The sequence below is a fragment of the Mauremys reevesii genome, linkage group 13 (genome assembly GCF_016161935.1).
Source record: "Mauremys reevesii isolate NIE-2019 linkage group 13, ASM1616193v1, whole genome shotgun sequence".
NCBI classification, from domain to species: Eukaryota; Metazoa; Chordata; order Testudines; family Geoemydidae; genus Mauremys; species Mauremys reevesii.
In genome coordinates, this window is record NC_052635.1 from 4,541,693 (window position 1) to 4,811,537 (window position 269,845).

General features: G+C 63.8%; 15 protein-coding genes and 1 long non-coding RNA gene across 21 annotated transcripts in view; 8 read left to right on the forward strand and 8 right to left on the reverse strand.

Annotated features, from left to right (window-relative positions):
* Window positions 1-2,979: 2,979 nt before the first annotated feature.
* CEBPE (CCAAT enhancer binding protein epsilon) lies at window positions 2,980-4,692 on the reverse strand. Its single transcript, XM_039498309.1, has 2 exons — window positions 4,291-4,692; window positions 2,980-3,308 (listed from the first exon to the last, which is right to left on the reverse strand). Exons 1-2 carry the CDS (start codon window positions 4,669-4,671, stop codon window positions 3,003-3,005), a joined length of 687 nt encoding a protein of 228 aa, XP_039354243.1. The 5' UTR covers window positions 4,672-4,692; the 3' UTR covers window positions 2,980-3,002.
* Window positions 4,693-12,650: 7,958 nt separating this feature from the next.
* SLC7A8 (solute carrier family 7 member 8) lies at window positions 12,651-27,385 on the reverse strand. The gene is made up of 11 exons (XM_039498754.1): window positions 25,293-27,385; window positions 21,170-21,374; window positions 20,938-21,089; window positions 19,447-19,572; window positions 18,407-18,560; window positions 17,971-18,094; window positions 17,595-17,698; window positions 17,347-17,443; window positions 17,041-17,198; window positions 13,833-14,005; window positions 12,651-12,769 (listed from the first exon to the last, which is right to left on the reverse strand). The coding sequence occupies exons 1-11, from the start codon at window positions 25,417-25,419 to the stop codon at window positions 12,651-12,653; spliced, it is 1,539 nt and encodes a 512-aa protein (XP_039354688.1). The 5' UTR covers window positions 25,420-27,385.
* A 2,997-nt stretch (window positions 27,386-30,382) lies between these two features.
* On the forward strand, window positions 30,383-46,270 carry RNF212B (ring finger protein 212B). Of its 4 annotated transcripts, XM_039498296.1 has the most exons (16): window positions 30,388-31,387; window positions 32,562-32,662; window positions 33,658-33,710; window positions 34,155-34,229; window positions 36,801-36,916; window positions 37,135-37,195; window positions 41,422-41,450; window positions 41,899-41,945; window positions 42,394-42,436; window positions 44,350-44,407; window positions 44,560-44,602; window positions 44,821-44,860; window positions 45,069-45,199; window positions 45,377-45,438; window positions 45,590-45,630; window positions 45,810-45,983. In XM_039498296.1, exons 1-16 carry the CDS (start codon window positions 31,329-31,331, stop codon window positions 45,841-45,843), a joined length of 993 nt encoding a protein of 330 aa, XP_039354230.1. In that variant the 5' UTR covers window positions 30,388-31,328; the 3' UTR covers window positions 45,844-45,983. The 4 variants fall into 4 exon arrangements, with proteins under 4 accessions (XP_039354227.1, XP_039354228.1, XP_039354229.1 ...); XM_039498293.1 differs by lacking the exon at window positions 45,377-45,438 and having other exon boundaries at window positions 30,383-31,387; window positions 45,810-46,270; XM_039498294.1 differs by lacking the exon at window positions 45,377-45,438 and having other exon boundaries at window positions 30,383-31,387; window positions 44,563-44,602; window positions 45,810-46,270.
* A 378-nt stretch (window positions 46,271-46,648) lies between these two features.
* On the reverse strand, window positions 46,649-56,016 carry HOMEZ (homeobox and leucine zipper encoding). The gene is made up of 3 exons (XM_039498292.1): window positions 55,735-56,016; window positions 49,053-49,115; window positions 46,649-48,894 (listed from the first exon to the last, which is right to left on the reverse strand). The coding sequence occupies exons 1-3, from the start codon at window positions 55,853-55,855 to the stop codon at window positions 47,582-47,584; spliced, it is 1,497 nt and encodes a 498-aa protein (XP_039354226.1). The 5' UTR covers window positions 55,856-56,016; the 3' UTR covers window positions 46,649-47,581.
* Window positions 56,017-58,618: 2,602 nt separating this feature from the next.
* Window positions 58,619-59,645, reverse strand: PPP1R3E (protein phosphatase 1 regulatory subunit 3E). The gene is given in 3 exon segments (XM_039498756.1): window positions 58,619-59,128; window positions 59,197-59,460; window positions 59,463-59,645. Coding segments are annotated over 3 exon segments (918 nt in total). The 3' UTR covers window positions 58,619-58,657.
* Window positions 59,646-62,771: 3,126 nt separating this feature from the next.
* On the forward strand, window positions 62,772-65,867 carry LOC120380535 (polyadenylate-binding protein 2). The gene is made up of 7 exons (XM_039498312.1): window positions 62,772-62,855; window positions 63,570-63,684; window positions 64,386-64,453; window positions 64,526-64,632; window positions 64,764-64,851; window positions 65,046-65,197; window positions 65,783-65,867. The coding sequence occupies exons 2-7, from the start codon at window positions 63,603-63,605 to the stop codon at window positions 65,820-65,822; spliced, it is 537 nt and encodes a 178-aa protein (XP_039354246.1). The 5' UTR covers window positions 62,772-62,855; window positions 63,570-63,602; the 3' UTR covers window positions 65,823-65,867.
* A 1,909-nt stretch (window positions 65,868-67,776) lies between these two features.
* On the reverse strand, window positions 67,777-73,786 carry EFS (embryonal Fyn-associated substrate). Its single transcript, XM_039498757.1, has 7 exons — window positions 71,797-73,786; window positions 71,174-71,473; window positions 70,841-70,939; window positions 70,411-70,734; window positions 70,176-70,259; window positions 69,097-69,201; window positions 67,777-68,812 (listed from the first exon to the last, which is right to left on the reverse strand). The coding sequence occupies exons 1-7, from the start codon at window positions 71,800-71,802 to the stop codon at window positions 68,399-68,401; spliced, it is 1,332 nt and encodes a 443-aa protein (XP_039354691.1). The 5' UTR covers window positions 71,803-73,786; the 3' UTR covers window positions 67,777-68,398.
* Window positions 73,787-83,026: 9,240 nt separating this feature from the next.
* On the forward strand, window positions 83,027-99,882 carry IL25 (interleukin 25). The gene is made up of 3 exons (XM_039498762.1): window positions 83,027-83,091; window positions 98,672-98,770; window positions 99,642-99,882. Exons 1-3 carry the CDS (start codon window positions 83,027-83,029, stop codon window positions 99,880-99,882), a joined length of 405 nt encoding a protein of 134 aa, XP_039354696.1.
* A 9,081-nt stretch (window positions 99,883-108,963) lies between these two features.
* On the forward strand, window positions 108,964-110,308 carry LOC120380539. Its single transcript, XR_005587794.1, has 3 exons — window positions 108,964-109,054; window positions 109,336-109,420; window positions 110,185-110,308. It is a non-coding gene; the product is annotated as an uncharacterized LOC120380539 (long non-coding RNA).
* A 1,951-nt stretch (window positions 110,309-112,259) lies between these two features.
* LOC120380875 (zinc finger protein 211-like) lies at window positions 112,260-114,053 on the forward strand. Its single transcript, XM_039498763.1, has 3 exons — window positions 112,260-112,299; window positions 113,175-113,584; window positions 113,640-114,053. Exons 1-3 carry the CDS (start codon window positions 112,260-112,262, stop codon window positions 114,051-114,053), a joined length of 864 nt encoding a protein of 287 aa, XP_039354697.1.
* Window positions 114,054-116,274: 2,221 nt separating this feature from the next.
* LOC120380517 (myosin-6) lies at window positions 116,275-151,237 on the reverse strand. The gene is made up of 39 exons (XM_039498280.1): window positions 151,036-151,237; window positions 149,427-149,570; window positions 148,347-148,503; window positions 143,153-143,180; window positions 142,933-143,041; window positions 142,681-142,773; window positions 142,092-142,155; window positions 141,435-141,533; window positions 141,157-141,260; window positions 140,279-140,417; window positions 139,641-139,759; window positions 138,260-138,409; window positions 137,066-137,236; window positions 136,029-136,338; window positions 135,396-135,469; window positions 134,921-135,008; window positions 134,282-134,399; window positions 134,060-134,183; window positions 133,171-133,307; window positions 132,759-132,885; window positions 131,242-131,370; window positions 130,510-130,752; window positions 130,072-130,248; window positions 129,677-129,822; window positions 129,508-129,598; window positions 128,465-128,854; window positions 127,687-127,813; window positions 125,744-125,862; window positions 125,162-125,358; window positions 123,684-123,867; window positions 122,367-122,532; window positions 122,108-122,232; window positions 119,851-120,159; window positions 119,518-119,721; window positions 118,938-119,063; window positions 118,537-118,812; window positions 117,454-117,549; window positions 116,789-116,923; window positions 116,275-116,406 (listed from the first exon to the last, which is right to left on the reverse strand). Exons 1-39 carry the CDS (start codon window positions 151,234-151,236, stop codon window positions 116,386-116,388), a joined length of 5,817 nt encoding a protein of 1,938 aa, XP_039354214.1. The 5' UTR covers window position 151,237; the 3' UTR covers window positions 116,275-116,385.
* Window positions 151,238-166,892: 15,655 nt separating this feature from the next.
* On the reverse strand, window positions 166,893-195,759 carry LOC120380516 (myosin-7). The gene is made up of 39 exons (XM_039498279.1): window positions 195,623-195,759; window positions 194,717-194,925; window positions 194,140-194,283; window positions 193,342-193,498; window positions 192,768-192,795; window positions 192,276-192,387; window positions 191,472-191,564; window positions 190,902-190,965; window positions 190,686-190,784; window positions 189,914-190,017; window positions 189,655-189,793; window positions 189,438-189,556; window positions 188,843-188,992; window positions 188,380-188,550; window positions 187,218-187,527; window positions 186,931-187,004; window positions 186,473-186,560; window positions 185,730-185,847; window positions 185,508-185,631; window positions 182,337-182,473; window positions 181,954-182,209; window positions 181,423-181,665; window positions 180,847-181,023; window positions 180,423-180,568; window positions 180,066-180,156; window positions 178,867-179,256; window positions 178,410-178,536; window positions 177,904-178,022; window positions 177,211-177,407; window positions 175,895-176,078; window positions 174,192-174,357; window positions 173,933-174,057; window positions 172,887-173,195; window positions 172,539-172,742; window positions 171,182-171,307; window positions 170,781-171,056; window positions 167,732-167,827; window positions 167,175-167,309; window positions 166,893-167,040 (listed from the first exon to the last, which is right to left on the reverse strand). The coding sequence occupies exons 2-39, from the start codon at window positions 194,915-194,917 to the stop codon at window positions 167,020-167,022; spliced, it is 5,820 nt and encodes a 1,939-aa protein (XP_039354213.1). The 5' UTR covers window positions 194,918-194,925; window positions 195,623-195,759; the 3' UTR covers window positions 166,893-167,019.
* A 14,333-nt stretch (window positions 195,760-210,092) lies between these two features.
* NGDN (neuroguidin) lies at window positions 210,093-235,335 on the forward strand. The gene is given in 12 exon segments (XM_039498764.1): window positions 210,093-210,120; window positions 222,055-222,198; window positions 222,518-222,639; window positions 226,197-226,254; window positions 226,257-226,333; window positions 227,031-227,115; window positions 227,198-227,250; window positions 228,074-228,191; window positions 228,845-229,013; window positions 234,289-234,445; window positions 234,518-234,575; window positions 235,232-235,335. Coding segments are annotated over 12 exon segments (1,086 nt in total). The 3' UTR covers window positions 235,249-235,335.
* A 2,962-nt stretch (window positions 235,336-238,297) lies between these two features.
* THTPA (thiamine triphosphatase) lies at window positions 238,298-244,028 on the reverse strand. Of its 2 annotated transcripts, none has more exons than XM_039498302.1 (3): window positions 243,959-244,028; window positions 239,356-239,955; window positions 238,298-239,274 (listed from the first exon to the last, which is right to left on the reverse strand). In XM_039498302.1, exons 2-3 carry the CDS (start codon window positions 239,945-239,947, stop codon window positions 238,997-238,999), a joined length of 870 nt encoding a protein of 289 aa, XP_039354236.1. In that variant the 5' UTR covers window positions 239,948-239,955; window positions 243,959-244,028; the 3' UTR covers window positions 238,298-238,996. The 2 variants fall into 2 exon arrangements, with proteins under 2 accessions (XP_039354236.1, XP_039354237.1); XM_039498303.1 differs by lacking the exon at window positions 243,959-244,028 and adding an exon at window positions 243,901-243,928.
* Window positions 244,029-246,453: 2,425 nt separating this feature from the next.
* ZFHX2 (zinc finger homeobox 2) overlaps window positions 246,454-269,845 on the forward strand; it is a 33,005-nt gene continuing 9,613 nt past the window's right edge. Inside the window, exons 1-4 of one of the 2 annotated variants that reach the window (XM_039498277.1) lie at window positions 246,454-246,675; window positions 265,382-267,558; window positions 268,586-269,088; window positions 269,319-269,559. In XM_039498277.1, the coding sequence (XP_039354211.1) occupies window positions 265,437-267,558; window positions 268,586-269,088; window positions 269,319-269,559 (2,866 nt within the window). In that variant the 5' untranslated portion in view covers window positions 246,454-246,675; window positions 265,382-265,436. The remainder of the gene's footprint in view (window positions 246,676-265,381; window positions 267,559-268,585; window positions 269,089-269,318; window positions 269,560-269,845) is intronic. The other variant, XM_039498278.1, reaches the window with a different exon arrangement.
* LOC120380879 (nuclear pore complex-interacting protein family member B12-like) lies at window positions 253,032-256,032 on the forward strand (the record flags this gene model as incomplete). Its single annotated transcript, XM_039498766.1, has 3 exons — window positions 253,032-253,112; window positions 255,712-255,837; window positions 255,895-256,032. Coding segments are annotated over 3 exons (345 nt in total), but the record flags the coding sequence as incomplete, so codon positions are not given.

A 269,845-nucleotide genomic window follows, 5' to 3' on the forward strand; every position in this document is an offset into this window, starting at 1 on the left:
CAGAGAGAGCCTGGGACAGGACCCAGGCGTCCGGGCCAGCACCCCGCGGGTCCCCCATCGAGCCGAGGCCGGCAGAAAGAGCCTGGGACGGGACCCAGGCGTCCGGGCCAGCGCCCCGCGGGTCCCCCATCGAGCCGAGGCCGGCAGAGAGAGCCTGGGACAGGACCCAGGCGTCCGGGCCAGCACCCCGCGGGTCCCCCATCGCTCCCAGGCCGGCCTGCTCTAACCACCAGCCCCCCAAGCTGGGAGCTAACCCAGGAGTCCTGGCTCCCAGACCCCCTGATCTAACCACCATCGCTCCAAGGCCGGCAGAGAGAGCCTGGGACGGGACCCAGGCGTCCGGGCCAGCGCCCCGCGGGTCCCCCATCGAGCCGAGGCCGGCAGAAAGAGCCTGGGACAGGACCCAGGCATCCGGGCCAGCACCCCGCGGGTCCCCCATCGCTCCCAGGCCGGCCTGCTCTAACCACCAGCCCCCCAAGCTGGGAGCTAACCCAGGAGTCCTGGCTCCCAGACCCCCTGATCTAACCCCCATCGCTCCAAGGCCGGCAGAGAGAGCCTGGGACGGGACCCAGGCGTCCGGGCCAGCGCCCCGCGGGTCCCCCATCGAGCCGAGGCCGGCAGAGAGAGCCTGGGACAGGACCCAGGCGTCCGGGCCAGCACCCCGCGGGTCCCCCATCGCTCCCAGGCCGGCCTGCTCTAACCACCAGCCCCCCAAGCTGGGAGCTAACCCAGGAGTCCTGGCTCCCAGACCCCCTGATCTAACCACCATCGCTCCAAGGCCGGCAGAGAGCCTGGGACGGGACCCAGGCATCCGGGCCAGCACCCGCGGGTCCCCATCGAGCCGAGGCCGGCAGAAAGAGCCTGGGACAGGACCCAGGCATCCGGGCCAGCACCCCGCGGGTCCCCATCGCTCCCAGGCCGGCCTGAACCACCAGCCCCAAGCTGGGAGCTAACCCAGGAGTCCTGGCTCCCAGACCCCCTGATCTAACCACCATCGCTCCAAGGCCGGCAGAGAGCCTGGGGCGGGACCCAGGCGTCCGGGCCCCATCGAGCGGCAGAAAGAGCCTGGGACAGGACCCAGGCATCCGGGCCAGCACCCCGCGGGTCCCCCCATCGAGCCGAGGCCGGCAGAGAGAGCCTGGGACGGGACCCAGGCGTCCGGGCCAGCGCCCCGCGGGTCCCCCATCGAGCCGAGGCCGGCAGAGAGAGCCTGGGACGGGACCCAGGCGTCCGGGCCAGCGCCCCGCGGGTCCCCCATCGAGCCGAGGCCGGCAGAGAGAGCCTGGGACGGGACCCAGGCGTCTGGACCAGCACCCCGTGGGTCCCCCCCCCATCGCTCCGAGGCCGGCAGAGAGAGCCTGGGACGGGACCCAGGCGTCCGGGCCAGCGCCCCGCGGGTCCCCCATCGAGCCGAGGCCGGCAGAGAGAGCCTGGGACGAGACCCAGGCGTCCGGGCCAGCGCCCCGCGGGTCCCCCATCGAGCCGAGGCCGGCAGAGAGAGCCTGGGACGGGACCCAGGCGTCCGGGCCAGCGCCCCGCGGGTCCCCCATCGCTCCCAGGCCGGCAGAGAGAGTCTGGGACGAGACCCAGGCGTCCGGGCCCGCGCCCCGCGGGTCCCCCCCATCGCTCTGAGGCCGGCAGAGAGAGCCTGGGACGAGACCCAGGCGTCCGGGCCAGCGCCCCGCGGGTCCCCCATCGAGCCGAGGCCGGCAGAGAGAGCCTGGGATGGGACCCAGGCGTCCGGGCCCGCCCAGTGCAGTCTGGGCGGGGGCTGGGGGGCAGCGAGCCAGCCTGACCGGGATCCCCCCAGCTTTGGGGGTCCTCTGGTCAGGCCCCCCAATCTGTGCCCCTAACACGGGGGACCTCCCTGCATTTGGGGCTGGACCAGGGTCACTGCCCGGTTCCAGGCCCGGCTGCGTCCCTGCCTCAGTTTCCCACAACACCCTGCAGGCCCCGTGTTCTTCCAAAAGGGGGGAGCAGCCCGGGCTTCTCCGACTCCCGCCTGCCCCTCCACGGCGGAGAAAGGTGATGGGGGCGCTGGGCCCCCTGGGCGACGCATCCTGTGCAGGTGACCCTGGGGGCCAGTGATCTGTGCCCCCCCTTCCCCACAGATCACAGGGAACCTGGGGGCGAGCGCTCGGTGCCCCCCCCATCACCGGGACGGTGACCCCGGGCACCAGCGATCGGTGCCCCGCCCCATCACCGGGACGGTGACCCCGGGCACCAGCGATCGGTGCCCCCCCCATCACCGGGACGGTGACCCCGGGCACCAGCGATCGGTGCCCCCCCATCACCGGGACGGTGACCCCGGGCACCAGCGATCGGTGCCCCCCCATCACCGGGACGGTGACCCCGGGCACCAGCGATCGGTGCCCCCCCCATCACCGGGACGGTGACCCCGGGCACCAGCGATCGGTGCCCCATCACCGGGGCGGTGACCCCGGGCACCAGCGATCGGTGCCCCCCCATCACCGGGCCGGTGACCCCGGGCACCAGCGATCGGTGCCCCCCCATCACCGGGACGGTGACCCCGGGCACCAGCGATCGGTGCCCCCCCCATCACCGGGACGGTGACCCCGGGCACCAGCGATCGTGCCCCATCACCGGGACGGTGACCCCGGGCCCCAGCGATCGGTGCCCCCCCATCACCGGGCCGGTGACCCCGGGCACCAGCGATCGGTGCCCCCCCATCACCGGGCCGGTGACCCCGGGCCCCCGCGATCGGGGCCCCATCACCGGGCGGTGACCCGGGCACCAGCGATGGTGCCCCATCACCGGGCGGTGACCCGGCACCAGCGATCGGCGCCCCATCACCGGGACGGTGACCCCGGGCACCAGCGATCGGTGCCCCCCCCATCACCGGGCCGGTGACCCCGGGCACCAGCACTCGGCGCCCCCCCATCACCGGGCCGGTGACCCCGGGCACCAGCACTCGGCGCCCCCTGCCCCGCCCCCCACAGATCAGCAGGGCCGGGCGTGTCAGCAGGTTTATTGGGGGTCACTCAGCTGCAGCCCCCCAGCCCCTTGCCCAGCACGGCGGCCTCGGGCACCTGGCGGAACAGGGCCCGGAGCGTGTCGAGCTCCTGGCTCAGCTGTGCCACCCGGCTCTGCAGCCGCTCGTTCTCCGCCGCCAGCTCCAGCACCCGCTGCTGCGTCTCCAGCACCCGCCGCTTGGCCTTGTCCCGGCTCTTGCGCACGGCGATGTTGTTCCGCTCCCGGCGCAGCCGGTACTCCAGGCTGTCCTTGTTCACCGCCTTCTTCCCCTTCCCCGGGCCCGGCGAGGCCAGCAGCGGGCTGCAGGGGGGGCCCTGGGGAGAGAAACCGCCAGGTGGGGCTGCGGGTCGGGAGTGAGGGGCACCGGGGGGCCGCAGGAGGGCAGCGGGAGGGCGCTGGGGGCTGCGGGTCGGGAGTGAGGGGCACCGGGGGGCCGCAGGAGGGCAGCGGGAGGGCGCTGGGGGCTGCGGGTCGGGAGTGAGGGGCACCGGGGGGCTGCAGGAGGGCAGCGGGAGGGCGCTGGGGGCTGCGGGTCGGGAGTGAGGGGCACCGTGGGGGGCTGCAGGAGGGCAGCGGGAGGGCGCTGGGGGCTGCGGGTCGGGAGTGAGGGGCACCGGGGGCTGCAGGAGGGCAGCGGAGGGCGCTGGGGGCTGCGGGTCAGGAGTGAGGGGCACCGGGGAGCTGCAGGAGGGCAGCGGGAGGGCGCTGGGGCTGGGTCGGGAGTGAGGGGCACCGGGGCTGCAGGAGGGGAGCGGGAGGGCGCTGGGGGCTGCGTGTCGGGAGTGAGGGGCACCGGGGGGCCGCAGGAGGGCAGCGGGAGGGCGCTGGGGGCTGCGGGTCGGGAGTGAGGGGCACCGGGGGGCTGCAGGAGGGCAGCGGGAGGGCGCTGGGGGCTGCGGGTCGGGAGTGAGGGGCACCGTGAGGAGCCGCAGGAGGGCAGCGGGAGGGCGCTGGGGGCTGCGGGTCGGGAGTGAGGGGCACCGTGGGGAGCTGCAGGAGGGGAGCGGGAGGGCGCTGGGGGCTGCGGGTCGGGAGTGAGGGGCACCGGGGGGCCGCAGGAGGGGAGCGGGCGGGCGCTGGGGGCGGCGGGGCGGGAGTGAGGGGCACCGGGAGCTGCAGGAGGGGAGCGGGAGGGCGCTGGGGCTGCGGGTCGGGAGTGAGGGGCACCGGGGGGCTGCAGGAGGGGAGCGGGAGGGCGCTGGGGGCTGCGTGTCGGGAGTGAGGGGCACCGGGGGGCCGCAGGAGGGCAGCGGGAGGGCGCTGGGGGCTGCGGGTCGGGAGTGAGGGGCACCTTACCTTGAGCGTGCGCAGGGCCGGGCTGGCGCCCCCCGGTGGCAGGCTGACGGCCGTTTGCCCGCAATGCGCCACCTGGAAGGGCAGGGGGTTGTAGCTGGTGCGGCGCCCGGGCTCTGCCCCCCGCGGCTCCTCCTTCACCAGGGCGCCGTAGCCCTTGTGGGGGCTCCCGTAGCCCCAGGGCTCCCCCTGCAGGTAGCCCGGGAAGGGGGAGCTCTTCGGCGCCCGCTGCGGGGGGCCCTGCAGAAGCTCCGACAGCAGCTGCTCGTCGCCGATGTAGGCGGCCAGGTCGATGGAGCCCTCGTGCTCCCCGAGTGCCCCCAGCTCTGACGCCATGGGACGCGGGGGGGCCCGCTCGCAATCGTAGAACCCCCCCTGCGACATGGCGCCTTCGCCTCGGCCTCGCCGCGCGCCGCCTCTCTCCGCCGCTCGCTGCGCTCGCTCGCCGCTTTCGCTTTCGCTCCGCTGCACTCGCCGCCTTTTCGCTCGCCGTCTGCCGCTCGCGCCTCGCTCGCGCCTTCGCCTCTCTCCGTCCGCTCGCACCTCGCTCGCGCCTTCGCCTCTCTCCGTCCGCTCGCGCCTCGCTCGCTCCTTCGCCTCTCTCCGTCCGCTCGCGCCTCGCTCGCGCCTTCGCCTCTCTCCGTCCGCTCGCGCCTCGCTGCTGCCGCCTTTTCGCTCGCTCGCTCGCCGCCTTCGCTCTCCGTCCGCTGCTCGCGCTTCTCCGTCTTTCGCGCCTCGCTCGCTCCTTCGCCTCTCGACCCTCGCTCGTGCCTTCACGTCTCTGTCCGCTCACTCCTTCACCTCTCGGCCTTTGCTCACGCCTCACTCGCTCCTTCGCCTCTCTCCCTGCGCTCCCCACTCGCTCGCGCCCTCGCCTCTCTCCCTGCGCTCCCCACTCACTCGCGCCCTCGCCTCTCTCCCTGCGCTCCCCACTCGCTCGCGCCTTCGCCTCTCCCTGCGCTCCCCACTCGCTCGCGCCCTCACCTCTCTCCCTGCGCTCCCCTCGCCGCGCCGCTCTCTCCGCGCTCCCACTGCTCGCGCTCTCCCTGCGCTCCCACTCGCCGCGCCGCCTCTCTCCCTGCACTCCCCACTCGCTCGCGCTCTCCCTGCGCTCCCCACTCGCTCGCGCCTTCGCCTCTCTCCCTGCGCTCCCCACTCGCTCGCGCTCTCTCCCTGCGCTCCCCACTCGCTCGCGCTCTCTCCCTCCGCTCCCCACTCGCTCGCGCCTTCGCCTCTCTCCCTGCGCTCCCCTCGCTTGCGCTCTCTCCCTCCGCTCCCCACTTGCTTGCGCTCTCTCCCTCCACTCCCCACTGGCTCGCGCTCTCTCCCTGCGCTCCCCACTCGCTCAAACCTCTTTGCCCTCAGTCACTTGCTCATTTGTTTCTCTCTCTCGTTCTCTTTCTCGTTCCTTCCTTCCTCACAGGCTGCGTCGGCCGCTTCTCTTGCCTCTCTTCCCCTTTTTCACGCCGGTTCGTCCCTTCGTTTCTCTCTCTCCGCCGGCCCCTTTCTCCTGCTGTCGTTCCTGCCCCGGCCGGGCCTGCTCCGGCCCCCGGCCCCCCGCAGCGTCTCTCTCCTCTCTCCGCCCGGGGCTCCGTCTTGCTCCCCAGCTCCCCCAGCTCTGCCTCCTTCCCTCTCTGCGGCGCTCGTCCCCCCACCCCCCACCCCCCTTTTCCTTCCTCTTTCCGACGGGCTCCCCCTGCTGATGGCCCCAGTGGACCCCACCCTGCAGCAGCCCCAGAGAGGGGGCCCCCGTCCCTGCCCCCCGAGGGGGCTGGGCTGATGGCAGGGGGCGTCTCCCCCGATATCTGGGGGACCCCTGGGGGCCGTAGCACCAACCCCTCCCTATGCCCCCCCTTTTCAAATAACACCCCAACTTCACCTCCCAGCCCCCAGCCCCGCCCCATGCCTCACAGGCCACACCCACTGATTGGCTCCGCCCCCTGCTAGCCCAGCCCTGCTGGTGCCCCTCACTCCCGACCCGCAGCCCCTGCCAGCCCAGCCCTGCCCCCCCCCATCCTGCCGGTGCCCCTCACTCCCGACCCGCAGGCCCCCGCCCCCCTGGTGCCCCTCACTCCCGACCTGCAGCCCCCGCACCCCCCAGCTCTGCCGGTGCCCCTCACTCCCGACCCGCAGCCCCTGCTAGCCCAGCCCTGCCCCTCCCCGTCCTGCCGGTGCCCCTCACTCCCGACCCGCAGACCCTGCCAGCCCAGCCCTGCCCCTCTCAGCCCTGCCGGCGCCCCTCAGTCCTGCCCCACAGCCCCTGCCAGCCCAGCCCTGCCCCCCTCAGCCCTGCCGGTGCCCCTCACTCCCGACCCACAGCCCCTGCTAGCCAGCCCTGCCCCCCCGTCCCGCCGGTGCCCCTCACTCCCGACCCGCAGCCCCTGCCAGCCCAGCCCTGCCCCACCCCCCCCCGCCGGTGCCCCTCACTCCCGACCCGCAGCCCCAGCTAGCCCCGCCCTGCCGGTGCCCCTCACTCCCGACCCGCAGCCCCTGCTAGCCCAGCCCTGCCCCCACCCCATCCTGCCGGTGCCCCTCACTCCCGACCCGCAGCCCCTGCTAGCCCAGCCCTGCCGGTGCCCCTCACTCCCGACCCGCAGCCCCTGCTAGCCCAGCCCTGCCGGTGCCCCTCACTCCCGACCCGCAGCCCCTGCTAGTCCGGCCCTGCCGGTGCCCCTCACTCCCGACCCGCAGCCCCTGCTAGCCCGGCCCTGCCCCCCCCCGTCCTGCCGGTGCCCCTCACACCCGACCCGCAGCCCCAGCTAGCCCAGCCCTGCCCCTCCCCGTCCTGCCGGTGCCCCTCACTCCCGACCCGCAGCCCCTGCCCCCCAGCCCTGCCGGTGCCCCTCACTCCCGACCCGCAGCCCCTGCTAGCCCAGCACTGGGCTTCCCACCCCCCGCCCCACACAATTGCCCTGGGCCCGGCCGGCTGGTGGGGCAGGCCTGGGGTGTCAGGGCCATCACTGGCCACAAGGTGGCACCATTCCATGAAAAATCGCGTCCCGGGAGCTGTGGGGAGGCCACTGACTGGGGGAGGGGGAGCTCCTGGCATGGGGGGGGCACTATGGGTCAGGGATCACTAGGTGGGGGAGCTCCCAACAAGGGGTGCAGTGGGGGGTACATCCCAGCGGGGTGCTGAAAGGTGCTAGGTGCTGGGGGTCCCAGCAGGGGCACTGGTGGGGTCCCAGCAGGGGCGTTAGGGGTCCCAGGAGGGGCGTTAGGGGTCCCAGCAGGAGGTGTGAGTGGGGGTCCCAGGAGGGAGTGTTAGGGGTCCCAGCAGGGGGCACTGGTGGAGGGTCCCAGGAGGGGGCCTTAGGGGTCCCAGCAGGAGGTGTTAGGGGTCCCAGGAAGGGGCGTTAGGGAGTCCCAGGAGGGGGCACGGGGTCCCAGGAGGGGCGTTAGGGGTCCCAGCAGGGGCATTAGGTGGGTCCCAGCAGGAGGTGTTAGGGGTCCCAGGAGGGGCGTTAGGGGTTCCAGCAGGGGGCACTGGTGGGGTCCCAGCAGGGGCACTGGTGGGGTCCCAGGAGGGGCGTTAGGGGTCCCAGCAGGGGCACAGGGGTCCCAGGAGGGGGTGTTAGGGGTCCCAGCAGGGGCGTTAGGGGTTCCAGGAGGGGCGTTAGGGGTCTCAGCAGGGGCACTGGTGGGGTCCGAGGAGGGGCGTTAGGGGTCCCAGCAGGGGCACGGGGGTCCCAGGAGGGGCTTTAGGGGTCCCAGCAGGGGCACTGGTGGGGGTCCCAGGAGGGGCGTTAGGGGTCCCAGGAGGGGCATTAGGGGTCCCAGCAGGGGCACTGGTGGGGGGTCCCAGGAGGGGGCGTTAGGGGTCCCAGCAGGGGGCACGGGTGGGGGGTCCCAGGAGGGGGCGTTAGGGGTCCCAGCAGGGGGCACAGGGGGTTCCAGGAGGGGCACAGGGGTTCCAGGAGGGGGCACGGGGGGTCCCAGGAGGGGGCGTTAGGGGTCCCAGCAGGGGTACGGGGGGTCCCAGCAGGGGCGTTAGGGGTCCCAGCAGGGGTACGGGGTCCCAGGAGGGGCGTTAGGGGGTCCCAGCAGGGGGCACGGGGGTCCCAGGAGGGGCGTTAGGGGTCCCAGCAGGGGGCACGGGGGGGTCCCAGCAGGGGGTACGGGGGGGTCCCAGGAGGGGGCGTTAGGGGGGTCCCAGCAGGAGGCACGGGGGGGTCCCAGGAGGGGGCGTTAGGGGGGTCTCAGCAGGGGGCACGGGGGGGGTCCCAGGAGGGGGCGTTAGGGGGGTCCCAGCAGGAGGCACGGGGTCCCAGGAGGGGCGTTAGGGGTCTCAGCAGGGGCACGGGGGGTCCCCGGCGGGGGCGGTCGGGGGGTGTGACGAAGTGGGACTGGTGTTACTGGGGCGGGGTACAGTGTCAGCAGAAATGCCTGACACGGTCTCCTAGCAACGGCTGGCCGGGCCCCTCCCTGCAAAGGTGCTGGAGCCAAAGGGGTCAGGTGAGCTCCTGGCCCGGGGAAGGAGGGGAGCAGAGAGGAGGGGCCGGAGGGGTGGGGCAGACAGGAGAGGCCGGAGGGGGCGGGGCAGAGAGGAGGGGCCGGAGGGGATGAGCAGAGAGGAGGGGCCGGAGGGGTGGGGCAGACAGGAGAGGCAGGAGGGGGCTGGGCAGAGAGGAGGGGCCGGGGGCTGGGCAGAGAGGAGGGGCCGGAGGGGGCAGAGGGGAGGCCGGAGGGGCTGGGCAGAGAGGAGGGGCCGGAGGGGGCAGAAAGGAGGGGCCGGAGGGGCTGGGCAGAGAGGAGGGGCCGGAGGGGTTGGGCAGAGAGGAGGGGCTGGGGGCAGAGAGGAGGGGCCGGAGGTGGGGGCAGAGAGGAGGGGCCGGAGGGGCTGGGCAGAGAGGAGGGGCCGGAGGGGGCTGAGCAGAGAGGAGGGGCCGGAGGGGGCTGAGCAGAGAGGAGGGGCCGGAGGAGGGGCTGGGCAGAGAGGAGGGGCCGGAGGGGGGCATTGAGGAGGGGCAGGAGGGGCTGGGCAGAGAGGAGGGGCCGGAGGGGCTGGGCAGAGAGGAGGGGCCGGAGGGGGCGGGGCTGAGAGGTGGGGCCGGTGGGGCTGAGCAGAGAGGAGGGGCCGGAGGGGCGGGGCAGAGAGGAGGGGCCGGAGGGGGCAGAGAGGAGGGGCCGGAGGGGCTGAGCAGAGAGGAGGGGCCGGAGGGGATGGGCAGAGAGGAGGGGCCGGAGGGGGCTGGTCAGAGCGGAGGGGCCGGGGCAGAGGGGAGGGGCCGGAGGGGGCTGGTCAGAGCGGAGGGGCCGGAGGAGGCTGAGCAGAGAGGAGGGGCCGGAGGAGGGGCTGGGCAGAGAGGAGGGGCCGGAGGTGGGGGCATTGAGGAGGGGCCGGAGGGGGCGGGGCAGAGAGGAGGGGCCGGAGGGGTTGGGCAGAGAGGAGGGGCCGGGGGGGGCAGAGAGGAGGGGCCGGAGGGGGCTGGGCAGAGAGGAGGGGCCAGAGGGTGGGCAGAGAGGAGGGGCCGGAGGGGTGGGGCAGACTGGGGCTGGCTGGGGAAAGGGGAAGCAGGGACAGGGCTCTGATCCCCGGGGGCTGTGGGGCCCCAAGATGGCCCTAACCGGGGGGATCCGGTTATCGGTGCCTGAAGCCCTGGGCTGGCCTGTGTCCTGTCGGCTAATAACCTGCTGCGTTCCTGGCTGGCTGAGAGTCCTGGGGAATCGCAGGGAGCCGGGGGTGCAGGGCCAGACTCCCCCACACGCCGTGACAGGGGGTCTCAGCGGGGGCACAGGGGGGTCCCAGGAAGGGGTGTTAGGGGTCCCAGGAGGGGGCGTTAGGGGTCTCAGCAGGGGCGTTAGGGGTCTCAGCAGGGGCACGAGGGGTCCCAGGAGGGGCGTTAGGGGTCCCAGGAGGGGCGTTAGGGGTCCCAGCAGGAGGTGTTGGGGGTCTCAGCAGGGGGCACGGGGTCTCAGCAGGGGCGTTAGGGGTCTCAGCAGGGGCACGAGGGCGTCCCAGGAGGGGGCGTTAGGGGGGTCCCAGGAGGGGGCACTGGTGGGGGGTCCCAGCAGGGGGCACTGGTGGGGGGTCTCAGCAGGGGGCGTTAGGGGGGTCTCAGCAGGGGGCGTGAGGGGGGTCCCAGCGGGAGGTGTTGGGGGTCTCAGCAGGGGCATGGGGGTCCCAGGAGGGGCGTTAGGGGGTCCCAGGAGGGGCACTGGTGGGGGTCCCAGGAGGGGGCACTGGTGGGGGTCTCAGCAGGGTCGTTAGGGGTCTCAGCAGGGGCACGGGGGTCCCAGGAGGGGCACTGGTGGGGTCCCAGGAGGGTCGTTAGGGGTCCCAGCAGGGGGCACGGGGGGGTCCCAGGAGGGGGCGTTAGGGGGGTCCCAGCAGGGGACACTGGTGTGGGGTCCCCGGAGGGGGCGTTAGGGGGGTCTCAGCAGGGGCGTTAGGGGTCCCAACAGGAGGTGTTAGGTGGGGTCTCAGCAGGGGGCACGGGGTCCCAGGAGGGGCGTTAGGGGTCCCAGGAGGGGGCACTGGTGGGGTCCCAGCAGGGGCACTGGTGGGGGTCTCAGCAGGGGCGTTAGGGGTCTCAGCAGGGGCGTTAGGGGTCCCAGCAGGAGGTGTTGGGGGTCTCAGCAGGGGCACGGGGTCCCAGGAGGGGCACTGGTGGGGGTCCCAGGAGGGGCGTTAGGGGTCCCAGCAGGGGCACGGGGGTCCCAGGAGGGGCGTTAGGGGTCCCAGCAGGGGACACTGGTGTGGGGTCCCAGGAGGGGCGTTAGGGGTCTCAGCAGGGGCGTTAGGGGTCCCAGCAGGAGGTGTTGGGGGGGGTCTCAGCAGGGGGCACGGGGGGGTCCCAGGAGGGGGCGTTAGGGGGGTCCCAGGAGGGGGCACTGGTGGGGGGTCCCAGCAGGGGGCACTGGGGGGTCCCAGCAGGGGGCGTTAGGGGTCCCAGCAGGGGGCACTGGTGGGGTCTCAGCAGGGGCGTTAGGGGTCCCAGCAGGAGGTGTTGGGGGTCTCAGCAGGGGCACGGGGGTCCCAGGAGGGGCGTTAGGGGTCCCAGGAGGGGCACTGGTGGGGGTCCCAGCAGGGGCACTGGGGGTCCCAGCAGGGGCGTTAGGGGCCCCAGCCCCCATCCCCAGCCCCCCAGCCAGGCGCCGCGGAGCCGAGGTCACTGTATTTATTACATTGAAAACCAGAGAGAAACGGTGGAAAAGGCCACAAAGTCGGGGCCCAAATGTTGGGGGCCAGAGAACGGGGTTAAGGCATCAGAGCTCCCACCTCTGCCAGCAGGGGGCGCCGTGGGGAGCAGGGTGGGAGCTGTAGGGGGCCATGGGGAGCGGGGGCGGGGCCCAGGGCGAGCGGGATGGGGGCAGCAGGTGGGGGAGCGGGGTAGGGGAGCAGGGCGGGGGAGCAGGGCGGGGAGCGGCGGGGGGCCGTGGGAGCGGGTGGGGAGCAGGGCGGGGGAGCGAGGTGGGGAGCAGGGTGGGAGCCGTGGGGAGCAGGATGGGGAGCAGGCGGGGGTAACGAGGTGGGGCCGTGGAGAGCAGGGCGGGGCCGGGAGAGCGGGTGGGGAGCAGGCGGGGCCGGGAGAGCGGGTGGGGAGCAGGGCGGGGAGCAGGGCGGGGTAACGAGGTGGGGGCCGGGGGAGTAGGCGGGGGAGCAGGGCGGGGCTGGGGGAGCGGGGAGCAGGCGGGGCCGGGGAGCGGGCGGGGGAGCAGGCGGGGCCGGGAGAGCGGGTGGGGAGCAGGTGGGGGCCGGGGGCGGGTGGGGAGCGAGGTGGGGGCCTTGGGGAGCAGGATGGGGAGCAGGCGGGGGAGCGAGGTGGGGGCCGTGGGAGCGGGTGGGGAGCAGGCGGGGGAGCGAGGTGGGGAGCAGGGTGGGAGCCGTGGGGAGCAGGATGGGGAGCAGGCGGGGGAGCGAGGTGGGGGCCGGGGAGCGGGTGGGGAGCAGGGCGGGGGGAGCGAGGTGGGGCCGTGGGAGCAGGGGCGGGGAGCGAGGTGGGGCCGTGGGAGCAGGGGCGGGGGAGCAGGCGGGGAGCGAGGTGGGGGCCGTGGGAGCGGGTGGGGAGCAGGCGGGGAGCGAGGTGGGGAGCAGGGTGGGAGCCGTGGGGAGCAGGATGGGGAGCAGGCGGGGGAGCGAGGTGGGGGCCGTGGGAGCGGGTGGGGAGCAGGGCGGGGAGCGAGGTGGGGAGCAGGGTGGGAGCCGTGGGGAGCAGGATGGGGGAGCAGGCGGGGGAGCGAGGTGGGGGCTGGGGAGCAGGGCGGGGAGCGAGGTGGGGGCTGGGGAGCAGGCGGGGAGCGAGGTGGGGGCCGTGGGGAGCGGGTGGGGAGCAGGGCGGGGAGCGAGGGGGGCCGTGGGAGCGGGTGGGGAGCAGGGCGGGGGCCGTGGGCACCGTGGGGCGAGTCCAGAGCAGGGCGGGGGCTCAGTCGTGGGGCTGGGGCCCCGCGTCGCACATGGGCTCCAGCTGCTCCGGCGCTGGGTCTGGGGCTCCATCTCGGGCACACGACCCCACACAGCTTCTGGGCCACCGCGTCACCGCCGCTGGGGGACAGGGGTTAGAGAGCCGGGGCCCTTCCTCCCCGCCCGGCCGCGCCTCGACCCCGCCGGCTGTGCCTCTCCCTGCCCGGCCGCTGCCTCTGCCCCGCCCGGCCGCGCCCTTGACCCCTGCCCGGCCGCTGCCTCTGCCCCGCCCGGCCGCGCCTTGACCCCGCCGGCTGTGCCCTCCCGCCCGGCCGCTGCCTCTGCCCCGCCCGGCTGTGCCCCGCCCGCCGCGCCCTTGACCCCTGCCCGGCCGCTGCCTCTGCCCCCGCCCGCCGCTGCCTCTGCCCCGCCCGGCCGTGCCTCGACCCCGCCCGGCCGCTGCCTCTGCCCCCTGCCCGGCCGCTGCCTCTGCCCCTGCCCGGCTGTTGCCCGCCCGGCCGTGCCTCGACCCCCGCCCGGCTGCGCCTCTGCCCCCGCCCGGCCGCTGCCTCTGCCCCCGCCCGGCCGTGCCTCGACCCCGCCCGGCCGCTGCCTCTGCCCCTGCCCGGCCGCTGCCTCTGCCCCCTGCCCGCTGTTGCCCGCCCGGCCGTGCCCTCGACCCCGCCCAGCCGTGCACTCGACCCCGCCCGGCCGCGCCCCTGCCCCGCCCGGCTGTGCTCCTCCCGCCCGGCCGCTGCCTCTGCCCCGCCCGCTGTGCCTCGCCCCGCCCGGCCGCTGCCTCTGCCCCCGCCCGGCCGTGCCCTCAGACCCCCGCCCGGCCGCGCCTCTGCCCCCACCTTGCTGTGCCCCTCCCCGCCACCTTCCTGTGCCCTCCCCGCCCGTGCCCTCCCCGCCTGGCCGTGCTCCTCCCCGCCCGGCCGCGCCTCTGCCCCCGCCCGGCTGTGCCCCTCCCCGCCCGGCCGCTGCCTCTGCCCCGCCGCCCGGCCGCGCCCGCTGCCCCCCCGCCCGGCTGTGCCCCTCCCCCCCGCCCGGCTGCTGCCTCTGCCCCGCCGCCCGGCCGCGCCTCTGCCCCCGCCCGGCCGTGCCGCCCCGCCCGCCGCACCCGCCCCACCGATGCCTGGCTGTGCCCTCCCCTCGCCTGGCTGCGTCCCTCCCCAGCCCGGCCGCGCCCGCCCCGGCTCACCCAGGCCGGCGAGGAGGGCGGGCGGCTTGCGGCCCCAGGCCACGCCCAGCCAGTAGACGGGGGCCCCGCTCAGCAGGATGGCCAGCCCCACGCCGCACACCACCGGCTCCGACCACAGGCTGAACAGCAGCAGGAAGGCCGAGAAGAGCTGGTAGAGGAGGGGGAAGAACCGGCTGACCGGGCGGGAGCGGGGGTCAGCTTGCGGGGGGCACACACGGGGGTGGGCACACGGGGCAGGGGGCGGGCTCACCGTGATGGGCCGGGCCACGTGGGGCTGGGGGGGGGGGCAGGCTCACCGTGATGGGCCGGGCCACGTGGGGCTGGGGGCGGGGCGGCTCACCGTGATGGGCCGGGCCACGTGGGGCTGGGGCGGGGCGGGCTCACCTTGATGGGCCGGGCCACGTGGGGCTCAGGGCGGGGCGGGCTCACCTTGATAGGCCGGGCCATGTGGGGCTGGGGCGGGGCGGGCTCACCTTGATGGGCCGGGCCACGTGGGGCTGGGGCGGACTCACCTTGATTGGCCGGGCCATGGGGCTGGGGCGGGGATGGGCCGGGCCACGTGGGGCTGGGGCGGGCGCGGGCTCACCTTGATGGGCCGGGCCACGTGGGGCTGGGGCGGGGCGGGCTCACCTTGATGGGCCCGGCCACGTGGGGCTGGGGCGGGGCGGGCTCACCGTGATGGGCCGGGCCATGTGGGGCTGGGGCGGGGGCGGCTCACCTTGATGGGCCGGGCCATGTGGGGCTGGGGCGGGGCGGGCTCACCGTGATGGCCGGGCCACGTGGGGCTGGGGCGGGGCGGGCTCACCGTGATGGGCCGGGCCACGTGGGGCTGGGGCGGGGCGGGCTCACCTGGATGGGCCGGGCCACGTGGGGCTGGGGGCGGGCTCACCTTGATTGGCCGGGCCATGTGGGGCTGGGGCGGGGCGGGCTCACCTTGATGGGCCGGGCCACGTGGGGCTGGGGGCGGGGCGGGCTCACCTTGATGGGCCGGGCCACGTGGGGCTGGGGCGGGGCGGCTCACCTTGATGGGCCCGGCCACGTGGGGCTGGGGCGGGGCGGGCTCACCGTGATGGGCCGGGCCATGGGGGCTGGGGCGGGGCGGCTCACCTTGATGGGCCGGGCCATGTGGGGCTGGGGCGGGGCGGGCTCACCTTGATGGGCCGGGCCATGTGGGGCGGGGGCAGGGGCGGGCTCACCTTGATGGGCCGGGCCACGTGGGGCTGGGGTGGGCTCACCTTGATGGGCCGGGCCACGTGGGGCTGGGGCGGGGCAGGGGCGGGCTCACCTTGGTGGGCCGGGCCACGTGGGGCTGGGGGGCGGGGGGCGGGCTCACCTTGATAGGCCGGGCCAGGTGGGGCTGGGGGTGGGGGCGGCCTCACCTTGCTGGGCCGGGCCACGGGGGGCGGGGCGGGCTCACCTTGATGGGCCGGGCCACGTGGGGCTGGGGCGGGGCGGGCTCACCTTGATGGGCCGGGCCACGTGGGGCTGGGGCGGGGCGGGCTCACCGTGATGGGCCGGGCCACGTGGGGCTGGGGCGGGGCGGGCTCACCTTGATGGGCCGGGCCACGTGGGGCTGGGGCGGGGCGGGCTCACCTTGATGGGCCGGGCCACGTGGGGCTGGGGCGGGGCGGGCTCACCGTGATGGGCCGGGCCATGTGGGGCTGGGGCGGGGCGGGCTCACCGTGATGGGCCGGGCCATGTGGGGCTGGGGGCGGGGCAGGGGGTGGGCTCACCGTGATGGGCCGGGCCACGTGGGGCGGGGGGCGGGCTCACCGTGATGGGCCGGGCCACGTGGGGCTGGGGCGGGGCGGGCTCACCGTGATGGGCCGGGCCACGTGGGGCTGGGGTGGGGCGGGCTCACCTTGATGGGCCGGGCCATGGGGCTGGGGCGGGGCGGGCTCACCGTGATGGGCCGGGCCATGGGGCTGGGGCGGGGCGGGCTCACCGTGATGGGCCGGGCCATGTGGGGCTGGGGCGGGGCGGGCTCACCGTGATGGGCCGGGCCATGTGGGCTGGGGCGGGGCGGGCTCACCTTGATGGGCCGGGCCATGTGGGGCTGGGGCGGGCTCACCGTGATGGGCCGGGCCACGTGGGGCTGGGGCGGGGCGGGCTCACCGTGATGGGCCGGGCCACGTGGGGCGGGGCGGGCTCACCGTGATGGGCCGGGCCACGTGGGGCTGGGGCGGGGCGGGCTCACCGTGATGGGCCGGGCCACGTGGGGCGGGGCGGGCTCACCGTGATGGGCCGGGCCACGTGGGGCTGGGGCGGGGCGGGCTCACCTTGATGGGCCGGGCCACGTGGGGCTGGGGCGGGGCGGGCTCACCGTGGGGGTGGGGCGTGGGGCTGGGGGCGGGGCGGGTCTCACCGTGATGGGCGGGGGGGGGGGTGGGGCGGGGCGTGATGGGCCGGGCATGGGGGCTGGGGCGGGGCGGGGGGCAGGGGCTCACCGTGATGGGCCGGGCCACGTGGGGCTGGGGCGGGGTCAGTGATGGGCGGGCCACGTGGCTGGGGCGGGGCGGCCGCCGTGATGGGCCGGGCCACGTGGGGCTGGGCGCGGGGCGGCTCACCGTGATGGGCCGGGCCACGTGGGGCTGGGGCGGGGCGGGCTCACCGTGATGGGCCGGGCCATGGGGCTGGGGGCGGCGGGGCGGGCCACGTGGGGCTGGGGCGGGGCGGGGCGTGATGGGCGGCCATGGGGCTGGGGGCGGGGCGGGCTCACCTTGATGGGCGGGCCACGTGGGGCTGGGGCGGGGGCGGGCTCACCGTGATGGGCCGGGCCACGTGGGGCTGGGGGCGGGGGGCGGGCTCACCTTGATGGGCCGGGCCAGGTGGGGCTGGGGCGGGGCGGGCTCACCGTGATGGGCCGGGCCACGTGGGGCTGGGGCGGGGCGGGCTCACCTTGATGGGCGGGCCACGTGGGGCTGGGGCGGGGCGGGCTCACCTTGATGGGGGCCACGTGGGGCTGGGGTGGGCGGGCTCACCTTGATGGGCGGGCCATGGCTGGGGCGGGGGCTGGCGGGGCGGGCTCACCTTGATGGGCCGGGCACGTGGGGCTGGGGCCAGGTGGCGGGCTCACCGTGATGGGCCGGGCCATGGGGCTGGGGGCGGGGCGGGCTCACCTTGATGGGCCGCCACGTGGGGCTGGGGCCGGGGCAGGTGGCGGGCTCACCGTGATGGGCCGGGCCATGTGGGGCTGGGGGCGGGGGGCGGGCTCACCTTGATGGGCCGGGCCATGTGGGGCTGGCGCCAGCGTAGCACGATCTGCCCGGCCACGGTCACCCCATAGAACAGGTAGTTGATGAACCCCACGTAGTTGATCAGGGTGTAAATGTCGCTCGTCACCAGCATCAGCAGCGTGGACAGGCACTGTAGGGAGGGGGGCGATGGGGTGGGGCCACGGCAGACCCCGCCCCATCCCAGAGACCCCACCCACCACCACGCCGCAAGCCCCACCCCTGGGCCTAGAGACCCGGTGCCCACTCTGCAAGCCCCACCCCCTGCCCCAGTGACTCACGGTGAAGAGCAGGGCGGGGATGGGGGTGCAGCGCTGCATGTGGATCATGGCCAGCAGGCTGGGGAGGTGGCCCTCACGAGCTCCTGCGAAGAACAGCCTGTGGGGGGAGGGGAGACGTAAGGCGGGGGGGCTCTCGGAGCCATCAGTAGGGTTCAGGGTGAACGGCAGGCTGCGGGGAATGGGGAGCTGAGCTGGGGGAGGAGACTCCATCCCCTCCCCCCCGGAGCAGGGTTGGGGGGGTCACTCACCGGGAGGAGGTGAAGAGGGAGCCGTTGACACCCCCGAAGGTGGACAGGGCCACGGAGATGGGCATGATCCAGGCCATGACACCCAGCAGTTTCTCCCCAAACGTCTGGGGAGGAAAGAGGGGAGGAGTCAGGGGGAGGGGCTCAGGGCAGGGGCAGGGCTAAGGGGAGGGGCTCAGGGCTGGGGGCGGGGCTCTGGCCGGGGGCGGGGCTCACCACGGCCACGGCGTTGGAGGCCAGCAGCTCCTGGGGCGACATGGCGGTGACGTAGGCTCTGTTGGTGGGGTTGGGGGGCCGTGGGCGGGGCTCTGGCCGTGGGCGGGGCTCAGGGCTGGGGGCGGGGCTCAGGGCTGGGGGCGGGGCTCAGGGCTGGGCTCACCACGGCCACGGCGTTGGAGGCCAGCAGCTCCTGGGGCGACATGGCGGTGACGTAGGCCACGTTGGCGAAGACGTAGACGAAGGTCACCAGGGGGATGGAGATGAAAATGGCCCGCGGCAGGTTCCTGGGGAGGGGGCAGTGTGAGTAAGCGCAGCCCCCCGGACGCCGGGGTCCCCCCAAGGCAGATGCCGTCTCTCGGACACCGGGGTTCCATATTAGGGGGCACTGTGACCCCAGGGAAGGGAGAGACTGACATCGGCAGTGCCCAGACGTCAGGGTTCGCCAGCCAGGCGCTGACAGCAGGGGTGGGGGGCCCGGACGCCGGGGTTCACCAGCCAGGCGCTGACAGCGGGGGTGGGGGGCCCGGACGCCGGGGTTCCGCAGCCAGGCGCTGACAGCGGGGTGGGGGGCCCGGACGCCGGGGTCCCGTGCTGACCTGTAGGGGTCGACCAGCTCCTCGGTGACGTAGTTGAGGAAGTTCCAGCCGCCGTAGGCGAAGGAGCCCTGCAGGAACGCCAGCGCCACCGTGCCCACATCCACCGGCGCGAAGGCCTCGAAGGCGTGCCGCGGCTCCAGCCAGTAGTACTGCCCTGCGCACGGACGGCACCCGGCATGGGTACCCCTGCCCCCGGTGCCCACCCTGCGCCCAGCCGGCCCGGCTGTGCCAGTGCCCTGGTGCCCACCCTGCGCCCAGCCGGCCCAGCTGTGCCAGTGCCCCCGGTGCCCACCCTGTGCCCAGCCGGCCCGGCTGTGCCAGTGCCCCGGTGCCCAACCTGCGCCCAGCCGGCCCAGCTGTGCCAGTGCCCCCGGTGCCCAACCTGTGCCCAGCCTGTCTGTGCCAGTGCCCCCGGTGCGCACCCTGCGCCCAGCCGGCCCGGCTGTGCCCGTGCCCCCGGTGCCCACCCTGCGCCCAGCCGGCCCGGCTGTGCCAGTGCCCCCGGTGCCCAACCTGCGCCCAGCCTGTCTGGCTGTGCCAGTGCCCCCCGGTGCCCACCCGGCGCGCGGCCGGCCCGGCGGTGGCAGTGCCCCCGGTGCCCAACCTGTGCCCAGCCTGTCTGTGCCAGTGCCCCCGGTGCCCACCCTGCGCCCAGCCGTCCCGGCTGTGCCAGTGCCCCCGGTGCCCAACCTGTGCCCAGCCTGTCTGTGCCAGTGCCCCCGGTGCGCACCCTGCGCCCAGCCGGCCCGGCTGTGCCAGTGCCCCCGGTGCCCACCCTGTGCCCAGCCTGTCTGTGCCAGTGCCCCCCCGGTTCCCACCCTGCACCCAGCCTGTCTGTGCCAGTGCCCCCCCGGTTCCCACCCTGTGCCCAGCCTGTCTGTGCCAGTGCCCCCCCGGTGCCCACCCTGTGCCCAGCCGACCCGGCTGTGCCAGTGCCCCCCAATGCCCTGCCCTGCACCCAGCCAGCCCAGCTGCCCCAGTGCCCCCCTGGTGCCCTGCCCTGTGCCCAGCCGGCCCGAGGGTCCCGGTGCCCATCTCACCCTTGCAGATCTGCACGATGCCCATGATGATGATGAGCGCCAGGGCCAGCAGCTTCCCGGCCGTGAAGACGTCCTGCACCCGCGTCGCCCAGCGCACGCTGGCACAGTTCACCCAGGTCAGCAGCACTGGGGGCAGAGGGAGGGCTCAGGGCGGGGGTGGGGCAGGGCCCGGGGATGCTGTGGCGCCCGGAGCTGCTCGCTGTGGGGATGTCAGCCAGCCCCGGACGCCTGGGTCCCATGGCCAGGCTGCTGCAAGGGGGGGGGGGGTGAGGAGTCCAGGAAAACAAGGGGGGAGGGGCTGGCCCCAGGCCTCGACTGCACCAAACAGCCCATCCCCCCTGCCCCCACCTGGAACCTGACACCAGGACAGGCAGAGCTGGGGGGGGAGGTTCCCCCTCATGCTGCAGGGTGCAACCAACTCCCCGCCCGGCCCCCCTGCCGGCCACGCCCCCCGTACCCCAACACCCCCCGTACCCCAACACCCCCCCACACACACCCTGCACCCCCACTCGGTCCCCCCTGCTGGCCACGCCCCCCGCACCCCACACCCCCGCCCTTCCCCCCCTGCCGGCCACACCCCCCGTACCCCAACACCCCCACCCCCCCGCCCGGCCCCCCCTGCCGGCCACGCCCCCCATACCCCCACACCCCCCACACCCCCGCCCGGCCCCCCCTGCCAGCCACGCCCCTGTACCCCACACCCCGCTGGTTCCCCTGCCGCCACGCCCCGCACCCCAACAACCCCACACACACACCCCTGCACCCCACTCGGTCACCCCTGCCAGCCACATGCCCCCCGCACCCCCCAGTACCCCAACACCCCCCCGCACCCGCTAACACCCAGACAGGAAACCGTGCCCCAGATAACACCCCGTTGGTGCCCCTCACACCTGCGGCCTGTTAGCCCAGCCCTGCCCTGCCCCACCCGGTCTGCCGGTGCCCCTCACTCCCGACCCGCAGCCCTGCCCCCCCAGCCCTGCCGGTGCCCCTCACTCCCGACCCGCAGCCCCAGCCCTGCCGGTGCCCCTCACTCCTGACCCGCAGCCCCAGCCCTGCCGGTGCCCCTCACTCCCGACCCGCAGCCCCTGCCCCCAGCCCTGCCGGTGCCCCTCACTCCCGACCCGCAGCCCCTGCCCCCCCAGCCCTGCCGGTGCCCCTCACTCCCGACCTGCAGCCCCCGCCCTGCCGGTGCCCCTCACTCCGGACCCGCAGCCCCAGCCCTGCCGGTGCCCCTCACTCCCGACCCGCAGCCCCTGCCCCCCCAGCCCTGCCCGTGCCCCGCACACCCGACCGGCAGCCCCCGCCCTGCCGGGGCCCCGCAAGCCGGACCCCCCGCCCCCCCAGCCCTGCCGGTGCCCCTCACTCCTGCCCCGCAGCCGCAGCCAGGGAGCGGCAGGACACAGGGACACACGCCCGCACTGACTCAGCGATGGCCCCCCGGGGTGCCAGCGGGAGCCCCGGTGGCGGCACTGGCTTGGCAGGGGTACTCACGCAGACACACCCCCGCCAGCAGGCGGAGCCCCCCCTCGGGCACCAGGCAGGTGGGGAACAGCGGGTGCAGCACGTAGTTGGCGAACGTGAGGGCGATGACGGCCTGGTTGGTGGGGTAGATCACCAGCACCGCGATCCACAGCCGCAGGAACCTGGGGGGCACAGCAGGGCGTGAGAGGGGGTCTGGCCCCCGCTGCCCCCAGCCGGACGCCCGGGGGCCCCTCCTCCTTACCCAGCCAGCCCCCCAAAGATGTCCTTGACGTAGGAGTAGTCGCCGCCGGACTTGGGGATGGTGACGCCCAGCTCCGCGTAGCACAGCGCCCCCACGGCCGTGATCAGCCCCGTGATGATCCACACCAGCAGGGCCAGCCCCACGGAGCCCGCGTTCTCCAGCACGCCCTTCGGTGACACGAAGATCCCCGACCCAATGATGTTACCTGGGGAGGGAGCGACGGGGATGGAGGTTAGAGACAGGGCTGCCCCGCCGCTGCCTGAGTCTGCCGAGAGCCTGGGCCAGTCGCTCAGAGAGGTGTGAACTACACTGCTGCTGCCTGAGTCTGCCGAGAGCCTGGGCCAGTCGCTCGGAGAGGTGTGAACTACCCTGCTGCTGCCTGAGTCTGCCGAGAGCCTGGGCCAGTCGCTCGGAGAGGTGTGAACTACCCTGCCGCTGCCTGAGTCTGCCGAGAGCCTGGGCCAGTCGCTCGGAGAGGTGTGAACTACACTGCTGCTGCCTGAGTCTGCCGAGAGCCTGGGCCAGTCGCTCGGAGAGGTGTGAACTACCCTGCTGCTGCCTGAGTCTGCCGAGAGCCTGGGGCAGTTGCTCGGAGAGGTGTGAACTACCCTGCCGCTGCCTGAGTCTGCTGAGAGCCTGGGCCAGTCGCTCGGAGAGGTGTGAACTACCCTGCTGCTGCCTGAGTCTGCTGAGAGCCTGGGCCAGTCGCTCGGAGAGGTGTGAACTACCCTGCTGCTGCCTGAGTCTGCTGAGAGCCTGGGCCAGTCGCTCGGAGAGGTGTGAACTACGCTGCCGCTGCCTGAGTCTGCTGAGAGCCTGGGCCAGTCGCTCGGAGAGGTGTGAACTACGCTGCTGCTGCCTGAGTCTGCTGAGAGCCTGGGCCAGTCGCTCGGAGAGGTGTGAACTACCCTGCTGCTGCCTGAGTCTGCTGAGAGCCTGGGCCAGTCGCTCGGAGAGGTGTGAACTACGCTGCTGCTGCCTGAGTCTGTCGAGAGCCTGGGCCAGTCGCTCAGACAGGGGTGACCTGCCCCCTGCATCTCAGGGGAGTGTTATCTCTGGAGTCTAATGATAACATTTTAAATGTCACCCCACATCCCCTCCGCTAGCTGTGCCTCCATCCCCCCCCAATACACATCCCCGTCTCTCTCACCAGCCAGCCGCCCTCTTTCCTGGCTCCATTAGCAAATTCCACTGCTGCGGCTGTGGGTGGGAGCCCGTGTGGGGGTGCCAGAGCAGCATGGCTTCCGGGGGGGGTGTACAGCATTACAGAGGTGGGGGCAAGGCTGCGGGGGCAACGGGAGATGGGGTTTTGCTGGGGACGGCAGTGGAGGGAAGGGGAGGGGGGGCAGAGGGCCCAGGGCCTGGTGGGGGGATGGGGCCTCTAGACTCAGAACTAGCCCCCTCATTAGCAACCACCCCTTCATTAACGATCGCGATGGCAACTCAAGCAGCATCACAAAGAAGGTGCCCCTCACTCCCGACCTGCAGCCCTGCCTCTTGGCTGGCAGAGAAGTGGGGGGGACCACCACTAGGGGGAGCCGCAGGGGAAGGGGCACGGGGGGGGCGGGATCCTGGCTGGGGGGAGGGAGAGAGGGATGCGGGAAGGGAAGGAGTCGGCCAGAGTCCGGAACTGTAATCTTATCAGGCGAGATTTCCCCCATAAACTGGGCCATGGGGAGGGACTCTGACCCGGTGGGGGGAAGGGGCACAGGCAGGGCTGGGGGGCAGGGCTGGGCTAGCAGGGGCTGCGGTCGGGAGTGAGGGGCACCGGCAGGGCTGGGGGCTGGGCTGGCTAGCAGGGGCTGCGGGTCGGGAGTGAGGGGCACAGGCAGGAGGGGGCAGGGCTGGGCTAGCAGGGGCTGCAGGTCGGGAGTGAGGGGCACCGGCAGGAGGGGGCAGGGCTGGGCTAGCAGGGGCTGCGGGTCGGGAGTGAGGGGCACAGGCAGGAGGGGGCAGGGCTGGGCTAGCAGGGGCTGCGGGTCGGGAGTGAGGGGCACCGGCAAGAGGGGGCAGGGCTGGGCTAGCAGGGGCTGCGGGTCGGGAGTGAGGGGCACCGGCAGGGCTGGGGGGGCCCCAGGGCCGGGCTAGCAGGGGCTGCAGGTCGGGAGTGAGGGGCACCGGCAGGAGGGGGGGCAGGGCTGGGCTAGCAGGGGCTGCGGGTTGGGAGTGAGGGGCACCGACAAGACGGGGGGCAGGGCTGGGCTAGCAGGGGCTGCGGGTTGGGAGTGAGGGGCACCGGCAGGGCTGGGGGGAGCAGGGCCAGGCTGGCAGGGGCTGCGGGTCGGGAGTGAGGGGCACCGGCAGGGCTGGGGGGGCCCCAGGGCCGGGCTAGCAGGGGCTGCAGGTCGGGAGTGAGGGGCACGGGCTGGCGGGGGGGCCGGGCGGGGCTAGCAGGGGCTGCGGGTCGGGAGTGAGGGGCACCGACAAGACGGGGGGCAGGGCTGGGCTAGCAGGGGCTGCGGGTTGGGAGTGAGGGGCACCGGCAGGGCTGGGGGGAGCAGGGCCGGGCTAGCAGGGGCTGCGGGTCGGGAGTGAGGGGCACTGGCAGGATGGGGGGTCAGGGCTGGGCTAGCAGGGGCTGCGGGTCGGGAGTGAGGGGCAGTGCAGGGGGTGAGTAGGGGGCTGGGCCTGTCTCAGAGCCCCCCAGCTCCCCCTCCCATGCGCTGGCATCTCCAGGCACCTGCTGAGCGGCGCCATCTGGAGCAGGATTAATGGAGCCGCCAGGAATTCACGCTCCAGGGCTCCGATCCATCCGAGCGGAAAACAGCGCCGACCCCGTCTCCTGCTACTGCAGGCTGCGGCGTCCGGCTCTGGGGTGGGGGCTGGTTACACGGGGACCCCTCGCCCGGTGCTGAGATGCGGCTGGCTCTGGGGTGGGGGCTGGTTACACGGGGACCCCTCGCCCGGTGCTGAGATGTGGCAGGCTCTGGGGTGGGGGCTGGTTACATGGGGACCCCTCGCCCGGTGCTGAGATGCGGCTGGCTCTGGGGTGGGGGCTGGTTACACGGGGCCCCCTCGCCCGGTGCTGAGATGCAGGCTCTGGGGTGGGGCTGGTTACATGGGACCTCGCCCGGTGCTGAGATGCGGCTGGCTGTGGGGTGTGGGCTGGTTACACGGGGACCCCTCGCCCGGTGCTGAGATGCGGCAGGCTCTGGGGTGGGGGCTGGTTATACGGGGACCCCTCGCCCGGTGCTGAGATGCGGCAGGCTCTGGGGTGGGGGCTGGTTACACGGGGACCCCTCGCCCGGTGCTGAGATGCGGCTGGCTCTGGGGTGGGGGCTGGTTATACGGGGACCCCTCGCCCGGTGCTGAGATGCGGCTGGCTCTGGGGTGGGGGCTGGTTATACGGGGACCCCTCACCCGGTGCTGAGATGCAGCTGGCTCTGGGGTGGGACACAGGCTGGTTATACAGGGACCCCTTGCCTGGTGCTGAGATGCAGCTGGCTCTGGGGTGGGACACGGGCTGGTTATACGGGGACCCCTAGCCCGGTGCTGAGATGAGGCTGGCTCTGGGGTGGGGGGCTGGTTATACGGGACCTCGCCCGGTGCTGAGATGCGGCAGGCTCTGGGGTGGGGGCTGGTTATACGGGGACCCCTTGCCTGGTGCTGAGATGCAGCTGGCTCTGGGGTGGGACACGGGCTGGTTATACGGGGACCCCTCGCCCGGTGCTGAGATGCAGCAGGCTCTGGGGTGGGACACGGGCTGGTTATACGGGGATCCCTTGCCCGGTGCTGAGATGTGGCTGGCTCTGGGGTGGGACACGGGCTGGTTATACGGGGACCCCTTGCCCGGTGCTGAGATGTGGCTGGCTCTGGGGTGGGACACGGGCTGGTTACACGGGGACCCCTCGCCCGGTGCTGAGATGTGGCTGGCTCTGGGGTGGGGCCCCCTCGCTGGGTGAGGGGCTGTGGGGGGGTGGGGGGGCGCTGGCAGCACTGGGAGCACTAATCGGATCAGAATAACAGGAGCACGAGGTGACAGGCAGCTCTAGGCTATTTATAGAGCCAGCCAGGCCGGGGCGGGGGAGGGGGAAAGGAGAGACAGGAGAGAACGAGGCAGTGACGGGGGGCAGGAGGGGGCAGAGTTGGGGTCTCTCCTCCCCTGCACCCCCCCCCCACTCACCTACGATGATGCCGCAGGCGCTCACTAGCCCGATCTCCTTCTTGAGGCCCACGCCAGCCTCTGCCGGCTGCTCTGAGCCATCTGTGGCCTTCTCGGAACCGCCCCGGCGCCGCGCACCCTCCTCCATGGTAGGGGACCAGAGCAGACGGTGCTGGGGAACACTGGGCACCAATCCGGAGTGGATCCAGAGCCAGCTGGGTCCTAGAAGTGGGCTGCTTCAGAGTCACTTGTACTGGACACGTATGCCTGGGAACTGGCCTAGTTCTGGACTCAGATCTTCTAAAACCAGAATGGTCTTGTCCTGCTGGTTCTGAACTCAGATCTTTTAGAACCGGGGCGGTTCTGTGTATCTCCCTCCTGTTCTGGTTCTGGCTTCCTAGAACCCAGCTGGTTCTGTCTTCTTGGTTCTAGGCTTTGATCCCCTAGAACCAGGGTGGTTCTGTCTCTGTTGTTCTGGACTCAGATCTCCTAGAACCCAGCTGGTTCTGGTGTCCCTGGAGCTGGGCCAGTTCTGGGTTCAGATCCTCTAGAACCCAGATGGTTCTGGATTCCCTGGGACTGGGTTCGTTTTGTCTTGGTCTGAACCTTCTAGAACCCAGTTGGTTCTGGACTGGGACTGTTGTTCTGTTCGCACTCTGTATCTGGTACCCTTAGAACCTGGCTGGTTTTGGGCCTCTGATTCTGGTGCCAGACACGCAGGTCCAGTTCCCTCTCACACCAGTTCTGTGCTTGTGTCCCCTAGAACTGGTCCAGTTCTGCCCCTGGCACTCTGGTTCTGACGGCAGCTGGTACTAGGCTCCTTCCAGAACCGGTCCAGTCCGAGCTCTCTGGAACCGGCCGCTCCGGCCCCTTGTTCGCGAAATCTCAGCACTTGTCCCTCCTTGTTTACTCGTTCCCCTCTTCCGTCCTATCCCCGGCGGAGGAGGGGAGAGAGCGCAGCCTGGAAACCCGAGACCGGTTTGATCTCGCTCGGCTTCCTCCTTCTCGCCGCCTGCTTCCTTCCCGTGCTCCGGTTTACACGGGGCTCGCTAGCCCGGGAATATTCTCCTTCCAGCTGGGACTTCTCTCCTCCCCGGGGGCTTTTCTTGCTCCTCCTTTCCGGCGCCCCGTTCTCCCGCTGCACCTCTCGCTCGCTCGCCCGGAGGTTGTACAGGGCTCTCTTGCCCGGCACTCCTCCCCCGGGGAATTGCTCGCTCCCTCCTTCCAGCGCGGAGTTCTCCTTCTGCCAGGGGGGTTCTGCTCCCCGGGGCCCCTGGCTCTGGCTCGCTCCCTCGCTCTCACATGGGGCTGGAGCCCCGGCTCCCAGCGACCGACTCACGGGAGACCCAGACTCCTCCCCCGGCCTGCCCAGAGCCGGCTACATCCCTCTTTCAGTTCCTCCTCACTCCCGCTTTTCCTTTCCATCTCTCCTCTTCTGCCTCCTTCATTGCTCCTTTCCATCACTCTACTTTTGTCTTCTTCTTTCCATCTCTCCTCTTCTCTTTCTTTCCTCCTTTCCATCACTCCTCTTCTGCCTCCTTCTTTCCTCCCTTCCATCACTCCTCTACTGTCTCGTTCTTTCCTCCTCCATCACTCCCCTTCTGTCTCCTTCTTTCCTCCTTTCCATCACTCCTCTACTGTCTCGTTCTTTCGTCCTCCATCACTCCCCTTCTGTCTCCTTCTTTCCTCCTTTCCATCACTCTACTTTTGTCTTCTTTCCATCTCTCCTCTTCTCTCCTTCTTTCCTCCCTTCCATCACTCCTCTTCTGTCTCGTTCTTTCCTCCTCCATCACTCCACTTCTGTCTCCTTCTTTCCTCCTTTCCATCACTCTACTTTTGTCTCCTTCTTTCCTCCTTTCCATCACTCTACTTTTGTCTCCTTCTTTCCATCTCTCCTCTTCTCTCCTTCTTTCCTCCTTTCCATCACTCTACTTCTGTCTCCTTCTTTCCTCCTCCATCACTCTACTTTTGTCTCCTTCTTTCCTCCTTTCCATCACTCCACTTTTGTCTCCTTCTTTCCATCTCTCCTCTTCTCTCCTTCTTTCCTCCTTTCCATCACTCCTCTTCTGTCTCCTTCTTTCCTTCACTCCTCTTCTGTCTCCTTCTTTCCTCCTTTCCATCACTCTACTTTTGTCTCCTTCTTTCCATCTCTCCTCTTCTGTCTCACTCTTTCTTCCTCCATCACTCTCCTTCTGTCTCCTTCTTTCCTCCTTTCCATCACTCCTCTTCTCTTGTTCTTTCCTCCTCCATCTCTCCTCTTCTCTTGTTCTTTCCTCCTTTCCATCACTCCTCTTCTCTCATTCTTTCCTCCTTTCCATCACTCCACTTCTCTCGTTCTTTTCTTTCTCCTTTTAACATCCCATCTCTCTTCCTTTCTTTAGCACTCCACCTTTCTTCTTCTCTTTTTATCACTCCATCTTTTGTTTTCTTGTCCTTTCACTTCAACTTTTCTTTCAATCATCACTTCATCTTGTTTCTTTTTCTTTCTGTCCTTCCACCTACCTACTTACCTTTCTTTCTTTCTTTCTTTCTTTCTTTCTTTCTTTCCCTTTGCCACCTCCCTCTTTCCTTCTCTCTCTTTCTCTCTCCCCATCTAGCCCAGCTGCCCCCCAGGGAGCAGCACAACCCCCTAGAGGCCTAAGTGTGGCTCCCTCAGCCCTGCCAGTTGGGGTCAGCCCCTCCTTGGATCTGGAGTGGGGTGACCAGATGTCCCAATTTTAGAGAGACAGTCCCAATATTTTGGGCTTTGTCTTATATAGGCTCCTATTCCCCCACCCCTGTCCTGGTTTTTCACACTTGCTGTCTGGTCACCCTAATCCGGAGGCCTGGGTTGGCCCCTCTCTAGGAAACCTTGCGCCCCGTCAGCCCCCAGCCAGCCCTGCTCCGCACCTGCCTGCAGTGAGATCTAGTGGGGGGAGGCCCACAGGCTCAGTGAGGGGGGAGAATAATTATCCTGTGGCAGGGAGTTCCACAGAGTAATTGCATCAACATAACCATCCATTTGCCCCCCACACTCCTCCATCAATTCATACATCCTTCCCTCCCCAGTACCTCCCTCTCCTCCCTTCTCCCTTCCTCTACCCCCCTCTCTGGGGGACAGGATGTGGGCCCATCCGCCCCCTCCCCCAGGGCAACATCCCCCAGCTAACCAGCCATCCCATCCCCCCCAGGGCTGGAGGAGGCACTTCCTGCCTGCCCATCCCCCACCCCGCGCCTCCACCACTGCCATCCCTCCTTCCAGCCTAACCTTCGCCCCCACTTGGTCCTGGGAGACGCTGATAATGGGGCCAGGCCCGGACTTTCCCCCCGCCGCCAGCGGGGCAATGTGCTGAGCTGGGGGAGGGGGGGGAGAAAGACATGGCCCGGGGGCAGGGGTGGATGGATGGATGGGTCCGAGGGGTGGCCGGATGATGGGGGTCACCGTGCAACCCTGGTCACGCCCACTCCGGCTGTGCGGTCAGGGGGGCACAGGCTGGTTCCCCCAGAGCAGAATTGAGAAAAGGGAGGGGGAGGGGGAGAGAGCCACTGTCCCCCCCCCAAGCTGCCGGCACCTAGGCCTAGGGCCCCTCCCCATCCTGGGGCACCCCGCAAACCCGGGGGGGAGGGAGGGAATCAAGGAGGAGGTATGGGATCCAGAGACCCAGGGGGGGGGGGAGGAAGACTAGAAGCTGTTCGCTGCCCCCCCCCCCAGCACACACAGACCCGCACAGCCTGAGTCAAGGCTGAGCCTGCCCTGCCCCCTGGTGGCAGCGCCCAGCCATGGCCCAGTCTCACAGGGCAGCTCTAGTGGGACATGTGGGTCCCTCCCGCCCCCAAATCCCTGCCTATTCCCCTCCCTCCTCCAGCTCTTCCCAACCCCCCACGCCCTCCCTCCTCCAGCCCTCCCTAACGCCCCACTCCCTCCCTCCTCCCCGACCCCCCCTCCTCCAGCCCTTCCTACCCCCCCACTCCCTCCCTCCTCCCCCAACCCCCCTCATTCCCTACTCCCCTCCCTCCTCCAGCCCTCCCCAACCCCCACTCCCTCCCTCCTCCTGACCCCCTCCTCCAGCCCTTCCTAACCCCCACTCCCTCCCTCCTCCCCAACCCCTCATTCCCTACTCCCCTCCCTCCTCCAGCCCTCCCCAACCCCCACTCCTCCCTCCTCCCCAACCCCCTCATTCCCTACTCCCTCCCTCCTCCAGCCCTCCCCAACCCCACTCCCTCCCTCCTCCCCTGACCCCCTCCTCCAGCCCTTCCTAACCCCACTCCCTCCCTCCTCCCCCAACCCCCTCATTCCCTACTCCTCCCTCCTCCAGCCCTCCCCAACCCCACTCCCTCCCTCCTCCCCAACCCCCTCATTCCCTACTCCTCCTCCTCCAGCCCTCCCAACCCCCACTCCTCCCTCCTCCCCTGACCCCTCCTCCAGCCCTTCCTAACCCCACTCCCTCCCTCCTCCCCAACCCCCTCATTCCCTACTCCCTCCCTCCTCCAGCCCTCCCCAACCCCCACTCCTCCCTCCTCCCCCAACCCCCCTCATTCCCTACTCCCCTCCCTCCTCCAGCCCTCCCCAACCCCCCACTCCCTCCTCCTCCCTGACCCCCTCCTCCAGCCCTTCCTAACCCCCACTCCCTCCCTCCTCCCCAACCCCTCATTCCCTACTCCTCCCTCCTCCAGCCCTCCCCAACCCCCACTCCCTCCCTCCCCCGACCCCCTCCTCATTCCCAACCCCCTCCCTCCTCCAGCCCTCCCCAACCCCCACTCCTCCCTCCTCCTCCCTCCCTCCTCCAGCCCTTCCTAACCCCCACTCCTCCCCTCCTCCCCAACCCCCTCATTCCCTACTCCCTCCCTCCTCCAGCCCTCCCCAACCCCCACTCCCTCCCTCCTCCCCCAACCCCCTCATTCCCTACTCCTCCCTCCTCCAGCCCTCCCCAACCCCCACTCCCTCCTCCTCCTGACCCCCTCCTCCAGCCCTCCCAAGCCCCCACTCCTCCTCCTCCCCCAACGCCCCCTCCCTGTCCCCGCCCCGCCCCCTGGCCCCGTTTCCCGCCCGTTCCAACGGCCGGTCCCCGCCTCGTGCCCTGAGGTGACCGTCGGGCGGCTGGCGGGGGGAGGGGCGGTTCTGTTTGAGTCCAGGCGGACCATACAAAAGCCAGGGGGGAGGGGCTACTACCCCCCTCCCTACCTCACGGCCTGCTAATTAGCTCCCCCTAAGTAGCCGCCCCCAGCTAATTAATTAACCCCCCCCGGGGGACGATGACTCATGGCAATAACCTGGCCATGGCCATCACCCCAATTAACCCCTCAAAGCTAATTAACCCCTTGGCCATATTCCAGCAGCTAATTAACCACCAGAGTCATTAACGCCCTCGCGAATTATGGTCTGGGCATAGCTAATTAACATTAATGCATTAATAAAGAGTAATAATGACCCCCCAGTCGCCCATGATGCCTAACGCCCAACTGATCCCCACAGGGTAATTAATATGTTAACGATAACATCACAACAGCCAATCACCCCAAATTTCATTCATCTCAATAACAATCATTAATATCACCACCATTGCTATCAACAAATATTAATTACCATCCCCCCAATTAACATCAATAACGAGAGCCAATCACTCCTAAGTAACATAATTCATACATAGCCCAGAGTTCATTAAATAACCAATAATCCCTCATTAATAAAGGGGCTACAATTAATAACCTCTAATATAATCAATATACGATACTTAGGAAACAGTCATTCAAAAGCCAACACGCTGGAAAAACCCATAATTAACGCAGAGCCATTAATTAGCTCCTTCTGAATAATTAGAGAATTGACGACAGGCCATGATTAAAGCACCCATAAATATTAAATACTGCCCCAAAGGCCCATGGTAACAGATAAATAACCAATCAAAAGGCAGCCAAGAGCCAAACTATAAGTGAACAATGCAAAATAAGTAGTAAATACCCACAATCTTTCATTGTAAAGACATAACCCACGAAACAGGCCTCATTAAATACATGATGATATTCATAAATAACCCACAAGACATAATAAAATAACACACAAAGGAGGGATGGCCACTAATGGCCAATAATAACGAAAGAACCACTGCCCAGAATAGAGATTTACCGATTATGAGCAGGTTTGGCAGAATTCGATTTTTATTTTATTATAATTTTGATGGATAACAAGGGTGTTTAGCCATTTTTTCTCGATATTTTATTTTAGTGCAGAACTAAGAGTTCAAAGAATTTTTTTCTAGTTTTACTTATTTACATTTTCACCATTGCGGGAACTTAGGGAGAGATTGATAATGGGTGGATGTGTCAGACAGTAATTTTTTAAATTATGGTAGATAGTGAAATTCAAAAAGTTTATAACTGATAAACACAAGCTGTCAGCATCACATGAGGAAACATACAAAGTCAAAATCAAACTCCGATAATTTCCGAAGTAATGGCTGTAACTTTCAGTTATTATTGATGGAAATATTTTGCATATCTGCAGCAAAATCGATGTTTACCAACGTTGGTGATAAAAATCTGATCCTTCCAAGCCCAAAAATAATCCACAAATAATCCATTAGTGGACGAATGGCCACTAATGACTGAACCCTTATCAGAATAGAGATTCATAGATTATAAAGCCAGAAGAGACCATCTCGTCTGAGCTCCTGGATGACAGAGTCCAGAGAACTGCCCTGAATATTTTACATCAGTTATTGCTAACAATAAATGGTCAATTAGCAAATAATTAACACTATTTGTTAAAAATATTTTATAGTTAAGTGGTTATACATAATTAATAATAACTATGTAATAGCTAATAAAGTAAATAACATTTCAGTCAATAGACTACCATCATTAAAGTGTTAATAAATAAAAATCAATATTACAAAGTTAATTAATCATACATATTTGTTTCATTAATAAGGAACCTGATAACTTTTATCCAGCCATCACCATACACACCCTTCCACCCATCCATCCCCCGCACACCATCCATCCCTCTAGCCTTCCCCTGCACTCTGCCATCGATCCATCTATCCCCATACATACCATTCATCCGCACAACCCTCCCTCTCTCCATCCTCACACATGCTCACTCGTCCCATTATCCATCCATCCACACACCCCTCCCTCCCTCTCTCCATCCTCACAGACACTCACCCATCCCATTATCCATCGATCCATCCATCCATGTCTCCCTCCTTCTCCCTCTATCTGTCCTTGGATCTATCAAACTACCCCCATCTATCCCTCCCTCCCAGTGCAGGCCTGCCGGAGCTAACTCCTCTTTCTCCATGTCCCCCACAGCATGGACTGGTTCCACTGCAATCAGTGCTTCCGCCAAGATGGTGCCAACTTCTGCATCACCAGCTGTGGACACCTCTTCTGCAGGAAATGCTTTGCTGCGGGTGAGGCTCAGGGCATGCTCTGTGCTTTGCCCCCAGGGTTCTGAGGGGCAGGAAATGGGGTCCGGCCCCCTCCAGAAGCCTCTGGGACCATGCACATAGTGGGCCATCATTGAAGCCCCCTGAAAAATGCTTCAAAAATGTTTCCTTCAAAAACGAAATTTCTCAGAAAACATTTCCCTCAAAAACATCCCCTCCCTCCCCTCAAAAAATCATTGTTGATTTGTTTTGAGAAGAAATTTTCAACCATTACATTTTTCTCAAAATTTTCCCACTTGAAGATTATTTTTTTCTTTAAAAAAATCATTTTGATGAAGTTCAGGAAGAAACTGACATTTGTCATTTAGCGATAAAGGAAAATTCCCGTTTTCTGTGTTTTTTTACCTTTGCCTACCATTCCCCCATTGGAAAAAGGAGGGGAAGGTTCAAACTATAAAGTTAAAGAAAGTGAGGGAGGAACCCAGATTTGCACCCTCATTAACTTTTTGTGACTGGAAAAATTGTGAAAATAATGGAAAATAGGGAAAATAGTTGGAGAGAGTTGCACTATTTCCCCCAACTCAAAAAAATACAGGGGAATGGAGTGGGGGATGATAGAAAATCTCTTTTCCACCCTTTTTTCCATGGGAAAAATGTAAAAAGTGAGTTCTTCCCCACATTTCACACATTTTTCTTCCACGGGAAAAGTGCAAAAATAGTTTGAAAAATGTTAAAAAGTGAGAAAAAGTACTTTTTAAAAATCAGCTTTTTCCAGTATAAAAAAAAGTAAAAAGGAAGCAAAAGTGTGTTTTTTTCCTCGTTTTCTCTCACTTTCACATTCTCCATTTCACTAAAACCCCGGGGGAGGGGGGCGGGGAATAGTGACAGAGTGCCTTGCCTACACACACAAACTGTACTGCTTCAGCTCCCTGGCTTAGTTAAATCGGTATAAACTCTGTACAGAACTTGCGACCACAATCATCAATCATCATCATCACCACTTGTTTCAACCCTTGCAGAGATATGCCCCATTTGTGGAGTGACCTGCAAATATCTATGTCTCGCCGATAATGTGAGTTGCTCTCATCCTTTTCCACCATCTTCCTTTCCTTCTCTTGTGTACACATGATTCTGGTTTAACTAGAGATGTGGTCTTAGCCCAATTGTGTGTGGATGCTCCAATTTCAATTTAGCATGAGGATCTTTTGGAGTTTTAGCCTTGAATGATTTTGCTTTGGTTGTTTCAGGTCCCCAAAATTATCTGTTCATGTTGGCTCAAAAGCTCCAGTAGGATCCTGGCCTCTGTATTGGCCTCTGAACCCTTCAGGTGTCCCACTGTTCTCCCTGAAACCACCCCAGGAAACCTGAAAGCAGTGCAAAGGACTCTGGGATGCAGGTCCATGGTGCAGCATGTGGCTTGAAGGTGCCCTACCAAAATAGCCCATATCTGATGGCTGACCCAAGCCGGGTGGGAGCTGCTCCGTACTTGCTTTGCCTATTTCTTTCTCGCCCACAGATGAAACCCCAAGAAAAGATCTTTTTCAAGAGCCCAGTGGAAACGGCCCTCAAATATCTGGCCCACATCTCCCAGGTAAGGGGCAGAGAATCCCCACTGGAGGGGGCAGATGAAAGCTGGCACCCCCTAGACGGGAAAGGCTCCATCCAAGGTAACTATAGGCCAGGAAACAATCCTGGGCTAAAGAATGAACATGGGACTCAGGACAGAGGTATAATCAACACCAGTCAGCACGGTTATATGGAAAACAGCTGACCTTCTTCTCTGAGGAGATCACAAGTTTCGTTGGTAAAGGTAACTGTAGATGTGACTGGCTTTTGTAAGGTGTTTGACACAGCACTGCCTGACACCCTGATTAAAGAACGGGCAGGGATCCAATGTCAACGGTGCACACATTAAGAACCAGCTAAGGGACAGATCTCAATAAATAGTTCTTGACGGGGAATCACCATCCAAAGGGGACGTACGTCTCTAGTGGGATCGCACAGAGAGAGGTCAGCTCTAGTGCCTGGTGGTCTTCAGCACTTTATAAGGAATAGCTACCATGGATTTGTCAAGAACCATCATGCCAAACCAGCCTCCTTTGACAGGGTTACTGGCTTAGCAGAGCGGGGGCAGCCATAGAGGTGATATGGCTTGATTTTAGTAAGGCTTTGACACAACAAACTAGGGAAATCTAATCTTGATGATGCAAGGTGGGTGCACAACTGGTTGAAAGACCATCCTCAAAGAGTAGCTATCAGTGGTTCACTAGCAAACTGGGAGGCTGTATCAAGTGGGGTCCCGCAGGGGTCAGTCCCAGCTCAGGTTCTAGTCACACTAATGACTTGGATAACGGAGCAGAGAGCATGCTTCTAAAATTTGCATCTGTCACCAAGCTGGGAGGGGTCGAAGGGTTTTGGAGGACAGGCTTACAATTCAAAATGACCTTGACAAATTGGAGAATCGGTCTGACTTCAGCCAGATGAAATTCAGCAAAGACAAATTCAAAGGACTTCACTTAGGAAGGAAAAAATCTAATGCACAGCTACAAAATAGGGAAGGACTAGGTAGGGAATAGCATGGCTGCAAAGGCACTGCGGGCTCGAGTGACTCACAAATTGAAGATGAGTCACCCGTGTGATGCAGTTGAGAAAAAGTCAAATATTCTGGGGCATATTACCAGGTATGTTGTCTATAAGACATGGGAGGTCATTGTCTCGTTCTGCACAGCACTGGCGAGGCCTCAGCTGGAGTACTGTGTCCAGTTCTGGGTGCCCGACTTTAGGAAACTGGAGAGAGTCCAGAGGAGAGCACTGAAAATGATCAAAGGGTGAGAAAACCTGAACTGCAAGGAAAAGTTAAGAAACCAGGGCATGTTTAGGCATGAGAAAAGAAGACTGAGAGGGGAGTGAGAACAGTCTTCAACTCTGCTGAGGGCTGCTGTAAAGAGAACGGGGATCAATTGTTCACTGACAGCAGGAGAAGACATAAGGGGCTTAGTCCACAGCAAGGGAGACTGAGGATTCCTGTTGTTGGAGGTTTTAAAGATATGGTTGGACAACCCCCCATCAGGGCTGACCTAGGTTTACTTGGTCCTGCCTCGGAAATGTTTCTAGGACACTGGGGGGAAGTCTGTATAAGATCACTGAGGGTCAGGTCTGCGGATGACCCAAGGGTTGGCGGAGCGGGAAGTGGTGACAAGCCCACAGAGACCTGGATCACTGGCTGAGCTGGGCCCATTCCACCCAACGACATTTCGACCCAGATAAATGCCAAGTCCTCCAGTCAGGACGGAGGTGCACAGGCCGGGCCAGCAGGGACTCTAAGATGGACCCAGGGGTCAGGTTCACATGCGGCTGAACGCGAGCGCCCAGGGCGATGCTGCGGTTATCCTCGGGTGGCTACACTGAAGAACCTGTCTGGAGGTGGAGCGGAGACCGACTGAGGCAGGTTGCGTGCAGCTCTGGTGGGCACCTGTGACGGGCGAGGGGCAGAGACAAGCCATGGGAACGACAAGGATGGAGGAGAAGCCACCAGCAAGCACGCTCTGCAGAGTTAGCAGAGAGGATTGAGGGGAGCCCAGACTCCGGACGGGGTCCCACATCTTCGAAGGGGTCAGGCAGCCGGGGGAATTCGAGGTCAGGCAAAGATGGAGTGCCTGGGTTACTAACCAAGCAGAGGGCTGGTTAATAATCAGAGCAAGGGCTTTGCTGGAACTCCCCCCCCCCCCCCCCGCTAATTATTTACGCTAAAGGAGCCAGATAAGGAGGGAGATGAATGGAGATGGAAGTTAATCATCACAGGGGATTTCAGTGCAGTCAGCAACAGCGCTGATAGTCGCAGAGATGGTCACTTCTGGATCTCACCTCCTGAGCCAGCCATGCCCCCCGTCCCATTCCCACCCCGAGCCAGCCAGTCCCCGCCCTGGGGCAGGATCGGACCTGGCGCCCCCTAGAGGGTTCAGCCCCAGCCCCATTCCCCACCCCCCAGAGCCAGCCAGTCCACGCCCTGGGGCAGGATCGGACCTGGCGCCCCCTAGAGGGTTCAGCCCCTGCCCCATTCCCCACCCCCCAGAGCCAGCCAGTCCCTGCCCTGGGGACGGAGGGGAGGCAGCACCCCCTAGAGGATCCAGCTGGTGCCCCATTTGCTGTGTCTGTCTCCCAGGTGTGGAGTTTCCAGCGGGCGCAGAGCGAGCGGCTTCTCTCGTTCTACAAGGACAGGGTGTCCCAGGCGGAGGGGTCCCTGCAGGAGACGCGCCAGAAACTTTCCACCCGCAACAGGTCAGAGCCCGGCCACCAGGGGTCACCAGGAACGTGCCCCTGGGCACAGCACCCGCCATCCCTGGGGCATGGCTGGCACACGGCACCTGGCCCGATCGGCACAGCATGCACAGAGCCTGGCACTCGTGCACAGGTCCTGGCACGTGGGCGGGGGGACCCTGGGGGTGGGCAGATCAGGGCAGTACTCAGCCCCTCTGACCCCATGTATCCTTCCCCAGGGAGCTGGAGGCGCTGAGGCAGGAGAACGACGAGCTGAAGAAATATCTGAGCATCCTCAAGGCGAGTGCTGTCTGTCTGTCTGTCCGTCTGTGTGTCATCCCACCCGCTGTCTGTCTGTCTGACCGTCTGTGTGTCATCCTGCCCGCTGTCTGTCTGTCCGTCATTGTGTCATCCCGCCTGCTGTCTGTCTGTCCGTCATTGTGTCATCCCAACCGCTGTCTGTCTGTCCGTCATTGTGTCATCCCGCCTGCTGTCTGTCTGTCTGTGTGTCATCCCAACCGCTGTCTGTCTGTCCGTCATTGTGTCATCCCGCCTGCTGTCTGTCTGTCAGTGTGTCATCCCAACCGCTGTCTGTCTGTCCGTCATTGTGTCATCCCGCCTGATGTCTGTCTGTCAGTGTGTCATCCCAACCGCTGTCTGTCTGTCTGACCGTCTGTGTGTCATCCTGCTCGCTGTCTGTCTGTCCGTCATTGTGTCATCCCGCCTGCTGTCTGTCTGTCCGTCATTGTGTCATCCCGCCTGCTGTCTGTCAGTGTGTCATCCCTCCCGCTGTCTGTCTGTCCGTCATTGTGTCATCCCGCCTGCTGTCTGTCTGTGTGTCATCCCTCCCGCTGTCTGTCTGTCCATCATTGTGTCATCCTGCCTGCTGTCTGTCTGTCCGTCATTGTGTCATCCCGCCTGCTGTCTGTCTGTCAGTGTGTCATCCCAACCGCTGTCTGTCTGTCCGTCATTGTGTCATCCCGCCTGCTGTCTGTCTGTGTGTCATCCCTCCCGCTGTCTGTCTGTCTGACCGTCTGTGTGTCATCCTGCCCGCTGTCTGTCTGTCCGTCATTGTGTCATCCCGCCTGCTGTCTGTCTGTGTGTCATCCCAACCGCTGTCTGTCTGTCCGTCATTGTGTCATCCCGCCTGCTGTCTGTCTGTCTGACCGTCTGTGTGTCATCCTGCCCGCTGTCTGTCTGTCTGACCGTCTGTGTGTCATCCTGCCCGCTGTCTGTCTGTCCGTCATTGTGTCATCCCGCCTGCTGTCTGTCTGTGTGTCATCCCAACCGCTGTCTGTCTGTCCGTCATTGTGTCATCCCGCCTGATGTCTGTCTGTCAGTGTGTCATCCCAACCGCTGTCTGTCTGTCTGACCGTCTGTGTGTCATCCTGCCCGCTGTCTGTCTGTTCGTCATTGTGTCATCCCGTCCGCTGTCTGTCTGTCCGTCATTGTGTCATCCCGCCTGCTGTCTGTCTGTGTGTCATCCTGCCCGCTGTCTGTCTGTCCGTCATTGTGTCATCCCGCCTGCTGTCTGTCTGTGTGTCATCCCAACCGCTGTCTGTCTGTCCGTCCATCATTGTGTCATCCTGCCTGCTGTCTGTCTGTCTGTGTCATCCCAACCGCTGTCTGTCTGTCCGCCTGCTGTCTGTCTGTCAGTGTGTCATCCCCCCCGCTGTCTGTCTGTCCGTCATTGTGTCCTCCCGCTTTCTGTCTGTCTGTGTGTCATCCCTCCCGCTGTCTGTCTGTCTGACCGTCTGTGTGTCATCCTGCCCGCTGTCTGTCTGTCCGTCATTGTGTCATCCCGCCTGCTGTCTGTCTGTGTGTCATCCCAACCGCTGTCTGTCTGTCCATCATTGTGTCATCCCGCCTGCTGTCTGTCTGTGTGTCATCCTGCCCGCTGTCTGTCTGTTCGTCATTGTGTCATCCCGTCCGCTGTCTGTCTGTCCGTCATTGTGTCATCCCGCCTGCTGTCTGTCTGTCTGTCCGTCATTGTGTCATCCCGCCCGCTGTCTGTCCATCGTGTCATCCTGCCTGCTGTCTGTCCAACCGTCTGTGTGTCATCCCGCCCACTGTCTGTCTGTCCGGCCGTCTGTGTGTCATCCCACCTGCTGTCTGTCTGTCCGGCCGTCTGTGTGTCATCCCACCTGCTGTCTGTCTGTCTGTCCATCAATGTGTCATCCCGCCCGCTGCCTGTCTGTCTGTCCGTCAGTGTGTCATCCCGCCCGCTGTCTGTCTGTCCGGCCGTCTGTGTGTCATCCCACCTGCTGTCTGTCTGTCTGTCCATCAATGTGTCATCCCGCCCGCTGTCTGTCTGTCCGTCAGTGTGTCATCCCACCCACTGTCTGTCTGTCCGTCAGTGTGTCATCCCGCCCGCTGTCTGTCTGTCCGTCAGTGTGTCATCCTGCCCACTGTCTGTCTGTCCAGCCGTTTGTGTGTCATCCTGCCCGCTGTCTGTCTGTCCAGCTGTCTGTGTGTCATCCCGCCCGCTGTCTGTCTGTCCGTCAGTGTGTCATCCCGCCCGCTGTCTGTCTGTCCGGCCGTCTGTGTGTCATCCCACCTGCTGTCTGTCTGTCCATCAATGTGTCATCCCGCCCGCTGTCTGTCTGTCCGTCAGTGTGTCATCCCACCCGCTGTCTGTCTGTCCGTCAGTGTGTCATCCCGCCCGCTGTCTGTCTGTCTGTCCGTCAGTGTGTCATCCTGCCCGCTGTCTGTCTGTCCAGCCGTCAGTGTGTCATCCCGCCCGCTGTCTGTCTGTCCAGCCGTCAGTGTGTCATCCCGCCCGCTGTCTGTCTGTCCGTCAGTGTGTCATCCTGCCCGCTGTCTGTCTGTCCAGCCGTCAGTGTGTCATCCCGCCCGCTGTCTGTCTGTCCGTCAGTGTGTCATCCCGCCCGCTGTCTGTCTGTCCGTCAGTGTGTCATCCCGCCCGCTGTCTGTCTGTCTGTCCGTCAGTGTGTCATCCTGCCCGCTGTCTGTCTGTCCATCCGTCAGTGTGTCATCCCGCCCGCTGTCTGTCTGTCTGTCCGTCAGTGTGTCATCCTGCCCGCTGTCTGTCTGTCCAGCCGTCTGTGTGTCATCCCTCCCGCTGTCTGTCTGTCAGTGTGTCATCCCGCCCACTGTCTGTCTGTCCGTCCGTCAGTGTGTCATCCCACCCGCTGTCTGTCCATCGTGTCATCCTGCCTGCTGTCTGTCCAACCGTCTGTGTGTCATCCCGCCCACTGTCTGTCTGTCCGGCCGTCTGTGTGTCATCCCACCTGCTGTCTGTCTGTCTGTCCATCAATGTGTCATCCCGCCCGCTGTCTGTCTGTCTGTCCGTCAGTGTGTCATCCCGCCCGCTGTCTGTCTGTCCAACCGTCTGTGTGTCATCCCGCCCACTGTCTGTCTGTCCGTCAGTGTGTCATCCCGCCCGCTGTCTGTCTGTCTGTCAGTGTGTCATCCTGCCCGCTGTCTGTCTGTCCAGCCGTCAGTGTGTCATCCCGCCCGCTGTCTGTCTGTCCAGCCGTCAGTGTGTCATCCCGCCCGCTGTCTGTCTGTCCGGCCGTCTGTGTGTCATCCCACCTGCTGTCTGTCTGTCTGTCCGTCAGTGTGTCATCCCGCCCGCTGTCTGTCTGTCCGTCAGTGTGTCATCCCGCCCGCTGTCTGTCCGTCCGTCAGTGTGTCATCCCGCCCGCTGTCTGTCTGTCCGTCAGTGTGTCATCCTGCCCGCTGTCTGTCTGTCCAGCCGTCAGTGTGTCATCCCGCCCGCTGTCTGTCTGTCCGTCAGTGTGTCATCCTGCCCGCTGTCTGTCTGTCCAGCCGTCAGTGTGTCATCCCGCCCGCTGTCTGTCTGTCCAGCCGTCTGTGTGTCATCCCGCCGGTTGTCTGTCTGTCTGTCAGTGTGTCATCCTGCCCGCTGTCTGTCTGTCTGTCCGTCAGTGTGTCATCCCGCCCGCTGTCTGTCTGTCCATCCGTCAGTGTGTCATCCCGCCCGCTGTCTGTCTGTCCGGCCGTCTGTGTGTCATCCCACCTGCTGTCTGTCTGTCTGTCCATCAATGTGTCATCCCGCCCCGCTGTCTGTCTGTCTGTCCGTCAGTGTGTCATCCTGCCCGCTGTCTGTCTGTCCGTCCGTCAGTGTGTCATCCCACCCGCTGTCTGTCCATCGTGTCATCCTGCCTGCTGTCTGTCCAACCGTCTGTGTGTCATCCCGCCCACTGTCTGTCTGTCTGTCCGTCAGTGTGTCATCCCGCCTGCTGTCTGTCTGTCCGGCCGTCTGTGTGTCATCCTGCCTGCTGTCTGTCTGTCTGTCCGTCAGTGTGTCATCCCGCCCGCTGTCTGTCTGTCCAGCCGTCTGTGTGTCATCCTGCCCGCTGTCTGTCAGTGTGTCATCCCACCCGCTGTCTGTGTGACGCCTGACCACGGTCCGTCTGTCTGCGCATTGTCCCGCCTGCTGTCCATCCATCTGTGCCACTCACCTCCTAGGCAGCCTGTGCCCCTGTCTCTCTGCTGCCCCCTGGGACAAACTAACCCCCCTTCTGCCCCTCTCCTTGCAGGCCTCGCCCAGCCGATGCCAGGGCAGCAGGTCAGCCAACCTCTCCCGGGCCCAGGGCATGTGACATGGGGGGGTCTGCGGGGCAGGAGTGGGGTGGGACGCAGGGACCTTGGGAAGTGGGTGGGGAGTGGTGGGGCCAGGTGGGAGGGTGTGGGAAGCTGGAGGCAGGTTGGGTGGCACTGGGGGTGGGGAGTTGGGGCACTTGGCATGTGGTGCTTGGCAGGGTTTGGGTGCTGGGTGGGTAATGGGGAGTTGGGGGGCACTGGGGGTAGGTGCGAGTGGGGCGTTGGGGGGGCACTGGGCTGTGGTGCTGGGTGGGGAGTTGGGGGCACTGGGGTGGGTGCTGGATGGGGAGTTGGGGGGTATCGGGCATGTGGTTATGGGCAGGGTTGGGTGCTGTGTGGGGGTGTGGGGAGTTGGGGGCACTGGAAGCCCCCCATCCCTTTGGCCCTGATCTGTCTCCCTTTCCCTTGGGCAGGGGCAGTACCCCCCGGCCGGTTGGCATCACCTCCCCCTCACAGAGCGGTAAGGAGAACCCGGGGGGGCACGGGGGAGCCCCCTTGATATAGAACAAATGTGGTGACAAGTGTGTGAAGGCATGGGGGGGCAGTGAGTGTGCAAGGGTGGGGGTGCTGCCCACAGCGCTGTGGGCGTGCGAGGGCTGAGGATACCCACAGGTGGTGGGCGCGTGAGGGTTGGGGGCGCCCATGGGGCAGTGGGTGTGCGAGGGCATGTGAGGGCCGGGGGGTGCCCACAGGCAACAGGTGTACTAGGGCTGGGGATGCCCTTGGGGTGGTGGGCGTGTGTGAGGCGGGTGCCCGTGGGGCAGAGGGTGTACAAGGGCTGGGGGTTCTTGGGGGCAGAGGGCATGCGAGGGTGGGGGGTACCTGTGGGCCGGTGGGTGTGAATGGGGAGGGGGTTTGGACTCCCTGTCTTCACCCGGCACAGGAGCTAACGCCCGTCCCTCCTGCAGGTGCCCTGCGGCCCCGCACCCAGCTCTGCAGCCAGGTGGTCAGGTGTGTGTGTGTGTGTGTGTGTGTGTTTGTGTGTGTCCCTACTGGTGGGGCCGGGCCCTGCGGGGTGTGGGGGTGTGTGTCCCTGCGCCCCCTGCTGGCAGGGCTGGGCCCTGCGGGGTGTGGGTGTGTGTGTCCCTGCGCCCCCTGCTGGCGGGGCTGGGCCCTGCGGGGTGTGGGGGGGTGTGTCTCTGCGCCCCCTGCTGGCGGGGCCGGGCCCTGCGGGGTGTGGGGGTGTGTGTCCCTGCGCCCCCTGCTGGCGGGGCCGGGCCCTGCGGGGTGTGGGGGTGTGTGTCTCTGCGCCCCCTGCTGGCGGGGCCGGGCCCTGCGGGGTGTGTGTGGGGGGGTGTCCCTGCGTCCCTTGCTGGCAGGGCCGGGCCCTGCGGGGTGTGTGTGGGGGTGTCCCTGTGCCCCCTGTTGGAAGGGCCGGGCCCTGCGGGGTGTGTGGGTGTGTGTCCCTGCGCCCCCTGCTGGAAGGGCCGGGCCCTGCGGGGTGTGTGGGGGGGTGTCCCTTTGCCCCCTGCTGGCGGGGCCGGGCCCTGCGGGGTGTGTGTCCCTGCGCCCCCTGCTGGCGGGGCCGGGCCCTGCGGGGTGTGTGTGTGGGGGTGTCCCTTTGCCCCCTGCTGGCAGGGCCGGGCCCTGCGGGGTGTGGGGGTGTGTGTCCCTGCGTCCCCTGCTGGCGGGGCCGGGCCCTGCAGGTTGTGGGGGTGTGTGTGTCCCTGCGCCCCCTGCTGGCGGGGCCGGGCCCTGCGGGGTGTGTGTGGGGGTGTCCCTGCGCCCCCTGCTGGTGGGGCCGGGCCCTGCGGGGTGTGGGGGTGTGTGTGTCCCTGCGTCCCCTGCTGGCGGGGCTGGGCCCTGTGGGGTGTGTGGGGGGTGTGTCCCTGCGCCCCCTGCTGGCGGGGCCGGGCCCTGCGGGGTGTGGGGGGGGTGTGTCCCTGCGTCCCCTGCTGGCGGGGCCGGGCCCTGTGGGGTGTGTGGGGGGTGTGTCCCTGCGCCCCCTGCTGGCGGGGCCGGGCCCTGCGGGGTGTGGGGGTGTGTCCCTGCGCCCCCTGCTGGCGGGGCCGGGCCCTGCGGGGTGTGGGGGTGTGTGTGTCCCTGCGTCCCCTGCTGGCGGGGCCGGGCCCTGCGGGGTGTGTGTGTGGGGGTGTCCCTGCGCCCCCTGCTGGTGGGGCCGGGCCCTGCGGGGTGTGTGTGGGGGTGTCCCTGCGCCCCCTGCTGGCGGGGCCGGGCCCTGCGGGGTGGGGGGGTGTGTGTGACCCTTTGCCCCTGCTGGCAGGGGCCGGGCCCTGCGGGTGTGGGTGTGTGTCCCTGCGCCCCCTGCTGGCGGGGCCGGGCCCTGCGGGGTGTGGGGGTGTGTGTGTCCCTGCGCCCCCTGCTGGCGGGGCCGGGCCCTGCGGGGTGTGGGGGTGTGTCCCTGCGCCCCCTGCTGGCGGGGCCGGGCCCTGCGGGGTGTGGGGGTGTGTCCCTGCGTCCCCTGCTGGCAGGGCCGGGCCCTGCGGGGTGTGGGGGTGTGTGTCCCTGCGCCCCCTGCTGGCGGGGCCGGGCCCTGTGGGGTGTGTGGGTGTGTCCCTGCGTCCCCTGCTGGCGGGGCCGGGCCCTGTGGGGTGTGTGGGGGTGTGTCCCTGCGCCCCCTGCTGGCGGGGCCGGGCCCTGCAGGGTGTGTGTGGGGGTGTCCCTGTGCCCCCTGCTGGCGGGGCCGGGCCCTGTGGGGTGTGTGGGGGTGTGTCCCTGCGTCCCCTGCTGGCGGGGCCGGGCCCTGCAGGGTGTGTGTGGGGGTGTCCCTGTGCCCCCTGTTGGCGGGGCCGGGCCCTGCGGGGGTGTGGGGGCCTTGTTGCCCCCTGCTGGAGGGGCTGCACCCTGCTGTGTGTGCGCCCAGCCGGGGGGCGCCCCACGTAACAAGGTCTTTCCCCCAACAGCCGCTCCTCCTCGCTGGAGTCCATCCCCTACCGCCTCTCCAGCACCCCCAGCTGGCCGGTGAGTCGCCCTCGTGCCCCTTGCAGAGTGGGGGGGGGGCACTACACAGGCTAGGGGGGGCAGGAGGTCCATGGGGGTGCCTGGGGCCACAGGAGGTGGGGGGGGCTGCCCGGGCACCCCACTCTGACTCACTCCGTCTCTCCTTTTCCCAGCAGGCTCCAGGACCTGCCCAGACCCCCACTGGCTCCAGCATCGGTGAGAGGGCTGGGGGGCTGCCCCACAGTCAGCTGAGAACTGACCTCAGCTTGGCCCAGCCGTGGGCTCAGGGCCAAGGCTGCCCCCCACCCGCTCCCTGGGGCAGTCACCCCCCCCCCGGGGCACTGGATCACCCCCCCCGCCCAGTTTCACTTCTCCAGAGCTGGGCCCCCCCAAATCCATGATCCCCCCTGAACTGTCTCCCCTCTGCTCCACAGCCACCCCGTCTCCCGCCTCCACCCAGAGCCTGTCCTACTGGTGAGTGTGTGTGGGGGGGGTGCCCCTGCATCCCCCTGGGGGGCAGGGATTGCCCCAGCTGGGGGGGCTCTGGGACTCAGATTACCTAGGTGGGGGGGGGTCTGTGGGGCTGGGATTCCCTGCTCGTGGGCGGTGGGGTCTGGGATTCCCCCAGGGGGGTCTCTCTGTTGGTTCCCCCCTCCCCTAACTCCCTCTCTTCTCCCCCCAGGGCCTCCTCCTCCTCCACCCAGACCCCCGCGCTGGGCACCTTCCCCTTGCGCCCCCCCGGGCGGGGGCCACTGGAGGGCGAGGCCGGGCAGGGCCGGGGCCCCCCCACGCTGGCACTGGGCATCTTCACAGGTGAGTGGGTGGGGGGGGGGAAATGAGACATGGGGCCCACACGGGGCCTCCCCACCCATCCTGGGAGACCTGGGGGGGGATGGGAATGAGAGGTGAGGGGATCCCCCTCCCAGCCCATAGCAGGGTCCACAGGGCACCCCCAATCTGCCCCACTAACCCCTCCCATCTGCCCCACAGATCTGAGAGAGGGGGGCACCCCTCGGGGGAGCCAAAGCGCAGAGAGACCAAGACCCATACAGGTGAGGGGGGCAGGGTGGGGGTCAAGCCGGGGGGCTGAACGGGCTGGGGGTCGAGCTGGAGGGCGCTCGGGGCAGAGTGGGCTGGAGGCAGGGGGCTCAGGCTAAGCGTATCTGGCTGTAGCATTCTGGGTAATTTCTTCTCTCCCCCCAGCTAAGATTCACCCCCCAACTCACCCCCTCCCAGCATGGCAGGTGAGTGAGACTGGATTGGGGGGGTCACATCCCACACAGAGGGGAGCTGGGGGAGGGGGCTAAAGGGGGTGAGCCCCCAAAAGAGGGGTCTGGGGAGGGGGGGCTCAGAGGGAGGGAAGTCAGAGGGGAATGACCCCCCCAGACTGTTCTGTCTCTTCACTAGGATTCTCTCCCCACAGGGCCCCCAGTGCCAGCCAGGCCCCCCAACTGTAGCGTGTGGGGCACGGAAACTGCCCAGGCTCCCCAGCACCCGACGGACTCTGCCCCTGCAGTCCCCTGGGGAGCGGAGCGGCTGTGGGGGGGGGGGGGTGCCTCCCCACCCCATCACAGCTGCCCCCCCCCCTACCTCCCCTCCAGGCCAGTCTAACAGCCCCCCCATACTTGCCCACACTGGCCTGGCCCAAGGGTCGCCATTCCTCCAGCCCCCCATGCACCTGCCTCCCCACCCAGCCAGCCCCAGGGCCAGGGCTCTGTTATCCCCCCCACAAGCTGGGATCAGAGCCATTGGGGGGTGGTCACACCACTGGAGTCCAGCCCCCCATTATCCCTGTCCCCCCCCCAGCTGGGGTGCCCCCAAATGGCACTGATCCCCCTGGAGCCCAGACCATCCCCCCCATTGACAATAAATGTCTGGCTTTTCCAACTGGGGTGCTGTGTGTTTGGGGGAGAACTGAGGTTCAGCCGTAACCCCCCCGTAACCTAGGGAGACATAACCCAATTTCCTGCCCCCAGCCGCTCTTCTCCCACCCTTGGGGGTTCTCCTGGGGGAAGGGCTGGATGGTTTGGGGGGGAACCCCGACCTCCCAAAGCCCGAGTGGGCGTGGGGCGAGGGGGCAGCAGGAGCCGGGCGCTGAAGGAGGGAGCGGGGAAGAGGAAATGAGGGAGGAGAGGAGGAAACGAGTGACGGGGAACCCAGAGGAGAGAGGAAGGGGAGACGGGTGACCCACCCCCACTGAGCATCAGGGACCCCTCCCCATCCCCCCCACCCCCAATCAGACACAGGCCACAGGCGTGGGAGTCAACTTCAAACCTCGCTTTAACTCGCGCCAGCCGGGCATTATAAATTAACGACTCCAGAAAGGACCAACAGCCGCCAGGGAAAGGCCGCCCCCCGCCCCGGTTTCTCCTGCCCAGTTTGTAAAACCAAACCCAGGGAGCCCCCCACAGACCAGGCCAGATGCTGCCCCCAGCCAGCTCCCGCCACACGTGTCTCTCTGGGAGACAGGGCCTTAACGTGATCTAGAAGGGGGGAGGGACGAACCAAGGCAGACTCTAGAAACAGAGGTGCCTGAAGGAGGGGAGAGGTGAGGGAAGTCTGGAGAAGGGAGCATACCTGAATCCAGAAATCTGGTCGGAAGGTACAGGGTTCTAGAGCACCAACCTGTAACCAGAGAACCTAGGTTCTAGAGTAGGGGACCAGGAGTGAAATGGTATCTGGGTTCTAGAGCATGGTAGAGGGAACTGGACACCTGGGTTCTAGGTCAAGAGCTCCAGGTTCTAGGGCCTGTGGCAGAGTTTGAGGGTGGCCCTCTGTTCTAGCAGAGGAAAGGGACCAGGGCCTGATTGGGATTCTAGAACACAGAGGAGGAGAAACAGGGCCCTAGATTCTAGAACAGGGAGGAGCCAGTACTTTGTTCTAGAGTACCAAGACGAGGGGGGACGGACAAACCCAGACCTGGATCCTGAGGCATGGAGAGCGAATTACAACAATGATCTAGGGAGCAGAACTGCGTGATACCAAGTTCCAGAACAGAAAGGGAGAAGGACCCGGTTCTAGAACTGGGGAGAGGCGGGGGGGAACGTGGGGCCCAGGAACAGAGAGGGAGTGGGGACTAGATGCAGGACCCAGATATGGGTTTTAGAACAGAGGGAGGAACTAGACAGAACAGGGCTCCAGTGCACGAGTCGGCTCCCCCCAACCCCGCCCTCCCCGGGGAGTCTCCGAAGCTCCTCATTCCTGGGTGCCCAGGTCCTCTTCCTCCGGCTCGTCGTCCTCCTCCTCCCCGTCGTCCTGCACCATGAGCCCGGCCTCCTCGTCCTCGTCCTCCGGCTCCTCGCCCAGGCACACCACCACCTCGGCCGGCTCGGGCGAGCGGGAGTAGAACCAGTTCAGCACCTGCTGGGCCCCCATGCCCGACTCGCGGCACAGGGCCGGCAGGTCGTCCTGGCGCAGCTGCTGCCGGGCAGCCCAGTACCGCTCCAGCGGGCCCGTGTCCGTGCGGGGCCCGGGCTCCAGGGCGGCAGCGGGGGGCACAGTGTTATCCCAGAACCACCGCAGGTGCCCATGCTTGAGGGCGTAGCGGGTGTCCCCGAACCACTGGATGATCTCTGCCCGCGGCAGGCCGGTGATCCGCTCAAGCCACTGGTAATCCTCCCGCCGCGCCCACTGGCACCGCAGGAAGAATGACTTCAGCACTGCCAGCTGCTCCTTGCTCTTCCGCCGGCTCTTCCGCTGCCGCTGGGCCTCCAGGGTGCTGTGGGGGTGGCCAGGCCGGGCCCACGCCTCAGCCCCATTGACAGTGGCTCCGGAGGAGGGTGGCGCGGTGTCGGCCGCCCCCAGCCGGCAGGGTTTGCTGAGGTCCCAGGCGGTGTCCGGGTGGCTGGCGCCGGCCGGAGGATCCGCCCAGGCCCGGCACGGAGGGGGCGGCGTGGGGAAAAGGCTGGGGGGCGGCGTCAGCGTCTCTTTGGCTTTGGGGTGGGGGGCTGTGGAAGCTCTCCCCGGCTCTCGGGGCCCCCGGGCCACAGCCGAACAGCTCCCTGAGGATTCCTGGGGCTTGGCTTTGTGGTGTGCGGCTGCGGGGGCTTCCCTGCCTCCCGGGGCCTTGCCAGTTTGCGGCAGGGGGTCGCCGGGGGCCAGCAGGGCCCCGAAGGCCGGGCGGTCCTGGCGGCAGGCCAGCCGCGCCCGCGTCTCCTCGATCTCCTCGGCGCTCCAGCTGATGCCGCAGCGCAGCCGCTGGGCCATGAACCAGGCCTTGACCTTCTCCAGCTGCAGGCCGTGGCGCAGGCAAAGCAGCGCCAGGTCGGCCAGGCTGGGGTAGGGGAAGTAGCTGAAGGCCTGGCGCAGCGGCTGGTGGCCGTCCAGCTCGCTGGTCTGGGACGCCTGGGTCCACACCAGCTGCAGGTCCTCTGAGATGGGCGGCAGGCAGATGAGGGCTGCCGGCGAGCCGGGGTTGCCTGGCGACTCCTTGTTGGGGGGCATGGCTGGCCCCGCCACCGGGGGGTCCTTGGCCTGGGGCTCCCGGGCTGGCCGGCCCACGGGGACAGCTGTGGGGGGAGAGAGAGCAAGCCCCAATCAGCAGGAGATAGCGAGGAGGGTAGTGTGGGGTGCCCCAGAGCTCCCCCCACACCACAGCCCCCCAGGGGTGTTTGGGGGTGATTGCTGCCCCCCTACCCCCACAGCAATGGGGAGTGAAGGCTCTTACCTGCCGTAAGGGGGTCTGAACCCCAAATTGTCAGCCCCACGTTCCCCCCGGGGAGCCTGAGACCTGGGAAGAGAGAGACATGCAGGTGAAAGGGATGGGGATAGAACCCAGGAGTCCTGGCCCCGAGCCCCACCTTCCCTAACCTAGTAGACCCTACTACCTCCCAGAGCTGAGGATAGAACCCAGGAGTCCTGGCCCCGCAGCCCCCACCAGGCAGGAGACACACAGCACAGTTCTTGCCTCAAGAACTCGAAAACATTCAAATAATCAAATGAAATACAAATCCAGGAATTCATTTCCGTCGTGTTTCAGGGGACTCAGGGACCAGCTCCTACCTTCCTTAGCTAATTAGGGACAATTATGTCTTTGGGTGTCGTTAGTAGGGACGTAGCCGAACGGTCCTGGAAATAAGTTTTCTGGGGCAGCACCGGTGCTTGTTGTGTGTCTGTGACCAGGCCACAGAGACACTAGGATAAGACACACAATACTGACTTATAATTGAATTTGTTTTAATGCGTAATTACTGCTAAGAAATAATCGAACCCCGATTGCATTACTTGGGGATTAGCTTCTAGAAATGAACTTACTGGCTAACAAAGAAATAGTCAAACCGTTATAAAAATAATTAGCTTGTGGAGCAGATTACTTGGTTATTGACCGGCTAATTAAATAATTGACCAATAAGTACTAATTAGTCGCTAATACCACAAAATATTTGACTGGTGATTTGGAAACTAGAGGGTTGTGCATTTCTTCGCTTATGGAGGCCGGGCGTTATCCAACCCCAAGCGGCTGCTTGTCCGTCTTTCCGGAACGCCGCAGCCCATCCACTCTGATGCTGCCAGGGAGGCTCTAGGCAGCAGTGACTGGCACAACCCTACTGAAAATCAGCATGTCCGTTGGCACTGCGAAGTTGGCTAATGAGCCCCGGGCTTGGCCAGCCCCCTGAGTTAAGTGCAAATGGCTTATTGCCTGTGCTGCTTCCAAGAGCCCCTGGCTCGACCACTCCTAGAAATCGCTCCCAACATCCCCGGCCTTCGCTGCACCCTACTGCCGTGCGATCAAGTCGAGACGGATCCGCATTGGCAACCTCTTCCTGATCACATCTGGCTGCTTGCCGCCGTAAGTGAGTAACGGGCCAGGTTCCCACGGAGCGGCCATTTAAGCAATGTTCTCCCTGTGGCATCAATCTATCGGCGCCTTCGGCCGACATTTCCATGACGCAGCCATCTTGGTCTTCCAGAAGACGTTGCTCATGGTGGAGCTTCGTTTCCGCAGCGCAGGCAATGGCATGACGCTCTTGATCTTCCAGGAGATGCTGCTGGCTTTGTAGCATCGTTTCCATTGTGCGAGCAACAGCCTGGCGCCGGTGGGCACCCTGCAGCTGCCACTGGTATTGGAGAGAGGTCTCCATGGCGCGCTCTCTGTGCCACCAACTGATGGGTGCATTTGGCCAGTGTCTCCAAGGCACAGGTCGTGGCGTGGCAACAACAGTCCCCCTGCCGCCACCGTTGGAGGGCCATCTCCATGGCATGAACTAGCCTCTGGTGCTCTCCCTGTGACACCAGGCACTGGCTTCCACCACCTGGGTAATGGCACGCAGCGCATCCTTGGTCTGCAGACGCCATCGATGGCACACGGATTGACCCTTTGCTTTGGTTGCTGCTCGTCGCCTGTTGGTCCTGGGCAGGATGGACAGTGAACCGTAAAATTCAAAATCAGATCTTCACACTCCCACCTAGGGGCCTCCTCAGCTCAGCCAATGCCCAGAGGACGGAGCGTTGGAAAACCCCATTTTTTAGAAGAACGTTGTCCATTCTTCCACCTTCTCCAATGACGGCTACATTCCAACACCCAGTACTGAAGGGCTCTGTAACCTAGTGGAAAAAGGCAGAACTCAAACCAACAGCTGAACGCAGCAGGCAGCCAAATTCCGATTGGAAAGACAGCCCCAATTCCAGAAGAAAACCATTGGCCCAAACAGCCGAGGGAAGAGGCATCTCCATATCCTGAGCTCTTCAAATTCAGACTGGAAAATACTCTAGTCCAATGCATGTTATTAAGGCTAAATACAGAGACACTGGGTAAACTGAATGGCTTGTGATCCAAACTAGATGATCTAATGTGTCCACTGGCTGTCACCTCTATGAATCCTCGTTAGTTCGGTTCCAGCCCACAGTCTTTGAGGTTTATCAACCAATCCTTGTTGTGGATGAGTGGAAGAGCAACATGGCCGGGGAACTAGAACCGTGAACGCCAGAGCTCAGTGAGGCGTATTTGCGTAAGGTACGACACGGTGGTATCGGAGCACACGAACCATCAACCTAGGTACCTTTAGAGCTCTAAGTCCAGACGCCCCCTCGGGTTACGCAAACCCGATTTACGCAAATCCGCACTTGCGGAAAAAGTTCTGTATGCTAGAAACAGGAGGGGTTTTGGGTGCAATGGTCAGGTATACGTTTCTGATTGACGCAAAATTCGAGTTAGGCACAGCGTTCTGAAACGGACACTTGCGTAAGTCAGGGAGCGACTGTAGAAGAGCTGTTGCTGGTTTTCTAATTTTTAGCAATATTAATGGTCATAAACCACTTTTCCCTAAAACCATTGGCTCGCTCTGGGGTCTCAGCCTTCGTACCCGATGTTGGCCGGGCGCTGGGCAGGTTGTCAGTGTGAGGGGATTGGTGGGTCTCTGGGTTTCACCCCAACAGATGGGGTCCGTTCCACCAACGCCCACCATGTTTCCGGACATTCTGGATTCGGTTGGATGCAGCGTTCAAAGATCATCGCGTCACAGACAAATGGAGAAATGTCACCGATTGGAGGGGTGACAACTAGACCCCACTCCCCTCCCAGGGACAGGGATAGAACCCAGGAGTCCTGGCTCCTGGCGTACAGCAACAGTTCTTGTCCCCCAAAGAACAGAGAGAGCTCATTAAAGTAAACCAATCAATCTAATTAAAGTAACTAAGCACTGATTTCAATCATATTGACGGGAACAACGTCCCAGTCCCTACATTAATGAGATCACTGGGGCCAACCAGGTCTTTCCGTTGCTCACCGAGCTGGACCAAGAACTCACCAGGCCTGAAATTAGCCCCTATTCATTACCGCTCCACTATTAATTGACGGGCGCCTCATTACAGAAATAACTGATGAGTGATTAGCAATTACCGGGTCATCGGCCAAACAACGCCCAACAACATGAAGAACCAGGAATTAGACTCAATCTGGGGGTGACCAGATGTCCTGACCGCAGGGCCTTGGTCTTAAAGGTGCCCCCCACCCCCGCCCCCATGAAAGAGCATCCTGATTAGCCACCCGAAATCCAGCAAGTTCCTGGCGGTTACCGGCCAATCAGCCTCCTCAGCAATGACTAATTAGCAGGGAACTGACCAGAAATTCCACCATGTGGTAATTATGTAAAATAAGCGAATACACAGCTTCCTAATATGCTGAAGACCCCACCCCAGCTCCTCCCCCAGAGACCCCCCCAGCTCCAACCCCACCTTCTCCCCAGCTCCCAGAGACCCCCCACCCCGCCCCTTCCCCAGAGACCCCCCTCCCCGGCTGCTCCCCAGAGGCCCCCCAGCCCCAGATACCTTCCCAAATGCCCAAATGCTCCCAGTCCCTCGCCCAGAGACTCCTCATTGACCCCACTCTAGAGACCCTCCAGCTCCCCCAAACTCCAGCTCCCAGCAGACACCCCAGCTCCAACCCCCACCTTCTCCCCAGAGACCCTCCAGCTCCCAGACCCCAGCTCCCCAGCTCCAACCCCACCTTCTCCCCAGAGACCCTCCAGCTCCCCCAGACCCCAGCTCCCCAGCTCCAACCCCACCTTCTCCCCAGAGACCCTCCAGCTCCCCAGACCCCAGCTCCCCCAGCTCCAACCCCACCTTCTCCCCAGAGACCCTCCAGCTCCCCAGACCCCAGCTCCCCAGCTCCAACCCCACCTTCTCCCCAGAGACCCTCCAGCTCCCCAGACCCCAGCTCCCCCAGCTCCAACCCCACCTTCTCCCCAGAGACCCTCCAGCTCCCCAGACCCCAGCTCCCCAGCGACCCCCAGCTCCAACCCCACCTTCTCCCCAGAGACCCTCCAGCTCCCCCAGACCCCAGCTCCCCCAGCTCCAACCCCACCTTCTCCCCAGAGACCCTCCAGCTCCCCAAACTCCAGCTCCCAGCGACCCCCAGCTCCAACCCCCACCTTCTCCCCGAGACCCTCCAGCTCCCCAGACCCCAGCTCCCCCAGCTCCAACCCCCACCTTCTCCCCAGAGACCCTCCAGCTCCCCAGACCCCAGCTCCCCAGCGACCCCCAGCTCCAACCCCACCTTCTCCCCCAGAGACCCTCCAGCTCCCCAGACCCCAGCTCCCAGCGACCCCCAGCTCCAACCCCACCTTCTCCCCAGAGACCCTCCAGCTCCCCAAACTCCAGCTCCCCAGCGACACCCCCAGCTCCAACCCCCACCTTCTCCCCCAGAGACCCTCCAGCTCCCCCAGACACCTCCCCAGCTCCAACCCCCACCTTCTCCCCCAGACACCCCCCAGCTCCAACCCCCACCTTCTCCCCGAGACCCTCCAGCTCCCCAGACCCCAGCTCCCCCAGCTCCAACCCCACCTTCTCCCCAGACACCTCCCCAGCTCCAACCCCACCTTCTCCCCAGAGACCCTCCAGCTCCCCAGACCCCAGCTCCCCAGCGACCCCCAGCTCCAACCCTCACCTTCTCCCCCAGAGACCCTCCAGCTCCCCCAAACCCCAGCTCCCCCCCAGCTCCAACCCCACCTTCTCCCCAGAGACCCTCCAGCTCCCCAGCGACACCCCAGCTCCAACCCCACCTTCTCCCCAGAGACCCTCCAGCTCCCCAGACACCTCCCCAGCTCCAACCCCACCTTCTCCCCACAGAGACCCTCCAGCTCCCCCAACCCCACAGAGACTCCCCATCCCCTCCTCCAGCTCCAACCCCCACCTTCTCCCCCAGAGACCCTCCAGCTCCCCCAGACCCCAGCTCCCCCAGCTCCAACCCCCACCTTCTCCCCAGAGACCCTCCAGCTCCCCAGCGACACCCCAGCTCCAACCCCACCTTCTCCCCAGAGACCCTCCAGCTCCCCAGACACCTCCCCAGCTCCAACCCCACCTTCTCCCCAGAGACCCTCCAGCTCCCCAGACCCCAGCTCCCCAGCGACCCCCAGCTCCAACCTCACCTTCTCCCCAGAGACCCTCCAGCTCCCCAACCCCACAGAGACTCCCCATCCCCTCCTCCAGCTCCAACCCTCACCTTCTCCCCCAGAGACCCTCCAGCTCCCCAGACCCCAGCTCCCCAGAGACCTCCCCAGCTCCAACCCCATCTTCTCCCCAGAGACCCTCCAGCTCCCCAGACCCCAGCTCCCCCAGCTCCAAACCCCACCTTCTACCCCAGAGACCCTCCAGCTCCCCCAGACCCCAGCGACCCCCCCAGCTCCAACCCCCACCTTCTCCCCAGAGACCCTCCAGCTCCCCAGACCCCAGCTCCCCCAGCTCCAACCCCACCTTCTCCCCAGAGACCCTCCAGCTCCCAAACCCCAGCTCCCAGAGACCTCCCAGCTCCAACCCCACCTTCTCCTCAGAGACCCTCCAGCTCTCCCAGACCCCAGCACCCCCAGCGACCCCAGCTCCAACCCCACCTTCTCCCCAGAGACCCTCCAGCTCCCCAGCCCCAGCGACCCCCAGCTCCAACCCCACCTTCTCCCCAGAGACCCTCCAGCTCCCACCCCCACCTTCTCCCCAGAGACCCTCCAGCTCCCCAGAGACCCCCAGCTCCAACCCCACCTTCTCCCCACAAAGACCCTCCAGCTCCCCCAACCCCACAGAGACTCCCCATCCCCTCCCCCAGCCACTTTCCTCACCAATTCCCAGCTCCCTCCAATCCCCCTCAGGACCCTTCTAGCCCCCGAGACCCCCATCCCCACTCCTTCTATCCCAGCTCTGTGAGAGGGGCAGGGTCTGGTGGCTTACAGCGGGGAAGGGGCTGGGAGCCAGGACGCCTGGGTTCTCACCCTGGCTCTAAGAGGGCTGAGAGAGACTGGGAGCCAGGACGCCTGGGTTCTCACCCTGGCTCTGAGAGGGGAGAGTCCAGTGGGTCAGAGTGCAGGGGAGCGGACTAGGAGCTAGGACTCCTGGGTTCTCTGAGACACCGACCCTTGTCTCAGCTTCCCCCCCGGGATTCCCCCAACCCCAGTGACCCCCCCATATTCCCCCGCCTCTTTCTCTCTCTGGGGATCCCCCCAACCGCCCCCAGAACCCCCCCAGCCCCTCCCCCCACTCACACGTTCCCTCCTCCTCCGATTTTAGTTTCCTCCCAAGTTTTGGGACTTTGCTCCACTTGCATCCTGGGTAATGGAGACTCGGGGGGCGGGGCTTCCCTTGCACTGGCCCTTTAAGGGCGCCTAGGACAGCTGGGTTCTCTCCCAGGAGAGGGGGCAGGAGGAGGAGCTGGGAGCCCGGACGCCTGGGTTCTTTCCCAGGCTCTGGGAGGGGAGTGGGGGTCTGGTGGTTAGAGCAGGGAGCCCGGACGCCTGGGTTTTCTCCCGGGAGGGGGAGGAGCTGGGAGCCCGGACGCCTGGGTTCTCTCCCGGGAGGGGCAGGGAGCCCGCACACAAAGGGGGGAGGGGCTGACCCAGGGACAATGGGGGAGGGGCGGCCAAACTCACCCTCCCTGCGGTGCTGCCGGGCCCGGGCCGGCACCAGCCCGATCCCTGCCCGGCTCGGCCTGGCCCCCTCCGGGCCGGGATTGGAGGCCGCGGCCTGGGGGGGAGGGACCGGCCCGGCCATTGGCTGCCACAGAGCCCAGCCCGGAAACCGGGCCACCAGCCGGACGCCTGGGTTCTCTCCTGGCCGGGCGCCAGGACTCCTGGGTTCTCCCAGACACAGACCCTGGTCTCGGCTGGACGAGAAACCGGCTGCTTCTCCCCTGCGGCCTCCGGGCTGCCCTGGGGAAACCGGCCCCCAGTAGAGCCAGGATAGCCCGGGGCTGCGGGTCGGGAGTGAGGGGCACCGGCAGGGCTGGGGGCTGCGGGTCGGGAGTGAGGGGCACCGGCAGGGCGGGGGGCTGCGGGTCGGGAGTGAGGGGCACCGGCAGGGCTGGGGGCTGCGGGTCGGGAGTGAGGGGCACCGGCAGGGCGGGGGCTGCGGGTCGGGAGTGAGGGGCACCGGCAGGGCTGGGGCTGCGGGTCGGGAGTGAGGGGCACCGGCAGGGCGGGGGCTGCGGGTCGGGAGTGAGGGGCACCGGCAGGGCTGGGGGGCGGGGGCTGTGGGTCGGGAGTGAGGGGCACTGGCAGGGCTGGGGGGGGCGGGGGCTGCGGGTCGGGAGTGAGGGGCACCGGCAGGGCTGGGGGCTGCGGGTCGGGAGTGAGGGGCACCGGCAGGGCTGGGGGTGGGGGCTGCGGGTCCGGGAGTGAGGGGCACCGGCAGGGGTGGGGGCTGCGGGTCGGGAGGGAGGGGCACCAGCAGGGCTGCGGGTCGGGAGTGAGGGGCACAGGCAGGGCTGAGGCAGCGGGTCGGCAGTGAGGGGCCCCGGCAGGGCTGGGGACGGGTTGGGAGTGAGGGGCACCGGCAGGGCGGGGCGGGGGCTGCGGGTCGGGAGTGAGGGGCACCGGCAGGGCTGGTGCTGCGGGTCGGGAGTGATGGGCACCGGCAGGGCAGGGGGCTGCGGGTCCGGGAGTGAGGGGCACCGGCAGGGGTGGGGGCTGCGGGTCGGGAGTGAGGGGCACCGGCAGGGGTGGGGCTGCGGGTCGGGAGTGAGGGGCACCGGCAGGGCTGGGGCTGCGGTCGGGAGTGAGGGGCACCGGCAGGGCTGGGGGCGGGTCGGGAGTGAGGGCACCGGCAGGGCGGGGGCTGCGGGTCGGGAGTGAGGGGCACCAGCAGGGCTGGGGGGGGCTGCGGGTCGGGAGTGAGGGGCACCGGCAGGGCTGGGGCGCTGCGGGTCGGGAGTGAGGGGCACCGGCAGGGCTGGGGCTGCGGTCGGGAGTGAGGGGCACCGGCTGGGCTGGGGTGGGGGCTGGGCTGCGGGTCGGGAGTGAGGGGCACCGGCAGGGCTGGGGGCAGCGGGTCGGGAGTGAGGGGCACTGGCAGGGCGGGGGGCTGCGGGGCGGGAGTGAGGGGCACCGGCAGGGCTGGGGCTGCGGGTCGGGAGTGAGGGGCACCGGCAGGGCTGGGGGCTGCGGGTCGGGAGTGAGGGGCACCGGCAGGGCGGGGGGCTGCGGGTCGGGAGTGAGGGGCACCGGCAGGGGACTGGTCCGAGGGGGGTTGGGTGCCAAGCTGTGGGCAGCCTCAGTGTCTGGGCAAACATGGAGAACGGTGGCACCTTCCCCCCCCCTCTGGGCTGCTGTCCTGGGGGAAACCTGCGCACAACAGCCAGCCTGGTAGCCCCCCCCCCCGGCCCAGCCAGCCTGCTAACTCCCTGCCCCCCGGGATCAGCCCCCCTGGTAACTCCCCCCCCCGCGGGATCAGCCCCCCTGGTAACTCCCCCCCCCAGATCAGCCCCCCTGGTAACTCCCAGATCAGCCCCTGGTGCTCCCCGCGGGATCAGCCCCCCCCAGCCCAGCCAGCCTGGTAACTCCCCCGGGATCAGCCCCAGCCCAGCCAGCCTGGTAACTCCACCCCGGGATCAGCCCCCAGCCCAGCCAGCCTGGTAACTCCACCCCAGATCAGCCCCCAGGCCCAGCCAGCCTGGTAACTCCCCGCGGATCAGCCCCGGCCCAGCCAGCCTGGTAACTCCACCCCAGATCAGCCCCAGGCCCAGCCAGCCTGGTAACTCCCCGCGGGATCAGCCCCCGGCCCAGCCAGCCTGGTAACTCCACCCCCAGATCAGCCCCCAGGCCCAGCCAGCCTGGTAACTCCCCGGATCAGCCCCCAGCCCAGCCAGCCTGGTAACTCCCTGCCCCAGATCAGCCCCAGGCCCAGCCAGCCTGGTAACTCCCCGCGGGATCAGTCCCCGGCCCAGCCAGCCTGGTAACTCCCGCCCCGGGATCAGCCCCAGCCCAGCCAGCCTGGTAACTCCCCTGATCAGCCCCCGGCCCAACCCCTGGTAACTCCCCGATCAGCCCCAGCCCAGCCAGCCTGGATTGTTGGGTGGTTTTGCCCAGTCCTGGCCTGAGGCGGGTCGAGCCCGGCACTGCCCACCAGCAGGGAGTTCCACCGGTTAACGTCCTCCCAATGTCCCCCCCCCAATGCAGCCAGACCCTGCCCTTGAGCTGGGGGCAGAGCCAGGAGTGTCAGTGTCCCCTGTAAGGCAATGCCCCCCCCCCATCCTGGCTGGGGGTGCAGGGCCCACAGGGCAGGGGGCGGTGCCTGATGTGGGGGGCGTGTCTTTGGTTGGGCTGAGCTCCGCCCCCATTCTAGCCCCACCCTCCCCTGGATGCCCCCATCCTAGAAGACTTGTTTCCCCCACCACCTCCACCCATCAGGCCCCTCCCCCACACCTCCTGTATCTCACCCCCTATTCCTGCCCCACATGCCATGGCTTTGGGGTGAGTTTCAGCCCCCCCACCTGGGGGATCTGGGGGCTGGGAGGAGCTGGTTGTGGGCCCCCCCCCATGAAGTCTCTGTCCCCTGGGAGGCTGGTTGTGAAGCCCCCTACAGGAAGTGGATCCAGCCCCTGTCACCGTCCCGTGGGGGGCTGGGGAGCTCCCCGCCCCGCCCCCCGGCCCGCAGGATGTAGTTCTGCCCCCCGTTGTTGTCCCACAGCTCCTGGCCCCCCACGTGGCAGCGCAGGGCGAACTCCAGGGCGCCCCCGGGGGGCAGGGGCAGGCGGAAGGCGAAGCGGTCAGAGGGGGGGCCGGGCGGGGGGCCGGCGGAGGGCCCCGCGTAGGCGGCGGGGGCCTCCCGGTAGCTGGCCCAGCCGTCCCAGGTGTAGCGGACACTGACCCGCTTCTCATAGGCCAGGTTGAGAACCCGCAGGGTCCCCGCCACCCCCAGCCCCCCGGCCCGCACCCCCTCCAGGCACACGCCCTGCGCCCCCAGCCGCCCCCCGAAGTCCGGCAGCCCCAGCGGGTCCCAGAAACATGGCGCCAGTGGCAGGCGCCCGGCCAGCGGGTCCTGGGGGTCCTGGAGGAAATGGGCGGGGGGGGGGGGATGGAGAGAAAGAAAGAAAATTAATGTCACATGGAGCCGGGTGACTCTGCTGCTGTCATCCCCCTCCCCCCGGCTCCCCCCATTACCTGGAAGGGCCGCAGGGGGGCGAAGTGGCGCAGGGCGTCACGCCGGAGCTGGGTGTGGACGCGCTCGGGGACCTGGGGCAGCTCAGCCGGCCAGTAGCGCCTCACGCTGACCAGCTCCAGCCCCAGGGCGTCGGCGAAGCGCACTCGCTTGCGGGACCCGGGGCTGCGGCTGCGGGATCCCCCCCCAGGGCCCCCGGCTGGGGCAGAACGGGCCCTGCGGCGCCGCCGCCCCGGCTGCCTGCACGGCTCTGGCGGCCGCGCGCGCGCCCGGGCCCGCCCCTCGGCCTCCGAGTCGAGTCGCCGCCCAGGCTGGGCCGGACGGTGCGGTATCGCCCGCCGTACAGCCCCGCGATGTAGCTCAGGTTGCGCGGGATGTCGCTGGGGGGCGGGGGAGCGCGGGCCATGGGGCCCGGGGTGGGGCCAGCTCGCTCCGCCCGGCTCGTTCTATCGCTCCGTCCGGGCGCCGGCTCGGTCTGTCGCTCCGCCCGGGCGCCGCCCCGGTCTGTCGCTCCGCCCGGCGCCGCCCGGTCTGTCGCTCCGCCCGGCGCCGCCCGGTCTGTCGCTCCGCCCGGGCGCCGGCCCGGTCTGTCGCTCCGACCGGGCGCCGCCCCGGTCTGTCGCTCGCCCGGGCGCCGCCCGGTCTGTCGCTCCGCCCGGGCGCCGCCCCGGTCTGTCGCTCCGTCCGGGCGCCGCCCCGGTCTGTCGCTCCGCCCGGGCGCCGCCTCGGTCTGTCGCTCCGCCCGGGCGCCGCCTCGGTCTGTCGCTCTGTCAGGGCCCCGCCTCGGTCTGTCGCTCCGTCCAGGCACCAGCTCGTTCTATTGCTCTGTCAGGGCCCCACCTCGTTCTATTGCTCCGTCCAGGCACCAGCTCGTTCTATTGCTCTGTCAGGGCCCCACCTCGTTCTATTGCTCTGTCAGGGCCCCACCTTGTTCTATTGCTCCGTCCAGGCACCAGCTCGTTCTATTGCTCCGTCCGGGAGCTGTATCCTTCTGTTGCTCCGTCCAGGCCTCATTCTCAGGCTCGCGTCCTTCTGTCACGCAGTCCAGGCCTCCTCCTAGCGCTCTTCCTGGGCTCTGACTCGCTCTGTCGCTTTATCTGGGTTTTGAGTCCTTCTAGCTCTGTCCATTCTACCGCTCCAACCAAGTGCTCCCTTTTTCTATCCCTCCATTTGGGCTGTGTCTCGTTCTATCGCTCCACCACGCCGTCAGCTCATTTACCACTTCATCACTGCCTTCCACGTTCTTCTCTTCTAGCGGGTCCAAGTCTATTTCTCTGTCTGGACCCTGACTTGTTCTGTTGCTCTGTCGCTATCTTCACGTTCTTCCCTCTCAGAAATTCTCCTCTCTCTCCGTCTGGGCTGCGTCTCGTTCTATTACTCTGGCAGGGCGCTGGCTTATTCTACTCCATCCTCACCGCCTTCCAGGTTCCTCCCCTCCAGAGCTTCTGAGACCACGTCTCTGTCTGGACTCTGCCTCCTTCGATCTCTGTCGTTGTCTTGTTCCTTTTTTCTGGAGAGTCTCAATTTATCACTGCAGCCAGGTGCTGCTTTGTTCTCTCTCTCCGTCAATCTGTCTTCCACATTCTTCCCTTTCAGAGGTTCTGAGTGTCTCCCTCTGTCCAGGCTCTGATTTGTTCTGTCGCTCCCGCACTGTCTCCTTCTCTCTCCTCCTATCCTGACGTAACTCTGCCTGCCACTTTCCTCTCCTCCTGGCTCTCTCGTTCTCTTGCGGCCGGGCTCTGTCTCGCTTGGTCACTGCCTCTTTCTCTTTCACCTTTTTTCCTCCAGCAGATGCCCCTCCTCCCTCCCTCCCTTTCTCTTCTTCTTTCACTATCCCTCCATCCCTCCTGGTCCAGGAGCACGTAAAATCTGACTTGGCAATTACCGTAATGCTCAGAAACAGCACATCACCTCCAAGCAATCTCCCCTCCTTCCAATGCTCACGGCTCCCCATCCCCCCCCCCACCCTCTGTCCACTAGCCAGGAGGTGGGGGTGCGGTAATTGCGCCTTCCAGACCATACGGAGTTAACCTGGCAGGAACCCAGGCGTCCGGGAGTCTAGGCGCAGCTGGGGACACCATGTACCTGAGAGGGGAAGGGCCTAAAACCTTCCACTCTGGGATCAATAATTCATGAGACAAGATGCAGCTAATGGATCCCGGGAAGCCAGCCCGGGGGTGGGGGACTGAGGGGAGGCAGAGCTGGGGCTGGGGCTGGGGACAGTCGGGAGTGAGGGGCACCGGCAGGGGTCGGAGTGAGGGGCACCGGCAGGGCGGGGGGCGGGGCTGCGGTCGGGAGTGAGGGGCACCGGCAGGGCGGGGGCGGGGGCTGCGGGTCGGGAGTGAGGGGCACCGGCGGGGCTGGGGGGGGCTGGGCTGCGGGTCGGGAGTGAGGGGCACCGGCAGGAGGGGGGGGGCAGGGGCTGCGGGTCGGGAGGGAGGGGCACCGGCTGGGCGGGGGGGGCGGGGGCTGCGGGTCGGGAGTGAGGGGCACCGGCAGGGCTGGGGAGCCTGCGGGTCGGGAGTGCGGGGGACCGGCAGGGCTGGGGGCTGCGGGTCGGGAGTGAGGGGCACCGGCGGGGTGGGGGCGGGGCAGAGTCTGCCGGGGGGGGGGGAACAGGCCTCGCGCCCGGGGCAGCCATGTTGGTTTATCAGCCTGTGGGGTCATGTGACGGTTGGGGTCAGGTTCTGGGGTCAGGGGTGAAGCAGGGAAAAGATCAGCGGCCCAGGGGGTCAAGATGGGGTCAAAGGTCAGACGTGGGCGGGGCTTCATTAGGGCTGCGGACTCCCGCCAATGGGGCTGGGGGAGGTTTATTCAATGATGGGCGTTTGTTCAGCCAATCAGCTGCCAGGGTTGGCCCGTCGGCCAATGGGGCCGCAGATACGGGGAAGAACGTGACCGATCATGATGTTGAGCCAATCAAAAGCGTCCGACCTGCGCCGGGTAACCAATCAGAAAGCAGCGCTCTGTTGAATGGCGGAACCCTGCCCCAATCGGGTCGGAGCGATGGCGGACAGTGGGCCAATCAGAGTTGTGGGCTCGGGGCTTCCGGAAGGCGACTAAGCACGCGGGAGGGCTCTGTTGACGGGCGGGTGTCTCCACCAATGGGATTAGAGCGATGGCGGCCGCTAGGCCAATCAGGCGCGCCTTCCCGGCCCTACCGCCGGGCCAGCCAATGGGGTGGGGCTGAGGGGGCGGGCCGCGCCCGGGCGGCCAATGAGGAGCGGCGCGCGGCGCAGCGGCCGGCCCAGCGCGGGGCAGAGCAGCAGCCGCCATGGCCTCGTCGGCGCGGGGCAGCGGGGGCGCGCGCGGGGCGGGGGTGGGGCCGGAGGCGGGCGGGGCCCCCCCCGCGCAGTCCGGGAACGGGCTGGGCGGGGGGCCGGAGCCGGGGGCGGGGCCCGCGCGCGGCGGGCGGGGGCGGAGGAGGAGGAGGAGGGGAGGGGAGCTGCTGCTGGACGGGGGCCGGGCCGGGGCGGCGCACGGGGGCCCGCACCCGCCCCCGTCCGCCTCCGCCCCCGGGCCGGGCCTGGGGCCCGGCGCCCACCGCCCCTGAGGAGCTGGAGGAGGAGGCCGGGCTGGGCGAGGGGACCCCGGGGACCCCGCCATCGAGGACCCGGTGAGGGGTGGGGCACGTGGGGAGAGATGTGAGGGGAGGGGCATGTGGGAGGGAGATGGGGAGGGGGAGATGTGAGGGGCGTGGGGCGGGCATGTGGGGGGAGATGTGAGGGGGGAGGGGCGGGCACGTGGGGGGAGGGGCGGGGCCCCGGGCCGGAGAGGGGCAATAGGCTGTGGGGGTTAGAACAGGGCGGGGGCAGGTCTGGTGAGGGGGGAGGGGGAGATATGAGGGGCGGGGCGGGCACGTGGGGTGAGGGGTGGGCCCGTGGGGGAAGATGGGGGGGGAGCTGTGAGGGGGTGGGGCACGTGGGGGGGAGAGATGTGAGGGGGAGGGGCATGTGGGAGGGAGATGGGGGGAGGGGGGAGATGTGAGGGGCGTGGGGCGGGCACGTGGGGGGAGATGTGAGGGGGGAGGGGCGGGCACGTGGGGAGGGGGCCCGGGCCGAGGAGAGGGGCAATAGGCTGTGGGGTTAGAACAGGCGGGGGCAGATCTGGTGGGGCTGGTCTCAGGGCCTAACCAGGCGAAGGGGCTTTAGGGTGGGGGTGCAGAGTTGGGGCGTTGGGCTCTCTGTTGGGGGGCCTGGGTAGGGTGGGGGTGTGTTGGTCCAGGGGCAGGGCAGAGCTATGGGGGGAGTTGTGAGGGAGGGTGACATGGGGTGGCGGATGCCTGTGGGAGGGTGAATCAGGCCCCCAATCTGACCCTCCTGCCTCTCAGGAGCTGGAGGCCATCAAAGCCCGTGTGCGGGAGATGGAGGAGGAGGCGGAGAAGCTGAAGGAGCTGCAGAACGAGGTGGAGAAGCAGATGAACATGAGCCCCCCACCAGGCAACGGTGAGACCCCGTCGGGCCCCCTGTGCATGGCGAAGTTAGGGGACATCTGTGAACTACACTGTCCTGAATTGTATTTGTGTAGGACCTACGTAAACACCATCCCTTCCCCCCAATATACCCTTTGGACTGTGTGGGTGGTGGTGAATTCCAGATGCATTTGGGAGTCTCGCTGTTCTGAACTGTATTTCTGTAGGACCTGTGTAAACTGTAACCTCCCACCCCAGAGGCATGAAGCTAGGATGCATTTGGGATTCACGCTGCTTTGCATTTTATTTGTGTAGGGTGTGTGTAAATACTACCTTTTTGTATGTGTAGGACCTATGTAAACAATAACCACCCCACCATTCACTCTCAGACCCCCATCCTGTGGGGATGGCAAAGCCCAGAGACACATGCGAATTGTGCTCCTCTGATTTTTATTTGTGTAGCACCTACATAAATGCTATCATCTGGTTTGCGTAGGACCTATGTAAACACCGGCCTCACTCATGCTGTTCTGAATCTCTCAGGTAGGTCCTACGTAAACGCTACCCCTTGGGTTGTTTGTGTAGGGCCTGTTTATACATTTATCCATACTAGTTGCTGTATAAATCCAGTGCAGAAAGGGGGGTCTTCCCCTCTCTGTTCTGGTAAAGGGGGTGCCCTGGAAGAGAGATGGGGTACAGCCCCCACTTACTAAGGCCCTGGTTCTCTCTTCACAGCTGGCCCAGTCATCATGTCCTTAGAAGAAAAGATGGAGGCAGATGCTCGGTCCATATACGTGGGTAATGTAAGTGGGGGAGCCATGGAGGGGCTGGGGGGGTTCAGGGGACCCCATTTCTCAGCCCCCCCTCTTTTCCAGGTGGATTATGGGGCAACGGCCGAAGAGTTGGAGGCTCATTTCCACGGCTGCGGGTCCGTCAACCGTGTCACCATCCTGTGTGATAAATACAGTGGGCACCCCAAGGGGTGAGTGAGAGTCCGGGGGATCGGGAGGGGGCGTGTACCAGAAGGGAGGGGCTGGAGGAGAAGCTGCGGCCCTGTGGGCTGGGTTTCGGGGGGGCTGTGTTTTGCGGTGTCTAATGTGGGATCCCCCCCAGGTTTGCCTACATTGAGTTCTCCGACAAGGAGTCTGTGCGCACCTCCATGGCGCTAGACGAATCGCTGTTCAGGGGGCGACAGATCAAGGTGAGCCCTGCACCCCAAAGCTCAGGCCCCCAGATCCTGCCCAGAGCCCTAGGCTCTCTCCTGGCCCCTCGAACCCCCAACCCCACCTTCCCTTCTTTAGCCTGGGCCTGAGCTCCATTTCTCTCCCCTGCCCCGCAAGTTCCCACTTCCCTCCCCCCGGCGTGGGCCTCTCTGACCCCCCTCTTGCCCCGCAGGTGATCCCCAAGCGGACCAACCGGCCCGGCATCAGCACCACAGACCGGGGCTTTCCCCGGGCCCGGTACCGCGGGCGCGGTTCTGGCTACACCAGCTCCCGGGCCCGGTTCTACAGTGGATTCAGCAGCCGACCCCGCGGACGCTCATACAGGTCTGGGGGGCCGGGCCGCAGCAGGCAGGATGCCTGGGTTCTCTCCCGGCTCTGGGAGGGGAGTGCGGGCTAGTGGTTAGAGGGGGGTGGCACTTAGAGCCAGGACACCTGGGTTCTCTCCCCGGCTCTGGGGTGTGTGTGGGGTGTAGTGGTTAGAGCAGGAGGGGCTGGCAGCCAGGACTCCTGGGTTCTCTCCCCAGCTCTTGGGTGTGTGTGGGGTGTGGTAGTTAGAGCAGTGGGGAGGGCTGGGAGCCAGGACTCCTCGGTTCCCTCCCTGGCTCTGGGTGTGTGTGTGTGCGGGGGGGGGTGTAGTGGTTAGAGTAGTGGGGAGGGCTGGGAGCCAGGACTCCTGGGTTCTCTCCCCAGCTCTGGGTGTGTGTGTGGGGGGTGTAGTGGTTAGAGCGGGGGGGGGCACTTAGAGCCCGGACACCTGGGTTCTCTCCCCAGCTCTGGGGTGTGTGTGGGGTGTAGTGGTTAGAGCGGGGGGGCTGGGAGCCAGGACTCCTGGGTTCTTCGGTTGTATTTTCTCTTCTCCTCTCTCTTCCCGTGGTTTATTAACTCGTTCCCTTCTTCTCTCCTCTGCAGGGGCCGGGCTAGAGCAACCTCATGGTATTCCCCTTACTAAAAGTGTTTTTTGGGAAAGAAAAGGAAAAAAAAAAAAAAAAAAAGAGGAAAAAAAAAGAGAAGAATGTGACAGTGCTGGAGCAGCCCCGTGGGGGCGAGCCGTGGGGCGCGGTGGGGGGCGGGGCTGGCTCTATGGGCACAGGGCACTCCTCCTCTCTGTCCTCCTTCGCTCCCCGTTTCCCTGCCATGGGCGGGCTCCTCCCTCCGTCCGCCCCGGCCTGCTCCCTTCCCTCCTGCCCCCGGCCCCCTTCACTTCTCCGCCTTGGGTGCGCGAGCTTCGCTCCTCCCTTCTCCCTGGCTCCTTCCCTCGGTCGGGTCGGGCGCCGTCCTTCCGCTCCTCCCTTTCTCCCCCCCCGCGGGTGGGACCTGGCCCCGGCACTGCCCCTTCTGCCCCCCGCCTGGCTCTCTCCTCCCTTCCACTGCCCCCTTCCCTCCATCCGGGCCGGGGCTGTTACCTGCGTATTTCAGTGTCTTTATCTTTGCAGGTGGCTTTAGCCTGAAGGAATTGTCGAGCCGCACGGAGCTCTTGCGACCAGATTAAATATTTTGGGGGGGAGGCGGTGCAGGGATTGGGGGGGCCTTTCTCCTCCCCCCTTTATTTTAATTTCCAGGCTGGGGGGGGTGAGGGCAGGGGGAGGGAAATTAAAAAAAAAAATGTTACGAGGGTGGAAAAAAAATAAAAGATGTTTTTGGAAGAAACAAAAGGGGGCGCCTGGTGATTTGGGGCAGGACTCCTGGCTCTTGTAAGTGGGGTGGGGCTGGGGACCAGGACTCCTGGCTTCTTAGGGGTCACAGCTGTATTTGCTGAGGGGGTGCATCTTAGCAAGGGGTGCGTGGAGAACCAGCCCCCGTGCAGGGGAGGGGGCCTGAGCTGGGGGCGGGGTGTGGCCGTGGGAGGCCCTTGAGTCCAGTCTATTGTGTCATCTCTTGATCACATGACGTGGGTTGAGGGGGTGGGTCACATGACCAGGGTCATGGGGGGGGGTAGGTGGTGTGAAAAGGGCTCTTGACAGTGGTGCTGTGTGTGTGTGAGGGGGGAGGGGTTCTCTGCTGATGGGGGGGGGTCTTGATAAGGATGGGGTTCCCCAGGAGCATTCAGGGTCAAAGGGGAGTTAGGGGGGTCCTTAGAGAGTGGTGGGGTGTTGCTGGGGGGTGGCAGGGGCCCCAGCAAGGGTTAGGCAGTTGCAGGGGGATGAGGGGTCCCCCTGGCATGTTAGCTGGTGGGGTGGGGGCAGACAGCAAGGACAGGTGCACCCACTGCCCCCCTCTAACCATTAGCCCTCACCACCCTCCTGGCCCCCTTTCCCTGATGTCAGTGGAGATGAGTGGGGGGGTCTGGGATTTGAACCAGGGTCCCTTCCATCCCCAGTAGGAGGCTGTTATCCCGCTGCCCTTTGCCTCCCGCTCTGTCAGCCTGGGCCCCATGGGTGGTGCTGGTGTGTGTGCTCGGCGCTTGGCTGTGCTCTTGGCATGTTCCTTGCATGTCATGGGCCTGCCTGGCGTGTTGTTGCCTGGCACAGGCCTGCCACAAGTCCAGGTGTGGCCCTGGCATGGAGTTCACATGGTCACCTGGCCAGGTGTGTTCCTGGGCCTGGCCCACCCACACCCATGGACAGGCCCAGCAGCGTGTGGGGGGGGCGGGGGTGGTGGTGCCTCTCAGCTGGCGTGAGAACCCAGGAGTCCTGGTTCCCAGCTCTCTTCCCCTGCCCCCCCCCCCCCCCCGCTGTAACCACTAGATCCTACTGCCCACAGCCTGGCCTCCAACTCTCCTCCCCATCACAGCCTCTGGCCCTCCCCCCCTGTTCCTGCCCCACCTTTCTTAGGGAATGGGGGGGGGTTGCTGGTTCTGATCTGGCCCTGGGGGGCAGGCTGTCCCCCCCCCCCCCCAGAGGAGCAGAGACAATTGGCTTTTTCATTGATTTATTATTTACAAACATAGAAAAAATCTTTCCTGAGAGAGCAGGTCACCTGTGGGCTCCTGGTGAGGGGGTGCGGGTCGGGCGGGAGGGGCCCCAGCAAAGCTGCCAAGGGAGGTGCCAGGGGCTGGGGACTCATCGGTTCTTAGCAGTTCGGGCTGCCGAGGGGGCCCATCCCCTTTGCTGGGCTTTACCCAGACTCCTCTGCTCCCTCTTGCCTTGGCCATTCTCCCATGAGCCTCTGCTCCATGCTGGTGTTGGCTGACCCCCCCCCCGCTAATGCGCCCCGTCTCCAGGTGTGTGTGGGGGGATTCCTCTGCTGCTGCCCAACCGCAGTCAAGTCTTTGGCATTGCTCTGACCCCCCCCCAGCAACTTTGGGGCCCCCAGGGTTGGGGGGTGACCCATCCACCCTCCATGAGTCCAGACCCTGAAATATAAATAATACGAAGATTCCCCCCTGTGAAGAGGGTCAGGGCTTTGCGGGGCAGGACCTGGACTGGGGGCAGAGGTCACAGGTCAAGGGGCTTTTTGGTTGGGGGGCAGGCCAGGAGGGGAAGCCCTTGGGTGGGGTCAAGAGTGGAGGTAACGGGGGTCGCAGAGGGCAAAGGTCAAGGCCGGGGCACACGGTGTCAGGGATTGCAATGGGCCATTGGATGCGGGTCAGGAGGGGGCCAGGGTGCTGAGCAGGCCGGTGAAGGCCTGCGCCCGCCGGGAGAGCTCGGCCAGGCGCTCCTGGAGCAGGCGGGCGGCAGGGGCGGAGGGGTAGCTCAGCGCCGCCGCCTTGACCGACAGCACAGCCCCCTTGAGGGCCTGGCACAGGGCGCCGGCGGCTGCCCCCACCCGGGCCCGCACGGGGGCCGAGGCCGCCTGGCGCGCCAGCGTGTCGCCCACGAAGACCAGCTTGTGTGCCGTGACCAGCACGAAGCGCCCATGCGGCACGAAGACGCCCGGCGGCTGGTTGGCCCCGGCGCTGGCCAGCAGGGCCTCCGTGGCTGCCAGGAGGGTGGCGTAGTGTGTCCGGCACTGGCCCGCATAGAACTGCAGCAGCTGGGCATCCTCGGCGCTGGGCGGCACCTGGGCAGGGCAGGGCAGGGAGAGGGTCAGTGCTGGAAGGGGCCATTCCTGCCCCAGGCTGGGGAGGGGAGGGGAGGGGGTAGGACCCAGGAGTCTGGGAGGCGACCCCTTCCGCCTCCAGGAGATGAGACCAAGGAATCCGGGAACCTTGACACCCCCCATTCACCCACCACCCAGGAAGGACCTCACCCTTCTGAAAATGGCACCCAGGCATCCGGGAGAGCTTAACCGCCATCCACCACCAGGGAAAGGGACCCAGGCGTCCGGGAAGGAACCACCCCTACCTCCTCCTCCTCCAGCAAAAGAGGGGTCTCTGGTTGGGGTCTGGGGCTGGTTGCCTCCTCTGGGGGGTCACAGTCTGTAGCCGGGGGCTGGAGCCTGTCTGTCCCCTACAGGGGCAGAAGTTGGATTTGGGGTCAGGGGTCAAAGGTCAGTGATTGTGGGACAGGGTTGACAGGAGGGGTCTGGGAAAGAAGTGTCCATTTGGCATTTTGGGAAGGCTGAGATTGAGGTTAGAGGTCAGGGACCCTGGGGCCAGGTTGGCTTTGGGGTCAAGGTCAGTGACCTGTAGTCATAGGGTTGGGGTCAGAGGTCAGGGTGGCATTGGGCTGAGAGGTTATTGGACAGAAAGCTGGGGTGAGGCAGAGGTCACAGATCAGGGACTGGGTAGCTGGGTGCAGGCTGGCATTAGGGTCAGAGGTCAGGGATCAGGTAGCTGGGATTGGGCTGGTATTAGGGAGGAAGTCAGAGGTCAGGCAGCCAGGCTTGGGTTGACATCAGGACCAAGGTCAGGTTGGCATTAGGGAGGGGGTCAGAGGTCATGGATCAGGTAGCTGGGCTTGGCTGGTTTTAGGGTCAGAGGCCAGGGACTGGGTAGCTGGGTTCAGGTTGGTGTTGGGGGTCAGAGCTCGGGTAGCTGGTCTCAGAGTGGGGTTGGGGGTCAGGGCTCAGGGTGGTGTCAGGGGTCAGAGGTCAGGGTTTGGGTAGCCGGGCTCAGGGTGGTGTCAGGGGTCAGAGGTCAGGGTGGTGTCGGGGGTCAGAGCTCAGGGTGGTGTCAGGGGTCAGAGCTCAGAGCTCGGGTAGCTGGGCTCAGGGTGGTGTCGGGGGTCAGAGGTCAGGGTTTGGGTAGCCAGGCTCAGGGTGGTGTCGGGGGCCAGAGGTCAGGGTGGTGTCAGGGGTCAGAGGTCAGGGCAGTGTCGGGGGTCAGGGTTTGGGTAGCCGGGTTCAGGGTGGTGTCGGGGGTCAGAGGTCAGGGCTCAGGGTGGTGCCAGGGGTCAGAGGTCAGGGTAGCCGGGCTCAGGGTGGTGTCGGGGGTCAGAGGTCAGGGCTCGGGCCAGCATCGGGGGTGGTGCTCCCAGCTCACCTTGAGGTGGACGTAGTCGTATTCCTCCGCCAGTCGGATCCCCTCGTATTCGCTGTGCCCATCCCCCGCCCCCTCGTCCGGCCCCCCCGCCAGCCCCACCAGGCGGGGCGGGGGTGGGGGCAGGGGCCGGTCCTGGATGCTGCCCTTGCGGGGGCCGGGCGAGGGCAGGGCGGGCAGGGGGCGGCGTGAGAGGCTCTCGGCCGAGGGCAGCCGGGCGCCTGCCCGCCCCCCCCACCTCGCCCAGGCTCAGCCCCCCCAGGGCCGCCTCCGGTGCGGGGGGCCCCGGCAGGTCGTACTCCCCCCCTAGCAGCTCCTCCGGCGACTCGTACAGGTTGAGCAGGGCGGACGCCCGGCGCAGGTTGGAGGGGGCGGCGTAGACGGGGGCTGCTTCTTCCTCCCGTCCCTCCTCCTCCTCCTGGACCGGGGGCGGCTTGGCCGGGGGGGGCACATTGTAGGGGTCAGCGTCCAGCTCTGCCGCCTGCTTGGGGAAGGGCGAGGGGGTGTCATAGGTGTCGGAGAGGGGGGCGTCCCGCAGGAGGGAGCCGGGGACATCGTAGACCTGGGGGTGGGGGGGGAAGGAAGGTGAATCAAGGCTCAGACACTGGTCCCCCCATCTCCCCGCCCCCTTCCCGAGTTCCCCTCCACCCCCCGTCCCCCATTCTCACCTCGCTGGGGTCCCTGTCTCTCCGGGTGGCACGGGGCACCTTGTAGATATCATCACAGGGGGTTGGGCATGGCCGGGTGGGTGGGGGCACCACATACACCTGGAGGGGGGGCAGAGAGGGGTCAGGGCCTGGTCACCTGGGGTCTCAGGCCGAGCTGTGGGGGTGGATCCCGGACACCTGGGTCCTCAGGCCAGGCTGTGGCTGATGGGGGTGGGCAGTGGTATGGGAGATCCCCAGGGGAGATTGTGTTGGAGGACCTTGAACGCCTGGGTTCCCTGGTTGGATGGCGGAGCGGGGGCGGCAGTGGGAGATCCCGGACGCCTGGGTTCTCACCTCCTGCTGCTCCTCCTCCTGCCCTGCGCTGCTGCTCCTCTGGCCCTGGGGCGGGTGGTAGAGGGCAGCTGGCGCGCTCTCCTTGCGGGGCGCCGGCGAGAGGTTGGGGGGCCCCGGCTCGGGCAGGACGCGGACGCGGTTGGCTGGGACGATGCCCTGCTGCCCGTGCAGCGAGCAGAGGTGCCAGCCGGCCAGGCCGGGCACCTCGGGCTGCAGCACCAGCATCAGGTCCCCGCGGCGGAAGGAGAGCTCCTCCGGGCACTCGGCCACGTTGTCGAACAGCGCTCGGGCCAGCTGAGCCTGGGGGCAGAGGGAGCAGTGAATCCCCAGGGCCGGCCGGAAGAGAGGCCGGGGACCCCCAGGGCGGGTTGGGAGAGAGGCCGGGGACCCCCAGGGCGGGTTGGGAGAGAGGCCGGGGACCCCCAGTGTTGGCTAGGCCTGGGACAGAGGGACCAGTACTCCCAGTGCTGCTCGGTGGCAGACCAGTATCCCCCAGTACAGGGCTCATTCCTCCCAGTCAGGGTGGCAGGGACAAGCCCCCCCCCCCCCCCAAATTCCCAGCCAACCCATTCCGGGTCAGGGTGAAAACGGGGAGGCTGTAACCCCAGCTTCCATCTACTTACAGACATGGTTCCTCTGGGGAGGGGTCTGGTGTGGGCAGAGAGCGGAAGGAAGGAGAGGAGGGAGGTGGGGCGGGAGGAGAAAGCCAAGGGACAGAACTTGGGAAATGGTAAAGAAAGGGGGTGAATAATGAAGAAAAGAGTGAAATGAACAGGCACAATCCCGGCTTCCTCTGAAGTGTAAATTAAGGCCTAGATTAAAGGATGTTGGAGTTTACTGCTGTGGATGTGGGGGGCGGGGGGGATATGGGGATGGAGAGAGAGAGAGAGAGAGAGAGAGAGAGAGAGAGAGAATCACAATTTTCTTGTAAACTTTTGTCAAAGTTCATTCAAAAGTGTCCCAGTTCCTTAGAGTTCCCTCATTCTTTCTTCCATGAGCTTTGGAGACCAACCAACCAGGCCCAATATTTTTGGCCTATGTAGTTTCCAGCCAACTCAGCAAATCCGTTGAGTTTCCCCTCGGATCCGAACCCGACTCTTTTCACAAAGTCCAGCCGCAGAAGAACAGAATCCCAGTCATTTTCCGGAGACTCGAGGAGTCTTTTCTGCTCTGCAAACAGCTTCTTTGGTCAGCAAAATACATCCAGCGAGCGCAGGCACATGCAGACAGGCCTGGCTGCTTTCATGGCGCGTGGAGCGAGGCACGCAAGGGGGTTCAACAAGTTAGGACAGAATCCGATTTTGCAAGAACAGGACTGCGTTGCAACCAGAAAGCAAAGGGCAGGCATTTCCAGAGGGTCCTCCGCAAAGCTCACAGTAGCCAAGAGCGGCCCCGGCAATCAAGGAAAGTTTGCAAACCTTTGCGTAATCTTGCCACTGAAAAATCCAGACAATATTTGCAAAACAATCTTGCAACCGTGTAGAAATCTTCCGACCTTTCCCCCAAATCTAGACCATTTTTGTGAGCTGAAGGAGCCAGAAATGTGGCCTCATTCCAAACTCCAGAATTCTTGCAAACGTCAACAGCCGTTTTTGCAAACGTCCCCAAATCAAGATGATTTTTCAGTGAGCTCAAAATTTCCCCCTTTTTTTTTTTTTGCAAGTTCAGATATCCAGGAATGCCATGAAATTTCCCTCAAAATACACCTTTTTTTGCACATTCCAAGATCCAGCAATGTTGCAAAATGTCCCCCAAAGCCAGTTTTTTAACAAGTTCAAATCTCCAGAAAAATCACAGACTCCCTGCAAATCTTTTTCCCCACAATGAAAGAAAAAAATAATCTTAACTCTCAAAAAAATCCAGAAACATCATCAAAACCACGTCCTTATATCCTGAATCTCCTTCCACAGAAACGGTGCATGTTCACAACTCCAGAAATGTTGCAAACTGTCTACCCAAAGCTAGAAAAAATCATTATCTTGCGGTGGAAACTGCTGAGAAATTTTGCTAATGAATGCATCAAACATTCCAGAAGTTAGGCAAATGCAGAAATCCAGAATTCTTTTAATCCACAGAAAAAACTGTGCCAACTTTAAAGTGCAGAAAAAGTTGCTCTCTCTCACACACACAGTTAATTTTTTTTGCAACTTCCAAGAAAATTGAGATACGCCCCCCACAACCTCAACATTCAAACCCAGTCATTTGCTTCGGCATCTCCCCCAATCCCAGAGGTTTGCACCATGCCCCGAATCACGCAGGCGCTGAGCCGGCCAGATGGCAAACGACACCGGAACCAAGAGTCACAACATCCAAAAACTAGTTGGCAAAGGTCAAAATCCAGAAAAATATGGTGTGGCCAAAAATAGCCCCCTTCCAGACTAGGCTTTTTTTGCATAAAGAGATAGACAGACAGAGGGGGTGGCTGGGGATGGATAGATAGATAGATAGATGTGGACGGGGATAGAAAGAGGCAGTGGGCGGGGACAGACAGACAGAGGCAGTGGACGGGGACAGACAGAGGCAGTGCACGGGGACAGACGGATAGAGGCAGTGGACGGGGACGGATAGAGGCAGTGGACGGGGACGGACAGACAGACAGACAGGCAGTGGACGGGACGGACAGACAGAGGCAGTGGACGGGGACGGATAGACAGACAGAGGCAGTGGACGGGGACAGGGACAGAGGCAGTGGACGGGGACGGATAGACAGACGGACAGACAGAGGCAGTGGACGGGACGGACAGACAGAGGCAGTGGACGGGGACGGATAGACAGACAGAGGCAGTGGACGGGACGGACAGACAGACAGAGGCAGTGGACGGGGACAGACGGATAGAGGCAGTGGACGGGACGGACAGAGGCAGTGGACGGGGACGGATAGACAGACAGACAGAGGCAGTGGACGGGGACAGACAGACAGACAGAGGCAGTGGACGGGGACGGATAGACAGAGGCAGTGGATGGGACGGACAGAGGCAGTGGACGGGGACAGACAGACAGAGGCAGTGGACGGGGACGGGACAGACAGAGGCAGTGGACGGGACGGACAGACAGAGGCAGTGGACGGGGACGGGACGGACAGAGGCAGTGGACGGGACGGACAGACAGAGGCAGTGGACGGGACGGATACAGTGGAAGGGGTTTGAGGGATGGATGAAATAGATCAGATCTTTTGCTGAACGTGTAGCAGGAAGAAAGACCCAAACTCCCCCCTTGAGTTCCCGAGGTCTCGGCCTCGGCAGCCAGCGGCTCTCCTGGGAGTTCGCTTCTTCCCCAACCCCTGAATCCGGGGCTTTGCCCAGCAGCTGAAGCCCAGGCCGGGCTCTGGGCTGGGCGCCCGCTGGCCCCCGGCCTGGGTGGGGCTGCAGCTGGCTGTGAGCTGGTGCAGGGGAGGGAACAGGGGAAGGAGGAGAGGAAAGGGGGGAAGGGAGCAGGGAGGAGGAGGAGGAGAGGAAAGGGGGGAACGGAGCAGGGAGGAGAAGGAGGAGGAGAGGAAAGGGGGGAAGGGAGCAGGGAGGAAGGAGGAGAGGAAAGGGGGGAACGGAGCAGGGAGGAGGAGGAGGAGAGGAAAGGGGGGAACGGAGCAGGGAGGAAGGAGGAGGAGAAAGGGGGGAACGGAGCAGTGAGGAGGAGGAGGAGAGGAAAGGGGGAACGGAGCAGGGAGGGAGGAGGAGGCGAAAGGGGGGAACGGAGCAGGGAGGAAGGAGGAGAGGAAAGGGGGAACGGAGCAGGAGGAGGAGGAGGAGGAGAGGAAAGGGGGGATCGGAGCAGGGAGGAGGAGGAGGAGAAAGGGGGGAACGGAGCAGGGAGGAGGAGGAGGAGAAAGGGGGGGCACGGAGCAGGGAGGAGGAGGAGGAGAAAGGGGGGAACGGAGCAGGGAGGGAGGAGGAGAGGAAAGGGGGGAACGGAGCAGGGAGGAGGAGGAGGAGGAGAGGAAAGGGGGGACGGAGCAGGAGGAGGAGGAGAGGAAAGGGGGAACGGAGCAGGGAGGAGGAGGAGAGGAAAGGGGGGAACGGAGCAGGGAGGAGGAGGAGAGGAAAGGGGGGAACGGAGCAGGGAGGAAGGAGGAGAGGAAAGGGGGATCGGAGCAGGAGGAGAAGGAGGAGGAAAGGAAAGGGGGACGGAGCAGGGAGGAGGAGGAGGAGGAGAGGAAAGGGGGAAAGGAGCAGGGAGGAAGGAGGAGGAGAAAGGGGGGAACGGAGCAGGGAGGAGGAGGAGGAGGAGAGGAACGGGGGGACCGGAGCAGGGAGGAAGGAGGAGAGGAAAGGGGGGAACGGAGCAGGGAGGAGGAGGAGGAGAGGAAAGGGGGGATCGGAGCAGGGAGGAGGAGGAGGAGGAGAGGAAAGGGGGGAACGGAGCAGGGAGGAGGAGGAGGAGGAGGAGAGGAAAGGGGGATCGGAGCAGGAGGAGGAGGAGGAGAAAGGGGGAACGGAGCAGGAGGAGGAGGAGGAGAAAGGGGGAACGGAGCAGGAGGAGGAGGAGGAGAAAGGGGGAACGGAGCAGGAGGAGGAGAGGAAAGGGGGAACGGAGCAGGAGGAGGAGGAGGAGGAGAGGAAAGGGGGGAACGGAGCAGGGAGGAGGAGGAGGAGAAAGGGGGGGACGGAGCAGGGAGGAGGAGGAGGAGGAGAGGAAAGGGGGAACGGAGCAGGGAGGAAGGAGGAGAGGAAAGGGGGGAACGGAGCAGGGAGGAGGAGGAGAGGAAAGGGGGGAACGGAGCAGGAGGAGGAGGAGGAGGAGAGGAAAGGGGGAACGGAGCAGGAGGAGGAGGAGGAGGAGAGGAAAGGGGGGAACGGAGCAGGGAGGAGGAGGAGAGGAAAGGGGGGAACGGAGCAGGGCGGAAGGAGGAGAGGAAAGGGGGGACCGGAGCAGGGAGGAGGAGGAGGAGAGGAAAGGGGGGAACGGAGCAGGGAGGAGGAGGAGAGGAAAGGGGGGAACGGAGCAGGAGGAGGAGGAGAGGAAAGGGGGAACGGAGCAGGAGGAGGAGGAGGAGGAGAGGAAAGGGGGACCGGAGCAGGGAGGAGGAGGAGAGGAAAGGGGGAACGGAGCAGGGAGGAGGAGGAGAGGAAAGGGGGGAACGGAGCAGGGAGGAGGAGGAGGAGGAGAGGAAAGGGGGGACCAGAGCAGGGAGGAGGAGGAGGAGAGGAAAGGGGGGAACGGAGGAGGAGGAGGAGGAGAGGAAAGGGGGGAACGGAGCAGGGAGGAGGAGGAGGAGAGGAAAGGGGGGATCGGAGCAGGGAGGAAGGAGGAGAGGAAAGGGGGGAACAGCGGGAAACAGACGCCCCAGCAAGAGGCTCCGCGGCTCCTCCCGGTCGTTGCCTCCTTCGGTCCTTCCCCGTCCAGAGCCGGGCGCGGCCCCCGCCCCCGCCGGCCGGGCCGGTTCTCCCGCAGCTCTGCGCTCGCTCGCTCGCTCCCGGGCCGGGGCTCGGCCTCCCCGCCCCGCTGCTCCCCGGGGCCGCCCCACCTGCTCCGTCCCGCTGGGAGCCGAGCCCCGCCCCGGGGCCTGGCCGGGCGCGGAGGCAGGAGGAGAAAAGGAGCCGGGGGTTGAATTACAACCCATCCCCACCCCACCGGCCTCCTGGGGCCCGGCGGCTCCGCCCCAGCACCCCACCCCGCCAGGAGAGAACCCAGGAGTCCGGGCCCCAGCCCCCTGCTCTAACCCACCAGCCCCCTCCTCCCAGAGCCAGGAGAGAACCCAGGAGTCCTGGCTCCCAGCCCCTCCTGCTAACCCACCAGCCCCCACTCCTCCCAGAGCCGGGAGAGAACCCAGGAGTCCCGGCTCCCAGACCCCTGCTCTGACCCACCAGCCCCCACTCCCCTCCCAGAGCCGGGAGAGAACCCAGGAGTCCTGGCTCCCAGGCCCCCCCTGCTAACCCACCAGCCCCCACTCCCCTCCCAGAGCCGGGAGAGAACCCAGGAGTCCTGGCTCCCATCCCCCGCGCTAACCCACCAGCCCCCACTCCTGTCCCAGACCCAGGAGAGAACCCAGGAGTCCTGGCTCCCATCCCCCACGCTAACCCACCAGCCCCCACTCCCCTCCCAGAGCCGGGAGAGAACCCAGGAGTCCGGGCCCCCAGCCCCCCCTGCTAACCCACCAGCCCCCACTCCCCTCCCAGAGCCAGGAGAGAACCCAGGAGTCCCGGCTCCCAGACCCCTGCTCTGACCCACCAGCCCCACTCCTCCCAGAGCCGGGAGAGAACCCAGGAGTCCGGGCTCCCAGCCCCTGCTCTAACCCACCAGCCCCACTCCTCCCAGAGCCGGGAGAGAACCCAGGAGTCCGGGCCCCCAGCCCCCTGCTAACCCACCAGCCCCACTCCTCCCAGAGCCAGGAGAGAACCCAGGAGTCCCGGCTCCCAGACCCCCCTGCTCTGACCCACCAGCCCCCACTCCCCTCCCAGAGCCGGGAGAGAACCCAGGAGTCCGGGCTCCCAGCCCCCCTGCTCTAACCCACCAGCCCCCACTCCCCTCCCAGAGCCGGGAGAGAACCCAGGAGTCCGGGCTCCGTGTCTGCCCGCCAAGCCACAAACTGACCTGCAGGGAGCGCTGCTGAGTTAGCCCCAGGGGGTGGGCGAGGGGCTTCAGCCCCACAACTGAGAGCCCAGGGGGGCTGTTACCATGGAGGCAGCCTTGCGCTGCCCCTCTGCCTGGGGGGAGGGGGAGACAGGCCTCATCCTTAGCAGCCCCTATACAGGGAGCCCCCACAGCCTGCCCCACGCGGGGGCATGGGAATGAAACCCAGGAGTCCTGGCTCCCAGCCCCCACCCCACCCTGCTCTAGCCACTAGACCCCGCTCCCACCCCGGGCTGGACATTAACCAGACCTTTATCTCTGGGCCTGAGGGGGGCGGAATTCCCAAGGGGGGGTGGTACCCTACTGCCTCACCCCCACCCATTTCTGGGAGCCCTGGTTCTCCTGCCTTTGGCCCTGCCGATGCCCCTCACTCCCAACCCGCAGCCCCTGCCAGCCTGGCCCTGCCCCTCCCAGCCCCGCTGGTGCCCCTCACTCCCGACCCGCAGCCCCTGCCAGCCCGGCCCTGCCCCACTCCCAGCTCTGCCAGTGCCCCTCACTCCCGACCCGCAGCCCCTGCCAGCCCGGCCCTGCCCCCCTCAGCTCTGCCGGTGCCCCTCACTCCCGACCCGCAGCCCCTGCCAGCCCGACCCTGCCCCTCCCAGCCCCGCCGGTGCCCCTCACTCCCGACCCGCAGCCCCTGCCAGCCCAGCCCTGCCCCTCCCAGCCCTGCCGGTGCCCCTCATTCCCGACCCGCAGCCCCTGCCAGCCCAGCCCTGCCCCTCCCCGCCCCGCCGGTGCCCCTCACTCCCGACCCGCAGCCCCTGCCAGCCTGGCCCTGCCCCTCCCAGCCCCGCCGGTGCCCCTCACTCCCGACCCGCAGCCCCTGCCAGCCTGGCCCTGCCCCCCCCAGCTCTGCCGGTGCCCCTCACTCCCGACCCGCAGCCCCTGCCAGCCTGGCCCTGCCCCACTCCCAGCTCTGCCGGTGCCCCTCACGCCCGCCCCGCCGCCCCGGCCAGCCCAGCCCTGCCAGTGCCCCTCACTCCCGACCCGCAGCCCCTGCCAGCCCAGCTCTGCCGGTGCCCCTCACTCCCAACCCGCAGCCCCTGCCAGCCTGGCCCTGCCCCACTCCCAGCTCTGCCAGTGCCCCTCACTCCCGACCTGCAGCCCCTGCCAGCCCAGCCCTGCCCCTCACAGCCCTGCCGGTGCCCCTCACTCCCGATCCGCCGGGTCGGCTCCAGGCCCCAGCACGCCAAGCGCGTGCTTGGGGCGGCACACCACGGGGGGCGCTCTGCCGCTCGCCGGGAGTGCGGCAGGCGGCTCCAGTGGACCTCCCGCAGGCACGTCTGTGGGACCGGCGACCACCAGAGCACCCCTGTCACGGCGTGTGGGGGAGTCCGGCCCTGCCCCCCCGGCTCCCTGCGATTCCCCAGGACTCTCAGCCAGCCAGTAACGCAGCAGGTTATTAGCCGACAGGACACAGGCCAGCCCAGGGCTTCAGGCACCGATAACCGGAGCCCCCCGGTTAGGGCCATCTTGGGGCCCCCCCGCCCCCCCGGGGATCAGCGCCCGGTCCCCGCGTCCCCCCTTTCCCCAGCCAGCCCCAGTCTGCCCCCCCCTCCGGCCCCTCCTCTCTGCCCAGCCCCCTCCGGCCCCTCCTCTCGGCCCCACCCCCTCCTCTCTGCCCAGCCCCCTCCGGCCCCTCCTCTATGCCCAGCCCCCCTCCGACCCCTCCTCTCTGCTCAGCCCCCTCCGGCCCCTCCTCTCTGCCCGCCCCTCCGGCCCCTCCTCTCTGCCCCACCCTCCGGCCTCCTCTCTGCCCAGCCCCTCCGGCCCCTCCTCTCTGCCCCACCCTCCGGCCCCTCCTCTCTGCCCAGCCCCTCCGGTCCCTCCTCTCTGCCCCACCTCCGGCCCCTCCTCTCTGCCCAGCCCCCCCTCCGGCCCCTCCTCTCTGCCCACTCTCTGCCCCACCCCTCCGGCCCCTCCTCTCTGCTCTGCCCCCTCCGGCCCCTCCTCTCTGCCCCCCCCTCCGGCCCCTCCTCTCTGCCCAGCCCCTTTCCCAGGCCAGGAGGTCACCTGACCCCTTTGGCTCCAGCACCTTTGCAGGGAGGGGCCCGGCCAGCCGTTGCTAGGAGACAGTGTCAGGCATTCGGCCTTGTGCTTCGCTAGATACCCAGAGGCCTCCCCCAGCCCCCAGCCCCCAGTGCGACCAGTCCCACTTCGTCACCCCCCCCTCGACCGAACTGAGCGGGGTCCCTCCAGCCAGTGCCCTGGGGAAGTTCAAACCTGTCCCTGCCAGCAGGTATATGGGATCTTGGGGAGCAATTACCACACGGGTGGGGTGCAAAACAAACTTTATTAAGAAAATGCAAAAACAGGGAAAATTCAATAGTGAGGGGTATGGGGGTTGTTAAGGTAGACAATTGGGGAGGGGTTTCTTTTTGGTGAACAGTAAGGGGGTTTCAATAGTGGGGTACAACACAGCAGGGTACAATACAGTGGGTAACCAACTAACACTGAAGTATAAATGTAACAGGTAGCTAGCGATTTCGATGTAAAAAGGTGTCACAGCAGCATATAACCAACTAATAGTTATGGAAAAATCTGTTAAATAATGAACAATTTTAGGTAAAATGTGTCACAGTGGTGTAAATGTAGAATGTGAGGGGTATCAGAGAGGAAAAGTAACCAATGGGGTTTTGTGCTAGACTTCAGCAATACAATTGAGGGTTGGCAGTAGGAGCACAGAGACACAGACACACAGAGCAAACAGGCTGCACGTTTTAAGCAGCAGAGAGAGTGTAACAAGGTAGAAGGACACAGAGAAGCTGGGGGGGGGGTGCAGTGGGAAGAGACTTAATTACAATTATACAGAACACAGCAAAACCTTATCTATGATCTAGCTTAACCAAGACTACACAAATTAGCAAGTAACAAAACACAATGCAACAATTCTCTAAGCCGAACTTACAGAGTATAATGCTAAACTTAACTTAAAGGGTGCTAAGGGTAGTTCCAGAGGGCTGAGTGGTGTGTGCAGGACACAGCTCCAAAGGGGGCGGGTGTGACTGCAGCAGTGGATACAGCTGAAAACAGTCCAGGGCAAAGCCCACAGGAGCAGAACTTAGCAGCAGCACAAACTCATTTCCAGTGGCAGAGTGCCACGGGGTTTAAGAGAGAGGTTTTAAAACACAGACCAAGGTTTAGCTTGAGTCTGTGTGCTGGGGAGACAGAGCCAGCAGCTAAAATAATAAAATAAAAGTGTAGAAAGTTTCACAGAGGGATTCTTACCATCCCCCAAGGCAGCAGCAGAGGCAGAAGCAGCAAGAACATCAGAAGGCTCGGTACAGTCTTGATAATCAGGAGATCTCTCAGGTAGCAATTCGTTCTTCGTGGGGGGGGGGGTTCAAAAACGGGTGTACGCTCAAAAATAAAACGAGAGCAGAGAAAGGACCCCCAGAACCTCTGGCTGATCAGACCAGGCAGCAATGCAGGAACCTTTCTGAAGTCTGTTCAAAAAAATGTCTGTTTATAAAGGCAAACCCTGGCAGCTTCCCGCCAGTAACTCTGATTGGCTCCCCCTCTTACAGGTAGGAGAGAAGGCAGAGAAAAAAAACCTGCAGGCAGCCACCAAGACATGTCTGGACTAGCCCTGAGCCCAGAGGTGTGACTCATGCCCAGGATCTTAAAAACACAAATGGTCTTGCAGCTCTGGACAGTGGCCACCCTACACCAAGCCCAGGTTTTAACAAGGTGATAACAGGACTAACCCTTTGAACAGGGCAGTGGTCCCACGTAGCACAAGGGGCCCTCCCTCTGAGAAGGGCAGAGGCCCTGGTAAACAACTTAACAGCCAGGGAGGGGCGGCCACAGAGGAGAACAAGAACAAAATGGAGTAAGGGGACAGCTTTAAGAAACAAAATGGAGCTGTAACAGACATGGCCCCCTGGCCGACCTGAACGGGCTGTGAGGGAGATGTCCCATGCAAAGACCAAAAAAAAAAAAAGAAAAGAAGAAGAAAAAAAAAGGGGTGTTTTACAAGTCGTCGTCATCGTAGTATGGAGGTGGTGGTTTGCTGCTGTCCAAGGGGATGGAGGAATACCTCACCTGCAAAGGCAGGGCTGACACAACCTTACGAATTAGCTGCTTGACCACTGCCATCCCCAACAAAAAGGCTACAAGAATAAAAGCAACAGTAATAAGCCACTGCTCAATGGACTGGGCCCAGGATCCCACTGCTTACGCTCCTTACGAATCTGCGTGGCGAAGGAGGACAGTTGGTCAGCCACGGCTGAGATGTTGTTCCACCCAGGCTGAAGGTGCAGGCAACATTGGCCCTTAAAGCGAGGATCAGGGTCCTCTAAGGCAACACAAAAGTCCTTCTGTAGGTTGGTCTGGATCAGAAGACGGTTCTGCTCGGCGTAGCTGGCTAGGTTAGTGAGGGCGTCACTGGTGGCGTGGCACGTGGACAGAGGCCGATGAACCCAGTCTGTGTCGTTGTAGGCTGAAGCTGGATGCTGTGGAGTCAGGTTCGTGAGGGGGAGGAACTCCCAGAGGAAGGGGGACCCTCCCTCTGAGGCCTCTGGTCTTGTACAGGCAACGCAATCGTGTGATGGGGGGACATCTGACAGGTTCCCGATGAGGACCTCCTGTAGGGCGTAGGCTCTCAACCAGGCAACCAGGGGGTTTTCTCGAGGCGGGGCGGCAATCATGGCGACTGATTCCCCCCACTGGGACACCGTCTGGTCTAGAGCGCTACTGGTGAACGGTGGCCCTCCATTGGTCTGGATCTCTTCGGGTGCCCCCCAGGCAGCAATTACCTGGAGAAGGGCTATAGAAACAGCTGGTGCAGTAGATCACCTGAGGGGAGAACACATTAGATACTGTTTTGCCCCCGGGAGGGGGCCAATGAGGTCCATCTGCCAGGTTTTACCCGGGCTAAAGTGCTCAGGGCTATAAGCACCATGAGCGTAGACAGGCTTGTTAGTGACTCGTGCCTGTTGGCAGCTCAGACACCCTTGGACAGCTTGGGTGCACTGCTGCCTAGACACACTCGATGTTCGTCTCCCTCGGTCAGTCACCAGCTGATGTAGGGCACGGGCAGGCAGGTGCCCCCACTCTTTATGGAGCCAGGTGATGAAGGGATCGCTGCAAGAGATCATGTTAACCTGGGATGTGTTACACTTATATTCTCGGAGTTGTGGATCCAGGCTGGAATGAAGAGGGTTACTGTCAGACCTGTGTGAAGGACAATGGGTAACAAACCATGGCAGCTTGGACTGTGCTGCCAGTTGAGTAACCTGTGCCCATATTCCTTCATGAGCGGTGGGCCGTCCTTCTCCCACCAGGATGGACACGCAGCAGCTTGAGTCCACTCCCAGGACCACACGTGTTTTCGGGCGGGCTGCCACAATGTGAGAGGCTGCCAACAGGACGCCTTCTGCTTCGGCCTTCTGAGCTGAGCTGCAAAAATCTAAGGGTTTAACTTTGAGGGTATTACAGGTAGCACACAGCATTCCTGCTCGGGGAGAAGGCGATGGGCCCCCATCAGATACAATCCAAGGGGCATAGGCACTTAGTTGGCCAATAGCCCCCGGCTCAGTGGGAGCTGTGGTGGAGGAGGACTTGAGGGCCCAATGTCCAAATACCTCTTGGGCCTGGTAAACAAGTCGCTCCCAAGTAGCAGGGGCTCCCTGGAACTGGGGGGCCGGGGTGAAGCTGAGGTATGGGAGAAGTTCCACATGAGGCCCCTTTAGGGTGCCTGTGGCAGATTTACCCCATGGGAGAGCACACTGGACAGCAAGCCTGGCCATGCCCACAGGCCCATCTGTGGGTGTGGGTCTGTATTTCCAGGGTGTGGGGTTGGGCAGTTCAGGCTCGTGGGGGGCACTGGCACCCGATAGGGTGACTGGTAGTGCATCGAGCACGGCTTTGGCCAGTTTAAAACGCCGCAGCTCCTGAACCCCAAGGAGGGGCATGGGTCCCACTAGGGCCCGAAATGTTACTGGTGTGTGGTTCATGTGGGCATGTACCATTACCTCTGAGCGGGGCTCTGTGCTATTGAGGCCTTGCACAGAAATGGTGTGTCCTGTGGGAGTGTGAGGGACGTGAGGGGGTACAATGGACACCTGTGCCCCCCTGTCCAGCAAAGAGGGGATGACAAGACCCTTGTCAGAAACTAGCGGATAATAGGGACGGGGGTCCCCTGGCCGGGTGCTGGCCGCCGCCAAGCACCCGGCCGCTACCCGTTTTTTGGCTGGGAAGGTTCTGGGCGCCCTTCCCATCCCAGAGCTATGGCCAAGGCTCTTTGCTGCTCACTATTGAGCTTACGGACAACCTCCTTAGTGAGGGCCTTGTACAGTAAGAACCCAAAGATTTTGCGTTCTGTAAATGAGTGCTGTGAGTACTGGGACCTGGGTTGTGAACTGGCGTGTGGTGGGGGGGGACTGATGGGTAGAGCTTGGGCTGAGGGCCATCTTATTTTCTCGAGGGCTTCATAGAGTCACCCAATGGGGCGCCTAGCGTACCCCCTTAGCCACAGAACTGCCCCAGTGTCAGGGGTGGTACTGCTATCCATGGCTAAGTCAATGGCAGCTTCGGCTATAGGTATCTCGGTGGGGTCAATAACATGCCTGAAGGCATTGACCTGGTTAATCTGGGCCTGAGTAAGTCCGAGAGGGTGCAGGGTAGGGGACCACAGCATGATGGACCCCCCTGCGATGGCACATCTCAGGAAGGGATGTCCTTGACGCTTCCTCTGGGGACTTGGCCCCCTTGAAGGGAGTGCTGTGAATGGAGGAAGGCCAGGGCTGGGGCAGTCAGGGGCCATGCAGTGTTAGATATCACCGGGCTCCCTGAGAGACCCCGGGACCAGCTACTGGTCCTGGCTAGTGCTATGCCCTCTTCCCTATCCACTAGCTCCTGTCCATGTTCCAGGGCCAAGCGGCCTAGCCACAGTAGTGGCGGCTCATTGGCCCCCCTAGCGGTGTCTGAGATTAACTCCTTCATCCCTGCTTTGGAGCGGGGCCGGAGTTCTGTCACCTGTGTGGTGTTGCCCTGGTCATCAACCTTTATACGACTGATGGATACCGGCAGGGCTTCACCAGAGCTGACAGTGGGTGCAGGTCCATGGGCTTGGGCCTCTAGAGGGGCTGATGGTAGGGCTGGGTATAGTGGGGTTTTCTTGAGGGGAGATGAGGCCTCTGGGTGGGTATATGGGGGTGGTTTTTCAGGGGATTTATTGGGACTGGGCAGGCTTGGGGTCAGTGGTGGTCCCTCCTGGCTAGGCTGGCTAGTGGCCTCCTGGGCCGAGGTCATTAGGGCCCCATGGAAAACAGTTAGTTTATCAAGGGCCTGAGCCAGGATCTCATAGGTAACTGTGGCTACCTTTTGGGGCTTATATATGTCATGCCACAGTTTCTTGGGCTTCCGAATTTCATCCAGCTTCTGCACCAGTTCTGTTAATATCTGGGGGGTGGGGGACCCCTGCAAAATTCGAGGTTCAGGGGTGAGCTTAGATGGGCCCCCCCGCAGGCTTTCATGACCCTTCCCATCTCTCTCCAGAGGCGGGTAGGATCTGAATCTGCGGCTGGCTCTCCTGCCTTAGTGCAGATTGGCCGGAGGCTGGAATCAGCAGGGCTGGCCCTGAATGTGGGGTGGCAGGTTAGGAGGCACCCCACATCAGTGAGCCCCAGGTGGGTGGTATACACCCTGGAGCTCTGGCCATTGCCAAAGTACAGACCCATTCTAGGGCCTCAGGCTGCTCTTTGCTTTGCAGCAAGTGGTATTGTAGGTGGTTGGTTTGATCTTCCTCTGTCCCAGAGGTCTTGGCCTCTTTCCAGGGACAGGGAGGGCAGTAATTGTTACCCCAAGATCCTGTTTGTGACGCCATGTCCCTGCCAGCAGGTATATGGGATCTTAGGGAGCAATTACCACACGGGTGGGGTGCAAAACAAACTTTATTAAGAAAATGCAAAAACAGGGAAAATTCAATAGTGAGGGGTATGGGGTTTGTTAAGGTAGACAATTGGGGAGGGGTTTCTTTTTGGTGAACAGTAAGGGGGTTTCAATAGTGGGGTACAACACAGCAGGGTACAATACAGTGGGTAACCAACTAACACTGAAGTATAAATGTAACAGGTAGCTAGCGATTTCTATGTAAAAAGGTGTCACAGCAGCATATAACCAACTAATAGTTATGGAAAAATCTGTTAAATAATGAACAATTTTAGGTAAAATGTGTCACAGTGGTGTAAATGTAGAATGTGAGGGGTATCAGAGAGGAAAAGTAACCCATGGGGTTTTGTGCTAGACTTCAGCAATACAATTGAGGTTTGGCAGTAGGAGCACAGAGACACAGACACACAGAGCAAACAGGCTGCAAGTTTTAAGCAGCAGAGAGAGTGTAACAAGGTAGAAGGACACAGAGAAGCTGGGGGGGGGGGGTGCAGTGGGAAGAGACTTAATTACAATTATACAGAACACAGCAAAATCTTATCTATGATCTAGCTTAACCAAGACTACACAAATTAGCAAGTAACAAAACACAATGCAACAATTCTCTAAGCCGAACTTACAGAGTATAAAGCTAAACTTAACTTAAAGGGTGCTAAGGGTAGTTCCAGAGGGCTGAGTGGTGTGTGCAGGACACAGCTCCAAAGGGGGCGGGTGTGACTGCAGCAGTGGATACAGCTGAAAACAGTCCAGGGCAAAGCCCACAGGAGCAGAACTTAGCAGCAGCACAAACTCATTTGCAGTGGCAGAGTGCCACGGGGTTTAAGAGAGAGGTTTTAAAACACAGACCAAGGTTTAGCTTGAGTCTGTGTGCTGGGGAGACAGAGCCAGCAGCTAAAATAATAAAATAAAAGTGTAGAAAGTTTCACAGAGGGATTCTTACCATCCCCCAAGGCAGCAGCAGAGGCAGAAGCAGCAAGAACATCAGAAGGCTCGGTCAGGGGCGGCTCTAGACACCAGCGCGCCAAGCAGGCGCTTGGGGCGGCCGTTTCCCGGGGAGGCGGCATTTGGCTCCGGTGGAGCTCCCGCCGGCATGCCTGCGGCAGGTCCACCGGAGCCTGGGACAAGCAGACCTGCCGCAGGCATGACTGCGGCGGGTCCCGTCTTCCCGCGGCTCCGGTTGAGCTCCCGCAGGCATGACTGCGGCAGGTCCGCTGGTCCCGGGCTCTGGTGGACTTGCCGCAGGCCTGCCGGCGGGAGCTCTACCAGAGCCGCGGGAAGAGGGGACCCGCCGCGGGACCGGGGAAGGGCGGCGCAGCGCTCCGCGCTGCTTGGGGCAGCCCGATTTCTAGAGCCGCCCCTGGGCTCGGTACAGTCTTGATAATCAGGAGATCTCTCAGGCAGCAATTCGTTCTTCGGGGGGGGGGTTCAAAAACGGGGGTACGCTCAAAAATAAAACGAGAGCGGAGAAAGGACCCCCAGAACCTCTGGCTGATCAGACCAGGCAGCAATGCAGGAACCTTTCTGAAGTCTGTTCAAAAAATGTCTGTTTATAAAGGCAAACCCTGGCAGCTTCCCGCCAGTAACTCTGATTGGCTCCCCCTCTTACAGGTAGGAGAGAAGGCAGAGAAAAAAACCCTGCAGGCAGCCACCAAGACATGTCTGGACTAGTCCTGAGCCCAGAGGTGTGACTCATGCCCAGGATCCTAAAAACACAAATGGTCTTGCAGCTCTGGACAGAGCCCACCCTACACCAAGCCCAGGTTTTAACAAGGTGATAACAGGACTAACCCTTTGAACAGGGCAGTGGTCCCACCTAGCACAAGGGGCCCTCCCTCTGAGAAGGGCAGAGGCCCTGGTAAACAACTTAACAGCCAGGGAGGGGCGGCCACAGAGGAGAACAAGAACAAAATGGAGTAAGGGGGCAGCTTTAAGAAACAAAATGGAGCTGTAACAGACAGAACCCACCTACATTCCCACAGAGGCCCCAGGGTCCCCCCCGTTCTGGGGGGAGAGTTACCCCAGGTCATTCCCGTTTCCTGCCCCCCTGTAGGTCGGGGGGACTCGAGGGCACTTGCAGGTTGCAGGGGGGAAGCCTTATGCCGCCCACGCCCTTTCCCCACCCCAGTACCCCTGGGGTGCACGCGGGGCTGGGGCCTCCTCCCCACGTTCCAGTCTGGGGGGCTGTGATTCGGGCTCTCTCGGCTCAGAGCCCCCCTTCTGACCCTGGCCCCCCTCTGGACAGGCTCCTCGGGGCGGGGCGAGGGTCTTACAGCCACCTTCCCCCCCCTCTGGCAGGGGGCACAGGAGCGGCAGTGCTGCCGGACATGGGCAAAGACCCCAGGCCAGTAATAGTTCTGCAGCAGCCGCTGCTGGGTACGCCAGGCTCCCTGGTGCCCTGAGGGGGGAATGTCATGGGCCTGGCACAGCAGCTGGTGGCGATACTCCTGGGGTACCACCAGCTGCCTCCTGATCCCCCCTGACTCCATCTTCCCTGGGGGAGCCCATTCTCGGTACAGGAACCCCTTCTCCCACAGGAACCTTTTCCGGCCACCTCCCCCCATGGTCTGTCCCCCCCCCGAGGCTGGCCAGGTCCCCTATCCTCCGCAGGGAGGGGTCTTCCCGCACCGCGGCCTGGAACTCAGCCGCTGGGGCAGGGCGGGGATCTGCTCTCTCTCACCGGCTGGGTCTGGGGCCACAGCCTCTCTGAGCCCTGTCCCTGGGCGTTCCCTCCCCACCGGGTCAGGGTCCGGTGCCCCGGGCAGAGAACCTTCCCCGGTGTCAGGGTGCAGAGCCCTGCGCCGACTCTGACTACGGTTCACGGCCAGGGCACCCTGGGTGTTACTGGGCCAGTCCTCGAGATCCCCCCCATTAACACCTCCGTGGGCAAATGTGGGTGCACCCCCACGTCCTTGGGGCCCTCCTTGTCCCCCCACTTCAGGTGCACCCTCGCTACAGGCACCTTGAATGGGGTCCCGATCACACCCCTCAGGGTCAGGTAGGTGTTGGGCACCATCCGATCTGGGTCCACCACCTCGGGCCGGGCCAGCGTCACCTCTGCGCCCGTATCCCAGTACCCAGTGACCTCCCTCCCGTCTACCTCCAGGGGAACAAGGCACTCGCTCCGGAAGGGCAGCCCCGTGCCCACCCTGTAAACCCAAAACTCAGGGCGGGGAGCATCCAGCCCCTCGGAGGGGCCGACCCGGGGCCCCCCTCCCTCCTTTGCAGGTGGTACGCAGCCAACCCCCCTTTCCTGCGAATGCTGCCCCTCATCCGGCTGGGTCTCTACCCAGTTAACCCGGTGGGGGGTTGGTCTGCTCAGTTTGTCCCGGAGCTTGGGGCACTGGGACCGCAGGTGGCCTTGTTGGCCACATTGATAGCAGCCCATGTCTCGTGGGTCCCCTCGCGGGGGTCGGCTGGACCTGACGCCAGATGTTTCCCTTTGGTGGGGGCCCTCCCTCGGCCCCTTCTGGGAGGTCCCATGGTGACTCTCTCTCTGCGTCGAGGCAGACCTGCTCCTTCGAGACGCCTCCCTGCCATCCCCTGCCCGACTGTCCATGTATTGGTCGGCCAGCCGGCCTGCATGCTGCGGGTTCTCCGGCTTCTGGTCCATCAACCACAGCCTCAGGTCCGACGGGCACTGCTCATACAGGTGCTCCAGTATGAATAGGTCAAGCAGGTCCTCTCTAGTTTGGGCCCCAGCCGTCCACTTGCGGGTGTACCCCTGCGCCCGGTTGACCAGTTGTAGGTAGGTGATCTCCCGGGTCTTACGTTGACCCCGGAACCTCTTCCGGCACATCTCCGGGGTCAGCCCAAACTCGCGGAGCAGGGCCTCTTTGAACAGGTTGTAGTCCCGCGCCTCCTCCCCTCTCATTCGGCTGTACACCTCCACGGCGGTGGAGTCCAGTAAGGGGGTGAGGCACCGGATCCTGTCTGCAGGGGCAACCTGGTGCAGCTCGCAGGCATTCTCAAAGGCCGTCAGGAAGGTGTCTATGTCCTCCCCCTCCTTCCGCCGGGCCAGGAAGTTCTTATCAAAGCTCTTTGTAGGCTTGGGCCCCCCCTCACTCACCGCAGCCGGGGCCTCCCTGCTCCTCAGCCGGGCCAGCTCCAGCTCATGTTTACGTTGTTTCTCCTTCTCCCTCTCCTCGTGTTCCCGCTGCTTCTGCTTCTCTCGCTCCTGTCTCAGTTCTTGCCTCCTTAACTCGAGCGCCTCCCTGTCGTATTCCAGCCGCCTCCGCTCCAGGGACAGGGAGCTCCGCCGGGACGATCCCCTGCTGGCCGCTGAGCCCTCGGTAGTCGCTGGGCTCCCCCTCCCCCTACGCCTAGGGGTGGGGGGTCTCGGGGAGCCCTCAGCGGCCGGCTGACCCCTCCCAGCGGGGACAGACACTGGTACCTGCACTGCATCTGCCCGGCTGCTTCCCTCAGAGACCGGGATCGGTTCATTGACGCGGTCTCTCTCCTCCAGCCGGGCCATCAGCTGGGCCTTGGTGAGCTTCCCATGGCGCTGCCCCCTCTGCTTGCACAGCCCCACCAGAACCACATTAGTCTCTTGTATAAGGATGGTAATGTAATGTCTGGGTCTGTGTCTAATATTTCTAGAGTCTTCTGTAAAAAAGTAGTCTTTTGTAGTCCTAGTTCTTGTAGTGTGTTTTCACTGTCATTGGTTGACATTCTTCATCTCCTCTTCATTTCATTTCTGAAGGATGTTGAGTTGATGAGGATCTGATGATCCATGTGCACCCCAACCCTCTGTGCCTGTTTGGACATCACATCAAGCCTACCCTGTGTGGTGTGGTGTGTGTGTTCTGTTCATGTGTCCTGAATACAGCAACAGTCAACAGTCTCCTGTGTCCAGTCAGCTTGTCCAGCTCCTGTCTCGCTAATGCTCTGCTAATGGTTGTTGCTGCTCCTCTTGTCTGCTGCCTCTCTGCTGCAACCTCCTTGACTGACACATGGTCCTCTACATTCCAGGTGGTGCCCAGGTGCTCCTGCTCCTCTGGCTGGCTGCAATGTGGGATCGCTGGCTTCCTCTTTCACACCACCCCATGCATCATGCATTTGCTTGAAGACCCTTTCTTTTTTCCAGGCTAAAAGTTGTTAACTTGTTATTGTTGCGTTTTTGTAGCAGCTGATTTTTTGGGGTGGAGTGCTGGGCCCCACCCCCCAACCCCTCCTCCTTTACCCTGACTGGGGACAGGCAGATGGCCCCAAAGGACCTCTCTGGTGGAGTTAGTCACACTTGCGCCACTTGGCAAACATCTTCCTGCTGGCCGCTCGCAGGCCGGGGTGCTCGCCGCTCCCCCCGGGTTCCAGGGGGACCCCTAGTGTGCCAGTCCTTGAGGTCACCCCCTCTCTGCCAGGGTCGAGCTGCAGACTCCTCCGCCCCGGGGATCGCTCGCTGTGATCCCCCAGGGGACCCTGTTACTGCAAAGTCCTTCTCACTGGGCACACTGCCCCAGGGGTGAATCGCCCCTTTGTTTTACTGCTCCCCAGTCACTCACTGCAGGAAGCGCTGTCCACGGGGTGCAGTCATCCCACCGCTGCCACCAGTTGTCACGGCGTGTGGGGGAGTCCGGCCCTGCACCCCCGGCTCCCTGCGATTCCCCAGGACTCTCAGCCAGCCAGTAACGCAGCAGGTTTATTTAGCCGACAGGACACAGTCCAGCATGGGTCTTGCAGGCACAGATAACAGGATCCCCCCTGTTAGGTCCATCTTGGGGCCCCACAGCCCCCCTCGGGGATCAGAGCCCTGTCCCTGCTTCCCCCCTTTCCCCAGCCAGCCCCAGTCTGCCCCCCCCAGCCCCTCCTCTCTGCTCCCCTCCTTCCCGGGCCAGGAGGTCGCCTGACCCCTTTGGCTCCAACACCTTTAGATGCACCTTTGCAGGGAGGGGCCCGGCCAGCTGTTGCTAGGAGACAGTGTCAGGCATTTGCTGCATGGACTTTTGCTGCTAGATACTTAGGATCTGTCCCCAGCCCCCAGTGCGACCAGTCCCACTTTGTCACAACCCCCCACGGCGTGCCACCCTGCTTGGGGCAGCGAAATTGCTAGAGCCGCCCCTGCCAATCCGCAGCCCCCTGGCCCCCCTGATCCTGCCAGTGCCCCTCACTCCCGACCCGCAGCCCCTGCCCCCCCAGCCCTGCCGGTGCCCCTCACTCCCGACCCGCAGCCCCTGCCAGCCCAGCCCTGCCATCCCCAGCTCTGCCGGTGCCCCTCACTCCCGACCCGCAGCCCCTGCCCCCCCCAGCCCTGCCGGTGCCCCTCACTCCCGACCCGCAGCCCCTGCCAGCCCGGCCGGTGCCCCTCACTCCCGACCCGCAGCCCCTGCCCCCCAGCCCTGCCGGTGCCCCTCACTCCCGACCCGCAGCCCCTGCCAGCCCTGCCGGTGCCCCTCACTCCCGACCCGCAGCCCCTGCCCGTTCGCCCGGGTTGTTTGTGTTGTCATGGGCACTGGTGTTTTGTGGTTTGGATCGGCGCCACCGGCAGGGTGACTCCCCGGCATCCCATGCAAATCCGCCTGCCCACGGAAACCGGTTCCCAAACAATCCCTGTGTTCCCCAGAGACCGGACCCCGCCCCCGCCCCCGTGTGGCCAGCGCCCCCCCCAACTGTGGGCTGCCCTCAGGGGAGCTGGCGGGTCCCAGGGGTGTCCTAGGGGTCGCAGAGAGGGGCTGAGGGGGCAGAGGTCATGGGAGAGCTGGGGGCCTGGGAGACTTGGGGAGGGGGCTGGGGATCTCTGGGGGTGGAATATACCAGGGGAAGCCCTGAATTAATGCCCCCACTTGGCTTGTCACTGTACGGGCAGGCTGGGAGCCAGGACTCCTGGGTTCTCTCCCAGCTCTGGGAGGGGAGTGGGGGCTGGTGGGTTAGAGCAGGGGGGGCTGGGAGCCAGGACTCCTGGGTTCTCTCCCAGCTCTGGGAGGGGAGTGGGGGCTGGTGGGTTAGCGCCGGGGGGGCTGGGAGCCAGGACTCCTGGGTTCTCTCCCAGCTCTGGGAGGGGAGTGGGGGCTGGTGGGTTAGAGCAGGGGGGGCTGGGAGCCAGGACTCCTGGGTTCTCTCCCAGCTCTGGGAGGGGAGTGGGGGCTGGTGGGTTAGAGCAGGGGGGGCTGGGAGCCCGGACTCCTGGGTTCTCTCCCCGCGCTGGGAGGAGTGGGGCTGGTGGGTTAGAGCAGGGGGCTGGTAGCCAGTACTCCTGGGTTCTCTCCCAGCTCTGGGAGGGGAGTGGGGGCTGGTGGGTTAGAGCAGGGGGGGCTGGGAACCAGGACTCCTGGGTTCTCTCCCAGCTGTGGCTGAGGTTTCTTCATCTGAGTCTCACTATAGTGACACCCCCCTCCCCCCAAGCATTAAACATGGTGGCTGATTTCTGCCACAATCCAGCCAGGCTTTTCCCTCCCCTGCCCCCGGAGCTGGGCCCTGACCCTTGGCCAAGCTGCGCCGACTCCAGCAGCTGGCGACTGAAGACAGGGGCAGCTAGACCCAGGCTCCCCAGGCTGGGCAACCCCTAGTGATGGCGATGGTGGTGCCCCTCACTCCCGACCCGCAGCCCCTGCCAGCCCAGCCCAGCCCCCCGCCCAGCTCTGCCGGTGCCCCTCACTCCCGACCCGCAGCCCCTGCTAGCCCAGCCCTGCCCCCCGCCCAGCTCTGCCGGTGCCCCTCACTCCCAACCCGCAGCCCCTGCCAGCCCGGCCCTGCCCCCCCCAGCCCTGCCGGTGCCCCTCACTCCCAACCCGCAGCCCCTGCCAGCCCAGCCCTGCCCCCCTCAGCCCTGCCCATGCCCCTAACTCCCGAGTCCCAACCCGCAGCCCCTGCCAGCCCGGCCCTGCCCCCCGCCGAGCTCTGCCGGTGCCCCTCACTCCCGACCCGCAGCCCCTGCCACCCCAGCCCTGCCCCCCACAGCCCTGCCAGTGCCCCTCACTCCCGACCCGCAGCCCCAGCCAGCCCCGCCCGGCCCCCTGCTGGTGCCCCTCACTCCCGACCCGCAGCCCCTGCTAGCCCAGCCCCGCCCAGCTCTGCCGGTGCCCCTCACTCCCGACCCGCAGCCCCTGCCAGCCCAGTCCTGCCCCCATCCTGCCAGCGCCCCTCACTCCCGACCCGCAGCCCCTGCCAGCCCAGCCCTGCCCCACCCATCCAGCCGGCGCCCCTCACTCCTGACCCGCAGCCCCTGCCAGCCCAGCCCCACCCCAGCCCTGCCGGTGCCCCTCACTCCCGACCCGCAGCCCCTGCTAGCCCAGCCCTGCCCCCTGCCCTCGCAGTGCCCCTCACTCCCGACCCGCAGCCCCTGCCAGCCCTGCCCCCGCCCAGCTCTGCCGGTGCCCCTCACTCCCGACCCGCAGCCCCGGCGAGCCCAGCCCTGCCCCCCACAGCCCTGCCAGTGCCCCTCACTCCCGACCCGCAGCCCCTGCTAGCCCAGGCCCGCCCCCTGCTGGTGCCCCTCACTCCCGACCCGCAGCCCCTGCTAGCCCAGCCCCGCCCAGCTCTGCCGGTGCCCCTCACTCCCGACCCGCAGCCCCTGCCAGCCCAGTCCTGCCCCCCCCATCCTGCCAGCGCCCCTCACTCCCGACCCGCAGCCCCTGCCAGCCCAGCCCTGCCCCTCCCATCCTGCCGGCGCCCCTCACTCCTGACCCGCAGCCCCCTGCCAGCCCAGCCCTGGCCCCCCCAGCCCTGCCAGTGCCCCTCACTCCCGACCCGCAGCCCCCTGCCAGCCCAGCCCCCCCCCCCCCCCCACTGCTTCCCATTCCTGAGCCTGGCTTGGGGTGCTGTGGGATTGTGAGGGCTGGAAATTACCCTGCTCCGAAGGGAGCATCAGGAAAAAAAATTTGCATCGTGTGACCAATGGAAAGTTGCCGGCTATAAAGCCGGGACTCACCGCATGGGCAGGTCACAGGTGCCGGAGCAGAGCGGGGATGGCGGAGCTGCTGCTGGTAAGCACCGGACGCCTGGGTTCCATCCCCAGCTCTGGGAGGGGAGTGGGGTCTGGGGGTCGGAGCGGGGATGGCGGAGCTGCTGCTGGTAAGCACCGGACGCCTGGGTTCCATCCCCAGCTCTGGGAGGGGAATGGGGTCTGGGGGTTGGAGCGGGGATGGCGGAGCTGCTGCTGGTAAGCACCGGACGCCTGGGTTCCATCCCATGTTCTGGGTGGGGAGTGGGGTCTGGGGGTCGGAGCGGGGATGGCGGAGCTGCTGCTGGTAAGCACCGGACGCCTGGGTTCCATCCCCAGCTCTGGGAGGGGAGTGGGGTCTGGGGGTCGGAGCGGAGATGGAGGAGCTGCTGCTGGTAAGCACCGGACGCCTGGGTTCCATCCCCAGCTCTGGGAGGGGAGTGGGGTCTGGGGGTTGGAGCGGGGATGGCGGAGCTGCTGCTGGTAAGCACCGGACGCCTGGGTTCCATCCCCAGCTCTGGGAGGGGAGTGGGGTCTGGGGGTCGGAGCGGGGAGCGGCTCTGGGCCAGGACGCCTGGTTTCTACCTAGGCCTTGTCCTCCAGCCAGGCCCTCCGGCACCACGGCCCCCAAGGGCCCTCCCCGGGTTGGGGGGCAGGGCCCCGCCCCGGACAAGCCTGGCTCGGGGTGTGCGGGTGACAACGGCTCAGTAAGTGGCAGGGAGTTCCGCTGGCTCGCGCCGCGCACGGCCTGGGGGCTGATCCCACGGCTTGCTGGGTGCTGGGGGGGGGGGGCAACCCGTCCCCGCGTCCCCCTTCCCTTCCTCCCTCCGTCCCTCCCTTCCTCGCTCTGTCCATCCCTCCGTCCCCGCGTCCCCCTTCCCTTCCTCCCTCCGTCCCTCCCTTCCTCGCTCTGTCCATCCCTCCGTCCCTGCGTACCCCTTCCCTTCCTCCCTCCGTCCCTCCGTCCCTCCCTTCCTCGCTCTGTCCATCCCTCCGTCCTCACGTCCCCCTTCCCTTCCTCCCTCCGTCCCTCCTTCCTCGCTCTGTCCATCCCTCCGTCCCTGTGCCCCTTCCCTTCCTCCTCCGTCCCTCCGTCCATCCTTCCTCGCTCTGTCCATCCCTCTGTCCCTGCGTCCCCTTCCCTTCCTCCCTCCGTCCCTCCCTTCCTCGCTCTGTCCATCCCTCCGTCCCCGCGTCCCCCTTCCCTTCCTCCCTCCGTCCCTCCGTCCCTCCCTTCCTCGCTCTGTCCATCCCTCCGTCCCCGCGTCCCCCTTCCCTTCCTCCCTCCGTCCCTCCCTTCCTCGCTCTGTCCATCCCTCCGTCCCCGCGTCCCCCTTCCCTTCCTCCCTCCGTCCCTCCCTTCCTCGCTCTGTCCATCCCTCCGTCCCCACGTACCCCTTCCCTTCCTCCCTCTGTCCCTCCCTTCCTCGCTCTGTCCATCCCTCCGTCCCCGCGTCCCCCTTCCCTTCCTCCCTCCGTCCCTCCGTCCCTCCCTTCCTCGCTCTGTCCATCCCTCCGTCCTCACGTCCCCCTTCCCTTCCTCCCTCCGTCCCTCCATTCCTCGATCTGTCCATCCCTCCGTCCCCGCGTCCCCCTTCCCTTCCTCCCTCCGTCCCTCCGTCCCTCCCTTCCTCGCTCTGTCCATCCCTCCGTCCTCACGTCCCCCTTCCCTTCCTCCCTCCGTCCCTCCCTTCCTCGCTCTGTCCATCCCTCCGTCCCCGCGTCCCCCTTCCCTTCCTCCCTCCGTCCCTCCCTTCCTCGCTCTGTCCATCCCTCCGTCCCCGCGTCCCCCTTCCCTTCCTCCCTCCGTCCCTCCCTTCCTCGCTCTGTCCATCCCTCCGTCCCCGCGTCCCCCTTCCCTTCCTCCCTCCGTCCCTCCCTTCCTCGCTCTGTCCATCCCTCCGTCCCCGCGTCCCCCTTCCCTCCATTGCTCTGTGCTCCTCGCTCTGTCCATCCCTCCGTCCCCTCCCCCTTCCTTCTCTCTCTGTCCCTCCCTTCCTGCTGCTGTCCATCCCTCTGGGTCCTGGGTCCCCCTTCTTCCTCCTCCGTCCCTGGCCTTCCTCGCTCTGTCCATCCCTCCAGTCCCGGGCTTCCCTTCAGCTCCCTCCGTCCCTCAGTTCCTCGCTCTGTCCATCCCTCCGTCCCGGGCCCCCTTCCCCCTCCCTCCGCCCTCCGCCCTCCTTCCTCGCTCTGTCCATCCAGAGCCCGATCCCCCTTCCCTTCCTCCCTCCGTCCCAGAGCCCTTCTCGCTCTGTCCATCCCTGGGCCCCCTTCCTTCCCCCGATACCCAGCCCTGCACCCCGATACCGGGCCTGACCCCCACCCAGAGCCCCGATACCCAGCCCTGCACCCCAATACTGGGCCCTGGCCCCCACCCAGAGCCCCGATACCCAGCCCTGCACCCCGATACCGGGCCTGACCCCCACCCAGAGCCCCGATACCCAGCCCTGCACCCCAATACCGGGCCTGACCCCCACCCAGAGCCCCGATACCCAGCCCTGCACCCCAACCGGGCCTGGCCCCACCCAGAGCCCTGATACCCAGCCCTGCACCCCAATACCGGGCCTGACCCCCACCCAGAGCCCCGATACCCAGCCCTGCACCCCGATACCGGGCCTGACCCCCACCCAGAGCCCCGATACCCAGCCCTGCACCCCAATACCGGGCCTGACCCCACCCAGAGCCCGATACCCAGCCCTGCACCCCCATACCGGGCCTGACCCCCACCCAGAGCCCCGTTACCCTGCCCTGCACCCCATTCCGGGGCCTTACCCCACCCAGAGCCCCGATACCCAGCCCTGCACCCCAATACCGGGCCTGACCCCCACCCAGAGCCCCGATACCCAGCCCTGCACCCCTATACCGGGCCTGACCCCCACCCAGAGCCCCGATACCCAGCCCTGCACCCCGATACCGGGCCTGACCCCCACCCAGAGCCCTAATACCCAGCCCTGCACCCCAATACCGGGCCTGACCCCACCCAGAGCCCCGATACCCAGCCCTGCACCCCAATACCGGGCCTGACCCCCAGCCAGAGCCCCAATACCCAGCCCTGCACCCCAATACCGGGCCTGGCCCCCACCCAGAGCCCCGATACCCAGCCCTGCACCCCAATACCGGGCCTGACCCCCACCCAGAGCCCCAATACCCAGCCCTGCACCCCAATACCGGGCCTGGCCCCCACCCAGAGCCCCGATACCCAGCCCTGCACCCCAATACCGGGCCTGACCCCCACCCAGAGCCCCAATACCCAGCCCTGCACCCGAATACCGGGCCCTGGCCCCCCACCCAGAGCCCCAATACCCAGCCCTGCACCCCGATACCGGGCCTGACCCCCAGCCAGAGCCCCGATACCCAGCCCTGCACCCCAATACCGGGCCCTGGCCCCCCACCCAGAGCCCCGATACCCAGCCCTGCACCCCAATACCGGGCCTGACCCCCACCCAGAGCCCCGATACCCAGCCCTGCACCCCAATACCGGGCCTGACCCCCACCCCTCACCCCGATACCCAGCTCCCATACCCCGATACAGGGCCTGACCCCCAGCCAGAGCCCCGATACCCAGCCCCCCGTATCCCAATACCGGGCCTGACCCCCACCCAGAGCCCCGATACCCAGCCCTGCACCCCAATACCGGGCCTGACCCCCACCCAGAGCCCCAATACCCAGCCCTGCACCCCAATACAGGGCCTGACCCCCACCCCTCACCCCAATACCCAGCCCCTGTACCCCAATACCGGGCCCTGACCCCACCCAGAGCCCCGATACCCAGCCCTGTACCCCAATACCGGGCCTGACCCCACCCAGAGCCCCGATACCCAGCCCCGTGCTCCCAATACCGGGCCCTGACCCCACCCTCACCCCGATACCCAGCCCCTGTACCCCAATACCGGGCCCTGACCCCACCCTCACCCCGATACCCAGCCCTGCACCCCGATACCGGGCCTGACCCCACCCCTCACCCCGATACCCAGCCCCGTGCCTAATACCGGGCCTGACCCCACCCTCACCCCGATACCCAGCCCCATACCCTAATACCGGGCCTGACCCCACCCCTCACCCCGATACCCAGCCCCGTACCCCAATACAGGGCCTGACCCTGGGCCCCTGACAGGAACCCACTGACCCTGTTTCTGACCCCCATCTGCTTCCTGTCTTGGCCGTAGGATCCCTCTGCTGGTTCCGGCCTCTTCAACCCCCCCCGGCCCCCGGCCCCCGGCTCGCTCGCTCTCTCGGCCCCGGTCCCGCTCGCTCGCTCGCTCACGGTGCGTCGCTCTCTCTCTCTCTCTCTCTCTCGGCCCCGGCCCCGCGCGCTCACGGCGCGTCTCTCTCTCTCTCTCTCTCTCGGCCCCGGACCCGCTCGCTCACCGCCCGTCTCTCTCTCTCTCTCTCTCTCTCTCCCTCTCTCGGTCGGGGCCTCGCTCGCTCACGGTGCGTCGCTCTCTCTCTCTCTCTCTCTCTCGGCCCCGGTCCCGCTCGCTCACAGCGCGTCGCTCTCTCTCTCTCTCTCGGCCCCGGTCCCGCTCGCTCACAGTGCGTCGCTCTCTCTCTCTCTCTCTCTCTCTCACACGGTCACGCTCGCTCGCTCACGGCGCGTCTCTCTCTCTCTCTCTCTCTCTCGGCCCCGGTCCCGCTCGCTCGCTCACAGCGCGTCGCTCTCTCTCTCTCTCTCTCTCTCGGCCCCGGTCCCGCTCGCTCCCGGCGCGTCTCTCTCTCTCTCTCTCTCTCTCTCTCTCTCTCTCTCTCGGCCCCGGTCCCGCTCGCTCACGGCGCGTCGCTCTCTCTCTCTCTCTCTCTCTCTCTCTCTCTCGGCCCCGGCCCCGGTCCCGCTCGCTCACGGCGCGTCTCTCTCTCTCTCTCTCTCTCTCTCCCGGCCCCGGTCCCGGTCCCGCTCGCTCACGGCGCCTCTCTCTCTCTCTCTCTCTCTCTCTCTCTCTCTCTCTCGGCCCCGGCCCCGGTCTCTCTCTCTCTCTCGGCTCGCCACGGCGCGCTCTCTCTCCCTCTCTCTCTCTCTCTCTCTCTCCCGGTCCTGGTCCCGGTCCCGCTCGCTCACGGCGCGTCGCGCTCTCTCTCTCTCTCTCTCTCTCCCGGCCCCGGTCCCGGTCCCGCTCGCTCACGGCGCCTCTCTCTCCGCAGGGAGGACTGCGACCGGGCCCGCTTCCCGGCTCGCCTGCTGCAGGCCGAGTGCCTCTGCCCGCACTGCGTCTCGCTGGCCCCCCCGCACCACCGGGACCTGCGCGGCAACTCGGTGCAGGTCACCGCCAACACCACGGTCTATTACCGGCGGCCCTGCCCCGGCCGGCCCGGCGCCTACTTCCTGCAGCCCCGGCCCTACCCCGTGGCTGTGGCCTGCGTCTGCGTCGTGCCCCAGCTGTGACCCCCAGCGGGACCCCACTGGGGCACGGGGCTGGGGACACCCTGGGGGCTAGGGGGGCGCAGTGGACCCCACTGATGTGCGGGGAGCCCGGAGGGCCTGGGGGGCAGGTGGCGGAGAAGGCCCCGGGGGGCCAGTCGAGGAGGGGGCGACCCGTGGGGATGAGCATCCTGCGGGCTGCGTGTGGGGTGAGCCCGGGTCCCCGGCTCTCGCTCGAGGGGACCCAGAAGACGACGGCCTTTTGGGAGGAACCTAGGGCTGATTTCGGAGGCTGCCTGGGTCTCATGGGGCGGCGCCCATGGGGCTGTTTGGGGGGTGAATGTGAGCTGTGTCTATGGGGTGACCCCAGAGCTCGGTTGGGGGGGTGAACAGCCCCCATTTTAGAGGTGAATTTGGCGGGGCCGTTTTGGGGTGAATGTGAGCTGAGGTGGGGGGGAACCTGGCTGTAATTTAGGGGGCGCCTCCGGCTGAACATTATTGGGGAGGCATTAGAATTCCCGCCAATCCCTCCTTCATTGGGGGGGTCCTCCCGCCCCCCCGAACTGCTGTTACATTGATCCCCGTCTAATCTCTGCCTGGTGTTGAGAAGCTAAAGATCTTGGCTTTTACTGGCAATAAACGTTTCACAACGATTGTAATTGGTGTGACACTGGGGGGGGGTTCTTGGGGTCCCCGAACACAGCGCCCCCTGCTGGCGAGGCTGGAGGAGCCGGGAGCTCCCCGTGCAGCCAGTGCCCCCCCTGCTCCCCACGGCGCCCCCCTCTGGCGTATCCCGGAGCTGCAGAATAGCCCCAGTTCAGGGCCCCTAACAATCAGCCGCCTTGTTCCCCGCGTACCAGCTGCTCCCAGCCCCACGGGACAAGCCGCCTTTGTGCGGGGCCAGGGCAGCTGGGCAGAGCCGGGGGCGGGATGGGGGGGGCTGGGGACAGACGTCACTTTCTGGGGCTTCTCCCTCCTTCCAACCCGGCCCCGCTCCCCCTTCACTGGCCGGGCCCGTGATTCGCCTCCCGCCTCGCCGCGCCGGCCGCCTCCCGCTGCTCCTCGGGCCGCCTCCTGCCGCGATCTCTGCGCCCCCGGCGCGGGGCAGCCCGGGGGGGACACCCCGTCTCCATCCCGCCTCCTGCCTCCTGCCCCCCCGATCTCTGCGCCCCCAGCGCGGGGCAGCCCGGGGGGGACACCCCGTCTCCATCCCGCCTCCTGCTTCCTGCCCCCCGATCTCTGCGCCCCCAGCGCGGGGCAGCCCGGGGGGGACACCCCGTCTCCATCCCGCCTCCTGCTTCCTGCCCCCCGATCTCTGCGCCCCAGCGCGGGGCAGCCTGGGACACCCCGTCTCCATCCCGCCTCCTGCTTCCTGCCCCCCGATCTCTGCGCCCCCAGCGCGGGGCAGCCCGGGGGGGACACCCCGTCTCCATCCCGCCTCCTGCTTCCTGCCCCCCGATCTCTGCGCCCCCAGCGCGGGGCACCCCGGGGGGGACACCCCGTCTCCATCCCGCCTCCTGCTTCCTGCTCCCCAGATCTCTGCGCCCCCGGCGCGGGGCAGGCCGGGGGGGGGACACCCCGTCTCCATCCCGCCTCCTGCTTCCTGCCCCCCGATCTCTGCACCCCCAGCGCCGGGCAGGCCTGGGACACCCGTCTCCATCCCGCCTCCTGCTTCCTGCCCCCCGATCTCTGCGCCCCCAGCGCGGGGCAGCCCGGGGGGGACACCCCGTCTCCATCCCGCCTCCTGCTTCCTGCCCCCCGATCTCTGCGCCCCCAGCGCGGGGCAGGCCGGGGGGGACACCCCGTCTCCATCCCGCCTCCTGCTTCCTGCCCCCCGATCTCTGCACCCCCAGCGCCGGGCAGCCCGGGGGGGGGACACCCCGTCTCCATCCCGCCTCCTGCTTCCTGCCCCCCGATCTCTGCGCCCCCAGCGCGGGGCAGCCCGGGGGGGACACCCCGTCTCCATCCCGCCTCCGGCTTCCTGCCCCCCGATCTCTGCACCCCCAGCGCCGGGCAGGCCGGGGGGGACACCCCGTCTCCATCCCGCCTCCTGCTTCCTGCCCCCCGATCTCTGCGCCCCCAGCGCGGGGCAGCCCGGGGGGGCCACCCCGGCTCCATCCCGCCTCCTGCTTCCTGCCCCCGATCTCTGCACCCCAGCGCGGGGCAGGCCGGGGACACCCTGTCTCCAGCCCGCCTCCCCCCCTCCGGCTTCCTGCCCCCCGATCTCTGCGCCCCCCGCGCCGGGCAGCCCAGGGGGGACACCCCGTCTCCATCCCGCCTCCTGCTTCCTGCCCCCCCCCGATCTCTGCACCCCCAGCGCGGGGCAGCCCGGGGGGGACACCCCGTCTCCATCCCGCCTCCTGCTTCCTGCCCCCCGATCTCTGCGCCTCCAGCGCGGGGCAGGCCGGGGGGGACACCCCGTCTCCATCCCGCCTCCTGCTTCCTGCCCCCCGATCTCTGCGCCCCCAGCGCGGGGCAGGCCGGGGGGGACACCCCGTCTCCATCCCGCCTCCCTCCCTCCTGCTTCCTGCCCCCCGATCTCTGCGCCCCCAGCGCGGGGCAGGCCGGGGGGGACACCCCGTCTCCATCCCGCCTCCTGCTTCCTGCCCCACCGATCTCTGCGCCCCCAGCGCGGGGCAGGCCGGGGGGGACACCCCGTCTCCATCCCGCCTCCTGCCGGCCCCGGGCGCAGGCCGCGCGGCGCCAGGATGGGGCAGCCGGGGCAGCCGGGGGAGCCGGGGGAGCCCCGGGACCGGGCGCTGGACTGGCAGGTCCTGCGCTGCACCAAGGGGGCGCTGCTGGGCACCGAGCTGGTAAATGGACCCCGGGATGAAACCTCCCAACCCCCAACTTCCATACCCCGCCCCCCCTCTGACCCCCAGCCCCCAACTTCCATACCCCGCCCCCTCTGACCCCAGCCCCAAACCCCCGCCCCCTCTGAACCCCAGCCCCCAACTTCCATACCCCACCCCAGCTCTGACCCCAGCTCCCCAACTGCCATACCCCGCCCCCTCTGAACCCCAGCCCCCAACTTCCATACCCCGCCCCCTCTGACCCCAGCCCTCAACTGCCATACCCTGCCCCTCTGAACCCCAGCCCCAACTTCCATACCCCGCCCCTCCAACCCCCAGCCCCCAACTTCCATACCCTGCCCCCTCTGACCCCAGCCCCCAACTTCCATACCCGCCCTCCTCGGACCCCAGCCCCCAACTTCCATACCCGCCCCCTGACCCCCAGCCCCAACTTCCATACCCCGCCCCTCTGACCCCCAGCCCCAACTTCCACACCCCGCCCCCTCTGACCCCAGCCCCAACTTCCATACCCCGCCTCCTCGGACCCCCAGCCCCAACTTCCATACCCCCCTCTGACCCCAGCCCCCAACTTCCATACCCCGCCCCTCTGACCCCCAGCCCCCAACTTCCACACCCTGCCCCCTCTGACCCCAGCCCCAACTTCCATACCCTGCCCCAGCTCTGAGACCCCCAGCCCCCAACTTCCACACCCTGCCCCTCTGACCCCAGCCCCCAACTTCCATACCCTGCCCCCTCTGACCCCAGCCCCCAACTTCCACACCCTGCCCCTCTGACCCCAGCCCCAACTTCCATACCCCGCCCCCTCTGACCCCAGCCCCCAACTTCCATACCTTGGCCCCAGCTCTGACCCCAGCCCCCAACTTCCATACCCGCCACCCCTGACCCCCAGCCCCCAACTTCCATACCCCGCCCCCCGCTCTGACCCCCCAGCCCCCAACGTCCATACCCCGCCCCCAGCTCTGAGACCCCCAGCCCTCCAACTTGCATACCCTGCCCCAGCTCTAACCCCAGCCCCAACTTCCATACCCCACCCCAGCTCTGAGACCCCCAGCCCCAACTGCCATACCCCACCCTGAGCTCTGACCCCAGCCCCCAACTGCCATACCCCACCCCCAGCTCTGAGACCCCAGCCCCCAACTGCCATACCCCACCCCAGCTCTGACCCCTCAGCCCCCAACTTCCATACCCCACCCCAGCTCTGAGACCCCAGCCCCTAACTTCCATACCCCGCCGCCAGCTCTGAGACCCACCCCAGCTCCCCAACTTCCATACCCGCCCCAGCTCTGACCCCAGCCCCCAACTTCCATACCCCACCCCAGCTCTGACCCCCAGCTCCCCAACTGCCATACCCTGCCCCACCTCTGACCCCAGCCCCCAACTGCCATACCCCGCCCCCAGCTCTGACCCCCCAGCCCCCAACTTCCATACCCCGCCCCCAGCTCTGACCCCCCAGCCCCCAACTTCCATACCCCGCCCCCACCTCTGAGACCCCCCAGACCTGCCAAAACCCCACACCCCCAACCCCTGAATGTAATGAGCGGTGGGGACCCTGAGGGGAGGTTCAGCTGGAAGCAGGCTGGGGGCTGGGAATGCTGAGGCTGTGAACAGGGGGCAGTGGACGGGCGGGGACAGGAGTGGGGTGCCAGTGGGGTTGGAAGCCCCAGGGGAGGGTGTGGGGCCAGGGGGGACCCTGGAGCGGTGGGGTGAGCCCTGTGCGGAGGGATGGTGGGGGTCGGGCGGGGGGTGCGTGGCCCCAGCCCCCCTCTTCACCCTCTACCCCCCCCCCTCCCCCAGGCCCTGTGTTTTCTGATCTTCCTGCTGCTCACGGTCTCGGGCTCGGCCTACATGGCGCCCGCCCTGCTGGAGGCGCTGCTGGCAGCCGGCGCCCTGGGCCTGCGTCTCACCCGCTGCCAGGAGAGGGCGCCCCGGATCCACTGGCCCTGCCTGGTGCGTGGGACCCCAAAGCCCCCATCCCCTGCCCCCGATCCACGGGCCCTGCCTGGGGCGTGGGACCCCCACAGCCCCCGCCCCCGCCCCGGATCCACTGGCCCTGCCTGGTGCGTGGGACCCCCACAGCCCCCATCCCAGATCCACTGGCCCTGCCTGGTGCGTGGGACCCCACAGCCCCATCCCAGATCCACTGGCCCTGCCTGGTGGTGGACCCCCCAGCCCCCCATCCCCTGCCCCGATCCACAGGCCCTGCCTGTGCGTGGGACCCCACTGCCCCCTGCCCCGGATCCACTGGCCCTGCCTGGTGCGTGGGACCCCCAAAGCCCCCACCCCGCCCCGGATCCACTGGCCCTGCCTGGTGCGTGGGACCCCAGAGCCCCCACCCCGGATCCACTGGCCCTGCCTGGTGCGTGGGACCCCAGAGCCCCCGCCCCGGATCCACGGGCCCTGCCTGGTGCGTGGGACCCCACAGCCCCATCCCCTGCCCCGGATCCACGGGCCTGCCTGGTGCGTGGGACCCCACTGCCCCGCCCCCGCCCGGATCCACGGGCCCTGCCTGGTGCGTGGGACCCCAGAGCCCCGCCCCCGCCCGGATCCACTGGCCCTGCCTGGTGCGTGGGACCCCCCCACTGCCCCCCCGCCCCGGATCCACGGGCCCTGCCTGGTGCGTGGGACCCCAGAGCCCCCGCCCCCACCCCGGATCCACTGGCCCTGCCTGGTGCGTGGACCCCCACTGCCCCCACCCCTGCTCCGGATCCACTGGCCCTGCCTGGTGCGTGGGACCCCACAGCCCCCACCCCTGCCCCGGATCCACTGGCCCTGCCTGGTGCGTGGGACCCCCACAGCCCCCACGGCCTGCCCCGGATCCACTGGCCCTGCCTGGTGCGTGGGACCCCCACAGCCCCCGCCCCTGCCCCGGATCCACTGGCCCTGCCTGGTGCGTGGGACCCCCAAAGCCCCCACCCCGCCCCGGATCCACTGCCCCTGCCTGGTGCGTGGGACCCCACAACCCCACCCCGGATCCACTGGCCCTGCCTGGTGCGTGGGACCCCCACAGCCCCCGCCCCGGATCCACTGGCCCTGCCTGGTGCGTGGGACCCCCAGAGCCCCCGCCCCCGCCCCGGATCCACTGGCCTGCCTGGTGCGTGGGACCCCACTGCCCCCACCCCTGCTCCGGATCCACTGGCCCTGCCTGGTGCGTGGGACCCCCACAGCCCCCATCCCCTGCCCCGATCCACGGGCCCTGCCTGGCGCGTGGGACCCCCACTGCCCCCGCCCCGGATCCACTGGCCCTGCCTGGTGCGGGGGACCCCCCCACAGCCCCCATCCCCTGCCCCCGATCCACGGCCCTGCCTGGTGCGTGGGACCCCACAGCCCCGGATCCACGGGCCTGCCTGGTGCGTGGGACCCCAAAGCCCCCACCCCGCCCCGGATCCACTGGCCCTGCCTGGTGCGTGGGACCCCCAGAGCCCCCGCCCCGGATCCACGGGCCCTGCCTGGGGCGTGGGACCCCCCCACACTCCCCCCAGCCCCAGCCCCTGATCCACGGGCCCTGCCTGGTGTGTGGGACCCCCCCACAGCCCCCCCACCGCCTGCCCCGGATCCACTGGCCCTGCCTGGTGCGTGGGACCCCCACAGCCCCCACCCTGCCCCGGATCCACTGGCCCTGCCTGGTGCGTGGGACCCCCACAGCCCCCGCCCCTGCCCCGGATCCACTGGCCCTGCCTGGTGCGTGGGACCCCACAGCCCCCGCCCCTGCCCCGGATCCACTGGCCCTGCCTGGTGCGTGGGACCCCACTGCCTCCCGCCCCGCCCCGGATCCACGGGCCCTGCCTGGTGCGTGGGACCCCACAGCCCCTCCACCCCGGATCCACTGGCCCTGCCTGGGGCGGGGGACCCCCCCACTGCCCCCCCCCGGCCGGCCCCGGACCCACTGGCCCGGCCTGGTGCGCGGGACCCCCCCACAGCCCCCCGCCCCCTGCCCCGGATCCACGGGCCCTGCCTGGTGCGTGGGACCCCCCCACTGCCCCCCGCCCCAGATCCACTGGCCCTGCCTGGTGCGTGGGACCCCACAGCCCCCACCCCTGCCCCCGCCCCGGATCCACTGGCCCTGCCGGGTGCGTGGCTCCCCCCCCCTGCCCCCCCGCCCCGGATCCACTGGCCCTGCCTGGTGCGTGGGACCCCCACAGCCCCCACCCCTGCCCCGGATCCACGGGCCGTGCCTGGTGCGTGGACCCCACAGTCCCCATCCCCTGCCCCAGATCTACGGGTCCTGCCTGGTGCGTGGGACCCCACTGCCCCCGCCCCGGATCCACTGGCCCTGCCTGGTGCGTGGGACCCCACAGCCCCCGCCCCGGATCCACTGGCCCTGCCTGGTGCGTGGGACCCCACTGCCCCCGCCCCGGATCCACTGGCCATGCCTGGTGCGTGGGACCCCCACTGCCCCCGCCCCGGATCCACTGGCCCTGCCTGGTGCGTGGACCCCACAGCCCCCACCCCTGCCCCGGATCCACGGGCCCTGCCTGGCGCGTGGGACCCCACAGTCCCCATCCCTGCCCCAGATCCACGGGCCCTGCCTGGCGCGTGGGACCCCCCCACAGCGCCCACGCCCCGGATCCACTGGCCCTGCCTGGTGCGTGGGACCCCCCCACTGCCCCCCGCCCCGGATCCACTGGCCCTGCCTGCTGCGTGGGACCCCCCCACAGCCCCCGCGCCCCGGATCCACTGGCCCTGCCTGGTGCGTGGGACCCCACAGCCCCACCCCGGATCCACTGGCCCTGCCTGGTGCGTGGGACCCCACAACCCCACACCCCGCCCCGGATCCACTGGCCCTGCCTGGTGTGTGGGACCCCACTGCCCCCGCCCCGGATCCACTGGCCCTGCCTGGTGCGTGGGACCCCACTGCCCCCGCCCCGGATCCACTGGCCCTGCCTGGTGCGTGGGACCCCCACTGCCCCCTCCCCAGATCCACTGGCCCTGCCGGGTGCGTGGACCCCCAAAGCCACCCACCCCTGCCCCGGATCCACTGGCCCTGCCTGGTGCGTGGGACCCCCACAGCCCCCACCCCGGATCCACTGGCCCTGCCTGGTGCGTGGGACCCCACAGCCCCCGCCCCTGCCCCGGATCCACGGGCCCTGCCTGGTGCGTGGGACCCCACTGCCCCCGCCCGGATCCACTGGCCCTGCCTGCGTGGGACCCCCACAGCCCCCACCCCGGATCCACTTGCCCTGCCTGGTGCGTGGGACCCCACAGCCCCCGCCCCGCCCCAGATCCACTGGCCCTGCCTGTTGCGTGGGACCCCACAGCCCCACCCCGCCCCGGATCCACGGGCCCTGCCTGGTGCATGGGACCCCCACAGCCCCCGCCCGGATCCACTGGCCCTGCCTGGTGCGTGGGACCCCACTGCCCCCGCCCCAGATCCACTGGCCCTGCCTGGTGCGTGGGACCCCACTGCCCCCGCCCCGGATCCACTGGCCCTGCCTGGTGCGTGGGACCCCCCCAAAGCCCCGCACCCCCTGTCCCGGATCCCCTGGCCCTGCCTGGTGCGTGGGACCCCACTGCCCCCGCCCTGTGCCCCGGATCCACTGGTCCCTGCTGGTGTGGGACCCCGCGCCCGGATCCACTGGCCCTGCCTGGTGCGTGGGACCCCACAGCCCCCACCCCTGCCCCGGATCCACGCGCCCTGCCCGGTGCGTGGGACCCCCCCACAGCCCCCCTATCCCCTGCCCCGGATCCACTGGCCCTGCCGGGTGCGTGGGACCCCCACAGCCCCCACCCCGGATCCACTGGCCCTGCCTGGTGCGTGGGACCCCACAGCCCCCACCCCGGATCCACTGGCCCTGCCTGGTGCATGGGACCCTCCACAGCCCCCACCCCACCCTGGATCCACTGGCCCTGCCTGGTGCGTGGACCCCCACAGCCCCCACCCCGTTCCGGATCCACTGGCCCTGCCTGGTGCGTGGGACCCCACTGCCCCCACCCTCTGCCCCGGATCCACTGGCCCTGCCTGGTGCGTGGACCCCACTGCCCCCGCCCCAGATCCACTGGCCCTGCCTGGTGCGTGGGACCCCCACACCTCCCGCACCCCGCCCCGGATCCACCGGCCCGCCTGGTGCGTGGGACCCCACTGCCCCCACCCCGCCCCAGATCCATGGGCCCTGCCTGGTGCGTGGGACCCCACTGCCCCCACCCCTGCCCCGGATCCACTGGCCCTGCCTGGTGCGTGGGACCCCACAACCCCACACCCTGCCCCGGATCCAATGGCCCTGCCTGGGGGGTGCTGACAGGTTCCCCTCACGGGGGACCCTCCAGTCTGACCCCCCCCACGGTCCCCCCCGGAGTTCCTGCGCTCTGCCAGCGCCGCCCTGGTTTTCCTGGTGGTGTCGCCGGCCGCCATCGCCGCCAGCCAGGAGGGGCCGACCGTCAGCGCCTTCGTGAGTGCCCCCTGCCCCTCCCCTCACCGACAGCCCGTTCCCCCACAACCCCAGCGCCGCCGGCCGGGAGGCCAGCTGGCAGCGCCCTGCCCCCCATTGCCCCTCCCCCACTGATAGAACCCCCCCAACCTCCACGCCCAATGACCCCCTTTCTATCCCCAGCCCCTCCGGCCCCCTGCTCGCCCCTCCCCACAGGGCCCCAAACGCAGCTCCCCATGGCTCCTTCACCCCCGTGACGTCTTCCCCACCCCCCGGCTCACCTCCCGCCTCTCTCCCCCCAGACCTTCAGCCTCATCCTCATCGCCATATTTGCCTACGACGCCTTCAGCACCTACTGGGCTGAGATCAGGCCAGAGCCAGCCCAGGGTGAGTGCGGCCCAGACGCCTGGGTTCCCCAACCGGGGGCAGTGACAGTGGGTTGGGGACAGGCCCAGCAGCGACCCGGACGTCTGGGTTCCCCAGCCGGGGGCAGTGACGGTGGGTTGGGGACAGGCCCAGCAGCGGCCCGGACGCCTGGGTTCCCCAGCCGGGGGCAGTGACGGTGGGTTGGGGACAGGCCCAGCAGCGGCCCGGACGCCTGGGTTCCCAGCCGGGGCAGTGACGGTGGGTTGGGGACAGGCCCAGCAGCGCCCGGACGCCTGCCCAGCCGGGGCAGTGACGGTGGGTTGGGGACAGGCCCAGCAGCGCCCGGACGCCTGCCCAGCCGGGGGCAGTGACGGTGGGTTGGGGACAGGCCCAGCAGCGGCCCGGACGCCTGGGTTCCCCAGCCGGGGGCAGTGACGGTGGGTTGGGGACAGGCCCAGCAGCGGCCCGGACGCCTGGGTTCCCCAGCCGGGGGCAGTGACGGTGGGTTGGGGACAGGCCCAGCAGCGGCCCGGACGCCTGGGTTCCCCAGCCGGGGGCAGTGACGGTGGGTTGGGGACAGGCCCAGCAGCGGCCCGGACGCCTGGGTTCCCCAGCCGGGGGCAGTGACGGTGGGTTGGGGACAGGCCCAGCAGCGGCCCGGACGCCTGGGTTCCCCAGCCGGGGGCCATGATGTTGGGTTGGGGCAGGCCCAGCAGCGGCCCGGATGCCTGGGTTCCCCAGCCAGATGGCCCCGTGAGACGCTAAACTTTAACTTTCTTTTCTAGATGGCAACGGGAACCTGGCATAAGAGGAAAATCACCCCCGGCTGGGGACAGAAATAATCCCCCTGATCTCCCCCCTCAACAATGCTGGTGCCCCTCACTCCTAACCCGCAGCCCCTGCCCCCCCACAGCCCTGCCGGTGCCCCTCACTCCCGACCCGCAGCCCCTGCCCCCCCCAGCCCTGCCAGTGCCCCTCACTCCCGACCCACAGCCCCTGCCAGCCCAGCCCTGTCCCCCCAGCTCGGTCGGTGCCCCTCACTCCCGACCCGCAGCCCCTGCCCCCTCCAGCCCTGCCGGTGCCCCTCACTCCCGACCCGCAGCCCCTGCCCCCAGCCCTGCCAGTGCCCCTCACTCCCGACCCGCAGCCCCTGCCCCCACCCCAGCCCTGCCGGTGCCCCTCACTCCTAACCCGCAGCCCCTGCCAGCCCAGCCCTGTCCCCCCAGCTCTGTCGGTGCCCCTCACTCCCGACCCGCAGCCCCTGCCCCCAGCTCTGTCGGTGCCCCTCACTCCCGACCCGCAGCCCCTGCCCCCAGCTCTGTCGGTGCCCCTCACTCCCGACCCACAGCCCCCGCCCCCGCCAGCCCTGCCGGTGGCCCTGACTCCCGGCCCGCAGCCCCGCCCCCAGCCCTGCCGGTGTCCCTCACTCCCGACCCGCAGCCCCCGCCCCCCCGCCCAGCCGGTGCCCCCCACTCCCGACCCGCAGCCCCTGCCAGCCCAGCCCTGGTCCTGGACCCCCTGCAACCCCCCCAGTCCTTGGGGCCAGGGGTGGCTCCAGGCACCAGCACGCCAAGCACGCAGCCTGCGGAGGGTCCGCTGGTCCCGCGGCTTCGACAGGCCTCCCGCGGGCGCCGCCGAGGGCCGCCCACCCGCCTCCCTGCCGTGCCTGGGCAAAGGGGCGAGGGGGCTCTGGGTTTGCTTGTATTCAATTGTGCAAAGGGGGAAATTACAGGTGCTTTGGTGTGTGGGTCCCGGCGCCCCCCTGAGCTGTGTTGTGTTGTGTTGTGTTGTGTGGAGGGGGCCTGTGTCAGGCCGGGCTAGAGACCCAGAGAGGGGGGCGGGAAGGGGGAGGGGCTGGGAAGATGGAGGGGTGGGGAAGGGGGATGGAGGGGGACGGGGAGGGCAGAGGAGGAGGGGGTGGGGTGGGGGGCAGGGAGGGCAGGAGGGGGTCGGGTCTCCCGGAGGGTGGAGCGAGGGCTGGGGGAGGAGCCGCGGGAGGGGGAGGGATTGAGGCGGGGGAGGGAGACGCAGCGGACGCGGCGCAGGGACCCGGCTGCTGCTGCAGCGAAGCCCCCAGCCCAGAGGTGGCAGGTACCAGCCCCCCCCCATATCCTCCCTCCCCCTCATCTCCCCTCCACCCACCCGCTCCCACTCCCGGCCCCCCCAGCCCCCTTTTCCCTCCCTTCCCTTGGGGAGGCACAGAGGCGGGTTGGGGGTCATTTGGGGGCGTGCAGGGCAGGGCTGCGGAGGTTTGCGGGGCCAGAGGCAGGGTAGGGCTGGGGGACTTGGAGGGTAACAGCGGCTGAGCTGGGGCCCTTTCGGGGGGCAGAGGCGGGGCTGGGGGATTATTTTTGTGGGGGTGGGGATCCTTGGGGTGATAGGGGGAGGGGCTGTTCCACGTGAGGGCAGGCGTGTAAGGGGGGATCCTGTGTCTGCACGTGCGACTGGCTGGGCAAGGAGTTGTGCCAAGCGTGCAAGGGAAACCGAGACGTGTCCCCAGCTCTCTGTGCCGGGTGAGTGTGTGTATGCACAGGGGTGGGCCCAGGGCTGGCCATTTTCCCTTGGTGTTTGCACACGGGCGTGGCTCTCCCAGCCTCTGCACAAGCACGTCTCCCCGTGTGTCTCCCAGCCTTTGCACAAGCACGTCTCCCCGTGCGTGTGTCTCCCAGCCTTTGCACAAGTGCACGTCTCCCCGTGCGTGTGTCTCCCAGCCTCTGCACAAGTGCACGTCTTCCCGTGCGTGTGTCTCCCAGCCTTTGCACAAGTGCACGTCTCCCCGTGCGTGTGTCTCCCAGCCTCTGCACAAGCACGTCTCCACGTGCGTGTGTCTCCCAGCCTTTGCACAAGTGCACGTCTCCCCATGCGTGTGTCTCCCAGCCTCTGCACAAGCACGTCTCCCCGTGCGTGTGTCTCCCAGCCTTTGCACAAGTGCACGTCTCCCCGTGCGTGTGTCTCCCAGCCTCTGCACAAGCGCACGTCTCCCCATGCGTGTGTCTCCCAGCCTTTGCACAAGCGCACGTCTCCCCATGCGTGTGTCTCCCAGCCTTTGCACAAGCACGTCTCCCCGTGCGTGTGTCTCCCAGCCTTTGCACAAGTGCACGTCTCCCCGTGCGTGTGTCTCCCAGCCTCTGCACAAGCGCACGTCTCCCCATGCGTGTGTCTCCCAGCCTTTGCACAAGCGCACGTCTCCCCGTGCGTGTGTCTCCCAGCCTTTGCACAAGCACGTCACCCCGTGTGTCTCCCAGCCTTTGCACAAGCGCACGTCTCCCCGTGCGTGTGTCTCCCAGCCGTTGCACAAGCACGTCTCCCCGTGCGTGTGTCTCCCAGCCTTTGCACAAGCACGTCACCCCGTGTGTCTCCCAGCCTTTGCACAAGCGCACGTCTCCCCGTGCGTGTGTCTCCCAGCCTCTGCACAAGCACGTCTCCCCGTGTGTCTCCCAGCCTTTTCACAAGCACGTCTCCCCGTGTGTCTCCCAGCCTTTGCACACGCACACGTCTCCCTGTGCGTGTGTCTCCCAGCCTTTGCACAAGCACGTCACCCCGTGCGTGTGTCTCAGAATTTGCACAAGTGTCAGTTTTCTGGCATTTGCACAAGCGTGCGTCTCCCAGTGTGTGTCTCCGGCATCCCCCCCCCCCCATGTCCTGGCCTTTGCACAGGCGCGTCTCCCAGTGCCTGTGTCGCCCGGTCTCCTGCCATCAGCCCCCCGCCCCCCATGTTTTCTGGCAGTTCTCCTGACGCCCTTTAACCTGCCTCTCCCTTTTCCGCCCCCTACAGCCGCACCCCCATGTCGGACGCCTCCCGCCCCAGCCGGGTGCCCGCTTTCCCCTGCGGCCGCTGCGGGGCCGAGTTCCCGCGCCCGCTCGCACCCCGAGGGCCGTGGCTACGCCTGCCCGACCTGCGGCAAGGCCTTCGCCCGCTCCTGGGCCCTGCTCCGCCACGAGGCCGCGCACCGCGGGGAGAAGCCCTTCCGCTGCGCCCAGGCAGCTCAGCTGGCGACCCACGGGCGGTCGCACACGGGCGAGCGCCCCTTCGCCTGCCCGACCTGCGCCAAGGCCTTCACGTCCTCCTCCCACCTGGCGCAGCCCCGGCGCACCCACGGGGCCGAGCGCCAGCACGCCTGCCCGCTGTGCGGCAAGACCTTCCTGCGGCCCTGGGACGTTCCACACGGGCGAGCGGCCCTTCCGGTGCCAGCGCTGCGGGCGCGGCTTCTTCCGCTCCTCCGACCTGCTGCGGCACCAGCGGGTGCACACGGGCGAGCGGCCCTTCCGCTGTGAGCGCTGCGGCAAGAGCTTCGCCCGCTCCTCCGTGCTGGCCAAGCACACCCGCAGCCACATCGGCGAGCGGCCCCACCGCTGCCAGGCCTGCCCCAAAGCCTACGGCACCGCCTCCCAGCTCACGGAGCACCAGCGGGTGCACACGGGCGAGCGGCCCTTCCTCTGCTCCGTCTGCGGCAAGACCTTCGCCTGCTCCTTCCTGCTGCGCCGCCACCTCAAGCTCCACACCGGGGAGCGGCCCCACCCCTGCCCCGAGTGCCCCAAAGCCTTCAAGACCTCAGGGCACCTGCAGAAGCACCGGCTGATTCACACCCGGGACAGCGCGGCTGGCGGGAGGAGGCAGCGGCGGAAACGGGAGGCGGGGCCGGGGGCGGAGTGAGAGGTTGGAAAGGGGGTGCCCCCACCCCATCCAGGGAGACTGACCCCCTCCCGCTGTGGGGGATGCTCACTGGGGTGTCCTCGGGAGACTGAAGGCAAGGTGAACCCCCACATTAAAAGCCAGCGTCCGCCCCCAAATCAGCACATTGCAACCTCGAGTTAAAAGCCAGCACCCCCCCAATTGGCAGTAAGATGCACACCCAAGTTAAAAGCCAGATTCACCCCCATATTGGCAAGTTGCACCCCCACATTACAAGCCATGTTCTCCCCTCAAATTGGCAGCAAGATACACTCCTAAATTCAACCCTAGATTCACCCTTTGATTGGCAAAATGTGCGTCTAAAATCAGAGCATGGCTTGCTCACCCACGGGGGACTCAGGATCCCCCAAAAGCTTCACCCCCACATTGACAGGTTCACCCCAAAAGAGCAAAGTTCCTCTCCCAAACTGGAACCAGGTTCACCTCAAAATTGGCAGCCAGGTTTGCCCCCAAATCCCAACAAAATGTACCCTGAAATTCACAGCAAGACACACCCCCAACGTCAGAACCCCCACATTGACAGCAAGCTGATGCCATCATTTATAGAAGATACCCCCCAAATTAACAACCCTCACCACAAAATTTCATAGCAAGGTGACACACAACATTCATAGGATGATTCCCTCAAGTTTACCCCAAAATTTCATAGCAGATTCACCCCCAAATTAACAGTCTGGTTCACACCACAGTTATTAGGAAGATGTACCCCAAATTCAGAGCTGGATTCACCCCTACCTTTATAGCAAAGTTTGCTGGGAATTGCACCCTAACATCAGAGCCGCCTTTGCCCCCAAATTTCACAGTAGGTTCACCCCAAATTTATAGCAGGCATCAATGCATAAAACTGGCAAAGCTGTCCCAAATTCCGAGCTGGGTTCACCCCAAAACTGACAGCAAGATTCATCCCAAAATTTCACAGCAAGGTTTCCCCAGAATTTCATGGCAGTTGCACCCCAACATTTCTAACACGGATCCCCAGGTTTACAGCAATTTGACCCCACAGCAATCCCCCCCAATCTGACACCAAGATTCACCCCAATTCACAGCAAGATTCTGTCACAAATTAACAGTCTGTTCACCCCCAAACCACAGCGATTTCAACCCCTCTAATTGACAGATTCATCCCCCAAATCAGAGCACGATGCTACCCCATTTTACAGCGATTCACCCCAAATTGGTGGGGTTGACCCCCCCCAAATCACAGCCAGATTCATCCCAATTTCATAGCAGCAGCCAGCTCTGAGAACTGACAGAATTCACCCAATGTCACTGTATGTTCCAGCGTCCCCCCCTGCCCAACTGACAGATTCACCCTAATTTCACAGGAAGATCCCTCTCCCCCAAATCAGTAGAAGACCCCCCATCACAGCTAGGTTCAGCTCCATTTCATAGCAGGCGAGCACCCCCCCCGAAATTGATCATGATTCACCCCCAAATCAGCAGTATTCACCCCAAAATTTCCAAGTGGGGATTCAACCCCAAACTGACTGTGACACCCCCTCGCAAATTCACCCCAGAATTTCACAACATGCTCCCCCCCCAGCTGTAAATAAGAGGGAAGCAGACCTTTCCCCCCACGCCATAGTCTCTGGGCCCCTGGGGTTCCCTCTAACCCTCCTCTGGTGGGGGGCAAGGTACCCCTCTTTTTTGAAGGGGCTGTTGGATGGGAGGGGTGCATGTCTATACGTCTCTATTGTGGCCTGATGCGCTCTGGGATTGGGAATTGCCAGATCGTTGGCTCTGTACTGACGTCCCCCACTCTGAACCCTGAAATGTATGTGGTGTCTCCCCCCACCCCGAAAAGGACTCAGTCATCCTCCCTCATACAGTAAAATGTGGTCTGGTCCTGTATACCCTATATGGGCCCTGTGTAGTTATTGGGAGCTGCAAGCGGAGTGCAACACCCCCACTGGCCACCAGGGGGCATCTGACTAGCTGGGTGTGGCCCAGATGCCTGGGTTCTCCCGCAGGGGGCGCCCTGACATTGGTTAGGGAAAGGAGCCTGCAGAGGCCTGGCCACTGGTGTTCTCCAGCAGGGGGCGCGGTGACACTGGAGAAGTTGGGAGAAGGGCCCGGACGCCTGGGTTCTCCAGTGAGGAGGAGCGCCTGGCACTGGGTGAGGGAGGGGCCCTTGGGCCGCAGGAGTGGAGCGCTGTGACACCAGGATCAGAAGTTTGCTGTTGCACTTTATTAATGACTCACTATTCATGTTACATTATTAAGCCCAGTCTTGGGGGGTCAGGTGGGGAGGGGGGGGGAGGTTCCCAGCCACGATCTGGAAAATTGGGTCCCTTCACTCCTCATCGTGGAGCTTCTGGAAGAAAAACCAGAGAGGAAAGAGTGAGAGAGAAGGAAGGAAAGAAAGAAAACGAGAGTGTGAGAGAAAAAAAGATGGAATAACAGAGAAAAACTGGAGTGATAAAGACAGACGGAGGGACAGAGAGAGAGAGAGAGAAAGCAGACGGCGCTGAAAGACGGGGTGATAAGAAGGAGTGATGGGGAGAGAGACAGAAGAAGATGAAGTGATAGGGAAAGAAAGGGAGGCGGAAGATGGAATGAAAGCGTAAGAAGGAAAAGGAATGAAAGCCACCAAGTGATACGAAGGGCAAGGCTGAGTGACAGGTGTGGGGTCAGGGCTGGAGTCTCTGGGTTGGGCCAGCTGGACGGAGCGCCGGCCCCCCAGCCCTATCGCTCACCTTCCCCCCAGCGTCCCGGCTCTTTGCCCGCAGCTTGTTGACCTGGGACTCGGCGATGTCGGCCCGCTCCTCCGCCTCGTCCAGCTCGTGCTGCACCTTCCGGAACTTGGCCAGGTTGGTGTTGGCTTGTTCCTCCTGCCGGGGGAGAGGAACCGGGGCGTTACCCTGTGGAACTGCCCCCCACTGGATGTGCAGTGGGCCTTGCACTCAGCACAGGCAGGGCCCTGCGCCTGCCTGGGTACTGCCCCGCGGAGGAGGGGAATGTCCCTGCCCCACTGGGCGCATAGAGAACAAATGCATTGTGTTAACGTGTGGCAATGCCTGCTGCTGGATTGGCAGCAGACAGGAGCAGGAATGGGTACTAGCAGATTCGATCCATCTATTCTATCATCCATCCCCCTCCCCATTCTACTATCCACCCATTCATCCCTCCCTCCCCTGCACCTGCCTGGCTTCTGCCCCAGTGGGAGCTGACACAGAGAACAACCAAAACAAAAATTAATATGTTTGCCTGAGGAACTACCCACCACTGGAGACTCAGCGAACACGAGCAGGCCCTGGTTTGGAGGGGGGAGGCAGGATTGGCTGGGATGAATGGCCAATGAGGGGAGGGGGAGTCTGGGCTGCCTGGGCCAAGGGGCTGATCCGGAAGGTCGGATACTCACCGCCTCCTCGGCCTGCCTCTTGTAGGCTTTGACCTTCATCTGGAGTTTGTCCACCAGGTCCTGGAGTCTCAGTAGGTTTTTCTTATCCTCCTCGGTCTGAGGGCAGAGGGGGAGAGAGAGATGGGGACAGTGGAGGAAGCATTAGGATAACAGCATCCCTGTCACCTCTGACCTTTCCGGCCGTGGGGTATCCAAAGCCATCTGGAAACCATCTAGGCTCCAATCTCCAGACCCCATCTAGGATGGAAAGGCCAGCTAGAAAATGGTCCTTTTCTCCAATTCTAGAATGGGCTCTAGATCAGATGGGGGACTTATGCAGAGCCGGACATCCTGGGGGACGGGTGAATGTGGGGAGGGTCTAGAGTCTGGTTCTAGAAGGGAAGGGTGGGTGGCCAGGCTGTAGGGCCTGGCTCTAGATCAGAGGGGGCCGGGGAATCAGGCCTTTTAGTTCAAGTTGAAGAGCAAGAAGGCCTAGAGAATGATTCCAGACTCCATTTTGTCTTCCCAGGGGGAAAGCGCCTGAGAACGAAAGACGCGGTGGGAACTTATGCTTTGATTCTAGAAGCAAGATGGGTTCTGAAGTTCTGTTCTAGACCCAGAAGGCCCAGACTTGGGCTGTTCTTCACACACAGACCTTTCCCCCCTGCCCCATGGGCAAGTCCCTTCAGAATAAAAGAGACCCACTGGGGATATGGCAGCAGGTGTGGGGGGGTGTCTGATATTTGGTTCTAGAACCACCACTGCAGTCTAGAATTCCACTCTAGAACAGGCTGCTGGGCTCGTTCTAGGCAGTGTCATCCATCTCCACGGAAAAGCCTCTTTCAGAATGAAAGGACCCACCCTGAGTACAGTGTCCTTGGCTCTGGAACCGAGACGGCTCCAGAACAGGAGCAAAGGAATGCTCTGTGCGGCTGTCCTCTGAAAAGCACCACAGGGGTCCTGCCCCTCGATGTTGGAACTAGAAGCAGTGATCTAGAAGCAGGAGACTACCACCTGGAGTATATGTTCTAGATCAGGAGAAAGCTGCCTGGAGTCGGGCTTCTGGAGAAGGGTTTTTTCTAGATGCACCCAGCCCCCAGGTACCTGGTAGGTGAGCTCCTTGATGCGCCGCTCCGACTTGCGCAGGCCCTTGATGCTCTCCGTGTTGCGCTTCTGCTCCGACTCCAGCTCGTTCTCGAGCTCCCGGACTCGCGCCTCCAGCTTCTGCAGCTGCTTCTTGCCGCCCTTGAGGGCCAGCTGCTCGGCCTCATCCAGCCGCAGCTGCAGGTCCTTGATGGTCTGCTCCATGTTCTTCTTCATCCGCTCCAGGTGGGCGCTGGTGTCCTGCTCCTTCTTCAGCTCCTCCGCCATCATCGCCGCCTGCCGGCCAGAAAGAAGAGTCATTCCCTGCCCCCCGAGCCAGCCAGTGCCCCCACCCTGGGGCCAGATCGGAGCCGGTGCCCCCTAGAGGGGAAAGGCCCCGTGTCCCATTCCCTCGCACTCACGTCGGTGATGGCTTTCTTGGCCTTCTCCTCGGCATTCCTGCATTCCTGCACAGCCTCCTCCACCTCTGTCTGCAGCTGGGACAGATCCGCCTCCATCTTCTTCTTCTGGTTGATCAGGCTGGTGTTCTAGAGGAACACAAGGGGGGGCAAGATGACCAAGAAACAAGGTGTCATCCAGTTACAAGATCTTTGTCCCCTGTTCTAGGTCTTTCTGGAACCAGGATCCAGAGCTGCATGGGAACTGGGGAGGGGCCCTTACAGGGAGATTGAGCTGTGTTCTAGATCATGATGGCGCTCCAAGCACAGAGACACCAATGTTCTAGGCAGCTATTCTAGAGCGAGTGGATTTTTGTGCTGGAGAAATGAGCTGGGTGCTGGCAGTATAGATCATCATCCTGGAGAACCACAGACCCACCATCCACACTCCCAGGCAGACCGAATTCTAGAGTGTGTGATATTCTAGGTCACTCCTGCGCAGTGAATGAGCGCTCTAGATGGCAGATCTCTGCAGGGCATCCCAAGGACAGGAGATTGGTGACAATGGGAGAGTCAGGAGTCAGGGGGTCCCCATCTCTCTCACCTGGGTGTGGAGCAACTGGACTCTCTCGCTGGCTTCTATCAGCTCCTGCTCAGCCAGTTTCCGGGCGCGCTCCGTCTGCTCCACCACGGCCCGCAGCTCCTCCAGCTCGGCCTGCAGCAGGGAGTTCCGCCGCTCCACAATGGCGATGTTCTCCTTCAGGTCCTCGTTGGCCCGGATAAAGTCATCCAGCTGCAGCTGGGAGTCCTGTGGGCACAAACATGTAGGGCTACAGGAGACCCCCCCATCAGCATATCCCCTGCCCTGGGGCAAGGTGGGAGCTGCCTCCCCCCAAGGGGAAAGGCCCCATTCTCTGCCCCCTGGAGGCCCTGTTACCTTGAGCTGGGTCTGAGTGGCCCTGAGGTGGCTCTGGGCCTCGGCCGCCATGCGGTTGGCGTGGCTCAGCTGGATCTCCATCTCGTTGAGGTCGCCCTCCATCTTCTTCTTGACTCTCAGCGCCTCGTTGCGGCTGCGCGTCTCGGCGTCCAGCGAGGTCTGCAGCGAATCCACCACCCGCAGGTGGTTGCGCTTGGCCTGCTCCATCTCCTCGTCCTTCTCCGCCAGCTTCCGCTCGAAATCCGCCTTGAACTGGTTAAACTCCAGCTGGGCCCGCAGGATCTTCCCCTCCTCGTGCTCCAGAGAGGCCTGGGGGGTGCGGGGGAGGAGGGAGGATGAATAAGTGAGAGAGATTAAGACATAAGGGAAGGAAGGAAGAGAATTAAATGGAGATGAAAGAAAGAAACATGTAGAAGTGAAAAAAGGAAGAATGCCGAAGAGAGAAAGAAAGGACAAAATGGAGACAGGGACGTACAAAGGCAACAGAACGACCGAAACGAGACCTGGAAAGGAATGAATGAATTCATGAGAGGAAGGAAAAAAATCAGTGAATGAAACAACCAGGGGAAAGAATGAGTGAAAAATGAGGTAGGGAAAGAAACAGTGAACCAGCGAATGAACAGAGGAATGAATGAAGTTGTGATGGGCGCGTTTGCCTTGCACTGGCACTGCAAGTGTTAACTCTACTCTCTGGGCCCAGGAGGCCACGCCCCCTCAGCCGTGCTCTAGGTATAAAAGGGAGCAGCTCAGTTCATTCAGGGCTGACCGTGGAGGAGGGAGGCCGCAGGCTGCAGGCTCCAGCCAGAGGCGCGAGACCTGGGAGGATGCCCGAGAAGTGACGGACCTGCTGGGAGCCGCCCAGACTGAGGAGCCCGGAGACGCCAGGACCACGGCCCCAGGGACAGGGCCGGAAGTAGCTCCGGGGGAGCAGTCGTTTTGCCGAGTGGCCTGAGCGAGTTTCGGGTGGATTCCCTGCTGATCCAGCGGAGAAGCACTTGCCACTGCCAGGGCCCTGGCTGGGAACCGGTGGAGCAGGGAGGATCCGGGTCCCCCTACCCGGCCGCCACCCGCCTCTAGGTGGCAGCCCATTTCCCTGACTGGCCGCTAGGCCACGCAGCCCTGCTGGCCAGGGCAGCCCTACTGCCGCTGCCGCTAGGCCGCACAGTGCTGAGAGAGAGCAGCCATGGTGACTTTGACCCTAAGTCCTACGATCCCAAACACGGGTGTGATGAAGCTGGGGATTATTGTCATGTTTTACATGACTAGCGTGTGCGTGCCTCAGTTTCCCTGTGTGCTGCATGTTTCACAAGGTGGTGGGAGAAGGTTTGTGGTTGCAGAGGACCAGGTGTGACCTCGTCTAGCAGCTGGGACCCCTGGACAACGGCCTGGAGATGGGGAACCCTAAAAACTGGTGACCTGGAGACTAAGAGGCCACCCCAGCTTGGCCGTCAGCTGGTTCTGGCCAGTGGGAGGACAAAAGGCTGAGAAGAGATGACCCCGGTGACCTGAGCAGCCAGTCCCACGGAGGAGACAGGGCCCCAGTGACCTGTTTACCTGGGATGGACGACAAAGGACGGGGAGGAGCCGTTGGGGCCGGTGATGTATGACGCCTCAGCTGGAAGGAGGGCGGCTCTGGGCTGGGGAGGGGGAGCAGGGGAGACTGGGCTGTGCTGGGCTGAGGGTTCCTAGGCCTGAGGGCCGGGAGAGTTTCCTGTGCTGGGTTCAGACGTTTGCTAGACCCTCCTGCTTTACGCCGGCTGAGAGTTGCTCCGGCCTAGAGAACGGCGTTGCCTGGCTCCCTCTGGGCGTGGGGGCCCCGGGGGGGGGGGCAGAGCGAGGGGAGACCCTGAGGGGGCCCAGGCGAGCGACAGCCGTGCTGAAGGCTCAGGGAGGCCGACAGCTTAACCCCCGAGAGAGAGTGGGCCCCCGAGAAGGGCTGTGGCCCTGAAGGGGGTTTCCCCCAGGGACCGTGCGGAGCCGAGAGAGCACAAGCCCTGTGAGTCCGTGACAAAGGGGTGATCGTATGGACTCAGCCGTGGGGAGATAATGACCCTCACCCCATCCCAAGAGGGGCCGGGCTCTGCTCGCCCCACGACAGAAGGAACAGAAGAGAAAAGGGGACGGAGAAGGAAAGAACGAGCAACTGAAGATGAACGATGAACTGGAAGAGCAGACGGAGACCAACCGCGCCTGCGCTGGGGGGTTCCCGGCTGACCCCCAGGCGGCTCTGGAAGGGCTGCTCGGCCGTGCCCCTCACCTCCGCCTCCTCCAGCGCCGCCTGCAGCTCCATCTTCTCGGCCTCCAGCTGCTTCCGCACCTTCTCCAGCTCATGCAAGTTCTTGCCTCCCTCACCCAGCTGCTCCGTCAGGTCCGAGATCTCCTCTGCAGGGGGAGAGAGACCGCGCTAAGCGGGAGGTGGGTCATGGCTAGGACGGGAGATCGTCCTACCCCAGCATGGAGCCAGGAGGTGCTGTGCTGCTGGGAGCGGGGGCAGGGGGTGCTGGGGAGATTCTCACCCTGTAGGTTCTTGTTCTCTCTCTTGAAGGTCTCCAGATGCTCCAGCGACTCCTCGTAGGCGTTCTTCAGCTTGAAGAGCTCGGTGCTGAGCGACCGCGCCTCCTTCTGCGACGACTCCAGCTCCATCTGCGACTCCTCGAACTTCTGCTTCCACTCGGACAGGATCTGGGGCATGGTGAGAGAGTCACCCCAGTGGAGGAGCCCTCTCCCCACCCCGAGATCTCTCTCCGCCTCCCTGTCTTTGTTCACTGCCCCCTTCTTTCTCTCTGGCTGTATTTAGGCTCAGAAGGATTGGCTTTTTATCAGTCAGCGTCGGGAGCTTTGATTTCGCCACAGACGCACCCACTCATGAAAAAATATTTCCATCGATAATCATTGAAATTTGCAGAAAGGCAAAGTAAGAAAAACCTGGCTTGGGAAATTATATCAGGCTACTGACTTTGTCTGATTTGCCACGTGACGTTGTCAGTGTGTGTTTTAATGGTCAGAAAGCTCTACATTGTGGTATCGCAAGACGTTTGTTGCCATTAGATAATGACAGTCACCCACCTTTTCCACCCGGCCCCAATTGTCTGTCTGACCTCGCCAGAATTACCAGCAACATTTAAATAAATTAAAAATAAAGAAACATTAAAACCCCATAGTTTTGTGGCCACTGCGAAAATTTAAATTGACTAAAAAAAGCTTAACAATAAACAGCAACATTATCTGTTGAAATTATACGAAAATAAAAATAGAAATCTGCTAAACCTAGTTCGTTCGTTCGTTCGTTCTTTCTATTTGTGCTATTTCCTTCATTCTTTCATAAACTTTTTTTCCTTTCTGTCATTGCTGTATTTATTTCTTCCTTGACCCTATTTCATTCATTTATTGGCTCAATTTTAATCTCTTTCTTTGCTTTATTTTCATTATTTCCTTCCTTCATTCCTCTGTTGTTTCTTTGCCCTATTTCTTCCCCTCATTGTGCCCTCAGTTTGCTTTTTCTCCTTGGCTCAATTTCATTCTTTTCTTCCTTTGTTCCTTGACTCATTGCATTCGTTCTCTCTTTGCTCTCTGGTATGGGGGAGGGATGGCTCAGTGGTTTGAGCATTGGCCTGCTAAACGCAGCGTTGTGAGCTCAATCCTTGAGGATGCCATTTGGGAATTGGTCCTGCTTTGAGCAGGGGGTTGGACTAGATGCTCTCCTGAGGTCCCTTCCAACCCTAATAATTTGTGATTCTATTCTTTCTTTCCTTTTTTCTATTTAAATTATTCCTTCCTCCCTCCCTTCCTTCCTTCCTCTTGTATCCTCTCTCTCTCTCTCCCCCCTGTCCCACCTTGTCAAAGTTTCTCTGCTTCTTGTCCAGAGCGGCTGCGGCGGCGTTCGACCGCTCCACGTCCACCATCAGGTCCTCGATCTCATTCTGCAGCCGGTGCTTGGTCTTCTCCAGCGACGAGCACTTGGCGTTCACGGCCTCCACTGCCTCCTCCGCCTCCTGCAGCCGCTGCGCCAGCTTCTTCCTGCCACGGGGGGGTGACAGACACTGTCGGTCACTAGGGAGGGGCCTAACCCCTTTCCCTCCCCTCTGGGATTGGAGTTACAGGGGCTCCCCAGCAGAAAATCCCTGCGACACTGGCCTGGTGCATTGGATCCTCACACTCTAGACCATTCTAGACAGAAATCAACTCTGGTCTCCTGTCTAAGGCTCTGGACAATCCCAGCATGGAGCACCCCACTCTTGTGGTGTTGGCCCCCATCCCTCATCTGTTCACAGCTTTCTAGACCCACTTTGGATCAGGGCAGCTAGAATTTGCTCTGAGGTTCAAGATCAGAGGCCAAGCCAGCGTAGGCCCCAGTTGAGCGTGCAGTGGTAGGGCTGCAGGCTTGGCCGGTACCTCCCTCCCTCAGGCTCTAAAGGACGATCTAGACTGTTCTAGACCTTCCCCAGGGTGGAGCTCCGAGCCTCCTCTGTGAGAGTCTGGGGCAAATGAGAGCCTGCTGGGTGCAGACGAAGGTTTGGCCTGGGTCCCAGCACTGGTTCTCTAGATGGCCATGTAGAATGCTCTAGCCCAAAGCTCCAAGGGCCCATCATTATGTGCAGATCAGGGAGCCTACAGGGGTCAGGCCTGGACCTTGTATCTGATGTTCTAGACTGTTCTAGGACTGCTTTCCAGAAGAGCCACACAGATTCAACCTGTTATTCTAGAACAAATCTCCCAGCTTACAACGTCCTGAGCAGAGGTGAAAGAAGTGGTGAGGTTTCTCTGATATTCCCTGCCATTCCAGAGGATGGGTCTGTACTGATCTACAATGAACGCTACGTTCCATAGGGTGGTCTGGCTAATGTTGGAGAAGGGCTCCCACCTACCTTAGTGCTGGAACCATGGGTGGAGGACACGTGGTGGGGGGGGGGTGTCTCTCCTCCAACCAACAAGCTTTTTGCTCGTCTTATACACCGCGAGTGAAAATATAACCCGAGCCAAAAGCTTCCCTGTTAGAGGAAGCAGCTGAGAACCCCGTTGTCCAGGGCCGAGCAGGGGCCACTCACCAGGCAAACGGGGCGGGAGGGATGGAGAGCGAGAGATGAGGACAGAAATAAGGGAGGGAGGAAGAAAGGACGTAAGAGTGACGGGGGAAGGGATAGAAAGAACGTTGAAAAGGAAGGAATGAAAAAACCCGAAGAATGAAAAGACGCAAGAACACAAGGAGAAAAGCCAGTAAGAAGGCGGCACATGAGCCGAGAGGCTGGGAAAACGGGCGGGACCATGACAGAGCCTGGAGCATCCCCCCAGCACGGCTCCGCCCGCCACTCACTTGGCCTCCTCCAGCTCCTCCGTCCGCTGGATGGCGTCCGTCTCGTACTTGGTTCTCCACTGCGCCACCTCGGAGTTGGCCTTGGAGAGCGAGCGCTGCAGCTCGGCCTTCGCCTCCGTCTCCTCCTCGTACTGCTCCCGCAGCAGGTCGCAGTCGTGCCGGGCCGACTGCAGCGCGTGGGCCAGGGCGTTCTTCGCCTGGCGTGGGGGACGAAGAGCTCTGGCGGTGCCCCTCACTCCCGACCCGCAACCCCTGCCAGCCCAGCCCTGGGCTCCCTCCAGCCCTGCCGGTGCCCCTCACTCCCGACCCGCAGCCCCCTGCTAGCCCAGCTCTGCCCCCCCGAGCTCTGCCGGTGCCCCTCACTCCCGACCCGCAGCCCCTGCCAGCCCAGCCCTGTCCCCCAGCCCTGCCGGTGCCCCTCACTCCTGACCCGCAGCCCCTGCCAGCCCAGCCCTGGGCTCCCTCCAGCCCTGCCGGTGCCCCTCACTCCCGACACGCAGCCCCCTGCTAGCCCAGCCCTGCCCCCCCGAGCTCTGCTGGTGCCCCTTACTCCCAACCCGCAGCCCCCTGCTATCATATCACCTTAGTTTCCTCCTCCAGCTGTCTTTTTAAGTCCTCCATCTGCTGGGTGTAGGACTGTTTGCCCCGGGTCAGCTGGGAGATCAGGGCCTCCTTCTCCTCTAGCTGGCGGGACAGTTCACCTGTGGGGGCAGAGAATAGGGTAGGGCAAAGGTTGGGTCAAGCTTACAGTGATGATCAGGGTTAGTGGGTTAGTGTCAGGGGTATAATCAGGGTTAGTGGATTAGGGTCAGGGGTATAATAAGGGTTAGTGGATTAGGGTCAGGGGTATAATCAGGGGTTAGTGGCTTAGGGTCAGGGGTATAATCAGGGTTAGTGGGTTAGGGTCAGGAATATAATCGGGGTTAGTGGGTTAGGGTCAGGGGTATAATCAGGGGTTAGTGGGTTAGGGTCAGGGGTATAATCAGGGTTAGTGGGTTAGGGTCAGGGGTATAATCAGGGGTTAGTGGGTTAGGGTCAGGGGTATAATCAGGGGTTAGTGGGTTAGGGTCAGGGGTATAATCAGGGGTTAGTGGGTTAGGGTCAGGGGTATAATCAGGGGTTAGTGGGTTAGGGTCAGGGGTATAATCAGGGGTTAGTGGGTTAGGGTCAGGAATATAATCGGGGTTAGTGGGTTAGGGTCAGGGGTATAATCAGGGTTAGTGGGTTAGGGTCAGGAATATAATCGGGGTTAGTGGGTTAGGGTCAGGGGTATAATCAGGGTTAGTGGGTTAGGGTCAGGGGTATAATCGGGGTTAGTGGGTTAGGGTCAGGGGTATAATCAGGGTTAGTGGGTTAGGGTCAGGGGTATAATCAGGGTTAGTGGGTTAGGGTCAGGGGTATAATCAGGGTTAGTGGGTTAGGGTCAGGGGTATAATCAGGGTTAGTGGGTTAGGGTCAGGGGTATAATCAGGGTTAGTGGGTTAGGGTCAGGGGTATAATCAGGGTTAGTGGGTTAGGGTCAGGGGTATAATCAGGGGTTAGTGGGTTAGGGTCAGGGGTATAATCAGGGTTAGTGGGTTAGGGTCAGGGGTATAATCAGGGTTAGTGGTTTAGGGTCAGGGGTATAATCAGGGTTAGTGGGTTAGGGTCAGGGGTATAATCAGGGTTAGTGGGTTAGGGTCAGGGTATAATCAGGGTTAGTGGGTTAGGGTCAGGGTATAATCAGGGTTAGTGGGTTAGGGTCAGGGGTATAATCAGGGGTTAGGGTCAGGGGTCTATTGAGGGGTTAGTGGGTTAGGGTAAGGAATATAATAGTTGTTAGTGGGTTAGGGTCAGGGGTATAATCAGGGTTAGTGGGTTAGGGTCAGGGGTATAATCAGGGGTTAGTGGGTTAGGGTCAGGGGTATAATCAGGGTTAGTGGGTTAGGGTCAGGGGTATAATCAGGGTTAGTGGGTTAGGGTCAGGGGTATAATCAGGGTTAGTGGGTTAGGGTCAGGGGTATAATCAGGGTTAGTGGGTTAGGGTCAGGAATATAATCGGGGTTAGTGGGTTAGGGTCAGGGGTATAATCAGGGTTAGTGGGTTAGGGTCAGGGGTATAATTGGGTTAGTGGGTTAGGGTCAGGGTAATAATCAGGGTTAGTGGGTTAGGGTCAGGGGTATAATCAGGGTTAGTGGGTTAGGGTCAGGAATATAATCGGGGTTAGTGGGTTAGGGTCAGGGGTATAATCAGGGTTAGTGGGTTAGGGTCAGGGGTATAATCAGGGGTTAGTGGGTTAGGGTCAGGGGTATAATCAGGGGTTAGTGGGTTAGGGTCAGGGGTATAATCAGGGGTTAGTGGTTTAGGGTCAGGAATATAATCGGGGTTAGTGGGTTAGGATGGTGGCTGGGTTTAGGACAAGTAGTTAATGCTGGTACTAGACCAAGGTAACAGTTGGGGTAGGGTTCAGATTAGGGTTAGAGTGAAGATGAACATTAGGATGGGGGTGGGGCAGAGCCCCAGTGCTGTCGAGGGAGGGGCCTCACCATTCTCTGTCTGCAGTTTGGCTCTCTGGGTGCTGGTGTCATTCAGTGCTCGCTGCGTCTCCTCCAGTTTGGCCCGGTGCTCAGCTGTCTGGTCCTCTAGCGTGCGGGAAAGCTTCTCCAGGCTGACCTGGGCGGGAAGGGTGGAGACGTGGGGGAATGAATGAACAAAGAATGGACCCAAAAAACCCCAAAGAGCAACTGAAAAAAAACGAGTAAGGAATGCATAAAAATAACCCCTAAAAACTGAAAGAATGCAAGGCTGAAAAAGAATGAATGGAAAAAGAATGAAAGAGTGAAAGTAAAAAGAAGGAATGAAAGAACTAAAGAAAAAAGAAAGAGAAAAAACAAAAGAATTGAAGAAAGAAAGGAAAGAAGGAAAAAAAGTGAAAGGAAAAACCCAAAGGAATTAAAGAGTGAGGGAAATGGAACAAAGGAATAGAAGAAAGGAAGGAGAAAATGAAAGAATGAAGAAACAATAGTTGAAATGAAAAATAACAAAAGAGTGACAGAAAGAAACAAAAAAGAAGAAAGGAATGAAACAACAAAAGAATTAAGAAGATGAAATGAATGAAAGAAAAAGAACCAAAGAACAAAAGAAAAAAGAGAATGAAAGAAAAATGAACTAAAGACAGAAATGAAAACAAACCAAATAAAAAATTCAACAAATGAAAAAATGAAAGAAAAGAAGGAAAGCAAGGAAGAAAAAATGCTCCAAGCCTGGCCTCTTCCGTCAGCCCTGGCCCCTCCCTCTCTACTCCTGGGCCTGCCCCCGGGGCACCTTGGCTTTGAGCAGCTGCTCCACGTTGGAGCTGATGTCGTCCAGCTCCAGCTTGAGCTCGCTCTTCTCCTTCTCCAGCTTCTGCTTGACGCGCTGCAGGTTGTCGATCTGCTCGCCCAGCTCGGCCACCGAGTCAGCGTGTTTCTTGCGCAGGGTGGCGGCCGTGGCCTCGTGCTGCAGCGTGGCCTCCTCCAGGTCCCGCCGCATCTTCTGGAACTCCGCCTCCCGCTTCTTGTTCAGCTCGATCTGCACCGAGGTGGCGCCGCCCGCCTCCTCCAGCCGCTCGCTGATCTCCTCCAGCTCCCGCGACAAGTCCGAGCGCAGCTTCTCCACCTTGGCCCGGGCCGTGCGCTCTGCCTCCAGCTCCTCCTCCAGCTCCTCGATGCGCGCCTGCAGCCGGAGAGAGACCCACGGGCTTAGACAGGCCTAGAACATCACACACTCTAGAGCAGGCAGGAACATGTGGGTATGGGTGTAAAGTTATACAATGTCCTAATCCACATCTGGAACATTGTGGTCTAGATCAGATTAAAAATCTGGGTTCTAGAAACAGAAAGACACAGGGTTCCTGTTCAATCTGGAGAGAACAAAATAAAACAGTTTCCTCAGATCAATCTTGAATACCTAGTGTTCTAGACCAGAATGGGGAATCTGGGTTCCAAAGCATAGGGAGCATGAACCTAGAATTGGAGTTCTATAGCTAGTTCTAGAGTGATGTCAAAAGTACCCCATGCAGGCAGAGACCCTCTGGTTCTAGAGTGGAATAGAGGAAAATGATAGAAACAAGACACACTATTTTGTTTTAGACATGCACAAACACGAGGTTCCAGAAGGTATATTGCCTTTCAGCTCTGGACTGGTGCTAAAATGGCCATCTAGAACCCAAGCACTCACTTATGCTAGAGCAGCACCAAAAGGGACAATCTCTTGTCTGGGTATTGAGGAGTCTCCTAGAACAAAAATGATGCAGCTCATTCCAGAGCAGCTTCTCTAGTTCTGGAAGGGAAGTGAGGGGCATTCTAGAGCAAGAGAAAGGCACCCACCTGCAGCTCCTTCAGCTTCTTCTGGAGCTGCAGGCCCAGGGCTTGCTCATCCTCTATCTTGCTGTTCTGCTGGTTGATGTCAAACTCCTTCCTGCAAAGAGATTTAGAGAGATGAATCCCCCCCTGTGCTCCAGAGCACATTGGATTGTGCAAAGAACAACCCTCCTACTTTTTCAGCTTCTCCTCCAGCTGCTGCTTGTCATTCTCCAAATCCATGATGTTCTCCTGGGTCAGTTTCAAGTCCCCTTCCAGCTTCCTCTTGGCTCGCTCCAGGTCCATCCGGATCTTCTTCTCCTGCTCCAGGGAGCCCTCCAACTGAGAGAGAAAAAGGTGTGTTATTGGTAAAACTTTCATCTCCCAGGCATTCCCAAAGTCAGCCTGGAGGACATTCAACCCAACCCAACCAAGCTTGAGGACACTCAACCCAACCATTCAATCCAACCCCTAGCGCTGTGCTGAGACACTGTGGTCAGCACTGACTGTGCATGGAGAGTAACCCCTACTGAGTCCCCTGACCCTGCTCCCTGCAGGTAACTGCCTCCTTGGGGTCCAGGATGTACTCACATCATCTGCCTGCTGCTCCAGTTTGAGTTTGGCTTTGGTCAGAGAGTTGACCTTGTCCTCCTCCACCTGCAGGTCATCCAGTGCTTGCTGATGAGCTTCCTGCAGAGACTTCTTCTCCTTGGTCAGTTTAGCTATTATCTCATCCAGACCAGCCATCTCCTCTGTCAGGTTCTTCACCTGGTGGAGAAGGAATCTGGGATGTGAGGATTCTGGGATTAATGCGCCTGGTCCCAAATGCGATATCTCAGGTGGGGTCCTCACTTTTTTCTCAACCCAAATGACCTGTGTGAACTCAACCCAACTCAATCAGCCTTGAGGACATTAAACTCAACCCAACCAACCTTGAGGACATGCAACTCAGCCTCACCCAATCAGTCGTGAGGAGACTCAACCCAACCCAAATAGCCTTGAAGCCACTCATCCCGTCTACGTCTTCACCTTGTTCTCTGTTGCATGTTTCTCCTTCTCCACCTTGGCCAGGGTCAGCTCCAGGTCATCAATGTCCTTCTTGAGCTCCGAGCACTCATCCTCCAGCTTCCTCTTCTTGGCCGTCAGCTCAGCATTCATCTCCTCCTCGTCCTCCATTCGCTCTGTCAGCTCCTTCACCTTGGCCTCCAGCTGAATCTTGTTCTTGATCAGCTGGTCACAGCGCTCCTCAGCATCATTCAGGTTGTCCTGCTCCTGTGAGTGGAAGTGGAGGATGAGGGAAAGAAAGAAAGAAAGAAAGAAAGAAAGAAAGAAAGAAAGAAAGAAAGAAAGAAATGTAAGGGACAAGGGAGTAGGGGGTTGGGTGTCTGATCTTAGAGTTAGGGCTAGGGTCCAGCCATAGGGTCTATGGGGCTGCCATTGCTCATGGCATGGAGGCCAGGGCTGAGAGCTCCCCATTGGACTATGGGGCTTAGACAAGATTTGGTGTGGAGGGTTCCCATTATGTAAAGCTGGGGGAACAGGGCTCAGAGCTTCCCACTGGGAGGTGTGGGGCTCAGATCGGGTTCGAGTACCCTGTCATTCACAGACTGGGGAAGGGAAGGACTGAGGGCTCACCCATGGATTGAGGGGCTCAAAGGGGTTCAAGGTGGGGACCCCCATCATGTAAAGTCCAACCATTCATGAGATCAATCAACCCAACCCAACCCAAAGATCTGGGGCAGAGGGAACCACATCACTCACAGCCTGCACTTGCAGCTGGAGATCATTCTTCTCCTGCAGCAGAGAGACCATCTTCTCCTCCAGCTCCTTCCTCCGAGCCTCCGACTTCTCTAGTGCCTCCTTCAGGCGCCCAAACTCTTCTTTCATGGTCTGCACAGGGGCAGGGAAAGGATTAGACCAAAAGGACCATATAGGCCAGTATCGCCGCATCCCACCCCTCCTCCCTACCCTGGACCCATCTAGCAGTATTCGTCTATGAACCCATCCATCCAGTCACACATATAGCCCTTCCTTCCTCTGTAATATCCATCCATCCATCAGTCCTCCCATATATATATCCCTCCATCCCTCCCTCTGCAATATTCATCCATCTACCCGATCTACAGCTACGTTAAACAGTTACAGTCTTTTCCATCTCGCCTTGAGCAAAATAATTTTTACTGCCAGAGTGAAACCAGAACTGAACCCACCATCCCAGGTGAGCAGCCATCTGCATTGGGCTGCCTTCAGTTCTTTCTTCTGAGCAGCTACATTTGACCTAAAACCCAAGTAATTTCCCCAAAGGCTTCCAGTTAACCTAGAACTCAGCCAAGGATTTAGTGACTTAGAACAAAGTTGTGTCTTGCATTTGGCCTAGGTATCAGCTCCTTTTCCTAGGTAGTTCCAGTTGACCAAGAACCCAGCTGGTGGTTGTATATGATCTATAACAGTGGTCCCCAACCTTTTTCGTCTGTCGGGCACTGGATGACGAGCCACCGAGGACCGTGGCCAGCGGACAAGCATCCGCCAAAATGCCACCGAGAAGCGGCAACGTTAAGAGGCGTCACCGCTGAAATGCCGCTGAAAATCAGCAGCATTTCGGCGGCGACGTCTCTTGATGACGCTGCTTTTCAGTGCCATTTTGGCAGATGCTTGTCCACGGGCCAGTACGCGGGCGCAGATAGATGCCCTGGTGGGTGCCATAGCGCCCGTGGGCACCGCGTTGGGGACCGCTGATCTAGAACACATCCCTAAAGCCAATTTTAGCTAACCCAGAATCCAACTCCTCAAACTGAATAGGCCCAATTGAACTAGAATGCAGCTGGAGCTGCATGTGACCTAGAACCCAGTTTATCAAACCAAACAGTTCCAGATGACCTAGAACACCACTACAGGCTATTTTGACCTAGAACTCAGCCCCTCATCCCAATCAATTCAAACTGACCTAGAACACAACTCCATTTTGGATTTGATTTAGAGCCCAATCCATAACCAAGCAGTTCCAGTCTATCTAGAACCCACCAGAGGTTGCATTAAAACAAGAACCTGAGTTTGTTGCATTAACCTAGAACTCAGCTCTGCAAACGGTTAACCTAGAACTCACCTCCTTTTCCTGACTGACTTGCATTTGATCCCCACTCTGTCCCTGAGCAGTCACATCTGAGCTACCTCCCATGCAATTGCCATGGGCCTAGTGCCCATTTCTATCTCCTGAGCTCTTCCAGATAATCCAGTTCCCCAGGGTCACTGCAGCCCCCGCTCCTACCCTTTGACCTCACCTGCATCTCCTTCTCCGTCTCAGCGCTCTTCAGGAGCGGCTTGATCTTGAAGTAGAGCTTCATCCAGGGCCAGTTCTTCACCCCCATGAAGGCCCGGATGTTCCACTGTATCACCAGCAGGGCGTCCCTGCATGGCGGCAGAAAGAACCGCTGAGGGTGATCCGGGCCCTGATGGGCATCCTCAGAGCTCACAGCTTGGCAGTTGGAAGGCAGAGAGGCTGAGCCCTCCGCTGGGACCCAACCAACTTGTTCCACCCAATGGCCGTACTGATTTTGCTGCTCTGGGAGGTCCCAGATGGGTGAGTGTGTGGGGCCGGACCCATCCAGTTGCGTTCTCTTTGGGGGTCTCCCAAAGGAGCCCTCTGCTCAGCTCCACTCAAACTGGCACAGGAGGGTCCGTGCCCCCTCTCACCTGCGCTCTAAGATCTTCTTGAACTCAATGCGCATGAGCTGTCCCCGCGATTGGGCCTGGATACGGGTGATAATCCGGGAGAGGCGCTCGTCCCGCATCTCTTCCAGCAGCCCCAGCAGCCCGGCCTTGAAGAACACCTGAGAGGGGATAGATAGATAGATAGATAGATAGATAGATAGATAGATAGATAGATAGATAGATAGATAGATAGATAGAGGGGGTGGATGGGGATAGATAGATAGATAGATAGATAGATAGATAGATAGATAGATAGATAGATAGATAGATAGATAGATAGATAGAGGGGGTGGATGGGGATAGATAGATAGATAGATAGATAGATAGATAGATAGATAGATAGATAGATAGATAGAGGGGGTGGATGGGGATAGATAGATAGATAGATAGATAGATAGATAGATAGATAGATAGATAGAGGGGGTGGATGGGGATAGATAGATAGATAGATAGATAGATAGATAGATAGATAGATAGATAGATAGATAGATAGATAGATAGATAGATAGATAGATAGATAGATAGATAGAGGGTGTGGATGGGGAAAGAAAGGTAGATAGATAGAAAGATAGATAGATAGAGGTGGATGGGGATAGATAGATAGATAGATAGATAGATAGATAGATAGATAGATAGATAGATAGATAGATAGATAGAGGGGGTGGATGGGGATAGATAGATAGATAGATAGATAGATAGATAGATAGATAGATAGATAGATAGAGGGGATAGATAGGTAGATAGATAGATAGATAGATAGATAGATAGATAGATAGATAGATAGATAGATAGATAGATAGATAGAGGGGGTGGATGGGGATAGATAGGTAGATAGATGCTCCACCCACCCACACGGGCTCCTCCCCCTCACCTTGGTGTGCCCGAATTTGTACTGGTTGGGGTCGATATCAAGGGAGCTCAGCAGCTTTTCCGCCCCCTTGCGGCTGTCGATGAACTGGCCCTCGGGGATGGCCGCGGGGTTCAGGATACGGTACCTGGGGGGAGGGGATCGTTAGTGACCCTGGATCTCTGAGCCCGTCCCGTGATGCTGCGAGCTTCCCCTGCAGCAGTGCCCTGGGGGGGGCAGACCCACCTCTGTCTGAAGTCCCCGTAGAGGATGCGGTTGGGGAAGCCCTTCCGGCAGATGCGGATGCCCTCCAGCACCCCGTTACAGCGCAGCTGGTGCATCACCAGGGGGTTGTCCATCACCCCTTCGGTGGGAAGAGAGGCGGTTACCCCAGGTCAGTGGTGGTCCTGCCCCTTAGCCCCACCCACTCTCTCCATCTCTAGCCCCTTCCCCACAACCCCACCCACAACATTTTACCCACCCAATCCCTTGGCCCCACCCCTTCCCCTAAGCCCCTCCCCTTCCTCTTAGCCCTGTACATGAGAAATAAGTCCCAACCATTTGCTTCTTAGCCCTGCCCCCTTTGTCATTCATCCCCCCATAGTCCCATCTCTTAGCCCCACCCCTTTTCCCATAGTCATTAGCCACATGCCAATATCTTTTAACCACTCCCCTAGCTCTTTAGCTCCACCCTCTTCTCTTAGCCCCTCCCATGTTCCATAGCCACACCCCTTTCTTGAGCCCCACCCTTTGCCCTATCCTGTTATCCTTGAGCCCCTCCCCTCCCTCCAAGGCCCACCCCATTCTCTTAGCACCTTCCCTATTCTGTAGCCACACCCCTTGTCATTAGCCCCGCCCCTTTCCCAGACAGCCCCACCCCCTCACCTGGCGCCTTCCGCTCATTGGGGATGATGCAGCGTACGAAGTGGGGGTGGGTGGTTTTCAGATTCGCCATCAGCTTGTTCAGATTCTCCTAGGGTGACCAGACAGCAAGTGTGAAAAATCGGAATGTTGGGGGGGGGGGGGGGAATAGGAGCCTATATAAGAAAAAGACCCAACAGTCAGGACTGTCCCTATAAAATCGGGAGATCTGGTCACCCTGGGAGGGGCTGAGGGTGGGGACGGGCAAGAGGACGGTGCGGGGGGTGCCCGGGGCGGGGGGTGAGGTCAGTATCCGGTACAGTGGGGCAATGACCCAGGTAACCCCCACCCCAGGGAAGCCCTCATGGTGAGACACCCTCATCCAGGTATATGTCCCCTCCCCATGGGCACCTCCCTCCCCTAATGGGAATTCTTCCCCTTTCTGGGATTCCCCCTCCCCAAAAGCCTCCCCAGGATCAAGGGTGTCGGGGCCTCATACCCGGTGCAGTGCTGAGACTGTCTGGAAGGAGGAGCCTTTCTTCTTGGCTCCCTTCCCCTTCCCCCCGTCGCCGCCTGCAGGGGAGAGAGCGCAGGAAAGGGGGCATGAGAGGGGCGAGGAGGGAGGGGGTAAGTTGGGGGGTTGAGGCTGTTCTGTACCTGGCTGGGTCTCTCTCTCATCCCATCCATCCATCTGTGCCCCCATCCCTCTCTTCAGCTCCCATCAATACTTCCTATCCATCCTCCCTATCCATCCCCCCATCCAAGCACTTTCCTTCCAACCAACCATCCCTCCTCCCCATCCCTCCCCGCTTCCTCCATCCATTTATCCCCTCTATCTTCCATCTATCAAACCTCCTCTTATCCATTCCTCCATCCAACCCTCCATCCATCCCCCTATCCAGCCACATTCAGTCCTTCCATCCATCCATCCATCCAACCATCCATCCATTTTCCACCCATCCAACCAGCTATATCCCATCCCATCTTCCATCCATCCATCCATCCATCCTCTCCCTGTCTCTCCATCCCTCTCTACTTCCATGCCTTCATCAATTGCTCCATCCTCCCTACCTCCCTCCACACCCTCTCCCATTCCTCCATCTCTCTCTCTCACCCTGCCTTGTTTTCTCACCACTTTCGGCCGCAGCGTAGTTGGCGAAGAGGAGGGCAAGGAGTTTAAGGGCGGATTTCTGATAGAGCCCCACCACTGTCTCATTGAGCGGGTCCTTGTTCTTCTGTAGCCAGCCAGTGATATTGTAGTCCACTGTGCCGGCATAGTGCATGAGGGAGAAATGCGCCTCCGGCTTCCCCTTGATGTTCCGCGGCTTGCCGAAGTTCCCTGACTTGCCCAGGTGGTTGTCGTAGAGCTTGGCCTTGAAGGTCATGTCCGTCGCCTTGGGGAACATGCACTCCTCTTCCAGGATGGACATGATGCCCATGGGCTGGTGGGGGGACAGAGAGAAGAGAAGAGAAGAGAAGAGAAGAGAAGAGAAGAGAAGAGAAAGGAGGGTAGAGTGAGAGAAGAGATGGATAGCATGAGAAAGGAAAGGAAGGATATAAGGAGGGTTAAGAGAGAAAGGATGAGCAGAAGAGGAGAAGAGTTTAATACAATGAGGAAGGGAAAGAAGAAAAGGATAGAATGAGAGAGAAGGAAAATAAAAGCGAAGGGAAGGATAGATCAAGAAGAAAAGAGAGAGAATAGAAAAGAAAGAATGGGAAAGTAAAAGAGAGAGTTCAGATTTAAGATTAAGAGCCTGGCTGCCTCAAGGAGGTGAGGAATGGGACATGGTAGAGGTCTCTTTATGCCAGACCTGGATGCAGCTTGGGCCCAGGTCCACCCATGCTGAGCCCAAGAGGGTCAAGTTGTTTTCTGACCCAACCCCGATCCCTCCCCCGACCCTGAGTCAGCGCCCCTGCCTCCTGCCCATGGGCTTGGCATGGCGCCACTGGCTGCGTGCCCCGCACCTGCCGACCGCTGCCCTCTGCCGCGCTGGGTGTGCTGCGGTGCCAGCGCCCCGGGCAGGAGGAGGAGAGCCAACCTGTTCTGAACCCACCACTTGTAGCTGGGTCCCATCAGGCTCGGGATGGGCTGGGTCCCATCAGGCTCTAGGATATGGGGCCTTTCCCCTCCAGGGGATGCCAGGAGGGGGCTATCTCAGGGAGAGGTACCTTCTCAATGAGGTCTATGCAGGCCTGCAGGTCCATGCCGAAGTCAATGAACTCCCACTCGATCCCCTCTTTCTTGTACTCCTCCTGCTCCAGCACGAACATGTGGTGGTTGAAGAACTGCTGCAGCTTCTCGTTGGTGAAGTTGATGCAGAGCTGCTCAAAGCTGTTGAACTGGGGAGGAGGTTGGGGAACAAGAGAGAAGTGAGAACAAAAGAGCCCCCTGCTATGGAGAGCCCATAGCTCAGTGGTTTGCCAACTTTTTTTCTGGGGACCCAGTTGAAGAAAATTGTTGATGCCCCTGACCCAATAGAGCTGGGGATGAGGGGTTCAGGGTGTGGGAGGGGGCTCTAGGATGGGGCAGAGGGTTGGGGTGTGGGAGGGGGTCAGGGCTCTGGGCTGGAGGTGCAGGCTTTGGGGTGCAGGAGGGGTTCTGGGTCTGGGGGGACTCAGGGCTGGGGTAGGGGATTGGGGCACAGGGGTGGGGCATGGGCTTACCTACTGTGGCTCCCAGTCAGCGGCACAACAGGGGGGCTAGGCAGGCTTCCTGCTGCCCTGGCACCACGGACCGCGCTCTGCCCCGGAAACGGTCAGCAGCAGGTCTAACTCCTAGGTGGAGGTGTGCAAGCAGCTCCGCAAGGCTCTTGTCTTCAGGCACTGCCCCCACCCCAGGCACTGCCCCCCAGTTCCCATTGGCCGGTTCCCAGCCAATGGGAGTATGGAGTCAGTGCTTCTGGTGGGAGCAGTGTGCGATGCTCCATGGCCCCCACACCTCGGAGACGTACCTGCTGCTGGCCACTTCTGGGGCTCAGCACCATGTCAGAACAGGAGGGACTAGCCTGCTTTAGCCGGCAGCGCCACTGATGGGACTTTTTACTGCCCAGTCGGTGGTGCTGACCAAAGCCGCTGCAACCCAGTGCCTTACATTCTGCGACCCAGTAGTGGGTTGTGACCCGCAGTTTGAAAACCACTGCACTAGAGGCTTCTGGGGAAGACATACCAGAGTGTAACTGTGCCTACCAGGTGGTGCTTTTCTATAGAGCCACCTAATGGAGGAAGGGAGGAACTGCACCACAGCCAGCACTTCCTACAGCACCCTCTGCTGGGAGAGGCTGGAGGTGGCATAGCCAGGGGCTCCCCCATAGCCAGTGCCCTGCCCTGCTCCCCACAGCGTCCCCTGCTGGGGGAATCACTTACATCGAAGATCTCAAAGCCAGCAATGTCCAGCACTCCGATGAAATACTGACGCGGCTGCTTCGTCTCGAGGGTGTTGTTGATCCTGGTCACCATCCAGCTGAACATCTTCTCATACACGGACTTGGCCAGGGCTCCAGTAGAATAATACACCTGCAGGGGTCGCCGGGGTACATCAGAGATAGGGAGGAGGAGAAAGTGTTTGAGGAGAAAAGAATGGGGTGAGACATGTGTGAGCTCTGGGGAAGGAGAAAGAAAGAAAGAAAGAAAGAAAGAAAGAAAGAAAGAAAGAAAGAAAGAAAGAAAGAAAGAAAGGGAAGAGGGGGAAGAGAGGAGGCAGGAAGGAAGAGAGCAAGGAAGAGAGGGAGGAAGAGAGGGAGGAAGAGAGGAAGGGGGAAGAAAGGGAGGAAGGAGGCAGGGAGGAAGGAAGGGGGAGGGAGGAGGTAAGGAATGAAGGGAGGGAGGGAGGAAGAAAGAAGGAAGGAAGGAATGGAAGGAGGAAGGGAGGGAGGGAGGGAGGAAGGGACGGAAGGAGGGAGGGAGGGATGAAGGAAGGAAAAAAGGAGGATGGAAGGACGAAAGGAAGAGGGAAAGAGGGGAGGAAGGACGAGGGAAGGAAGGGAGGGATGAAGGGAGGAGGGAAGGAAGGAAGGACGAGGGAAGGAAGGGAGGGAGAAAGGAAGTGAGGAGGGGAGGAAGGATGGGAGGGATGAAGGAAGGATGAGAGGGAAGAGAGGAGGAAGGAATGGAAGGAGGAAGGAAGGAGGAAGGAGAGGAGGGGAAGGAAGGAAGGGAAGGAGGAAGGAGGGGAGGGGAAGGAAGGGAGGAAGGGAAGAGAGGAGGAAGGAATGGAAGGAGGAAGAAAGGGAGGGGAAGGAAGGAAGGAGGGAGGGAGGGATGAAGGAAGGAGGGGAGGTAGTAAGGAAGTGAGGAGGGGAGGAAGGATGGGAGGGATGAAGGAAGGATGGAAGGGAAGAGGGGAGGAAGGAAGGAAGGAGGAAGGAGGGGAAGGAAGGAAGGAAGGAAGGAAGGAAGGAAGGGAAGGAGGGGAAGGAGGAAGGGAAGAGGGGAGGAAGGGAGGGGAAGGAGGAAGGAAGGAAGGAGGAAGGAGGAAGGGAGGGGAAGGAGGAAGGGAGGGGAAGGAGGGAGGGAGGGAAGGAGGAAGAAAGGGAGGAAGGAAGGAAGGAAGGGAAGAGGGGAGGAAGGAATGGAAGGAGGAAGGAGAGGAGGGGAAGGAAGGGAGGGAAGGAGGGAGGGAGGGAAGGAGGAAGGGAAGAGGGGAGGAAGGGAGGGGAAGGAAGGAGGGGAAGGAGGAAGGAGGAAGGGAGGGGAAGGAGGGAGGGAGGGAAGGAGGAAGAAAGGGAGGAGGGCAGCGGGGTCTCACCTGCTGGACATTCTGCCCCTTGGTGACGTACTCGTTCCCCACCTTGACCCGGGGGTGACAAAGCCCCTTCAGCAGGTCGGCCGAGTTCAGCCCCATCAGGTAGGCGGATTTATCCGCATCTGCAGGTGGAGAGACGTGGGCAGTGATCCCCCAACTCTGCGTGTGACCACACCCCCTCCTGCCTCCTCCCCATCCGCCTCCCGGTGGTCCCTACCCCCACCACCATCCCCTCAGCCCCCTTGAACACCCCCCCACTGTGGTCCCTGCACCCCACCTCCTGCCTCCTCCCTGTCCGCCTCCCGGTGGTCCCTACCCCCCCCACCATCCCCTCAGCCCCCTTGAACACCCCCCACTGAGGTCCCTGCACCCCACCTCCTGCCGCCTCCCCGACCGCCACCCGGTGGTCCCTACCCCCACCACCATCCCCTCAGCCCCCTTGAACACCCCCCACTGAGGTCCCTGCACCCCACCTCCTGCCGAGCGTCCCCCCCACTCCCTCGATCTTCCCGCTGTTTTCTGGTGGTCTCTCCTCCCTCTGCAATCCCGGATGTCCCCAGTGGTCCCCTCCCTGCATGGCTCACTCTCCCCAGCGGTGTCTCTCATGATCCATCCCTGCCCCGTGCCTGCCCCCTGCCCACCCTCGGTGCCGTCGGGCTCGGCCTGCTCCTCGCGCTGCTTCTGCTTGAACTTCATGTTTCCGAAGTGCATGATGGCGCCCGTCAGCTTGTAGACCCCGACCTTCTCCTCGGGCGTGAAGCCCAACACGTCGAACGCGCTCTGGGGGCCCAGGCGGGGGGAGGGAAGGGATGGAGCGTCAGGTTCAGGGCAGCCTCTCCTCCAACCCCAACGCTGCATGATGTGCTTCAAGGGGCTTGGAGACCCTTTAGTCCTTCCAGGCCATTGTCCATCCATCTGTCACCACACACGTCCCTCCCTCCCTCCATCGTCCCACCCTCCATCTGTCCCTCCTTCTCCACACACAGTCTTCCATCCACCCACCAACTGTCCATCCATTTTTCCCCATACGCACCCGTCTAGCCATCCATACACTCACCAACCACCCATCCACTATTCCCTATAGATACCCATCCATCCATCCATCCATCCATCCATCCATCCACCCCACACACACCCTTCCTCCCATCCATCCATCCCCACACGCACCCTTCCTCCCATCCATCCATCCATCCATCCATCCATCCCCATATGCACCCTTCCTCCCATCCATCCATCCATCCCCATACGCACCCTTCCTCCCATCCATCCATCCCCACACGCACCCTTCCTCCCATCCATCCATCCAGCCAGCCATCCATCTGTTCAGCCAGCCATTCAGCTATCCATCCATTTACTCAACTCTTCATCCATCCTCACAGATGTCTGTCAACACACCCACCCTTCCTGTCATGGTAACTACCCCCCACCCCATCATGTATCATCTCCCAGTGGAGCCTTGCCCCAAGGATCCTGAGGCCAGGTCTCTCCCTGCTCCTTCCCCCAGCCCATCATCTCTCACGTCGGTGGCCATCAGCTCCTCGGAGTCATCGATAGAAGCAACTGTCACTTCTCCTTGGGAGATGAAGCTGTAGTCGTAAGGGTTGTTTGTGATCAGCATCATGTCTGCTCCAGGAGATGGGGTGGTTGGGAGGAAGGAAGGAAGGAAGGTTGGTTGGTTAATGGCTGGAATTAGTTCCAGGATTTCCTCAGAGCCCACAGTGGGCCCTGATCCTGGACTCAGAGAAGAGCAACTTGCCATGGGGCATCATTCCCACCGCTGCCCCCTCACTGACTCACCAAGAAGTTCTGGCTTCTGATTGGACAGGATCTGGTAGAAGATGTGATAGTTCCTCTCCGACTTGAGCTGGAAGATGACCCGGGATTTCTCCAGGAGATCTGATAGATAGATAGATAGATAGATAGATAGATAGATAGATAGATAGATAGATAGATAGATAGATAGATAGATAGATAGATAGATAGATAGATAGATAGATCAGAAGGGACCATTATGATCTTCTAGTCTGACCTCCTGCACAATGCAGGCCAAAAAATCTCACCCACCCACTCCTGTAACAAACCTCTAACCTATGTCTGAACTACTGAAGTCCTCAACTTGTGGTTTAAAGACTTCAAGGTGCAGAGAATCCTCCAGCAAGTGACCCATGCCCCATGCTGCAGAGGAAGGCGAAAAATCTCCAGGGCCTCTGCCAATCTGCCCTGGAGGAAAATTCCTTCCTGATCCCAAATATGGCGATCAGCTAAACCCTGAGCTATAGATAGATAGATAGATAGATGGTGGGTGGGTGGGGATAGATAGATAGATAGATAGATAGATAGATAGATAGATAGATAGATAGATAGATAGATAGATGGTGGGTGGGTGGGGATAGATAGATAGATGTGGATGGAGAGACAGACAGAGCTGAGAACGTTGCCACTCGTCTCACTCACAGGTCTCGATATCAGCTGAAGCCAACTTTCCTGTCGCCCCAAAGTGGATCCGTATGAATTTACCCTAGAGGAAGAGAATGTGACAGGTGTGTGTGTGTGGGGGGGCTGATACATCAAGGACAGCCCCACAGATGCCTCCTAACCCAGCCCCACAGACCCTCTCTCCCTGTTGTGACCAGGGCTGGAGCAGAAAAAATTCATGGGTGCTCAGCACCCATGGGCGACCCCACTAATCAACCCCTCTCCCTCCTGCCCACTGCGATCAGCTGTTTGGGGGCATGCAGGAGGTTCCGGGGGGCGGGGGAGGAGCGGGGACAGGGCATGCTGGGAGGAGGGGGCAGAAGAGGGTGGGAAGAGGCAGAGTGGGGTGGGGCTTTGGGGGCAGGGGTGAAGTGGGGGTGAGGCCTGGGGTGGAGGGGGGTTGAGCACCTCTGGGGAAAGGAGGAAGCTGACGGCTGTGATCCCAGCCCCACACAGACACCTCAGCCCTCCAGCCTCCCTCTCGCCCAGGTACAGCCCCTGGCCACGCCCACAGAAACACCCCAGAGATCTCACCCCCCTGCCGCGCCGAGACTCCCCGGATACTCACGAATCGGGACGAGTTGTCGTTCCTCACGGTCTTGGCGTTGCCAAAGGCCTCCAGGGCAGGGTTGGCCTGGATGATTTGATCCTCCAGGGTCCCCTTTGGGGACAAAACAGGAGGGGGAGGTTAGAACTGGCTGCAGATCCTCCCCACCCCACCCGCTGTGGGGCACTGTCACGGGGAAGCTTGCAGCAGTGGGGTACTGAGCTCACAACATGGGGGGTCTGTGGCGGGGCAGCATCAGGGCGGAGGTCTCACCTTGTTGGCGCTGGTCCCTTCTTTCTTGCGGTCGCTGATGGCCGCGATGCTGGCGAAGTACTGGATGACCCTCTTGGTGTTCACCGTCTTCCCTGCGCCGGATTCTCCGCTGGGGAGAGAGAAGGAGGCGAGTGATGGGGGGTGGCGCAGGGGGTCAGGAAGCAGCTGGGCCCCCCAGGGGGAGAGAGGGTGGGGTGGGTGGGGGATGGTAGGTACTCACGTGATGAGGATGGACTGGTTTTCTCGGTCTGAAAGAGAGAAGAGGGGTTAGCAGGCAGCAGTAGGGGGTGGCGGGGGGTGTGAGGGAGATATGGGGTGGCTGGAATTGGAGGGAGGGGTAAGGGGTGAGAGGAGTGGGCAGGACAGGAGGGGGCATTAGGTCTGGGAGGGTGGATGGGGAAGGGGTACAGGACAAGGAGGGGGTGAGGGGACGACTGGAGTGGGAGGGAGATGGGTTGAATTGGGGGGTCAGTTAGGGGGTGGGAAGGATGAGGGGGGTGCCCAGGTGTGTGGGTAGGGACAGGGATGTCAGGGATGGGGTGGGGTGTTGGGGAGATGCACCCCTCAGCTTTTGCTGGTAGGTGTTCTTGGCGATGCAGAAGGTGTGTGTGTGTTGGGAGCTTATGGTTATGGTCATGGCTATGGCTGGGGTATAGTTAAGGTTAGGGTTATATTTATGGTTACGGTAAGGGGTATGTGATGGAGTGGGGATTTCCCCTTGTTATGTTGTGTGTGAGTCTTACTGTTCTGCATGAATGCTGTGTGTGCCTGTTCCCCTGTGCATTGCACCATGGCTAGGTGGTGGGAATAGGGGGCTGTGACTTGGGGGGGCTGCTCCAGCTGCCTGCAGGGATGCTCTGGCCGCCCCTTCGTCACCTGAGACCCAGGAGGGGGGTGCGACCAGCTGACTCTTGGCCCCGAAGGGAGACAAAGGCCGGGGGAGGAGCAATGGGCAGGGCCGGGGCCAGGCGGCTGGAAGCGGGTCCGTCTTGTCTGGCTTGGGGCGCGGGGGGGTGGGGGGGGCAGAGCCCCGGCTCTGGGCTCCCCTTCCCCCAAAATGGACTTGGCTGAAAGTCACTGATTTCTGTGCTAACAAGCTCTGTTCTACGCTGGGTTCCTGTCGACTGATAAACCTTCTGTTTTACGCTGGCTGAGAGTCACGTCTGGCTGTGGAGTCGGGGGGCAGGGCCCTTGGGCTCCCCAGGACCCCGCCCGGGCGGACTCACTGCGGGAAGCGCCCGGGGGGACGAGGATGCTGGATGCTCCGGGGTCAGACCCAGGAAGGTGGAAGCTGTGGAAGCTTCTTGCCCTGGAGACAGTCTGCTCCGAGAGGAGGCTCCCCCAGAGTCCCGGCTGGCTTCGTAGGGAGCAGTTCCCGAGCATCGCCCGGGGACGCCGGGACAACTGGTGGCAGTAGTGGGATAAACTGCACCCCAGGGACAGAGCCTCCTGCAGTAAGTGACTGGGAAGCAGTAAGACGAAGGGGGATGAGCGAGAGCCAGGCGTGCTGGAGGCTCCAAATCGTGCGGTTCCAGGAGGCGGAGGGACCTACGGTGTAACCCCGAGAGAGGGTGGCCCCCCGAGAAGGGGTGTTGCACTGAATGGTTCCTCCCAGGGACCATGGGGAGCGGAGAGAGCACAGCCTGTGAGTCCGTGACCACTTGGGACCAGCGTGGAGATGGCCGATAACCATCTCCCTGAGAAGGACGTTGTGGAGCTGTGCAGAGAGACGGCTGCGCAGTGGAAAGCTCACTAAGGCCCAGCTGATTGCTCAGCTGGAAGAGGAGGATCATCGCTCTAAGGAGCCGGTTCCTGACCCAGCTGGGGCCGCGAGAGAGGCTGGGAGCAGCCGGGTGCCCTGCAGACCCATGTCCCCGACCAGCCGGGGGTCTCCACCGGGTTCCCCATCGGTGGATCTGAGACGGATGGAATTGGAGCTGAGATGGAAGGAGTCAGAGGAGCATGAGAGACAGGACAGGCATGAAGCAGAACAGCAGGAGAGACAGAGGCAGCAGGAACTGGCGATGGCTGAGCTGAGAGGCAGAAGGACCCACCCAGGGGTGAGTGGGGATGGACCTGGTGCCAATTCCACAGGGAACCTCGACACGAAGTTTCTTCCCCAGGTTAAGGAGGGGGCGGGGCTATAGAAGCCCGTCTCGCGGCCTTTGGGAGGCTGGGAATTGGAACCAGGCTGGCCCTGTGGAAAGGCTCCGGTGTCTAGCCCCCTTCCTGGGTCCCAGGCCATGGAGCTGTTCAGCCAGATGGGCGGGGTGGCCGGCTGGCTCCCACTCCTGGCCCCGGCATATATGTCTGCATGGAGTCTCCTGGGCTCAGGCCGCTCGGACCCCCAGCAGGAGCGGAAGGTGATGGTCAATGGTGAGACCTGCCTGGGGTGGTGAGACCCTGTGACAGGGAGAACTGTTGTCAGGCCCCGGCTGGTGCAGCCTCACCAGATGCTTCGGGGCTGGGTGACCTGGGTGAAGGTCCAAGGGGTGAAGCCCCTCGCCCTGCCTATGGCCAGATCCCTGTGCAGCCCCAGGAGGGGTGGGGCTGGCTGGTCGTTGGGGTTCTCCAGGATCTCGGCTGGGAGGCCCTGTTGGGGGTGACTGTGTCTCTTTGGGACAGGATCCAGGCCCTGCTCCTGTAATGGCCGAGGGTTTGAATCTGAATCCAGGGAACCAATTGGCTGAGACTGAAGCTGTCAGTGAAAATGCCGATGACCTGGCTGGCAGGAGGGAGGAGCTGCTGGGCTCAGGACACCCGCCTGCCTGTAACCAGAGCCCTGGGGCTGGGTGGGGCAGAGAGATGCTCCCCACCCCACTGCACACGGGGAGGTGGCTGACGTTGGCTCTGATGCTGTGAGCAAAGCAGCGGGCTCCCTGCCTGCCCTCACTGGGACAGCAGGGGCAGAGCTGAGCCCAGGGGGATCGGAGACCCCAGCTGAGTGTGGGGAACCGCAGCCGGGCGGGACAGCTGCCAGCCAGGGCTGCCTTGTCCAGAGGGGCAAATGGCCTGGGACAAGGGCAAAGCAGCCTTGGGACCCCTGCCTGTCATAGAGGAGCCTTTTCCGAAGGTGGCCCTGGGCTTGGGGAGGGACGGATGGGAGGGGACGTCTGCCCCGATGGAGAAGCAGTGGTGGAGCACGTGCTGATTTTCCGGGAAAAGCTCGCTGAGCGCATGGGTCCGGCCAGGGGGAACCTAGCCAGGGCCCAAGGGTGGCAGAGGGTTTGGTACGACAGCTCAGCCGATGGCACCGGGGACCAGGTGACAGTTCTCATCCTGGTGCAGAAGAATAAGCCGCAAGCTGCCTGGGACGGGCCCTTCAAGGTCATCCAGCAGCTGGGTGAGGAGCATGAAGTGCTGGATCTGCCCAGCCGGGCTCACAGCCACCGGGGGGAGCAGGTCAACGTGATGGAGCCGAACTCTGACAGGGAGAGGCTGGTACTGGGCGTGTGGGGCCAGTGGGAGAAGGGGGAAGGTCCCCCGGTGGGTCTCTGCCCCGAGACAGGAGCCGGCCCCTTGCTGGAATCAGCTCCCCTCTCTGACCAGCGAACCCTGCCCAGCAGGCAGAGATCAGAGAGACGCTGCCTCCTACCAGCAGCTGTTCTCCAACCGGCCTGGGCTCACTAACCGACCTGTCCACTGGGTGGAGATGGGAGCCGGCCCTCCCGTCAGGTGTTCCCCATTCAGAGTAACAGGGAACACAGCCCAGGCCCCGGAGGGAGAGGTCAGAGACCTGCTGGCTTTAGGGGTGATCCAGCCACCCACCAGCCCTGGGGCTGGTCCCAAGGAAAGACGGGTCCATCCGATGCTGTGTGGCCTATTGGAAGCACAATGCCATCCCCATGTCTGGTGCCTGCCCACACCTAGGCCTGACGAGATCCTAGATGAGCTGGGCTGGGCTCTTAAAAGGCTGCAGCCAGATCTATTTGGGCGGCGCTTCACTGTGTACCCGGAGCACTCGCCCTGCCGTGGCTGCACCACAGGAGAGGGGTCAATGCCAAGCCCCTGAGGTGGAGTCTGTCCTCCCAGGAGTGTGAGATGGAGCTGGTCCACGTTAAGGGGAGGGCAAATGTTATGGCTGATGTTTGTCCCGGAGAGGGAGGCCTGAACTTCCCCAGGTCACTGGCTAAAGTGACCCCACTCAGTCCGGTCTCGAAGGGGGGAGAGATGTGATGAAGTGGGGATTTTCCCTTGTTCTGTTGTGTGTGAGCCTATGTGAGTCTTACTGTATTGCATGAATGTTGTGGGTGCCTCGGTTCCCCTGTGCATTGCACCATGGCTAGGTGGTGGGAATAGGGTGTGTGACTTTTGCGGGGCTGCTCCAGCTGCCTGCAGGGATGCTCTGGCCGCCCCTTCGTCACCTGAGACCCAGGAGGGGGGTGCGACCAGGTGACTCTTGCCCCCGAAGCGAGACAAAGGCTGGAGGAGGAGCAACGGGCAGGGCCGCAGCCAGGGGCTGGAAGCGGGTCCGTCTCGTCTGGCTTGGGGTGCAGGGGGGGCAGAGCCCTGGCTCTGGGCTCCCCTCCTCACAAGATGGACTTGGCTGAAAGTCACTGATTTCTGTGCTAACAAGCTCTGTTCCACGCTGGGTTCCTGTCGACGGATAAACCTTCTGTTTTACACTGGCTGAGAGTCACGTCTGACTGCGGAGTCAGGGGGCAGGGTCCTCGGGCTCCCCAGGACCCCGCCCAGATGGACTCACTGGGGGAAGCACATGGGGGGCGGAGGATGCTGAATATTCCGAGGTCAGACCCAGGAAGGTGGACGCCATGTGAGCTTCTTGCCCTGGAGCCAGTCTGCTCCGAGAGAGGAGGCTCCCCCAGAGCCCTGCCTGGCTTCATAGGGACCAGTTCCAGAGCAATGCCCTGGTGACGCTGTGACAGGGTATAATTAAGGATAGGGTTACAGCTGGGGTAGAGTTAAGGTTAGGGCTATATTTATGGTTATGGTTAGGGGTATAGTTAAGGATAGGGTTATGGCTGGGGTAGAGTTAAGGTTAGGGTTATATTTATGGTTATGGTTAGGGGTATAGTTAAGGATAGAGTTACAGCTGGGGTAGAGTTAAGGTTAGGGCTATATTTATGGTTATGGTTAGGGGTATAGTTAAGGATAGGGTTATGGCTGGGGTAGAGTTAAGGTTAGGGTTATATTTATGGTTATGGTTAGGGGTATAGTTAAGGATAGGGTTACGGCTGGGGTAGAGTTAAGGTTAGGGTTATATTTATGGTTATGGTTAGGGATATAGTTAAGGATAGAGTTACAGCTGGGGTAGAGTTAAGGTTAGGGTTATATTTATGGTTATGGTTAGGGGTATAGTTAAGGATAGGGTTATGGCTGGGGTAGAGTTAAGGTTAGGGTTATATTTATGGTTATGGTTAGGGGTATAGTTAAGGATAGGGTTAGGTCCCTACCTGTCAGCATGTTCTGGTAGGCGTTGTCAGAGATGGAGAAGATGTGGGGTGGGGCTTCACTTCTCTTCTTGCCCCTGTAAGCGGCCACCACCTCCGCATTATAGACCGGCAACCACTTGTAGGGATTGACCGTCACGCAGAACAGCCCCGAGTAGGTCTGGAGAACGGGAACAGCCCAGGGGAAAGGATGGAGAGAGAGCGAGAGAGAAGAATCAGAACAGCGGGGGAAGGCCCAGGGTGAAGAGATTGAGAACCTACCCTAGAGCGAGTGAGAACTGATGGAGAGGGAGCAGGTCGGTGCTATGCAGTGCCCCCCCCCGTTCTAGAACAGGAGACATCTTCCCTTCTTGATCTAGAATGGGACATGATGCACCGTCTTCTATATAGAACCAGACATGATGCCCCTTTCCTGATCTAGAAGCAAAGCCACATCCATCTCCCCAGTCTAGAGTGGGAGACAATGCGCCTGCCCCATCTAGACTGGGATAAAACTCCCTTTCCCTGATCTGGATCCAGAGACACACCTGTCTCACCAATATAGAACTAGAGACAAGCCCGACCCACCAAGAATGGAAGAACACACCCCTTCCTTTATCTCGATTAGAAGACAATAACCCTCCCCTGATCTAGAACATGAGATGCCAGAAAGGAAGATGATGTGACATCCTTTGATCTAGAACAGGACTTGATAGATCGGGGAGGAATTATAACAGGAGACAATGCTCACTCTCTGATCTAGAATGGGGGCGATGGTCTCTTCTCTGATCTCAAACAGGGGATGACACCACCAGACCCCCAAACTAACAAGGAGCTGGTGACCCCCTTGGCCTAGAACAGGGACAAGAACAGGAGGGATTTCCCCTGATGTAAAACGGCAGATGATGCCCACCCTGATCTGGAACAGCAGGCTCCTCCCCCCTGTTCTAGAAGGGAGATGATGCTCCCCCTGATCTAGAAGTCAGCAGCTCCCAGAGGGGCATAATGCAGGGTGGAGACCCCAGGAACTCCCCCACCCTATGGGTACCCCAGCAAGGTGTGTGTGGGGGAGCTAGGGGGTGGCAGGGCCCCCCCCAGACTCACGTAGATCATCCAGGCGGCGTATCGCTCCTTGAGGTTGTACAGCACGGCCGGCTCGTGCAGGAACGTCAGCATGGCCATGTCCTCGATCTTGTCGAACTTTGGCGGGTTCTGCTGGTGGACGTCCGACTCCTTCACCGTCACCGTCTGGGCAGGAAGAGAGAGTCGGGGGGGAGGATGGGGGGTGGTGCTACCTCCACCCAGCTGCACCCCTGCTGACCCGTCCACCCCCTCACCAGCTGTGGGGTCAGACCAGCACCCCCCAGCTCTGTTTCTTCCAACCTCCTCCCGTTATTTGGCCTTTAACCCCTAACCCTGGTGCCCCACAGCCCGTCCTTCCCTCTAGCCCCTGACTGCAGTCACTAATATCAACCCTTCCCCTGTCCCATCTTCCCCTTTGACCTCTGACCCCTCACCATCTGTGACGTTATTGATATAAATTGGGACCATATAGAACATGGTTTGCAACCAAGGTCCTGTAGTGGCACCAAATCTTAGGTAAAGGGGGTCATCTAAGGTGTCTAAGACCAGGTTCTGGGTTGCTGGTGATGATTATGCTGTCTGTATGTCTGTGTATCATTTTGTATTTGAAGTTATAAGTATTGGCTCTGTACTGTCTGTAGTTTGTATTGTGCTCTGCTTCTGGGTGACACCCCAGACAAGCTGGTGTTAGCTCTGCCTAGCCTGCTTGATGGCCCATTAAGGACCATCAGCTACACAATTGACCCATGGAGAGAAGGCAGACACACCTTGTGACTCAGCAAAGTGCAGGGACTTGCCCATGTGACTGCAGACTCCATTTTGCTGTAATTTTCCACAGTGAGGACAAAGAGATTCTTACACCTGGAAAAGCCTATCTAAGGCTGATGCTTCATCTCCATCTTGTCTTCAGTCCTGCTTCTTACCTCTGGAGGGACTTTGCTACAACCTGAAGCTCTGCACAAAGGACTCACTGACCCATCCCAGCGGGGGATGTTCCAGAGACTTGACTTGAACCTGCAGTTTATGCCATCGCTGCTACAAGCCTGAACTAAGAACTTTGCCATCACTGTATGGAATTGATTCCATTTAACCAATTCTAGCTCTCATCTCTACCTTTTTCCCTTTATGAATAAACCTTTAGATTTTAGATTCTAAAGGATTGGCAACAGCGTGATTTGTGGGTAAGATCTGATGTGTATATTGACCTGGGTCTGGGGCTTGGTCCTTTGGGATCGAGGGAACCTTTTTCTTTTATTGGGGTGTTGGTTTTCATAACCATTCATCCCCAGGACGAGTGCACTGGTGGTGATACTGGGAGACTGGAGTGTCTAAGGGAATTGCTTGTGTGACTTGTGGTTAGCCAGTGGGGTGAGACCAAAGTCCTTTTTGTCTGGCTGGTTTGGTTTGCCTTCGAGGTGGAAAAACCCCAGCCTAGGGCTGTGACTGCCCTGTTTGAGCAATTTGTCCTGAATTGGCACCTCAGTCGGGTCCCGCCAGAACCGCCTCGTCACACCATCCCTACCCCTAACCTCCCCTTTGACCTCTGACCCCTCACAGTCCCTACCCCAACCTCCCTTGTGACCCCCTGACCTCACCCACCTGCCCCCAACTCCGCTGTACCCGGCCTCACCTTGCCGTTCTCGGTCTCGACGGTCACCTTCCCCCCGTCCCGGCTGACGATCTTGCCCTTGACGAACTCCTCCTTCTCGTCGGACACGAAGCACTCGCTGCGGAGGTCGAAGATCCGGGTCTGCGCCTCCAGGCGCTCCTTGTCCGACTTCCGCAGGTAGGGGGCAGCCGCCCCGAACTCGGCCATGTGGGCGTCACCCATGCTGGGGTGGGGGGGCAGAGAGCTGGGCAGTGAGAGTGGGCGCCCCCCTGCACCGCCAGGGCCCCCCCCCCCCCAGAGAGCGCGCCCCCTGCTGTCACCCCCCTCAGCCCTGGGAACTCCCCTGTGCTGCCAGTGTCCCCCCCATCCTGGGCAGAGCACCCCCTGCTGTCCCCCCACTCCCAGCCCTGGGGTCCCCCCGCCCCACCTAAATTCCCCTCCCCTTCTGTGTGCGTGACAGACTCACCTAATTAGAGTTTCACAGGAGAGATTGGAAAAACCTGGGGGGGGGGGAGAGACAAAGAGATGGGGGCAGTTTAGAGTCACCCCGAGACCCCTCTCCAAATCCCCTGCCCAACCTCTCTCTACAGCCCCCTCCCCTCCCCTCCCCTCCCCTCCTGCCCCAACCCCACACTCCCTCCCTTCCCATCCCCACCCTGCCTCTCCCCAACCCCCAACCCCAACAATCCCCCTCCCCACCCTGCCTCTCCCCAACCCCAACAATCCCCATCCCCACCCTGCCTCTCCCCCAACCCCCAACAATCCCCCTCCCCACCCTGCCTCTCCCCAACCCCCAACAATCCCCCCTCCCCACAACAATCCCCCATCCCCACCCTGCCTCTCCCCAACCCCCAACAATCCCCCCATGCCCCCTCCTGCCCCTGCCTAACCCCTTCTCGCCTCCCACCCCAGCCCCACTCCTCATCGCAGTGTCCCCCCGCTACCCCCCACCCCTTGGGGGGACCTGGCCCCACATCTCACCAGAGGCAGGTGGGGCAGCCGGAGCCCTGATGCGATCTGTGTCGCCCGGGGCCTCCGCCCCCCTTTATACCCCCGGCGCCCCCCCCCCCGGGGAGTGACGGGCCAGGAGCCGGTGGGAACGTGCCCATGAATGGAGCGGCTCGGTCCGCAGCCCCCCCGCCTCTGTCCCCCCCCCGGGGCACATTCCGGAGAGGGGCTGGGAGGGTCCCGCAGGCTGATAACGGGGGGAGGGAGGGAGGAACAGAAATCTCAGCTCCCCTCCCCCCATTGTCCTTCCTCGCCTCTTTCTCCTGCAGTTTCATCCTCCTTGTGGGGGGGGGGGGGGGTCTGACAGGTCCCAGCGCTGGGAAGTTTCTTTCACGCTCCCTCCCCTGCCGCCGCCTTCTCTGCAGGGCTTTGGACTCACCAGACCCCCCTCCCCCCCGAGCCGGGGAGAGAACCCAGGAGTCCTGGCTCCCAGCCCCCCTGCTCTAACCACCAGACCCCACTCCCCTTCCAGAGCCGGGGAGAGAACCCAGGAGTCCTGGCTCCCAGCCCCCCTGCTCTGACCACCAGACCCCACTCCCCTTCCAGAGCCGGGGAGAGAACCCAGGAGTCCTGGCTCCCAGCCCCCCTGCTCTAACCACTAGACCCCACTTCCCTTCCAGAGCTGGGGAGAGAACCCAGGAGTCCTGGCTCCCAGCCCTTCTGCTCTAACCACCAGACCCCACTCCCCTTCCAGAGCCGGGGAGAGAACCCAGGACTCCTGGCTCCCAGCCCCCCCGCTCTAACCACCAGACCCCACTCCCCTTCCAGAGCTGGGGATGGAACCCAGGAGTCCTGGCTCCCTGCCACCCCCCCCCACTTTAACCACTAGACCCCACTCCCCTCCCAGAGCTGGGGAGAGAACCCAGGAGTCCTGGCTCCCAGCTGTGTGACACAGAAGCCAAGTCAGACAGTTCTGCCTGGTGTTATTATTGTGATAAGATTTAACCCGTGAAAGAAGAACCCCCCTGGTGGGGGTGGGGGTGGGGGTGGGGTCCCGGGTTGAAAGGCTCCGAACCCTCGGATATCAGGGGGTCCAGCAGCCCCCTCACACTCACCCCACCCCAGGGCCTTCGTTCCGTTCATTCAGATTCATTCAATTCAGTTTGCTATGGACAAAACTTAGCTCCCATTGTATCTGTCCCTCCACACCTCACCCATCCATCCCCCCACACCCTCCCTGCACCCCTCCGTCCAGCCAGACCCCTCATCCCTCCCTTCCTGCCCCCCTCCCATCTCTCCATCCATCCCCCCACACCCTCCCTGCACCCCTCCGTCCAGCCAGACCCCTCATCCCTCCCTTCCTGCCCCCTCCCATCTCTCCATCCATCCCCCCACACCCTCCCTGCACCCCTCCGTCCAGCCAGACCCCACATCCCTCCCTTCCTACCCCCCTCCCATCTCTCCATCCATCCCCCCACACCCTCCCTGCACCCCTCCGTCCAGCCAGACCCCACATCCCTCCTTCCTACCCCCTCCCATCTCTCCATCCATCCCCACACCTCCCTGCACCCCTCCGTCCAGCCAGACCCTCATCCCTCCCTTCCTGCCCCTCCCATCTCTCCATCCATCCCCCCACACCCTCCCTGCACCCCTCCGTCCAGCCAGACCCCACATCCCTCCTTCCTACCCCTCCCATCTCCCCATCCATCCCCACACCTCCCTGCACCCCTCCGTCCAGCCAGACCCCTCATCCCTCCTTCCTACCCCCTCCCATCTCTCCACCCATCCCCACACCCTCCCTGCACCCCTCCGTCTACCCAGACCCCTCATCCCTCCCTTCCTACCCCCTCCCATCTCTCCATCCATCCCCCCCCACCCACCCTGCACCCCGCCGGCCAGCCCGACCCCACATCCCTCCCATCCTACTGCTCTCCCATCTCTCCATCCATCCCCCCACACCCTCCCTGCACCCCTCCGTCCAGCCAGACCCCTCATCCCTCCCTTCCTACCCCTCCCATCTCTCCATCCATCCCCCCACACCCTCCCTGCACCCCTCCGTCCAGCCAGACCCCTCATCCCTCCTTCCTACCCTCCCATCTCTCCATCCATCCCCACACCCTCCCTGCACCCCTCCGTCCAGCCAGACCCTCATCCCTCCTTCCTACCCCTCCCATCTCTCCATCCATCCCCACACCTCCCTGCACCCCTCCGTCCAGCCAGACCCCTCATCCCTCCCTTCCTGCCCCCTCCCATCTCTCCAACCATACCCCCACACCCACCCAGCACCCCACCCTCCAGCCAGACCCCACATCCCTCCTTCCTACCCCCTCCCATCTCTCCATCCATCCCCACACCCTCCCTGCACCCTCCGTCCAGCCAGACCCCTCATCCCTCCTTCCTACCCCTCCCATCTCTCCATCCATCCCCACACCCTCCCTGCACCCCTCCGTCCAGCCAGACCCCACATCCCTCCCGTCCTACCCCCGCCCATCTCCCCATCCATCCCCCCACACCCTCCCTGCACCCCTCCGTCCAGCCAGACCCCTCATCCCTCCCGTCCTACCCCCCTCCCATCTCTCCACCCATCCCCACACCCTCCCTGCACCCCTCCGTCCAGCCAGACCCCTCATCCCTCCCTTCCTACCCCCTCCCATCTCTCCATCCATCCCCACACCCTCCCTGCACCTGTCCGTCCAGCCAGACCCACATCCCTCCCTTCCTACCCCCTCCCATCTCTCCATCCATCCCCCCACACCCACCCTGCACCCTTCCGTCACCCCTGACCCCTCATCCCTCCCTTCCTGCCCCCTCCCATCTCTCCATCCATCCCCCCACACCCTCCCTGCACCCCTCCGTCCAGCCAGACCCCTCATCCCTCCCTTCCTACTGCTCTCCCATCTCTCCATCCATCTCCCCCGACGCCCCCGTCTTCACGCCTCCATCCGCCACCCTTCCACCCCTCCAGCTAGCCAGTTGGCTCTTAGTTGTGTAGTTAGGTGGTGGTTGTGCTGTATTTGCCGTTTCATTTCTTGGGGTCAGTGTAGTTCTGACTTGCTTAGTTGACATTATGGGACTGGGTTACTCCATTAGGAGGTGTCACTTTTCTGCTTGCTTACAATTTGTTTGTCATTTCGAGGCAGTTTCTTTTTGCCTTGGCGGGCGGTTGTGTAGTTGTGTGTGTGTGTTTCATTAATTGCTGGCTGTTAGAATTGTTTAATTGTCTGTTGAATTATGTAGTTGTTTGGCTGTTCACTGTGTTCATTGTTTAGTTGTTTTGTGTGTTAGTTGTTTTGTTTGGTTGTGTTGGGTTTTTGATTGTTGGGTTAGCTGTTTTCGTGTGTTAGGTGTTTCTCTTAGTTTGGTGTGTTCGTTGGTTTGGTTGGTTGTTAGTTGTTAGGTTTTGATTGTTGGTTGGGTTAGTTTGGTACGTTAGGCGTTTGTTTATCTGTTGTGTTAGTTTCTTTAGTTGTTTGGTGTGTCAGTTGTTTTATCGTTTCTTGTGTAGGTTTGTTGCATAAATCATTTAGCGTGTGTTATGTTAGTAGTTTGTTTAGTGTGTTAGTTGTTTGCTCTGTTGTTTTTTGGCCGTGTTGGCTGTTTGCGGTGCTGGTTATTTGTTGTGTTAGTTGTGTGCTGTGGCAGTTTGGTGTGATAGTTGTTTGGTGTGTTATTTGTTTCTTTTATTGTTTGTTCTTCATGTAGGTGTGTTGTTTTGCTTGGGGAGGGACAGCTCAGTGGTTTGAGCATTGGCCTGCTAAACCCAGGGGTGTGAGTTCAATCCTTGAGGGGGCCACTTAGGGATCTGGGGCAAAAATTGGTCCTGCTAGTGAAGGCAGGGGGCTGGACTCAATGACCTTTCAAGGTCCCTTCCAGTTCTAGGAGGTTGGTGTAGATCCAATTACTATTTTTTGTTTGTCATGTTCATTGGTGTTTCGCTGATTTGGTTGGTTGGTGTGTTCGTTGTGCGGTTAGTTACTTGCTGTGTTGGCTGTTTATTTGCTGTGCTACTTGTTGGTTTGTTCAGTTGTTTCGCTTGAGTTTGCTTAGAAATTTCCGTCTTTGCTGGGTTAGTTGTTCAGTTCTTTGCAGAGCTCATTGGCCACTTGTTTTCTTGGTTGGTGAGTTGGTTGTTTTGCTGTTTGGATGGTCCACTATTCAGTTGTGTTTATTGTGTTAGTTGTTGCATTGGTGTGTTAGTTCCTTGCTGTGTCAATTGCTCCTGTGTTGAATTGTTTCGCTCTTGGGATGTTGACTCCTGTAGTTGTTGGTGTGTTGAGTTGTGTAGCTGTGGGGTGTTCAGTCTTGTAATTGCTGGGATTTGGGGCCCTGTAATTGCTGGCGTGTTGAGTTGTGTAGTTGTTGGGGGGTTGAGTTGTGTAGTTGTTGGGGGGTTGAGTTGTGTAGTTGTTCTTCCCTCTCAAGGTTGCTCCCTGCTGGGTTCTGTCTCTGTCTGAAGCCCCCTCAGCCCCACCCAACCCCCAAGGCCCCCCTCCAGCCCCATCACCCCAGAGCTGGGGGGTCGCCAGGCACCTGCTGCCCCCCAGGGAGGCTGTTGGAGGGGTGGGACCCGCTCACTTTCTGGGCCTCTCACCTCCGCTGGCCTCCCCCGTCCCCCTCAGCTGCTGGTGTTGACTCAGGCGCTGGGGAGATGCTGAGGGGGGCGGGGGGGACAGGTGCCAAAAGCTGGGCCTGGCCCAGGGGCGGGGGGGGGGTCGGGTTTGTCGGGCCTGGGGATTAGCAGCTCCTCTGCCTGTGTCGCTCTGAAGCTTTAGGGCAATTTCCTGCCATGCCTCTGTCACAGGGCCCAGGGCTGGGGGAACAGGGGCTGCGGGTCGGGAGTGAGGGGCACCGGCAGGGCTGGGGGGGGCTGCGGGTCGGGAGTGAGGGGCACCGGCAGGATGGGGGAACAGGGGCTGCGGGTCGGGAGTGAGGGGCACCGGCAGGATGGGGCAGGGGCTGCGGGTCGGGAGTGAGGGGCCCCGGCAGGGCTGGGCTGGCAGGGGCTGCGGGTCGGGAGTGAGGGGCACCGGCAGGGCTGGGGGCGGGGCTGCGGGTCAGGAGTGAGGGGCACCGGCAGGGCTGGGGGGGGCTGCGGGTCGGGAGTGAGGGGCACCGGCAGGGCTGGGGGTGGGGGCTGGGGTCAGGAGTGAGGGGCACCGGCAGGCTGGGGAGGGCGGGGCTGCAGGTCAGGAGTGAGGGGCACCGGCAGGCTGGGGGCAGGGGCTGCAGGTCGGGAGTGAGGGCACCGGCAGGCTGGGGGTGGGGCTGCGGGTCGGGAGTGAGGGGCACCGGCAGGGCTGGGGGTGGGGCTGCAGGTCGGGAGTGAGGGGCACCGGCAGGCTGGGGGTGGGGCTGCGGGTCGGGAGTGAGGGGCACCGGCAGGCTGGGGGTAGGGGCTGCAGGTCGGGAGTGAGGGGCACCGGCGGGGGGGGGCAGCACATGGAAATTCTCTCACTTCACACCCCGCGGCTGCTGACAGGTCTCCCGAGGGCCCGGCTGCGCCGGCCTGTCCGGCTCTATGGAGACAAAAGAAGCAGGAAGGGGGGGGCGGGGGGAGGTTCGTTATCGCAGAGCCCAGAGGGCCCCGCGGGGGGGGGGGGGACCTGGCTTTGTTCCCCGGACATAATGTCCACTTAGTCCGCGTCAAGTGCATCCCCCGAGAGAACAACTGCGGCCCTGGGAAAGGTGTGAGATTCCGGGGCTCACCTGCCCCACAGCCCTCCTCCCTGCTGCCGGTGCCCCTCACTCCCGACCTGCAGCCCCCTGCTCTTCTACCTCATTGCAACAGCATTGGAAATAATAGGGGCTGGGCTGGGGTGCGGGGGCAGGGCTGGGCTAGCAGGGGGCTGCGGGTCGGGAGTGAGGGGCACCGGCAGGGCTGGGGGGTGGGGGCTGCGGGTCGGGAGTGAGGGGCACCGGCAGGGCTGGTGGGCAGGGGCTGCAGGTCGGGAGTGAGGGGCACCGGCAGGGCTGGGGGTGGGGCTGCGGGTCGGGAGTGAGGGGCACCGGCAGGGCTGGGGGCAGGGGCTGCGGGTCGGGAGTGAGGGGCACCGGCAGGGCTGGGGGCGCAGGGCCTGCAGGTCGGGAGTGAGGGGCACCGGCAGGGCGGGGGGCTGCAGGTCGGGAGTGAGGGGCACCGGCAGGGAGGGGGGCTGCAGGTCGGGAGTGAGGGGCACCGGCAGGGCGGGGGGCTGCGGGTCGGGAGTGAGGGGCACCGGCTGGGTGGGGGGCTGCGGGTCGGGAGTGAGGGGCACCGTGGGCCAGGAGGCCTGGGGGGTGTCACACTGGTTTCACCTGCTGGATCTGGCACCTCGATTGACGTCAATGAAATAGTTTCTCTGGTGAGGGGTGAGGGAGGTGACAGCTGGGGGGGGGTCCTGGCACGATGGGGAGGGGGCGGAGCTGACGGGGGACGGGAGACGGGGCTGCAGGAGGAGGACGGGAGGGGTTTTGGAGGAGGTAACGAGGGTTGTGTAGGGCAGGGGGCTGGGGCGACACTGGGGGGCTGGCAGTGGGGCGGGGGAAGAGGATGGGGGCAGAGCCAGAGGGTGATGGGGGGTTGTATAGGGCAGAGCGGGTGGGGAGTCAATCTAGGGGGTGACAGGGGCTGCATGGGGCAGAGGGGGATTGTGGGGGCTGGGCTGGGGCGCTGGGGGGGTAGGAGGCACAAGAGGGGTGATCCTTGGAGGGGAGATGCAGAGTCCCCAGTCTCGGGGTCCCGCTCCACTCACTGCCCCCCCCAGCGTGTGGGGGAAAGGATCTGCGGGGCAGGAGGGCGCGGGGAGAACAGACCCACAGCCAGGAAAGGGTTAACAGCTGCTGGACTCCCCCCATCCAGTCCCGGGGAGGTGGGTCCATGGGGTGTCCGGTGGGGCGGGAGGCAGACGGGAGACAAGCAGACAGACAGACAGAGCCTCCGCTGGAAGCATCTCCCCGGACTCCTGGGTCCCATCTCCCTGCCATCCCCCCGGGGCAGTCAGCAGAACAGAGCGGGAGTTCGGAGGAGGTGGGGGCAGTTCTGGGGTCTGGATATTAGGGGGCGCCATGGTGGGGAGTCAGAGGCTGCTGCTTTCTAGGATAGAGAGAGGGGGGGTGGATGGGGATGGAGATAGAGAGAGGGGTGGGTGGGGATCGATGGATAGAGGGGTGGATGGGGATGGATGGTGGATAGATGGGATGGATGGTGGGTGGATGGGGATGAATGGGGATGGATGCAGGGGGCGTATGGGGGTCGATAGAGGGGGTGGATGGGGATGGATGGTGGGTAGATGGGGTGGATGGTGGGTGGATGGGGATGAATGGGGGGATGGATGCAGGGGGCGTATGGGGGTCGATAGAGGGGGTGGATGGAGATAGATAGACATAGATAGAGGGGGTGGGTGGGGATGGATGGATTGATAGATCGGGTGTACGGGATGGATAGATAGATAAATGGAGGGCTGGATGGGGATGGATTGATAGGTGGGTGGATGGGGATGAATAGGGGATGGATGCAGGGGTGTATGGGGTCGATAGGGGTGGATGGGGATGGATGGTGGATAGATGGGGTGGATGGTGGGTGGATGGGGATGAATGGGGATGGATGCAGGGGCGTATGGGGGTCGATAGAGGGGTGGATGGAGATAGATAGACATAGATAGAGGGGTGGGTGGGGATGGATAGATAGAGGGGTGGATGGAGATAGATAGAGGGGTGGGTGGGGATGGATAGAGAGGGGGTGGATGGAGATAGATAGAGGGGTGGATGGGGATGGATAGATAGATAAATGGAGGGGCTGGATGGGGATGGATTGATAGGTGGGTGGATGGGGATGAATAGGGGATGGATGCAGGTGTATGGGGGTCGATAGGGGTGAATGGGGATGGATGGTGGATAGATGGGATGGATGGTGGGTGGATGGGGATGAATGGGGATGGATGCAGGGGGCGTATGGGGGTCGATAGAGGGGGTGGATGGGGATGGATGGTGGATACATGGGATGGATGGTGGGTGGATGGGGATGAATGGGGGGATGGATGCAGGGGGCGTATGGGGGTCAATAGAGGTGGATGGGTATGGATGGGGGATAGATGGGATGGATGGTGGGTGTATGGGGATGGATGGTGGGTGGATGGGGATGAATGGGGGTAGATGGGGATGAATGGGGGTAGATGGGGATGAATGGGGATGGATGCAGGGGCGTATGGGGTCGATAGAGGGGTGGATGGAGATAGATAGACATAGATAGAGGGGTGGGTGGGGATGGATAGATAGAGGGGTGGATGGAGATAGATAGAGGGGTGGGTGGGGATGGATAGAGAGAGGGGTGGATGGAGATAGATAGAGGGGGTGGGTGGGGATGGATGGATAGATAAATGGAGGGGCTGGATGGGGATGGATTGATAGGTGGGTGGATGGGGATGACTAGGGTGATGCATGCAGGGGTTGTATGGGGGTCGATAGGGGTTGAATGGGGATGGATGGTGGATAGATGGGATGGATGGTGGGTGGATGGGGATGAATGGGGGTAGATGGGGTGGATGGTGGGTGGATGGGGATGAATGGGGATGGATGCAGGGGCGTATGGGGTCGATAGAGGGGTGGATGGGGATGGATGGTGGATAGATGGGATGGATGGTGGGTGGATGGGGATGAATGGGGATGGATGCAGGGGCGATGGGGGTCAATAGAGGGGTGGATGGGGATGGATGGTGGATAGATGGGATGGATGGTGGTGGATGGGGATGGATGGTGGATAGATGGGATGGATGGTGGGTGGATGGGGATGAATGGGGATGGATGCAGGGGCGTATGGGGGTCGATAGGGGTGGATGGGGATGGATGGTGGATAGATGGGATGGATGGTGGTGGATGGGGATGAATGGGGGTAGTTGGGGTGGATGGTGGGTGGATGGGGATGAATGGGGATGGATGCAGGGGCGTATGGGGGTCGATAGAGGGGTGGATGGGGATGGATGGTGGATAGATGGGGTGGATGGTGGGTGGATGGGGATGAATGGGGGGATGGATGCAGGGGGCGTAGGGGGGTCGATAGAGGGGGTGGATGGGGATGGATGGTGGATAGATGGGGTGGATGGTGGGTGGATGGGATGGATGGGGAGTAGATGGGGTGGATGGTGGGTGGATGGGGATGAATGGGGATGGATGCAGGGGCGTATGGGGGTCGATAGAGGGGTGGATGGGGATGGATGGTGGATAGATGGGATGGATGGTGGGTGGATGGGGATGAATGGGGTAGATGGGGTGGATGGTGGTGGATGGGGATGAATGGGGATGGATGCAGGGGCGTATGGGGTCTATAGGGGTGAATGGGGATGGACAGATGGATGGTGGGTGGATGGGGATGAATGGGGATGGATGCAGGGGCGTATGGGGGTCAATAGAGGTGGATGGGGATGGATGGTGGATAGATGGGAGGGTTGGTGGGTGGTTGGGGATGAATGGGGGGTAGATGGGGTGGATGGTGGGTGGATGGGGATGAATGGGGATGGATGGGGTGGATGGTGGGTGGATGGGGATGAATGGGGATGGATGCAGGGGCGTATGGGGTCGATAGAGGGGTGGATGGGGATGGATGGTGGATAGATGGGATGGATGGTGGGTGGATGGGGATGAATGGGGGTAGATGGGGTGGATGGTGGGTGGATGGGGATGAATGGGAGGATGGATGCAGGGGCGTATGGGGGTCGATAGAGGGGGTGTATGGAGATAGATAGACATAGATAGAGGGGGTGGGTGGGGATGGATGGAGTGATAGATCGGGTGTACGGGGATGGATAGACCGATACATGGAGGGGCTGGAGGGGGAGGGAGTGATAGGTGGGTGGATGGGGATGAATAGGGGGATGGATGCAGGGGTGTATGGGGTCGATAGGGGTGAATCGGGATGGACAGATGGATAGTGGGTGGATGGGGATGAATGGGGATGGATGCAGGGGCGTATGGGGGGTCAATAGAGGGGTGGATGGGGATGGATGGTGGATAGATGGGATGGATGGTGGGTGGATGGGGATGAATGGGGGTAGATGGGGTGGATGGTGGGTGGATGGGGATGAATGGGGATGGATGCAGGGGCGTATGGGGTCGATAGAGGGGTGGATGGAGATAGATAGACATAGATAGAGGGGTGGGTGGGGATGGATGGATTGATAGATCGGGTGTACGGGGATGGATAGACAGATAAATGGTGGGGCTGGATGGGGATGGATTGATAGGTGGGTGGATGGGGATGAATAGGGGGATGGATGCAGGGGGCGAATGGGGGTCGATAGAGGGGGTGGATGGGGATGGATGGATAGAGGGGTGGATGGGGATGGATGGTGGATAGATGGGATGGATGGTGGGTGGATGGGGATGAATGGGTGGATGAATGGGGGTAGATGGGGTGGATGGGGATGGATGCAGGGGCGTAGGGGGTGGATGGGGATGGATAGAGGGGGACGTATCTGCCTCCCCAGCCCGGGGGGAAGGCCCAGAAGAGGGTCAGACTGGGGGAGCAGCACCCCACATATGGACCTGGCCTCAAGTCCACTCTGCACCCAGCTGTGACGCCTGCCCAGCGCCATCCCCTGCCCGGCGCCGCTCCGAGCGTTCAGCTCCAGTCGGTATGTTCTGATTTATGGTAATCCAGGCTGTGTATGTGCCCATCCCTCCACTGCTCCCTCCACCCCTCCCTCCCTCCCTCCATCCATCCACCTACCCCTCCCTCCATCCATCCTGCACCCACCCATCCACCCTCCCTCCCTCCATCCATCCACCTACCCACCCCTCCTCCTCCATCCATCCTGCACCCACCCATCCACCCTCCTCCCTCCATCCATCCACCTACCCACCCCTCCCTCCCTCCTCTCCATCCATCCACCTACCCACCCCTCCTCCCTCCATCCATCCATCCACCTACCCACCCTCCATCCATCCATCCACCTACCCACCCCTCCCTCCCTCCATCCCTCCATCCACCTACCCACCCCTCCCTCCCTCCCTCCATCCACCTACCCCTCCCTCCATCCATCCATCCACCTACCCACCCTCCATCCATCCATCCATCCACCTACCCACCCTCCCTCCTCCATCCATCCATCCACCTACCCACCCCTCCCTCCCTCCATCCATCCACCTACCCACCCCTCCCTCCATCCATCCATCCATCCACCTACCCACCCTCCATCCATCCATCCACCTACCCACCCTCCCTCCATCCATCCATCCACCTACCCACCCCTCCCTCAGTCCAGCTTCCCACCGCTCCCTCTACCCCTCCTTTCCTCCCTCCAGCCACCCACTGCTCCTTCCATCCCTCCAGACCCCTCTCCATCCATCCCCATACACCCCCCCCGCACCCACTCAGACCCTAGTCATCATTACCCATTGTTGACCATCTGTGCAGCTAATGACCTCCAATCCAATAGAGCCCCCTGGATTTTCTTTGCCTTTGAAATAGGTTTACATCTAATCAAATCAAGCTTCCTCTGATCCCTCTGACTCGTCTCCCTCTCTGCTCTAATCCGGTCAGATAAACCAGTCTGTCCACCCAACCCCTGCTAAACCCTCAACGCTATTTTTATCAACTTCCCACTAATCTCTGCTTTAATCTCACCCTCGGTCCCTTTCCATCTCTCTAATCCAGTGGAGCCCAACTGGCCAATCTCCATGGAGCCTGCTAACTTCTCTGGGTACCACAGATCACTCCGAGATTGTAGAGAACCAGCTATTTTAGTCTGTGTCACAATCACAATCTTGTCTAAAATGTGTGTCATCATCCGTCATACGTTGTGGTTATGGGTTATAATCTGTGTAATCGACTATAATCTGCCGAATGTCTCTATCATAATGCATCTGCTAGACTATAACTAGAGAGAGACAAGGTAGAATCATAGAATCTCAGGGTTGGAAGGGACCTCAGGAGGTATCTAGTCCAACCCTCAAAGGGTTGATCAGGAATATCTTTCACTGGACCACCAAGGTCTCCTTCTGGTCCCCAGAAAGATGGACTTTCAACAACGTTATGGTGAGGAAGAGCTCGGCGTAAACTCACATGCTCGTCTCTTTCACCAAGAGACGTGGGTCTCATAAAAGACATCCCACCTTGTCTCTCTCATCTCGATCCGGCCACACCACTGCCGTAAACAGCTTCTCATCAAGGATTTTAGTCTCGCTAAGCTAGTATAATCGGTGTGAACTCAGTACACCAAAACCCCCTCAAATCTGGCGTATTTCTGTACTTTGACTAACCTCCTGTAACTGCTGCAATCACCACAGCGAGCAGACTGTGGCCGTGTGTTTTCACAGCTACGTATCACCCTGTGTTTCATCCCCTGCGTCCAGCCCTGGAACCAGCGCTAAACTAAACTGTCTCGTTTAAAATCGAGGAGGGGAAATGGAGGAACGCAGCACCCCCGGCACAGGGGGAAAGGTGGGAATGGGGCAGAAGAGGCCATGGGGCGGCGGATGGCGCCTCTCCAGCCATAGAGCGGGATGGGAGGTGTGGGTGGGGACGGTTGGAGAGAGAGAAGATTGGCCAACAGAGTGTGCGACCCGGCCCCCAGTGTCACCTGCTTAATCTGACATTCTGGAGAGATAGATAAAGGGAGGCCTGGGGGGAGGGATAGCTCAGGGGTTTGAGCATTGGCCTGCTAAACCCAGGGGTGTGAGTTCAATCCTTGAGGGGACCATCTGGGGCAAAAATCTGTCTGGGGACTGGTCCTGCTTTGAGCAGGGGGCTGGACTAGATACCTCCTGAGGTCCCTTCCACCCCAAGCCATGTTCATCCAGTGTCTGGCTGTGCATTGCAGCAAACGTGTGGCTGGGCATTGACTCTACTGGCCAATATCTCACATAGACCCACTCCCAGCAATTTTCAACTTCCTTAGAGCCACGTGTTTTTCTCCGCTCTCTACTTGGAGCTGTCTGAGCCGCTCTAGTAACCTGTCTCAAGGACATTTATCCACCTGTCGTCCCAGCCGTAACATCTATCGATGTGTCAGTCCCCTTCATAGTGTCCATCCATCCACATCCCCATCCCCTCTGATCTCTCCTTCCCGGCATGTACACAGCCCTCCATTCACCCCTCCATCCCCATCCACAGCCCTTCATCCCCCCATCCCCCCATCCACAGCCCTTCATCCCCCCCTCCCTACAGCCCCATCCACAGCTCCTCATCACTCCATCCCCATCCACAGCCGTACAGCCCTCTGCACATTAAAATTAATCTATTTCTTTGACCTATTTCAATCTCTAAATCTGGTAATTTCACTGTAACACATAATCTCCTCAAATCTCTTTTGATCTCATTGATTTTAAGTAACATGTCAGGCTAATCTTGTTATCTCAGTCCAAACTAATTTAACTATTCATTCTTCTTCATCCCTCCCTCCACATCATCCCTCCCTGTGCGATATCCATCCGTCTCTCCCTCCACAACGCCCCTTTCCATTCCCAGGGCTCGCATCTCAACTGGCAGCTGCTGAGCTCCGTCCTGGACGCCTGGGTCCCAGGCCCCATCCCGGGTTGTAACCCTGTGCTCTCCGGTTCACTGTGCAATACCGAAACCGGGCACTAGTGGGCAGGTTATGCCCATCATAGAAGATCAGGGTTGGAAGGGACCTCAGGAGGTCTCTAGTCCAACCCCCTGCCCAAAGCAGGACCAATCCCCAGACAGATTTTTTGCCCCAGATCCCTAAGTGGCCCCCTCAAGGCTTGAACTCACACCCCTGGGTTTAGCAGGCCAGTGCTCGAACCACTGAGCCATCCCTCCCCCCCACGGTCTCCACGCACATGAGCTATGGGTAGAGAGGACACTGGTGTGTAGCCCTGGGGGCACCATGCCATGGGGGGCAAGGGGCAGGGCTCGATGGGCCCCCCCATGCTGGGGGGAGCCGGGGGTGGGGCTCGGCAGGGGGCACTGAGCTGTGGGGAGCCGGGGGCGGGGCTCAGCGGGGGGCCCTGTGCGGTGGGGAGCCGGGAGCAGGGCTCAGCGGGGGGCCCCGTGCCGTAGGGAGCCGGGGGTGGGGCTCCGCGGGGGCCCCGTGCCGTGGGGAGCCGGGGGTGGGGCTTCAGTGGGGGCCCTGTGCCGTGGGGAGCCGGGGCGGGCTCAGCAGGGGCCCCGTGCTGTGGAGAGCTGGGGTGGGGCTCAGCCAGGCCCCGTGCTGTGAGGAGCTGGGGCGGGGCTCAGCGGGGGGCCCCGTGCTGTGGGGAGCCGGGGGTGGGGCTCAGCCAGGGGCCCCGTGCTGTGGGGAGCCAGGGAGGGGCTCAGCGGGGGCACTGAGCTGTGGTGAGCCAGGGCGGGGCTCAGCGGGGGCCCCGTGCTGTGGGGAGCCGGGGCGGGGCTCGGCGGGGGCCGTGCTGTGGGGAGCCGGGGCGGGGCTCGGCGGGGGCCCCGTGCTGTGGGGAGCCGGGGCGGCTCGGCGGGGGCCCCGTGCTGTGGGGAGCCGGGTGGGGCTGGCGGGGCCCGTGCTGTGGGAGCCGGGGGAGGGGCTCAGCCCGGGGCCCCGTGCTGTGGGGAGCAGGGGAGGGGCTCAGCGGGGCCTGTGCGGTGGGGAGCCGGGAGCAGGGCTCAGCGGGGGGCCCCGTGCTGTGGGGAGCCGGGGGTGGGGCTCGGCAGGGGGCCGGTGCCGTGGGGAGCCGGGGGTGGGGCTCAGCGGGGGGCCCCGTGCGCTGGGGAGCCGGGAGGGGCTCGGCGGGGCCCCGTGCTGTGGGGAGCCGGGGCTCGGCGGGGGCCCCGTGCTGTGGGGAGCCGGGGTGGGGCTCGGCGGGGCCCCGTGCTGTGGGGAGCCGGGAGGGGCTCGGCGGGGGCCCCGTGCTGTGGGGAGCCGGGGGCGGGGCTCGGCGGGGGGGGCACTGAGCTGTGGTGAGCCGGGGGTGGGGCTCGGCGGGGGGCGCTGTGCCATGGGGCGTGTTTGTTTAACGTCACACGGAGAGTGCACGGTGCTGTACAATGCATTTTATTCTACAGTCTGGAAGGGGCCTGGGGGCCGACGCTGATATACAGAGAGCAGGGGTGGGTCGGGGTGGCGGGGTCTGTCAGTCGCAACCGGGGGGCTGCCGGGGGGTTCACGGGAGTTACTCCTCGTTCAGCCCCTTCTGCAAAGGAACAGAGAGAGAAAGCGAGTGTCAATACGAGGGCAAAGACGGGGGGGGGAGACGGGGCGATGGGGAGGAGAAGAGGGGTGGGGAGGGGTCAGAGGAGGGGGCGGGGCAGCCCCTCCGTGGCTCACCTTGGCTCCGATGTCCCGGCTCTTTGCCCGCAGCTTGTTGACCTGGGACTCGGCGATGTCGGCCCGCTCCTCCGCCTCGTCCAGCTCGTGCTGCACCTTCCGGAACTTGGCCAGGTTGGTGTTGGCTTGTTCCTCCTGCCGGGGGAGAGGAACCGGGGCGTTACCCTGTGGAACTGCCCCCCACTGGATGTGCAGCGCAGCCCAGCGTTCACATGGCCAGGGCCCTGCACCTACCTGGCTACTGCCCCAAGGCAGGGGGTGCCTGTCCCACTGGGGACACAGAGACGGAAATGGGATGTGTTAACCTGTGGAACTACCCACCACTGGATTTCCAACAGATAAGGGCTCAGGGAAAACTAGGAGGGGGCCAGCCCCCCTGTACTGATTGGTTACAATCCACCCATTCTTCCATTTTCTCATCCAACCTTTCTATCAACTCTCCATCTATCCACCCACTGCACAGTCCCCCTGCCCGTCCATCTGGGCTCTGGGGCCCGGGGGAGGAGGAGGAGGAGGTCTGGATTCCAGAATGCATCATGGAAGTTCTGGACACTCACCGCCTCCTCGGCCTGCCGCTTGTAGGCTTTGACCTTCAGCTGGAGTTTGTCCACCAGGTCCTGGAGACGGATCAGATTCTTCCTGTCCTCCTCAGTCTGGAGAGATGAGAGGGGGAGGGGGAAAGAAATTCTGGATTCAGCCAGTGGCTCTAGAACCCAGCTGCTCGAGAACCATGGGGGTCTGGATTAATCCCCAACCTCCGTTTGTGACCATAAGTCTATTTGTGCTTCCTCAAGTGGGGGTGGTAAGAAAAGAGCCCCAAGATCACTCTAGACCCATCTAAAACCCAAGGGCTGCTGGGGCACCTGTGATCTAGAACAGGGGTCGGCACCTTTCAGCAGTGCCGTGCCGAGGCTTCATTGATTCACTCTCATTCACGGATTCGTGCGCCGGTCGTACATTGTAACGGTTTGTAGAAGGTCTCTCTCTGTCTATGTTATAGAACTAAACTGGGGTTGTATGTAAAGTAAACAAGGTTTTCAAAATGTTTAAGAAGCTTCATTTAAAATTAAATTAAAATGCTGATTTTATGCCGCTGGCCCGGTCATTTCGCTGCCGGCCTGGGGTTCTGTTCACCTAGGCTGGCAGGGGGCCGAGCGGGGCCGGCGGCCGGGACCCCAGGGCGGCACGGGGCCGAGCGGGGCCGGCAGCCGGGACCCCAGGGCGGCAGGGGGCCGAGCGGGGCCGGCGGCCGGGACCCCAGTGCGGCAGGGGGCCGAGCGGGGCCGGCGGGCGGGACCCCAGTGCGGCAGGGGGCCGAGCGGGGCCGGCGGGCGGGACCCCAGGGCGGCAGGGGGCCAGGTGGGGCCGGCGGCCGGGACCCCAGGGCGGCAGGGGGCCGAGCGGGGCCGGCGGGCGGGACCCCCGGGCGGCCGGGGGCCGGGCGGGGCCGGCGGCGGGGGCCCCAGGGCGGCAGGGGGCCGGGCGGGGCCGGCGGCTGGGACCCCAGGGCGGCAGGGGCCGGGCGGGCCGGCGGCTGGGACCCCATGTCGGCAGTGGACTGAACGGCTCAGCCCGCTGCCGCTCAGGGGTTCCATCCGCCAGCTCCTGCCAGCCGGGCTCCCAGCTGCCGGCCCCGCTCAGCCCACTGCCGGTCTGGGGTCCCGGCCCTGCCCACATAGAGCAGGGACCCACCTTCTCCCTGGTTCTGGCCCGTTCCCTTCCTCTCTCTGCACCGAGCACAGGGCTGGGGTGCAGGGTCTGGCCAGGAGCTAGGGTGAGGGGCGGAGGGCGGGGACGCGCGTGCGACGCCGGTGGGAGGGATGGAAGGCAGGGGGCGGGGACGCGCGTGCGACGCCGGCGGGAGGGGCGGAGAAGAGCAGGCCGGGCAGGGCCGGGCCGGGCCGGGCAGGATTTTTAATGGCCCGGTGCTGCCTGCCGGGGTCCTGGCCCCGCTCAGCCCACTGCCGGTCTGGGTTCGGCTCGCGTGCTGCCTTTGGCACCCGTCCCACAGGTGGCCGAGCCCTGCTCTGGGCTTGAGAAAGGCCAGTGTGAGGGGTGATGGTTTCTAGATCCACCATGTTCTAGACCAAAAGCCAAGCCAGTTAGGAGCTGGGTGTGGAGCAGGCCGGGTAGGAGCCTGATGGCCGGGGAGGCTGAGACACTCCCGGGTGTTGTTGTGGAATATGGGGCTAACCCGTGGGGATGTCACGCAGGGTTTGAGACGAGGCAGTGGATGGTGATCCTGAGGGCTGATGGGTGTGCTGGGCTCTAGAACAGGGGCGGGCAAACTTTTTGGCCTGAGGGTTTCGGAAAATTGTATGGAGGGCCGGTCAGGGGAGGGGTCGTGACCCGGCCCCCACCTCCTATCTGCCCCCCCAGGACTCCTGCCCCATCCAACCCCCCCGTTCCCTGACGGCCCCTCTAGGACCCCTGCCCCATCCACACACCCCTTCTCCCTGTCCCCTGACTGCCCCCTGCCGCCCCATCCAACTCCCCTCTCCTTCCTGACTGCCCCCTGGGACCCCTGCCCCCATCCAACCCCCTGCTTCCCCGACCACCATCCACGTCCCCGCCCCTGACCACCCCCAAACTCCCTGCCCCCATCCAACCCCTGCTTCCCCGACCACCATCCACGTCCCCGCCCCCTGTCCACCACCCCAAAAGACCCAGCCCCCAATCCAACGCCCCCTGCTCGCTGCCCCCTTACCGCGCTGCCTGGAGCACCGCTGGCTGGCGGCTTTACAGCTGCACTGCCTGGCTGGAGCCGGGTCACGCCGCTGCCACCGCGCAGCACAGAGACCGGGTCAGGCCGGCTCTGCAGCTGCGCTGCCCCAGGAGGTCACAGCCCCACCGCCCAGAGCACTGCGCCAGCAGCGGGGCGGGCTGAGGCTGCGGGGGAGGGGAAGACAGCAAGGGAGGGGCCGGGGGCCAGCCTCCCGGACCGGGAGGTTGGGGGCCGGGCCCGCAGGCTGTAGTTTGCCCACCCCTGCTCTAGAACATGTGAGAACTATTCTAGAACGAGTCAGGGAAGTCTGTGACCTGTAATATACAGGAGATCTGGCTAGATGACCACAATGGTCCTTTCTGACCTTGGATCTATGACTCTAGGTCATCTATGGTCTAGCATAGATCAGGCTATGTTCTGTGCCACATGTCCCACGTTCTCGAGTGGATAGCGTGTGTTCTGGTGCAGAGGTTTCTGGAACAGGACATGCTCACCGAGGTCTACAATGATCAGTAAGATGTTCTAGACCGGCAAACAATTCTGTAGCATGTGTCTTGAGTGCGATGCCCAAGTCCTAGTGTGGGGTGGTCAGAAGCCAGGTATTTGCGATTCAGAACATCTAGGATGATGTTCTGGATAGAACCGTACATGACCTGGGCCATGTGTCGTATGTTCTAGAGAACAGATCGCATGTTTGGGGGCAGGCTACTTGTGTTCCATGTCAGACAACTCACGTTCTAGACTGCAAGTTCTGGGGCACGCACCTCAGGTTCTAGAGCACACGTTGTGCTCTAAAGCAGGTGACTCTCATTCTGGAGCACATCCTTTGTGTTCTGGATTGCAAGATTTGCAGCTCCTCTTGTTTCCCCTCCCAGCAGTACCTGGTAGGTGAGTTCCTTGATGCGCCGCTCCGACTTGCGCAGGCCCTTGATGCTCTCCGCGTTGCGCTTCTGCTCCGACTCCAGCTCGTTCTCGAGCTCCCGGACTCGCGCCTCCAGCTTCTGCAGCTGCTTCTTGCCGCCCTTGAGGGCCAGCTGCTCGGCCTCATCCAGCCGCAGCTGCAGGTCCTTGATGGTCTGCTCCATGTTCTTCTTCATCCGCTCCAGGTGGGCGCTGGTGTCCTGCTCCTTCTTCAGCTCCTCCGCCATCATCGCCGCCTGCCGGCCAGAAAGAAGAGTCATTCCCTGCCCCCCGAGCCAGCCAGTGCCCCCACCCTGGGGCCAGATCGGAGCCGGTGCCCCCTAGAGGGGAAAGGCCCCGTGTCCCATTCCCTCGCACTCACGTCGGTGATGGCTTTCTTGGCCTTCTCCTCGGCATTCCTGCATTCTTGCACAGCCTCCTCCACCTCTGTCTGCAGCTGGGACAGATCCGCCTCCATCTTCTTCTTCTGGTTGATCAGGCTGGTGTTCTAGATCAGTGGGTGAGGGGAGATAAGCTCAGAGGAGCATCGTTCCATCAGATCTAGACAGGGTTCCCTGACAGCTCAGGATCAGAGCCATCTGAGCTCCTTCCCTGGTGGGCTAGAACCCCATGCTGGCAGGTCTGTTCTAGATTTGCCTCTCTGGGAGAAATGCCACTCCCTAAATGTTCTAGCCCCTTGATCTTGAATTAAATGGAATCAGGGGGTGGTTGTTGAGACCCAAGTTCTAGATTGGCCTAAAATCAGCTGGTGGCACCAGACAAATAAGAAACTCTTGTCTCTCACACACAGGACAGTGACTATTTTCTAGACTTATCTCACTCAAAATGGGCATATTCTAGACTACTATCTGCACAAAAGGAGTAATTATCATATTCTAGACTGTCACCCCACCCAAACGTTCTACATTATTGCCCCAGCCAAATGGTGCAGTGATCCCATTCCAGAATGTTATTTTACCTGACCCAGACAAGTTCTAGACAATTTCCCCCAAGCAATCAGGACATTGGCCCTATTATACGTGTATTCTAGACTATCGCCTCACTCAAAACATGTTTGTCATGTTCTAGACTCGTAGTCAGACTAAACTGGGTGATAACCATCTTCTAGATGATTATGCAGAACAAATAAAATGCTGTTTATATTTCAGAGTATTATCCAGAACAAATAAAATGGCCACTATGTTCTAGGTGACTATTCTGAATGAACTTGGCAATGGCCATCTTCTAGACTACTATCCAGAAAGTGCTGAGCTCTAGCCATGTTCCAGAGCATCACCCAAAACCATTCCTGTCCTGAATGAACAGGGAAGCCCATATGGTTGTGACCCAGTGCTAGGCTGTTTTCCAGACAGAGTGGATATTCTAGACTATTATCTAGAACAAATCAAGTGGCAATCACATTCTAAATGGTTATCCAGATACAAAAATGGCAGTATCGATGCTCTAGACCACTTCCTAGAGCAAAGTGCTGCTCAGGTTCTGGATTACAATCCAACCCCAACACAGCAGCACCCACACCCTAGATTATGGCTGTCATGTTCTAGATGACTCTCCAGACCCAACAGGGCAGTGTCAATGTTCTAGGCTCCTGTCGCGAATGAACAGGGAAGCTCACATGGGTCAGTGATGGGAATCGCTGCTGGGGCCAGGTTTTCTGTCGTGGCCCGAAGGGGGTTCCGCTGTAGGGGTCAGATGTCGGGGGTCCCCGTCTCTCTCACCTGGGTGTGGAGCAGCTGGACTCTCTCACTGGCTTCTATCAGCTCCTGCTCGGCCAGTTTCCGGGCGCGCTCCGTCTGCTCCACCACGGCTCGCAGCTCCTCCAGCTCGGCCGTCAGCAGGTTGTTCCGTCGCTCCACGATGGCGATGTTCTCCTTCAGGTCCTCGTTGGTCCGGACAACGTCGTCCAGCTGGATCTGGGTGTCCTGGGGTGGAGGGAGAACAGGCCATGAGTGGGGAGAAGGGTCATGGCCAGGACCCTCCCCTCCACAGCACAGTGCCCCATGGCCAGGCTGGGAGACCGGGAACCACTGGGACCCCCCCCATAGCACAGCGACTCCTGGAGGTACCTTGAGCAATCCCTGCAGCAGCTTGACTTGCTTCTGGGCCTCGGCCGCCATGCGGTTGGCGTGGCTCAGCTGGATCTCCATCTCGTTGAGGTCGCCCTCCATCTTCTTCTTGACTCTCAGCGCCTCGTTGCGGCTGCGCGTCTCAGCGTCCAGCGAGGTCTGCAGCGAATCCACCACCCGCAGGTGGTTGCGCTTGGCCTGCTCCATCTCCTCGTCCTTCTCCGCCAGCTTCCGCTCGAAATCCGCCTTGAACTGGTTAAACTCCAGCTGGGCCCGCAGGATCTTCCCCTCCTCGTGCTCCAGAGAGGCCTGGGGGGTGCGGGGGAGGAGGGAGGATGAATAAGTGAGAGAGAAGAGAGAGAGAGAGAGGTTAATACAAAGAAAGAAAGAAAGAAAGAAAGAAAGAAAGAAAGAAAGAAAAGGAGAGGGGAGGCAGAGAGAGAAGGAAGGAGTAAATATATCAGAGGAAGAATGAAAAATGAGGCAGAAAGAATTAAAGAATGAATGAAAAAAGGAAGAGTGAATGAAATAGAAGGAATGGAGAAAGGATTGGAAAGAGAGAGAGAGGAAAATGAAATCCCAAATGAAAAAGAAAGAAAGAAGAAATATGTTAAAGGAAGGATGAAAAAAGACAGAGAGAAGGAAGGAGTGAGTGGAAGATGAAGAGTGGATGAAGAGGAAAGAATGGGGAAGGGATTGGAAAGACAGAGATGGAAAGAAAGAAGAAATGAATGAAGGAGGAGAGGAATGGAGACCAAAAGAGAGAGAAGAAATGAATGAGGGGAAAGATAGAAAGAAGGAATAAAGAAAAGCAAAGAGAGAGAGGAAGGAGAAATCAATGGAAAGAAAGAAAGAAAGAATGGAAAAAGTGGCAGTCAGAAGAAAAGAATGAGTGAAAAAGGCAAGGGTGAATGAGAGGGGAAGACCGGGAAAGGGTTGGAAAGAGAGAAAGGGAAAATCAAATCAGAAGAGGCAGAGCTGGTGCCAGGGGGTTCCCGGCTGAGCCCCACACAGCTCTGGAAGGGATGCTCGGCCGTGCCCCTCACCTCAGCCTCCTCCAGCGCCGCCTGCAGCTCCATCTTCTCGGCCTCCAGCTGCTTCCGCACCTTCTCCAGCTCATGGATGGTTTTCCCACTGGTTCCCAGCTGCTCCGTCAGGTCCGAGATCTCCTCTGCAGGGGGAGAGAGACCGCGCTAAGCGGGAGGTGGGTCATGGCTAGGACGGGAGATCGTCCTACCCCAGCATGGGGCCAGGAGGTGCTGTGCTGCTGGGAGCGGGGGCAGGGGGTGCTGGGGAGATTCTCACCCTGTAGGTTCTTGTTCTCTCTCTTGAAGGTCTCCAGATGCTCCAGCGACTCCTCATAGGCGTTCTTCAGCTTGAAGAGCTCGGTGCTGAGCGACCGCGCCTCCTTCTGCGACGACTCCAGCTCCGTCTGCGACTCCTCGAACTTCTGCTTCCACTCGGACAGGATCTGGGGGTGGCGGGTGGGGGTGAGAGAGTCACGCCAATGGAGGAGCCCTCTGCTCAGCAGAGACAACTCCCTGCTCTGGGCCCCTCTCCCTTCTCTCCCCTTTCCTCTAGCTTTTCATTCCTTCCTGCGTTCCCGTTCCTCGGTCTCTCCCCCTTTCCATAGATTCTAAGCCCAGTCACCCATGTCTCCAGCCCTTCCTGACAGGTGAGCTAGAACATGTCTTAAGAGACGCCAGTTCTTGATTTAAAGATGCCAAGTGATGGAGAAGCCGCCGTCGGCCTGGGCTGGTGTGATGCAGTAGGGATTGTCTGCACAGTGACTGGGAGAGCAGGGGAGGACTTTAGGTGATGGACAGAACCTGAGCCAGGCAGGGGGGTGGGGGAGTCAACACCTTTGCCCGGGAAGCTGGACAAAGGCAGGGAGCCGGCGGGAGAGGGTGGGGTCAGTGTCGGTTTGGGGCTGGGGGGTGCAGTGCAGGGAATCCCAAGCTGGGATCTAAGCTCCCTGAACCCCCAGAGGGACTCGATTGAGGGGTCCTGGTTGTGCCCACAAGCTCTGCTGTAGCCTGTGTTCCTATTGTCCAATAAACCTTCTGTTTTACTGGCTGGCTGAGAGTCCCGGTGAGTCCCAGGAAGAGGGGTGCAGAGCCGGACTCCCCCACACTCCGTGACTGTTGGCTGTTCTAAGGGTTAATTTCTGTGCCCGTGAAAAATTTCCACCTTATTTCTAGTCTGAACATGTTGTGCTTCAGAGTCCAGCCACTGGGTCTCGTTCTCCTTTGGGCGTTGAGATTCAAGAGAGCCCTACCAGAAAACCTCTTGCCTAGGTCGATCCTTGTAGACCATAATCAAGTCACCTCGTAAGCTCTGAGATATTATGGTCCCCCCATCTTCGAAAGGAGAACAAGCTGGGAGAGGGGTGGAAATGGTGACTTTTGGGGGAAACAAATATTTTTCACCCTTCAGCAACCCAAATCAGAATGTTTTCTGCCCCAAAATACCCAAGTGTTGGTTGCCGAAAACTATTTTTTGCTTCCTTGGCTCTGTTTCATTCACTCCTTGGCTCTGTTTCATTCATTCCCTGGCTCTGTTTCATTCACTCGTTCTTTATTTGGCTCTAGTTCGTTTTCTTTCCATTTTTCACCCTATCTACCTTTTGCCTCCATTTAAGTCCCTCTTTGCTCTGTTTCATTCATTTGTTCATTGGCCTTTTATTCTATTTTTCTTTGGCTCTTTCTCGTTCTCTCTTTTAGTCTTTGGCTCCTGCCCTCTCGTTCATTTTTACTTTTCTTCCATTTTTTTGCTCTATTTTACTTATATTTGGTTTTGCTTCTTTCTTTCCTAGGCTCGATTTTATTCCTTCTGTGCTCTGTGTCCTTTGTTTCCTTCTAGTCTTTGATCTATTTCATTCATTCTGTTTTATCCCTCTCTTCCTTCCTTCCTCCCTTCCTTCCTTCCTTGGTTTTATTTAATTTATTATTTTTTGGCTTTGTATTCAATTCTCTCTCTCTCTCTCTCCCCTCCTCCCCCTGTCCCACCTTGTCAAAGTTTCTCTGCTTCTTGTCCAGAGCGGCTGCGGCGGCGTTCGACCGCTCCACGTCCACCATCAGGTCCTCGATCTCATTCTGCAGCCGGTGCTTGGTCTTCTCCAGCGACGAGCACTTGGCGTTCACGGCCTCCACTGCCTCCTCCGCCTCCTGCAGCCGCTGCGCCAGCTTCTTCCTGCCACCGGGGGGCGACAGACACCATTAGTCACCAAAGAGTGACCTCGGCTCTTCCCCACCTCCCTGGGCCTTGGAGTTACGGGGCGGGGGGGATTCATAGCAGAAAAATGCCAGTGACACTGGCCTGATGGTCTAGACCATTCTAGGCAAGTTCCCTATAGAAAATTACCAAGACACTGGCTTGACATGTGGGATTATGATGTTCTAGACTGCTCTAGACCATTGTAGAAAATCTTTCAGCTGTACATGACCAAGACACTGGCCGGATGCATGGGAACCTTCTGTTCTAGACCATTCAAGACAAAAGGAGTTTCTGGTTCATGGTGTGGAATAGAGAGAGAGACACACCTCCACTTCAGGGCAACATGGAAGGAAATAGGAGAGATGGCGGGAATGTGGAACCAAGCATAAGAGAGGATGAAAGGGAAGGGAAGGATAAACAAGAATGAACAGTATCAGAGGGGTAGCCATGTTAGTCTGGATCTGAATGAACAGGAAGAACAAACAATCAGGAAGAAAGAATGAACAGAAAGAAAGGACAAGAAGAAAGAAAGAACAGGAAGATGAAAGGAAAAAAGAAAAAGAATGAGTCAAACAATAAAAAAGGAAAAACAGAAGGAATGAAAGAAGGAAGAAAAGAATGAAAAAGGATGAAAGGAAAAAAGAACAGGCAGAAGAAAGAACAAAGAAATGAAAAGCCAAGAGAAAGAAAGGAAGCAAGAGAGATGGGAAGACAGAACAAACAAAGCAAGGAATGAAAGAACAACAGAAAGAAAGAAAAAATGACAGAACAAACAAGAGAATGAAGGGGGGGGGGGAGAATGAATGAGAGAAACAAGAGGAGCAGATGAAAGAAAAAAGAACAAATGAATAAGAGAATGCACGGAAAGATAAAAGAACAAGGGAACAAAAAGAAAAAAGGAGGGCTTGAATGAGAGGGTGAAAGAACCAGGACTGGAAGCATGGGGCAATGGAAGGGTTCTAGACCGCTCTAGACAAAACATCCAAAACACTGGCCTGCCACACGGGATCCTCATGTTCCGGAAGGCTCTAGAGCCTTCTACACACGGTGCCAGGACGGGGGGAAGGCAGGGAGGGGATGGGGAGAGGCAAAGCCGCCCGCCACTCACTTGGCCTCCTCCAGCTCCTCCGTCCGCTGGATGGCGTCCGTCTCGTACTTGGTTCTCCACTGCGCCACCTCGGAGTTGGCCTTGGAGAGCGAGCGCTGCAGCTCGGCCTTCGCCTCCGTCTCCTCCTCGTACTGCTCCCGCAGCAGGTCGCAGTCGTGCCGGGCCGACTGCAGCGCGTGCGCCAGGGCGTTCTTCGCCTGGCGTGGGGGACGAAGAGCTCTGCCGGTGCCCCTCACTCCCGACCCGCAACCCCTGCCAGCCCAGCCCTGGGCTCCTCAACCCTGCCGGTGCCCCTCACTCCCGACCCGCAGCCCCCTGCTAGCCCAGCCCTGCCCCCCCGAGCTCTGCCGGCGCCCCTCACTCCCGACCCGCAACCCCTGCCAGCCCAGCCCTGGGCTCCTCAGCTCTGCCGGTGCCCCTCACTCCCGACCCGCAACCCCCTGATAGCCCAGCCCTGCCCCCCGAAGCTCTGCCGGTGCCCCTCCCACCAGCCCCGCAACCCCCTGATAGCCCAGCCCTGCCCCCCGAAGCTCTGCTGGTGCCCCTCACTCCCGACCCGCAGCCCCTGCCAGCCCAGCCCTGCCGGTGCCCCTCACTCCCGACCCGCAACCCCCTGCCAGCCCAACTCTGGGCTTCTCAGCTCTGCCGGTGCCCCTCACTCCCGACCCGCAGCCCCTGCCAGCCTGGCCTTGCCTTGGCCTCTTCCTCCAGTTGTCTCTTGAGATCCTCCAGCTGCTGGGTGTACGTCAGCTTCCCCCGCGTCAGCTGGTTGACCAGCGCGTCCTTCTCGTCCAGCTGCCTGGCCAGCTCGCCTGGGCGCGGCAGGAGGAAACCAGGGACCATCCTTCGCGGGGACCCCACACCCCAGTGCATGGGGGCCAGGAGGGGGCTCCCAGGGGCGTGGGGGGTCCCCCAGGGAGGGGCAGAGGGCGGGGAGGCGGGTTAGAGGGCTCAGGGGCTCGTGCATGGTGTGTGGGATGCAGGGGGGAGGGAGGGACATGGGGGGCCAGGAGGGGGCTCCCAGAGGGCACATCCCTTATGGGTGCTCAGGAGGATGCAGCAAGACTCAAGGGCAGGTGAGGGAGTCCCAGGGGCACGGGGGGGGTCCCACGTTTGCAGGGGATACCAGTGGTGAAGGGTCCCAGGGGTGTAGGGGGACGGAGGGCTCCCAGCGGGCAGGGCAGGGGTTCCCCACTCACCGTTCTCAGCCTGGAGCTTGGCACGCTGGGTGGTGAGGTCGTTCACCATACGCTGCGCCTCCTCGGACTTGGTCCTGTGTTCGTTCAGCTGGTCCTCCACCGTCCGGCACAGCTTCTCCAGGTTGGCCTGGGGAAGGGGAGGCGTCGGGGCGGCAAAGGGAAGGAAGAGGGGAAGAAACCAACGGGAGAATGAAGGAGCGACAGGAAAAGGAGACCCTGAAAACCTGGGAGGGCGGCAGAAAGAGAGGCACCTCCCCCGTCGCGCTAGCGCTGCCCACTGGCTTCGGCCGCGCCTCCCTCCTGCCTTTGCCGGGCCCTCGTGAGCACCGGTTCTAAGTAGGGGGAAGTGGCTCCTCCCCCACTGATGCTGCCCTCACAGCTAGGATCGGCGCCTCCATCCTTAGCCCCTCCCACTACCCATGGCCCCTCTCCCTCCATGGGCCTGCCCCCGGGGCACCTTGGCTTTGAGCAGCTGCTCCACGTTGGAGCTGACGTCGTCCAGCTCCAGCTTGAGCTCGCTCTTCTCCTTCTCCAGCTTCTGCTTGACGCGCTGCAGGTTGTCGATCTGCTCGCCCAGCTCGGCCACCGAGTCGGCGTGTTTCTTGCGCAGGGTGGCGGCCGTGGCCTCGTGCTGCAGCGTGGCCTCCTCCAGGTCCCGCCGCATCTTCTGGAACTCCGCCTCCCGCTTCTTGTTCAGCTCGATCTGCACCGAGGTGGCGCCGCCCGCCTCCTCCAGCCGCTCGCTGATCTCCTCCAGCTCCCGCGACAAGTCCGAGCGCAGCTTCTCCACCTTGGCCCGGGCCGTGCGCTCTGCCTCCAGCTCCTCCTCCAGCTCCTCGATGCGCGCCTGCAGCCGGAGAGAGACCCACGGGCTTAGACAGGCCTAGAACGTCACACCCTCTAGAGCAGGCAGGAACTCGTGGGGTAGAGGAACAAAGGTCCTCAGCCAATTCTAGAACATGACGTATGGTAGATACGACAGAAAAGTTCTAGGAACAAATGTCATTAGCCAGATCTCAGACACCCATTTTCACATAGGGCATGTAGACGTCCTGGGTCCTGGGAAAGAATGAACTGGGTCTACAACACACAGATGTTCTAGATCCGAGAACGCACGTATTGGCGGGGGGTCTAGAAGGAAGTGGCCTGAGCAGCCTCTACAGCGCCCAGTGTGGAAAACGGCTGGTGGACATTCTAGCGCAGGGAAGGAACCATACGGATTCTGGAGATTCGCTGTTCAATCAGGAGAGAGCTCAGATAACCGATTTCTTTAAACAGATCTAGACCCCACCGTGCCAAATGAAGCACGCAGATGTTCTAGATCTTTATAAAAGGAGTCTAAGTTCTAGACGCAAAGGACCATAGGCTCAGGCCAATATGAGATCTTCTCCCTTGTGGGACCTGCTTTTCTACAGCAGAGAGGAAATAATTTTCCTGAGAGACAAAAGCGGGTCTAGACTTTCAGTGGAGGAGCGCTCCTCCCTCCTGATTCTAGACCGGAGAGAAAGGAGAGGAGGGATTGTGGAGACACCCCCAAGCAACACAGAGTAAATCTGGAGAGGAGACGAGCACCGAGATCGTCCTCTTACCAGCCCAGCTAGGTGGGGAGCGTTTCTGTACCCCAGCTCTGGGGATGTACAAGCCAGCCTGCCTCACCTGAAGCTCTTTGAGCTTTTTCTGGAGCTGGGCAACGACCAGTTGTTCATCCTCAATCCGGGCATTCAGCGCGCTGAGCTCAAAGTCTTTCCTGAAGGAGACAGAAAACAAGTTCTCTCTCTGGCTCTGGGACGGGAGTGGGGTCTAGTGGCTACAGCAAGAGGCCTTGGAGCCTGGACTCCTGGGTTCTACCCCTGGCTCCTGGAGGGGAGTGGGGTCTAGTGGTTAGAGTGGGAGGTTGGGCGCCAGGACTCCTGGGTTCTACCCCTGGCTCCGGGAGGGAGTGGGGTCTAGGGGTTAGAGCAAAGAGGGGCTGGGCATCAGGACTGCTGGCTGGTGACACAAGGAGGCTCCTACTTTTTCAGTTTCTCGTCCAGCTGCTGCTTGTCATTTTCCAGGTCCATGATGCTCTCCTGGGCCAGTTTCAAGTCTCCTTCCAGCTTCCTCTTGGCCCGTTCCAGGTCCATGCGGATCTTCTTCTCCTGCTCCAGGGAGCCCTCCAACTGAGAGAGAGAAAGACAATGAATCCAGGAAGCCGGGGTCCACTCAGCAGGACGTTTTTAGTGGGAAATCCCCCAGTGATGGATCATCCTCCATCGGAGACACTCTGCTCTGATCCCCCCTGGTCCCTCCCTGGACCCGCCCTTGGACCCCTCAGAGATAACCACTCCAGACACAACATCCCCCAGAGTCTAAAGAGGCACCAAACGGTGAGGAAGTAATAACCTATCAGTAATGCCATCGAGCTCCTTAGCCCCATCCCCGGGCCGCTGGTGCTTACGTCGTCCACCTGCTGCTCCAGCTTGACCTTGGCTTTGGTCAAGGTGTTGACCTTGTCCTCCTCGGCCTGTAGGTCGTCCAGCGCTTGCTGATGGGCCTCCTGCAGGGCCTTCTTCTCCTTGGTCAGCTTGGCTATTATCTCATCCAGCCCGGCCATCTCCTCTGTCAGGTTCTTCACCTGTAAGCAGATAAATCAGGTGGGTTTAGATATCGGGTGGCCCAACGGTGAAGCTCAGTGTTGGAGATTAGTGGTTCCATGGGAAGACAGAGGATTGAGGCCACTAACTCAAAACAGCAATCCTTGAATCCACTTGACCAACCCAACGCAATCATCCCTCAGGCCACTGAACCAACCCAACCATCCTTGATGACACTCAACCCAACCCAAACATCCCACAGGCCACTCAATCCAACCCAGCCAGTCTTGACAACACTCAGTCTAACCAGGTCTCAGGCCAAGAAATCCAACCCAACCAACCATGTGGCCACTCGCCTCAGTCCAACTAGCCTTGATACCACTCAACTGCAGTAGTCTTGAAGCCACTTATCGCAGTCAAAATCCTGTCTCTGCCCTCACCTTGTTCTCCGTCGCGTGTTTCTCCTTCTCCACCTTGGCCAAGGTCAGCTCCAGGTCGTCAATGTCCTTCTTGAGCTCCGAGCACTCGTCCTCCAGCTTCCTCTTCTTGGCCGTCAGCTCAGCATTCATCTCCTCCTCGTCCTCCAGCCGCTCCGTCTGCTCCTTCACCTTGGCCTCCAGCTGGATCTTGTTCTTGATCAGCTGGTCGCAGCGCTCCTCGGCATCTGCAAGATTGTCTTGCTCCTGAAAGGAAAGAAGAAAAGGACGGAGAGAATGAAGGAAAGAAGGAGTGTGATAGGTTGATAGGTGAAGCTTGGAGTTCAAGGATAGGGGAATCCCTTCTTCTAAGTTGGAGCTCCTCCGTGGGCATCAGGGAGAATTCAAACTGTGGGATCTCCATCATTCATGGCCCAACCAGTCTTGAGGCCGTTCATCCAAACCCAATCCACCCACCTTCAGGCTCCTCAATGCAATCTCACGGACCAGGGGGCCCAGAGGGGTCGGGGGGGGGGGAACCCTTCCATCACTCACAGCCTGCACTTGCAGCTGGAGATCGTTCTTCTCCTGCAGCAGAGAGACCATCTTCTCCTCCAGCTCCTTCCTCCGGGCCTCCGACTTCTCTAGCGCCTCCTTCAGGCGCCCGAACTCCTCCTTCATGGCCAGCATCTCCTTCTCCGTCTCAGCGCTCTTCAGGAGCGGCTTGATCTTGAAGTAGAGCTTCATCCAGGGCCAGTTCTTCACCCCCATGAAGGCCCGGATGTTCCACTGTATCACCAGCAAGGAGTCCCTGGCAGGAAGGGAGGCCACATGAGCTGGAGCTGTGAACTTCCCCACAGCAGTGCCCCAGTCAGAAATGGCTGCGAGCTTCCCTACAACAACAACGGCTCCTATGACGCCTTCACACCCCACCCTACCTGCGTTCCAAGATCTTCTTGAATTCAAGGCGGGAGAGGACGCCCCGGGACTGGGCCTGGAGGCGGGTGATGATCCGGGCGAGCCGTTCATCCCGCATCTCCTCCAGCAGCCCCAGCAGCCCGGCCTTGAAGAACACCTGGGACAGCCGGCGAAATACAAACATCAGTAGAGCACCCCTAGTACCAGGCTGGGACCCCCCCCCACAGCCCAGCACCCCTAGTACCAGGCTGGGACCCCCCCCCAGCCCAGCACCCCTAGTACCAGGCTGGGACCCCCCCCCCAGCCCAGCACCCCTAGTAGCAGGCTGGGACACCCCACAGCCCAGCACCCCGAGTACCCGGCTGGGACCCCCCCCCCGCCCAGCACCCCTAGTACCAGGCTGGGACCCCCAGCCCAGCACCCTAGTACCAGGCTGGGACCCCCAGCCCAGCACCCCGAGTACCCGGCTGGGACCCCACACAGCCCAGCACCCCTATTACCAGGCTGGGACCCCCCCCCTGCCCAGCACCCCTAGTACCAGGCTGGGACCCCCCCCCAGCCCAGCACCCCTAGTACCAGGCTGGGACCCCCCCCACAGCCCAGCACCCCTAGTACCAGGCTGGGACCCCCCCCCAGCCCAGCACCCCTAGTACCAGGCTGGGACCCCCCCCCAGCCCAGCACCCCTAGTACCAGGCTGGGACCCCCCCCACACAGCCCAGCACCCCTAGTACCCGGCTGGGACCCCCCCCAGCCCAGCACCCTAGTACCAGGCTGGGACACCCCACACAGCCCAGCACCCTAGTACCAGGCTGGGACCCCCAGCCCAGCACCCCTAGTACCAGGCTGGGACCCCAGCCCAGCACCCCTAGTACCAGGCTGGGACCCCCACAGCCCAGCACCCTAGTACCAGGCTGGGACCCCCCAGCCCAGCACCCTGAGCACCAGGCTGGGACACCCCCCCAGCACCCCTAGTACCAGGCTGGGACACCCCACAGCCCAGCACCCCTAGTACCAGGCTGGGACACCCCCCCACAGCCCAGCACCCCTAGTACCAGGCTGGGACCCCACAGCCCAGCACCCCTAGTACCAGGCTGGGACCCCACACACACACAGCCTAGCACCCCTAGTACCAGGCTGGGACCCCAGCCCAGCACCCCTAGTACCAGGCTGGGACCCCCCCCCCAGCCCAGCACCCCTAGTACCAGGCTGGGACACCCCCACACAGCCCAGCACCCCTAGTACCAGGCTGGGACTCCCAGCCCAGCACCCCTAGTACCAGGCTGGGACCCCCACAGCCCAGCACCGAGCACCAGGCTGGGACCCCACAGCCCAGCACCCGAGCACCAGGCTGGAACCCCCAGCCCGGCACCCCGAGCACCAGGCTGGGACCCCACACACAGCCCAGCACCCCTAGTACCAGGCTGGGACCCCCAGCCCAGCACCCTAGTACCAGGCTGGGACCCCCCCCAGCCCAGCACCCCTAGTACCAGGCTGGGACCCCCACACACACAGCCCAGCACCCCTAGTACCAGGCTGGGACCCCCAGCCCAGCACCCCTAGTACCAGGCTGGGACCCCAGCCCAGCACCCTAGTACCAGGCTGGGACCCCCACAGCCCAGCACCCTAGTACCAGGCTGGGACCCCCACCCCAGCACCCCTAGTACCAGGCTGGGACCCCCAGCCCAGCACCCGAGCACCAGGCTGGGACCCCCACCCCAGCCCAGCACCCCGAGCACCAGGCTGGGACCCCCCCCACACACAGCCCAGCACCCCTAGTACCAGGCTGGGACCCCCACCCCAGCCCACCACCCCTCGTACCAGGCTGGGACCCCCAGCCCAGCACCCTAGTACCAGGCTGGGACCCCCAGCCCAGCACCCCTAGTACCAGGCTGGGACCCCACAGCCCAGCACCCGAGCACCAGGCTGGGACCCTCCCCACAGCCCAGCACCCCTAGTACCAGGCTGGGACCCCACAGCCCAGCACCCCGAGCACCAGGCTGGGACCCCCCCACACACAGCCCAGCACCCCTAGTACCAGGCTGGGACCCCCCCCCAGCCCAGCACCCCTAGTACCAGGCTGGGACCCCACAGCCCAGCACCCAGCACCAGGCTGGGACCCCCACAGCCCAGCACCCTGAGCACCAGGCTGGGACCCCCAGCCCAGCACCCCTAGTACCAGGCTGGGACCCCACACACAGCCCAGCACCCCTAGTACCAGGCTGGGACCCCCACAGCCCAGCACCCCTAGTACCAGGCTGGGACCCCCACAGCCCAGCACCCCTAGTACCAGGCTGGGACCCCACAGCCCAGCACCCTAGTACCAGGCTGGGACCCCCACAGCCCAGCACCCCGAGCACCAGGCTGGGACCCCCCCCCAGCCCAGCGCCCCGAGCACCAGGCTGGGACCCCCACAACCCAGCGCCCCGAGCACCAGGCTGGGACCCCACAGCCCCGGACCCCGAGTACCAGGCTGGGACCCCACAACCCAGCGCCCGAGCACCAGGCTGGGACCCCACAACCCAGCGCCCGAGCACCAGGCTGGGATCCCCACAACCCAGCGCCCGAGCACCAGGCTGGGATCCCCACAACCCAGCGCCCCGAGCACCAGGCTGGGACCCTCCATAGCCCAGGACCCCGAGCACCAGGCTGGGACCCCCCCCCACAGCCCAGCACCCCGAGCACCAGGCTGGGACCCCCACACACAGCCCAGCACCCTAGTACCAGGCTGGGACCCCCACCCCAGCCCAGCACCCTAGTACCAGGCTGGGACCCCACACACAGCCCAGCACCCCTAGTACCAGGCTGGGACCCCACAGCCCAGCACCCTAGTACCAGGCTGGGACCCCCACAGCCCAGCACCCTAGTACCAGGCTGGGACCCCCCACAGCCCAGCACCCCGAGCACCAGGCTGGGACCCCCCCCCAGCCCAGCGCCCCGAGCACCAGGCTGGGACCCCACGGCCCAGCGCCCCCGAGCACCAGGCTGGGACCCCCCCACGGCCCAGGACCCCGAGCACCAGGCTGGGACCCCCCTCCACAGCCCAGCACCCCTAGTACCAGGCTGGGACCACCCCAGCACAGCGCCCCCGATGCCAGCTCACCCATACGGTCCCTGGTTCCTGGGGGTGTGGCTATCTGAGACCCTTCCCCCCCACAGGCTCCGCCCACCCACACGGGCTCCTCCCCCTCACCTTGGTGTGCCCGAATTTGTACTGGCTGGAGTCGATATCGAGGGAGCCCAGCAGCTTTTCCGCCCCCTTGCGGCTGTCGATGAACTGGCCCTCGGGGATGGCCGCGGGGTTCAGGATACGGTACCTGGGGGGAGGGGATCGTTAGTGACCCTGAATCTCTGAGCCCGTCCCGTGATGCTGCGAGCTTCCCCTGCAGCAGTGCCCCGGGGGGGGCAGACCCACCTCTGTCTGAAGTCCCCGTAGAGGATGCGGTTGGGGAAGCCCTTCCGGCAGATGCGGATGCCCTCCAGCACCCCGTTACAGCGCAGCTGGTGCATCACCAGGGGGTTGTCCATCACCCCTGGAGGCAGGAAAACGGGGGTTAGTGATGGAAAGGGGTGGAGCCTGGCCACCACAGGCCCCGCCCTTAACCTCTTGGCCACGCCCCTTGCCTCTGGAGAGGGGGTGGACAGGGAGCTTTATTCATGCAAATAAAGGCCCCGCCCCTTCCCACTGAGCGGCGCCCCCCAGGCCCTTAGCCCTGCCCGGCAGCTCTGGGGAGGGGTTGGTTTGGGTGGGAGCAGTGTTAGGCCACACCCACTCTGCCCTTTAGCTAGGGACAGAAGTGGAAGGGGGGCCCAATCTAGAACCACGCCCCCAACACATGCAGCCACGCCCATTTCCCCATTAACCACACCCCTCAGCCATAGGGAGAAATGGAGAGCGGATAATTTATGCAAAAGATGAACACGCCCCTCTTCCCCTTAGCCCCGCCCCTCTTCCTTTAGCCAGGTCCCCTCACCTCTGGGGAGGGATGGAGGGCAACAGAGACAGGAAAACCACGCGAACCCACTCCCCACCCCCTTGGCCACGAGCCCTCCCTCTGAACAGCCCTGAGCAACCCTGGAGCCGGTGACTTCCCCTGCCCCGGGGGTAGCGGCGCCCAGTGGGCAGAGGCTGGTGAGGGAGGCGGGGGGGTCACGTGCCTGGAGACTTGGTCTCATTGGGGATGATGCAGCGGACGAAGTGGGGGTGAGTTGAGCGCAGGTTTGTCATCAGCTTGTTCAGGTTCTCCTGGGGGGGTAGGGGGGAGAGATGAAGAGAACAGGACAGAAAAGGCGGGAGGGATGGATAAAGAGAACAAGGCAAAGAGAGGCAGAGAGGAATGGAGAGAACAAGAAAGAAAGAAAGAAAGAAAGAAAGAAAGAAAGAAGTGAGAGAGATGAACAATGAAACACGGAATGAAAAACAGACGGATGGAATGAGACAGAAAGGGAGGCAGAAAGATGGATAGAATGAGAGAGCAAGAGTCAAGGAGAGGCAAAGAAGACAGAACAAGAAACAGAGAGAGACAAAGAGGGTCTGTTAGGAATCTCCTCTAGCAGAGCTGATCCTACAGGAGGTCAGACCCCTACCTCGGCCGCCTGCCCCCGGGCCCCCTTACCCTATGCAGCGCTGACACCGTCTGGAAAGATGAACCCTTCTTCTTTGATCCTTTCCCCTTCCCACCTTCATGGGCTGTGAGGGAGAGAGACCCGCACCCATTAGAAAGGGAATGGGGACTAGTGGTTAGAGCGGGGGGAGGGGGCTGGGAGCCCAGGACTCCTGGGTTCTTTCTCTGGTTATGCGAGGGGAGTGGGGTCTGGTGGTTAGAGCGGGAGGCTGGGACTCAGGGGAGTGGGGTCTGGTGGTTAGAGCGGGGGGTTGGGACTCAGGGGAGAGGGGTCTTACCTGCGTCAGCCGCCGCATAGTTGGCGAAGAGGAGGGCAAGGAGTTTGAGGGAAGATTTCTGGTAGAGCCCCACCACTGTCTCATTGAGCGGGTCCTTGTTCTTCTGCAGCCAGCCCAGGATGTTGTAGTCCACCGTGCCGGCATAGTGCATGAGGGAGAAATGCGCCTCCGGCTTCCCCTTGATGTTCCGCGGCTTGCCGAAGTTCCCTGACTTGCCCAGGTGGTTGTCGTAGAGCTTGGCCTTGAAGGTCATGTCCGTCGCCTTGGGGAACATGCACTCCTCCTCCAGGATGGACATGATGCCCATGGGCTGCAGGACAGAGACAACTAGGAGTCACCACAGGCATACAGCAAAGGATTAAGGCTGCCTCTCTACCCTTAATTCTGCCCCTCATAAGAGACAACTTCAATTCTGTGATCATGTGCTGTGTTCCCACAGAACCCTGCCTCCTTCAGCGCCTGGCATGGACTGAACCAGGGCTGTGTCTGCCAGATCCTGCCTCACATGCTGCATGAGTTGCAAAGCATGGAGTGAATGAGGCAGGGGCTGCAGGAACAGAAAGGCTGGTCTTGGGGATAAGCAGCTTAATGCTGCCCCAGGGAATTAGATTCTCTTCCTGCCAAATTCTTCTGAGCCCTGCTTCAGTGTCCAGAGTGCTCCGAGCTCTGACCTGGAAACTGACATTGTAACGGACATGATGTGGCTGTGGAAAAGGCCAACGCTGTCCTACGGCTTGTCAGGACAGGTTTTTCCAGGAGAGAGGGAGGTTTTAATGCCATTGGACAAGGCACTGGCAAAACCTCATCTGGGATCCGGTGTGCAATTCCAGTCACCTGTTCCAAAAAGAAGGGCTGCTGGGACAATCAGGGGAACGGAGAGCAGGTCTTATGGGAGGCGAATGAAAGAGCTGGGCCTGTTTAGCATCAAACACAGGCTGAGAGGGGATCTGGGTGCTCAATGAATACATTGTGGGAGGGAGACACCAGGGAGGGAGAAGAGCTGATGAAGTGAAAGGAGAACATCGGCACAAGAGCAAAATGGGATGAACTGGCCAGGGATCAGCCAAGGCTGGAAATGAGAAGCAAAACCGGACTGCAGACCCTACTCCAACGGCCGCGACAGAGGCATGGAGGGTTGTGATGGAGTGGTGTTGGGAGGTACCTTCTCAATGAGGTCTATGCAGGCCTGCAGGTCCATGCCAAAGTCAATGAACACCCACTCGATCCCCTCTTTCTTGTACTCCTCCTGCTCCAGCACAAACATATGGTGGTTGAAGAACTGCTGCAGCTTCTCGTTGGTGAAGTTGATGCAGAGCTGCTCAAAGCTGTTGAACTGGGGAGGAGATTGGGGAACAAGAGACGAGTGAGAACAAAAAGTGCCCCCTGCTATGGTGAGACCATAATAGAGGCATCTGGGGAAGACATACCAGAGTGTAACTGTGCCTACCAGGTGGTGCTTTTCTATAGAGCCACCTAATGGAGGAAGGGAGGAACTGCACCACAATCAGCACTTCCTACAGCGCCCTCTGCTGGGAGAGGCTGGAGTTGGAGTAGCCAGGAGCTCCCCCATAGCCAGTGCCCCTGCCCTGCTCCCTACAGTACCCCCTGCTGGGGGAATCACTTACATCGAAGATCTCAAAGCCAGCAATGTCCAGCACTCCAATGAAATACTGACGCGGCTGCTTCGTCTCGAGGGTATTGTTGATCCTGGTCACCATCCAGCCGAACATCTTCTCATACACGGACTTGGCCAGGGCTCCTACAGCATAAGATACCTGGAGGATGACAAACGACCTGGTTACCTATTGCTCTTGCAGGCTGGGAGGATGAATACCAGGCCTGGTGGTCCCTGAGCATGGATCCCCACACTCTGGGCTGAACTCATGAGTCCCTTTTCCAATCACCCAGGCTCAATTCAGGTGAAAGCAAGAATGAAAGAAAAGAATGAGAAACAGGGAAGAAACAGTGAAATGTAGAGAAGAAAGAAAGAAAGAAAAATAGAGATGAAGCAGTGAGAGAAGGAGAAACACACAAAGTAAAAGAATAAAAGAAAGAAAAACATTGGAAGAAACCGAGACAGAAAGAACGGTAAAGTGGAGGAAATAAAAGAAAGAATGAGACACAAAGAAAGAATGAAAGAAAAAATAAGACAGAAAGAGGAGAGGAAAGAAGGAGTGAAAAAGGAGAAGGAAGGAAGGAAGGAAGGAAGTGAGTTCTCACCTGCTGGACAGTCTGCCCCTTGGTCACATACTCGTTCCCCACCTTGACCCGTGGGTGAACAAGCCCCTTTAGTAGATCTGACGAGTTCAACCCCATCAGGTAGGCGGATTTGTCCGCCTCTGGAAAAGCAAAGGAGACAATGTTCATCTTCCATTCCCCCAGCCCTGGGCATGACCAATCCCCACCCTGCATTGGCCTGGTCACCACTGGTGCCCACCCTCGGTGCCGTCGGGCTCGGCCTGCTCCTCGCGCTGCTTCTGCTTGAACTTCATGTTCCCGAAGTGCATGATGGCGCCCGTCAGCTTGTACAAGGAGTTCTTCTCCTCCTGGGTGAAGCCCAAGATGTCAAAGGCGCTCTGTGTTGGGAGAGGGACAAAATGTCAAGGCTTCCGACTGAAGAAGAGGCAGCAATGGCTTCCCAGCCAGTGGTCCCTTGAGAGTCTTCCTGGTCCCCTGCTGGCCCTGGCTATACTCACATCGGTGGCTATCAACTCTTCAGCGTCATCAATGGAAGACACCGTTGTCTCTCCTTGGGAGATGAAGGCGTAGTCATATGGGTTGTTGGTCACCAGCATCATGTCTGCAGAGGGAAGCTGATAGGTTACGGATGGACACACGACCCTTGTCTATTATATGACTCGTGTGCAACTCAACTTAGTGAAAGAGTGAGGATGCCACTCAACCAAAACCAGCTCAGCAAGCAAAGATCAAGGACTTGGGGCCACCCAGTTCAATTCCTCAAGACCTGAATTCACTCAACCCAACATGAGTCAACTCATCCAGACTCAACAGGACTTGAGGACACTGAATTCAGCTCTTCTGGATTTGAGGATCTCAGCCAGACTTGAAGATGCTAACTCAATCTAACAAGACTGGAGGCCACGCAACTCAACAAGATTTGATGCCTTTAAACATACTAAGATGTGAGAATGCTCAGCTCATGTCAAATCAACACGACATAAGGTCACTCCACTCTACTTGCAAGACTCAAGGGAACTCAGTTTAAGGATACTAGAGTTCATCATCTCACCGAGACGGGAAGGGATTCAGTGCAAGGATACTAGAGTCACTCCACTTGACTCAGACTCAAGGGAGCTCAACTTTACCTAAGGATACTAGAGTCCAGTGACCTTAACAAGCTTTGTGGACACACCACTCAGCTCATGAAGACGTGAAGCCACTCAGCTAGACACACTCACGTAGACATGAGCCCAAGCACAATCTGCCTGGGTTGCTGAAGATTCTCACCCAGGAGTTCTGGCTTCTTGTTGGACAGGATCTGGTAGTAGATGTGATAGCTCCTCTCAGATTTAAGCTGGCAGATGACCCGGGATTTTTCCAGGAGGTCTGAGGGAAAGGGGGAAAGAGTGGGTTAGAGAGAAGGTGTGGGGAGAGGCAGAGAGGAAGCATAAACCCATGAGGCACAGGATGGAGGCAGAGAACATTGACATTCAGCACACTCACAGGTCTCTATATCAGCTGAAGCCAACTTCCCCGTCGCCCCAAAATGAATCCGGATGAATTTACCCTAGAGAGGGAGGGAGAATGCTCAGGATTAGGGGCTAGTACAGCAGGGATAGCCCCACAGACTCCAAATACAGACCCCTTCCCCCGACTCCCACACAGCCCCACAACCTTCTTCCCCACAGCCACTCACCCCATACATGGCCCTTCAGGCCTCAATCCCCATAGACAGCCACCGAGACTTCTCCCCCAGATCTCCCACCTGAGAGACAGCCCCGCAATCTCCTTCCCTATAGACTCTCCCATCCCAGACACTCCCTTCAGACTCCCAAACTCCATAGACAGCCCCATAGATCCCTCCCCCAAAGACACCTCCACCCTACATACAACCACACAGACCTCTCCCCCCAGACATACAACCACACAACCTCTCCCCATAACCTCCTCCACCGACCCCCACATCTGCGACAACAGCCCCATGGCTTCCTTCTCCAGAGTTCCCACCCCAGACACAGCCCCACATACCCCTCTCCCAGCTCTCCACCTCCACCCTAATTCCAGGATACTCACGAATCGGGATGAGTTGTCATTCCTCACAGTCTTGGCGTTGCCAAAGGCCTCCAGGGCAGGGTTGGCCTGGATGATTTGATCCTCCAGGGTCCCCTGAAGGAGAAGCATCATACAGATGAGGGAAAAGGAAAAGGAACTAATTAGAGGGCAGAAAGGGAGGAGTGAGACAGAGAATGGGCGATGGGAAGAATGAGAGAGAGATGGATGGACAGACAGACAGGGGGATGGATGGATGGGTGAACAGATATAGGAATGGGATAGATAGGTGGGTACAGAGATGGAGGGATGGGGATGGATGGATGGTAGCAGATAAACCAGGGATTGGCAACCTTTGGCATGCGGCCTGCCAGGGTAAGCACCCTGGCGGGCCGGGCCGGTTTGTTTACCTGCCGTGTTTATCTACACGTCCACAGGTTTGGCCAATCGCGGCTCCCACTGGCCGCGGTTCGCCACTCCATGCCAATGGGGGCTGTGGGAAGCATGCAGGCCGAGGGATGTGCTGGCCCCCCTTCCCGCAGCCCCCATTGGCCTGGAGCAGCGAACCGCGCCCAGTGGGAGCCGCAATCGGCCGAACCTGCAGATGCAGCAGGTAAACACACCGGCCCAGCCCGCCAGGGTGCTTACCTTGGCGGCCATGTGCTAAAGGTTGCCGACTCCTGAGATAAACGCAAGGCCAGGGATGGACAGATGGACATGGGGATGGGCACAGGTGGATGGACATGGGGATGGACAGATGGACATGGGGATGGGCATAGGTGGATGGACATGGGGATGGATACAGGCATAGATGGGTGGAGGCCACACCTTGCTCTTGTCCACCTGCTCCTTCTTGCTGCGGTCACTGATGGCCGCGATGACGGCAAAGTACTGAATGACCCGCTTGGTGTTCACGGTCTTCCCCGCCCCAGATTCTCCGCTGGGGGACAGGAGGAGAGAGAGTGAGACACAGCCCCTCCCGCCTGTGCCCCACCCACCCCGAGCGCAGTAGAAGCAGGAAGACTCCATGCAGAATTCAGGAGTCAGGACTTAAGAGAGGGGGCGGGGCTTCAGAATTCAGTGAGGGGCGGGGCTTCAGAATTCAGTGAGGGGCGGGGCTTCAGAATTCAGTGTGGGGGCAGGGAGGTTAAAACTTTAGTAGGTGGGGCTAAGACTTGAAGAGTTGGGGCTACAATACAAGAAGGATTAAAACTTTGGGGGGCAGGATCAGACTTCAAGGGGGCTGTTAAAGGTTTTGGGGTGCAGTGATTTTGTGGGGGGATGAGGGGTCGAGAGAGGAAGGGATGGGGTGACACTCACGTGATGAGGATTGACTGGTTCTCCCGATCTGGAAAGAAGAAGGGGAGGAGAAACAGCATGAGGTGGATAGAAGCTACCTAGCCCCATCCTGCCCACCCCAGGGTGCCCCCCACCCCAGATCAGAGTGACGTCCTTTACCCATCCACATGTGCTGGTAGGCAGAGAGGGAAAGGAAGCAGTGGGATAGGTGTGCAGGTTAGGGGTTTATGCTTAGGGGTATAGTTAGGGCGAGAGACTATGGTTATGGCCAGGGGTATAGTTAGGGTTAGGGGTATATTTATGGTTATGGGTATAATTAGGGTTAAGCTTATGGATAGGAGTATAGTTAAGGTTAGGTTTATATTTATGGCTATGGCTGGAGTAGAATTAAGGTTAGGGTTATATTTATGGTTATGGTTAGGGGTATAGTTAAGGATAGGGTTATGGCTGGGGTAGAGTTAAGGTTAGGGTTATATTTATGGTTATGGTTAGGGGTATAGTTAAGGATAGGGTTATGGCTGGGGTAGAGTTAAGGTTAGGGTTATATTTATGGTTATGGTTAGGGGTATAGTTAAGGATAGGGTTAGGTCCCTACCCGTCAGCATGTTCTGGTAGGCGTTGTCAGAGATGGAGAAGATGTGGGGTGGGGCTTCGCTTCTCTTCTTGCCCCTGTAGGCGCCTACCACCTCCGCGTTATAGACCGGCAACCACTTGTAGGGATTGACCGTCACGCAGAACAGCCCCGAGTAGGTCTGGAGAGGGGGAATGGGATGGGGGGGAGGCCGGAGAATGGGAAGATAATGGAGATGATGCCTCCCCTACTCCCCCGTGATCCAAGAAAGGAGAAAATGACACCACCCAACCTCCATCTAGAAGAAGAGATAATGCCACCCAATCCCAGTCTAGCAGGAGAGGAAACCCCCACCAGTACGGAATGACACTAATATCCTTAATCTAGAAGCGGAGTGGAAGCCCCTCCTCCAGAATTGCTCTACCACCACCCCATCTAGACGAGACATTGAGTTTCTGCTCTAAAATGGCTCCAATGTCCCTGATCTAAAACAGTGAATGAGTTTCTTTTCTAGAACGGCTCTAAACTAGAAGATGGAGAGTGTCCTCAACCCTTGACCCCTCTGATCTAGAAGATGGACTGATGTGCTGACGTAGAATGGCTCTAAACAGAGCCATTGGATGGGGAACTGCTCCAAACTCCCCTGATCTAGAACGTCCAGCTCCAGAACGGCTCTAGATGTAGAGCTCCCAGAAATACTGCAGCCCCGACGCAGGGGTGGGTCGCATGGAGGTCTGGGTATTTTGTCCCTCGCCCCAGGGGGGAGGCCGGGGATGGGAAGCTGGCAGAGCCCAGCAGGGGGCAGCCCCCCCCCAGACTCACGTAGATCATCCAGGCGGCGTATCGCTCCTTGAGGTTGTACAGCACGGCCGGCTCGTGCAGGAACGTCAGCATGGCCATGTCCTCGATCTTGTCGAACTTTGGCGGGTTCTGCTGCATGATCTGATCCTCCTTCACCGTCACCGTCTGCAGGGACACCCCCAACACACACACCGAGAGAGCCCCGGGCGGCGTTAGCGTGGGGGACCCTGGTGCAAAGAGGAGGGCCGGGGAGGTGGGTGCCGTCTGGGGCAGGAACCGGGATCAGCCTCCAGGGGGCACTGTAGGGGTGGGAGGGGCTAGAGGAGTTTGGGGGGCCCGAGGTGAACTCATGAGGGGTGGGGGCTGGGGGGGGTTCCTGGAGGAGGAGGAGGAGGTGGGGTCACTTTGGGGGTGTGGGGGAGGAGCAGCCACCCCTTCGTGAACGGGGGGCCCAGGAGGCACTGGGGGCACCATGGAGGATGGTGTCTGGAGCCTGGGGGGGCGCCGTGACACTGGAGGGGGGCAGTTGAGAGCTGTGTGGATGGGGCTGTCTGGGGCTGTCTGGGGCACCCCCCCACACACACCCCCTCCCCCGCACCTGGCCGTTCTCGGTCTCGGCGGTGACCTTGCCCCCGTCCCGGGAGAGGATCTTGGCCTTGACAAACTCCTCCTTGGTGTCCGGCACGAAGATGTCCTTCTTCAGGTCGAAGGGCCGGGTCTGCGCCTCGAGCCGCAGCTTGTCCGACTGGCGCAGGTAGGGGGCGGCGGCCCCGAACTCGGCCATCTCTGCGTCCGGCATGGCGGGCTCTGCGGGCGGCAGCAGGCGGTGGGCGACCCAGGCCCCTCCCCAGCCGGGATTCGAACCCACAACCCTGGGGTGCTGTAGTTCCCCGACAGAGCGCGAGGGGCAGAAACCCCCCACCCCGAGCATCCCCTGGGGGAGCTGGACTAGGTGGGGTGCACTTCCTGCAGCTGCCACCAAGGGGCAGCAAACTCCTCTTGCTGAGGGGCTTCTGTATAACCAGCCCGTGTCCCACCCCAGAGCCAGCCGCATCTCAGCGCCGGGCGAGGGGTCCCCGTGTAACCAGCCCGTGTCCCACCCCAGAGCCAGCCGCATCTCAGCGCCGGGCGAGGGGTCCCTGTATAACCAGCCCGTGTCCCACCCCAGAGCCAGCCACATCTCAGCACCGGGCAAGGGGTCCCCGTATAACCAGCTCGTGTCCCACCCCAGAGCCAGCCACATCTCAGCACCGGGCGAGGGGTCCCCGTATAACCAGCCCGTGTCCCACCCCAGAGCCAGCCGCATCTCAGCACCGGGCGAGGGGTCCCCGTATAACCAGCCCCCCCCCCGAGCCAGCCACATCTCAGCACCGGGCAAGGGGTCCCCGTATAACCAGCCCCCCGCCCGAGCCAGCCGCATCTCAGCGCCGGGCGAGGGGTCCCCGTGTAACCAGCCCCCTGCCCGTTGCCCCCCCTCCCCCGATGGGCCGCATTTCGGCGCTACCTTTGCTTTTCCTCTGACGATCCGACGGGGAAGAATGAGCTGGGCTGGGCTGGGCTGGGCTGGGCTGGGCTGAGCTGGGCTGGGCTGGGCTGGGCTGGGCTGGGCTGGGCTGGGCTGGGCTGGCTGCCGCGGGTCTGGAGTCCTGTAAGGCAGAGGGAGCAGGTCAGAGAGGAGCCCAGGGCTGCCCGGGGGGGGGGCAAGTGGGGCAATTTGCCCCAGGCTCCGGGCCCTGCAGGGGCCCCCACAATAGTTTTTTGGGGCCCCTGGAGCGGGGTCCTTCACTCGCTGTGGGGGCCCCAAAAAACTCTCGTGGGTCCCGGGTCCCTGGAGCTTCTTCCGCTCTGGGTCTTTGGCGGCAATTCAGCGGCAGGGGGTCCTTCCGCCCCGGAGTGCCCCGGAGACCCACGGCGGGGGGTCCTTCCGCCCCGGAGTGCCCCGGAGACCCACGGCGGGGGGTCCTTCCGCCCCGGAGTGCCCCAGAGACCCACGGCGGGGGGTCCTTCCGCCCCGGAGTGCCCAGGAGACCCACGGCGGGGGGTCCTTTCGCCCGGGAGTGCCCCGGAGACCCACGGCGGGGGGTCCTTCCGCCCCGGAGTGCCCCGGAGACCCACGGCGGGGGGTCCTTCCGCCCCGGAGTGCCCCGGAGACCCACGGCGGGGGGTCCTTCCGCCCCGGAGTGCCCCAGAGACCCACGGCGGGGGGTCCTTCCGCCCCGGAGTGCCCCGGAGACCCACGGCGGGGGGTCCTTCCGCCCCGGAGTGCCCCGGAGACCCACGGCGGGGGGTCCTTCTGCCCTGGAGTGCCCCGGAGACCCCCTGCCGCCGAAGACCCCAGGCCCCCCGAATCCTCTGGGCAGCCCAGGAGGAGCCAGGGATGCCCCCAGAGGGGCCCAGACCCCCACGCCACACCCCACACCCACCATTCATGTGAGACCCCTCCCCCACAGGGCAGGGCCCAGCCCCACCAGGAGGGGGCACACACACACACACACACAATGACACACACACAAAACCTCTCAGCCCCAGCACAACCCAGCCACACCTTCAATCTCACCCCAACTCCCCCTCCCTATTCCAACCCCACAGAGCCCCACAGAGCCCCACAGAGCCCCCACCCCCTTCTTCCCAAATTCCCCAGGGAGCCCCCCATCAGCCCCCTCCAACTCCTCGTCCCACCCCCTGGGGACCCCTCAAGTCCCCCATCCCCCTACATCCCCTGGGGACCCCCCATCAGCCCCATAACAGTGCTAGAACCTCCAGCCCTTCCCCCCTGTGCTCCCCACTCACAGGCACCCCCCGTGCCCCCATTCCCCAGGGAGCAGCCCCCCAGCAGAGCCCAGGGCTGCCTACCTCACAGCGAGACAAGTGGGGGCTGTGGAGGGGCGGCCGAGGCGGGTTCCCCGTTATATAGCCCGCGCCCCGCCCTGCCTGGCCTCCCGCCCGTGTGGCCACAGCCCCCCCGGAACAATTGGAACCTCTCGTCATTGTCCTGGAACGATGAAGAATGGGAACAGGTTCGGGGCGGGGGAGGGGGCCGCAGGGTTGGGATTCCAGAGCGGAAGGACAGAGGGTCCCAGGAGAGGAGGGACAGGAACACGGACACCCCATTACGCCAGCCCCCCTCAATCCCACCCTGCACCCCCGCTAGCCCGGCCCTGCCGGTGCCCCTCACTCCCGACCCGCAGCCCCCGGCCCCCCTCAATCCCACCCTGCACCCCCGCTAGCCCGGCCCTGCCGGTGCCCCTCACTCCCGACCCGCAGCCCCCTGCTCGCCCAGACCTGCCGGTGCCCCTCACTCCCACCCTGCACCCCCGCTAGCCCGGCCCTGCCGGTGCCCCTCACTCCCGACCCGCAGCCCCCGGCCCCCCTCAATCCCACCCTGCTCCCCCGCTAGCCTGGCCCGGCCGGTGCCCCTCACTCCCGACCCGCAGCCCCGGTCCCCTCAATCCCACCCTGCTCCCCGCTAGCCCGGCTCTGCCGTGCCCCTCACTCCCGACCCCCTCAATCCCACCCTCAACCCCACTAGCCCGGCTCTGCCGTGCCCCTCACTCCTGACCTGCAGCCCCGGCCCCTCAATCCCACCCTGCTCCCCGCTAGCCCGGCCCTGCCGGTGCCCCTCACTCCCGACCCGCAGCCTCCGGCCACCCTCCATCCCACCCTGCACCCCCGCTAGCCCGGCGCTGCCGGTGCCCCTCACTCCCGACCCGCAGCCCCCGGTCCCCCTCAATCCCACCCTGCTCCCCCGCTAGCCCGGCCCTGCCGGTGCCCCTCACTCCCGACCCGCAGCCCCGGCCCCCTCAATCCCACCCTGCTCCCCGCTAGCCCGGCCCTGCCGTGCCCCTCACTCCCGACCCGCAGCCCCCGGTCACCCCCACCCCCACCCTGCACCCCCACTAGCCCGGCCCTGCCTGTGCCCCTCACTCCCGACCCGCAGCCCCCGGTCCCCCTCAATCCCACCCTGCACCCCCACTAGCCCGGCTCTGCCGGTGCCCCTCACTCCCAACCCGCAGCCCCCGGCCCCCCTCAATCCCACCCTGCACCCCCACTAGCCCGGCTCTGCGTGCCCCTCACTCCCGACCCGCAGCCCCGGTCCCCTCAATCCCACCCTGCACCCCGCTAGCCCGGCCCTGCTGGTGCCCCTCACTCCCGACCCGCAGCCCCCTGCTCGCCCAGCCCTGCCCCTCCAGCCCTGCCGGTGCCCCTCACTCCCGACCCGCAGCCCCCGGTCCCCCTCAATCCCACCCTGCACCCCCACTAGCCCGGCCCTGCCGGTGCCCCTCACTCCCGACCCGCAGCCCCCGGCCCCCGGCCCCCCTCAATCCCACCCTGCACCCCCGCTAGCCCGGCTCTGCCGGTGCCCCTCACTCCCGACCCGCAGCCCCTGCTAGCCCAGCCCTGCCCCCCCAGCCCTGCCGGTGCCCCTCACTCCCGACCCGCAGCCCCCGGTCCCCCTCAATCCCACCCTGCACCCCCACTAGCCCGGCTCTGCCGGTGCCCCTCACTCCCGACCCGCAGCCCCTGCCAGACCCACCCTGGGCTCCCCCCGCAGGTGGCCGGGGTGGTAACATCCCATGTGGTTGTTCTGGGATGGCGGCGGGGGGGGGAGGGCAGTGAGGGCTCTTGGTTGCTCCTGTATCAGCATCAGGAATATTATGGGATTGTGCCTGAGTGCTCAAGTTTCCATGGAAACGTATCTCCATAAAGATCGACCCTGTCCTGGGCTTTCACAACAAAGCGCAGAACTGGGCGCCAGGACTCCTGGGTTCCAGGCTGGGCTCTGGGAGGGGAGCGGGGTCTAGTGGTTAGCGCAGGGGGGGAGGGGAGCCAGGACTCCTGGGTTCCAGGCCGGGCTCTGGCAGGGGAGCGGGGTCTAGTGGTTAGCGCAGGGGGGGCTGGGGGCCTGGACTCCTGGGTTCCAGGCTGGGCTCTGGCAGGGGAGTGGGGTCTAGTGGTTAGAGGGGGGGACTGGGGGCCTGGACTCCTGGGTTCCAGGCTGGGCTCTGGGAGGGGAGCGGGGTCTAGTGGTTAGAGGGGGGGCAGGGCGCCAGGACTCCTGGGTTCCCCCCCTGCAGTGTGACCCGCTCGCCGCGCTCAGACAGACACCAGGCAGGTGGCGGCCGGGCCGGGCCGGGCCGGGAGCCAGGGCGGGAGCAGGTGTCCGGCCGGAATCCGGGCGCGTGGCTCTGGGCACGCAGGGGGCAGGGGGCCAAGCGCGGGGGGGGGGTCCCGGCATTAACCCTGCACCCGCGGGGGAGACCCCCCAGCACCCCTGGGCCTTGGGCCCCACCCGCTCCGGCCCGCGGGCGCTTGGCCAGAGCGGGACCCGGGACGAGCCGGGGGGGGCGACAGGCGGCGAGTGCGAAACCGCGAGCGAGCGAGCGGGAGATTTTCCTTCCTCCTTTCCACTGTCCCCCACCCCCGCGCCCCGCCCCTCCTTCCACTGCCCCTCCTCCACCCCGCCCCCTCCCCTTCCTCTGCCCCTTCCCCCACCCCACCCCTCCTCCCTTCCTCTGCCCCTCCTTCCTCTGCCCCTCCCCACCCCGCCCCTCCTCCTTCCTCCTCCCCTTCCCTCGCCCCCTGCTTCCTGCCCCTTTCCTTTGTCCACTCACTCCCCGGCTCCCCGCTCTGTTCTTTGTTAGGTCTCTGCCTTTCTCTTCCCCCTCCCTCCCACCGGTGTAATTTTAGCCTCCTAGATGCCAAGGCCCCCACATTCCCACACCACGTGCCCCCGTCACTCGATCCCTGGGTAACAAAGGGGGAGGATGGGACAATAGCAAGGAGGCCAGACGGTCACCTTGCCCCGCACCAGCCCTTATATAGCCCTGCCCAGCGCACGGCCCCACAAGGCCTGGCCATATTAATAGTAGCCAGAGCTGAAAATAGAACCCAGGAGTCCTGATTCCCAATCCCCTCCCCTCTGACCATTAGCCCCCACTGCCCTCCCAGAGCCGAGGAGAGAACCCAGGAGTCCTGGCCCCAGCCCCCACTGCCCTCCCAGAGCCGGGGAGAGAACCCAGGAGTCCTGGCCCCAGCCCCCACTGCCCTCCCAGTGCCGGGGAGAGAACCCAGGAGTCCTGGCCCCAGCCCCCACTGCCCTCCCAGAGCCAGGGAGAGAACCCAGGAGTCCTGGCCCCAGCCCCCACTGCCCTCCCAGAGCCGAGGAGAGAACCCAGGAGTCCTGGCCCCCGCCCCCACTGCCCTCCCAGAGCCGGGGAGAGAACCCAGGAGTCCTGGCCCCAGCCCCCACTGCCCTCCCAGTGCCGGGGAGAGAACCCAGGAGTCCTGGCCCCAGCCCCCACTGCCCTTCCAGTGCCGGGGAGAGAACCCAGGAGTCCTGGCCCCAGCCTCCACTGCCCTCCCAGAGCCAGAGATAGAACCCAGGAGTCCTGGCCCCAGCCCCCACTGCCCTCCCAGAGCCGGGGAGAGAACCCAGGAGTCCTGGCCCCAGCCCCCACTGCCCTCCCAGAGCCAGGGAGAGAACCCAGGAGTCCTGGCCCCCAGCCCCCCTGCTCTGGCCACCAGACCCCCCAGAGTTGCTGGCTCCCGGAGGGACGGGCAGGGAGCCGGGCGAGCGGCCTGGGGGATCCCGCCGGCCGGAGGGGAGGGGAGGGAGGGAGGGAAGCCCTGGCCCTGGCCCTGGAACAACAGGCAGGTGAGGGATGCCCCTGGAATGGGACCCAGACAATGGGAACCCCCCCCCCCGCAGGAATGCGCCTGGCCATTGTTCCGTGGGGCAGCCAGCCAGGGCCCGGGGTCAGGGCTGGGCCGACCTGCAGCCCGTGGGATCCCAGCCCGCCCCCCCCCCCCCCGCCCTGGCTGGCTGCCCCACAGAACCATGGCCAGGCGCATTCCTGCGGGGGGGGGGTTCCCATTGTCTGGGTCCCATTCCAGGGGCATCCCTCACCTGCCTGTTGTTCCAGGGAGCTGCTGCCCGGGCCAGGGCTTCCCTCCCCTCCGGCCCGGCGGGATCCCCCAGGCCGCTCGCCCGGCTCCCTGCCCGTCCCCCCGGATTTCCGGGACACCCTGGCCAAGGGCAGTTTGCACCCTCGGGTCTTGGCCCGGCTCCCCAGACCCATTCGGGAAGAACCAGGGTGAGCGCCCGGAGCAGCAGGAGCCGCCCGCCCGGTGGTGGCCTGGCGCAGATCCAGGCAGAAATGTTCACCTGGGGCAGGTTTCGTTTCAGAGCCTCCTCCACGGATCCCACCCGCCCTCCCGGGTGCCAGAGCTTCACTGGGGAGCTGGAATTCAGATTATCAGCAGGGCTGGAAGGGACCTGAGGAGTCACCTAGCCCCACCCCCTGCTCAAAGGGGGACCAACCCCCAAGTGGCCCCCGCCCTGGGGTTAGCAGCCAATGCCCAAACCACGGAGCTCTCCGGCTAGGCAGGGCTCCAGCCGGCTCAGCTGGGCCTGGATACCTGCCCGGCGGGGGCAGGGCTGCCGCTGGGAGAAGAGAGGCTGGTTGGGGGAGGCACCCACAGGTGGGGCAGGCCCCGGCTGGCCCTACAGGAGGGCTGAGGGCCGGAGGCTGAGGGAGCCTCTCTCCAGCTCCCGAGGGAGAAGGGCCTGGCTGCCTGGGAGCCGGGCAGGGCACTTGGGTGGAGCGGGGCTGGGGAGGCGCAGAGGGAGCTGGGGGGCTCCGGCCTTGCTCAACGGGCCCCCGGGGGGCAGCCCAGAGATGGTCCTGCCCCCTCGCCGATGAGGAGGGGTCACTGCCGAGCCGTCTGCCCCAGCGAGCGGGGCCTTGATGGAGACGGGCAGTAGCCAGAGAGGGTCGGGGGTTCCCCTGGGTGGGGACACCCAGACTGGGGGCAGAACCCCGACGTAAAGGGCCCCGGGGTCCGGGAGGGACACGGGGGCCAGCGGCAGGCGAGACACTGGCCTGCAGAGGGCGCTCTGGGCTGGGGCGCTAATTCCCAGGACGACCAGCAGGAGGCGCCGCGCCGGTGAGTCTTCGCCCCGCCCCACAGCCGAGCCCGGACTTGTGCACTGGGCAGCCAGGTCTCTCTGTGAGGCCCAGACGCCGTCGGGAGCAGATGGAAACGGAGACGCTTTTCCCGGGCCGCGTTTCCTGCCCGCAGAGCCATGCTGTGAGCACAAGGGCAGACGCACTGTGGGCTGCGCCCGGATTCGCTGCACAGGCGCCCACGCGCTGTCTCATTTCCCGCCTCCACGGCTCCATCGATTGGTGCTGCCTCAGTTAACATTGCCCTCCCCGGCGGCTCGGGGCGCGTCTCCTCCCTGCCGGCTGCCGGCTCGGGGGACGGTCGCTGAGCGCCTGGCTGGGCACGGACTCGTTCGGCTGATGGCCAGGCCGACCTTGCGAGCGGCCCCAGCCGAGCGGTGGGTAAGATTTCGTCCTGCTCCTTCAGACTGTGCTACCGAGGGACAGCCAAGAACGGCGACACTGGCTCAGGCCAAAGGTCCATCCAGCCCAGTGTCCTGTCTGCCGCCAGCGGCCAGTGCCAGGTGCCCCGGAGGGGACGAAGAGCCAGGAATCATCCAGTGATTCGTTCCGTCGCCCAGGCCCAGCTTCCGGCACACAGAGGCTGCGGGACACCACTGGTGTGGAGCAGTTCCTGGATCAATGCTTCACTCGCCCGAATATTTGCATGTAGATACAAAGCTTCCCAGTGTGAAGGCGCAGAGAGACGCTGTGACGGGCTGGGTCACGGAGACGCCCTTGGGAACGGCCACCTGATGTGCTGAGACCACCTCTGAGCCGTTTTCCCTGCCAGCCTGGGACTGCAGTGCCCTGCCCGGTTGTGCCAGACCCGCTAGCCTGCTGCAACACCGGCCCAGCTCTGACCCACACCCCCGAAAGCTGCAGGCTTAACTGAAAACAGCTTAAGAAGCGCTCCTGTCTCCAGCACCCAGACACCCAGCTCCCAATGGGGTCCAAACCCCAAATAAATCCGTTATAAGCTTTAAACTCATACATTGGTCACCCTCTGTAACACTGATAGAGAGAGATGCACAGCTGTTCCCCCCCCCCAGTATTAATACACACTCTGGGTTAATTCATAAGGAAAAAGTGATTTTATGAAATACAGAAAGTAGGACTGACGTGGTTCCAAGAAGTAACAGACAGAACAAAGTGAATTACCGAGCAAAATAAAATAAAACCTGCACGTCTAAGCCTAATACAGTAAAAATAACTGAATACAGATAAGATCTCACCCTCAGAGATGCTCCAATAAGCTTCTATCACAGACTGGCGCCTTCCTAGTCTGAGCCAGATCCTTTCCCCGGTGCAGCCCTTGTTCCTGCTCAGGGGGTAACTAGGAGATGCCTCACGACTGCAGCCCCCTTGTTCTGTTCCACCCATCTAGCTTTTGCACAAGGCGGGAATCCTCTGTCCCTCTCTGGGTCCCCCCCCTTCTCAATGGAAAAGCACCAGGTTAAAGCTGGATTCCAGTTCAGGTGACACGATCACATGTCACTGCACGACTCCATTGCCCCCTTGCCAGCACACACGGATACAGGAAGACTCACAAGCAAACAGAGCCATCTACAGTCAATTGTCCTGGTTAACGGGAGTCATCGAGATTCCAAACCACCATTAATGGCCCACACTTTGCATAATGACAATAGGCCTCAGAGTGATATTTCATATTCCTAGTTTCAGATGCAAGAGTGGTACATTTATACAAACAGGATGGCCACACTCAGGAGATTCCAAGCTTTGTAATGATGCCTTACAAGAGACCTTTTGCATGAAGCATATTCCAGTTACATTCTATTCACGCGCATTAGCAAATTCTCATAAAATCCTCGAGGGGGACCGTCACAGACGCCATTTGAAGAGCCATGGAGGGCTTGCTCTAGCCTTGTAGACCAAGAAGACTAGGAGCAAGGACATGTCCTTTCTTCACCCATTCGTGATTGGAAGCAGGTCTGTTAGAGCGCCAGCCACACCAACTCTTCCAACCAAGCCTTCGCGGCATTGCCGACTGTTGTTAAGAAATTTGCCTGGATGTCCAAATTTCGCAAGGACTTTCCAGACGGCAGTGGGGTTGACCATGTCAAAAGCTTAGATCAGGAACGACGATGTACAAAGGTTGAGGCTGTGCGCGATATTTTTCCGGTACTTGTCGAAGGATGCAAATCACGTCAACAGTGCTCCGGGGATCAGAAGCTGTATCCAAGCAAGAATCTTACCAGCCGTGAGGAGGAAGCAGATGCCGCGGCAGTTACCACAGTTGCTATTTGAGCTTTTGTGCTTATGGATCGTGATAATTTTGGCCTCTTTCAATTGCTGCGGTGTGACTTCTTGAAGCCAGAGACACGTGAGAAGAATGCACAGAGCCCGTCAAAGAGAAGGTTTCCTCTGTGTTTCAAAACTTCAGCTGAAAGAGCACCGTGCCCAGGAGATGTGTTATTTTTCATGGCTTGGATGGCCTTCAAACACCGCAGCTTGCGTGGGTGGATCTGCACGTGTGTAAGATGCAGGCTTTTGTGGGCGTTGTTCAGTGACTCAGAGACAGCAGAGAGACGATTAAGTGCTTCCCAAAAGCGCTCACGCCACCGTTGGCGGACGGCAGTGCAATCCATGATAAAAAGTTTGCCATCTGACTTGTTAGCGGCATCAAGGCAGATCGGGTAGGGCCGTACACAGCGTTTACCACATCACAGAAGCTTCTGGAGTCACTTTTTCCCACAAGGACCTGCAGTTCCTCCACTCTGCAGGCAAGCCACATGTTTTGCATTTGGCGGCATTTGTGCTGAAGCGTTCCACAAGCTACTACCTATCTGGCCCTTTTCGACTCGGAGAACGGGTCAGCTAAGAGCACATCACATCCTTGCTGTTTGGCATCAAGGAGAGTCGCTATTTCAGGATCGTGATCAGCAAACCAGTCTGCGTGACGGCGTTTCTTAGCTCCAGCGCAGTCCACAACACTATTCTAGATTGTAGCACGCATTTGGCAGATGCCTCAGCACTGATCGTTGGACGAGTTTCCAAAAGCGCAGCTGAAAATTGTTTGGCGTCAACAGATCTTACAACCAGGCATCAGTCAGACGCTTAGCGGGCTGGTTTGTGCATTTTTGGCCAAATAGAAAGGGAGAACTCCAGCTGAACAAGCTGCTGGGCCGTTCACCAATCAGCTCCGTACAATACTCGGGTTATACTCCCAATGGTGCTGGCAAAACCGGTCTCAGCTGAACCCCGACGAATAGCTGGACCCAGTCTGGCTCAACCTGTATGTTTATTAGAGTTCTAAAACCGTGCGGAGTGTCTAGACTTTATGAAATGCTCGTGAGTTGCCGCCCGCACTAATCTCACTGATAGCCCTGTAGCCCACGCTATAAGGTAATGCAGGGTTTGCACTGGAACTTTGGACACCAGCCGACATGAGAGAAGCATTCGCAAGCGTGAAATACTAGCTGCCAGCAGGAGGCGATATGTCTTGCCCGACGGAAAATGGCCCGTCAACCCCAGATGAACCACAGTGGAACATCAGAAGACCAATGATTTTGTGGATTGCTCCCCACACCCTATGAAGAGGAGCCGTGCAACTGACTTCCTCCCGACAGCTAAATCTGCAACTCAAGACAGAAGCAGGAAAGGAATAAAAAGCCCTACCAAGGGGGAGCTGCTTTGCATCTGAGGGGAGAGGATTGCTAAGCATAAGAAACAGATCCCCGGATTAGCCCCAAAAGACACATTTGCTCAGGGCCTGTCTACGCTACAAAATTAAGACGACCTAACTGACGTTGGCAGACAGCTGCTGCAGTAGTGACATCACTTGCGGTGTCTACACTCTGCTCCTTGTGTCGGCGGCGTGCGTCCTCACCGGGGGCACTGATCCCGAGTGGACTGTCGGCGCTGAAAGCCAGTAACAGCCAATTTTGTGGGAGCAAAATTTTAGTGTGGACACGTCCGTGGAGAAGCTGACGTAAATTGCCTTGCGGCGACCCAATCTGCTGTGTAGACCAGACCATATTATAGACGCGTCTGTTCACCTTTTGAAACGTAAGCCTGTAACTCATTTCTATGTGTGTTTCCCTGCTTTAACCTTGTCAATAACTCTCCGATTTCCTCTTGCTAGGTAAGAAACCTTTCACCACTTTATTATAGGATTGGCGACAAGCCTTGTCTCTGAGGTGAGATCGAAGGGGCAGTTGATCTGGGGTCAGCGACAGGTCCTTTGGGAGTGGGAGTAACATGACTAGTGTTTCAGAGTGGTAACCGTGTGAGTTACAACCCACTTCACCAGATGCCTGGAGTGGAAAATACAGGGGCAGTAGATATATTACAGCACATGAAAAGCTGGGAGTTGCCTTACCAAGTGGGGGGTCAGTGCTAACGAGGCCAATTCAATCAGGGTGGATGGGGCCCATTCCCAGCAGTTGACGTGAAGGTGTGAGTAGCAACAGAGGGAAAATGACTTTTTGTAGTGACCCAGCCGCTTCCAGTCTTTATTCAGGCTTAATTGGATGGTGTCAAGTTTGCAAATTAATTCCAGTCCTGCAGCTTCTCGTTGGAGTCTGGTTTTGAAGTTCTTTTGTTGCAGAGTGGCAACTTTTCAGTCTGTTACTGAGTGTCCAGGGAGACTGAAGTGCTCTCCTACTGGCTTTCGTATGTTACAATTCTTGATGTCTGATTTGTGTCCATTTATTCTTTTGCATAGAGCAGGGTTTCTCAAACAGGGAAAGCCCCTGGCGGGCCGGGCCGGGCCGGGCTGGGCCGGGCCGGTGTGTTTACCTGCCCCGTCTGCAGGTCCGGTCGATTGCAGCAGGTAGGTAAGAACAGCGGTCAGTAGGTTTCTGGTATAGGGTGGTGTTTATGTGACCATCACTTATTTGCACTGTAGCATCCAGGAAGTGGATTTCTTGTGTGGACTGAATATTGACTATTGTTGTGATTTTTGGTATACGGGACCATCGCTCCTGACAAGCTTGACAAGGGAGACCGGCGTGCCCACGGGGACTGAGTGTGTCTCCATGGTTCGGCTGTTACACACTCGATACGCGGGTGGGGACATCTAAGTACAGCAGAACCCCATTTATCCGACCCTCCGTTATCCGGTTCTCTGCATGAAACGAACCACCTGGACTCCAGGCCCAGAAGCAGGTGACCTCTCCTGTGGCCACTAGATGGCGCTGCAGCACGGCACTTGCCCATTTTCCGACTTAACCGTCCAATCTAGGCCGGGTCCCAATGAGATGGGGTTACCGGGGTTCTGCTGCGTAGCACTCACAGCCGATTGGGGGCGTCTGCCCCGCTTCCCGAGAGTCTGCCCTGAGGTCGGTTCTCATTGCAGGTCAACCGGACCCTCCCAGCTCGTAGGTCCCGCTGTCAAACCAACCCATAGTCAACTGGATGCCAACGATGCAAGCGAGTGTTAGGATATAGATATTCCAGCCTGTCTGCAAAGGCCTATACTTTAAGACTTTAGGTGTATTCTTCTCACTTAGCTAGTCATAGAGGTATAAAAGAAAGAATTAAAAATCACTGCCTGTGTAGTGGCCTTCTCTTACTGTGACAGTCTGAGGCCTGGTTCATTAGCAACCATAAACTGGGCAGTGTACGGTCACGTCCTCACGTTCCAAACTAGTCATATTAAAATAAGGCAACCTGGGGCTGTTAGGAAGGTGATTCGATCTATCACCTCCAGAGAAAGGGAAGAGCCTAGAAATTTAGTTTAATAGTTTTCTGTCTGGTAAAAACTCACTCATCAACAGACACAGCTGGAGAACCCTTCTGTCTGCGTAGCTGTAGTTGTAAAACCCTTCTGTCTGCGTAGCTGTAGTTGTGAAATCCTCACTTCTGTATTGTTTTGTATGTTTATTTGCATGGTCTCTGTCTGGTTCTGAGATTGTTTCTGTCTGCTGTATAATTTATTAATTTTGCTGGGTGTGAACTAATTAAGGCGGTGGGATATAATTGGTTAGCTAATCATGTTACAATACGTTAGGATTGGTTAGGTAAATTGTAGTAGAATGACTGGTTACGGTCTAGCTGAGAATATGACTATATAAATTAGGGGCAGACAGGAAGTAAGTTGGGATTCGACAATAAGGAAAAGGCACTTGGATTGAAGCTTGCTGGAAGTTCACCCAAATAAACATCGAATTGGTTGCACCTTCGGACTTGGGGTCTTGTTGCTCTGTTCACGCGAGAAGGCCCAGGGAAGGGGAAAAGTGAAGGAATAAGCTCTCTAACAGCGAGGGCACGTCCAGGTCGGCTTGGATTTGTCGGGGAGCCAAAGGCCAGCGTTTGTGATAAGTAATTGGGGCCCGACGCATGCCATGAGCAGAAGTCCGCCATTACCGTTCATCTTGCCATGTCTGCCACCTAGGCAACGCCACGCAGAATGGTTAAAGTCACTGAGGGGAATCCTCTCATTTTCATGGGGAGTCAACGAAACAAGATCATTTAGTTTGGAGCAAAACGGCTCCTCCCCCTCATTAGGGTTAGTCATTGTCAGGCACAGGCACTGACCTGTCATTTAGTCTGGGGTTCTCAGCCATGGGTACATGCACCCCGGGGGGCACGCAGGGTCCTGCCAGGGGGCACATCAGCTCCGCTAGGGATTTGCCTGGTTGTACAACAGGCTGCAGAAGAAGCAGGAGCGAAGTCAGGACACACCACACAGACAATGACTGGTTTATGCTGCTCTATCTACTACATCAGTGGTTCTCACACTGCGAGTTGCGACCCCAAAGCGAGTTGCGAGTTCGTTCTTACGGGCTGGTGTTAGACTCACTGGGGTCCAGTGCAGAAAGTCGAAGCCCGAGCAATTTAGCTTTGCCTCGCTTGCCACGCCCCTCAGTCCGGCCTCGAGAGTCGGAATAGACTCGGTGTGGAGCAAAACTTGGTTGTTGCTGTCGTTTCACCGCCTCCCAGAACGCCCGGGCTCACGAGTGAAAAGCAGGGTCCTGGATCACACGGAAATGGAAGCACCATATGTACAGTCCAGTCGATTTCTTTTATAACTAGATGGTACCAATGAGAGAGTCGGCAATCTGTCAGTCCCAGGGCGCTGGGACAATTCTGAAGGTTTACACCTGATGTTGTAAGCGAGTCGTTTTTACGTGAGGTGAAACTTGGGGTACGCAAGACAAATCAGACTCCTGAAAGGGGGCCGGCAGGCTGGGAAGGGTGAGAGCCCTGCGATGAGGACAAACGACTAGACTAGACGACCGCTTGAGGTCCCTTCCAGTCCTGCGATTTATCCCGATGGGCAGGTCCCTTCCAGTCCTGCGATTTATCCCGATGGGCAGGTCCCTTCCAGTCCTGCGATTTATCCCGATGGGCAGGTCCCTTCCAGTCCTGCGATTTATCCCGATGGGCAGGTCCGGTACAGGCCAGCGATTTATCCCGATGGGCAGGTCCCTTCCAGTCCTGCGATTTATCCCGATGGGCAGGTCCCTTCCAGTCCTGCGATTTATCCCGATGGGCAGGTCCCTTCCAGTCCTGCGATTTATCCCGATGGGCAGGTCCCTTCCAGTCCTGCGATTTATCCCGATGGGCAGGTCCCTTCCAGTCCTGCGATTTATCCCGAGGGGCAGGTCCCTTCCAGTCCTGCGATTTATCCCGATGGGCAGGTCCCTTCCAGTCCTGCGATTTATCCCGATGGGCAGGTCCCTTCCAGTCCTGCGATTTATCCCGATGGGCAGGCCCCTTCCAGTCCTGCGATTTATCCCGATGGGCAGGCCCCTTCCAGTCCTGCGATTTATCCCGATGGGCAGGTCCCTTCCAGTCCTGCGATTTATCCCGATGGGCAGGTCCCTTCCAGTCCTGCGATTTATCCCGATGGGCAGGGTCTCCAAACGAGATTCTTTCTCATTGTGACACCGATGCCCAAGTCACCCGGCGCGTTTCCTGGCCGTCCCTTCCACAGAAAGCGAATCTGCCACCTGCTCAGTCAATCGACCCTCTTCAGCAAGTCGCATCTCGTTCGGCGCTGCACCGGCGCGGGGCCGAGGAGCCGAGCAGCCAGAGCGCAGGCTCAGCTGCATTTGGACGATGAAGAAGCACACGGACATCCCATGTTGTAACACGGGAGCTGTTCCAGGCTTATGTGTTGACGGCAGCTGGCCAAGGCTGTCCGGGAGGAGCAGCTTTCGGGTGTGTTTTCGAGCACCCCCTCAGCTGGCGGTGGGCTGGGCTCTCGCCGAGCAGAGCAGCTGGGGCGGCCAAGAAGTGGCCAAGCTACAGCGCCCCTCCCCCACCAAGTCAACGCACAAGTGGCCGAAGCCTCGACCCCAGGGCCACCCAGAGAGGGGGGCAAGTGGGGCACTTTGCCTCAGGCCCTGGGCCCCGCAGGGCCCTGCAAGCTCTGGCCAAGAATCCCTTCCCCGGCTAGAGGCGCCTTTTTAATTTTTACTCACCCGGCGGCGCTCCGGGTCTTCGGTGGCGGGTCCTTCACTCGCTCCGCGTCTTCGGCGGCGCTTTGGCGGCGGGTCCTTCAGTGCTACCGAAGACGCAGAGCGAGTGAAGGACCCGCTGCAGACTGGGAGCGAGCGAGGGACCCGCCGCAGACTGGGAGCGAGGGGGGACCCGCCGCAGACTGGGAGCGAGCGAGGGACCCGTCGCAGACTGGGAGCGAGCGAGGGACCCGCCGCAGACTGGGAGCGAGCGAGGGACCCGCCGCAGACTGGGAGCGAGCGAGGGACCCGCCGCAGACTCAGAGCGAGCGAGGGACCCGCCGCAGACTGGGAGCGAGCGAGGGACCCGCCGCAGACTGGGAGCGAGGGAGGGACCCGCCGCAGACTGGGAGCGAGCGAGGGACCCGCCGCAGACTGGGAGCGAGCGAGGGACCCGCCGCAGACTGGGAGCGAGGGACCCGCCGCAGACTGGGCGCGAGCGAGGGACCCGCCGCAGACTGGGAGCGAGCGAGGGACCCGCCGCAGACTGGGAGCGAGCGAGGGACCCGCCGCAGACTGGGAGCGAGCGAGGGACCCGCCGCAGACTGGGAGCGAGCGAGGGACCCGCCGCAGACTGGGCGCGAGCGAGGGACCCGCCGCAGACTCGGCGCGAGCGAGGGACCCGCCGCAGACTGGGAGCGAGCGAGGGACCCGCCGCAGACGCGGAGCGAGCGAGGGACCCGCCGCAGACGCGGAGCGAGCGAGGGACCCGCCGCAGACTGGGAGCGAGCGAGGGACCCGCCGCAGACTGGGAGCGAGCGAGGGACCCGCCGCAGACTGGGAGCGAGCGAGGGACCCGCCGCAGACTCGGAGCGAGCGAGGGACCCGCCGCAGACTCGGAGCGAGCGAGGGACCCGCCGCAGACTGGGAGCGAGCGAGGGACCCGCCGCAGACGGGGAGCGAGCGAGGGACCCGCCGCAGACTGGGAGCGAGCGAGGGACCCGCTGCAGACTCAGAGCAAGCGAGGGACCCGCTGCAGACACGGAGCGAGTGAAGGACCCGCCGCCATCACCGCAGACTCGGAGCGAGTGAAGGACCCGCCGCAGACTCGGAGCGAGTGAAGGACCCGCCGCAGACTCGGAGCGAGTGAAGGACCCGCCGCAGACTCGGAGCGAGCGAGGGACCCGCCGCAGACTCGGAGCGAGTGAAGGACCCGCCGCAGACTCGGAGCGAGTGAAGGACCCGCCGAGACTGGGCGCGAGCGAGGGACCCGCCGAGACTGGGCGCGAGCGAGGGACCCGCCAGAGACTGGGCGCGAGCGAGGGACCCGCCGCAGACTCAGAGCGAGCGAGGGACCCGCCGCAGACTGGGAGTGAGCGAGGGACCCGCCGCAGACGGGGAGCGCGCGAGGACCCGCCGCAGACTGGGAGCGAGCGAGGACCCGCCGCAGACTGGGAGCGAGCGACCCGCCAGAGACTGGGAGCGAGGGGGACCCGCCGCAGACTGGGAGCGAGCGAGGACCCGCCGCAGACGCGGAGCGAGCGAGGGACCCGCCGCAGACTGGGAGCGAGCGAGGGACCCGCCGCAGACTGGGAGCGAGCGAGGGACCCGCCGCAGACTGGGAGCGAGGGAGGGACCCGCCGCAGACTGGGAGCGAGCGAGGGACCCGCCGCAGACTGGGAGCGAGGGAGGGACCCGCCGCAGACTGGGAGCGAGCGAGGACCCGCCGCAGACTGGGCGCGAGGAGGGACCCGCCGCAGACTCGGAGCGAGCGAGGGACCCGCCGCAGACTCGGAGCGAGAGAAGGACCCGCCGCAGACTGGGCGCGAGGACCCGCCGCAGACTGGGCGCGAGGGAGGGACCCGCCGCAGACTGGGAGCGAGCGAGGGACCCGCCGCAGACTGGGAGCGAGGGAGGGACCCGCCGCAGACTGGGAGCGAGGGAGGGACCCGCCGCAGACTGGGAGCGAGCGAGGGACCCGCCGCAGACCCGGCGCGAGGGAGGGACCCGCCGCAGACTCGGCGCGAGCGAGGGACCCGCCGCAGACTGGGCGCGAGCGAGGGACCCGCCGCAGCCTCGGCGCGAGGGAGGGACCCGCCGCAGACTGGGAGCGAGCGAGGGACCCTCCGCAGACCCGTGCGAGCGAGGACCCGCAGAGACTGGAGCGAGCGAGGGACCCGCCGCAGACTGGGAGCGAGCGAGGGACCCGCCGCAGACTGGGAGCGAGCGAGGGACCCGCCGCAGACTCGGAGCGAGCGAGGGACCCGCCGCAGACTGGGAGCGAGCGAGGGACCCGCCGCAGACTGGGAGCGAGCGAGGCACCCGCCGCAGACTGGGAGCGAGGGAGGGACCCGCCGCAGACTGGGAGCGAGCGAGGGACCCGCCGCAGACTCGGCGCGAGCGAGGGACCCGCCGCAGACTGGGAGCGAGCGAGGGACCCGCCGCAGACGCGGAGCGAGGGAGGGACCCGCCGCAGACTGGGAGCGAGCGAGGGACCCGCCGCAGACTGGGAGCGAGCGAGGGACCCGCCGCAGACTGGGAGCGAGCGAGGGACCCGCGGCAGGGTGGGAGCGAGCGAGGGACCCGCGCAGACGCGAGCGAGGGACCCGCCGCAGACTGGGAGCGAGGGAGGGACCCGCCGCAGACTGGGAGCGAGCGAGGGACCCGCCGCAGACTGGGCGCGAGCGAGGGACCCGCCGCAGACTCAGCGCGAGCGAGGGACCCGCCGCAGACTGGGCGCGAGCGAGGGACCCGCCGCAGACTGGGAGCGAGCGAGGGACCCGCCGCAGACTGGGAGCGAGCGAGGGACCCGCCGCAGACTGGGAGCGAGCGAGGGACCCGCCGCAGACTGGGCGCGAGCGAGGGACCCGCCGCAGACTGGGCGCGAGCGAGGGACCCGCCGCAGACTGGGCGCGAGCGAGGGACCCGCCGCAGACTGGGAGCGAGCGAGGGACCCGCCGCAGACTGGGAGCGAGGGAGGGACCCGCCGCAGACTGGGAGCGAGCGAGGGACCCGCCGCAGACTGGGAGCGAGCGAGGGACCCGCCGCAGACGCGGAGCGAGCGAGGGACCCGCCGCAGACTCGGAGCGAGCGAGGGACCCGCCGCAGACTGGGCGCGAGCGAGGGACCCGCCGCAGACTGGGAGCGAGCGAGGGACCCGCCGCAGACTCGGCGCGAGCGAGGGACCCGCCGCAGACTGGGCGCGAGGGAGGGACCCGCCGCAGACTCGGCGCGAGCGAGGGACCCGCCGCAGACTGGGCGCGAGCGAGGGACCCGCCGCAGACTGGGAGCGAGGGAGGGACCCGCCGCAGACTGGGAGCGAGGGAGGGACCCGCCGCAGACTGGGAGCGAGCGAGGGACCCGCCGCAGACTGGGAGCGAGCGAGGGACCCGCCGCAGACTGGGAGCGAGCGAGGGACCCGCCGCAGACTGGGAGCGAGCGAGGGACCCGCCGCAGACTGGGAGCGAGGGAGGGACCCGCCGCAGACTGGGAGCGAGGGAGGGACCCGCCGCAGACTCGGCGCGAGCGAGGGACCCGCCGCAGACTGGGAGCGAGGGAGGGACCCGCCGCAGACTGGGCGCGAGGGAGGGACCCGCCGCAGACTGGGAGCGAGCGAGGACCCGCCGAGACTGGGAGCGAGCGAGGACCCGCCGCAGACTGGGAGCGAGCGAGGGAACCGCCGCAGACTCGGAGCGAGGGACCCGCCGCAGACTGGGAGCGAGGGAGGGACCCGCCGCAGACTCGGCGCGAGCGAGGACCCGCAGACTGGGCGCGAGCGAGCGACCCGCCGCAGCCTGGGAGCGAGCGAGCGACCGGCCTCAGACTGGGAGCGAGCGAGGGTCCCGCCTCAGACTGGGAGCGAGCGAGGGTCCCGCCGCAGACTGGGAGCGAGCAAGGGACCCGCCGCAGACTCGGAGCGAGTGAGGGGCCCGCCGCAGACTTGGAGCGAGCGAGGGACCCGCCGCAGAGGCAGAGCGAGCGAGGGACCCGCCGCAGACGCGGAGCGAGCGAGGGACCCGCCGCAGACGCGGAGCGAGCGAGGGACCCGCCACAGACGCGGAGCGAGCGAGGGACCCGCCGCAGACTCGGAGCGAGTGAGGGGCCCGCCGCAGACGCGGAGCGAGCGAGGGACCCGCCGCAGACTGGCGCGAGCGAGGACCCGCCGCAGACTGGGCGCGAGGAGGGACCCGCCGCAGACTGGGCGCGAGCGAGGGACCCGCCGAGACTGGGCGCGAGCGAGGACCCGCCGCAGACTGGGAGCGAGGGAGGGACCCGCCGCAGACTGGGAGCGAGGGAGGGACCCGCCAGAGACTCGGGCGCGAGGGAGGGACCCGCCGCAGACTGGGAGCGAGCGAGGGACCCGCCGCAGACTGGGAGCGAGCGAGGGACCCGCCGCAGACTCGGAGCGAGCGAGGGACCCGCCGCAGACGCGGCGCGAGCGAGGGACCCGCCGCAGACTCGGAGCGAGCGAGGACCCGCCGCAGACTGGGAGCGAGCGAGGGACCCGCGCAGACTGGGAGCGAGCGAGGGACCCGCCGCAGACTGGGAGCGAGGGAGGGACCGCCGCAGACGCGAGCGAGCGAGGGACCCGCCGCAGACTGGGAGCGAGGGAGGGACCCGCCGCAGACTGGGAGCGAGGAGGGACCCGCCGCAGACTGGGAGCGAGCGAGGGACTCGCCGCAGAGACTGGGAGCGAGCGAGGACCCGCCGCAGACTGGGAGCGAGGGAGGGACCCGCCGCAGACTGGAAGCGAGCGAGGACCCGCCGCAGACTGGGAGCGAGCGAGGACCCGCCAGAGACTGGGAGCGAGCGAGGGACCCGCCGCAGACTGGGAGCGAGGGACCCGCCAGAGACTGGGCGCGAGCGAGGGACCCGCCGCAGACTGGGAGCGAGCGAGGGACCCGCCGCAGACTGGGAGCGAGGGACCCGCCGCAGACTGGGAGCGAGGGAGGGACCCGCCGCAGACTGGGAGCGAGCGAGGGACCCGCCGCAGACTGGGAGCGAGCGAGGGACCCGCCGCAGACTCGGCGCGAGCGAGGGACCCGCTGCAGACTGGGAGCGAGCGAGGGACCCGCCGCAGGCGGGGAGCGAGCGAGGGGCCCGCCGAGACTGGGAGCGAGCGAGGGACCCGCCGCGAGACTGGGAGCGAGCGAGGACCCGCCGCAGACTGGGAGCGAGCGAGGGACCCGCCGCAGACTGGGAGCGAGCGAGGACCCGCCGCAGACTGGGAGCGAGCGAGGACCCGCCGCAGCCTGGGCGCGAGCGAGGGACCCGCCGCAGACTGGGAGCGAGCGAGGGACCCGCCGCAGACTGGGAGCGAGCGAGGGACCCGCCGCAGACTGGGAGCGAGCGAGGGACCCGCCGCAGACTCGGCCAGGAACACGGCGTAGAACAGAGCTTGTAGGTACAGAGAACAGGAGCCTTCGGCCAGGTCCATTCTGGGGAGCAGCGAGCCAGACACCCACGTCCGCCCTCACTCCACGTCCCCAGCCAGCCCCAAACTGACTCACCCTCCAGCCCCTCCTCCTCTGGGCTTTGTCCCTTCCCCGGCCAGGGGGTCACCTGCTTCCTTTGTTCTCCAGCACCTTTAGCTCTCACCTTGCAGGGGACGGGCCCGGCCATCAGATGCCAGGAGACAGAGTGTCGGCCCGTTATGTGCACTGGCCCTTTGCTCTGCACCAATCCCACCCCCATCCCACCCCCTAGAGACTAAGAACTGCAGAGGGGAAACTGAGGCACCCACACGGTATTCAGAGCAAACATTAAGACCAGTCCCACTTCGTCACATCGCTCCCCCCTTCGAGACCGAACTGAGCGGGGTCACTCCAGCCAGTGACCTGGGGGAGTCTGAGCCCAGCGACGTTCCCAGGGGTGGCCCAGCACCGCTCCCATTCCTTGGGGGCAGTTACACCAGGACAGTCCAGCCTCGCGCCCGCCCTTAGCTGGGGGGAGCTCGATGGCATTCGCAGGCCGCACGTGGGAAGGTTTATGCAGCCTGGGCCCTTTTGCCACCTCAATACCCTGGGGTTCAACCTGGGACCGGGTCTTCTGCCAGCGCTCGCGGCTGGGGGGCTGCGACTCGGGCTCTCTCGGGTAGGAGCCCCCAGCTTGCCCTTGGCCACGCTCTGCCCAGGTGTCTCTGTCTCCCGCCGCTCGGCACCAGCCCCTGGCACTGGATGCAGCCAGGCCAGGGCAGAGGGGTCAGTAGACACCACATAGATACGGCTGCAGCTTTGTGCGGGCCTGCCCCACGGCTGGGCCCTTCTTCCTGCTCCCGGGGCGGCAGCTTCTTGCTTGGACACCCAGCGGGGTGTCTCCCCCCCAAGCATCGACCTGCGGCTGGGGAGCACTGCAGAGGGCTTGGCACTGTCCGGGTTTACCATCCCTCCCTCCCTCGCACCCCGGGGGGCTGGCTACAGGCAGGCAGGTGTCCCGAGCCCTGCAGCCGGGTCATTGGCATTTTCACTGACCATTTCCATCCCAGCCAATTGATTCAAATTCAAACCCTCGGCCGTCACTGGAGCAGGGCCTGGACCCTGTCCCAGAGAGACCCAGTCACCCCCCAACAGGGCCTCCCAGCCGAGATCCTGGAGAACCCCAACGACCAGCCAGCCCCACCCCTCCTGGGGCTGCACAGGGGTCCGGGCCGTAGGCAGGGCGAGGGGCTTCACCCCGGGGACCTTCGCCCAGGTCCCACAGCCCCTCAGCATCTGCGGCTGCACCACCCCGGTTCTCTCTGTCCCCGGGTCCTGCCACCCCAGGCAGGTCTCCCCACTGACCCCCACCTTCCGCTCCCACTGGGGGTCCGAGGGGCCCGAGCCCAGGAGACTCCACGCAGACATACAGGCCGGGGCCAATAGCGGGAGCCTGTCCAGCCCCCCACCCATCCGGCTGACAGCGGCTATGGCCTTGGGGACCCACCAAGGGAGCTGGATACGGGGCGTTTCCGCAGGGCCCCCCTGGGTCAATCACCCGCCTGCTCGAAGGCCGTGTGCTGGGCATCCACGCCCCCCCCCCTTAACCAGGGGCAGCACTTTAGTGTCGAGGTCCCCAGCAGAACTGGCAGCCTGGGGTCCATCCCCACTCCCCCTGGGCAGCCCCCTATGCCTCCCCGCTCCAGCAGCGCCAGTCCAGGCTGCTGCTGCTTCTCCTCGGGCTCTCGCTGTCTCTCCCGGTCCTCTCGCTCGCTCGGGCTCTGCTCCCGTCCCATCCGTCTCCGATCCCGATGGGGAACCCGAGCGTGAAGCCCCTCGTCTGGCTGGGGCCCAGACTCTCGGGGATGCCTGGCTGCTGCTCCAGCTGCTCCCAGAGCCTCCTGTAGCCCCGTGTGGGGCAGGAATCTGCTCCTCAGAGCGGTTCTCCTCCTCCAGCTGCACGATTACCTGGGCCTGGGGGAACTTCCCTCTGTGTGCACAGGGTCACAATGTCCCTCTTAAGGGGATGGTGACAGGCCACTGCCGGGTCCATTCTGGGGGGCAGCGAGCCAGACACCCACGTCTGCTCCTCACTCCACATCCCCAGCCAGCCCCAAACTGACTCACCCTCCAGCCCCTCCTCCTCTGGGCTTTGTCCCTTCCCCGGCCAGGGGGTCACCTGCTTCCTTTGTTCTCCAGCACCTTTAGCTCTCACCTTGCAGGGGAGGGGCCCGGCCATCAGATGCCAGGAGACAGAGTGTCGGCCAGTTATGTGCACTGGCCCTTTGCTCTGCACCAATCCCACCCCCATCCCACCCCCTAGAGACTTAAGAACTGCAGAGGGGAAACTGAGGCACCCACACAGTATTCAGTGGAAACATTAAGAACAGTCCCACTTCGTCACAGGGGCAGAGTCTGTGGGGCTAGTGGTTGCGGGGGGTGAGCCAGGACTCCTGGGTTCTTGGGGGTGGGCTAGTGAGGGGGCGGGCTGGGAGCCAGCACTCCTGGGTTTTCTGGGGGGGCTAGTGCTTGGGGGGGTGATGAAGTGGGAGATTTTCTTGTTTTGCCAATGGGTTGCATGCAGAGGGAGCGGGACTCAGTGTCCCCGGGTGTCACTGCTTTAACGAGGGGAGGGGAGAGGCAGTTCGTTGGGACACGGGACCGGAGAGGGAACTCGGGACCCCGGCGATGGCCTGGGGGACGGAGACCCCAGCGACTGGGGACCCGGCTCAGGAGTCACAGCCGGTTCTGGCCTTTGGGGGGACAATGGGCCCCGGTGACCCGAGCAGCCGGTTCCAGCCAGAGGGGGCTGAGAGGGGAGGGGACCCAGGCCCGGTTTACCCCGTTTCCCTGGAGAGAAGCCAATGGACAGAGGGGGCCTGGGGCCGGGGGTATCGGAGGCCCAGCTGGGAGCAGGGGCTCGGGGCTGGAGGGGGGAGCAGGCAGAGCCCCCCTGGCTGCAGGGGGACTGGGCTGTGCTGGGCTGAGGGAGGCCAGGCCGGGGGCCGGAGAGTTTCCTGTGCTGGGTTCAACCCTCAATAAACCTCCTGTGTTACGCTGGGGAGAGTCGCTCCGGGCTGGAGACCAGGGGGCATCGGCCCCTTTGGGGGTGGAGGCCGGGGGGCCCCGAGCGAGGGGGCTCCCTGGGGGGGCCATGGCAGAGCCAGACGCGCTGAGGCTCAGAGAGGGGCGGCTCCAGGGGTGGAGGGGCCTGACCCCAGGAGACAGTGGCCCCCCGAGAGGGGTTGTCGCACTGGCAGGGCCCCCCCCACGGACCGCGCGGGGCCACGATCTGATGAGGCTGGGAGCCAGGACTCCTGGGTTCTCTGGGGGTGGCTAGTGGCGGGGAGCCAGGACTCCTGGGTTCTCTGGGGGTGGCTAGTGGCGGGGGTCTGGGAGCCAGGACTCCTGGGTTCTCTGGGGTGGCTAGTGGCGGGGAGGGGGTCTGGGAGCCAGGACTCCTGGGTTCTCTGGGGTGGCTAGTGGCGGGAGGGGCTTGGAGCCAGGACTCTTGGGTTCTCTGGGGTGGCTAGTGGCGGAGGAGGGGGCTGGGAGCCAGGACTCCTGGGTTCTCTGGGGGTGGCTAGTGGCGGGGAGGGCTTGGAGCCAGGACTCCTGGGTTCTCTGGGGGTGGCTAGTGGCGGGAGGGCTTGGAGCCAGGACTCTGGGTTCTCTGGGGTGGCTAGTGGCGGGGGCTGGGAGCCAGGACTCCTGGGTTCTCTGGGGTGGCTAGTGGCGGGAGGGCTGGGAGCCAGGACTCCTGGGTTCTCTGGGGTAGCTAGTGGCTGGGGGCTGGGAGCCAGGACTCCTGGGTTCTCTGGGGTGGCTAGTGGCAGGGGCTGGGAGCCAGGACTCCTGGGTTCTCTGGGGGTGGCTAGTGGCTGGGGCGGCTGGGAGCCAGGACTCCTGGGTTCTCTGGGGGTGGCTAGTGGCGGGGTCTGGGAGCCAGGACTCCTGGGTTCTCTGGGGGTGGCTAGTGGCGGGGTCTGGGAGCCAGGACTCCTGGGTTCTCTGGGGGTGGCGAGTGGCTGGGGCTGGGAGCCAGGACTCCTGGGTTCTCTGGGGGTGGCTAGTGGCGGGGAGGGCTTGGAGCCAGGACTCCTGGGTTCTCTGGGGTGGCTAGTGGCGGGAGGGAGGGGGCTGGGAGCCAGGACTCCTGGGTTATCTGGGGTGGCTAGTGGCGGGGAGGGCTGGGAGCCAGGACTCCTGGGTTCTCTGGGGTAGCTAGTGGCTGGGGGCTGGGAGCCAGGACTCCTGGGTTCTCTGGGGTGGCTAGTGGCAGGGGCTGGGAGCCAGGACTCCTGGGTTCTCTGGGGTGGCTAGTGGAGGGGGCTGGGAGCCAGGACTCCTGGGTTCTCTGGGGTAGCTAGTGGCTGGGCGGGCTGGGAGCCAGGACTCCTGGGTTCTCTGGGGTGGCTAGTGGCAGGGGGCTGGGAGCCAGGACTCCTGGGTTCTCTGGGGGTAGCTAGTGGCAGGGGTCTGGGAGCCAGGACTCCTGGGTTCTCTGGGGTGGCTAGTGGCTGGGGTCTGGGAGCCAGGACTCCTGGGTTCTCTGGGGTGGCTAGTGGCTGGGGTCTGGGAGCCAGGACTCCTGGGTTCTCTGGGGTGGCTAGTGGCGGGGAGCCAGGACTCCTGCATTCTCTGGGGTGGCTAGTGGGAGGGGGGGTCTGGGAGCCAGGACTCCTGGTTCTCTGGGGGTGGCTAGTGGCGGGGGTCTGGGAGCCAGGACTCCTGGGTTCTCTGGGGGTGGCTAGTGGCGGGAGGGCTTGGAGCCAGGACTCCTGGGTTCTCTGGGGTGGCTAGTGGCGGGGAGGGGTGGAGCCAGGACTCTTGGGTTCTCTGGGGTGGCTAGTGGCGGGGAGGGGCTGGGAGCCAGGACCCTGGGTTCTCTGGGGGTAGCTAGTGGCTGGGGGCTGGGAGCCAGGACTCCTGGGTTCTCTGGGGTGGCTAGTGGCTGGGGCGGCTGGGAGCCAGGACTCCTGGGTTCTCTGTGGGTGGCTAGTGGCGGGGGCGGCTGGGAGCCAGGACTCCTGGGTTCTCTGTGGGTGGCTAGTGGTGGGGCGGCTGGGAGCCAGGACTCCTGGGTTCTCTGTGGGTGGCTAGTGGCTGGGGCTGGGAGCCAGGACTCCTGGGTTCTCTGGGGTGGCTAGTGGCTGGGGTCTGGGAGCCAGGACTCCTGGGTTCTCTGGGGTGGCTAGTGGCTGGGGGCTGGGAGCCAGGACTCCTGGGTTCTCTGTGGGTGGCTAGTGGCTGGGGCTGGGAGCCAGGACTCCTGAGTTCTCTGGGGTGGCTAGTGGCGGGGCAGGGGACTGGGAGCCAGGACTCCTGGGTTCTCTGGGGGTGGCTAGTGGGGGCTGGGAGCCAGGACTCCTGGGTTCTCTGGGGTGGCTAGTGGCTGAGGGGTCTGGGAGCCAGGACTCCTGGGTTCTCTGGGGTGGCTAGTGGCTGGGGAGGGGGCTGGGAGCCAGGACTCCTGGGTTCTCTGGGGTGGCTAGTGGGGGGTCTGGGAGCCAGGACTCCTGGGTTCTCTGGGGTGGCTAGTGGGGGCTGGGAGCCAGGACTCCTGGGTTCTCTGGGGTGGCTAGTGGCAGGGGGGGCTGGGAGCCAGGACTCCTGGGTTCTCTGGGGGTGGCTAGTGGAGGGGTCGCTGGGAGCCAGGACTCCGGGGTTCTCTGGGGGTGGCTAGTGGGGGGCTGGGAGCCAGGACTCCTGGGTTCTCTGGGGTGGCTAGTGGCGGGGGCTGGGAGCCAGGACTCCTGGGTTCTCTGGGGTGGCTAGTGGCGGGGGCTGGGAGCCAGGACTCCTGGGTTCTCTGGGGGTGGCTAGTGGCTGAGGGGGGGAGGGGCTGGGAGCCAGGATTCATGCGGGGCGGGGGGAAGATCAAACAAGACCCGCCTCCCCGCTGCCTGTTTTTCCCTCAGGCTCCATTCTTCAGGCTCTAGGGCATCTCTCCCTCCCATTGGTCTCAATCCCTGTCAGTCACTCTCGGCCCGTCCCGCTCCCGGAGTATGATTGGCCCGTTAAGGCGATATAGGAGGAGCCCGGGGGCTGATTGGCTTAAATTTAGTGCGCTGAGGCGGGCATGGTGCTATGATTGGTTGATTCCCCACCCTACAGGAGGCGGGGTTAAACTCATCAGGTGCCACGCCGCGATTGGCCGGGTCCGCGCTAACGAGGCGGAAATGAGCCTCTGATTGGTTCAATCAGCCGTCAGGAGGCGGGACCCTGGACGCCGACTGGTGGGGGCGGGCACCGAGGCGGAAGTGGCCAGAGCGCCCGGCGCCGCGTGTTTTACTGTCTGGGGAGGCCGGGATGGAGGCGGCGGCGGCGGCGCCCGCGCCCGGGCTGCGGGTGAGGGGGGGATCCGGGGTGGGGCACACGGGGCTGGGGTGCCTGGGGCTGGGGAAGGGGATCCGGGGGCACATGGGGGCTGGGGAAGGGGATCCGGGGGCACATGGGGTTGGGGGTGCACGGGGCTGGGAAGGGGATCCGGGGTGGGGCTGGGGTGCACGGGGAGGGGCCTGGCAGGGGAGGAGCGGGGCGGCTCAGTTTAAAGTCTCCCCACCCTGCTGGAACTGCTGGTTTCCGACCTGCCCCCCGCGCTGGCCATGCTGGTATCACTCATGGAGCATGTGAGGGATACCCCGACCCCCCCCCCCCGCAATCCTAGATCGTGGCCGCCCCCAGGAAAGGCCCCACTCACCCCCTCTTCCCCCCCAGGTTGTCGGGGTCACGGCCCATGTCCAGGGGCTGCTGCAGAGGGTCCGGGCCGGCGCCTTCCCCACGGAGAAGGTGAGAGCGGGGGGGGGACACCTGCTGCGTCCTCTTCTCCCCTAGATGCTCCCGGGTGTCCCCCCCATCCTGCCCCCACCCCGCCTCTCCCCTACCCCCGGTGTGCCCCCCATCCCGCCCCATCCCTCTCCCAGGGTGGCCCCCCGCGTCCCGCACATGGGTGTCCCCATGCCTCCATCTCCCTGTCCCCTGTCCTCTCCCGGGTGTCCCCATCTCCCCTGTCCCCATCCCGCCCCTGTCCCCTGTCCCTCTCCCAGGTGTCCCCATGCCCCCATCCCGCCCCTGTCCCCTGTCCCTCCCGGGTGTCCCCATGCCCCATCCCGCCCCTGTCCCCCGTCCCTCTCCGGGTGTCCCCATGCCCCCATCCCGCCCCTGTCCCCGTCCCTCTCCCAGGTGTCCCCATGCCCCCATCCCGCCCCTGTCCCCGTCTCTCTCCTGGGTGTCCCCATCTCCCCTGTCCCCCATCCCGCCCCTGTCCCCCGTCCCTCTCCCGGGTGCCCCCATCTCCCCTGTCCCCATCCCGCCCCTGTCCCCCTGTCCCCGTCCCTCTCCCGGGTGTCCCCATGCCCCCATCCCGCCCCTGTCCCCGTCCCTCTCCCGGGTGTCCCCATGCCCCATCCGTCCCTGTCCCCCGTCCCTCTCCCGGGTGTCCCCATGCCCCCATCCCGCCCCTGTCCCCGTCCCTCTCCCGGGTGTCCCCATGCCCCCATCCCGCCCCTGTCCCCCGTCCTCTCCCGGGTGTCCCCATGCCCCCATCCCGCCCCTGTCCCCGTCTCTCTCCCGGGTGTCCCCATGCCCCCATCCCGCCCCTGTCCCCTGTCCCTCTCCCGGGTGTCCCCATGCCCCATCCGTCCCTGTCCCCGTCCCTCTCCCGGGTGTCCCCATGCCCCCATCCCGCCCCTGTCCCCGTCCCTCTCCCGGGTGTCCCCATGCCCCCATCCCGCCCCTGTCCCCTGTCCCTCTCCCGGGTGTCCCCATGCCCCCATCCCGGCCCAGTCCCCCGTCCCTCTCCCGGGTGTCCCCATGCCCCATCCCGCCCCTGTCCCCGTCCTCTCCCGGGTGTCCCCATGCCCCATCCCGCCCCTGTCCCCCGTCCCTCTCCCGGGTGTCCCCATGCCCCCATCCCGCCCCTGTCCCCGTCTCTCTCCCGGTGTCCCCATGCCCCCATCCCGCCCCTGTCCCCCGTCCCTCTCCCGGGTGTCCCATGCCCCCATCCCGTCCCTGTCCCCGTCCCTCTCCCGGGTGTCCCCATGCCCCCATCCCGTCCCTGTCCCCCCGTCCCTCTCCCGGGTGTCCCCATGCCCCCATCCCGCCCCTGTCCCCGTCTCTCCCGGGTGTCCCATGCCCCATCCCGCCCCTGTCCCCGTCCCTCTCCCGGGTGTCCCCATGCCCCCATCCCGCCCCTGTCCCCGTCCCTCTCCCGGGTGTCCCCATGCCCCATCCCGCCCCTGTCCCCGTCTCTCTCCCGGGTGTCCCCATGCCCCATCCCGCCCCTGTCCCCCGTCCCTCTCCCGGGTGTCCCCATGCCCCCATCCTGTCCCTGTCCCCCGTCCCTCTCCCGGGTGTCCCCATGCCCCCATCCCGTCCCCTGTCCCCCGTCCCTCTCCCGGGTGTCCCCATGCCCCATCCCGCCCCTGTCCCCCGTCCCTCTCCCGGGTGTCCCCATGCCCCATCCCGCCCCTGTCCCCGTCTCTCTCGGGTGTCCCCATGCCCCCATCCCGCCCTGTCCCCCGTCCCTCTCCCGGGTGTCCCCATGCCCCCATCCCGCCCCTGTCCCCCGTCCCTCTCCCGGGTGTCCCCATGCCCCCATCCCGCCCCTGTCCCCGCCTCTCTCCCGGGTGTCCCCATGCCCCCATCCCGCCCCTGTCCCCGCCCCTCTCCCGGGTGTCCCCATGCCCCCATCCCCCCTGTCCCCGTCCCTCTCCCGGGTGTCCCCATGCCCCCATCCCGCCCCTGTCCCCTGTCCCTCTCGGGTGTCCCCATGCCCCATCCCGCCCCTGTCCCCGCCTCTCTCGGGTGTCCCCATGCCCCCATCCCGCCCCTGTCCCCGTCCCTCTCCCGGGTGTCCCCATGCCCCCATCCCGCCCCTGTCCCCGTCTCTCCCGGGTGTCCCCATGCCCCATCCCGCCCCTGTCCCCGTCCCTCTCCCGGGTGTCCCCATGCCCCCATCCCGTCCCTGTCCCCGTCCCTCTCCGGGTGTCCCCATGCCCCATCCTGTCCCTGTCCCCGTCCCTCTCCGGGTGTCCCCATGCCCCCATCCCGCCCCTGTCCCCCGTCCCTCTCCGGGTGTCCCCATGCCCCATCCCGCCCCTGTCCCCGTCCCTCTCCCGGGTGTCCCCATGCCCCATCCCGCCCCTGTCCCCTGTCTCTCTCGGGTGTCCCCATGCCCCATCCCGCCCCTGTCCCCGTCCCTCTCCGGGTGTCCCCATGCCCCTATCCCGCCCCTGTCCCCCCGTCTCTCTCGGGTGTCCCCATGCCCCATCCCGCCCCTGTCCCCCGTCCCTCTCCCGGGTGTCCCCATGCCCCCATCCGTCCCTGTCCCCGTCCCTCTCCCGGGTGTCCCCATGCCCCCATCCCGTCCCTGTCCCCCGTCCCTCTCCCGGGTGTCCCCATGCCCCATCCCGCCCCTGTCCCCCGTCCCTCTCCCGGGTGTCCCCATGCCCCCATCCCGCCCCTGTCCCCGCCTCTCCCGGGTGTCCCCATGCCCCATCCCGCCCCTGTCCCCGCCCCTCCCGGGTGTCCCCATGCCCCATCCCGCCCCTGTCCCCGTCTCTCCCGGGTGTCCCCATGCCCCATCCCGCCCCTGTCCCCGCCCCTCTCCCGGGTGTCCATGCCCCATCCGTCCCTGTCCCCGTCCTCTCCCGGGTGTCCCCATGCCCCATCCCGTCCCTGTCCCCGTCCCTCTCCCGGTGTCCCCATGCCCCCATCCCGCCCCTGTCCCCCGTCCCTCTCCCGGGTGTCCCCATGCCCCATCCCGCCCCTGTCCCCGTCTCTCTCGGGTGTCCCCATGCCCCCATCCCGCCCCTGTCCCCGCTCTCTCCCGGGTGTCCCGCCTCCCCTGTCCCCCATCCCGCCCCTGTCCCCGTCCCTCTCCCGGGTGTCCCCATGCCCCCATCCCGCCCCTGTCCCCGTCCCTCTCCCGGGTGTCCCCATGCCCCCATCCCGCCCCTGTCCCCCGTCCCTCTCCCGGGTGTCCCCATGCCCCATCCCGCCCCTGTCCCCGCCTCTCTCCCGGGTGTCCCCATGCCCCCATCCCGCCCCTGTCCCCGTCTCTCCCGGGTGTCCCCATGCCCCATCCCGCCCCTGTCCCCGTCCCTCTCCCGGGTGTCCCCATGCCCCCATCCGTCCCTGTCCCCGTCCCTCTCCCGGGTGTCCCCATGCCCCCATCCCGTCCCTGTCCCCGTCCCTCTCCGGGTGTCCCCATGCCCCATCCCGCCCCAGTCCCCGCCTCTCTCCCGGGTGTCCCCATGCCCCCATCCCGCCCCTGTCCCCGCCCTCTCCCGGGTGTCCCGTCTCCCCTGTCCCCATCCCGCCCCCTTGACGCCTCCCTTCCGCAGGGGCTGAGTTTCCTGGAGCTGAAGGCCCAGCTGCTGCTCTTCTACCTGCAGGACCTGGCGCGCTGGTGCTGGAGAAGAGCTGGGGCCGGTCCCTGGCGGCCCAGCCGGCCGTGCTGCGCCTGGCGGAGCTGCGCACGGTGGGTGGGGGGAGACGGCTGGAGGGCTCCCGGGGTATCTCCAGGAGGGGGGTGGGGTCCAGTGGTTAGAGCAGAGGGGTCTGGGAGCCAGGACTCCTGGGTTCTATCCTGGCCTGGGGGTTCCAGTGGTTAGAGCAGAGGGTCTGGGAGCCAGGGCTCCTGGGTTCTATCCTGGCTCGGGGTCTAGTGGTTAGAGCAGAGGGGTCTGGGAGCCAGGGCTCCTGGGTTCTATCCTGGCTCGGGGTCGGGGGTCTAGTGGTTAGAGCAGAGGGGTCTGGGAGCCAGGACTCCTGGGTTCTATCCCTGGCTCGGGGGGGGGGGGTTCTAGTGGTTAGAGCAGAGGGGTCTGGGAGCCAGGACTCCTGGGTTCTATCCCTGGCTCGGGGTCCCAGTGGTTAGAGCGGGGCAGGGTTGGGAGCCAGGACTCCTGGGTTCTATCCTGGCCTGGGTCCAGTGGTTAGAGCGGGGGCAGGGCTGGGAGCCAGGACTCCTGGGTTCTATCCCTGGCTCGGGGGGGGGGGGGTCTAGTGGTTAGAGCAGAGGGGTCTGGGAGCCAGGACTCCTGGGTTCTATCCCTGGCTCGGGGGGGGTGGTCTAGTGGTTAGAGCAGAGGGGTCTGGGAGCCAGGACTCCTGGGTGTGGTGAGTGGTTCTTGGGGGGCAGGGTCTCCCCACGTCTGACCCCTCCCCCCCCCCAGGTGTTGGAGAAGATGCGCCCCATTGAGCACAAACTCCGGTACCAGGTTGACAAGCTGGTGAAGGCGGCTGTGACGGGCACCGTGGGTGAGTTGGGGGCACCGAGGGGTGTGGGCGGGGGTGAGCGGGCCCCTGCTGACCATGCCCCCCCGGGGCACTCTCGTTGCAGGAGACGACAATCCGCTGAGATTCAAACCAGACCCTGGGAACATGATGAGCAAGGTGAGGGGGAGGGGCAGGACTCCTGGGTTCCATCCCCAGCTCTGGGACGGGAGTGGGGTCTAGTGGTTAGAGCGGGGAGGAGCTGGGAGCCAGGACTCCTGGGTTCCATCCCCAGCTCTGGGACGGGAGTGGGGTGTAGTGGTTAGAGCGGGGAGGAGCTGGGAGCCAGGACTCCTGGGTTCCATCCCCAGCTCTGGGACGGGAGTGGGGTCTAGTGGTTAGAGCGGGGAGGAGCTGAGAGCCAGGACTCCTGGGTTCTCTCCCCAGCTCTGGGACGGGAGTGGGGTCTAGTGGTTAGAGCGGGGAGGAGCTGGGAGCCAGGACTCCTGGGTTCTCTCCCCAGCTCTGGGATGGGAGTGGGGTCTAGTGGTTAGAGCGGGGAGGGGCTGGGAGCCAGGACTCCTGGGTTCTCTCCCCAGCTCTGGGACGGGAGTGGGGTCTAGTGGTTAGAGCGGGGAGGAGCTGGGAGCCAGGACTCCTGGGTTCTCTCCCTAGCTCTGGGACGGGAGTGGGGTCTAGTGGTTAGAGCGGGGAGGAGCTGAGAGCCAGGACTCCTGGGTTCTCTCCCCAGCTCTGGGACGGGAGTGGGGTCTAGTGGTTAGAGCGGGGAGGAGCTGGGAGCCAGGACTCCTGGGTTCTCTCCCTAGCTCTGGGACGGGAGTGGGGTCTAGTGGTTAGAGTGGGGAGGAGCCGGGAGCCAGGACTCCTGGGCTCTGTCCTGACTCTGGAAGGAGGAATGGGGTTCCCCTCATTCCCCTGGGCTCGGCCTGTGTTGGGGGGCAGGGGGCAGCCCTTGATTGACAGGCTGTTTTCTCTCGGGCAGCTGAGGGAGGAGGAGGAGGAGGCGGACGGCACTGAAGGCAAAGCTGCCGGGAAGAAGCCCCTGGGCAAAGGAGGGGACCGGAAATACGTCCCGCCCCGGCTGGTCCCGGTGCATTATGGTACGTGCTGGGAGCCCGGCCCCCTGGGTTCTAGCCCCAGCTTTAGAAAGACAGCGGGGTTTGTATAACCACCCCCGCGCCCCACCCCAGAGGGGGCCGCACCTCAGCGCCGGGTGAGGGGTCCCCCTCTACTCAGCCCCCGCGCCCCACCCCAGAGGGGGCTGCACCTCAGCGCTGGGTGAGGGGTCCCCCTCTACTCAGCCCCCGCGCCCCACCCCAGAGGGGGCCGCGTCTCGGCGCCGGGTGAGGGGTCCCCCTATACTCAGCCTCCGCGCCCCACCCCAGAGGTGGCCGCGTCTCGGCGCCGGGTGAGGGGTCCCCCTCTACTCAGCCCCCGCGCCCCACCCCAGAGGGGGCCACACCTCAGCGCCGGGTGAGGGGTCCCCCTCTACTCAGCCCCCGCGCCCCACCCCAGAGGGGGCCGCGTCTCGGCGCCGGGTGAGGGGTCCCCCTCTACTCAGCCCCCGCGCCCCACCCCAGAGGGGGCTGCACCTCAGCGCCGGGTGAGGGGTCCCCCTCTACTCAGCCTCCGCGCCCCACCCCAGAGGTGGCCACGTCTCAGTGCCGGGTGAGGGGTCCCCCTATACTCAGCCCCCGCGCCCCACCCCAGAGGTGGCTGCATCTCTCTCTGTCCCACTTCCTCCCCCCCGTAGATGAGACGGCGGCCGAGCGGGAGAAGAAGGCCCTGGAGCGGGCGAAGAAGCGAGCGCTGAGCAGCTCCGTCATTTGGGAGCTGAAAGACCAGTTCTCGGAGGCGCCGGAGGAAATCCGCGAGGGGCGCTACCAGCACGCGACCAGGCAGAGCCAGGAGGATGAGCACAGGCGAGTGCGCCTAGTGGTTAGAGCGGGGGCTGGGAGCCAGGACTCCTGGGGTCTGTCCCTGGCTTTGGGGGTCCCGGCGTCCCCGGGGGATGCTCGGGAGCTGCTCCCCACGCAGCAGCCGGGACTCGGGGGATTCTCCTCTCGGAGCAGCCTGGCTCCCGGGCTCCCCCCTTCCTGGGCCCGACCCCGGAGCATCCAGCCGTGACTCAGCCAGCCAGGACCCCGGCGTAGGTACCGACACCGGACCCCTCAGTCAGCTCCATCGTGGGGCGGGGAGCCCAGAGCCGGGGCTCTGCCCCCCCCACCCCCCCCCCGCGCCCCAGGCCAGACGAGACGGACCTGCTTCCAGCCCCTGGCCCCGGCCCTGCCCGTTGCTCCTCCCCCGGCCTTTGTCTCCCTTCTGTCTCCCTGGTCGCACCCCCCTCCTGGGTCTCAGGTGACGAAGGGGCGGCCAGAGCATTCCTGCAGGCAGCTGGAGCAGCCCCCCCCAAGTCACACACCCCTATTCCCACCACCTAGACATTGGTGCAATGCACAGGGAAACTGAGGCACACACAGCATTCATGCAGAACAGTAACGCTCACACATCACAGGGTCTAGTGGTTAGGGGGTGGGGGTTGGGAGCCAGGATTTCTGGGTTCTATCCTAGCTCGGGGGCAGGGGAGGGGGGATGAGGGGTTAGCGCTGGGGGGGGCTGGGAGCCAGGACTCCTGGGTTGTCCTGCTGGGGTGCAGAGGGGAGTGGGGGCAAGTGGTTAGAGTGGGGAGGGCTGGGCCAGGACTCCTGGGTTCTCTCCTAGTTCGGGGAAGGGAGTGGGGCTAGTGGTTAGAGCAGGGGCAGAGGGGAGTGGGGCTAGTGGTTAGAGCAGGGGCAGAGGAGTGGGGGTGAGTGGTTAGAGCTGGGGCTGGGAGCCAGGACTCCTGGGTTCTCTCCTGGCTCGGGGGCAGAGGGGAGTGGGGATGAGTGGTTAGAGCTGGGGCTGGGAGCCAGGACTCCTGGGTTCGCTCCTGGCTCGGGGCGGGGCAGAGGGGAGTGAGGATGAGTGATTAGAGCAGTGGGGCTGGGAGCCAGGACTCCTGGGTTCTCTCCTAGCCTGGGGCAGCGGGAAGTGGGGATGAGTGGTTAGAGCGGGGGCGGGGCAGAGGGGATGAGTGGTTAGAGCGGGGGGCAGCGGGCATGAGTGGTTAGAGCGGGGGCGCAGAGGGCAGCGGGGAGGAGTGGTTAGAGCGGGGGCAGCGGGATGAGTGGTTAGAGCGGGCGGGGCAGAGGGGATGAGTGGTTAGAGCGGGGGCAGAGGGGATGAGTGGTTAGAGGGGGCAGAGGGATGAGTGGTTAGAGCGGGGGCAGAGGGGATGAGTGGTTAGAGCGGGGGCAGAGGGGAGTGGGGATGAGTGGTTAGAGGGGCAGCGGGCATCAGTGGTTAGAGCGGGGGCAGAGGGGAGTGGGGATGAGTGGTTAGAGCGGGGGCGGGGCAGTGGGGATGAGTGGTTAGAGTGGGGGCAGAGGGGATGAGTGGTTAGAGGGGGCAGAGGGGATGAGTGGTTAGAGCGGGGGCAGAGGGGAGTGGGGATGAGTGGTTAGAGGGGGCAGCGGGATGAGTGGTTAGAGCGGTGCGGGGCAGCGGGATGAGTGGTTAGAGCGGGTGCGGGCAGCGGGATGAGTGGTTAGAGCGGGGGCAGCGGGCATGAGTGGTTAGAGCGGGGCAGCGGGGATGAGTGGTTAGAGCGGGGGTCAGAGGATGAGTGGTTAGAGCGGGGGTGCAGAGGGGATGAGTGGTTAGAGCGGGGGGGCAGAGGGGATGAGTGGTTAGAGCGGGGGGCAGAGGGGAGCGGGTTTGAGTGGTTAGAGCGGGGTGCAGAGGGGATGAGTGGTTAGAGCGGGGGCAGCGGGCATGAGTGGTTAGAGCGGGGGCAGCGGGATGAGTGGTTAGAGCGGGGGCATCGGGGATGAGTGGTTAGAGCGGGGACAGCGGGATGAGTGGTTAGAGTGGGGGCAGAGGGGATGAGTGGTTAGAGCGGGTGCGGGGCAGCGGGGTGAGTGGTTAGAGCGGGTGCGGGGCAGCGGGGGTGAGTGGTTAGAGCGGGTGCGGGGCAGCGGGGGTGAGTGGTTAGAGCGGGGGGCAGAGGGGATGAGTGGTTAGAGTGGGGGGGCAGAGGGGATGAGTGGTTAGAGCGGGGGGGCAGCGGGGATGAGTGGTTAGAGCGGGGGGTGCAGAGGGGATGAGTGGTTAGAGCGGGGGGCAGCGGGGATGAGTGGTTAGAGCGGGGGGTGCAGAGGGGATGAGTGGTTAGAGCGGGGGGCAGCGGGGATGAGTGGTTAGAGCGGGGTGTGACGGTGCGATTCTGGCGGGACCCAACTGAGAGTGCCAAATCAGGACCAATTGCTCAAACAGGGCAGTTACAGCCCTAGGCTGGGGTTTTTCCACCTCTAAGGCAAACCAAACCAGCCAGACAAAAAGGACTTTGGTCTCACCCCACTGGCTAACCACAAGTCACACAAGCAATTCCCTTAGACACTCCAGTCTCCCAGTATCCCCACCAGTGCACTCGTCCTGGGGATGAATGGTTATGAAAACCAACACCCCAATAAAAGGAAAAGGTTCCCTCGATCCCAAAGGACCAAGCCCCAGACCCAGGTCAATATACACATCAGATCTTACCCACAAATCACGCTGTTGCCAATCCTTTAGAATCTAAAATCTAAAGGTTTATTTACAAAGGGAAAAAGGTAGAGATGAGAGCTAGAATTGGTTAAATGGAATCAATTACATCCAGTAATGGCAAAGTTCTTAGTTCAGGCTTGTAGCAGTGCTGGAGTAAACTGCAGGTTCAGATTAAGTCTCTGGAACATCCCCCGCTGGGATGGGTCGTTCAGTCCCTGGTGTAGAGCTTCAGTTTGTGGCAAAGTCCCTCCAGAGGTCAGAAGCAGGATTGAAGACCAGATGGAGATGAGGCCTTAGCCTTATATAGACTTTTCCAGGTGTAAGAATCTCTTTGTCTTCACTGTGGAAATTTACAGCAAAAATATGGAGTCTGGAGTCACATGGGCCAGTCCCTGCATACTTTGCTGAGTCACAAGGCGTGTCTGCCTTCTCTCCATGGGTCCATTGTGTAGCTGATGGCCCTTTAATGGGCCATCAAGCCAGCTATGCAGGGCTGACATCAGCTTGTCTGGGACACTTCCCAGAGGCAGAGCATAATACAGAATATAGACATTACAGAGCCAATACTTATAACTTCAAATACAAAATGATACACAGACACACAGACAGCATAATCCTAACCAGCAACCCAGAACCTGGTCTTAGACACCTTAGATGACCCCCTTTACCTAAGGTTTGGTGCCACTACAGGACCTTGGTTGCAACCCATGTTCTATATGGTCCCCATTTATATCAATAACGTCACACGGGGGCAGAGGGGATGAGTGGTTAGAGCGGGGGGCAGAGGGGAGTGGGGATGAGTGGTTAGAGCGGGGGCATCGGGGATGAGTGGTTAGAGCGGGGTGGGGCAGCGGGATGAGTGGTTAGAGCAGGGGCAGCGGGCATGAGTGGTTAGAGCGGGGGCAGAGGGGATGAGTGGTTAGAGCGGGGGCAGCGGGGATGAGTGGTTAGAGCGGGGGGCAGCGGGCATGAGTGGTTAGAGCGGGGGCAGCGGGCATGAGTGGTTAGAGCGGGGGGCAGCGGGGATGAGTGGTTAGAGCGGGGCAGCGGGCATGAGTGGTTAGAGCGGGGGCAGAGGGGATGAGTGGTTAGAGCGGGGGCAGCGGGATGAGTGGTTAGAGCGGGGGCAGCGGGGTGAGTGGTTAGAGCGGGGGCGGAGGATGAGTGGTTAGAGCGGGGGGCAGCGGGGATGAGTGGTTAGAGCGGGTGGGGCAGAGGGGAGGAGTGGTTAGAGCGGGGCAGGGGAGGAGTGGTTAGAGCGGAGGGCAGCGGGGGTGAGTGGTTAGAGCGGGGGCAGCGGGGGTGAGTGGTTAGAGCGGGGGCAGCGGGGTGAGTGGTTAGAGCGGGGGCAGCGGGGTGAGTGGTTAGAGCGGGGTGGGCGGAGGGGATGAGTGGTTAGGAGCGGGGCAGCGGGATGAGTGGTTAGAGCGGGGGCGGAGGGGATGAGTGGTTAGAGCGGGGGCAGCGGGGATGAGTGGTTAGAGCGGGGGCAGCGGGATGAGTGGTTAGAGCGGGGGCAGCGGGGTGAGTGGTTAGAGCGGGGGCAGCGGGGTGAGTGGTTAGAGCGGGGGCAGCGGGGATGAGTGGTTAGAGCGGGGGCAGCGGGGTGACTGGTTAGAGCGGGGGCAGAGGGGAGTGGGGATGAGTGGTTAGAGCGGGGGCAGCGGGGTGAGTGGTTAGAGCGGGGGCAGACGGGGTGAGTGGTTAGAGCGGGGGCAGCGGGATGAGTGGTTAGAGCGGGGGCAGCGGGGATGAGTGGTTACAGCGGGGGCAGCGGGATGAGTGGTTAGATCGGGGCAGAGGGGAGCGGGATGAGTGGTTAGGAGCGGGGGCAGCGGGGTGAGTGGTTAGAGCGGGGGCAGCGGGGTGAGTGGTTAGAGCGGGGGCAGCGGGGATGAGTGGTTAGAGCGGGGCAGCGGGGTGAGTGGTTAGAGCGGGGGCAGCGGGATGAGTGGTTAGAGCGGGGGCAGAGGGGAGTGGGGATGAGTGGTTAGAGCGGGGGCAGCGGGATGAGTGGTTAGAGCGGGGGCAGCGGGATGAGTGGTTAGAGCGGGGGGGCAGCGGGGGTGAGTGGTTAGCGCGGGGGCAGCGGGATGAGTGGTTAGAGGGGGCAGCGGGGTGAGTGGTTAGAGCGGGGGCAGCGGGGTGAGTGGTTAGAGCGGGGGCGGAGGGGATGAGTGGTTAGAGCGGGGGCAGCGGGATGAGTGGTTAGAGCGGGGGCAGCGGGGTGAGTGGTTAGAGCGGGGCAGAGGGCAGCGGGGTGCGTGGTTAGAGCGGGGGCAGCGGGGTGAGTGGTTAGAGCGGGGGCAGCGGGATGAGTGGTTAGAGCGGGGCAGCGGGGATGAGTGGTTAGAGCGGGGGGCAGCGGGGGTGAGTGGTTAGAGCGGGGGGCAGAGGGCAGCGGGGTGAGTGGTTAGAGCGGGGCAGCGGGGATGAGTGGTTAGGAGCGGGGGCAGCGGGGATGAGTGGTTAGAGCAGGGGGCAGTGGGGGTGAGTGGTTAGAGCGGGGGGCAGCGGGGATGAGTGGTTAGAGCGGGGGGCAGCGGGGATGAGTGGTTAGAGCGGGTGCGGGGCAGCGGGGATGAGTGGTTAGAGCGGGCCCCGTCGTTGCAGGAGGCGCTACGAGGAGGACATGCTGGTGAGGCTGAACGTGAGCCGGCAGGACAAGGCCCGGCAGCGCCGGGTGGCCGCGCTGGGGGCCCAGCTCCACTCCGTGACCCACTTCGGCGACATCAGCGCCCTGAGCGGGGCAGCGCCCCCCACTGGAGAGGTGAGGCAGCGCGGAGCAAGGGGGGGGAGGGGGGCTGAGCCTGCCCCGCTAATGGTCTCCATTCCCCTGCAGGCTCTGAGCCCCCAGCGCAAGAGGAGGAAGATGAGTGCCAAGAGGGGAAGGAAGAAGGGTGAGTGGAAGGGGAGCCCCCACCTTGGGGAGCCCCTCCAGAGCCGGGGGGGGGGGGTCCCCCACATTGAACAGCCCGAGGCACGGCTAGAACCAGCTGGGAGGCCTGTCACCCGGCTCTGGGAGGGGAGTGGGGTCTAGGGGTTAGAGCTGGGGGGGCAGGCTGCCGGGTTTCTCTCCCAGCACTGGGAGGGGGGGCTGGTGGTTAGAGCTGGGGGGGGCAGGACGCCGGGGTTCTCTCCCAGCTCCGGGAGGGGAGTGGGGGCTGGTGGTTAGAGCTGGGGGGGCGGTGCACAGGAAGCCAGGACACCGGGGTTCTCTCCCAGCTCCGGGAGGGGAGTGGGGGCTGGTGGTTAGAGCTGGGGGGGGGGAGGGGCAGGACACCAGGGTTCTCTCCTAGCTCCAGGAAGGGGGGGCTGGTGGTTAGAGCTGGGGGGGGGGTAGGACACCAGGGTTCTCTCCCAGCTCCGGGAGGGGGGCCTGGTGGTTAGAGCTGGTGGGGGCAGGACACCGGGGTTCTCTCCCAGCTCCGGGAGGGGGGCCTGGTGGTTAGAGCTGGGGGGGGCAGGATGCCGGGGTTCTCTCCCAGCTCCGGGAGGGGAGTGGGGGCTGGGATCTGTCACCCGTCCACGCTTCCTCATTCGCTTTCCTTTGTAGGTTTCCGGAGGCGATAACGGCGCAATGTTGCCCCCCATGGAGTGACCCCCCCCAGCAACTCTCCCCTGTGCACAGTGTTTAGCCAATAAAATCGAGCCCCTGAACATGCCTCTTGGTCCAAGTGTCCACTAGGGGGCGCCGTGCCCTGGGGCCCATCCCCAGCCCGTCAGTAGGGGGCGCTGGGGCTGTCACAGATGGTGCCCCCTCATGGTCCGGGGGGGGGGGCTTCCAGTGCGACAGCCCCTCTCGGGGGTGTGACGAAGTGGGACTGGTCGCGCTGGGGGCTGGGGGAGGCCTCTGGGTATCTAGCAAAGCACAAGGCCGAATGCCTGACACTGTCTCCTAGCAACGGCTGGCCGGGCCCCTCCCTGCAAAGGTGCTGGAGCCAAAGGGGTCAGGTGACCTCCTGGCCTGGGAAGGAGGGGAGCAGAGAGAGGGGCCGGAGGGGGCAGAGAGGAGGGGCCGGAGGGGCTGAGCAGAGAGGAGGGGCCGGAGGGGGGGCAGAGAGGAGGGGCCGGAGGGGTGGGGCAGAGAGGAGGGGCCGGAGGGGCTGAGCAGAGAGGAGGGGCCGGAGGGGGCAGAGAGGAGGGGCCGGAGGGGCTGAGCAGAGAGGAGGGGCCGGAGGGGCTGGGCAGAGAGGAGGGGCCGGAGGGGCTGGGCAGAGAGGAGGGGCCGGAGGGGCTGGGCAGAGAGGAGGGGCCGGAGGGGGCAGAGAGGAGGGGCCGGAGGGGTTGGGCAGAGAGGAGGGGCCGGGGGCTGGGCAGAGAGGAGGGGCTGGAGGGGCTAGGCAGAGAGGAGGGGCCGGAGGGGCGGGGCAGAGAGGAGGGGCCGGGGCTGGGCAGAGAGGAGGGGCCGGAGGGGTGGGGCCGACAGGAGAGGCCGGAGGGGGCTGGGCAGACAGGAGGGGCCGGAGGGGGCTGGGCAGAGAGGAGGGGCCGGAGGGGCTGAGCAGAGAGGAGGGGCCGGAGGGGTGGGGCAGACAGGAGAGGCCGGAGGGGGCTGGGCAGAGAGGAGGGGCCGGAGGGGGCTGGGCAGAGAGGAGGGGCCAGAGGGGGGGCTGGCTGGGGAAAGGGGGGAAGCAGGGACAGGGCTCTGATCCCCGGGGGGGGGGCTGTGGGGCCCCAAGATGGCCCTAACCGGGGGGATCCGGTTATCGGTGCCTGAAGCCCTGGGCTGGCCTGTGTCCTGTCGGCTAATAACCTGCTGCGTTCCTGGCTGGCTGAGAGTCCTGGGGAATCGCAGGGAGCCGGGGGGGCAGGGGGCAACTCTCTCGGGGTCAGGCCCCCCCACCTCCTGGAGCCGCCCCTCTCTGAGCCTCAGCGCGTCTGGCTCTGCCGTGGGCCCCCCCAGGGAGCCCCCTCGCTCGGGGCCCCCCGGCCTCCACCCCCCGAAGGGGCCGATGCCCCCTGGTCTCCAGCCCGGAGCGACTCTCCCCAGCGTAACACAGGAGGTTTATTGAGGGTTGAACCCAGCACAGGAAACTCTCCGGCCCCCGGCCTGGCCTCCCTCAGCCCAGCACAGCCCAGCCCCCCTGCAGCCAGGGGGGCTCTGCCTGCTCCCCCCTCCAGCCCCGAGCCCCCTGCTCCCAGCAGGGCCTCCGATACCCCCGGCCCCAAGCCCCCCCTGTCCATTGGCTTCTCTCCAGGGAAACGGGCGTAAACCGGGCCTGGGTCTCCTCCCCTCTCAGCCCCCTCTGGCTGGAACCGGCTGCTCGGGTCACCGGGGCCCATTGTCCCCCCAAAGGCTAGAACTGGCTGAGACTCCTGAGCTGGGTCCCCAGTCGCTGGGGTCCCACCGAACTCCTCCCCCCCCCCGTTAAACCAGTGACACCCGGGGAAACTGAGTCCTGCTCCCTCTGCATGCGACCCCCTGGACCACACGGAAAAAACCCACTTCGTCACAGGGGCCCCTCACCCAGCCCGTCACTAGGGGGCGCTGCGCCCTGGGGCCCCTCGCCCAGCCGGTCACTGGGGGGCGCTGCGCCCTGGGGCCCCTTGCCCAGCCGGTCACTAGGGGGCGCTGCGCCCTGGGGCCCCTTGCCCAGCCGGTCACTAGGGGGCGCTGCGCCCTGGGGCCCCTTGCCCAGCCGGTCACTAGGGGGCGCTGCGCCCTGGGGCCCCTTGCCCAGCCGGTCACTAGGGGGCGCCGCGCGGCAGCACAACCTGCTGAGCTTAGGCCAAGGGTCCCCGTCCTCTCCCATTGCTCAGCTAGGGGGCAACCAGAGCCCACCATGACCCCTGACCCCCCCCATGCCCCCCAGCTCTTTGCCAGCCCAAACCTCCCTCCCCCCAGGTGGGGGCTGCCTCAGCCTAGCGTAACTGGGTTGAATTAATGGGGGGGGCAGCTGTCCACATCCTCCCCCCCCCCGGGGTCAAACGGGCGGGTCCCACGGCTGCACCTTTCCTCTGTGTCCCCCCGTGGGCCGGGGCAGGGAGCCGCCTGCCTCGCTTGCTTGGCCGTGGGCCAGCCCCATAGCGCCCTGCTGTTACAGGTGGGAGGGAGCCTTACGCGGGCTGCAGCTGGGGGGGCGCTGTGCTGTGCTGCAGAGGGGCCGGTCCTGCCTAATTCTCCCCCCCCGGCGCTAGGGGGCGCTGTGCTGTGCTGCAGAGGGGCCGGTCCTGCCTAATTCTCCCCCCCCGGCGCTAGGGGGCGCTGTGCTGTGCTGCAGAGGGGCCGGTCCTGCCTAATTCTCACCTCCCGGCGCTAGGGGCGCTGTGCGCAATCTCCCGGCGCTAGGGGGCGCGGTGCTGTGCTGCAGAGGGGCCGGTCCTGCCTAATTCTCACCTCCCCGGCGCTAGGGGCGCCAGCGCACCTCCCGGCGCGTGGGGGCGCGGTGCTGTGCTGCAGCGGGGCCGGTCCGGCCTAATTCTCCCCCCCCCGGCGCTAGGGGGCGCTGTGCCCAATCTCCCCCCCCCCCGGCGCTAGGGGGCGCTGTGCTGCGCTGCAGAGGGGCCGGTCCTGCCTAATTCTCCCGGCGCTAGGGGCGCTGTGCTGCGCTGCAGAGGCCGGTCCTGCCCACCTCCCCGGCGCTAGGGGCGCTGTGCCCAATCTCCCCCCCCCGGCCCTAGGGGGCGCTGTGCTGCGCTGCAGAGGGGCCGGTCCTGCCTAATTCTCCCACCCCCCAGCGCTAGGGGGCGCTGTGCTGCAGAGGGGCCGGTCTGTGCCAATCCCCCCGGCACTAGGGAGCGCTGCGCTGCAGAGGGGCCCGTCCGTGCCCAATCCCCCCCCGGCACTAGGGGTCGCCGTGCTGCAGAGGGGGCCCCTCCGTGCCCAATCCCCCTGGCACTAGGGGGCACTGTGCTGCAGAGGGGCCCGTCCATGCCCAATCCTCCCCCGGCACTAGGGGGCGCTGTGCTGCAGAGGGGCCCATCCATGCCCAATCCCCCCGGCACTAGGGGGCGCTGTGCTGCAGAGGGGCCGGTCTGTGCCCAATCCCCCCGGCACTAGGGGGCGCTGTGCTGCAGAGGGGCCGGTCTGTGCCCAATCCCCCCGGCACTAGGGGGCGCTGTGCTGCAGAGGGGCTGGTCTGTGCCAATCCCCCCGGCACTAGGGGGCGCTGTGCTGCAGAGGGGCCCGTCCATGCCCAATCCTCCCCTGGCACTAGGGGGCGCTGTGCTGAAGAGGGGGCCCGTCCGTGCCCAATCCCCCCGGCACTAGGGGGCGCTGTGCTGCAGAGGGGGCCCGTCCGTGCCCAATCCCCCCCCCGGCGCTAGGGGGCACTGTGCTGCGGAGGGGGCCCGTCCGTGCCCAATCCCCCCCCCGGTGCTAGGGGGCACTGTGCTGCGGAGGGGGCCCATCCGTGCCCAATCCCCCCCTGGCACTAGAGTGCCCCATTTCGCTCTCCAGCCCCCCCGCCAGTTCCATCACTGGGGAGGGGCCCCGTTTCTCCAGCGTCTCAGGTCCGGCCACGTCGTCGCCCTGGGGGGGCGGCTCCGGGTCCCCGGCCAGCACCCCTGCCCGCAGCAGCGCCTGGTAGTGCCGGGGGCGATGCCGCTGGAGGTAGACACTCATCTTGCCGGGCACGCGGGTGGCACCGTCCCGCCCTGGGAGGGGAGAGAAGCCCTGGTCAGCGGGGGCGCCCCTGCTCCCCCCCCCCCCGCGCTGGTGCCCGCGGCGCTGCTCACCCAGTGCCCGCCGGAGCTGCAGCACCTCCTCCAGCGCCGCCGGCACCTCCTCCTGGGCCCCCACCAGGGCCTCCACCTCGGCCACGGCGTAGCCGAAATCCGCCTGGTCCAGGTCCACCCGCAGGCCCCCCAGCCGGTAGCTGCGGCGCCGGGTCCCGAAGCTGGCGAACTCCTGCAGGCCCAGGCCAGCCACGGCGCCGGGCACCTGGTCCCAGGCGGGCGCGGGGGCCACGCCCAGCACCCCGCACAGCCGGCCCACGATGGCACGGGGGCTCGTCAACTCCTGGTAGGTGGGGGCCACGGCGGGAGGCGCCGGGGCCGCGGCCTCCGGGCCGCCGCCGGTGCCCCCCGCGGGCGGCTGCGGGGCCAGGGCGGCTCCTCCGGGGGGCACCGGGGGGCACTTGAGCTCCCAGCCGCCCTGGCGGAGCCGCAGCCAGTGGTCGGCCCGCGTGAGGCGCAGGTCGGGGGTGTCGTAGTACAGGTCGCGGAAGGACGAGCTCCCGGCCAGGGCCGCCCCCAGCGCCGCCAGCCTGGCCTCCGTGTCCGGCCCGGCCGTGAACTTCGCCTCCACCTCGATGCTGCCCCACGGCATGGCGCCCCCTGGGGGCAGGAGAGGGGGAGTGAGCCGCCGAGCGCCCCCTGGTCACGGCCCCCCGCCGCCCCCAGCCCCACGTGACAGCCCCCACCCAGCCCCACGGTGCCCCAGCCCAGCCCCCTGCTCACGTGACAGCCCCCACCCAGCCCCACGGTGCCCCAGCCCAGCTCCCTGCTCCACATGACAGCCCCCACCCAGCCCAGCTCCCTGCCCCACAGTACCTCCACCCAGCCCCACAGTGCTTCAGCCAACTCCCTGCCCCACAGTACCTCCACCCCGCCCAGCTCCCTGCCCCACCGGACCTCCACCCAGCCCCACGGTGCCCCAGCCAACTCCCTGCCCCACAGCACCCTCCACCCAGCCCCACGGTGCCCCAGCCCAGCTCCCTGCCCACATGACAGCCCCCACCCAGCCCAGCTCCCTGCCCCACAGCACCCTCCACCCAGCCCCACGGTGCCCCAGCCAACTCCCTGCCCCACAGCACCCACCACCCACCCCCACGGTGCCCCAGCCAACTCCCTGCCCACGTGACAGCCCCCACCCAGCCCCACGGTGCCCCAGCCAACTCCCTGCCCCACAGCACCCTCCACCCAGCCCCACGGTGCCCCAGCAAACTCCCTGCCCCACAGCACCTCCACCCAGCCCCGCGGTGCCCCAGCCCAGCTCCCTGCTCCACATGACAGCCCCACCCAGCCCAGCTCTCTGCTCACGTGACAGCCCCCACCCAGCCCCACGGTGCCCCAGCCAACTCCCTGCCCACATGACAGCCCCCACCCAGCCCACCTCCCAGCCCCCCAGTACCGCCACCCACCCAACTCCCTGCCCCACAGCACCTCCACCCAGCCCCACGGTGCCCCAGCCAACTCCCTGCCCCACAGCACCTCCACCCAGCCCCGCGGTGCCCCAGCCCAGCTCCCTGCTCCACATGACAGCCCCCACCCAGCCCAGCTCCCTGCCCCACAGTACCTCCACCCAGCCCCACGGTGCCCCAGCCAACTCCCTGCCCCACAGCACCCTCCACCCAGCCCCACGGTGCCCCAGCAAAGCTCATTGCCCCACAGCACCCAACACCCAGCCCCAAAGCCAACACCCTTCCCACGAGACAGCCCCCACCCAGCCCCACGGTGCCCCAGCCCAGCTCCCTGCTCCACATGACAGCCCCCACCCAGCCCAGCTCCCTGCCCCACAGTACCTCCACCCAGCCCCACAGTGCTTCAGCCAACTCCCTGCCCCACAGCACCCTCCACCCAGCCCCACGGTGCCCCAGCAAAGCTCCTTGCCCCACAACACCCTCCACCCAGCCCCACAGCACCCCAGCCAACTCCCTGCCCACATGACAGCCCCCACCCAGCCCAGCTCCCTGCCCCACAGTACCTCCACCCAGCCCCACGGTGCCTCAGCCAACTCCCTGCCCCACAGCACCCTCCACCCAGCCCCACGGTGCCCCAGCCAACTCCCTGCCCCACAGCACCCTCCACCCAGCCCCACGGTGCCCCAGCCAACTCCCTGCCCCACAGCACCCTCCACCCAGCCCCACGGTGCCCCAGCCAACTCCCTGCCCCACAGCACCCTCCACCCAGCCCCACGGTGCCCCAGCCAACTCCCTGCCCCACAGCACCCTCCACCCAGCCCCACGGTGCCCCAGCCCAGCTCCCTGCTCACGTGACAGCCCCCACCCAGCTCCCTGGCCCACGGCACCTCCCACCCAGCCCAGCTCCCTGCCCCACGGTACCTCCACCCAGCCCCACGGTGCCCCAGCAAAGCTCCTTGCCCCACAACACCCTCCACCCAGCCCCACAGCACCCCAGCCAACTCCCTGCCCACATGACTGCCCCCACCCAGCCCAGCTCCCTGCCCCACAGTACCTCCACCCAGCCCCACGGTGCCCCAGCCAACTCCCTGCCCCACAGCACCCTCCACCCAGCCCCACGGTGCCCCAGCCAACTCCCTGCCCACGTGACAGCCCCCACCCAGCCCCACGGTGCCTCAGCCAACTCCCTGCCCCACAGTACCTCCACCCAGCCCCACGGTGCCCCAGCCAACTCCCTGCCCCACAGCACCCTCCACCCAGCCCCACGGTGCCCCAGCAAAGCTCCTTGCCCCACAGCACCCTCCACCCAGCCCCACAGCCAACTCCCTGCCCACGTGACAGCCCCCACCCAGCCCCGCGGTGCCCCAGCCCAGCTCTCTGCTCACGTGACAGCCCCCACCCAGCCCCACGGTGCCCCAGCCCAGCTCTCTGCTCACGTGACAGCCCCCACCCAGCCCCACGGTGCCCCAGCCCAGCTCTCTGCTCACGTGACAGCCCCCACCCAGCTCCCTGGCCCACGGCACCTCCCATCCAGTCCCACTCCCTGCCCCACATAACAGCCCCCACCCAGCCCAACTCCCTGCCCCACAGCACCCTCCACCCAGCCCCACAGTGCCCCAGCCCAGCTCCCTGCCCCACAGCACCCTCCACCCAGCCCCTCGGTGCCCCAGCCCAGCTCCCTGCCCCACCTGACAGCCCCCACCCAGCCCCACAGCACCCTCCACCCAGCCCCATGGTGCCCCAGCCCAGCTCCCTGCTCACGTGACAGCCCCCACCCATCTGCCTGTCCCACGGCACCTCACCCCCAGACCAGCTCCCTGCCCCAAGGTACCTCCACCCAGCCCCACGGTGCCCCAGCAAAGCTCCTTGCCCCACAGCACCCTCCACCCAGCCCCACAGGACCCCAGCCAACGCCCTGCCCCCGTGACTGCCCCCACCCAGCCCAGCTCCCTGCCCCACAGTACCGCCCCCCAGCCCCCCGGTGCCCCAGCCAACTCCCTGCCCCACAGCACCCTCCACCCAGCCCCACGGTGCCCCAGCCAACTCCCTGCCCACGTGACAGCCCCCACCCAGCCCCACGGTGCCCCAGCCAACTCCCTGCCCCACAGCACCCTCCACCCAGCCCCACGGTGCCCCAGCCAACTCCCTGCCCCACAGCACCCTCCACCCATCCCCACGGTGCCCCAGCAAAGCTCCTTGCCCCACAGCACCCTCCACCCAGCCCCACAGCCAACTCCCTGCCCACGTGACAGCCCCCACCCAGCCCCACGGTGCCCCAGCCCAGCTCTCTGCTCACGTGACTGCCCCCACCCAGCCCCACGGTGCCCCAGCCCAGCTCTCTGCTCACGTGACAGCCCCCACCCAGCCCCACGGTGCCCCAGCCCAGCTCTCTGCTCACGTGACAGCCCCCACCCAGCTCCCTGGCCCACGGCACCTCCCACCCAGTCCCACCCCTGCCCCACATAACAGCCCCACCCAGCCCAACTCCCTGCCCCACAGCACCTCCACCCAGCCCCACAGTGCCCCAGCCCAGCTCCCTGCCCCACAGCACCCTCCACCCAGCCCCACGGTGCCCCAGCCCAGCTCCCTGCGCCACATGACAGCCCCCACCCAGCCCCACAGCACCCTCCACCCAGCCCCATGGTGCCCCAGCCCAGCTCCCTGCTCACGTGACAGCCCCCACCCAGCTCCCTGGCCCACGGCACCTCCCACCCCCCCCAGCACCCGGCCCCCCGGGACCCACACCCCGCCCCCCGGTGCCCCAGCCAAGCGCCATGCCCCACAGCACCCTCCACCCAGCCCCACAGCACCCCAGCCAACTCCTGCCCACATGACAGCCCCCACCCAGCCCAGCTCCCTGCCCCACAGTACCTCCACCCAGCCCCACGGTGCCCCAGCCAACTCCCTGCCCCACAGCACCCTCCACCCAGCCCCACGGTGCCCCAGCAAAGCTCCTTGCCCCACAGCACCCTCCACCCAGCCCCACAGCCAACTCCCTGCCCACGTGACAGCCCCCACCCAGCCCCACGGTGCCCCAGCCCAGCTCTCTGCCCCACCGCACCTCCCATCCAGTCCCACTCCCTGCCCCACATGGCAGCCCCATGTACTTCACCCACCCCACTCCCGACACCACGTGCACCTCGCTCAGCCCCGCCCCGCCCCGCTCCCTGCCCGGGGGTCCCGGGGCCAGCACCGACCTCGCCCCGGCCCCGCTCCCTGCTGGCTCTCAGCTGCCGGCGCGGCGCGGCGAGGGGGCGGGGCGGGAGTTTTCTCTTTGGAGAATGAATTTGCTTCGTCACGCGAGACTGGTGGGGAGCGGGGCATGCTGGGCGTTGTAGTTCCATGGGAGCTGGGCATGCTGGGCGTTGTAGTTCTGTGGGGAGCGGGGCATTCTGGGAGCTGTAGTTCCAGGAGATCAGGGCATTCAGGGAGCTGTAGTGCCAAAGGGAGCAGGGTATTCTGGGAGCTGTAGTGCCAGAGGGCGCAGGGCATTCTGGGAGCTGTAGTTCCAGGGGAGCTGGGCATGCTGGGAGCTGTAGTTCTGTGGGGAGTGGGGCATTCTGGGAGCTGTAGTTCCAGGGGAGCGGGCATGCTGGGAGCTGTAGTTCTGTGGGGAGCGGGGCATTCTGGGAGCTGTAGTTCCAGGAGATCAGGGCATTCTGGGAGCTGTAGTGCCAAAGGGAGCAGGGCATTCTGGGAGCTGTAGTTCCAGGGGAGCGGGGCATGCTGGGAGCTGTAGTGCCAGAGGGAGCAGGGCATTCTGGGAGCTGTAGTTCCAGGAGAGCAGGGCATTCAGGAAGCTGTAGTGCCAGAGGGAGCGGGGCATTCTGGGAGCTGTAGTTCCAGGAGAGCAGGGCATTCAGGAAGCTGTAGTGCCAGAGGGAGCAGGGCATTCTGGGAGCTGTAGTTCCAGGAGAGCAGGGCATTCAGGAAGCTGTAGTGCCAGAGGGAGCAGGGCATTCTGGGAGCTGTAGTTCCAGACGACTAAGGGATTGGGAAAACTGGTGTCTTTGGCCTCTATCTCTGTCTCACTCCCCCGCCCCGGCAACTGCGTCTGTCTCGCTTTTTTGCTCCCAGTTGCTATGGTGACCGGAAAGCTGCAATTAGGAGCAGCAGGATGGGGGGTCCTTAATGAGGAGATGGGGTTAACCCCTTGTGCACCAGGAGGCAGGGACTCCTGGGTTCTCTCCCTGGCTCTGGGAGGGGAGTGGGGGTCTAGTGGTTAGAGCAGGGGGGCTGGGAGCCAGGACTCCTGGGTTCTCTCCCTGGCTCTGGGAGGGGAGTGGGGTCTAGTGGTTAGAGCAGGGGGCTGGGAGCCAGGACTCCTGGGTTCTATCCTGGTTCCGGGAGGGGAGTGGGGTCTAGTGGTTAGAGTGGGGGGCTGGGAGCCAGGACTCCTGGGTTCTCTCCCTGGCTCTGGGATGAGAGTGGGGGTCTAGTGGTTAGAGCAGGGGGGCTGGGAGCCAGGACTCCTGGGTTCTCTCCCTGGCTCTGGGAGGGGAGTGGGGTCTAGTGGTTAGAGCAGGGGGGCTGGGAGCCAGGACTCCTGGGTTCTCTCCCTGGCTCTGGGAGGGGAGTGGGGGTCTAGTGGTTAGAGCAGGGGGGCTGGGAGCCAGGACTCCTGGGTTCTCTCCCTGGCTCTGGGAGGGGAGTGGGGGTCTAGTGGTTAGAGTGGGGGGGCAGGGACTATTTGTCAGGCACACAGCTCATTATTGCTGTTCTCTCTCCTTCTGACAGCGCCACTGGCCGCGCAGAGGCAGCCGGGGGGGATGCAGCGTGAAGAAGGCGGGGGGGGGGCGGGATTATGAGGAAAAGGCTGTGGGGCGGAGGGGAGATGGGGAGGTTGTAGGGGGCATGAGTGAAGGGCTGTGGGATCAGGGGATGAGGTGTGGGGGAGATCTAGGGGGAAGGGATGTGGGTCTAGGGTGTATGGAAGGCAGAGTGGGGAAGGTTTGCGGCTACGGGTGTGGGGGGCAGGGGAATGTGTGGGGTTAGCAGGGGCTGGAGGATCAGGGTGGGGTGAGGTGAGGGAGAGGGGATGGGGGAGGGGGCAGAGACACCCCTGCCACTCTCCCCAACCCCCAGCTGTCACCCCAAGGCAGGGTGAAGTTCAAGGGTGCCCTGTCCAGACAGGCCTACTGGCCCCAAGCTCCCTGCCCTGCCACAGGCTGGGCCGGGAGTGGGGTGAACCCTCTGAGCTGCCCTGTGCCTCAGTTTCCCCAAGTGTAACATGTGGAGTATAGCCCTGCCCTCCCTCGAAAGCGGGTCAGGAGGGGAAAGCTTGTGGGGGGCTGGGGTACTGTGGGAATGGGTTGGGGGGCCTGGCTGGCTCAGAGGGGTGGGGCACGGGGTCTTTTGCCTCTAGGGGGCGTTGCCTCCAGGCCCAGGGGGGACTTGCTGGCTGGGGTGGATACACGAGGCCTTTCCCCTCTAGGGGCCGCTGTGGGGCAGTGGGGGCAGTGCACCTGCTGGGGTCAGACACTCCCAGCCCATCCCCCGGCTCCCCCCTCCACACACTTTTGTCCTTCCCAGGGTGCAGAGGCGGGAGGGGGGAGCCTGCGGGGGGGGCGAGAGACGGGGGGGAGAGCCTGCGGGGGGGGGCGAGAGACTACATTTCCCATCATGCTCAGCTGCACCTGCTCCCTGCCGCCCCCCCGCCGGGGTGCTGGAGGGCGGGGGGGGGAGGGAAATTGATTATTCCATTGTGTGGCGCGGCTGCCGGCAGCTCCGGAGCGAGGGAGCGGAGCAAGGCGGGCGCGGAGCAGTGTAAATCAATGGGAAAGCCCCGGCGGCGCCCCGATCGATCCGCGGGCCGGGCCTGAGCCAGGGGGAGGCGCTGGAGGAGGGGAGCGGCCGGAGCCCAGCTCCCCCCCCACCCCCACCCCCGGCGGAGCCCCCTCTTCCAGCGAGCAGAGTAAGTGGGATCGATTTCCCATCGCTTCACTCCGGCTGGCAGCGTGTGAACGGGCGGGGAGAGAGAGGAGAGGGGGAGGGGATGGAGCGAGGGAAGGAGACAGAGGAGGAGACGGAATGGGACAGGGGAAATGGAGAGGAGGGGAAGGAGATGGAGGGGGAGGGAGACAGGAGGACAGGGAGGAAGGAGACGGGGAATGGGACGGGGAGAATGGAGGGGAGAGGAAGGAGACAGACAGGGATGGAGGTGGGATGGGGGGGGAGGAGACAGACAGGGAGGGAGGTGGGGAAGGAGACAGAGGAGGACAGGGGGGAAGGAGAGAGGGAAGGAGACAGAGGGATGGAGGGGGGATGCAGAGGGGGAAGGAGACAGAGGAGGACAGGGAGGAAGGAGAGGGGGAATGTGGAGGGGAGGGGAAGGAGAGAGGGAAGGAGACAGAGGGATGGAGGGGGGATGCAGAGGGGGAAGGAGACAGAGGAGGACAGGGGGAAGGAGAGAGGGAATGTGGAGGGGAGATTGGAGGGGAAGGAGACCGAGGACAGGGGGGAAGGAGAGGGGGAATGGGACAGGGGGAATGGAGGGGAGAGGAAGGAGAGGGGAGCGATGAAGGGGGGATGGACGAAGAGGAGGAGAGAGGACTGAGACAGGAAGATGGAGGAGTGTGTGAGGATGGATGGGGAGGAGGGATGGAGGGATGGGAGGAGGGGTGTGGAGGAGGAGGGAGAGGGGTGGATGGGGCAGGGAGGGATGGGTGGATGGAAGGAGGGATGGTGGGGATGTGAGATGGAGGGGTGGGGTGGGAGGATGGAAGGAGCGATGGAGGGGATGGAGGGATGGATGGAGGAAGGGGTGGATTGGGCATGGAGGGAGGGGTGTATAGAAGGAGGGATGGAGGAGTGGGGGATGGAGGGATGGATGGAGGAAGGGGTGGATGTGGCATGGAGGGAGGGGTGGATGGAAGGAGGGATGGAGGGGATGTGGAGATGGAGGGGTGGGGATGGGAGGATGGAAGGAGCGATGGAGGGGATGGAGGGTGGGAGGATGGAAGGAGGGATGGTGGGGATGTGGAGATGGAGGTGGGGGTGGGAGGATGGATGAAGGGGTGGATGGAAGGAGCGATGGAGGGGATGGAGGGATGGATGGAGGAAGGGGTGGATTGGGGATGGAGGGAAGGGTGGATGGAAGGAGGGATGGAGGGGATGTGGAGATGGAGGTGGGGATGGGAGGATGGAGGAGGTGGATGGGGCATGGAGGGGTGGAGGATGGAAGGAGGGATGGTGGGGATGTGGAGATGGAGGTGGGGTGGGAGGATGGATGAAGGGTGGATGGAAGAAGCGATGGAGGATGGAGGGATGGATGGAGGAAGGGGTGGATTGGGGGGTGGGTGGATGGAAGGATGGGATGGAGGGAGGAGATGGAGGTGAAGGGTGGGAGGATGGAGGAGAGGAGGGGTGGATGGGGCATGGAGGTGGGAGGATGGAAGGAGGGATGGTGGGGATGTGGAGGTGTGAAGATGGAGCGTGGGGTGGGAGGATGGAAGGGGTGTGGGGTGGGAGGGGTAGGAGATGGGAGGATGTGGCATGGAGGGATGGGTTGATGGAAGGAGGGATGGAGGAGTGGGGATGGAGGGATGGATGGAAGGAGGGTGGATGTGGCATGGAGGAGGGGTGGATGGAAGGAGGGATGGAGGGGATGTGGAGATGGAGGAGTGGGGTGGCAGGATGGAGGGAGGGAGGGGTGGATAGGGCATGGAGGGGTGGAGGATGGAAGGAGGGATGGAGGGGGATGTGGAGATGGAGAGGTGGGAGGGGATGTGGAGATGGAGGGGTGGGGTGGGAGGATGGAGGAGGGAGGGGTGGATGGGGCATGGAGGGCGGGGGAGGGATGGGGGGGGGAGGATGTGGAGATGGAGGGGGGAGGGGATGAGGAGATGAGGGGTGGGGGGGAGGGGGATGGAGGGAGGGGTGGATGGGGCATGGAGGGGTGGGAGGATGGAAGGAGGGATGGTGGGGATGTGGAGGTGTGAAGATGGAGCGGTGGGGGTGGGAGGATGGAAGGGGTGTGGGGTGGGAGGGGTAGGGGATGGGAGGATGTGGCATGGAGGGATGGGTGGATGGAAGGAGCGATGGAGGAGTGGGGGATGGAGGGATGGATGGAAGGAGGGGTGGATGTGGCATGGAATGGAGGGGATGTGGAGATGGAGGGGTGGGGATGGGAGGATGGAGGGAGGAGGAGGGAGGTGGATGGGGCATGGAAGGAGGAATGGAGGGGATGTGGAGATGGAGGGGTGGGGATGGGTGGATGGAAGGAGGGATGGAGGACGGGTGTGCAGATGCAGGGGTGGGGAGTGAGAGGAAGGATGGAGGGGATGGAGGGATGGGGGTGGGAGGGTGGAGGGAGGAGGGATGGAGGAGTGGGGGATGGAGGGAAGGAGGGAAGGAAGGAGCCGCGCCGGCGGAGGGGCGGAGGGATGGAGGGACGGAAGGAGCCGCGCCGGCGGAGGGATGGAGGGATGGAGGGAAGGAGGGAGCCGCGCCGGCGGAGGGGTGGAGGGATGGAGGGAAGGAAGGAGCCGCGCCGGCGGAGGGATGGAGGGATGGAGGGAAGGATGGAGCCGCGGCGGCGGAGGGATGGAGGGATGGAGGGAAGGAGGGAGCCGCGCCGGCAGAGGGGCGGAGGGAAGGAGGGAAGGAAGGAGCCGCGCCGGCGGAGGGGTGGAGGAAGGGAGCGCGCGGCGGAGGGGCGGAGGGATGGAGGGAAGGAAGGAGCCGGGCCAGCGGAGGGGTGGAGGGATGGAGGGAAGGAAGGAGCCGAGCCGGCGGAGGGGTGGAGGGAAGGAGGGAAGGAGGAGCGCGCGGAGGGGTGGAGGGATGGAGGGAAGGAAGGAGCCGTGCCGGTGGAGGGTGGAGGATGGAGGGAAGGAGGGCGCCGCGCCTGCGGAGGGATGGATGGAAGGAGGGAGCCGCGCCGCCAGCGGGGCGGAGGGACGGAGGGAAGGACGGCGCCGGGCGGGCGGAGGGGTGGAGGGATGGAAGGAAGGAGCCGCGGCGGAGGGATGGAGGAAGGAGGGACGGAAGGAGCGTGCCGGCGGAGGGATAGAGGATGGAGGGAAGGAAGGAGCGCGCCATGGAGGGATGGAGGGATGGAGGGAAGGAAGGAGCGCGCCGCGGAGGGGTGGAGGGATGGAGGGAAGGAAGGAGCGCGCCGGCGGAGGGGTGGAGGGATGGAGGAAGGAAGGAGCGCGCCGGCGGAGGGGTGGAGGGATGGAGGAAGGAGGAGCGCCGCGGAGGGATGGAGGGAAGGAGGAGCGCGCCAGCGGAGGGGTGGAGGGATGGAGGGAAGGAGGGAGCCGCGCCGGTGGAGGGATGGAAGGAGCCGCGCCGGCGGAGGGGTGGAGGGATGGAGGGAAGGAGGGAGCCGCGCCGGGGGAGGGAAGGAGGGAAGGAAGGAGCCGCGCCGGCGGAGGGATGGAGGGAAGGAGGGAGCCGCGCCGGCGGAGGGATGGAGGGAAGGAGGGAAGGAGGGAGCCGCGCCGGCGGAGGGGTGGAGGGATGGAGGGAAGGAAGGAGCCGCGCCGGCGGAGGGGCGGAGGGATGGAGGGAGCCGCGCCGGCGGAGGGGCGGAGGGATGGAGGGAAGGAAGGAGCCGCGCCGGTGGAGGGATGGAGGGAAGGAAGGAGCCGCGCCGGCGGAGGGATGGAGGGAAGGAAGGAGCCGTGCCGGCGGAGGGGTGGAGGGATGGAGGGAAGGAAGGAGCCGCGCCGGCGGAGGGATGGAGGAAGGGAAGGAGCGCGCCGGGCGGAGGGATGGAGGGACGGAGGGACGGAGGGACCCGAGCCGGCGGAGGGCTGGAGGCAAGGAGGGACGGAAGGAGCCGTGCCGGCGGAGGGATAGAGGGATGGAGGGAAGGAAGGAGCCGCGCCGGCGGAGGGATGGAGGGATGGAGGGAAGGAAGGAGCCGCGCCGGCGGAGGGGTGGAGGGATGGAGGGAAGGAAGGAGCCGCGCCGGCGGAGGGGTGGAGGGATGGAGGGAAGGAAGGAGCGCGCCGGCGGAGGGGTGGAGGGATGGAGGGAAGGCAGGAGCCGCGCCGGCGGAGGGGTGGAGGGATGGAGGGAAGGAGGGAGCCGCGCCGGCGGAGGGATGGAGGGAAGGAGGGAGCCGCGCCAGCGGAGGGGTGGAGGGATGGAGGGAAGGAGGGAGCCGCGCCGGTGGAGGGATGGAGGGACGGAAGGAGCGCGCCGGAGGGGTGGAGGGATGGAGGGAAGGAGGAGCCGCGCCGGTGGAGGGAAGGAGGGAAGGAAGGAGCGCCGGCGGAGGGATGGAGGGAAGGGGGAGAGGCCGCGGAGGGATGGAGGGAAGGAGGGAAGGAGGAGCCGGCGGAGGGGTGGAGGGATGGAGGGAAGGAAGGAGCCGCGCCGGCGGAGGGGGGGAGGGATGGAGGAGCGCGCGGAGGGGCGGAGGGATGGAGGGAAGGAGCCGCGCCGGTGGAGGGATGGAGGGAAGGACGGAGCCGCGCCGGCGGAGGGATGGAGGGAAGGAAGGAGCCGCACTGGCGGAGGGGTGGAGGGATGGAGGGAAGGAAGGAGCCGCGCCGGCGGAGGGATGGAGGGAAGGAAGGAGCCGCGCCGGCGGAGGGATGGAGGGATGGAGGGAAGGAAGGAGCCGCGCCGGCGGAGGGATGGAGGGAAGGAGGGACGGAAGGAGCCGTGCCGGTGGAGGGGTGGAGGGATGGAGGGAAGGAGGGAGCCGCACCGGCGGAGGGATGGAGGGATGGAGGGACGGAAGGAGCCGCGCCGGCGGAGGGATGGAGGGAAGGAGGGAAGGAGGGAGCTGCGCTGGCGGAGGGATGGAGGGAAGGGAAGGAGCGCGCCGCGGAGGGGTGGAGGGATGGAGGGAAGGAGGAGCGCGGCGGAGGGATGGCGGGACGGAAGGAGCCGTGCCGGTGGAGGGGCGGAGGGATGGAGGGAAGGAGGGAGCCGGGCCGGCTGAGGGGTGGAGGGATGGAGGGAAGGACGGAGCCGCGCCGGCGGAGGGATGGGGGGATGGAGGGAAGGAGGGAAGGAAGGAGCCGCGCCGGCGGAGGGGAGGAGGGATGGAGGGAAGGACGGAGCCGCGCCGGCGGAGGGCAGGAGGGAAGGAAGGAGCGCGCACCAGCGGAGGAATGGAGGGAAGGAGGGAAGGAGGAGCGCGCCGCGGAGGGATGGAGGGAAGGAGGAGCCGGGCGGAGGGGTGGAGGGATGGAGAGAAGGAGGAGCGCGCGGCGGAGGGATGGAGGGAAGGAGGGAGCCGCGCCGGCGGAGGGATGGAGGGACGGAAGGAGCCGCGCCGGCGGAGGGATGGAGGGAAGGACGGAGCCGCGCCGGCGGAGGGATGGAGGGATGGAGGGAAGGAGGGAGCCGCGCCGGCGGAGGGATGGAGGGAAGGAAGGAGCCGCGCCGGCAGAGGGATGGAGGGATGGAGGGAAGGAGGGAGCCGCGCCGGCGGAGGGATGGAGGGGTGGAGGGAAGGAGGGAGCCGCGCCGGCGGAGGGATGGAGGGAGGGAGGGACGGAGGAGCGCGCCGGGCGGAGGGGTGGAGGGAAGGAGGAGCGCCGGCGGAGGGATGGAGGGATGGAGGGAAGGAAGGAGCCGCGCCGGCGGAGGGATGGAGGGAAGGAGGGAGCCGCGCCGGTGGAGGGATGGAGGGAAGGAAGGAGCCGCGCCGGCGGAGGGATGGAGGGATGGAGGGAAGGAGGGAGCCGCGCCGGCGGAGGGATGGAGGGAAGGAGGGAGCCGCGCTGGCGGAGGGGTGGAGGGAAGGAGGGAAGGAAGGAGCCGCGCCGGCGGAGGGACGGAGGGATGGAGGGACGGAAGGAGCCGCGCCGGCGGAGGGGTGGAGGGAAGGAGGGAAGGAAGGAGCCGCGCCGGCGGAGGGGCGGAGGGATGGAGGGACGGAAGGAGCCGGGCCAGCGGAGGGGCGGAGGGATGGAGGGAAGGAGGGAGCCGCGCCGGCGGAGGGGTGGAGGGAAGGAGGGAAGGAAGGAGCCGCGCCGGCGGAGGGATGGAGGGATGGAGGGAAGGAGGCAGCCGCGCCGGCGGAGGGGTGGAGGGAAGGAGGGAAGGAGGGAGCCGCGCCGGCGGAGGGATGAAGGGAAGGAGGGAAGGAGGGAGCCGCGCCGGCGGAGGGATGGAGGGAAGGAGGGAAGGAGGGAGCCGCGCCGGCGGAGGGATGAAGGGATGGAGGGAAGGAGGGAGCCGCGCCGGCGGAGGGATGAAGGGATGGAGGGAAGGAGGAGCGCGCGGAGGGATGGAGGGATGGAGGGACGGAAGGAGCCGCGCCGGCGGAGGGATGGAGGGAAGGAGGGAAGGAAGGAGCCGCGCCGGCGGAGGGATGGAGGGATGGAGGGAAGGAGGGAGCCGCGCCGGCGGAGGGATGGAGGGAAGGAAGCCTCCGCGCCGGCGGAGGGCTGGAGGGATGGAGGGAAGGAGGGAGCCGCGCCGGCGGAGGGATGGAGGGAAGGAGGGAAGGAGGGAGCCGCGCCGGCGGAGGGATGGAGGGAAGGAGGGAAGGAGGGAGCCGCGCCGGCGGAGGGGTGGAGGGAAGGAGGGAAGGAAGGAGCCGCGCCGGGGGAGGGATGGAGGGAAGGAGGCAGCCGCGCCGGCGGAGGGGTGGAGGGATGGAGGGATGGAAGCAGCGGAGGGATGGAGGGAAGGGGGCAGTGGCAGCGGAGGGATGGAGGGATGGAAGCAGCGGAGGGATGGAGGGAAGGGGGCAGTGGCAGCGGAGGGATGGAGGGAAGGGGCAGTGGCAGCGCAGGGATGGAGGGATGGAAGCAGCGGAGGGATGGAGGGAAGGAGGGACGGAGGCAGCCGCGCCGGCGGAGGGGCGGAGGGATGGAGGGAAGGAGGGAGCCGCGCCGGCGGAGGGATGGAGGGAAGGAGGGAAGGAGGGAGCCGCGCCGGTGGAGGGATGGAGGGAAGGAGGCAGCCGTGCCGGCGGAGGGATGGAGGGAAGGAGGGAAGGAAGGAGCCGCGCCGGCGGAGGGATGGAGGGATGGAGGAGGAGCGCGCCGGCGGAGGGATGGAGGGAAGGAGGAAGGAAGGAGCCGCCGGCGGAGGGGTGGAGGGATGGAGGGAAGGAGGAGCGCGCCGGCGGAGGGATGGAGGGAAGGAGGAGCGCGCCGGCGGAGGGATGGAGGGATGGAGGGAAGGAGGAGCGCGCCGCGGAGGGGTGGAGGGAAGGAGGAAGGAAGGAGCGCGCCGGCAGAGGGATGGAGGGATGGAGGGAAGGAGGGAGCCGCGCCGGCGGAGGGATGGAGGGAAGGAGGGAGCCGCGCCGGCGGAGGGATGGAGGGAAGGAGGGAAGGAGGGAGCCGCGCTGGCGGAGGGGTGGAGGGATGGAGGGAAGGAGGGAGCCGCGCCGGCGGAGGGACGGAGGGATGGAGGGACGGAAGGAGCCGCGCCGGCGGAGGGATGGAGGGAAGGAGGGAAGGTGGGAGCCGGGCCGGCGGAGGGATGGAGGGAAGGGGGGAGCCGCGCCGGCGGAGGGATGGAGGGATGGAGGGAAGGAGGGAGCCGCGCCGGTGGAGGGATGGAGGGAAGGAAGGAGCCGCGCCGGCGGAGGGATGGAGGAAGGAGGAGGCGCTGGCGGAGGGATGGAGGAAGGAGGGAAGGGAAGGAGCGCGCCGGCGGAGGGATGGAGGGAAGGAGGAGCGCGCCGGGAGGGATGGAGGGAAGGAGGGAAGGGAAGGAGCGCCGGCGGAGGGGTGGAGGGATGGAGGGAAGGAGGAGCGCGCCGGCGGAGGGATGGAGGGAAGGGGGCAGTGGCAGCGGAGGGATGGAGGGATGGAGGGAAGGAGGAGCGCGCGGCGGAGGGGTGGAGGGAAGGAGGGAAGGAAGGAGCGCCGGCGGAGGGTGGGAGGGATGGAGGGAAGGAGGGAGCCGCGCCGGCGGAGGGATGGAGGGAAGGAGGGAGCGGCGCCGGCGGAGGGTTGGAGGGAAGGAGGGAAGGAGGAGCGCGCTGGCGGAGGGGTGGAGGGATGGAGGGAAGGAGGAGCGCGCGGCGGAGGGACGGAGGGATGGAGGGACGGAAGGAGCGCGCCGCGGAGGGATGGAGGAAGGAGGGAAGGAGGAGCCGGGCGGAGGGATGGAGGGAAGGGGGAGCGCGCCGGCGGAGGGGTGGAGGGATGGAGGGAAGGGGGGAGCCGCGCCGGTGGAGGGATGGAGGGAAGGAGGGAGCCGCGCCGGCGGAGGGGTGGAGGGATGGAGGGAGCTGCGCCGGCGGAGGGGTGGAGGGATGGAGGGAAGGAGGGAGCTGCGCCGGCGGAGGGGTGGAGGGATGGAGGAAGGAGGAGCTGCGCCAAGGAGGGATGGAGGGATGGAGGGAAGGAGGAGCGCGCCGCGGAGGGGTGGAGGGATGGAGGGAAGGAGGGAGCCGCGCCGGCGGAGGGATGGAGGGAAGGAGGGAGCCGCGCCAGCGGAGGGATGGAGGGAAGGAAGGAGCCGCGCCGGCGGAGGGATGGAGGGATGGAGGGAAGGAGGGAGCCGCGCCGGCGGAGGGATGGAGGGAAGGAGGGAGCCGCGCCGGCGGAGGGATGGAGGGATGGAGGGACGGAAGGAGCCGCGCCGGCGGAGGGATGGAGGGAAGGAGGGAGCCGCGCCGGCGGAGGGATGGAGGGAAGGAGGGAAGGAGGGAGCCGGGCCGGCGGAGGGATGGAGGGAAGGGGGGAGCCGCGCCGGCGGAGGGGTGGAGGGATGGAGGGAAGGAGGGAGCCGCGCCGGCGGAGGGGTGGAGGGAAGGAGGGAAGGACGGAGCCGCGCCGGCGGAGGGATGGAGGGAAGGAAGGAGCCGCGCCGGCGGAGGGATGGAGGGAAGGAAGGAGCCGCGCCGGCGGAGGGATGGAGGGAAGGAGGGAGCCGCGCCGGCGGAGGGGCGGAGGGATGGAGGGAAGGAGGGAGCCGCGCCGGCGGAGGGATGGAGGGAAGGAGGGAGCCGCGCCGGCGGAGGGATGGAGGGAAGGAGGAGCGCGCCGGCGGAGGGATGGAGGGAAGGAGGGAGCCGCGCCGGCGGAGGGATGGAGGGATGGAGGGAAGGAAGGAGCCGCGCCGGCGGAGGGATGGAGGGATGGAGGGAAGGAAGGAGCCGCGCCGGCGGAGGGATGGAGGGAAGGAGGGAGCCGCGCCGGCGGAGGGATGGAGGGAAGGAGGGAGCCGCGCCGGCGGAGGGATGGAGGGACGGAAGGAGCCGCGCCGGCGGAGGGGCGGAGGGATGGAGGGAAGGAGGGAGCCGCGCCGGCGGAGGGGCGGAGGGATGGAGGGAAGGAGGGAGCCGCGCCGGCGGAGGGATGGAGGGATGGAGGGAAGGAGGGAGCCGCGCCGGCGGAGGGGCGGAGGGATGGAGGGAAGGAGGGAGCCGCGCCGGCGGAGGGGTGGAAGTCGGAGTGTATCAAGGAAGCTCATATATCCGCGCAGGCGACAGCTCCGTGCCCTGGCTGGCTCAGCCCATCGATTTTACAATCCTTCTTCCTCCGTCACCTGCTTCTTCGCTCCCTCGCTCCCCCCTTCCCCCACAGCGCGGGAGGGGGGCTGGGAGCCAGGACTCCTGGGTTCCCTCCCTGGTTTTATGGGCCGCGTGGGGTGTTTGAATCACTTGTTCTCTCTGGTTGCCGTGTTGCCGTTCTGTGCGCATTGAGTTGTGTAGCAGCCCCAAGGGGCTCGTGATGGGACACAGCAGAGGAGATGGCAACACAAACACACCAGACAGAACACATGCAAAGCACAACCAGGCAGGGGTATCCAGCGCCCGACCGCACAGGAGAGAATCACAACACAGACCCACAACACAACTGCGAAGCCCTTACCTCCAAAGTCCCACACAACGCAACGATAAAACACAACCAACCGACATGCCACACAAAAACACACCCTCGCAAAACACAACCTGCCAGAGGGACGCTGCACACAAACACACAACCAGGCCGCACAACAGGCAAATGAAGCAACAACTGAAAACACCACATCTCTCAAAATGAAGCCAAACACAACATGACAAATGTAACACAGAATCATACAAACCCCACCAAGGTTTCACAAAACACCCCGTCCAAATGATGACACAACCCCCCAGAAATCAAACACCAAAAAGCACAACCAAGCAACAACACACAAAATACAAATATCACAACCTCAGAGAACTCACAATACAACCAGAAACATACAAAACCCTCACAACACAAAACCACAAAACAACAATGCACAAAGCCCCAAACCCAACCCCACAAAAACTCCACCGCCAAGATACAAAATACAAAACCCACAACACCCCCCACCAAAAACACAACCAACCGACACAAAATCCATCCAATAACACACACTATACAAAACCACAAAGGACAACCAGCCAACAATAAGCAAAATCCACAAGAAACGCAGACCACAACCAACAACACACACAAACCCAACCTTCACCAAAAGTACACAACAGACACCCAGAAAACCAGTCACAACAAAGTAGAAACATCATCTAATACAACCCAACAAACATATGATTTCAACACAAACCCTAAAGACACCCACACACCCTAACTGCACACTACACCACAACAGAAACCCACAACACACAACCGGAGAACAAATACAACAACACAAAACCCACCTGACACACTCTCCAAATGGAAACAACATCACAGCACATAACACAACCCTCCTGCAACAACACAACCACCACCACATACCCCTCCCATTCCTTGCTACAGTAACACAACCCACCCCACCAACGCACCACTGTCTTTTTTTTCTCTCTCTCTCTCTCACACACACACACACACACAATCCACTCCCACAGCCAGATACAACCACACAATCCCCAGTAACATAACACTTGCTGTCAGCCACACACACCCCCCAACACTGAATAATGTACACACAACCACCACTATCCAGATGCACACAACTCACATGCCCCCCCCATCACACACACCATCTACATATAGGTACAAACCAAAACACACAACACCACAACATACACACAAGCATCTCACAGTAATACACAGGAACACACACAACATCTCACACAAATACACAACATGCACGTCAACACACAAGCAACCTCCACCCTCCCAAAAGTTGGGTCACTCAACTGCGACTACACAAATGCAACCCACTGAGCCACACAACGCAGCACACACAGAGACAGAGTTCCCTGCACAACCCCACAAACATCCCCACACAGAGTAGCACAAACATGACAGGCACATATGTGTGCAGTCGACACACACAGCAGGTGCACCGATGCACAGCTGGTACACAATTGACACACACAACATAAACAGCACACACAATGGATATACACAACACACACAATATACACCTACATAATTGACACACTCAATTGATAGACACAACACACACCCAAGCGACACACCCAATCAATATACACAGCGCACAGTTGACACACCCGATCAATATACATCACACACATCCAAGCCACACAGCTGATCGATGTACACCACACATACACCCAATTGATATACACAACACACACACACAGTCGATGCACCTGGTGGATATACACGACACACACCCAATCGATATATACAACACACACTGGATGGATATACACAACACACACACACAGTCGATGCACCTGGTGGATATACACGACACACACCCAATCGATATACACAACACACACTTGATGGATATACACAACACACACACAGTTGACACACCCAGTGGATATACACGACACATACCCAATCAATACACACAAAACACGTGCACACACAGTCAACACACCCTACCGATATACACAACACAACACACATGCAAAGTCAACACACCTGTTGGCTCTACACAACACACACCCGATTGGTATACAAAACACACACCCAATGGATATACACAACACACACCCAATTGAGACACACAACACACACATGCACAGTCAACACACCTGATGGATCTACACAGCACACACCCGATTGGTATACAAAACACACCCATGATGGATATACACAACACACACATGCACAGTCGACACATCCAATGGATATACACAACACACATCCAGTCGATACACACAACACACATATGCACAGTCGACACATCTGCTGGATCTACACAACACACACCTGATTGATACACACAACACACATGCACACACAGTTGACACACCCTACCACTATACACAACACACACACAATCAATATACACATAAACACACACACAGCCAACACACCCAATGGATATACATCACACACACACACACACACACAGAGCCGACACACCCGATGGATATACATGACACCCCCGCACGCTCAAACACACAATCCATACACCCCCCCGATCCATACACACACACACTCTCACACACACACATATCCACCCCATCCCCCCGCACATGCGCGCACACACACAGCCGCACACACATGCATACAGTTGCACACACACACGCACGCACTCACACGCACACACCTGTGCACAAGCGCACACACCCACACCCCCCCGCACACACGCACCCCCCCGCACGAGAGCAAGAGGATGTTGAGGCTTTTCCAGTAGCTCTACCCTGGGCCCGCTGATGGGGGTTGCATATTTGCATATGCAGATGAGTGGGCGGAGTCTCCATTCCACCCCTCCCCCACCCTGTCAGCACAGAGAACAAGATCAGAGCAGCTTCTTAGACACCCAGCGCTCACTATTGTATGCAAATTTGATGCAAATGAGTGCCCCTGTGCATTGTGGGATGTCAGGCCTAGGAGAAAGGCCAAGCACTGCAGGCAGCGCCCCCAGCGCCCCCTGCTGGAGCGGGCTGGCGTAGCCGGGGGCTCCCCTCTGGGAGGCACCTGCTGCTCCAACCGGCCCCTGCCTGGGCGTCCCGGGGCCGGTGACGAGCGTTTCTCCCCGCGCCCCAATTAGTGCCACAAGCCACCCTGCTCCCCAGGCCGGGGGGGGGGGGCTGGCAGGGGCTGCGGGTCGGGAGTGAGGGGCACCGGCGAGGGGGGCTGGCAGGGGCTGTGGGTCAGGAGTGAGGGGCACCGGCAGGGGGGGGCTGGCAGGGGCGGCGGGTGGGGAGTGAGGGGCAGTGGCTGGGGGGGGGCTGGCAGGGGCTGCGGGTCGGGAGTGAGGGGCACCGGCAGGGCTGGAGGGGGCAGTGGCTGCGGGTCGGGAGTGAGGGGCACCGGCCGGGCTGGGGGCAGGGGCTGCGGGTCGCGAGTGAGGGGCACCGGCAGGGCTGGGGGCAGGGGCTGTGGGTCAGGAGTGAGGGGCACCGGCAGGGGCTGGCAGGGGCTGCGGGTCGCGAGTGAGGCACCGGCACGGGAGGGGGACTGGCAGGGGCTGCGGGTCGGGAGTGAGGGGCACCGCAGGGGGCTGGCAGGGGCTGCGGGTCGCGAGTGAGGGGCACCGGCAGGGCTGGGGGCAGGGGCTGCGGGTCGGGAGTGAGGGGCACCGGCAGGGCTGGGGGCAGGGGCGGGTCGCGAGTGAGGGGCACCGGCAGGGCTGGGGCAGGGGCTGCGGGTCGCGAGTGAGGGGCACCGGCAGGGCTGGGGGCAGGGGCTGTGGGTCAGGAGTGAGGGGCACCGGCAGGGGGCTGGCAGGGGCTGCGGGTCGCGAGTGAGGGGCACCGGCACGGGAGGGGGACTGGCAGGGGCTGCGGGTCGGGAGTGAGGGGCACCGGCGGGGGCTGGCAGGGGCTGCGGGTCGAGAGTGAGGGGCAGCGGCGGGGGCTGGCAGGGCTGCGGTCGGGAGTGAGGGGCGCCGGCAGGGCTGGGGGGCAGGGGCTGCGGGTCGGGAGTGAGGGGCACCGGCAGGGCTGGGGGGGGCAGGGGCGGCGGGTCGGGAGTGAGGGGCACCGGCGGGGGGGGGTCTGGCAGGGGCTGCGGGTCGGGAGTGAGGGGCACCGGCAGGGCTGGGGCGGCGGGGGCTGGTTTCTCCGTGGCCCTGTTGCCCCCCGACATGAATCTCCCCGAATCGGCCTGCGCAGACCCCACCCCTCCCCCTCCGCCCACGACACGGACCCCTGTGTCACCCCCATCACTGCCTTGTTCTGTCCCCTCTGCTGGGTCCCGTTCCCGCCTTCCTCCTCCTCTCCCTGCTTCGTTCCCTCCTCCCTCCTCCTCTCCGTCCCGTTCCCTCCATCCTCCTCCTCTCCCTGCTTCGTTCCCTCCATCCTCCTCTTCTCCCTGCTTCGTTCCCTCCATCCTTCTCCTCTCCCTGCTTCGTTCCCTCCATCCTCCTCTTCTCTGTCCCGTTCCCTCCTTCCTCCTCCTCTCCCTGCTTCGTTCCCTCCATCCTCCTCTTCTCCCTGCTTCGTTCCCTCCATCCTCCTCTTCTCCGTCCCGTTCCCTCCATCCTCCTCCTCTCCCTGCTTCGTTCCCTCCGTCCTCCTCTTCTCCGTCCCGTTCCCTCCATCCTCCTCTTCTCCCTGCTTCGTTCCCTCCATCCTCCTCCTCTCCCTGCTTCGTTCCCTCCATCCTCCTCTTCTCCGTCCCGTTCCCTCCATCCTCCTCTTCTCCCTGCTTCGTTCCCTCCATCCTCCTCCTCTCCCTGCTTCGTTCCCTCCGTCCTCCTCTTCTCCGTCCCGTTCCCTCCATCCTCCTCTTCTCCCTGCTTCGTTCCCTTCTTCCTCCTCCTCTTCTCCCTGCTTCGTTCCCTCCATCCTCCTCTTCTCCGTCCCGTTCCCTCCTTCCTCCTCCTCTCCCTGCTTCGTTCCCTCCATCCTCCTCTTCTCCGTCCCGTTCCCTCCTTCCTCCTCCTCTCCCTGCTTCGTTCCCTCCGTCCTCCTCCACTCTCCGTCCCGTTCCCTCCTTCCTCCTCTCCTCCCTGCTTCGTTCCCTCCATCCTCCTCCTCTCCCTGCTTCGTTCCCTCCATCCTCCTCTTCTCCGTCCCGTTCCCTCCTTCCTCCTCCTCTCCCTGCTTCGTTCCCTCCGTCCTCCTCTTCTCCGTCCCGTTCCCTCCTTCCTCCTCCTCTCCCTGCTTCGTTCCCTCCATCCTCCTCTTCTCCGTCCCGTTCCCTCATTCCTCCTCCTCCCTGCTTCGTTCCCTCCGTCCTCCTCTTCTCCGTCCCGTTCCCTCCATCCTCCTCCTCTCCCTGCTTCGTTCCTCCGTCCTCCTCTCTCTCTCCGTCCTGTTCCTCCTTCCTCCTCCTCTCCCTGCTTCGTTCCCTCCATCCTCCTCTTCTCTGTCCTGTTCCTCTTTCCTCCTCCTCCTCTCCCTGCTTCGTTCCCTCCGTCCTCCTCTTCTCCGTCCCGTTCCCTCCTTCCTCCTCCTCTCCCTGCTTCGTTCCCTCCATCCTCCTCTTCTCCGTCCCGTTCCCTCCTTCCTCCTCCTCTCCCTGCTTCGTTCCCTCCGTCCTCCTCTTCTCCGTCCCGTTCCCTCCTTCCTCCTCTCCTCCCTGCTTCGTTCCCTCCGTCCTCCTCTTCTCCGTCCCGTTCCCTCCTTCCTCCTCCTCTCCCTGCTTCGTTCCCTCCGTCCTCCTCTTCTCCGTCCCGTTCCCTCCTTCCTCCTCTTCTCCCTGCTTCGTTCCCTCCATCCTCCTCTTCTCCGTCCCGTTCCCTCCATCCTCCTCTTCTCCGTCCCGTTCCCTACTTCCTTCTCCATTTCCTTCGTTCTCTCCTTTCCTGTCTGTTCCGTCCCCTCCCTCCGTCCCTCTTTCTGTCTCATTCCGTCCGTCCGTCCGGCTTCTGCCTCCAACCCTCTTCTCCAGCCTTTCGCTCTCCCCAGCTCGCCACTGGCCCGCTCCCTCCAGCCGCCCCTTCCCTCCATCTCTCCCTCCCCCACGCCGCTCCCTTTGTGTCGCTGATAAGAAATACAAGGCCCAGGCTAATTACCCGCCTGCCGCTGGCTCCTTAATGAGGTGATTTGCATCCACAAGACTCCCCCCCCCGCCTGGAACTCCCCTTCCCCTAGCCTGGAGCGGAGCAATGAAAGGTGGGGGGGCGGGGGAGAGGGCAAGTAGAGGGGGCTGCGGGCGGCAAGGGATGGGTAGGAGTGAATCCCTGTGTATGGCCTCCCCTCCGTGTCCGTCCGTCCATCCACCCCCGGCACCCACCCACCTGTCCCCACCCACTCCCTGCACCCATCCATCCTCCTATACGTCCATCCACCCCCGGCACCCACCCACCTGTCCCCACCCACTCCCTGCACCCATCCATCCTCCTATCCGTCCATCCACCCCCGGCACCCACCCACCTGTCCCCACCCACTCCCTGCACCCATCCATCCTCCTATACGTCCATCCACCCCCGGCACCCACCCACCTGTCCCCATCCGGCCCCTGCACCCATCCATCCTCCTATACGTCCATCCACCCCCGGCACCCACCCACCTGTCCCCATCCGGCCCCTGCACCCACCCACCTACCATCCATCCATCCACCCCCGGCACCCACCCACCTGTCCCCATCCGGCCCCTGCACCCACCCACCTACCCATCCATCCATCCACCCCCGGCACCCACCCACCAGTCCCCAACCGGCCCCTGGCCCCCCCCACCGACCATCCAGCCATCCACCCCCGGCCCCCACCCACCAGTCCCCATCCGGCCCCTGCACCCACCCACCTACCCATCCATCCATCCACCCCCGGCACCCACCCACCTGTCCTCACCCACTCCCTACACCCATCCATCCTCCTATACGTCCATCCACCCCCGGCACCCACCCACCAGTACCCCAACCGCCCCAGCACCCACCCACCTACCATCCATCCATCCACCCCCGGCACCCACCCACCTGTCCCCATCCGGCCCCTGCACCCACCCACCTACCATCCATCCATCCACCCCCGGCACCCACCCACCTGTCCCCATCCGGCCCCTGCACCCACCCACCTACCATCCATCCATCCACCCCGGCACCCACCCACCTGTCCCCATCCGGCCCCTGCACCCACCCACCTACCATCCACATCCACCCCGGCACCCACCCACCTGTCCCCATCCGGCCCCTGCACCCACCCACCTACCATCCATCCCTCCACCCCCGGCACCCACCCACCTGTCCCCACCCCCTCCCTACACCCATCCCTCCTCCTATACGTCCATCCACCCCCAGCACCCACCCACCTGTCCCCATCCGGCCCCTGCACCCATCCAACCTCCAATACGTCCCACCACCCCCGCCACCCAACAACCAGTCCCCAAACCGCCCCAGCACCCCCCCACCTACCATCCATCCATCCACCCCTGCACCCACCCACCTGTCCCCACCCACTCCCTGCACCCATCCATCCTCCTATACGTCCATCCACCCCCGGCACCCACCCACCTGTCCCCATCCGGCCCCTGCACCCACCCACCTACCCATCCATCCATCCACCCCCGGCACCCACCCACCTGTCCCCATCCGGCCCCTGCACCCATCCATCCTCCCATCCATCCATCCACCCCCGGCACCCACCCACCTGTCCCCATCCGGCCCCTGCACCCACTCACCTACCATCCATCCATCCACCCCCGGCACCCACCCACCTGTCCCCAACCGGCCCCAGCCCCCACCCCCCTACCCATCCCTCCATCCCCCCCAGGCACCCACCCACCTGTCCCCCTCCGGCCCCTGCACCCATCCATCCTCCCATCCACATCCACCCCCGGCACCCACCCACCTGTCCCCATCCGGCCCCTGCACCCATCCATCCTCCCATCCACATCCACCCCTGGCACCCACCCACCTGTCCCCATCCGGCCCCTGCACCCCCCCACCTACCATCCATCCATCCACCCCCGGCACCCACCCACCAGTCCCCACCCACCCCTGCACCCATCCATCCTCCTATCGTCCATCCACCCCCGGCACCCACGCAGCTGTCCCCCTCCGGCCCCTGCACCCACCCACCTACCCATCCATCCATCCACCCCCGGCACCCACCCACCTGTCCCCATCCGGCCCCTGCACCCATCCATCCTCCCATCCACATCCACCCCGGCACCCACCCCCCTGTCCCCATCCGGCCCCCGCACCCATCCATCCTCCCATCCACATCCACCCCGGGCACCCACCCACCTGTCCCCATCCGGCCCCTGCACCCACCCACCTACCATCCATCCATCCACCCCCGGCACCCACCCACCTGTCCCCACCCACTCCCTGCACCCACCCATCCATCTCCATACAGCCCTCCTCCATACTCTCTATCTATATGGATCTATCCCCCCGCTCTCTCTAGGAGGTGGAGGTGTCGGCCTGGTTCCCCCTGAGCAGGCTGCTCTCAGGCTCTCCTGCCCTGGCAGTTGTGTCCCTCAGCCCATGCCCACCAAGTGCCCCCAGTGGTTCTCAGCCCCTCCCCCCCCCCATCCTGTGTCCAGCTCCATTTGCAATGGAAATTCCTCCTCCAGCCTGGGTGACTCTTATTTGCAATTTAAATACCACCCCCCTCCCCCGCCAGTCCCTCCCCAGCCGGTACCCCGATCCTCCAGCCAGTGCCCCATGGAGGGGACAGGCCCCATGTCCCCAACCAGCCAGTGCCCAGCCCTGGGGCCGGACAGGAGCCGGTGCCCCCTACAGGGGATGGGTGCAGCGGAGTCGGGGGCGCTGGTGTGGGGGGATGCAGTACAGTCGCTGCCCCTCGGGGGCTCTGCTCCCCCTTCCTCACTCTATGAGCCTCGTGGGGTCCCGGCTGAGGGACGGGGGAGGGGACAGGAGGGAGGAGGGGCCGGGGGGGTAGGGGGATCCCAAACACTCCCTTTTTCTCACCCTCCCTCTCTCACTCTGTTCCCCCCCCACCCGCAGAGTCTCGGCTCCTGCGCTGAGATGACCCCTCCACGCTCCTCCTGCCTCCACCGCCATGGACGCTCCCTCTAACTCTGCCTCCTCCTCCTCCTCCGCCCCCCCGGCCGACGGGCAGGATGCCAGGGCTGCGGGCTGGCCACCTCAGGACCCCTCCGCCCCTCCAGCCACCAAAGAACCCTCCCTGCCGGACCCCCCCTCCGCCTCCCCTTGCCCTGCTGAGACCATGAGGCCCAGCCCCGTCCCCCAGCCGGAACCGGGCCCCGCCAAACTCCCAGCGGCCATCTTGTCCGCCCCACAACTCCAGGCAGGCTTCGGCCTAGTAGCACCAAGCCCGTCCCTCCTCCATCCCTCCGCCCCCAGGGAAGATGCCAAGGAGGAGGAGGAGGAAGAAGGTGATGATGATGATGATGATGATGAAGAGGATGCGGAAGATGGTGGCAGCACAGCCCATCTGCTCTTCTTCCCTGATGGCTCAGCCTATCTCCTCAGCGGCGGCCATGTTCTCTTACCAAAGGGCTACCCTGGCGCCACGGCAACCCTGCCGGTGTCCACCCTCCACGTCCAAGATGGCGGCCCCAACCAAGGCTTTACGTCTACTGACCAAATGTCCCAGAATACCTCAGCGCCGGGCGAGCAGCCCCCTTCCGGCGCCTTCCACAGCTACCGACTAGCCAGGGCCTCTGCTCCCACCACCTCTGCCAAAAACTCTCCCACCGAACCCAAAGATGCCGTCACCGACGGGGAGGGGGAAGCCAAAGTTGGCCAAGAGGAAGAACCATCATGGCCACCCTGGCTGTGCTTGGCCTGCCGTCTCTCCTTCCGACAGGGCCGCTCCTTGGCAGCCCATGCCCTCTCGGCCCATGGGGTGCGGCTCAGCCCCGGGGAGCGCCGGGCCCTGTCCCGCGGAGTCCCCGCCATGCTCCAGGGCACTGCCCTCAGCTTCCTAGAACCAAATAACCCCACCAGCGGGGTGGACCTCAGCGCCGGAATGTGTAGTGGATGGGTGAATGTAATGGAGGAGGAGGAGGAGGAGGAGAGAAGCCCCCGAGAAGGACGCAAGCCACCCGATGCCAAAGATTCAAGGGCCGGCGGCGTGGACTGGGCCAACGGGGGAGAGGAGGAGGAGAAGGCTGAAGGCAGGAAGGAAGAAGAGGATGGGCTGAGGCTTCTGCTGGACCAAAGCTCACAGGGCCAAAGCCCACCCAGAGGCGCCAATGTCCCGGGTGACTCACCACTAGGGAAGGCCAACACTGAGGTCACTGTTGGGGTGGCCAACACCGAGCTCAGCAACGAGGCCAACAGCGAGTCCAATGTTGGGTTGGCCAACAGCAGGGTCCACCCCAACACTGGAGGGGTCTCTATTGGCTTTGGGGATGATTACACGGCCATGGCCTATCCTGGGCTCAGTCTCTCTGGCCACATGTCCCTGCTGCATTCCCGCAACTCCTGCAAAACCCTCAAGTGCCCCAAATGCAACTGGCACTACAAGTACCAGCAGACCCTGGATGTCCACATGAAGGAGAAGCATCCCGAGAGCAACAGCCACTGCGCCTACTGCAGTGCCGGAGGCCCCCACCCGCGCCTGGCCCGGGGTGAGAGCTACAACTGTGGCTACAAGCCATACCGCTGTGAGGCTTGCAACTACTCCACCACCACCAAGGGCAACCTCAGCATCCACATGCAGTCGGACAAGCATCTAGCCAACCTTCAGGGTTTCCAGGCCAACACGAGCGGCGGGGCCCAGCCAGTGCCCCCAGCCACCCCCACAGCCCCGACCCCTGTGGCCCCTGAGGAGAAAGAGACCAAGAGCAAGACGTCCTGGCAGTGCAAAGTCTGCAGCTATGAGACCGGCATCTCCCGCAACCTTCGCATCCACATGACATCGGAAAAGCACATGCAGAATGTGCTTCTCCTCCACCAAGGGCTGCCATTGGCCTTGCCCGGGCTCCTGGGACAGCCAGGGGGCAGCAGTGGGGGGAAACAGCAGCCGCAGACCGAGCTCTTCCAGTTCTATGGGGTGCAGGCTCTGGGTCACCACCACGGCCACCACCATGCAGGAGCCACCGGCGCCGTCCCGGGACTGCGGGTGGAGAAGCCCATGGAACCAGCACAGCTGCTGCTCAATGGCTTCCACCCACTGGGTCCTGCTGGGAGGAAGGGGGCGGTTTCAGCACCAGGTAAGGGGCTGCGGCCCTTTGCCTCACACGATGTCTTCACATCTCTCACTGTCACCACCATCACCACCAGTGACCTTCTGCCCACACTGTGCCCCCCATTCCACACGGTAGTTAATTTTGGGTGAGTTGGCCAACAGAGGGGTCAATTTTGGGTTGGCCAACAACTGAGTCAACATTGGGTTGGCCAACAATGGGGTCCAACTTCAGGATGGCCATCAATAGGGGGTCCCTGTTCAGATGCTCCCATGTCTCTCCTTCCTCCCCATGTCCACCCCACCAGTGAGCTCCATGCCCCCTTCCCAACCCTACTCCCACCTCTGAGAGCCCCATCCCCTCCCTCCTGCTCCATCCCACCATTCCCCTTCCTCCTTCCCTGGGGAAGGACACTGATAACCTGGAGGGGCTGGAAAGGCTGGGATCCCCCAAGAGAGTTTGTGGGGGCAGCAGGGAAAATGTTTTTTCAGGTCAATATTAATAGATTTCATCCATTCTCTTCTGTCTTCTCTCTACATTTTGCTCTATCTTTCTTTTCCTTCCTTCCTTCCTTCCACTTTCATTTTTTATTCATTCCTGTTTTTCCTTTTGTTCTTTCCTTTTCTCTCTCATTCATTAATTCATTCATTGTTTCTTACCCATTCTCTTTCTTATAAATTCATTTGTTCTTTCATTCCTCCTTTCTTGCTCACACACATTCATTCTTTCTCTCTTTCTTCTCTCATTCATTCTTTCAATTGTTTCCCCTTTCTGGCTGTCTTTCTTGCTCATTTTTTCAATCCTCATTTCTTCCTGTTTCATTTGTTCATTCTCTTTGTCTTCTCTCTCCCTCGTTTGTTCATTCTTTCTTTCTCTCTTTTATTCATTCTCTTGTTCATTTTCTTTCAATTTCTTATTCATTCTTTATTCCTTTCTTTTGCATTCGTTCTTCCCTTTCCTGTCATTCTTTCTTCCTTTTCCTCGTTCCTTTTTCTCTCATTCATTCTTTCTTTTCCTCTTTCTCTTTTCCCTTGTCTCTCTGCCCCGCCCCCAGCGGCTCCGGTGCCACTTTCCCCATCCCTATGTCCTCTGCCCGCCCTGGCCCCTGCCTCCCCCCCTCTGGCTGCGCCGGTGGCATCGGAGCGGCTCTTCGGCTGCCTGGTGTGCCAGCGCTTCGGCACGGACAGTGTGGAGGAGTTACTTCGCCACTCCACAGCTCCGCGCCGGCTGCCCGAGGCTGAGTGGAAGGAGGTGGCAGGGGATCTCCACCGCTGCCGGCTCTGCGCCTACGGCACCCAGCTCAAGGCCAACTTCCAGCTGCACCTCAAGACCGACAAGCACGCCCACAAGTACCAGCTGGCCGCCCACCTGCGCGAGGGGGGCGGGGCCCTGCCCATCGCCACCCCCGGAGGAGCAGAGCTGCAGCCTGGCCCCGCCCCTGCCCCGCCCCCCCTCCACCTGCGCTGCAACCTCTGCGACTACGAGACCAACAGCAAGGAGAAGATGCGGCTGCACGTGCGGGGGGCGGGGCACGAGGAGGGCGAGCGAAGCTACAAGGTGAGGGGGTGGGGCTACGGGGAAGGGGGGGCTTCACGGTAAGGATGGGGCGGAGCTGTGGGAGGAGGCAGGTCTAGGGATGGGGGGCCAAGAAGATGGCAAGCTAAGATCCAAGGTGAGCAGGGGCGGGGCTACAGCAGAAGGGGCGGGGCTACAGCAGAAGGGGCGGGGCATGAGGTGTGTGAATGGGACTCCCCCCAACACCTCTGATCTCTCTCTCCCCACCCCAGTTCCTGCTGGAGTTGGAGGCGTCGGCACCGGGTCCCGACCCCCCCCACTTCCACTGCCTGCTCTGCAACACCACCGCTCCTTCCTGCCTCGCCATGTTGCGGCACCTGCGGGCCCCCCGGCACCGCGACGCCCAGGGCCAGCACCGCCTCCACCTGCTGCAGGGCGGGCGACCCACAGACGAGGGCACCGTGGCCCTGGAGAGATGCATCCGCCTGGCCGAGCCCGTGCCACGGAGCACCGGTACCCAGGGGCTGCGGGTCGGGAGTGAGGGGCACCGGCAGCGCATGGGGCTGTGGGTTGGGAGTGAGGAACGTCGTCACGGCCGCTCTTCCCCACCCCCCTTGGTGGCTAATTCTCCTGCCGCCCTGGGACACATTCAAGCGCGAAGCGGCTGCGGAGAAACGCTCCCCTCCTAATGGATTATGACAGACACCGGGACTCGTTGCCTAGCAACCAGCAGGGAGAACGAAGGAACGGAAAAAAATGAGCGAGAGAAAGAGAGAAATTATCTCTCTGTGTAACTGAC

What these genes read in the sequence shown, in the direction of transcription:
- CEBPE (XM_039498309.1), bottom strand. Translation starts at nt 4,671, where the DNA reads ATGTCGCAGGGGGGGTTCTACGATTGCGAGCGGGCCCCCCCGCGTCCC. An exon ending in CGGCCCTGCGCACGCTCAAG is followed by an intron (nt 3,309 to 4,290) that starts GTAAGGTGCCCC and finishes TTCTCTCCCCAG; the next exon opens with GGCCCCCCCTGCAGCCCGCT.
- SLC7A8 (XM_039498754.1), bottom strand. Translation starts at nt 25,419, where the DNA reads ATGGAGGAGGGTGCGCGGCGCCGGGGCGGTTCCGAGAAGGCCACAGAT. An exon ending in CGCCTGCGGCATCATCGTAG is followed by an intron (nt 21,375 to 25,292) that starts GTGAGTGGGGGG and finishes CTCCCTCCCCAG; the next exon opens with GTAACATCATTGGGTCGGGG. An exon ending in TCCCTCTTCACCTCCTCCCG is followed by an intron (nt 17,444 to 17,594) that starts GTGAGTGACCCC and finishes CTCCCCCCACAG; the next exon opens with GCTGTTCTTCGCAGGAGCTC.
- RNF212B (XM_039498293.1), top strand. Translation starts at nt 31,329, where the DNA reads ATGGCCAATAATAACGAAAGAACCACTGCCCAGAATAGAGATTTACCG. An exon ending in GATTTACCGATTATGAGCAG is followed by an intron (nt 31,388 to 32,561) that starts GTTTGGCAGAAT and finishes TGTCCCCCACAG; the next exon opens with CATGGACTGGTTCCACTGCA. An exon ending in AATATCTGAGCATCCTCAAG is followed by an intron (nt 37,196 to 41,421) that starts GCGAGTGCTGTC and finishes CTCTCCTTGCAG; the next exon opens with GCCTCGCCCAGCCGATGCCA.
- HOMEZ (XM_039498292.1), bottom strand. Translation starts at nt 55,855, where the DNA reads ATGGCCGGGCCGGTCCCTCCCCCCCAGGCCGCGGCCTCCAATCCCGGC. An exon ending in CCGGCAGCACCGCAGGGAGG is followed by an intron (nt 49,116 to 55,734) that starts GTGAGTTTGGCC and finishes CTCTCTTCCCAG; the next exon opens with GTCTCAGGCTCCCCGGGGGG. An exon ending in TTCAGACCCCCTTACGGCAG is followed by an intron (nt 48,895 to 49,052) that starts GTAAGAGCCTTC and finishes CTCCCCCCACAG; the next exon opens with CTGTCCCCGTGGGCCGGCCA.
- LOC120380535 (XM_039498312.1), top strand. Translation starts at nt 63,603, where the DNA reads ATGGAGGAGGAGGCGGAGAAGCTGAAGGAGCTGCAGAACGAGGTGGAG. An exon ending in TACAGTGGGCACCCCAAGGG is followed by an intron (nt 64,633 to 64,763) that starts GTGAGTGAGAGT and finishes GATCCCCCCCAG; the next exon opens with GTTTGCCTACATTGAGTTCT. An exon ending in CCCCGCGGACGCTCATACAG is followed by an intron (nt 65,198 to 65,782) that starts GTCTGGGGGGCC and finishes TCTCCTCTGCAG; the next exon opens with GGGCCGGGCTAGAGCAACCT.
- EFS (XM_039498757.1), bottom strand. An exon ending in GAGACAGGGACCCCAGCGAG is followed by an intron (nt 70,735 to 70,840) that starts GTGAGAATGGGG and finishes CCCCACCCCCAG; the next exon opens with GTCTACGATGTCCCCGGCTC. An exon ending in ACGACTACGTCCACCTCAAG is followed by an intron (nt 69,202 to 70,175) that starts GTGAGCTGGGAG and finishes CTGCCCCTGTAG; the next exon opens with GGGACAGACAGGCTCCAGCC.
- IL25 (XM_039498762.1), top strand. Translation starts at nt 83,027, where the DNA reads ATGGACACGCAGCAGCTTGAGTCCACTCCCAGGACCACACGTGTTTTC. An exon ending in TTCGGGCGGGCTGCCACAAT is followed by an intron (nt 83,092 to 98,671) that starts GTGAGAGGCTGC and finishes TCTTGGCCGTAG; the next exon opens with GATCCCTCTGCTGGTTCCGG. An exon ending in CGCTCGCTCGCTCGCTCACG is followed by an intron (nt 98,771 to 99,641) that starts GTGCGTCGCTCT and finishes CTCTCTCCGCAG; the next exon opens with GGAGGACTGCGACCGGGCCC.
- LOC120380875 (XM_039498763.1), top strand. Translation starts at nt 112,260, where the DNA reads ATGCGTGTGTCTCCCAGCCTCTGCACAAGCACGTCTCCCC. An exon ending in CTGCACAAGCACGTCTCCCC is followed by an intron (nt 112,300 to 113,174) that starts GTGCGTGTGTCT and finishes CGCCCCCTACAG; the next exon opens with CCGCACCCCCATGTCGGACG. An exon ending in ACGGGCGAGCGGCCCTTCCG is followed by an intron (nt 113,585 to 113,639) that starts GTGCCAGCGCTG and finishes CTGCGGCACCAG; the next exon opens with CGGGTGCACACGGGCGAGCG.
- LOC120380517 (XM_039498280.1), bottom strand. Translation starts at nt 151,236, where the DNA reads ATGGGTGACGCCCACATGGCCGAGTTCGGGGCGGCTGCCCCCTACCTG. An exon ending in TTCAGCTGATATCGAGACCT is followed by an intron (nt 141,534 to 142,091) that starts GTGAGTGAGACG and finishes TCTATCTATCAG; the next exon opens with ATCTCCTGGAGAAATCCCGG. An exon ending in AGACGGAGAAGGAGATGCAG is followed by an intron (nt 131,371 to 132,758) that starts GTGAGGTCAAAG and finishes GCCCCTGTGCAG; the next exon opens with ACCATGAAAGAAGAGTTTGG.
- LOC120380516 (XM_039498279.1), bottom strand. Translation starts at nt 194,917, where the DNA reads ATGCCGGACGCAGAGATGGCCGAGTTCGGGGCCGCCGCCCCCTACCTG. An exon ending in CGGTGTCAGCGCTGCATAGG is followed by an intron (nt 186,561 to 186,930) that starts GTAAGGGGGCCC and finishes CTACCCCCCCAG; the next exon opens with GAGAACCTGAACAAGCTGAT. An exon ending in AACTGGAGGAAGAGGCCAAG is followed by an intron (nt 177,408 to 177,903) that starts GCAAGGCCAGGC and finishes CCCCCACGCCAG; the next exon opens with GCGAAGAACGCCCTGGCGCA.
- THTPA (XM_039498302.1), bottom strand. Translation starts at nt 239,947, where the DNA reads ATGCCGTGGGGCAGCATCGAGGTGGAGGCGAAGTTCACGGCCGGGCCG. An exon ending in GCAGCTCCGGCGGGCACTGG is followed by an intron (nt 239,275 to 239,355) that starts GTGAGCAGCGCC and finishes CTCCCCTCCCAG; the next exon opens with GGCGGGACGGTGCCACCCGC.